This window comes from Sinohyriopsis cumingii, chromosome 6 (genome assembly GCF_028554795.1).
Source record: "Sinohyriopsis cumingii isolate HCF-2022 chromosome 6, ASM2855479v2, whole genome shotgun sequence".
NCBI classification, from domain to species: Eukaryota; Metazoa; Mollusca; class Bivalvia; order Unionida; family Unionidae; genus Sinohyriopsis; species Sinohyriopsis cumingii.
Genome location: NC_142966.1, coordinates 65,496,731 through 65,736,930, shown reverse-complemented (window position 1 = coordinate 65,736,930; position 240,200 = coordinate 65,496,731). Strand labels below are relative to the sequence as shown.

The 240,200-nt window shown below is 35.4% G+C and overlaps 1 protein-coding gene and 1 long non-coding RNA gene across 4 annotated transcripts; both read left to right on the top strand.

Moving 5' to 3' along the window:
• The first annotated feature begins 13,442 nt into the window (after positions 1–13,442).
• On the top strand, positions 13,443–228,260 carry LOC149797110 (polyamine-transporting ATPase 13A3-like). Of its 3 annotated transcripts, none has more exons than XM_089961780.1 (34): positions 13,443–13,999; positions 18,911–18,993; positions 30,078–30,245; positions 31,877–31,935; positions 32,763–32,853; positions 47,298–47,339; positions 61,814–61,899; positions 64,669–64,743; positions 70,038–70,107; positions 72,076–72,210; positions 85,434–85,500; positions 86,352–86,483; positions 92,211–92,387; positions 103,956–104,101; positions 117,253–117,453; positions 118,361–118,422; positions 130,720–130,864; positions 137,107–137,220; positions 141,034–141,190; positions 143,989–144,109; positions 150,579–150,703; positions 162,290–162,474; positions 165,023–165,124; positions 167,865–167,944; positions 169,973–170,125; positions 172,903–172,999; positions 177,308–177,380; positions 182,394–182,544; positions 196,422–196,567; positions 203,218–203,306; positions 208,412–208,495; positions 212,502–212,584; positions 218,293–218,477; positions 225,723–228,260. In XM_089961780.1, exons 2-34 carry the CDS (start codon positions 18,991–18,993, stop codon positions 225,890–225,892), a joined length of 3,774 nt encoding a protein of 1,257 aa, XP_089817906.1. In that variant the 5' UTR covers positions 13,443–13,999; positions 18,911–18,990; the 3' UTR covers positions 225,893–228,260. The 3 variants fall into 3 exon arrangements, 2 of the variants coding, with proteins under 2 accessions (XP_089817906.1, XP_089817905.1); XM_089961779.1 differs by lacking the exon at positions 13,443–13,999 and adding an exon at positions 15,605–15,752; XR_016421772.1 differs by lacking the exons at positions 13,443–13,999; positions 196,422–196,567; positions 218,293–218,477; positions 225,723–228,260 and adding an exon at positions 15,605–15,752 and having other exon boundaries at positions 212,502–212,553.
• Positions 108,856–112,109, top strand: LOC149797111 (uncharacterized). The gene is made up of 2 exons (XR_016421773.1): positions 108,856–109,272; positions 111,638–112,109. It is a non-coding gene; the product is annotated as an uncharacterized LOC149797111 (long non-coding RNA).
• Positions 228,261–240,200: the final 11,940 nt, after the last annotated feature.

Sequence of the window (240,200 nt, the reverse complement as noted above, 5' to 3'; positions counted from 1 at the left end):
CTTTGAAAACTGTTCGTCAACTGAAATCGGACTGGTTAAGCTTTGGAGAAAAGCCACAAGTTTAAAAATCAGAATTCCTATCTTTTTTTTCTCCATCAAGGCATTAATGTATAAAACGATTCAAACAAACATAACAATTTGGAATTAGTTAAAATAAAATATCTTTTTGACCCCCCCCCAAAAAAAAAAAAACGTATCGAACATTTCAGCCGATAATTCACGCAAAATGGTGCTGAGTCTTTTGTACCAACTAAGAACCCGCTTGTGAAACAATGGGAAAAACCCGCATGGTGTAAAGCTACGTCATTCAGTAGGATCTCACAAGTAGTCAGCACTTAGTAATCTGCGCTCCCCAGGGAAGGTTATGTCTATTTCATATTACAGTGTTATGCATTCAAATATCAGAGATCTGCAACAAAATAGATAGTTACTGACAAGATTATAACATACTGAGAAATTGTTTGGAAGTTTGACACGAAGTAATCGGTCTTCAGCGTACTTTTTCGTGGGTGGTGTGGTGGTGTCATTCTTTCTTTTTTTAATTGTTTGCTATAAATCTAACTAATGTTTAAAAGCTGAAAAGAAACCGAGCAACATTTAATATTTTCTGTTGTAGAAAATTTGATTTTTCATGAGAGTAATTTATTATATTTAACAAATGGAAACTTTGTGAAGTTATTTTTGCATATTATTAAGATATGAGTATTGTTGTTCTATGATACGATGCAGTACTTTATACGTTCATGTGTAAATGACATTAATTTTCATATAAAGATATAAATGAGTGTAGCGTTCGCTAGTGCCGAGTATCACATAAGTCTCGAGAAACTCGGCTAACAAAGAGCTCTTCCACAGACAAGAGTGAAATATTCAATCCAATCGGCACGCTTTTCATGTTATACATGTCATGAGTCGCATATCTGCTTCTTAGGCTACCAAATAAAATACTTGTATACAGTTGTGTTTAAGGAAATGAATCCATAACACCAATCATTAAAGTAAACGAAAATATCAATTTGCAGGCGTTATGCTACTAAAGCAAAGGTACGCGCTGATCAAGAAGACATTGTTAAAGAATACTTCCTACATTTCATGAAGTTCCGATAGAATATCATTTTCTTTGACAGCCTTTACGTATCCGATAATTAGCCATTAAATTAATTCCAGTAAATCATTGCAAAAATTATGCTCTTATTTTAGTGGACATCTATTTTCTTGATTATGCAAAAATAAGTTTTAAAAATTACGTCTTTAAATTACTGGATTGGTGAAGACCTTATTTCTTATCCACCGAAACATAGTTCATTTTGGATGTTTAAATTCGTGTCTTGTAGCAACCATAATATCCGTGAGTACCTCTAGAAGTCTAGTGAATTCACACTATGGCAAATACTGGTGATCGGCAGTAACTTGTTCTCGTATATATAACACATTCTACCCTGAAATATGTCCATAAATATCGATACAATCATCTTGTAATAATAAGTGTATCGAATGATGCCAGACTTATTTATTATGATTATCGCCATTTGAGGGTCTTTATAATCTCTGTGTCTCTGTATACAGACAGTTCTAAAGATGGAGATAAAGTTGGAGCTGCAATTCCAAAATCCTACGGCACCATCTCTAGACGGTTACCTGATAAGGCATCAATTTTTAATATACAAATTACAGCCATACTAAAAGCTTTAATCTACGTTGACACTTGTCACAAAGAAATATTTTATATTTTCGAATTCCAATACTCCTCTAAAACGCTTGCATAATCGAAACCGCTTTAACATTCCGAAAATCACAGAAACATGATGTTCTCATACAGACTGAGAATCATATTATGTAATTTGGGTTATCTAATGATATTGGTAAAAAGGGTTGATGAAAAGGAATATAAAGCAGGCCCCTGACATATTCCATACATTGACTTAAAATTTTGTATCAGTCATGTTAAACGCACATTGCAAGACATATCTGGTTAGACTGTGAGTTGATTTTATTTGATGTTGAAAACATGAGAAAAATACCCTTTGCCCATTTCCGCTATTACTAACTTATTAGGCACTTTACTCAGAGGCATGGCCAAATAACTCACGGAATCTTCAAACGCTGACTTTCCCAATTTTGTCTAACAACTTATTAAATTGTTTTCTTGTTCTGAAAGGAAATAACTGTAGTGTATTGATGACGATTGCCGTAATGATCCTAATTATTGACCCTGGTAACAAACAGCAGACTGAGCGATGCAACGAATGGATCCATTAAATATATTTGTACGTCTACCTGGAATAACTCTGTAATTTTGATGGTGATTAGCAACACAAAATTTAGAAATGTGAATCAATATCTATTAAGAATATTTAAGGTCCATTTTTTCTTGTTCCGTTGATTCTATAATTCATCTGGTTCTTGTGACATCGATGATCTAACTCAAGAGCATCGTTTCATCTCTGAAACAATTATGACCTTTCGACATTATTTTAAAAATGCTAATCAGAGTTTGACACAATTGTAATAACTTTTTGGTGCAATTTCGCTCCTATGACAACTGTTCGTCTAAAGATAAAGCGTTAGATACTTGGTTCTCGTTTTGTTCTTCAAAAGCACATAGTCCCGACATTAAACAGACACGAGTTTTTTTCGCGAAAAAGAATATGTTGAAAAAGATTACTGAATCCATGGTCACATTCGGGGCAGTAGAATACGTATCTGAAAAACGTTGTGATACTGGCAATGGCTATGAAACTGATTGTACTGATGATAAACGTACATATATTTCCGCCTGTTAAACATAGTTCTCTAAACAGAGACCTCGGGGCAAACTTTCATTGTATGATGAGGGCTATCATTTCTTCCATTTACATCATTTGTTGAACTCAACACACGACCTCGTTCGAGCACCATGATTGTTCCAGAAGAGTTTTGTTTTTTCCGTTGTTTTTTATGTTTGTCTCTCTCCAATTGTCTTATTATGTCCCATAATTGTAAAACATGCCACTGTATCTGTTTTCTCTACATTAGCTCTAGCTACCATCATCCATCGTCGTTAGTCTTCATGATAGTCTTTTGATATTGCTAGCTGATTCACTGTTAAATCTTGGTGTCGTTCGCTACGAGAATGGCAAGAAGCGTGCACAGTATGAAGGAAGCTTTTCCATCGGTTATGTCTAAGTTGTCATTCGATTGTTAATATTGTTGAATTGTGTCAAAAAGTTTCGAAGAGGCTGATTTTGCTTGTGTACTAATTTCAACACAGACATGATATTTCAGGCTATATTGTATCAAACGTTGCACACAGGCGTCGTTGTCTGCTTGACACTGTTTAATCTCTTCTAACATAGACTCCGATAACTCAACAATAAAGGATAATGTAGTCATTCTAGAGTTTTCTGGGTAGATGATTGAACTTGTGAAATATGACCTTGTTAGTGTAATCAGTCGATATAGATCTAATGTGGCTATAATCATCTTGGCTAATATTGCTTCGCATTGTTTTTGGATGGAAACACATCAATGAGTTGTATAGGGAACTTTTATTTCTCCTTCACAATTCCTAGCTTTAACATCAAGCAAACGTCTTCAAAACTGGATGGCACAATACGTGGTCATCGCTGTACGTTTGATATTCCGTTAGAAGTGAGTGATAGTTTCATCACGGCAGACGACTTCTGTTTGAATACACTAGCTCTCTCTCTCTCTCTCTCTCTCTCTCTCTCTCCCTGATTTGATTCATATTTATTTTAATTTTTTGTTTGTTTCTGAGCTTTAAACATTTATCTTTATTGTACATGCTATTATAATATAATATTGTTTACGTGATTTGGAAATTGTTTCCAGGAAATAGTTTGACCTTGACAATTTATTTGGTAAACACTTAAAGCTGACTTAGTTGCCGACCTTATTTCAAAATTAGTAACAGCCACGTGAACAAGTTATTTTTTTAAATTTATTTTTTTTGTGGGAATAATAAGAGTGAGATCAAGGCTGTATTGAATACCTTACCCTAGGCTTGTAAATAGTTTTAGTGAAGTAAAAAACTATTTTTCTCGGAATAAAATGATTGGTTTTATCAAAGTCACACTGGGGCTTTATATAAAAATGATCACCTGATCCTCTATTTCGCAATTAAGCATTTCCAAAATTGCGCATTACTTAGTTTTAATAGTGATGCTTAGAGAGAGATCTCACGTGTTGGGCTTAAAAACGATTGATGTCAAGTCGTTTCCTTCTGCTGTAGACAGTTGTCGAGTTATATGTCAATTTTTCTTCAGATTATTTGGATTCTGAAAGATTGACTATCTCCTCAGGAAATATTGTGTGCTCATACAGAACTTAAAACAAAGACATTTCTTAAAAAAATTTATTTGGATTTCCAAAATCGGAGGATTATTTCTTGTATTTCTACAAAGAACTATAGACAGCGATATTGAACAGGATACGGCATACGTCATCGCCTTCCATCTTGGATTCTTTGTTTGGATTCGAACTTGATTTCATTAAAACATTTCAATATTAGGACTTCTTAAATTTTAGTGGTGGATTATTCTTGGATTATTTTTGGATTTGATTCTTAAAACCGTAAGTTCTTATTTATCTTTTTACAGTATTCTTTCAGGAAAATAAATTTGTGCAAATTTTCAAAGCTTGTTGTTTTCACACTTTCTTGTTTTCTGTTTTTTTCCAGCCTAAACATATAACATAAGAATTGGGGGCTCGTCCGGGATTATTTTGAATTTTGGCTTGAATATTTCAGAAAACTTGTTTTGTTTTTTTTAAATTTGAATTCCCCTAGTTTTTCTTTAATCTTCAGTGAAATCGACAAGTTTTCTCTAAAATGTTATACAAAGTGGAAATCTTTTTTTCAAATCCTACTGAGGAGCAACTAGATCTTTCCAAAAAAAGATGAATTGGTTCCACTTGCCAGAAATTACGATCTTTCTGAGGTAAAGGCTTCTTAACGAAACAAGTAATAAAAAATATTTTCGTTTAGTATTTGGTAGCAAAGAATGTTTTGGATAAAAGTGCTTTGGTTTCGATCAGTAAATCTGTACCAGACTCTGACATAAAAGTAAAGGAATCAGAATTAAAATGCTAGATGGAATTGGAGTTGATGAAACTGGAACTTCTGAAAGATAAAGATGAAAAACAAATCCAAATGCAGCTGCAATTGGAAAAAGAACAAAAGAAATTGGAGAAAGAAAAAGAACAAAAGTTATTTCGAAAAGAACTTGTTCACGTGGCTGTTACTAATTTTGAATTAAGGTCAACTCCATTTACATCACACACGTCATTACCTATTATACATGACCGTGTCACAGATATTACACGGATATAGATGTTATATTTTCAGATGTGTGAAGGAGTGATAGAGCTATCCTGTATTTCCGTCTTAGCACTATATCGTTTTAGCCGTTGTATTGATTTGGATTGGGATATACCTAGTGTGCTGCTGTCGGTGGTGACGTTGGCCCGGAAGAAATAAATGGTTACCACGTTTTGAGAGACCAAGGCTTCAGTATCAACGGGTCTACAGGGAACAAGAGGTTCTATGAACCCTTAGGCAGACTGAAAGAGGGGACAATTCAAGGTGGCTCCTTGACCATCCGTCAGAATGTTGGAGCTAAAAATACCTTGTGGTTAATGGATTTGACGCCGCAATATATATGTTTTAACGTTTACATGTAATTTTTCACTATTTGAGTGAAAATCATGTATCACTATTTGAGTGAAAGCGTACGATTTATAGTTTTTGTGTGAATCGTTTTTATCATTCTTTGAATGGGATCATATTGTTGGAGTCGTTAATCTTTTTTTCTTTGTTGAATTTTTCTCAGTTTAGTTTTCGTTTAAATCATAATTTGTTCCAGTTAGGAACTGTTTTTTATATATCAGTTATTTAACTGTGCTGTGTTAATTTTTCAATATTTGGATCTTTTGCACAGAGTAAGATATACTTTTTTCTACCTTCATTTCATCTGTAAATATACATCGTATGTTCGTGAACATTGTTAGTGTCTTCATTATATTCTGACCCCAACCTGTTTCATCTTGTCACAACAACTCGTCTCAGTCTTTAGTGGTTGTCATTAAATTTCGTGCATATCATGGTCATCACCTGAAATTATGCCTATCAACAAATCACTGAACTTAACCGGTGTTTTCAGAATAGTTTCCCATATAGTTTTGTGTCAGAATGCTGTGTATAACGTAACCTTGTAAATGCAACTAATCAGATAGTGTTTTCTGTCTCACCACGAGCCTTGTAACATGGTCTAGTCATTCTAAAGACGTGCATATCTCAACAAATCACTTTGCTCCTGCAGTTTTTTAGTTATTTCGTTTTTCACATGGAACTGAATATAGTATATGAGGAACCTTGTAATCTTAAAAAGTCTCGAAGTTTCTGATTGATCATTGTGAGATTTGGAACCCAATATGGTCATCACATGAATATACACATTTTAACAAAGCACTTTGCTTCAGTCATTTGCATGAACGTTATTGCACTCCTTATGTGTTTGCATCTAGATTCAATGTATGATAGAATATTTTAGTGTATTGTCTTAAATATTATAATAGCACATTAGAAGACGAACAATCGTTATAATGCCAGGTTGTACTGCATTTTGATCAAACTGCACGCTGCAGTGGTATCTTGATTTGGTATTGTCTAGGCTTTCCCTCTGTTCGGCACAAGAAACGTGTTAGAACGATTCCTTACAAAGCACTCATCGTAGACATGAAATATCTTAAAGCATATTTGTATCCATTTATTGATGACCTGACTATATTTTCTGACCATTACAGCTATTTTGCATTTTCTTATTCATCCATCATATTTTGTGAATTAATCTGTTGCTAATTTAGTTTCTGCACAATAATATGATCTGATCGCTATTTACAGTATAAAAACAACTTTGAAAATGGCTTGAACATGGGGTAAAAAGGTAAAAGGTTTTGGTCACATAATAACTCGCGATCTTCGCCACCTACAGTTAATACGCTATGTTTCCTTTAAAGGTAACATTTTTTTACGCAGACTGGGGCAAAGAAGATTCTTGTCTAAAAGTCAAAGATCGAGTTAACTGACTAAAAGAAGTACATTGCTTGTAGGACAATAACCTGTTTTCCACAATTTGCAGTATTAAATTTTGTGGGTGACTTTCATTTGGAATATGAGGAAGCATATCATTTTTGTACAATAGCATACGTTTTAATCGATATCCTTAATGGATGGCTTGCACTTGGGATATTGGAACATCGTGTTGATTTGGGGATCAAAGGTCAGATCAGCTGTGGATGGAAGAAAATAATGTTTTCAGCACAATTGGGTTCCTGCACAAACATTTCAGTTATCAATCTCTTTAAAAATTGTTTTGGAGTTTACCATAATTATATAGGAAACAACCAGGCATAAATGTCCTAATTTTGTTTTTACAAACGTTGTCAACCTGCTATCATATAAGGCTACGGTTACAGCTATTGAACATCAGCGACTACATTTTTCAACCTCTACTTAGAAACCTTCAGCATATACTCGACAGTTGATCCTGGTATAAAGGCCTTAAAAGTTTAAATAAATTCTTATCTGCCATCAAATATGGCCACCATTATCAAGGCTAGACAGACATGTAGACGACTTTTCCAAGCCAATTAACATGATTTGATAAGGTTTGACAGAAAGCATACTGGCGTGAAGTCCTTTCAAATTTTTACAAATGATGCTGATTAAACTTCAAATATGGCCTCTTACTGAAAATGAAACAATGTTTGAATGAGTATGTTCAGTAGAATTTGGATAAATTTGATAAAGTATTCTGGTCTGAAGACCTTTCAGTTTAGATCAAATAAAGCCAATCAGCCATAAAATGTTACCACCATTACTAAATCTGGTAAACGCTCAAACAACTTTATCACAAAAACTGCTGAATATAATTTGTCCAGCTATTAGAGAACGCATACCATCAAAGGTTTTTTAAGTTCCTCTGGCATTAAATATGGACACTTTTGCTGCAAACATAAAACATTCACTTGTGAAAGAATTCTGAACATTTGTCTAAACGTTCCATAAAAAATAATGGCATAAAGTGACCAAATTCTAAAGACGGCATTGTGGCATGATGGGATTTTAAAGTTTATCTAAATTATGCAAATTTGTTGTCAAATATGGCTCCTGTTGCTAAAGCCTTTAATAACTGTTTCCAAAAAGAGAGTTGAACAAACTATGATTACATTTTACAGAAAGTGTCCTAGTCTCAATGCCTTACAGATAATGCCATTTCACTATCAAATATGGCAGTCATTAATACAAGCAGAATAAAGAACAATTACATAATTTTATCTAAAATTATGCTCACCCAAATTAGACCAACTTTGATAGCAAACATGCCAGCATAGGATACTTGTAATAGTGGACAAATGATGCCTATGTGCTATCAAATATAAAAGAAGATACATAACTGTTGTTTCAGAAACCTTGAAATAAGTGTGTTTAACGTATGCATTCTACAACTTTGGAGGAAATTTCAGAAGAACGTGTCTTACAGATTTGGATTTCTTGGCTAACAGTCTAGTATTTGGATATTAGGCAGATGTTAACCAGGTTAATAATCTCTCGATAATTTGAAGCTGAAGTTGCAAGTTTAAACATTTTTATTAATCTAATGATCATGTGTGCACTATTAGGAGAGTTATAAAATAAAATATCATGTGATATAATTTCTTATCTGTGTTTGATTATATTTGTCTTTACTCGTTGTACAGACATATTTTATAATCATGCAAACAAAATAGAACCATGTCTACTGGAGCATTACAGTATGACAGATTTAAATCTATGATAAATGTGGAAGGTGGGTGTACATTATACACAGGTGAAAATACACTATAAAGTTTCTGCTGTTAATTTTGGTAGAGGAACAAAAGTTTATGATATATTTGTTTGTTTTATACTCAACATGTTTTGAAATACTGAGCTTGGATTGATAAAAATATATTTACTTTTTGACCAACATCCTGTTTAAGGAAAGGGAGGCACCGTTATTTGCTTAGAGAAATATAATTGTAAATATATTTTTACATTTTGTATATTTTATTCCACATCAAAAGTTATAAATAACACTTTGATGGCATAAGTGGTCTTGCTTTAATCTAAAATGTTACTGAGTGAAGCTATTTTTATGTCCCACCACTACATTGTTAGGGACATTTAAAAATAGTCTCTCTGGTTGGCTCTTAATGAAAATGGCACCAATTTGATATCACATATGGCTGCATATGAGCCATCGTTAAATTCATATTTCTTATCACTACTCCTAAAAGTAACATTTCTTATTGAGTCTAGAGAGTCCAAATAACGATGGTCATTGTGGCCGTTCTGAAACTCTTGTTACCGCTAATCGTTTATAAAGGATGACTATACCAACATGGCTGGTAGTCATGTATCAAAAGACATCTTATAATATTCTAATTAGAATTAAAATGTATCTTATATACATAATATACAAGAAAAGGAACTTTTATTATGACGTGGCTTGGTTAAACAGTTGTGATATAAATGAAAAAAGAAACTTTAATCAAAAACAATAACGTGTCTCAAATACTTTTCCTCCCCACCGGACAGACCCGACTTTAGGCAGAATTCAGAGGCAGGAGTGATACTGAGAGAAAATGAGCCTAATCCCATGAAAGCATTCAGTGCCTTGCAGAAATTAACGCTTTATCTTTGACTTTCTTTCTCCTGCGTGTTGTACGCTACTCTGTCAGAAGAGAATTCGGACTTATGGGTTCTTATGTTGGGATTTAAGTTTCATTCGCCCATTCGGGTATGTACCACTCGTTAATGCCCACACCTCAAGCTACTTAATTTATAACGCTGGGGGAAATTAAAGCCTCACTCCCGCGCATATTTGTGTGTGCACCGCACACTATTTAATTCAATGTCTGGCCAATGCAAGAGAGGAGAGTGGGCGAAAGGGTGACAGTTGTTCCCAGATGACCCAAATAATAAATTTGTCGTCTAGCCAAAATTTGGAATAATGGAATTTGTGACTTGGCTGAAAAAATAGGAAATAGAAAGTAATAGTAATCTAAAATGGGCAAGTGCTCTTAAGTGTTGAATATGATAATTCCAATAATTCCATAAACATGACTCATGAATTGGGTTTGATTTTTATTTGATCCAAGTTTTTTCACCTAAAGTGTTTAAATCCACCTTGTGCTAGGGGTAAGGTGGTGTTGATGGTATTGGGATTTACCACCTTATATGAAGACTACGTTTGAGGGCTTAACTTTATATGGTCGAGTAATTACGGTTGCAGCATTGCGCAGCTGGGCCTGATGGTCTTGGGTTTCGGACCATATTATATGTTCAAATATTTGGGACATATTGCTACCTTACGAATAGTGGGTAATCAAATCTCTGTATTAACTACTGGTTCTTGATATGACAACCTTGTACACATTTAAATGAGGGCTAAGTTGACATTCTGGTAGGGACTTGCACGATTTCCTAGATAGACACGAAATGAATTACTGAAAATGGTTTTTCCTACAACCTAATTTAGGGACACAGTGTTATGCATCTTTTGATGTGTTCCAGATGTTTTGCCTTTCTTTGATTCTACGATTTTGAAGTAACTAAGTTATATAACCATATTGGTTACAAAACACATTTATATTTTATCTTCATTTCTTGAGAAATGGCATCCAAAAAGAGCTATTAGCAGTTGTAAAGTGGATACAATACTTTCTTGATCAACACAGTGCACACAATAGTGAGGAAACGTTATTTGTTTTCTCATAAAACGTTTTGTCTGTCTAAACCTTCTCAACCAAAATTACAAATGGGCGATGCAGAAAGTTGATAATATGTGCAGGAATACGTTATGATAAGATTTAATTAAGTTAAATAATAGTACAGATACTTGTTAATTTTTAAATATCTTTAGAGGCATATTTCTTGCAATTTTCATATTTCCATGGTATTTGACAATTTCTTAGGAAACAGCAGTATATCGCTGAATTCTAAATAGGATGTTAGAATATTTTTCAAGGTATATTTACATTCTAAATTGAGAAGAGATAAAATTATTAGAAAAAGAGAACATTCATGCATAAGAGAATACATTTTAGACGAATTTCTCAGTTTTTATTTACTAGCTCTCGTCAGATATAATAACATTTTCATATAGTACACTACATTTTGTAGAATACAGCTTCCTCCGTTTTTATTACCCAAACCTTCTTTTGAAGTACACATGGAAAAATAACCCCTCCACTTAGCACATGTACGAGTGAGAGCTACAGGAATTCAAAATAAAGCTGAAATGTTAAAATTCTGTCTGCATTAAGTTAAATATATATCACGTGTTTCATTTTGTTTGTCACATGCATGCATTAGAGGCCTTTGACTTTGTTAATCATTTTATCGGCAGTGCTGGAGTTTCTGACTCGATTTCTAAACAATGTTAAATCATTTTGTTAGCAGTTTCTGATTCATTTTATGAATATGCGCCGTGCTGCAGTTTCTGACTTAACGTACGAATTGCGCAGTGCTCGATTTTCTCACTCAATGCATATATAGCGCAGTGCTCCAGTTTTACTCAGTGCATAAATGGCACAGTGCCGGAGTTTTGGTTAATGTCTGAATAGCACAGTGCTGAGGTTTCTAACTCAGTCTATAAATAGCACAGTGATTGAGTTTCTCACTCTATTTACGAATGTCGCAGTTTTTTAGTTTCTCGCTTAATGTATGAATAGCGCAGTGCTGGAATTTCTGACTCAGAGTATAAATGGCGCAGTGCTTACGTTTCTGACCCAATGTATGAATAGCGCTGTCCTGAAGGTGCTGACTCAATGAATGAATAAGACACATTTAAGTTTCATCGCAAGAACTTTATTTGTATTTAGCCGATGGGACATCAGCAAGTATACACAGTTTAAGTTTCGTACCGAAAATTGATGTAGCACGCTTAATACAGTAAACCAAATTGATCGCATGTACTAATATTCAATAATTACTAAAGATGTATACTTAGTGTACATACAAAAGCACATGCACTCTCATACATATGCAAACAGGCAGAAAAACAGGCGGACATGCATTCGATACAAACATGCCTATACACATTCTTGTTTGACGAAGTCAGCAAGTGTGTACAAAGCTACTGGCTCGCATAAATATCGATGTAATATGCTTGAGTGTGTGTAGCGTTTATCTGTTCCTATTTGATCCGTATCACACAGCAGATGAATGCGCAAAATTGTCTAATTGTATTAAAGTCAAAACCTCATTATATTCTTTGTAATCTCATTAAAAGTTTTCTTTCTTATTTCATTTCCTTTCCCACCTCCCCAGCATTTAATTTTTAACCTAGCGTCCTGTAACGGCCCACATTGTTAAACCTATGGACCATTTTGACATTAGTTTCCGTATAAAAATATTGCCAAAAGACATTATTATTCCGAACGCTTTGTTTAACATCACATTCACTTTATATCCTGACTGGCCTAAATTACACTAGCGGCGTAATGTTAAATACACCTTGTGCTCTTGGGTTGGATGTGGTTTAAAACTCAAGACCAAATCAATCATTTCCACGGACTGTCTTTAAATAGACATAAAAATGCAAATTTGATCACTGTCAGTAACTTGTACGTTTATTAAAATTTCCACTCGGTAGAACATGAACTGATTTATGTAGCGGATGTAAATTTATCTCGTAGGTTATATCAGTGTGATGTAAACAGGTTCAGTATTTTATGCAGATAGAAAATATTTCGTGACAAGAATTCAAGCGAGGTAATAAATAAACAAATAAATTCTCTATTTGCAAAGGTCTTGTGCAAATCTACTTTTAATAAAGTCTTCCGATCTCCCTGGTATTAGTTTTTCCGTGCTATTTGGAGACCCAATTTTTGTCAAAACTTTATCGATGTGTCCTTTTCCACAATGTACTTACAATACCTAGCTACCTATTTTAATGATTCTTTCCTACATTTTGGACTTATGACTATGTATGAATATATCTGTTTTCTTTCATAAAGATATACTCATGCTCAGACGCATACATTTTAGTTTCTAAAGTGTTTGTTTTTTGTTTCATAAGGGAATAAAGGAATCTTCCAAACCTAACTATGTATTTAATTGCATTTCATATTTGTCTTAAAATCTTCAGAAAATGGATGAATAAAAGAATATCATCATCATCTCTCTGTACTGGTTGCGATACATATTTATCTCTCTCTTTCTCACACGCACACACATACAGACAAACACCCATTACACATCATAATGATATAAGATGGTATAGTCCTTCAGTTCAACTTGACTTTCAAACCTGTGAAGATGGAAAAACAACAGCACATCACACATCTGGTGAGGGACTGACACAAAGTGATTCGACAATAAACAACATTCGGCAAAACACGAGGGGAAACTCAGCACTTCTTCTCAAATGAAAGTGATATTATCTACTGATAAACCAATTTATAGAAAAGATCAACTGTGAATGCGTTGAGTATCTTGATCTATGAAGAAGACTTAATTACATATTGACACAATATCCACCCATCTCCCTAGAATTCAACGGTCTGTGCCAACGGTGAACGTCCACATTATGTACCCAAACTAGCCTGAGGTGATGTCATCAACACAGACGATAAATCAGCAGTTTGATAACGATGGGTTACCTACCATCTAGGACGATATCACAGACTCCATAATAAATACTGCTACGATACATTTAGTATTTGGATATTACAGCGTTAAGAATCGATGGAGTGTGGACGAATATGTGTATTTTCGTTATGGAGGAAGTCTTCGATTCCGTTTAGGACATTGACTGAATAGTTTTGGACACTATTTTCGTACAAGCCATGCTAAAATAGACATGGGGCTTCGTGTACGTTCCTGGTCAGTATGGTTCTATCTTTAATATAGCAAGAAAGATAGCATAGCATCCATCGACGGCAAAGCGAAACCAGATTTAATCATTGGATCCAGGTCTGACTTATCAACGATGTAAACTTAGTAAATGTATTTATTCTTACATATTCTAGTATTTCTATTAATTTGAAAATCAATATATTGTACCTGAAAAAATGGACTGTCCTAGTCATTTGGCTTCATTCGTTGTTGATAATTACTTAGGCGCATCGCATAAGTACAAATATTGATTAGAAAATATTGGGCGTTTGGACATTATTTTGGGAATAGCGTTTAAAGATTATTTTTGCTATACTCTCTCTCTCTCTCTCTCTCTCTCTCTCTCTTTCTCTCTCTCTATTTATCGAACGAGTGTTAAATATTAGACGTTTGTAAGAATATATTCCCATAGCTTCCCATAACAACAGTATTATACCCTTTAATCCTTTTTTAGATTATTTTCCGTATAACCATATTGCCAAAAACACAATTACTCCTATGCGCATTAATAACATTACATTTAGCTTGTGACCTGAGAGGCCTAAATTATACGGGCGGCGTTATCACCGTGTACCAGGAATTACGGTTTGTGCCTAAAATCGCCCATAGTCTTAAGTATATACACGTTTAAAATATTAAAGTGCCCTTGAACCCATATTAGTCGAAATCAAAAGAGTACCGAATTCATTAATTACCTTGTGTTAATACCAGCCAATGTCTGCTCATACCGTCCCATTAACTACACATATGGGCAAAACAACATTTTCAAGTGAGCCAAGTCGCATCTGATTGGTTCCTCGATATTAAGTGGAAAAACCAATTGCATGCCCTTGTAATCCGATCATTTAAAAAAAATTACATTTATTCCATGTGGATTTAATAATTATCAGACGTAGAATTTTATACTGAAATATGCTGTAAAGTCTACTAAAATCGACCGCAAGTCACGAACTGATAAAAAAAATACCGATCGATAAGGACACTAGTGTACAACAGACAAATCTGATTACAATAATTTATGTTGTATGAATACATGACATCAGACCTCAAAGTACCCAATATGCCAATACAAGTTTGAGGTCTTAATTATCTGATTACATTGGAGACACCACCATATGTAAACCGAACTGACCCTTTCCATGCCGAATACGGCACACTAACCTCTGAGCCACCATAGCTTCGGCCGTTAATACTCACCATTTACTACATGCAGGAGAACTCATCGGGTCTGTTATACAGCCTGGAGCCATCATGTTGTAGCTGTCTGCAGAGAGATGGACAATAACATTTCTGGTTTGGCTGGGCTGAGTCTGCTATTGTGCTGATGGCTTTGGTGAATTGTCGTTAGGCAATCATGTCTAGCCTAAGAACACAAACAAAACCGATAATACATTGGATATACTCAACCAAAGGGGGACGATTAGGACAAAATAAGCTTTACCTAAAATACGTGGTCAAATATTGATAATACTTAATTTTGTACCTCTGAGCAAATGAGATGGACCACACAGGGCGATCTATACCTGAATACCATCACATATGAAGATAGCCCCTTCACACCTCCTCCGACTTAAAGCAGTCAGACGATACTTGTCAGTTACTTACACTGCATTATATACGGTGATTGCCACAAAGTCCACGTATCATATGCTCACATACTATATTCACCTAGGTAAACAACATGCAAAACATTTGTAAGACTACAGTAACCTATCGAGATACACTCCAAAGGTCGGTTGCTACTGTGAATGAAAATTATTTCTGACAGTATTTTTGCGAGGATAATTCGAAAGTTACCGTTCTGCTTAGACTGCAATATTGGTAATGGCAGGTAAGCATGTACATTTAATAGTCATGTCAAAAGAGTTGAAAGTTTCATAAAGTGTGTTACTTGCATTAACAAACATACAGTGTCTCTTCTGCTTACCTTTCTGACCTTCTAACACCACTTGTTCATGAGAATAACAATATAGTTGCAGAAAGAATATTACTTTTATCTGAATTAATGCTGCCAGGCTCAAAATAAGTAGAAACTAATATTCATACAGTCATTTATTCATGTTTGAAATTCGTTCCCAGATATAACAAAGGTACAAGTAGCTATTCTGTCTTGAGAAGTAAAATAGAGGCCAGCACAACACAAGTGCCTGGTCATTTCTTAGTTGTTAAAATTAAATAATCCATTCTTTACACAAGAATTAGAAATAACTGTTGTAATTTGCATAATGAATTATATTCTAATTATTTTAGAGGTGGCCCAGAGCGATGGATATTGCTTGAAAGGCTAAATGATTTCTTTATGTAGTCATGTTGTTATATGGTTTATCTGATTTGTATGTGCATGTTAAAAAATTCGCTTATTTGACTTGTTCCAAATATACATTAAAGACAGGAAACGCTTATTTGACTTGTTCCAAATATATACTAAAAGCACGAACGCTTTATACATTTGTGGCAATACGATATGTATAAACCGAATAAGTGGTTTGTTTATTCTTTGCTCAAGCTACAATACTTGCGATAACATGCATTAAACCAGTGGTGTGTTACGACGTGTTATCTAAGGTTATGTACATATACAGTAATGCAGGATGCTCTTCGTAGTTAGGAAGATTAAATTTAGGATCGTGTATCACAATTGCTCTTTACCTCTCTGGAGGCATCATTTATGGTCAGAGTTTGATTAAACTTAGAGTATGGGCTTACATCGTCCAGATACGTGGCAAAACGTTTCATAATAGGCGTGATCAATGCATATATGCGAAAAGATCTTTTATCTGATTGAAAGAGGTTTTCGATACTCTTGAGGCTATATTTCTTACCTGATTTTTTTTAATTATTAAACTTGGAATATATGCTTATAATGAGCAAAATTCATGTTAATGAAGCGATCTTGCATACGATTGACTGAGCTTTTTATTACTATGTCGGACATATTTCTATTCTAGTTGAGATCACACTTGGAATAAAAGGTTAAATCAAAAAGGTCTCGGATGAATTTGATGATGAACGCAATCATATATATTAATTAGTAGATAATGTACTTGATAGGCTGAGATTTCTACTATTCTGGAGACCCTAATTTTGATCCATTGTTAAACATACTTGGAATTTATACTTATATTCTTCACGATTTCGGTCACATTCGATAACAAACGAGATCCACATATTTTAACTTCAGTTATCGTTCACCTAATTGATTGAGATGGCTACAACTATATCTGCCAAAGTTTTGATCCTATTTAATAAAACTTGCTTACGTAATCATGATCTCGAAATATATGGATAATGAGCAAGATCTACATAAACTAGTGAATCGATCTTGCATCTGATTGTCTAAGCCACTCTAGAGTGTATTCTTATTCTATTTATATCAAACTTGGTACGTATACATATTCCCCAATATCTTGGTCTAGTCCAATTATGAGTGAGATTTACTAATATTAGTGAAGCAGTCTTGCATCTGATTGGCTGAGCTTGTTGACACTCTAGCAACATTTGCTTATCAAATTTTGATCAAAACTGGTATATAGGCTTGTATTATTAAGATGTTCTATTGGTCTAATTACGATGGAAATTCATGTGTATAGTGACGATGTTATCCTGCAAATGACTGGCTTGTCTTATCGGTCGTGTTTGATCATTCTTGATAAATGGGTTTATATCATTATGATCAGTCTTAGTAACTGTGCTTATATCATCTTGATATAACAAGCGTCCAATAAGGAGCCAGATACACGCATAATAAGATGATCTTCCGTCTGATATTTCTGATCAGATTTGGATCAAGCTAAAATTCATATATTATAAAGATTTTGAATGAATGTGATTGAAAACAAGATATATATATATATATATATATATATATATATATATATATATATATATATATATATATATATATATATATGGCAGCGTCGTAAGTCACTGGTACAGCTTGTTAACTGCTATAGAGACAGAACTTTTACCAAGTTTCTCTCCAGCTTGATAAACATGCTTTATCACCAGTCTTATGCAGGTTATTTAAGAGCTGCACATCAGCAGATTTGGATCACCTTAGTTACCTTTTTACCCCTCTCTCTTCAGAATTTCAACAACTTGACAGATATGTTTATGTCGCCAAGAGTTTAGATAAATTCAGCTCTGAGTAATAAATAAACACACATACACATATATACAAATACACCCCCACGCCCACATCCGTGTATATAATTTTAGTAATAATAAAACAAATATTTACAAAAAATAAAAAATTATTTGCTATTTCAATTCTTACTTCCTTCAGGCTTGTGAGCGTAGATTTGGCCCAATGCCTCTTTCTGACTGCCTTAAGATGCGATTAATTGTGATACGAACCGCAGTGGCTTCGTACTAGCGTGCCATATGCGGTACCGAAATGATGCGGGTTTGAATCCTTCTGTTAACCTGTACTGTCTACGGTAATGTCTCTAAGACACGTTGCTCTAATTGTTTCAGCACTAAAATGTTTACTTTTGTTGCTGTGCCGTAAATCACCAACACCTTTACTTCATTTCTTCGAGGGTAAACGTGATATCAGTCCAATGTTGATACATCATCTAACAATGCATTGCGGTCACATGCTCTTGTTAGCCAGGATGGTTGCATCCTGTGGCGCTTCAGATGGTGTAAATCAGATAATTTTAGACTGGACGTGTTTCACTTACCATACACCTTGTGCGACAAGGAATGTACGTCTTTCACTGTAGGGTCGTTCAAATGAAGTATGTCACCACTGCACTGTGGAATATCCTATTATTTCACTGTATTTGTGGGAGCCGAGATAGCTCAGTTGGACTCGTAATGCAACGGTCGCGAATTTGATATCCGCTTATGTCAGACGGTGCTTGCTGCCTATATGTGTCCTTGGGAAAGACATGTAACTCCCATTTCCTAGGTATGAGAAAGGCAATAATGTGTTAAAAGTGCCGCTAAAATCAATCAACATCATCGATATATTTGCAATTTTAGGTGACGAAGGTATAGTCCGCAGTGGGCCGCCGCCACTACTTCCAGGACAAGAGTATGTTAACCCTGGAGAAGAAGACCAAATGGTAGGACGTTTTATACGAGTAATATTATATATCATCTTCGTCTTCAAAACAGAACCTATTTTATCCTATCCGAACTTTGTATAAAACTTCGTGTGTGTTTGTGTGTGCCCTATTTAAGTCCAAGAGTTACTGGGTTCTATCCTCTGCAGTAGTAATGTTCTCTTCTTTCATAGTCAACTTGGCATTATCGGGAAAGTATGTAAACAATGTTTAATTTTAAGTTTAGTTGTTTTTATTTTGCTTTCATTAAATGTACATTATTTTATTTTTTCCTTTCTTTACTGTATTATATAAACAGCTGTTCTCCAGTATATGTTTTATAGAATGAAGTGGTTCTGAGACGTGAATTACACGTGCATGCGCCAATCAAGTAAAGTGTACAAACATGGGAAATTCCTGTCAGAAAACTGCCGTGTTCCAGATGTATAGCTAAAACACCTAGACTGGGGAAATAGTGGAGAAAAGTATAAGAAGTAATAAATCGCCTTTTCAAGATACTGAAAGTTCAAAATGGATGTTAATGTTCAAATATTAGGATCGAACTGGTTTTTTTGATTGAAGAAACTAATAAAAGGTGTAACTTCCTTTGTGTTAGAATATTGTGGTCTTTATATTATTTTTAAAATGTCTCTGATCCCAGATGAAATTAATTTATTTTTAGCTGTTTAAATAGTACACTGCAATAAAACTCACCTTGGCTGTTTTGTTTGATCCTTCCACAAACAGTGACAAAATGAGAATTGAAATATGAACCTCTCTGAACAAGGCAAGATCGATAGTCAAACATGAATGCACGAAAACATACATACATACTTACCATACGTACATACGTACATACATACATATCATACCATACATACATACATAAATACATACGTACGTACGTACGTACGTATGTACGTACATACATACATACATACCATAACATACGTACATACGTACATACATACATACATACATACATACCATACCATACGTACATACGTACATACATACATACATACATACATACCATACGTACATACGTACATACATACATACATACATACATACCATACCATACGTACATACGTACATACATACATACATACATACCATACCATACGTACATACGTACATACATACATACATGCATACATGCATACATACATATTACTACTCAATACTCTTAAACTAAGACAAAAACCAATAAATTTTGTAAAATTCATAAGATAATTTAGTCTATCTGAAGTCCTAACGAATAAAATTCTAATTAAATTCTACTTTTATTCCAATTAAATGTCAGTATTAAATATGATTGCATGTTGCCTAGATAATGATAATATGCTATCAGTTTTTGGAAGTTTCACAATAATACGATCCTGAAATATTCTTGCCTGAAATCAACAAGATTCCAAATTAATAATGCAGTCCAAGAATAGTATTTAATGAGCACCTTGTAATTCCATTGATTAAATATTTGAATAAATAATTACACCCAAATTAAATACTATTAGACAACAATAAACATATTCTGCCTCAGATGTCAAATGCATGATTTAGTAATTTGTCAACATTCTATAAAAAACGGATACAAAATAGGACAGGATGAGGGTCAAAAGTTCATTTCAAGAACAATTTAGTTGTCAACAAGATAGAATATGTTACTAAAATTATAATAAAGAAAAAAGATAAATATAAACAAGTTTACATTAATACTGATATGTAAACGTAAAGCACAGTCATAGGAAAATATTAAATATTTGTTTACAAAATCAATGTTACTGCTCATTTACAACATGAACTTCATAATCATGGAGTTAAAACTAACAAACAATTCAGATTAAATATGCATAATATCTCCATGATAAAACAAGGTATATACACTAAATCATTTTTTAAACTATTAGTCAAATCTGTTTGGGAATACAATTTACAATAGTTGAAGTCTTTAAAATGACATAAAATATAGATTAAGGAATATAATACTTCTATATTCGTGAAAGTGCATCTGCAGTTAGACTATCTTTTCTCTTCATGTGCCTGATGTCAATGTTACATTCCTGCAACATTAAACTTCACCTTAGTAACCTCTGATTATTTTTTTTTATTCCATATTGCTAATGAAAGTAAGGGGAATAAATAAATGGAGAAGGAATATCAGTACTATATATTTCAAAGTGTTGCCAAGTCAACCGCAAAGCCAAACATAAGTGGCTAAAGCGTCAGCCTCCGATGCGGGAGGTCGCGGGTTCGAACCTTGGCCGAATCATACTAAAGATTTATAAAAAATGGTATCTGCAGCTGCCTCGTTTGGCATTTAGCATTAAGAGATTAGTACTAGGACTGGTCGGCCTAGTGTCAGACTATTGTAATTGGGTGGGACATGGTGTTACATGTGTCAGGCATGAGGCCTCGGTGCCAGAAATCACTATACCCTGCACTGCAGACATAGTAGCCAGTTGACTAAATGTTTTAAAGCAACGTTAAGAAATCTAAATCACACACACACACACACACACACACACACACACCTCCTGGAATGTGAAATAATTCTCTGATGCTATATAAATTTCTTAGAAAAATAGCACACTGGATGATCTACACCATTTGTGTCTTCGTGAATCAATACTCCACCAACCCCAACATCACTAGCATTAACATGCATTTTAAATGTTCGACCGAATTTTCGAGCTGAAAGAACTGTTGCATTCTTATGTGTCGCCTTTAACTTATCAAAAGACTCTTGACATTGTCCATCCAATGGAACTTTGTTCTCTTACTCATCAACCTGGTCAGGGGCTTAGCAATTAAGGAAAATAATTAGCAGAAGTTCCTTTAATATCCAGCCATACCCAAACATCTCATCAGCTACTTGTTACTGACTGTCATAGATATCCTTCACCTTAACTACTAAACGTTTAACTCGTCCGTGTCTCATGATATATCCAAGAAATGTAAAATAAACACGGCAAAACTCGCTTTCACTTAAATTAATTGTCAAATTTATATCACTGAGTCCATGAACTAATTTCCAAATAGTCTCTAGATGACCTTTTAAGTAAGCGTCACAATGAACTCGTGTTGATTAAACGTTGGAAAGTACAAGGTGAACATTTCATCCCAAACAGCATTACTTTATATTGATAAATTCCATCTGGATGTTAGAATCCTTTCAAAAGGTCAAACTTGGTGACATATTTTCCATTTCCAATGTTGTCAGTGCAATTATCGATTCTAGGCAATGAAAGTGAATCTGATTTGGACACCATGTTCACTTCTTTTCCTCCTCAGTGAATTAATTCTGTAATTAAAAAGTCACTTACTTTCTTTTTACCTAAATAACGACCATAATAATAAAGAGGATTTTGAGACTTTGAGGCATGGGCGAGACATCCAAAACTCTATTGCCAGGCTGGAAACTTATTTCTCTTGTATTTCTGCCATACTTTAATTTCGTTCTCAACTTGGTCTTCCAAAAGGGACCGACACAGTCTAACATTATTCTACTAAATTGTTCATCTCTGCAAGAATTTGATGCAAATTTGCCTTATTTATCTTCTGATTGGATTTTCCTAACATATGACAAGTGCGACTAGATCTGCAGTATTTACAAACATCACTTTTAATGTTCAGCCAATAAAAATGATTCTGATCTTGTGATACATTTTATTGATCCCTAAATGATCCTGAATGATCCTGTCTATACGACTTTAGAACAACAGTTTGATAGATCACCGACTACTCGTCACTAGTGGGTACCTCAAGTGTACTTCATTTCCTCATAAGGATCACATTTTTAATAAAATAAGAACCACGTACTTGTGTGGCTTCAGTGTCGCTATTAGCCTTAAGAACAAACAGGAGATCTCAGGGTTATATTCCTGTTTGACACAGAGTCGTTCGTCACCCAGATTAGAATAAAGAGAATGAGCAGTAAAAGGAAGATCTCTGCTATCAATACCTTTGATTGATATATACCAGGTATATACGTGACTTCATCAAAAGCCAGACCAACACATGTGTCAGCTTAAGGAATAAATTCCTCATCAACATCATTTCCAAACAAATTCCTTGCAATATGACCTGTAATTGCACAAGATGGTTATAAAGAATGGATTTTATTTCTCAATAGGATCAAATTTCTGATCCAAGCAAGGCTTATCAGTTCTAACTGGATTAACCACTATCTTGTCTCCATATAGGTCATTTCCTAGTAATAAATGAATACCCGTGATCGGTAAAGACGTCATTGTTGCGACTTTCACAGGCTCTGGTACTATATGTACACAATCGAGATGAATATTAGCAAAACCACACTATACACTCTGAATAAGAACACTTTCGTTAGAAGAAGACTTCTCTGAAAAAGGCAACATACCTGATAATAATAGACTCTAAGAACTCATGTGTCCCTTTATATTTAATAGGTATATGATTGGCAGAGTCGCTATCAAGTGATACAGAATCTTTCGACATGAATGATTGATAATTCTTCATAATAAAATGAAACGGGGTTTGTTTGACCCACAAATGTATTGCTTTCAATACATGACCATGAATTTCGCCACTTAGATATAAGAGTATTTGGAATAGTTCTATCTTGATTTTGTTGCTTATTTTACAATCTGTAGCAAACTCAAATAGGGTGCAATTTTTTCTGCAATAGGTGCAGGCAAACCACTGTCGATATACAAAAGGTATTAATTCATAACACTTCAATATAACCACGTTATGATCATCACTTTCCTTTACCAAGAGTGACGTGTAAATTTCACGAGCTTTGTCAATAAGTATACCTTATAATATTGTCCAATGCACTCTTGACCATTTCAAATTTGTAGCAATTATTAAAATAGGGAAAATGTTTATCTACCTCTTTTTTCCTTAAAATGAGGTAATGACCTAATATTTCCGGTAACATCAAAAACTGGATTTTGTGTAAAGATGGGCGAGTTTACCACTTATCAGTTCTAATTCTTTTAACCCTTTCTTTCTTTCTTTCTTTTTGCAACAGCGGTAGCCAATCATCTCTTTTTCTTTCTCTCTTTTTCATCCACAACTCTAATTCTCGTTCTTTTTGTAGATGAATTTGCCTCTTTCCTATTTCTCCAATTGCATATGCCTCTTTCTTTTCATTTTCTGCAACTGCATGTCTCGTTCCTAGTTCTGTAACTGTGTATCTATCCGTCTTCATTCTCCAATTGCATTTGTATCTTAATTTCGTCTTTCTACAACTGCAAATCTCTTTCTTCTGTCTGTAGCTGCTTTTGTCTCTCTTTTTCCTCGTTAACCAATTGCAGTTGCCGCTCTTTTCCTCTTTCTCCAACAGAATCAGAAGCTTTCTTAACTCTATTTTCATCTTTGCTTCGTTCGGATCTATTACTTGTGTGGAAGAACCCGATACAGAGTTATTAATCAAACCTAAAGCACGTTTATAAAAAAAATATCTACCAAAATATTGGACCAAACTATTTTTTATTTCTTGCTTTGTTAAACTAGTTTTCTTTTTACAAGGAATCTAACCTTTCCTGGGTAGGAATTAAAATCAGGTTGTCTACATTAGATGTCATAGTAAAAGCTTGTTATGTTTACTATAGGTTTCTCAGCTATGTAAAACAATACTTGTAACTCTGAAGTTCCGAAACAAAAGGATTTAACAATTTCAACAACAAAGTTTTCTGAAATATTTTAGAGAAATTTCTATCCGGTATACTAGACCATTATTTTTAATTACGACTCTATGGTCTTATACTAAGTAACATAAAAGAGCGAAAAGCAGCAAGTTTTGTACTAGACAACAAACAATTTATTTCCTTTAAATATACAGAGAAAATATAAAAAGAACTTACGGTAATGTTTATAAAATCCAATATAGCCACCAAACGTTCTATCACAAGTCCGAATGAATAACGTTACAATTAAATTCCAGTGTTATTTTAATAAAATATAAATATTTAATGTATTGACGTGCCCGCAGTCTCGAATATGCTCATATGTATGTGACCTCGATTGTGATGATGTGTTAAAAGTGTTTTCACATATCACAATAAACAATAGCATAATCCCAAAATGTTCTTGTCTGAAATAAACTATGAGTCCAAATTAATGTTCCAATCCAAGAATAATTTTATGTGCACCTTGTATTTCCAGTGAATAATTCTACCCAAAGTGAAATTCTGAAAACAAGAATAAACCTGATTCTGCAAAAGTTGTTCAATACTTGAATGAGTAATTTCTCAAGTTTATAAGATTATATAAAATAAAACGCGAAACAGAACAGAACTAGGATGAGGGTCAAAAGTTCCTTCCAAGAATACCAATGTCCTTGACTAAGAATAAGATAAACATGTTTACATTAAAAATGATTTTTAAATACATAAATGATTTTTAAATACATAATCCACTATATTTGGAAAATATTAGCTATGAATTACGCTGTTCACAAAATCAAACATACTGGTCAGGTTCAACATATGCTTGATTTTGGACATTTATACACAAAATATAAATATAATTATGGTGACAAAAATAAGAAACAAAACAAATTAAGTATACGTAACAATAAGTACATGCATGCATACATACACACATACATAATACATACATAGATATATAGATACGTACATATATTGACATATAAATACATACATGCATACATACATACATACATACATATATACATAAATACATACATACATACATACATACATACATACATACATACATACATATACGAATGACATACATAATTTGGAGGCATCCTGGCACCATTCTCTCTGTTTATTCGAGTTACGTGAAGGAAAATGTGTTGTCTTGGTTTGGTCAGATGTTTCATGGTGTAACTACACAAATAGGTCCTTTAGTACCAAGTCAAACTGTGTCAAGTGCTTTGCCCGAAGACTCACTTGATGGTAGCTGCCCCCGGCAGATCTGATGGTAGCGTTCAGACCTGCACCATTTTGGTCATGAGTATGGCACGCTAACCACGGAATTCCTCCATAATACTTCCTGAAGATTGCGTACCACACCTCAGCCTAACATTCAAACATTTTATTGTGGTCAGTTGCATATATCAGCTTCGATTTTGCTGTACATTGTAGGTACTGAAGTCCCATGTTAGGGCCGATTAAATTTGTTTCTTCTATTTGTCCAGTACAAGTAGTTTTATAAAATTCACTTGTCTCACATATGTTTTCATTTCTCGCAAGTGAGAAGTATGCACATAACTCCATCAAAGAATAAAATCAATACATCTACAACATACTTATTTTGTTCAAGGTCTTGGTTTTATACATTATGCTATTTTGGTCATAGATGTTCTAGAAGCTACGTTTGAAAGAATGTTCATGCACATATATGTCATCTGGGCAACACAGAGTCAGCAGTACGATATCAGTGCCTAGGATACTGTTAGCTATAACTGCAAAATATTATTTCCCTCAGTGTCATCAATTCCAGCCAAGGGTAATTATAGCCCAAATATTGTAGGCATATTTGACACTTTTGGTGCAGTACAGTCCGGCTTGTATATATGTGGACACAGTCGCCTCAGATTCCTATGGCAGTCTTATTTTTATCCTTACTCATTCACGTACATTTTTCACCGTAAGATCTTCATAATTATCTTTCTTGCGAAAATAAGGCTTCATCCTTACGGCTATGAATTGCCTCGATTGACAACAATAGTTTTTCTACCAATTTGAAAATGGGAGTTTTTCAAAGTTTTCTTTGGGAACTTTTACACATATAGTAGGAAAATGGACAGATTTTGGCACTGGGAATTGGGTAGAATTTCTGGCTGCAAAACAAACCCAGAAACATGTACAACTACAGGGTTCATAACATATATTTGTGTAGTTAAAATACAAGCACATCTCCTGAAGTAGAGTAATTGTTTAGCTTCAGGAACATTGCACCTGAAATGTGTATCCATTGAATAAGCGAATAGAAATGTAATCGTTATTGTCATTTAAACAGCGCAGAATATAATATAACATTAATGTTGTTAAAATGTCTTGCAGTAGTTTGATCGTATTGACCTACTTGCTTCAAATAAATGTGATCCACTCTTGAGCATTTCGGTTGACTAAACAGTTTTAGCAATCCATTTAAAATACTAACAACAAATTATGCCTGATGTGCTTGGATTGGCCGATATCTCAGATTTTCAGTTCCAAGTGCAGTCAAATGGTGATTAGAAAGCGCGATCGTGCTACAGGTATAAATGACCAAGTATGAGACGTGTAATATATCACAGGATGCGAATAATTAGACGGAGAGAAGGAGACCCGAATGGCACGAACGGTTAGACAGAGGCACATACGTAACTGAAGAATGAAAATGAATATGCTTGTCTGACTTCTTAAAAATAGGAAAGTGTAAATTTTCAGGTTTCAAAAACAATAGTCCAGGACGCTGCGCTATGAGATATGATTAGATACATTTAAATGCAACTTATTTATTATGTACCTAAATATACGCCAATCTATACATAAGCAAAAGAATTTTCTGGCTCTAAACTTGAAAACAATCTTGACAAAAAAGACAAGTAACTGAAGCAAGCAATGAAGATGTCTCATTTGTATAGTCAATTCAAAATATAAAGACCCATCATTCTCATTTAATCAATTATGAAGGAATTTGACACTAATGTCTGTAAAATACATTTCAGTAATTTAATTACGTTCACTTGCTTGGTTGAAGTTAATGTGTGAACCGCTCGTGATTATCTGGTTCCAATACACCAAATTTTGTAAGGCCATTTAAAACATTGATAACTAATCCCACCTGTTGTTTTGAATTGCAGATAATTTGGTCGCTAAGATGAAAATGCAGTCAATATTTATTTTCACACGCGCACAGGCAACTGTTATCAAAGGCCACTTATGGTATCTCCGATATGTCACACGATGTGAATGCTTAAGTGAAGAGCGGTAGATTTTTGAAGGCATAAGCAGATAGATACATGTAGATAAAGTAATTGAAACATGAAAATTAGTAGGACAAATGTACTTTTTCACGACGATCATTTTGGAAAATGTTACTTTTTTACCTAAATTAATATTCTATAACGTCGAGCCAAGAGTTTTCACAAGTCATACATTTAAATACAAATTAAATCTTATTTAACTATAGATACATATCTACACCAAGCTAAAAAAAAATTAAAATATTTGTTGACCACAAACTTCATAGCATCATTAAAAATAAGCTAAATTCCACTGAAATAGCTACAAAAATAATACATAAAGGCACAGGGGTAAATGGTACAAGCCCAGAATCGCTAAATCAAGGTGTTAATATTATGAATAAGTACACATGTTAAAAATTTAATCCGACAATTTAATATATTATTTTAATTTAAAGGGCAAGATTATCGCTATTGCAAAACAGCGGCGAGAAGAATTATTGAGAAAATAACATACTTGTTGACCTTAGCCTCCATTTTCAAGCTTACAGAGAAAAATGTAGCAAATCAAATTAATACTTTCTTACAAACAACTAACTTCATACAGCAACACCAGTTAGGCTTTTCATCAAACTACTCATTTCATACTGCATTGATATAGATAAATGATAAGTGGCCTAAACGCAGACAGACCAAAAAACGCAAATTAATCTTATTTAGATCGTTAGAAAGCATTATACTTTGTTGACCGCAATATACTTATCAAAAAGCTCTTTTGTTACACTTTCAGTGAAGAAACAAATACGGTCTTATCTTAGTGGCGGAATGGAACAAGCGCAGCTCACCAGCGCTCTATGAATTCCTGGTTAAATAAAACGTGGTGTGCATCAGGGCTGATTTTTTTCTTATTTGTTATGTCTTATTTCTCTTGCGTATTAATGAACCTCCACTGCATGCACAGAACATTGAAACTGATATGTATGTAAATTATTCAATATTCCACATATCAGGATGAGACAGTAAAACAATCCTAGGATAACTGCAGCATGATCTTAATCATATTTTGTAAAAGGTGTCAAAACAATGTAATGCATATGACTTCCAACACCGCCACTGCATTGCTATTAGGATCATCAGACAGGTTATCCATTCAAATATATATAAAGTAAAGCGTTAAAGGTTGTAAGACTCCTAGAAGTATATATTATAACTCAAACCCATCATATACAGTAGATAAAATATCTGACGGTCTACCTTACAAGCTAACAGTATGGCAAAGACTGAAAAAATGTCCACCGTGTTCGAGAAAACTATTCGATTCAACTTAAACGGTATCATAAGCGAAGCTGTGCTTGCAGAATGACCTAAGAAAAATTAAGAAAATAATAGACACCAATGGTGGGTACGTGGAAAATGGTTGAAATTTAATTTTATAATTGCGTTGGGAATAAATAAATTTATCTAATGAATTCGTTTTCTTCTCTGCATAAATTACATTTATTTTCAAGGAATCCAATTATTTTGAATATCGCTGAAAGCGTAACTGTAGCCGTTTCATTACAAATCACATGCTTTTTGCACGTGAATGTTGTTATTGTGCAGCGTCATTTCTTCTTAAAAACAAAACATGATAAACTATTCATTCTGTGATTCCACTGAAAGGAATGCTGAATTTGCTGCTCATTACTGAGTAAACATCAACGTGCCATTCGAGAATTTAAAGTTCAGTTGCCAGCTATGGAACCTGCTTCTCCATAATGAACTATCTGAAACCAAGTTCGCTTAGTTCCCTAGCAAACCTTGATTGCGTTTGTGAATAAGCGGGATAAACTACTGATTAATGATAGATGCATCAGTTGTGTTACTTTCAAAACAGAACCTAAATGAGTTGTATTCTCTGAAACAATATATTATCATTAGTAGTAGTGGTAGTAGCAGCAGTAGTATCAGTAGTAGAAATAGCAGTAGTAGTTTTAGTAGCAGTAGTAGTAGTAATAGATGTATGCAAAGGTTACCTGCACATACCGCCCAGTTTCTGCTTCTCCCATATATTGTGTGTAATTCATAAACATGTTTGACCGTATTACTAGTATATGAAGATTATAATACAGCGGCAGTTTTTTAATGACTACCGTGAAATCTCTTTCTAGTCAGTGTCGATGATCGCCATTTCACTTTTTTCTTTTTTTAACAGGAAATTCAAGGTTACAAGATCAATAGGGTCAAGCACACCTTAACATGGATAGCCATTGTTTTGACAGTTGGCCTTCTCAGACTAGTCTTCTACTGGATGCCACATTGGATGGTGATGTGTACCCATGACAGATGTTCTCTTAACCTTGCTGAAGTTGTCCTTCTTTTGGTATGCAACTCTTTCTTAGGTGATGACGAAGATGTGGGTTTTTTAATGCTTGAAATTTAAATGGAAATTTCAGACCTTAATTCCCACTTTTATTTGTTCATCTTACCTGTATTGTGCCAAAACTATCAATACAATTCAATAAAACAGTTTATTTTGCTGTTATATAGTAATTCTGAGAAAGTGATAACACATTATGCCACACAGAGAAGATACCTTGTCAGCTGTGACAAATAGTTATTTGGAGGGATGTGGCGGAATGCGCTATCACCCTTTCAAAATAAAATATTAATTTCTTTGTATCAAATATTGACGATCAAACATTACTACAACAATAAATAACTATTGGATTTGTAAAATAAAATAATATAAAAACTCTGCGCTTGATGCATGTAATTATTTTTAACCATAATGATACAAAAAACAGACGTATTATTATAAATTGTGAATTTGCAAAATAATATCTATCTACCACCCTCTGTGAGTCAATTATTGGTTTTCGAAATCCGAAATATACTTCTAGTTAATCTAGCTCAGGTAAGGTTAGATCCATGGCATAATAAGCATATGTACTATGTTTGTTTAATAAGAGGGTAGTTGCTGCCATAATGGTTAGACATCTGGACAATTTTAACTATATCATGTATTAGCTCAGTGTTTAATAAGTTCAATATTTTTTTATCTAAATTGTGTGATATGTTGCCTATAAATTAAAATACATGTTATTAATAAAGTGTTTTAAAGAATTTACAGATAATGCTGTGTACATGCTGTTATCTCTGTTCTGGCAATTCATCAGTCGCTGTGGAGTTTGGTACTTGAATGGAGATAGCTGTGTAAAAATAATTCAATTTATTGTGTGCCAACGATGTTATTTACATCATGGTTAAAGATTTATTCCAATGTGGTCTTTAGACATCGATCGTTTCCTTAATTTATCTACAGTTCCCAGCCATTACCTTCACTTCAAGGATAATGATCAGAATTGTCATATGTTTGACATTGAGGGATTCCGCTTCTTCTGTGCCTGATGTAGGGTCCATTCTCCTCAACACAATAGTGTGCAATATTATTAATATATAAACCTTTATGGTTACACAAAATTAGTACCACAGTATAGGTCCAATGACGTCAAGAAAGACAATTAAATATTTAGGTAAATTATTAGACCTGATGGTAATTATTAAGCAAGGCTAATAATGGCTAATTTAAACCTCGACTATAATCTTAATATGATTTCGTCTACCTAAGGATAAACAAATCCACCTTTGTTGGATATGGGGACAAATTTCCTACTCATGCTATACATCTAGGAAGGGTTCAAAAAACTAATAGTTTTGTAAGTTGTAATAGCTTGTAAAGGTTCCTAATTGCGTTGATTTTGGAAACCTGAGTTTTCTGAGGTGTCGGAAACCAGGAAACCTTGAAGTAAACTAACATCTTTAAATATTTGACCTGAACGTTTGCATGTGTTTGAATCTTGTGAAGGAACTTACTACTACAAGGTGGAAGTTCTGCATCATTCAACATATAGTCACGTATAAGGAAAGTACATTGATATATCCAGACCTTAGCTAACCTGGTTTCATATAACCTTTTCAGCAGCTGTCATATAATTTGTTTCTCTTGTATAGGATCAGTATGAACAACGGTTTGTATCACAGATAGAGAATGTTACCAGGGATGGAACCAAGTAAGTGTTTGCTTCTCACCTTGTAATGCTAATGTGGTGTGGAGATAACGCCACAGATCAGAATCGGACCCATTATAGCATGAAACATCATTACAAACTTAATTGCATAGCTTAAATTCAGGAATCCTGACGTTTTTAAATTAAATAATAAACCAGCTTCAGAACTTAATGTGTTATTGCTTTAAATCATTAACATATTGTTCTACTTTGTATGAAATGTTATAGTTAATTTTTTACAAATGCAGTCATGCCCATCTGGCTACCTGAGTTCAACTATTTCACCCCACTGCACTACGTGAATTCTATATATTGTAGTCCACATTGCTACCTGAATTCAATATTTTGTAATCTAATGGGTTACCTAAATTTAGAATTGTGTAGCTTACTGGGTTATTGGGATATATTACTTTGTATATTATTCATGACAAAGGAACTCATGGTTAATAAGGTAAAGTACAATGTGCCAAAGTCCTTGATACAAATAAGACATCGGCAAGAACAATGCAATCAAGTTAGGTCTTCTTCAGTCATATAGTTAATGTATACATAATTGCCCTGTAAGCATAATATATTAACTTAAAACTTATTACAAGATCTAAAGATTTATTTTCTATCTAAGACCCTTCTGTAAAGTGAACCTTACACATAGATAGGCTACATTTAGTGAATGGCTATTTGATTTTGTTACAGCTGCCGACACTGATTGTTGTAGTAGTGTAGATGTTTCACACCAGGAATTTTTACAGACGCTTATATGATCCCAAATTAGTATGTAATAAACCATGAATAATAAATTACTATTAAAAAGTATATATTTCTATCTACAGGGTGTTGGTGATAGGCCCACCAGAGGTGATGTGCCGGAAGACCGTGTCGGAAAGTCAGGATTCCGTTCTCCTCGATAATAGAACATACCAGGTATTAAGCAAACAATTAACTTATCCAGGAAATATTTGCATCAAGATTCAACAAATGAACATAGAAATACATTGTACAATTTACAATCATGTAGCTTTATGATATTAGGAACTGTGTGTGTGTGCGCGTGTGTGTGTGTGTGTGTGTGTGTGTGTGTGTGTGTGTGTGTGTGTGTATTAAATACTGTAAAGCTGATAAAAAGTGAAGAATACCGGAATGAGTAAATTGCAACTGTTCGTATATTGTATGCGCGACGAGCTCTTACGCTCGGGGTAATTAAGGAAACATGTATATAGTTATAAGAGGTAACGGTGGAAATTAATGTATATTTTCCACCATGAATAGATAATTTATAAGATCCGTGGAAAGTTCAGGTAATAAATGTTCGGAAAAGATTTAACGAATGCATTACATTACTGAATCCTTACGTGTTAAACATAAACGTGGTTTGGAAATAAAAATTGAGCACATTTTTGATTGGTTGAAACACACATAATAGTCTAATTCAGTTAGCCTTAACAATTACTGTTTCCAAAGTACACATTTTATTGGACAATATTCATGAAGTAGCCTATAGAATTTCCTGTTTCATGTATTTAATATCATGTGATATTTGGTTCCAAAAATGACTATAACGAGTAGAATAGACTTGATTACGAATTTAGATTAAAACCAGAGATGGTAAACATCCGTGACAGCCAGAATAATTGAAAGAAATAGGATGTAAATAATATAGAAAATAAATAATAAGTTTTGATGGGACTCATTCAAGGGAAGAGTTACAATTACGAGGAAAACTCGAATACATTACATCGGTGTTTAGGTAGATGTATTTAAATGTAAATATTCCGCTGAAAGTTGTGAGCAATTTCTGCAGTGAACTTGTATATTATTGAGGGAGAGGTGTGGATGCAATGTATCTCTGGTAAAGCCAGATGTTGGACTTTAATATTGTTAAAAATCATTTACAGTATAAATAGTTGCGTTCTACCCCCAGCCACGAAACGGTCTCCAACCTGGACTCGACCGGGTGTTTAGTTAACCCTCCTGACCCCTGTCCTATTTCTGCTTTATTCATTCTTGTTATTTGTCATGTCTGACAATTTTATTCAATTTATATAAATAACAAGGTCATTCATTAATATTGTGTATCCTATATTTAATTCTTGTGTATACATTTGTTGTTTTTATGTACCAAGTCAACTTAAAGGTTCATATTCTTCTTAAAATCTCTCTAATTTGCATCTTGCTAAATTTTTCTCTTATACATGCATATATTTAAATTATGATATAGTTTAATGTATTTGTATAAGTTGTTTTCAATGAAGATTGAGTCACTCATTTTCTAAATACTATTTTAAAATATATTATACTTGTGTTGGTATTGATTTTCCGTTATAAATAGCTGCTGACGACTGAAGACTTCACATTTTGAACTGGGAAGTTTTTGTTGAAACTAGCTTGTATAAGCATGAATGCCTTTAATAGTTTTAGCAGTTGTAAGTGCCATTGTTGATATCATCTATATGCAATCCAGTTGATATAACACACCGTTTAGTATGAAGTAGGGCTTTGGCCCCAGTGATCAACCTTGGGGTCCATGCCACCCGTCCTCGCCTCCACCATCCATGGCATAGGTAGCACATACGTGACCGGTACATGTTTGTCAATTGTAATTATTCACGTATGTGTCCCAGTATATCGGGTAGAGTCTCGTACGCATGTCATTGCCCCAAGAGTTCAATTCATTGATAGTACACGTGATTTGTCATAACTGATGTGCCTATCAATACATGCATCATGTGCCTATCAATAAATGAATGTATTTGTAGTAGCAGCTAATATATTTTCGTTCAGTACTACACGCAGACAGGTCTGTATTACTTATTGTAACTACACTGTTTTAGTAACTATACTGTATCAACGGAGGTCATGTGTTGATTTTCTCTACAACAATGTCTCAATAACATGAAATATGTACTGTCTGATGGTTGTGCGCTAGCAAAAAAGGAATTCATATTTGAGTTGTGAACATTTTCGTATTGACGAAATGATGTGGTGGTTTACACAGAAATGTCAAATAGAATTCTGGCGATCAATTCTCAAATTATACAGGTAATGATAAAAAAAAATGTATGTCACTGATTTCTCCGAATAAGCAACACGTAAACTGACCCAGTGTGGTGATGGAACCGTATTTACAAACTAGGCTCATGCACTAATCATTAGGCTTGATCCGAAAAAAGCCAACGCAACTGTTGCTGAGGATAGTTTTAAGATGGTTAACATGGAATTGATTGTATGTGGTTGCACCATGGGCCAATGATGAACCGCGTTATAATGTTTTAAATGATTTTCGAAAAGTGTTGTGTGATAAAAGATCGTTGAAAAGAAATACTGTTTGAACCGTCGACTTCTTTTCCACCATCGATGAACCGCCTATAATTTATGCTTTTGTTCCAAATAAAGGCAATCTTGGTGTGTGTGTGTGACGATGTAATACTTGAGAACCATGTAAATCCCGAACAAATATTTTCCCGATGTCGACACAAAAACAAGGACGTTGATTTTGTACTCGGCGATACGCACACGTGTTTAAAGTGATTATGACAAATTTAACATGCAGATGATATCTGATAGCATTCAAGTTCATGGTCTTTGAAAATTTCATTAGACTTGGTGTGTGGAATGAATATCCTTACACACTAGCTCGGATTATCTTGGACCCGCAGTTTTCTCACAAGAGATTAGACTGGAACTCTCAGGGTTAAATATCGAGCTGGCTTGGACATCAATTTAAAAATATAAAAAACAATCATATAAAAATAAAAATGTCTGGAAGTGACATCAAAGTGGAGTATGAAAAGCGACAATGTAATGCAGCTCAAAAACAGCCAGAACTGATTCAAAATGTGATATAAGGCCCCAAAAATGTCAAAGATATGTTACATATGCGGCAAATTGAAAGAATGGATCTCACAAATTGGTTTGAACAAACAATGGCGCCGCTGACTAAACACACAAAATAAATTGTTGAACATGCCGTGGATATTAAAAAGGCCACAAGAGCAAGTGGCAGAGCTCAGGGGAAAAGAATAAGCACTGGGTCTAGATTGTAAGAATACCAAACTCACCAAATATATCAAAAAGGCCAACAGAGGAACTGTATTGAGACAATCTCGCACTTGGCAGAGGCAGACGAAAAGTAAAAAAAATAGATTGATGAAATTAGAGACGCCACTAATTTACTTGGAAATGGTACTTATGCACTTTTTAAAGACGTGATAAAGGCATTTGATCAAATATCAGACGTGCCACAGGAGTACAGGTCAGAGAGTCAACCACAACCGCAGTAGCTCGCAAGGCGTTATTTGTGCGTGTCTCTCATGGCAGACCTCCCAACTGAAAGAGTACTTGATAAAATGCCATCAAAGATACATGATTAACACATCGAAAGAGAATTGCCCGAAATCTTTTTTCAGGGACTTCTTTGAAACGAAACATGCTGATGATGAATTATGGGATCATTTTGTACGAATTTATAATGCATTTAGGACTTGGATGACTGGAAAGTGTCAAGCGATATGAAGTATTTTTATTGAACTATCATTAACTCAACGAGTGATTTAGCCACAGAAATTTCATCCTTAAGACTCCGATTTCTGCATCTGTTAATGTTAATAAATCACGCACACTTACGATCGCACTTCAGTCAGTGTGAGTGTATTAAAGTTTGCCTAATATCCGATCACAGCCGTTTTGTCATCTGCCTGCAATAAATAACATTTATGTTTTCATCACCCCGAGAAACAACTTGAGTTATTGTGGAACTCAGTGATGAGTTCCTACGAATAATTTCTGTATTGATTGGAAATCACTTACATTGTTATATCCGTGAGCATGAGCTCACATTCAGCTTCGTGATTTGACATTGAATCTCCGCAATATTTAGCCATCATTGGATAGTCGTCATTAAGAGCAATGCAATTCTTGGTTGGCCTAATAATATTCCCGAAAATAACAACCCTGATGTATCACAACCAACTCGATGCCAGTTTAGGATCATAGCATGTGCACGTGAAAACGCTTAAGCACGTGAAAATGCTAAGCTCTCACTGCAGCAGCAGATGATAAATTTCTCCGGAATTGTTTTTATAATGGCCAAGTGGCATATACCGATTTATACATCTCAGTTAAGTTCAGCAGCGAATATTTTACACCAACTTTGACTGAAGTGAAAAGAAAAAGATCTATCTCGACTGTTCTTCAGCAATGATGCGCTTATTCGGGTAAAGTTATTCTGCAAGGACAATAGTTTGATGTAAAAGATGCTGATGTAAAAACTGTATGTTTTGGAAAGAAATAGACGAATAAACCTCTATTCCGAATAGTTGTCAGCCACAAAAAGCAGTCTGAATACAATTAGTAAATTGTATTCTGTTGGATTCGAGTATAAAAACAATCAGTGCTGCTGTGTTTGAGACTGTGCTGGTAGAAATGGAAAACCGTTGACATATACGTGCACAAACAAGAAACAGCGCGGATGTAAAACAAATCAAAATTGAATTAAAATCCCAAGTATTGATCGAAAACACATCCGCTGCTTTCGGCATGTATTGATCGGTACCACAATTATGACTATGAACGAATAGTATTAAAGGGCTGGCTTTTGCCCCCACTGGATCTATTAGGACACTAACAGTACGAGACTCTGTTCTCCTTGACTGGGGGTGTTCATAATTAAACTTGCTAAACATGCAACGTTTGCCGTATGTGGTAATTATGCATGGGGATGTGGTGGCGAGGACGGATGGCAGGCATCTTCCTACAGCCGCATACGATATTACCAAGGAATAATGTCAGTATTCACTGACAACGACTCAGAAATTTATATACATGAACACGATCCCACACTCATCACCGTGAATGCCTTTGACTCACCACAATATTAGTCAACATTATACCGTCGTCGTTAAGATCAGTTCTTGGCTGATCCCAACGATATGTCCCAAAAAAGAACAATAATTGCTCAGTGCAGGACTTAAAGGGATTGGATATCATATCCCGCCTGACATTGAGAGATATGCCACAACAATGAAAGTCAAGTTGGTTACGCTTTCAGTTGCAGTTATGAAAGCAGGTCTGAAACGAATGACATAGATATTCAAGGCTATATTCTGGTTTGGGTTTTCACAAACCTAAATTGCTAAATTCAGAAAGGCAATCAAAACGATTGTGTGGTCACACTGGAACTATCTCAGGCAAAAGTATCTAGACATGACACAGTGTGGTTGACACAAATACAGCTCGTTCAGCTTAATGCGGCCAAACACAACAAACCTCATTGTCACTAACATCCAAATCAGAGGTGACACAAATGTAATGGAACGGTGGAATATTTCCAGCATTGTTGGTGGTAGCGGTTTCAGCGATTGCAACAAGCTGCGATTTTATTGTCTCTTGGAACTGCATCAAGGACGGCTTTGAAAAAAAACACGAAGTTGGCTGCCGCATAAGAAAGGAAACGAAATTCGATTGAAGGAAGGAATCTTCGAATATATTCCGCCAAATGTGTTTGATTACCCGGTCGCATAATATTACTACGTTGACCAGTCTATTGACCAGTCTTGATTTACTCGCGTTGACAAAATCGATCAAACATTTTTGTGGTGTTTTTGTGCGAGATGAACTTGTACCTATCGTTCGTGCCACTAACACGCGAAACCAAAACCGTTAAATTCGATTTGACAAGAAGACTTGGCAGACAGTGTCACGTACATGGTAGCATCACAATATTGACTCGTAAAGACTTGCATCACCAATCGAAGTTGTTAATTATTTAAATAGGTACGGACGACAACCGGTGTTTTATTTCATTATGACACTACTAAATAGTTTAGATGGTCCCATATGCATCTCTCTTGTCCTTGAAGCGTTTCCTGCACTGGAGCATTAACCAGCCTCGCAAACATTTATTAATTTCACAATAAAGTATGTTTAATATTATATATAAATACCTATTAACATTTACGGACGTTATCAGCTCAATGACGTGGTGCTGATGTAGATCTGAGCAGATTTGCCACTAAAGCGGATTTGTCTGAGTTTACTAGTCATGTTGTTTCTGGTGTCGATCTAAGTAAGCTTGTGATTTTTTGAGTATCACACTGGAAAACATAAGAAATCTAATGATGACATTTAATACATTATAAAGGTGAAAGGCGATTTTACGGTAAATAATTTGGCTGCGTTCACTGAGAAGACTGGAATAAGAGACAGCGGCGTGTCGGTTGTGCTTATTACAGGCTATGTTGATACAGTCAATGGTGGAATGAAACAATACGAGTATCAGCAGATCTCTAAGGTTCCCGCACCAGCACCCGTAGTAACTCCTTGGAGCGATATTTAAAATATAAAAAAAACATTAATCAAAGAGAACGACGAAAAATCTAATTTCTTTTCTTTGGCAAATTTTCGGTTTAGTGTTTACATTTGCTAAACATTCTTTGACTGTTCTAAAAGCATCATAATGGTGCGCTAGTCCGGATAATACCTGTTCCTGGCAACTGTAACTGAAGGCACTTGCGGCAAAGTAAGAAAGCTGAGAAATTATAAGCAGTTTGCTGGTGCTGAGTATGTACCAGAGATGTGATGCCAGACAATGACGTTTTTACTTTTCACACAGTTGCATTCAAAGTATGATCAGTCGCCGGAAATGAAATTCAGTTTGAAGCTCTCATTGTGTATCCGGATGGATGTTTTATCGTCTTTAGCATTAGTATTCAATATTAGATCTTATCATTGCATATATGCATAAGCATATCTGACCCCATTGATCTGGCTGCAAAATATAACAGCGGGGCATTTAATCAACTGGCAGCGGATGTTAATATCGCTAGCAATTTTGTTCTACTTGTTGATGAATATCTACGTTAAAGTGGCGCTACAAACCATCGCAGGAACCATTATATAACTTTGTTTAGGGTTAAGTAGAATAAGCCCTGTGGAACCACCTTGGCGTACCACATCAAACTCGAATCCAGACCTGAATCATCGAAGTCCACGTTAAAACTCATAAACGTTAACTGCATGAGAGGAAGCGAAATGAAGATGTAATTTTTGTCCATTATGGCAAAGTGGCATTCACTAATTTTCCACCCCTGCTGAATTCATCAGCGAATATGTTACACTGACGTTAAATTGAAACGAGAAAGATCTCGACTGTTCTTCAACACGGATGCACCTGCTGGGGTAAGAGTTATTGGGCAAAGACGATCGTTAGATATATAGATGCTGGCATAATCAGTGCCTTTTTAACAAACAGGACGCAAGACCTTCAGAGCGCACAATCGCCGGAGATTTAAGTATTCAGAGGGAGAGTGCTTATTGCGCCTGTGCTGATGATGAGACCGGACAATGTCTGCCTGGTATTAAATTAAAATACGCTATTGTATTATTAATAAAAGAACTATGATGGTCCCTCTGTTTTACCTACGTGAAATTCTAAATGAATATTATCTGGTGTCTTTGGTGGTGTTAGCAAATTAATTTAAATGCTACAACATTACTAAGATGTGTGTAATTCGATGTTTGGCAAACAAACAAAGTTGTCTCAATACAGTCAGCAAACTGTATTAATTTGCAATCTAGGGTAAAAAAATTAATGCGGCTTAGTTTGAGAATGTGCTAACAGAAATGGAAAATCACAGACACTAATGAGCAAAGATAAAACGCAGCGTGGATTTATAACATGTCAAAGTCGAATGAGAAGTCCATGTATTGATCTGTAACACATTAACCGCTTCTAGCAGTACATTCCTTCATTGTGCTGGGTTGTATTGATTGGTACGACATTTATGATAAAGCACAAGCAGTATTAAAGGCTGTATTTTGCCCCCAGTCTAGATCTTGATGTAGTGATATCCCTACTAGACCAAAGACTGGGTAAAGTGTGTGCACAAATAGAATTTTTAAAACATGCAGATATCACTTATGGGCAAACTATATGAAGGGTGCGGGGGCGAGAACAGGTGGAAGCGACCCCAAAAAGGGTCAATGGGGCTAAAGCCCTACTTCATACTACTCACCCAGCTAAAAACCAAACAGGTAAAATTGGTTACCTCCATTACAGTCACATCCTGTGACAGAAGTCGATTGTGCTTCCTGTAATTTATATCAGATTCCGCTAAGTTTGTAAATATTAACCAACTGTTATTGATATATTTACAGTATATATATATATATATATATATATATATATATATATATATATATATATATATATATATATATATATGGCATGGTGAGAATGTACTAAATTGTATTGGATATGTTTCAGGAAGGTAAAATATAGAACAGTTCACTAAGCTGAAGCCTGAATAATTAGCTCAAGGTCATTTTGTTGTCTTGTTTGAAATCTTTCTTTGCAATAACTAATCATGCTCTGAACGGTGGGATTGAGTACACACGTTGTTGTTGCATTGAAATGTCAACGCAATGGAAATGAATTGAAATTGTGTATCAGTTTTATTTCTTCTCCAGTTTATCTGGAATTTTTTATTCAAGTCGGTACAAATTTATGTTAGCATAACTGTTATCAGTTTTGTAAGGTCATGGATTGGAAAAGAATGTTGCTCAACCTTTCCCTAAGATCTATTTTAATTTTCCTTTTGCATCCTGAAGGAGGATAATTACTGACCATGTCAATGTATGTGCAATTAACAAGGTATCCTCAACCAATGGTTCTAAATTGTTTCTTTGTTAGTAGGTGGCTCAACCTGCATTGAATCACATTATTTATACTTTATGCATTCAAATATATCTCAAAACTCCACACAACTCCAGCTATTGAAATACATTTTTGAATAATATATATTGAGTAAAAATCGAACTTCAAGGAAACGTCACAGCTGACCAAAAATCTAGCCACTAATATCTAATAATGATTGCTTAAACATTCTCGTTCAAGAGATAAAGCAATAACCTTTGTTTCTGAAACAGACATCGTTTTGACTTACCTCAGCTTAAATGAATTGTGTTATTTCATTCGACTTATCTTACCGATTCAGATTAGCATAATTAGCTGTTCTGCAGCATTACCCAAAGGACTCGGGAAATCAAACAATTATTGCTATTGTTTGTTAATAAGGACATTGTTTGCATGAAATTGGTTTATATCTTACAGCCCTTACCTGTTAATTTCGCTATGATAATTAAATATTTAAACTGCCCATTGCAGATTATAGGCATATCATGTGACACGAACAAGGTCCATCACACACCATTTTGTTTCTCAATAAAATAGACTGAAACTACTACATTTACATAATCTACAGGGGCGATGGGAATGTGTCAACAATCATGTTTTTTTCACCAAAATACTTCTTATGATACCTAGTAGGTCCTAAATTAAAATAATACAAGTCATACATTCAATAGGGCTTCCACGACGGATTTCTTGACAACTTTATTGTAACTACTCCCAATAACAATATGATCATTATGGCATAGGTTTAATAACCAAAAGACTTGCAACAATGTCTACTTTATCCTAATGAAAATGGTACCAATCTGACATTCAATGTGTTTTGAAAATCTTTTAATCTTTGAAGAATATTAGAGATGGTTTGAACACTCAGCACATAAATGGAAGAAATAGTTTTATCTTGATTACGTTGAAATTCCTTTAGCATAGCATAGTCTCAGTTACTTTTCTAAAATACATTTTAGTGCTTGCTTTAATATGGCCATTTTTATTTGCTGATTAAACACTATTGCAGGCGAGCAATTCATAATATTCATGTCATTTGTAAATGTTTAGTGTTCTTAGTTGATTGCATGTTACATGTTGCACACAAACATTCAACTTTACAAATCACTTTCAAGTTATTCCTTGCTTAAACACTTTTCATGACTGCATTCTTGCGTGTCCAAACCTACCCTATACATGAGTTTCACAAACTCTTTTCGTTTTGGGGCATATCCTTTTCTATGCTAGCAGCAGGGGAGGGGTATATTAATCAAATTGTGGATCCATGTGCCTGGCTGACAAGTGGCCTTCATCCAATCTTGTTAGTGCAGCTAGTACCGCACATTTTGATGGATAACGATGAAACATAGCAAATTGGCAAACGACTCTTCTTCAACAATCAGGTTGCCGTTATTGTGTTTTTTTTTTAATTGCATAACTGTTTATACTGCAGCCTCGTTAGAACAGGTAGTCCCAATTTTCGATGATATATATGTGACTCAATCTCGATAGAACAACTAGCCCCACATATTTCGATTGATTGCCATGAAACGTTGTAAACTTGATAGTAATCATATGAAGATGCGCTGGTGGATAAATCATTTTCCTCCCATCAGTTTTGTGGAGCTTTTGCCCTTTTTGCCTTAAGGCTAATGCGGTGTGCCATATGTTACGATATCAAAGATAGAAAACCAAAATATTTTGTCAAATTCAAAAAATAATTTAATTTCTTTGAACAAGAAGTGAAAATTTGAAAGGAAATTACGACATTTTAAATTAAATTCCAAATGCATTCCAATACTGAATTTGCATATATGTCAATAACCTGGAATGTGATAATCTGCCAACAGTATTGATTTTTCGCAATGATATAATCCAAAATGCACTTGAATAAATATTCACAATAATTCCAAGACGATTTTGTCCTAAATTTATGAGCACTTATATATCCTTCGAAAACAACTAAATGGATTATTCTCCTAGACCAATGTTATGATATAGAATGAATTATTCTGAAGTAAACATTTAATTAACAAGCGAAGGCACAATAACATAACCAGGAAGGGAGATATTTCCCATCTTATTCGTAAACACTTTGCTTCTAGAATATTCTTAATTTCAAACAGGAACAATACCTTGAACTCAGCATATGTAACAACCTATGTATTACTTTTTACATAATAGTCACATGGGCCTCTAACCTCAATTTCTGACCAAGGTCAACCACACAGTAAAGATATACATAACATGAAATATGGTAAATATTATGGTTATCTCCTGAAGATGAGCGCATCGTCAAATCATTATTTTCCTGTAGCTTTGTAAACCTTCTCCCTGTTTGACTTGCAGCTGAATCGCTTGAAAACAGTCTCCGAGAATTAAATGGATCACAATAAAACGTCCAAAATGATATGTGTATGTGAATGTGTGTATATCGACAAATCACTGTGTTCCTTTTTGTACGGTTTCATCGGTCAGCAATTTCAAGAACACAACTCTGATGTTAAATATTTGTTATATGCCAATTTATTATTGCATTTATACAGTAAGATCTACGCTATTTACATGAACACAAGGGTCACGCCAGTATATTGTCATCAGTATAACAGTAATTTCTTAAATGTTTCTATCAATAGCTGCATTTCTTAATTAGACCTTTCTCAGTAAAATTAAAGGAAGCCTATATTTATCACATTGTCGGTCTATCAGTCAGTTGGTCAACACGATAACCACAAAATGTTTGATTTCAACCATATTTGATGCAGTTTTATAATGATGATTGCTCAATAGAGTTTGATTTTCATCTTTATATGTCATCACTTACAAAACGTATAGCCCGTGATTGTCCTCCTAACGTTTGGTTTTTACAGCTGAACATTATCGAGGATGCTAGATTTCAACCATGGCATGCAACTTTATATTCCTTACACTTTGAATGAGCATGGTTTTCAGCACTGCACAACCTCATTGCAATAATGTTACCTCCTGATTGCATGTTCTCCCGCCTTTAGTTTCCATATCATAACCGCAAAGGTTTGCTGGATTTACCTAAACGTTCTGTGCAGCTCTGTAGTATTAGACGTTAAATGAGCATTCAGTATCAAACTTTAGCGTTCCTACTACCCCAGAATGTCTATTTCCTTCTAAAATTATCATTCTGAATCCTACTATCCCTGAATGCGTGTCTCCTTTAACAATCATCACTTAGAGTTCCTTCTACCCCAGAATGCCTATTTCCTTCTAATATTATCATTTTGAATCCCTACTATCCGTGAATGCGTTTCTCCTTTAACAATCATCACTGAGAGTTCCTTCTACCCCTGGATGCCCATTTTTTTTCTAACCTCCTTTCCACCATCGGTTTTTCTGTGTAAGGCCATGAGAAGCAAATTGTAATGAGTTCAGCCATTAGTGATCAACCCTTTGCTAGTAGCTCTATTGTTTAGAATTTATTCCTTGAGTCCTTTAACAACTTTCATAATTTACAACTGAGTTTTAATTCAATTGGTTTAATGTGTTTACTATCTACCTGTAAATATGGTAGTTGTTTGTCATTTTGCCCAGAAGGTTTCTTCCTCGTCCATTTCGTTCATTGTCATTACAAATACTTCAATGCTCCCATTGAAATTGAAGTTAGGACAGTTTGGTTTGCTTTACTTAATTTATCATGATGTATATAAAGTAACACTGCTAAATGGCTAATAGCATGTACCATAATTCTAGCACTTAGCAATCTTTTAATATTTCTTTTACGTTATTACACCAGTAACTGATCTAATGAAGAACTGTAACTGCACCATACACATCTTTGTGGTGCACGTTGGACTGTTATTCGTTGTTATAGCCACAGAAACAATATTATCATTTGCTGACAACATTGCATTTAAATGAATATAGTAAACACTGTTACTTTCTTATGCTGGAGTAAATTCGTTCAAGAAATGCACATGATATACAATACTAAAATCTTGTCTGCTTGTTATGACTAATGAAGTTCTTAAACCTTCTATTGATTCCATGTCAAGATTTACTTCTCATGCTAACTTGGGCACTGTGTAAATGTGTCATGAATCACGCCACCTAAAATACGATCCCGAAATTGTGAGAACATCCAAGTATTCAGCTCAGGCTTTTCAACAAAATCTAAACAATGATTAGTTAACATTCTATCACAAACAAATCAGACAAACAATGTTAAACTGAGTGAAAGTCTGAGATTATTTTCGATGTTTTAATTAGGTGCCTTGTCTGTACTTTATGAAATCCTTCTCGTGTTTAGACCCAGACACCACTAAACCTTCTGAAGTCTAATTGATCACAGTATTTTGGAGTTGTGTCAGTTTGATCATGAAAATGGTTTAATAACCCTCACGAGAACTGATTGCAGCTATACTGATATTAGACTAGAAGAACTTACCCGATGGTCTTTAGTTTATTGATTGTCGTACGTTGTCTGAAGTATTCTCATACGTTTGTTTGTAGGGTTTTCATTCAACAGCTTTTCTCAATTGTGAAGAATTTACTGTGCTGATTTATACTTAAGGTCAATAAAGGGGATATTTCATTTAGAAATTGTTGACTGCAGGCCAAAATCGATTGCTATACCTTCGTTTTCATGACCTTTTGTACCAATGTGACCAGTAGCCAACAACATAGAAAACGTTTGCCAGATTGTATGAGAAGATCGTGTTTCTTTATGATCTGCAATATTAATGAGTTGTCATATATGTAATATTCTGGAATGTTTTCAGTATGGAAAGGGACTCCGAAAAAATTATGAAAATTGTTTCTTAAGAGATTTCTAAGCAATTTAATGCCTTGAGTATGGCTAAAATTTCTGCAATAAAAATCGGCTTGAGATGTTGCCATTTGGTATTTTAATGGCAGTTCTAACTTTGTCGCCATTTTTCGAACCTTCTGTATACAGTGACGTTTGACTCTGACAATATACTCTGATTTCTTTGTATTCATTCTTAAAAGAAGAGTATTTGTTTGGGAACTGTTTGAACTCACAAGATCAACTAACGTTTTAGGATGTTTACGTAACGAAAGGTTTCTTCATACTGACATAATGGTGTTACTAAAAAGAACACTTGTTATATATAGTTGGTCCTAAATGAAAACGATGATTACTTGACATCCAATATAGCCACCATAGTAACCATCTTACAATCTTGTAATTACTTATAATGAGCGGAATGTTACACCGACAGGGTTTTCATCAGACAAACTGTTATGTTGTTTGGTTGGCCCTAAGTTAAAATGGCTCCACATGGATATCCAATATTTCTCCGACCACAATTATTTTTGAACGCTAATCATTACTTGTCATGAGAGGACGGTCAAATCAGCATGAAATTTTCAATAAAAGACATTATTATCCATTCCGAAAATGTTTTTTTTTCAAATATGCTATCAACATATCTGTTTAATCATCCTTAAAGTTTAATTGTACTCCCATTCCAGTTGAGATAAATAATATTAAGCAGTATTTATGTGTACAATACAACAATCAACGCTGAATTAATACTTACAAAATGTATACTATTTATTAAAAATAAGTATTGACTGCACTGCCCATTTGTATTATTATGGCAAATAAATTTGTAAAGATACAGTATTTGTATAAGATATTAGCTAATCTTTTAATACATTTAAGACTTCATAAATACTGTACCCTTTATTTCTATTTCAGGATGGAGAAGTGCTTCCTGAGAGTATTTCGTTTCAAGTTTACGTATGTAAAGAATGATTTTTTTTGTTTTTCAACATAATCAGGATGCATTGTTTATTTTATGCAAATAGCCAGGTGCTTCAATAAGTATATTTAGCATATTTGCTAAAGAATAACGCACATTTAGTGGCTAACATAATAAAACCAGTCTTTCTCTTCATGATGCGCTAGATGCTCAAGATAATCATAAAACTTTGAGTTTGAGTGTGAGATTGAGTTTTCAACGACAGCCAATCCGAAACGAGCTTTCAAAAATAATCTATTGTTTGATTGGTCAAATACATGTCAAGTTCAAAAGTTCTATGACTTCAAGTTTTTTTTATGATTTCATGCCAACAGCACATACTCAGAACTAACCCAGTATTCTTTAAATTTTTTGAGCAAGAAAGCTAAAGGTCAAGCTCAAAACCCCTTACTTGATCGTGACAATGGACTTGGTCTTCATGAATGAAATTTAGCAGGCTGATGTTAAGACAAGGCTGTAAGTTATACGACTCGGACTTTATTCTACCTAAGCTACTGATATTCAGGATGTTTTGCTTTGAGCTAGAGCTTGACTTTATGCTCATAAGGCTTGGCGAGTATGGGGTCTGAGGAATATAAATTTCGTGAGCTTACGTTTTGTCTTAAGAAAGTTTGGATGATATGGGTTTTGGTGTACATACAAATCTTGAGTTTCATGCCCAGGAATATTGGAGAGTATGAGATCTATGGATTATAAATGTTTTGAGGTTGAGTTCAAACTTAAAATTTATGAGCAACCAGTCAGAACCTTAGGTTTGTAAGATCTGTTTGGACACGCTGATAATGAAATTATATGCTTTCCAGGCATGTGTATATCTGATGTGTTGTTAGACATGTGGCATAATTATGTCAATTATGCATGGCTAAATATAATATCATTGTTAAGTGGCCTCACTTAATATTTTTTTCTGCTCATTGTGGGGAGAAAAATCAGGACTCTCTCTTCTATAGTCTTCTGCCTATAATATCTAAGGCACAAAGAATTGCTTTAATATAATGCTTACACTTTATAAGCTTATTTTTATGAAATATAGTAAACAATATTTCTAAGTTCATTTTAGTATTGGATGTAACTGCCTGGTATAAGCTTAAAAATTTAGAATGCATTTATCAGAATGTGTTGCTATATGTTTATTTGTTCATATGAAGCACTAAGCTGCAAACAGAACAAAAATCTGACATTATTTAATGTGCCAGCAATTCAACGTCTACAATATTTGGATGACATACTGCAGAACTACCTCCTTATAAGATATACCATTTAAAAAAGGCGGTATAGCCATGGCTCCCATTTAATTATTTAATAATAATATTTTATATAAAATGCCTCTATAATAAGACAACCTCACATAAGAGGCAGTCCACTTTTATGGTTGCCATGAAGAGCATCATAATGAGGGAATGGCCTAAGTAGAATGATTATTGTAGACACTGATTGGCCAAGGCATATGTTAGCAGATTTGTGTTTATTATATTAATAATTGTGTGCACGTCACAGAGAAAACTATAAGATAGATGTGAATTTGCAATAGTAGTTAATTGCATGTTTCATTGCTTATTTGTTGTGTTAATCACCCTAACCGATATAATGGGCATTTGAATCAATTTCGATTTTTCTACATTACGATTTGAATGAAACCATAGGTTGCAATGTTTGATTAAATATAAGCCGCTTAGACAGGGAAATCAGCAGAGAAGCACAGCAGCTGTTTTAGTATTCTTCATGCTCTACATTGATATTATAAATGTATTTTGTATAGTTAATTCGTATTGTTTGTTTGTTATTTTTTTTTTTACTTTTTAATTTCATGACATGTTGTGCCTTATGTAAAGATTTGTTTTGTAGCTGACCTTCTTCAAAATCAAGTTCATTGAATACCTGACCATAATCGTTGGTGTTGCTCTTATCATTTTGTAACCAACTAATACATAGCTAATATTTTCTCTATGAATATGGGTTTAATAGTAGGAACATTATTAATATAAGTAGTCAGATTTATCTCGGTCTGAGTCAGGGACATTTTATGTACCACGTTTTTCTTATAATTGTTGTCACAGAACGTCTAATTATAATTAAAATTTTATCTTGTTTACCTTTGGAACCCTCCAGAGTGAAATGTTCCCTGAGTTGATGTTTTTGTTTTTAGTAAAAGCTTATTGTGACCTAGGTCAAGAAGAGGAGTTTATATTCTTGTTTCTAGAAAAATATGTATCCCTGCTGTAAGATGGGAGAGTAATCATTTGCATCATTGCTTTGTTCAATATTTAATTTGGGCTGGAATTTATTTATTCAAATTATTTAATTCAAGTAATTTTTCTCTGAAAAAATAAAGTGCTCAAAATTGACATTCATGAAATTAAAGACATTGAATTATAGTGAATTTAAACCAGCATTATATGATTGTGATTCACTAAAAGACTGTTGGCACATCGCCACAACACAGACCACTACAAACAATCAACACCTTTAGCGTTGGATTTACTTTGGAATACCACTAATGATTATTCAAAACTTTAGTCATTAGGATTTGTGTTGAAACTTCTAGGTGCATTTGCTATTTAACTCGCAATATCGCAAACTAATTTTACATTTTCACTTTGTATTCTAGTGAAATGAAGTATTTCTTGAATTTGCAAGACTTGCTGGTTCTTACATTTTTCTATCACTTATTTTTTAAACCATTAATGTTATATCTTGCAAGTCTATTTATATCCTAAAATAAAATAAATCAGAAAATCTAACAGAGTTAATTAAGATCTCTCATACTTTTTATGTCAGTAATAGAATATTTTATCTTTTACATAATATCGGATATTGTCAACTTTAAATGTGTAAAAGTTTTTATTTGATATGTTATAAAGTTTAAAATATAAACTGAATTTGAATTTTATCTAGGGCTTCATATTGATACTAGCAATCTAACATTTCGCTAGCTACAATTAACAAATTGCTAGCTAAGAAAGATGAATTAGAAGCTTATTGCTAGTGATATGTTGGTATTCAAGTCTAAGTTTCATTCAATATAATAGTGCACAAATAATATAACCTAATTGTTGCTCGCTTAAAAAACTACACCGGTCACAAACCTGATCGCAATCAAAAAGTCATTTTGTAACCACAATATGTGATCATTTGCACAATGTTTATCATAAAACATGCAATATATCTTATTTTATAAGACCTTTTCTAAGATTTTTTGTATGGTGTATTACATGTCTACTTTGTCGAATATATATCAATTTGTCTTATCATAATTTCATCTCGTATATAGTTTCTCCAGGACAATCGTCAGCTTGTAGAATGAGTTTTCTCTGACTAAATGAAAGAACAATATTGAAGGAACAATTTTTTTAACCACATGTCTGCATCTCCATGAAAACCCTGCTGTATTCAATTCATGTTCAATGAATACATTGGTTAATATTAATCGTATGCCAAACTACTAGCTAGTAATCGTGAGATTCACCTAAATGCATGCTGTGATGATGCAAAAAAATCTATATTTCACAGGGAATAAATACTGTGCGAATCATTCATTTAGCTACATGGTCACTTCGGGAAGTATCCGAATTCTTTTCAAATCGAAGTTTGAGTTTTCATTTCGGCAAATGTAAATAGTGATACAAGCCGCACAGGATGCCTGAGAAAGCTATAGTCATGAATGACCTGGAAAAAATGAATCTACAGTTTATTTTAGAATACCTAAGTTGACATTGATTTTAAACATTTTCCAGTGATCATATTTGAATTTGAATGTTTGTATTAAAAATATGGTAGAAACGTTTGTTCTGTTTTATGAACCTAATAGCTATACGATCCTACAATTTTGTACAATATGTTGGCATGCTGCTTCCAGGTGACTTTACCAGATTATAAATACTTACATGCTGATGAGCATATTCCCCATTAAAATGCACTTTAACGCGTCCTGATGATATTTAAGAGGATGATACAATGATTATACAGACGGTACTTTTCTCTTAACAGTTCATATATATATTTGTGAGAATTATGCATTGTTTTAAAATTAACTTGAATTAAATAATTTAACGAAATAAATTCAATCCGAAATAAAATACTGAACACAACAATATAACGACTGATTCTACTAGATTAAGACCATGAATGAATAAATTGTCCAGTAACGATATTACATAGTACCCTACTTGACGTCAGATCACAATGAGCACTTTATAATAAAACTATTACCTAATGGATAATTCCAATCTGGAATGTTCTAAATATTTACGAGATAAAATGTTACTATTAATTAGAAGGCCTGTTACTAAAAGTATAATATAGAACTTGGAATATGTCAAGTACGCCAGAGGAATCCCAATAACCTAGACCCATACCCAAATAAGAATGTTTACTTCTATTGATACTAAACACATACACATAAACAATATTTTAGCTATGTATTAGTTGCCTAAATAATTTTAAATGATCAATAGTTTAGGACAAGTAAACAATAAACTTGATTTTGGGCAAAGTTAAGTCTAACATGCAATGTTACATGTTAATGAACTTTACAGTGAATCTTGGATTATTGTGTTAAAAAAATAATTTAAATATGTTTGTAAAAAATCAAGATAAACGGATGAATTTGCACGTTTCTGCGAGAGATTAAAAAAAGTCTATAAAAACGCTTTGATCTTGTGGTGACAGGCTTATTTTAACCAATCTCACATATCCGGCACTTACTTACTTTAAGAACCCATTATATTCAGAAGAAGTCGTCGATGATGGTCACAAGGAAGAACCTCTTTTGAACAGACACCAAGCAGATTGTGATATGCTGTATAAACCGATATCGGAAGACAAAGTTGTATACAGAATATTTAGACTCAAATCTGGAAAGGCTTGTCGTGCAGGAGTGATAGGCAGATTTTTCAGTAGTACTTTTTAACAATCTTTATTCTTTACTGGATCTTTCCTAATTGATGGGGGAGTAGGTGTTATATGGCCACTAATTAAAAAGTCCTCCTTAGATTATCCTTATAATAAGGGGTAGATCGTTGGATAATGCTATGTGTAAGACGTACACCTCTATTTTAAACAAATATTATTGGAATAGGCCGAACGTACTAGTATTATTGACGAAGAACAAGATGGGTTTAGGTGTGGATATTCCACTACTGATAGCATATTCACTCTGCGGTGTATCATAGATATATATATTTGGGGTTGTTTAACCCAACAAATGTATTGACCCCTTAGAAACAGGAGCATTTAGAATAGGTCTGCCTCGATTATGCTGCTTATATTTCAATATGTAGCAATCCTGCTTTAAGTGCACTTAGGAAGAGATTAGGATTTCTGATCAATCTTATCAGAAACATGATTTTTTAAAGACTGAGATTTGAAGTCCTCATATTAGACTAATAAAGCTTTTTACCACAATACTGCTGAGTGAAAGATTTACTAACAAAATAAACTTTATTAGCTAAGGAACACACGTCAGCATTTTCTAAAATTTAGACCTTTCACTCATCAAGGTAAGTCTCAACGTCACCATGGACGCAATCTGCATGTCTTCAACTTATTTGGGTTGTCTGAGATTTTCCTAATATTCACCAATTTTCTTGGCTTACCACTGCCGATCAAAGGATTACTCACATTTGACATGGAGATGTCCAGTTTCTTTTCCATAGTTACTAAACATTGATCCAGTAAGCTTCAGGTACCTACTCGTAACCCTTTAAGCTACATTTCTTAACCAGATCATAATCAGCACTTTGCTGTCATGACAAGGAATCTAGATGTCACGACTTTTTGCCACCAGGTGCACTTTCTAATGACAGAGTCTAATGCTTTCTGTGCCATTTCAACATTTTAGCAATTTTTGAAAAATGTTGAAAATATTTACTTCTTTTTCTTAAAAGATTGTACTAACCTAATATTGATAGTAACATCAAAACCTGAGATTGTATGTACAGTGTGGATGTGCATTTCAATTGCCATCTCCAATTTCTTTGATCCAACTTCAAACTGTCTTTTTTCCTTTTCTCTTTCTCTTTCCATCTTTATTTCTCTCTCCCCTTTTTCTTCATGCCTTTGCATTAGCCTATCTTCTTTTTCTCTTTCTCTTTCCTATTTTCGCAATTTTATTTACATCTCTTTTTCCTCTTTATCGGATTGCGTTTGTCTTTCTTGTTTCTGAAGCTCAAGACTCATGAACGATATTTCAGTCTTGTAATTTAAGCTAAGTCCATAACTTTGAAATTTATAGACAGACGAAGACCCCCTAATCAAATCTGAAGAAATTTTATTCAAAATATTCTTTAATACCAAATATTGGAACAAAATATTATTTTCTTCGTTAAAGAAGCCTTCGTCTCAGAACGATAATATTTTCTGGCAAGCTAAAGCAATTCACTCCTTTTGAAGAAGTCTAAATGTTCCTGGGTAGGATGTGAAATACACTTTCCCACTTTAGATGAAATTGTAAAAGCTTGTTGATTTCACTAAACATTTCTAACATGTGAAATAGTACTGTGACGCAGCGAGCCATTTGGATTTAAACTTTATAAACAAAGTTTCTGAAATATTTTAGAGAAATTCCTATCTCAAGGACGATCGCTCAATTCTGTTTAACGACTATGCGGTCTTAAATTAAATAATAGAAAAGAGTGAGAAGCAACTACCTTTTTAATATTCAACAAATAAGTTATTTCCAACGAATAGAAAGTCATGAATGTGAAAATAACTTATGGTATTGCTAATTAAATCGTACATAATCCTAGAGGTTCTATAGCAAGTCCGAATGATTAAAGTTCGCAATAAACTTTAGCCGAAATCCATAGCAAATCCAATGCTAAATTAGTTGATGTGACTGTCGTGGCCATTGTCGTGTTGTGGCGACGTGCCAACAGTCTTTTATTGAACAGCAATAATATTATCAAACATATATTGTTGTTTAAAATTCACTATGAATGCAAGTCTCTATGCCCTAGAATATTAGGTTAGATCACTTTGTATTTTCATAGATGAATAATTTGATTTACGTAATTTCTAGCAAACCAAAGTACTGCACAACAATAATACACCTTGATTCTGTTCAAATTGTAGCGCAAGAATGATTAATTTTCCAGCAAATAAGATTTATATAAAAGGACTAAGGCATTGAAAGGAAGCCCGAATGAGGGTCAAAAATGTATTTTTCTAGAAGAATTGAAGGGTATGTTACAATAAAACATATGACATTCATCACGTAATCCAGCTTAACATAGGAATCCTAATATAGTTATACAATGTTGTTTACAGAATTGTCACTGATCTTGAAGAAGGTCAGCTATAAGATTCAGTGCTACATTAACCATATCGTGCAATGAATTTCAAAAATCTATCAAACAAAAAAATGCAAATTAAATACACCTAACATATTTTAAATTCAGTGTAGGATGACTTGCGGTTGTGTGTAAAGTGAAGGGAAGACTTTACCGAATACTTTGACTGTTTGCTGGGGACTTGACAAGGTTGTGTTTTAAGTCCACTATTGATTTTATTTTTGTATATCGATGATTTGATTCGATTACTGAGAGAATAATTTCGTAAAGGGTTCTTAATTTAAAAAAATATCCTGATCTTTTATCACTCTTAGATGCAGGAGATGAAGCTCTTTGCGCCGATTCGGTGATAACATTGTAACATCAGATACACGTAGTTGAGCTCTTTTGTAATAGCACTCGAATGATAATTAACTTGGATTAGATAATACAAACTGTGGTTTGCATTAAAGGACATTTAAGAAATTATGAAAAGTTGTATTTAAATGGGGCACAACTTGTTAGTTTCATTTTATAAATACACAGAAATGTAATTTCACCCAAAGTATCATAGACGAAAGCTATAGAAACATTAATAGCTTACAATATCAAATATTTTATGGCAATAATATATTACCAAAAAAATGTGAGACCTTTTGTTGTGTAGATGATTCCAAATATTTAATAATATGGTAAAGCGTATTATAGAATAGTTCTGAAATTTGGGGACATGTGTATTTATAATATTGACAATGTTCACTGTCGTTTCTGCAAACAATATCTATATAGCTCATGTAATGTGAATAATTATGTTGCCTAGGAAAATGTGCAGACAACCGTTGTTCGTTCCAAATTACTCTAGGTGCGGACATGACTAGGAACCGAAAGCCAGAAGGATGCTATAAACGCTTAACGGACGTATTATATGAGCATCATGTGTGAGACAGTTACTATTTATCTATGGGTTTGGCCTTATGTGGATATTGCAAGATGTTGAAAATGTCAGTGTATTTGTAACAGCGCTCTCTCAGTGATAGAATAATTGTAGTAGTCAAAACTGACATTATAAAAGTAATTCGTAGTCAGAATAATGGCATTATCAAAATTATAACACATCATTACATGTTGCGAAATATCTTCACATATATTTTTCTGTTTATACTCGTAAAGCTCTTTCGATATTCAGATGTTCCAGACATAAATGTGTTACAGAGATTGGTAGATATTATGGCGCTAAAACATAATATCGCTTGCATACGTTTTGCTATCGCAATACTTTCATATTCATGTTAAACATGAAGATCTAAAAGAAAGGTTAACATGAATCTGTTAAGTTACCAGCTCCAGGAGTTTGACGGGGAAATTCAGTGGACGGTGTCTTAACAGGTCTTGTTTCCCAGGATTCTTTACGTGCACATGTGGAATATTGGTATAGAGAGATGTTACGTCTGGTGAAACAAAAATTGTGTTGGGAGATAACGGATCACTGGTTTTGCTTTGACGATATAGTCTGTGGTGTCCTGAATTTAGAAGGGTAGTGTATGGACGTACAGCCTTTTGACATGGTCTCAGTATTCAAGATTTATCGGGTGGTTGAGCGTTATCAGAGATAATAGACCGAACCGGGTTTCTTGGTTTGTGTATTTTGGGTAGAAGATAGAATCTCCCAGCTCTTAGGTTTTCGGGGGTGAGATATTTCATGGTTTCCTAGTCTGTATGTTCCTCTTGGAATATTGCAATAATGACATGCCCCAACTGTCTAATTCTATTCAAGTGCTGGGTCATGGTTTAGTTTCTGGTAGAATCTGACATCAGTAAGCTGTTTGTTTGATTCTCTGATATAGTCTTCTCAGTCCATCAGTTCTACCAAAGACTCCTTGTCAGCAGGTTTGATTGTCAGTTCTAGTCCTAAATGACTGAAACGCTTCCATTTCCTTGTTTCTTAGGTATGAGTATTTGCTTCTTCGCGATAAGTGATTCGAGATTTCACATTCGATCGATGGAATGAAAGCTTCAGTGTTAGTAAAATAACTCTTAGGACTGGACAACTCACTTTCTTGTGCGGAATATTGTGTATAAATATTTTGTTCATGATGTAATCGTGAATTGTACTACTGAAACTTTCTTTCTCTTTCTTTAGACAGTTTTGTTGATAGTTGTAATTGACGTTATTAAGCGTTTTCAGCTTTAAATTTCTAAACTAGAAGGATACGAAAGTTTATTTGTTGTTTTTACAGTGTTTGTAGATTTTTCAGAGAACTGATTATTTAAGTTGTTTAAAATGAATTTAGTTAGTTTTATTGATGCTTCGTGTGTTATTTTATTCTATGTGTTTTTGAAAAGCCTTTTTCTATGGTTTTTGTGTTGTAGATGTTATATCAATAGGAAAAAGACAAAGAAAACGGCAATGCACAGCTTGAAAGGAATGTATATCCCAATATAGTGTAGATCTTATCATGTGAATGGTAAATAAATGATAAATGTAAGTTAGAAATAACAAGGCACATAACTGTCCTTTCAAAGGCACAGGATCAAATAAGATCTTGTTAGAGAAAAATTCGATATGACAGAAAAACTAAGAAAAAGCAGTGGCACCAGTGCTGAACTGTTCCCTGCCTAACTTGATCTTTTTATATGGGATTTGGAACTATATATATATATTTCTTCAATCAAGTCGATGAGGACCAATTTACTCATCCAGTGTTATTGCGAGAAGAAATGGTCTGTGGGTTCGTAGATGGCCGATGAGACCGATGTGCGCCCTAAATGGTCTGTGGCATTTTGAACATGGGATCGGCGTAACGGTAATCTTGGGGTTACTGGTTCGGGATTTCCTGGCCTGCCTCCGTTGTTCAGCCGCTGGTGTCCTGTTGGCCGCGAAGTTTTAGCACCTTTTGTGACGGAAGAGCGCCACACGACCCTGTCCTGGGAATCTGCAGCCACGTGTCATAGACAATATCGAAGTTCTTCAATGACGTCTTCAAGGTGTCCTTAAAACTTTTCATCGGGCCTCCTTTGCTCAGCTTTCCCTGTTCAAGTTTGCCATAAATAATTTTTTTGGGGGGAAGAAGGTGGTATGGCATGCGAGCTACATGGCCTGCCCATCGCAACTGTGATTGCATCAAGATGGTGAAGATACTAGACAGGCTTACTTCGGCAAGGACGTCAGTGTGCGGGATCCTGTCTTGCCATTTGATGTTGAGGAGTCGTCTGAGGTAGATTGTAAGAAAGTTGTTGAACGTCTAGGCATGGCGCTGGTACACTATCCAGGTTTCTCAGGTGTGTAATAGCGCAGTGTGTACAATAGCTCTGTACACCTTCAACTTTGCATGTAGACTAATGCCTCTTCACCATCGATTACGACGTTATGAGACAGACTGATGCCAAGATAGGCAAACCTGTTCACTGCGCTCAGTTTGTAATTGTTGACTGTTATGTTGGGCTCAGCATACGGTTTATCTGGGGCTGGCTTGTATATTATTTAAGTCCTCTTTGTGTTGATCGTAAGGCCGAAATTTGAGCAAGAATCAGAGAACTTGTCGACGCTTCGTTACCTGTCAGATTCAGAGCCAGCGTTGATGACGAATTCATCAGCAAACAGAAAGTCTCTGATGATGTTTGTTGTGATTTTAATTTTTGATTGTAGCCTCGTGAGGTTGAACGGTTTGCCACCAATGCGGTATCTCATGCTAATTCACACACCACCATCTTTGACGGCATAATTGAGCATGGCTGAGGACATGAGACAGAAACTTGTTCACGCCAGTACACAGCCGTGCTTCACTCCGTTTGAGGCAGGAAAAGAATCTGATGTCTCAACATTGTTCCGGACCCTAGCTTCCATGCCGTCGTGGAATTTTAGCACCATGCTGATACATATCCTTGGGCATCCGTACTTGGCCATGATCTTCTAAAGTCCCTCTCTGCTAACAGTGTCGAAGGTGGTGGTCAAGACGACATATGTAGAATAAAAGTCAGTATTCTGCTCCTGGGTTTTCTCTTGTAACTGCCTATCAGCAAACATCATGCCGATGGTTCCACGCTCCTTCCGAAATCTACACTGGCTTCCTGTTCAGCGTCCAAAGTGTCATGTGAAACAGTTGATAAGAAACTGGCGAGTATATTGCCTGCGATGAAGAGCAAGGAGCAACCTCGGTAGATGTCACAAACCAGAAGATTTCTTTGCGCTTATGCAGGTGTATAATAGTAGCATCTTTGAATTCCTATGGGATCGTATCTTTTTGCCACATGAAAAAAACTGATGTAGAGTTTCAGTCAGAGCCACACAGCCTTCCTGGTATATCTCCTTTGGGATTGAGTCTGAGCCAGGAGCCTTGCCACTAGAGAGCAGACGCAATGCTTTCTGGGTCTATAATATGGTTGGTGGGTTATCCAGTGATTCATTGGTTGCCACTTGGGGCAGACGATCAATGGCTTCATCATTTATGGCTGTTGGGTTGTTCATGACAAAGTTGAGGTGCTCAGCCAAGCTTTCGAGAATCTTCTCTTTGTCTGTGATCAGCGTTTTTCCATCCGCTTGCAGGAGAGGGGATGATATCGATGATTATAGGCCTTAGACTTCATTCAACGCATCATAAAACCTCTTTATATCATGCTTTACAGCGTGGCTTTGGATCTCATCAGCTTTGTTACTCAGCCAGCAGTCCTGCATCTGTAGGAGTTTATTTTGAACAGCTCTTCGGATGTTATTGAATGCATCTTTCTTTGAAGTGGACATTGACTCATTGTGGAGGCGATTTGTCTTCATCCAACAGCTGCCTGATGGTTTCGCAATTCTCATCAAACCAGTCCTTGTGCTTTCTGGGGGAGGGCTCTAAGACTTATGTGGCGGTGGTGTAAACCAGCTGTCTAAGGGTCCCACAGTCTACCTCCCATTCTGGGTGTCCAGAGGAGTATATTAGAGACGGTTGTCTCGGGTGCTGACAAAGGTCGTTTTAGAGTTTGAGTTCCTCATCTCGGCAATGTTAAGCCGCTAGGGAATCTTCTTGCCTTCCGGGCGTATCTTAGGTTGGATCCTGATGTATAGCTTCGAGACTACAAGGCGGTGGTCAGTCCAACATTCTGCACCACACATGGACTTGGTCACCCGTACATCCTGCCTGTCCCTCTTCCTGACTATCACGTAGTCAATGAGATAGATCGGGGATGTATCCATGCCGTTATGTTGTAGGTATGGACGTGAAGACAGTGTTGATGATGAGCAGTTCATGCTCAGCGCAGGTCTGGTGCATTAGATGGCCATTGCTGTTGCAGCAGCCAACACCATACTTTCCAATGACTTTTTCCAATGAGATGTTGTTAAAGCCTACTCTTGCATTGTGGTCACCAAGGATGATGAGATTATCAGATTGGGAAACCTAGGGTATGACAGAGTGGAGTTCTTCATAAAATGTGTCCTTTGTTTCATCTGCACTGGCCATGGTTGGAGCTTAGGCACTGACGATCCTGACATGCTTTCTTCCATTCGTCAGGGGAAGTTTCATGATCAGAAGCCTGTCATTCAGACCCTTTGAAAGTCCACCTAGTTTGTAAACAAATACTGATTTCACTGCAAAGCCTATTCCGGCATCACGTCACTCCTTGCTACCTCTTACACTCCAAAAGAAGGTGTAGACAGCGCCCATTTCACCAAGTTCGCCCTCACCTGCAAGGTGGGTTTCATTCAAGTCTGCAATGTCAATGTTACATCATGATAGCTCTCTGCTAGCTCATTTCTGTCCGAAAGTGTGCGCACGTTCCATGGGTCTAGAGTGAGAGGAACGATTTTCATCTTTTTCTTTGTAGTGTTTCCATCGCTCATGTAGGGCCTCTTCCAGATGCATTTAGGAGGCTAGGAAAGATGGGAGAAGGCAATTTTAGGGCACCTTTTCTACCTCCTTCTTCATGCCATCGAGGTGAGCAGTGCGAATCCTAAAAAACGCTGGTCAGTCGCTCAGGGGGCTGCCGAACACCACTGTTGATCCGTGTCAGTGAAGAACGACCATATGGCCTGACCCACATGTGTGCAGATGTGCGGCTTAGGCTACCAGAGTACCCACACCTGCCGCTCCCTCGCTCGTACGTCGCCACATGACTTTCGAGAGAAGGCGGATCAAGTGACTTGCGCGTCTACTTGGTCTAAATTGATGAAGAGTTGCGCGTCTCCGACCTCATTCACTCGTGAAAGACCATCTGGATCCAGTGGCAAGACAAGGTCAAGACGGCTGGAGATGTAATCAGATGCAGTGGATGATTAGGACTACATGTCTCGTCAAACTCTACGCACTCCACAGCGCTTTGCTGAGAATCGCAATTCTGTCCGTTGAAGTAGTTATCAGTTTCTTCTGCTAAGTCGGCCGAATCCAGCCTTTGTATAATTGGGTAGGCAAGCCTTGACTCAGCGAGGGTTTCAGACCCGTCGGCTACCCTCACCTGGTTTAGCGTGGCAGTCGAAAGGGTTTACCGTGTATGGCTTCTAAGCATGTTACAGCTTCTTTGATCCACAGGTGAGAACTGGGTGCATATGAGGAACAAAGGTGAGCTACCCCTAATGACACGTGACTGTTCCCCCACCAGAGGATATACCCTCTAATGCTATCCTATATATATATATAACAACAAAGGTCATCTCTTAAACAGTACACATCGCCTTGCTGCAAGCATCATCCCCTATACCATTTCCACCATATACACATTAGCAAAATGACACCACAAAGTCAGCAGACACACCCGCATGGCGATCTAGCAATTAAATCCATCCAAGTACACGGTCATTCCAGATGATTAGGATAGATAAATCAAGTCGTGTAGAATTGATCATTGCGAATTACAAATACATTCCAAACAGAACGGATAATGTAATCCCTGGCTGATGCACGAGAATACTTGACAGTACTAACATATTGTTTACAAATACGAATAAATAATATTTTCACTTCTGTTAGAGTTTGTTTAATCTTTACTCTGCTGAAATTAGAAACTACGTCAGTACAGAAACGACACCAATCACCTTGCCTGTCCGCGATTTTTCGTGTATATTTGCAATTTATCTAACATTATACATTATGTACCTGATATAAATATGAATATATATATATATATATATATATATATATATATATATATATATATATATATATATATATATATATATATATATATATATATATATACTTTTATTTTAGAGAAACAGCGATCTCATCAGATACTTCATCACGAAGAAAGTCAAATACATCTGGGACTACAATGCTGGCAGGTTTCACAAAGTGTTGTAAGTCATTCATAAAAGACTCGATTGTGAATCTGAATTCGAATGAAAATGCATATAGGATGTTGAGATTACATTGTTCACAACAGAACCCCAAATGTAATGATACTTATGGGAGCTATACAATCGAGCCATGTTGATGGCGGGGGCTTCTTTTTAAGGCATCATGATAATATATATTTTATATGAAATCAAAATATTATCTATCTCTGTTACATATTAAGGCTACAAGATGTAGTAGATTCGGTGACCATAATAGTGTTACACCGAGGACTTCATTATTATGAGGTGCCATATAGTAATGAAGCACTAAAAATAGGTGTATTGATTCATAAGAACCTACTCTAGTTGTATTGAATCTTACTTGTTCTATATATTGTGGAAATATAAATCTTGAATTATGGTATTATGATACCGAATTCAGAAAGAAACATCTATGTTTGAACGTTTTTACGTGCATTAGATGGCTAGGCAGCAGGCTTTCAAAATTTCATTTACATGTTATCTTGGGAAAGTTAATTTTGACACAGACAGGCATCTACACGCAGATAGACTACCATAAAATTCAGACCAAATATTTTTAATGGTTTTGATGACTTTGGGTGCGTTGTAAACACCTGATCAGCGAGTTGTACATTCAGTTATGTCCTGGCCCTGGTCAGGTATCTTTAACACTTGATCGCATAATACAAATTCTAACTCATTAGGTCTTATATAGTTTTTAAAATGATGACTTATCACCAGTGAGTTACTCCATACTCTACACCATGGTTTATACAACCTTTAGAAGTCCTTGAAGTTGAAAGATTACCACAAAACTTATCTTAATTTCATCCAATTGGATTTTGTCTATAAAAATCTTATATTTGTTGAAAAACTCATTGAAGTCTGCTTCAGTTTCAGCGAATTTATCTGAGAAAGTACCATACAATACAAATATATAAAATACATTAGCTTGAATTTAAATATCTTTTTCATATTTTGCGAAAATATCAAGAATGAATATATAAAATATTCAGTTTTCATAAGACAAAATGCTGCTTTAAAACTTTTGGAGGTACTTGGAAACTCCTTGGAAAGTCCATTAAAGCAACCTCTCCTGGACTGTACGAACCATTACTACGACTGAAGTTTCTTAAAATAAATGTAGAAAAGTGAAAACTAACAAGTTTTGTAAAATACATCAACTAATTTATTTCCCAAGAATACAAAGTGAAAATTAAAAGAACTTAGTAGTATTGCGAATTAAATGACAGTTTATCCTAACATTTCTAACACAAGTCCAAAAGTATTGATTGTTCAAAATGAATTCCAGTGGTGCTCCATTCCAGTCTTGGATGCACTGATGTGCCAGCCGTGCTGGTGTATCATAATGATACAATCCAATATGTACCTTGAATAAATTCTCATTAATACCAAAAGCATGATGTAGTCCTAAAAGCAATCAGCACTTTGTAATACCAATAATTAATTTAAATAAATAAATCGACTCAAATTATACTGAACGCAACGGAAAGACTGATTCCTACGACATATGTTAAGACAGGAGTTAATAATTTTCTTGATTACTGCCTTTATATAAAAAATACCTAAGACACAATAACACAAAAAGAACGCAAGGATGAGCGTCATTTTCTCATCAAATATGTCAACAAGATTACTTCTAATAACTTCTAAGGTTAAAGGGCTAAATAAACATGTTTACAAAATAATGATTGACAAAGCTGTGTAATATTGTTTTACAAAATGACCCTAACGATGTACAATCATGGAACAAAATTAAACATACAATATACATGTATATAACAACCATGTACATAATACAACATGCCGTGGTATATACTTCAGTATACAGGACATCAGGTAACAAAGAATATAATGTATTAATTTATATACTGAGAGTATACTGCCTGAGCGGGAGGAAAACTCGCCTGGTACCAGTAATGCCTTCTGCCACAACTTCGTCCTTCCCATTAATGTTTCAAACTTGTCTTCCATTTCGATCAAAAGAGCATAATACAAACTATCCTTGTCTGACAGTGTCTTAACCTATAATTCTGTTTGGTTGTTAGTACATTCCGATGAACCTAACGCTTGCGTGCACATATGTTTCAGAATAAAAATGTGCCTTAGCTATCTGGCAATTCAAAACAATATCGGGTTTAAGACATTACGTTGTTAAGAATCCTCACAGAACCCTCCTGAACGTATCAAATCTAGAAGACAGAGAAATTACGCTATGAATGCTTTGGAGAATCATAATGGATAAACTGCTCAATTAGGCAAATTAAATTTTGACGAAACTTTATCGTCACTGTAGTGGCTATTGAACAAAACATGGCAGTAATTTATAAATGTATACTTCTTTCAGTCGAAATTATTGAATATGAATGCCCCAGTGTGACATGGGCCTTCTAATCCTTCTAATTTAAAGTGAAATCCCTTGTTCATATTTATAACTCTCCTGGTGTAACCTGTCTGGGTTGGCACATGTTCATGATTTTTAAAAAATCTTCAGTCTAATATATAAATTGTGTTCAGTCTATATGCTACTTGTATAGAAACTGCTGGAGTTATTGTGATTGAACAACTAGTGTAAAGGAATCTAGACCAGTAGTGTATGTGGAGGTCAAATCCTGCCCAAATTATACTATGGAAAGTCTCAGTGCAAGACAAACTACTCAAATTTCTTCAACATAGTGCATCTTTTCGCGTGTTAATATGTGACTAAACACCATTTGCTCAGTAACCAGTTGAATTACATCATTTTAGGGGTCTGGAGGATGGAGTTTCCTGCTCTTATTTCCATCGAGTCAAGAGCTTGTCTTATGAAGAGCAGAGTAAAAGGTATATTAAAAAAGACTTTGAGAAGATAAAAATAGGAGAACAAGGGTTTTCAGTTATCATTAGAATCATGCCTAATTACATTTACAAAATAGAAGGTAACTATTGTACTACCCTCGGTATCGCTGTTGCTGTATTCAAATCATTCATAAATGTGAAAACATATACGTCTATACGGCCTCATTCTACGTTAACTGTTCAAGTATCATTGGTTGTAAGTAACATTTTGGATTGTGCTTCATCGAACCTAGGGTTTAGGAATGTGCTATGGAGCTACGATTCTGAACAAAACGGTCAATTCTTGGTTACGATTTAACTTTTAGCTCATGACCATATGGATTTTGCATCCAGCATGTTTTCTAGTATACCTCAAATTGCGAAATATATTGAGAGGAGGCATCCAACTTCTATGCACTTGTCACAGAGTTAATCACAATGACACATTTGCTAGACAAACATTTGTGCTTTCAAGTTTATTTCTCGGATACGCTTCATACTAAATTCACGAAGCTTGATTATCATAAGCATTTTCGGGCCTATTAGATACGGGAGCCCTACAGGAATCACCTTTTCCGTCCATCTGTCTCTCAGTCTGTCATTCAGTCATTTACGTTTCTTGTAACACTCAAAATAATACAGTCTTAACATTTAATTCAATGCCATATTATTTGTGAAATGTCTTTTACAGATAAGCCTTTTAAAGGTTTTGTGTTTTCGGTTATTGCCCTGTTCCCATAAATGTGAAATGTGTGCTACAGTAATTCCTTGTAACCACCATAGCTCGAAAACCAAGATAGTGTTATGTCCTTTGACAATTATCTTGATATCAACAGATGAAATGTTGTCTGTAACTGGCAGATCTCAAGGAATGAACATTGTCCCATATACCTAGGGTTTATGTCATAAACTACATTTTATGGAGTTATGACTCTTGACACTTGGCTTCAAATTTGTACATGAGATGTGGCTTTTAACTGACATATCTCAAGAATTATTCTACGTATTCAGATTCGATTTGGTGAGGGCATTCTCTCATAGAAGCAGGTGTGCTTTCGTGAGGCTGGTTTTGTCAACACTCTTTTCTTATTCTCACATGGAAATTTGGAACTTTGCTGGCCATCAGCATAACTGAAAAAACTAAATCAACATATTCTCATTTAATTCCGCGTAAACATTGTTTCAAAGACCTAAGTGTGTCTTTTCTATGATTTGTCTTTTCTATTCCATATGGGATCAACGTCATGTCCTTACATGGGAAGATGCTTGTATCGACTTAATGGACTTAGAATTCCAGCATTCAACATTATCATTTAGAGGAATCGTAGCTCCAAAATGTCATCTTCTAAACCTGCTTTCCCAACACAGGTTAGCTGTATAAAGTGACCATGAGCAAATTTTAGTGAATGGGGCCCTTTGCCATGTACATATCACTATTAGATCTAGTTGTTTTGTACCATACGTTTATTGCAAGAGATGGTATATTTTCATTTCATAGATGTTTGCATTTAACTCATGACCAAATAGGTTTGTCTGATGCAGTAATAAGAGTTTTTTGGCTGGAATACTGCACGACCATGGGAGTGCAGTATATCATCCGACAAAACGAGTTCATATTTTCCCATACAAATGCAGTAACCTTTTTGTTATGTGCTCATTTTCTTATTCTACCTAAGGCTTGCTTATGTAAACAAAATACACAAGCGCAGATTTATCATTTCACAACAACATCATTAATAATGCGCACATAACTCCGCCCAGATCAATTTGAACTTAGTCGCGCGCTCGACATACCTTTCGAAATAAAATGGCGTGTCTACTTAAAATTGAATTTTGCAGCCATATTATGAATGAATGCGCATTGCAACAACTTTTCCATTTGAACTGGAATGAATATATTTTGGTATTTTGTTTCGATTCTACGAAAGTTTGTGATTTTGGACTGGATTCATCTGCGCAAATTATACATGAAATACATCGGATTGAAGCGGCGCGGGAGAAGCGTGTTTACATCTGCAAATGGGTTTCTGTTTCTGTCACTGACTGTTTGAAATCATAATGTGGGAAAAATATGAAGTCTTTCAATTGCAATTATCAAAAAGACGCTATGGAATTTAAAGTTTTTTTTTCATTTTGAGTGCAGTAAGGAGGATGCAATTGCACTTATCGAAATTACAGCACAATTTCGAAATGTGTAATCCAGATTGAAAACCTATGACATGGCTCATGTAATTCGGATTTGCAGAATTAAGAAAATACATTTTGAGGAAATTCAGGATGTAAAACTGTAAGTATATTTTATTTTGCCATTCTTGTCACCAGCTAAAGAAGAGAGTATATGACTTGTCACTTGTATGTTATTTGTAAGGACCGTATCTTGCGTCTGTTATATACTGTAGCTAGCCTAAATCCGCAACATTGTATCAACGCGAAATGTGCTAAATCAGCTGGTATGTGGCAGTCCACGAAACATTTGTTTTAGTTCATTCAGAAACAAATTTAAACAACCACAACGTAAAGAGCTTCTTACGCGAGTGTACATGATTTGTTTACAAATCAAAAGTGCTGGCGTCTGCGTCCATTGTTTGTTTACAATAGAAAGTAGTTCCTTTATGCACGTGAATGCTATATATGTATTGTCGCGCGGATTCAATATCGGGTAATACTGCACGATTCTGACAATATAAAGATAACGGGAAACAAATGAGCATATAATAAAACTTTTTACGTTGTCTATATATTCATCTATCCATCACTACTAGGCTAATATTGTGCACTGAGCTCACTTTTTCCGGGTTTATGGCGGCATACCCTTGTTCGATGAGCATAATTTTATTCAAAGCATAGTACATACAATCATATAGGAAGATAATGGGATGCAATTAGACAAGTACTAAGCAGATAACTGTGACCGATATTTTATGCTGTTTTTACTGGTTATATTGTTTGCATAATTTCATTATTAATCACTGTTCATGCTAGAATCATGAAACATGATGATTAATTGCTCATGCTTTAGTAACGCAACAAAAGAAGATTATTTTGACTCGTATTATATTTCGTTTGCTGTTGATTAGATTTTCTCATTCTGCTTGTGATTACATAGATCTTTGTGATGCCATAGAAATCATCTCATACGGAGAATCTGAAACTTGGTAAAGAGATGAATCTTGATGAGGTCTACTCCACATTCCAAAAAGAACTTTAGCCCAGCGACTTTGTTAAATCTGTGTTTTGAGATCATTTCTTAGGTACTGTTCATGACAGAATGATAACCTCTTTGAATGGATGCGTATCTATAAGCATCGCACACGTCAAACAATAACAGTCACTGTGTTATTATATCTATATTTTGTGTATCTCATTGTATATTGTTTTATCCAATTTAGTAATTTTTACTCATGGTTGCAATTGTATTGAATATCTTTCCTAATAAATTGTATACGTGATTTTGAATCTGTTAAGAACGCAAATTGCGTAGAATCTATAAACTGATGCTTATGTACGTGTTTTTGCAATTAGTATTAATACTCTTAATAACTGATGGGATATGGATGTTTCGAGAAGAAAAAGGAGGTTTTCCATTGGTTGTTTGAGGTCACGTGAATATGTTTTGTCCGTCAAATATCAACCGTGCATGTTGTCACGTGGGTTCTATTACGAAGTAAAGTCTCATTATACGGCGTATATAAGCAGGAAAAAACATTCAGCTTCACCCCAATTTTAGGAGTCATTCGCACTTATTGCATTCGTGATGCAAGTCTGCAGACATGTTTCATGTTGTGTTTAGATATTTTTTCAGAGGAAAAAAAAAATTGTTTGGAATATGGGTGATAGAAAGTGCTCATTTTGTGGACAATAAAATTATTCTGAAACTGTTATAAATTATTCGAAGAAATTCCGGACAACGCCATCTTCACAACGTCAAGGTTCTTGGATGACCATTCCATTTCCGGTCTTGAAGTTTATAAGGGACTTTTCATTCATTTAGTACTTTAATCGACCTTTATAAGGACTATTTGGATTAAGGTCATAATACTGTACGTTCCTCTCACACTTTTCATTTCTAACGTTGATAATTGAGTAGTTTGTTAAGTTTTACAAAAATTGTTGGCTTTGCTTGTTTCTGTTACTTACGTTTGCTACGATAGAATCGTAACAACTGTGATATCCATTTCATATTTCACTGGATCATATCAAGGTTTTCCATTTAGTTTTTGAACACATATGTTTCGATCAGAATAGCTTCTGGGATAGCTTCTACTGTTTGATCGTCAGTCCGTCCATTAGCAGGAGTTTGTTATCGCATTCCTCCTAAACAAGGTGAACTATTAGCGTGTACCGTGACACACATTCATCACATCATACAACTGGTCCTATATGGAAATGACACTGCTCGGACAAACAGTATGTCCTTCACAGTGCCTACCTTGAACTAGTGATATCAATGGTCCTTCTGAATGGGTGGTCATATCAACACAGGATTATCATGATGGCACCAATATAATCAAGCAGCATTTTGGTGTACGCGCTTTTCTTACCCGGCCTTTGTGCACATAGCATCATGCATCATCGTGTCTACCACTGCTTATACTGAAGTAACTTGTTCAAATTACAGGCAGCAAAATTAGGTTCATGGTCCTATTGTCTTACCCGGTCTAATTTCTAATCCCTATTATTATTATATCTCGTTTCATACTTGTTTCTTTTTTGTGTTATAACTTTAAAATATATATCAACTGCCTTGCTCTACGAAACCTTTAAATTGAGGCTATCTCATAATACCACTTCTTACTTCTTACTTGAATATAAGTGTCTGGCTAAATAAGACCAATTACAGTTTTCAGCTGTACATGATATGTGCCCTCGATATTTCTTTTTTCTTCTTTTATTTGAAGCTGATTGAAATGTTCGTGATATTTCAATCGAAATCATCAGCCGATAGACAAAGCTGATTTTTGTGTATTGTACTGTGCTATGACTGTTATGCCTTGTCTCAAGACAAAGGTGTTAAAGGTCAAGGTCACTGTCGTTTGATGCTTTTATTTCCTGTATTATATTTTGTATTTACAATAACTTGTAGTGACTTCTATATAATTTTATAGAGACAAGTTATAAAATCCTCGATTACACTCTGGTTTATACGGATGAAGATACCTGATATAAACCTTCGGCTCCAAGTTTATCTAACTGCATATTTTTGTTCATAGTCAAATAAAGACTATATTTCTTAAATAACATAATGTCCTTGTTTAAAGATACAAGATACATTTGGTAACAAACTTTTATATTTGTTGCAGACGAATCTTGTATGGCAAGAACTCCATTGGTATCCATGTAACACCAATTATTAATCTAACTTTGAAACAGGTAATGTATTTCAATCCTTTAGCTCTACTGGTAAAATACCAGTAGAGTTTATGGGATGACCAATTGACTGCCATCCGTCCATCGTTTATCAGTCTTATGTACGTTATCACAAGTTTGTTATTCCTACTTCTAAAGTACTTGGAAAATTGCCTTAAAAGTTTGAACCAACCTCCGTCGTATGATCTAGTACCACTAGAACACCTAATATGGCCGACATGGTGGCCATCTTTTTATCGCTTCTGCTGCTGAACTGATGGTCATACCGACATGGGGTTTTCACCGAAATACTTATCAAATTGTCTATTTAACCGGAATGAAGGTGATCATGACCAAGCATCCAATACGGCTACTGTTGGGATTATCAGCTAATTCCTATATCTTCTTCTTCTTAATGGATGCTGCCTCGCTTGGCGCTCAACATTAAGAGGTTAGTGTTAGGACTGGTTGGCCTGGTGTCAGGATAATGTGACTGGGTGGGACATTATGCTACATGTCTGCGGCATGATGCACCAGTGCTAAACATCACTATAAACTGCCACACTGCAGACATCGTAGCAATATGAATGAAAAATTGTTAAAGCTACGTTAAAAATTCTAAATCACACACACTCTTAATAGATGATCATATCGATATCGGGCTTTCACAGGAAGACTATTGTAATGCCTAGTTGATCATAAATATAAATAATGCTGACCTAATCATAAATATGACTACCATGGTGGCCACCTTGAAAATGGCGTTACTCTACTTATGAAGTGTAAATTGTCCAAACATAAATGTTCCTTTAACATCCAATCCAATATTCAGCCTTAAAGGATAATATTATCATCATCATGATATTTGTAAAAGACATTACAATATTTAGTTGGTTGTAATAACAATTGTGCTGATCAATGGGTATCCATCTTTAAACTTATTTTATCACTAATCCTCTGGAAGAGATGGTCATGTTTTCACTAAGATACTGAACACTATACGTGGTTTGGCCAAAATGATGATGATGCCAATGTGACTCCCAAAGATTAAAATATCTAAAAAAAACAGCTACATGTCCAAAACGAATGTCCATTCCGACATTTACAATACACAACAGCATCACCACATTCTTGCATTAGATAGTTATTCCAATCTATTTTTAAATTATGCTGATTTAACTTCCAAAATGGCAAACCCTGCTGGTCCTCTTGAAAATATTGATAAGGCTACTTTTCCTGAATGGCGTGTCATTATGTCCCTTGGTTTTTACTACGGTTTAACTACAGCAATATGTAGCTGCATTTAATGAAAATGTCTCTCAGCTAACTACCAACATATGATAAAAGTAGCTATTTCAAAACCTTTGATATCACTTCTCATATTACATGAATGATTTAATTGGAATTTTCAATAAAGAACTTCTTGCAATATTTCAATGGTTTTGAGTGAAAATTGCTCACATTTAACCATCGACATATCTAAAATTTTCAGAAGGAATTTTGAAAACCAGATGTATCTTTGGGATAAAGTCGAAGGTCATAGCTGACACTTTTTTAACTGGACAGAGATTATGAACACTGTGACTTGTGAATATGCAAGTTACTTTTGACCAGACTAACTTTGATTGCGTTCTAATAATCAAATAGGTGGCAGTCTAACATTGACTTTAATGTCCATGGTTTTGTAATTGTAAACTGACTCGAAAAAAACAGTGCATAATAAAAACATGCGCATGTTGCAAATGTCTTTTCCTGTACAATATATTAATTAATCTTTAATTGTTACTCAATTTAAATGGATTTTCAGATTTCTAAATTGGCATCCTTTCATTACTAAGTTGTTATGTTCGCAAATTAATATATTATAAAGATTTAAAAGTTAATTGTGAGAACAATAAACTCCATCTTGTAATTGGCATTTGAATGAAACAATTCTAGTTGACATTATGTTACGTTATTTGTCTTGCTTGAGATGATTGTTTATTTCTTCAGGTTCTGTCTCCATTTTACATATTCCAAGTGTTCAGCTGTATAGTGTGGTTTGTTGATGGATACAATTACTATGCCGGATGCATTATTTTTCTTTCCGTCATCTCAGCCACCATGGCCATCTATCAGATTCGTAAGGTAGGTATTTTGATTATGTTTACTTGTGGTCATGCATGTGTATTAACACCACTAGATTGATGGTGATAGTGTGGGTAGTGATGGCTGTTTATTTTTAAATTTATACCAATAGTTTGCAATGAGGTGCGGATAAATAAAATAAGGAAGCAAAGCAAATATATATGTCTTAAAACATAACAGCAAACATCGCCACAAAGGATTCATAAATATGCTTACAAGAACAACCTTTCGACTCTCTCGGCTATCAACACTCATTTGATATGGAAAGTTGTATAACTACTAATGTGACTGCTAGACTGCCAGACTATTCTTTCTTATGAATTGAAGATCTTTGTCAGTCTGTTTAAGCGTCCATCTTGTATCATCACTGAGGTTAGGTATGTGTTTAGGTCATTTTCTCAGACACAGTCAGCTGTGGAGTTATATTACTTGTATGTCACGTAAATAACGGAGATTAGAAAACTACTTATTTTTCGTGAATCAGTGATTTACATAATCCAGCCATACCTGTGTATGTAGTATTTTTTGTACTTGGCTATTCCAACATCATATTTCCGAGGATAACTGAAGTGGAAAGACCAAGTCAGCCCATATTATAAGTTCATGTATTCTTAAGGCCATCAATGTCAAATTAGCAGATTTGTTAGAAATCATATTACCAACCACGATTACTGGCGATAAGGCAGATGTCAGGAGGGTGATTTATCTCTTGAAATGATTTTCTATTGAGTCACTTTTTAAAACGAAAATTTTAAAGACCAAAACTCTCAGGATCTCAATATCAACTTTCATGCTATTGGTTTGCCAAGTAAAAAATATCTCTCCTAGACAACAAACATGAAATTCTTAGGGTGACATCGAAGTAATCAGAATCATAAACCAACATTTCTTCTGTGCCCGAACTATTCTATATTTTAACATATACATGCATAATATGAGAGCCAGTAAGTCTAAATATAGCAATACAGCGATCAAAATCCTGAATATGGAGTTATGTATTAAGCAGGCAGGTAGGCGTGCAGCATCTGATTATATAATCTAGCAATCCACAAATAAAGGTTTAACAAACGTAGGATATGATGACTATCACTATTAATATGAGGTTATGTTAGGGTGAGTTTACGTCATTATCGTACCCGTAAACCTCTCAGATAATGTTTAGGTTTAATGAGACTCAAACAGTATTCTAAGCGTGTGCGTAACACTCAAATGCAACATTTAAATGTCGGCAACAAGTTATTTACTCTTAGAAACCTTGAATAAAAGAAGATAGCACATATGTATTTCTTTAAAGCATTTAACACACTTTAAAAATATATAGTGGGTTTTATAAGTAATTGCAAATATCAAAACCACCAACATGTTTGCACACACAGTTAGTTATGTGTCCCTTGCTACTGCACTTCATGGAGTCAAAATCCGTCAATCACAGAAACTAAAATTTAGTTTTGCTGGACATTGTAGCTAGGCCAGTCATCCCTAAATGACAGTCGGTAGGTCGACATTTTGCATTCCAACTACCGAAATAATCAATTTTGTCATTGTGTATATGGAGTAAAATCCGATTTAAAAGACATATTGCTATTGATTACAAACTTGCGAACAATCTCCAATAATGATGGCTTAAACATTCCTTATCAAGACCATGATATTTAATAACCTTTGTTCCTCAAAACGTACCTCTTTGATTTCAAAATCTTAAAACGATATGCGTTGTTCTGATTAGTGTACTTTACATATACAAATAGCCTAAAGGTAAGCAAAAATGCTTGTCACACGAAAGTAAATAATGTTACTCTGTGTACGTTAGTAATTTTGTTTAATTAATTTACCATTAATTTCGGCAATTAAAATTCCAAAACAACAGTTGTTTAAAAAGGACATACTGATATAATATAAAGATTCTTCTTATCTTTTTTACGGTCCATTTTGTCATACATTTCATTCATCATAGCATATAAAGCAATACTAAAACAATGTTGTATCACCCGTATTTAATAAATATACTTGTCAATCCTCATTTCTAACATACACGTGCAATTTTAAAGTGAGTTAATTAAGCAAATATCGCAGTCATAGATGGAAGATAATTGTATAATAAAATTCTGTTTGTATTTGATGAACATTATTTCTTTCAATTAATCTATCAAAAATCACAAGTTTACTACTTCTGCACACATATTACAATTACATAAATAAACGTTAAATTATCTAGTTGTAATAACGCCCAATAAGTAACGTGTGGCAGTTTTTGTCAATTGAATGTGTCATCATTATTTCAAAGATGTAGTTACAGGTGCTAATTAGAAACCGAATTACATCACATCATGGCAGGACACCTTTTGAAATTCTATAGCAAACTTTAACATAAATAACAAATTTGTATGCGCGTATTCAATCCGTTTGGTATCTACTGATGTTAAAAGTACGCATATGTTCAAATAATTTATAAATGCAAATAAAACCAGCACATTTCACTCGATGTGTCTTTTAAGATTCCATACCAACTAACATGTAAAGCAAGCGTGTATGATGGTAACGATATGTTGACCTATTGCAAAATACTCATGTTGGACATTCGTGGTTATGAAAGGAAATATTCATCTTGTCTTTAACTTCCTAACACTACCTTCCACAATAAAGCAGATTAAGATATGCAATACCATTCCCAAAGATTTTATTCCACCAGAGGTAGGGCAATAACACTATTTTAAAGGCCGTATCTGTACACATATCATGTTATAGTTTAAGCCTATTGCTTTTCAAAATAAAGAAACTAAAAGACAAATCGAAAGATATCATAAAAGACAGTGTGGTATGCGTGTTATCTACACATTACAGAAACCATCAGTAATGTATCCTAAAGATCAGAATTGCGACTAAAGTAGTCTGATGAATAAGGACAACATGTGTACACAACCGGCTGTTAATTGATTATCCTTCTTTTTGTAATCTGGAGAATGTATGGTCATATGCGGGATTTGTTTGGGTTTTATACGTAATAGTGGTCTAAGGTTGACATTGCCCGGGGTGGGAGTGGGAGACAAGCGCCCCAATCCTCCAAAATGCCCCATACAAACTGCGTCTCTTACTGCCTCTGTCAACTAAAATCCAGCTCCTGGCCTTCGCGAGTGGCTTAGATTTGAAGCCCGGCAGACCATGTTTTCTACTAACAGGAGAAGGGGTGAAGGCGGCCCACTGGCGCCTTAAAACCAGTTGCTTCGGGTAGATGGGACTCGTAAACCTTGGATGGTAGCTCATCTAGGAAAAGGAAAACTCCGATTCCAAACCTCTGCTGCCTTGTGGCTATACCCACTCATGGGAAAGGCTAAGGGAGTAAACCCCGACAGAAAATCCGGAGATGGAGTCCCTAAGGCGGTATGACATTGACTTCAACGTCATTCCGGCAACTCCTGCGACGCCGTTGGTGCCAAGCTGTATCGGCATTCGTCGTTCCCTTGGGCACACCAGCTGCGTGGAGAAGGGGGATCTGCTGCATGGGCAACAGCAAATTCTCCATACCACCCTGCCCAGGCTTCATAGCTCCACTGGAGAGGACACTCCAGCGACGTCGTACGGCGTCGGCACAACACGAGAAGTAGCAGTTTACCGGTTCTAAGTCAAAGCTCCATTGGCGTAGAGCTTGGCGCCAGGGGTTACTTCTGACGGTGGGAGAGATCACCAGGTCTCACTGGACAGCTACCGCCCGCCTCAAGCTGGGCAGCCCCCGTCAGTAAGGTGCTGCCCGCCATGGCCTGCCTGCCTCACTGGGTGCGTAGAGCTTAGAGAACCATCTCGACAAGTGGGCCACAAAACTCTGCACCAAGAAAGACTAAAAGAAGAAATAAAAAGACTCCAACACTACGTTTTGCAACCTGGAACATCAGGACCATGTGTCCTGGCTTGACCAGATGGACGATGCACGGAAGACTGCCGTCATTGACAGAGAACTCTCCCGACTGAACATCGACATTGCCTGCCTCCAGGAGACCCGACTGGCTGACAGCGGCACCATCAGGGAAGCCAATTACACATTCTTTTGGCAGGGGAAGCCCTTGGATGAACCTAGGCAGCATGGTGTAGGCTTTGCCGTCAAGAACACGCTAATCGCCTTCATTGAACCTCCATCATCAGGTACTGAGAGAATCCTAGCCCTCCGGCTGTCAACATCCTTAGGCCCGGTCAACATCTTCAGTGTGTACGCCCCAATCCTCTGCTCCACCTACAAGGAGAAAGTTTTATGAGGCTCTGGATCAGGCAATATCCAGTATCCCCAACAATGAAAGCCTTTACTTACTAGGAGACTTCAATGCTAGAGTGGGAGCTGACCATGAGGCCTGGTCCACCTGTCTCGGCTTTTACGGAAGGGGCAAGATCAACGAGAATGGCCAGCGACTGCTGGAGATGTGCTGCTCCCACAGCCTATGTGTGACCAACACTTTCTTCAAATGCAAGGAGATCCAACAGGTGTCGTGGAGACACCCACGTTCACGCCACTGGCACCAGCTAGACCTCGTCATCACCAGGCGTGCAGAACTGGCCAGTGTCCTCCTTACCCGCAGCTACCACAGTGCCGAATGTGACACGGACCATTCCCTCGTGGCCAGCAAGGTGCGAATATTACCCAAGAAGCTGCACCACGCCAAGAAGAAGGGTCACCCACGCATCAACACCTGCTGTGCAAGCAACCCAGAGAAAACACAGCAGTTCATCAGCAAACTGAAGGAAGCCCTCACCAAAGTGACACCTGATGACACCATTGACTCGAAGTGGTCCCATATCCGTGACTCTGTACAATTCAGCCATCACAGCTTACGGGAAGAGGGAGCGAAAGAATGTCGACTGGTATGAAGCAAACTGGGAGGAGATGGAGCCCGTGACTGAGGCAAAGAAGAAAGCCCTCCTGGCATACAAGGCTGCATCTAGCCCCAGAACACTACAAGCCCTCAGGATTGCAAGGAATAACGCCCAGAAGACCGCCCGCCGCTGTGTCAACACCTACTGGCTGAACCTTCGCAACAGTATACAGACAGCTGCTGACACCGGGGATACAAGAGGAATGTATGAGGGTATCAAAAAGGCGACAGGACCCCGCAGCTACAAGACCGCCCCCCTCAAGTCCAAGACGGGTGAAGTCATCACAGACCAGGGGAAACAACTGCAGCGATGGGTTGAGCACTATCTCGAACTATATGCAACCCAAAACAATGTCACTGGAACTGCCCTGAACGCCATTCCAGACCTGCCTGTCATGGAGGAGCTAGACACACAGCCCACCCTGGAAGAGCTCGGAAAAGCCATCGATTGCCTTGCCTGTGGGAAGGCTCCTGGAAGCGATGGCATTCCGCCTGAAGTCCTCAAGAGCGGAAAACCAGCACTGATTCAGCCCCTACACACACTCCTCTGCCTTTGCTGGGAACAAGGATACATCCCACAGGACATGCGTGACGCCAACATCATCACTTTGTACAAAAACAAAGGAGACCGTAGCGACTGTAACAACTATCGGGGCATCTCCCTCCTCAGCATCGTCGGAAAGGTTTTCGCCCGTGTTGCCTTGGTGCGCTTGCAGATCCTAGCCTCCCGCGTCTACCCAGAGTCCCAGTGTGGATTTCGAGCCGGCAGGTCAACTGTAGACATGATCTTCTCACTACGTCAGCTGCAGGAGAAGTGTCGCGAGCAGCAGATGCCCCTCTACATTGCCTTCATAGACCTGACGAAGACGTTTGACATAGTTAGTCGGAGTGGACTCTTCAGACTCCTGCAGAAGATCGGCTGCCCCCCACGTCTGCTTGCTGTCATTATGTCGTTCCACGAGAACATGCACAGCACAGTGTGCTTCAATGGCGCAACATCTGAAGCATTCCCAGTCATTAGCGGAGTCAAACAAGACTGTGTCCTTGCACCGACGCTCTTTGCCATCTTCTTCTCCATGCTTCTCCAGTACGCATTCAAGGACTGCAGCGAGGGAGTGTACATCCATACCAAGGCTAACGGCAAGCTTTTCAACATCGCCCGTCTCCATGCTAAGACTAAAGTTACAGAGGTAATCATCCGTGAATTGCTCTTTACCGACGATGCAGCCTTGACATCACACACGGAAGATGGACTTCAGCAGCTGGTATGCCGCCTCTCCCATGCATGTTAAGGAATTTGGAGTGACCATCAGTTTGAAGAAAACGAATGTCATGGCACAGGACACAGACTCGCCTCCCTCTGTCTCCATCGATGGGTACAATTTGGAAGTTGTCGAGAACTTCACATACCTCGGGTCTAACATCTCCAGCTCACTCTCCATTGATTCTGAGGTGGGCAGCAGAATTGCCAAGGCAGCAGCAATGATGGCCAGACTTAACCAGAGGGTCTGGAACAACCCCAACCTCACAGAGAAGACCAAACTGCGTGTCTACCAAGCCTGCGTGCTCAGCTCACTTCTCTACAGCAGCGAAACATGGACCACCTATGCAAGACACGAGAGGAAACTCAACAGCTTCCACCTGAGATATCTGCGGCGCATTCTGCACATCCAGTGGCAGGACAAAGTACCCAACACAGAGGTTCTAGAACGCGCCAACATGAACAGCATGTTCTCCATACTCAGCGAGAGGCGCCTTCGCTGGCTCGGCCATGTCAAGAGAATGGACCCAGGTCGCATTCCCAAGGACCTGTTATATGGGGAGTTAGCAGAAGGTGCACGACCAACTGGACGACCACATCTGCGCTACAAAGATGTTTGCAAGAAGGATATGAAGACAGCAAACATCAATGTCAACGACTGGGAGAGCTGCGTAAACAACCGTTCCAGCTGGCGTCTAGCTGTCAGGCAGGGAATTCAAAACGCAAAGGAAAAGAGAAGAATAAAACAACCTGAAAAGAGAGCTAAAAAGAAGAATAAGCAAAAGCTTACTTTGGAGCTACGCCATCGTCTCCCGTAGACGGACGGATGCCAAGAAGTATACGTAATAAATTGATCAAATGTACTATATGATGCATTTTGAGTGTTGATAAAACATAGACCTCCATTTGGCGATGGCGCAATAAAAAGGAGAAACTGATCAAAATTGATTTCGGCAGATAAGTGAGTAAGTATTTCGATTGTTTGTCTTGCTTAATACTTATTGCATTGTTCGAGATTCTTAAAAGGAGTATTTAAAGAATGCTCTTATATTTTTGTTCATAACAAAATGTCAACAAGCGCACTTTTTCTCAAATGTACAATAGTAATAATAACGATGATAATAATAATAATAGCATTAATAATAATAAAATTAATAATAATGATAATAATAATAATAATAATAATAATAATAATAGCAATAATAATCATTGACAGTGTGTATGTGTGTGTGTGTTTGTGTTGGATTTGTAACGTAGCTTTAACGAATTATCAGTTATATCGCTACGATATCTGCAGTGTGACAGTTTATAATGATGTCTATCACTGGGGCAACATGCCGCAGACACGACCCACCCACGCACACTATTCTGACACCAGGCCGACCAGTCCTAACACTAACCTCTTAATGTTGAGCGCCAAGCGAGGCAACTTGTACTACCATTTTTATAATTTTGGTATGACTCCGTCGCGTTCGAGCCCGCGACCTTCCACATTCTAGGCGGGCGCTCTAACCAGTTACTCCACACTTTATAATTCTAAGATGATTCCTTTTTATAATGTGTGTGTGTGTGAAGTTTTATGGAAATTCTGTCCATAAAATTTGGGTCACTCACATTCATTTGAAGTTACGTTGAAATGGTTGGAAATGGTTCTTCTTGGGTGTCCAGCGTAGCCGAAAAAGTGGCCATCACTATGGTGTCCATCTTAAAAATATTTATATTGCTCATGAATAGCGTTTCAACATTCTGCAGTTAACGATGGAATGGTTTTACCTTCAGTTCTTGAAAATTCTTGTCTACCAGTTGAGGGCAATTCTGTTGGAAGAGATAACTGTTACCAAACTGTATTTCCATCGGTAAAGAATAGTTTGTGCAGACACAATGCTAAAATGTTTCGTGTATTGACCACAACAAACCTAGAAGCTGGATATATCCTCATAAACTATATGCTGGACGGTAACTTGCATCACACTTAAATCACTGTAGAAGGAAACATTAATCCTATTTGATAAATGTGCTAAAGGATGGAATGTTTAACTTTCCTTTATACACCAACAACGTTTACTGGGTTTTCATACTATTGAATTTTCAGACAAAACGTTTAAGGCCCCATAGAAGTGTCAACGTATGTTGAGATATTTAAGTTTCGAAAAGTAAAATTTTGGGATGCAATATTTGTAATGTAGATAAATATACTTCTTACATAAAAATGCAAGCTATTAAAAGTCAAATATTCCATTAATTGCTGTTTGTGTCTTAATGTTCTTTTCATTTGCAACCTTTGCCCCTTTCCATATACGATTAAAGGTGTGTCACGTTCAATGAAATAACCCACATGGGTTGTTCTGCTTTAACCCACCAAACAAACAAAGTGTATTATCTAAATATTTAATGAAGTGATACTCTGATATCCCTTTTATCTTGATATGTCTAGTAACAGAAATGTCTTCATGTCAGACTTGCTCTTCAAAATTAAATTCACATATAATGGTAACAAAGTTGTCATTATGGTAATTATATAATTTATATATCTGATGAATACACATTTTACTATCTTATAGTTTTGTATTGTGTAAGACTTTAAAGAAGTGATACTGTGATAATCCTTTTGCTTGAGCAGTCTATGTATAGAATTATGTTAGGATACAATTGTGTGGTACTATTTCCTCTGGGTGTGCGTGATATCAGAATTATGTTAAGGAGGGATTGTATAATAACTTTTTCTCTGGGTCTGTCTGATAGCAGACTTCTATTACAGGGATGGTGTTGGATATTATGTCAGGTTCAGCCTGCTAGCAGATTTCCATTCAGGACGGATTGGTGAAAATATTTTTTTCGTGTATGCCTTATAGCAAAATTATGTTAAGGAGGCATTGTGTGATATTTTATTATATATGTCTCTGTGATAGAAAATATTTACTAAACTTGACGATTCAGTCAAATGCTAATGGAAGCTGTTATTAATGGATTCTATGCTTACAAATTAGCACAGGTGTTTTCAGTATTGATCATTTGTCAGATTAAATTACAGAATTTCTTCTGATGTATGGATAAGTCAATCGCAATATAAGGGAAAACAATACATTTTAAGTATGTTTTTTTGTTTATATAGACAATGTGCTGGTGCAATGATTCGCAAAAGTATTGCTGGTTTCGATCCTATTATACAATGTTACGAGACACTGCATGTGTTTGTATTAATCAATGCATTTGGTATTATATTCAACATTTCCTCATACAATTGTAGCATTCAACTTCATTCCATCATAAATAGCTGTTTTAAAGCTAATTAACTCTTCTCCTTTAAACAATATTGTTGGATTGATTGAGGGAAATTCTAAGTTAGCGCTGTACGTGGTTGCAATTTAGTGTCTAGAACGTTCACGTGTAAAGGCTATTAGCCGTAGCTAAGGGTAAATAGAGCATTGCTGTCAATAATGGATTGGAATGAAACGGAACTAAACCAGTTTCTTTTTTTATTGGCTGTACAAAATATATGCGAGGCGTGTCATCACCTGATCGTGAGTTTGCCCAAAACTGTTTCCTTTTGAGACTTTATATGTATCTTTAATCAAGCAGAATAGTTAAATATATCATGGAAGAAGATAAGGTCAAATCTTAGAAACATCTTCAAATATGATACTTTGCATTGTTGTTGTGATTTTTTTTGCACGATTGGATTGTTGTTATTTTGCCGCATATATATCTGACATTTCTTTAGTTTGATACTTTGATTAAACTGTTTTTTTTTTATTTTAATCTGTTTTTTTAAACAAAAGTCTTTTAGAAGGGACGAAAGATATAGATGATAACTTTTTTTACGTCAACATCTTATTTGTTTGTAATAAGATTGACCTATTATTTATTTGTATACTGCTTTGAAAAAGTTTTTCAAAGGGAAGGGCCTTGTATTTTGTAAAGAAATTAGAGAGAAACTAAGACAAATTAACAACAAGCACACGATGCACTTTTATTAATAGCATTAATTGAGAAAGAATATCGAAGTTAGAGATTCAGTCAGAAACGTAGGTGTACATGTAGTCGATGAACAGGTATATTACGTTGTAGCCAGGTATGTTTTCTGATGTACGCTTGTAACTGACAGCGCTGAATGGATATCGATATACGTTACAATATGCGTTACACACAATCTCCTGAACGTATTTCCAGTAATGAATACCACTCTCAATAATACTGCTGTCTAAGGTTCCCGGACACGACGGCTTGATATGTACCATGGCGTGCCCAGCCTCGTAATCGTGTTCCAGTTGCGTTTAATTCAGTGTTCACGTTGCATTCACAATGAGGCGTATGTGCCCATGTTGCAGAGATGCATTCCATAAACTCTTGCTCTGACGTGTTAGAGAAATTATACAAAAGTTTGTTCATAAAGGGATCCCCGATGGTGTACCTAACGTAACAAGGTGAGATGGCATCTCTGATACTAACCATTCGTTCATGCTACGGTTTTCCTCGCTGATAGGATATGTTCAAGGTAACAAGATTTGCAGATGAGATCCTAGCTATCATAGACTGTCTCGCTGTGATTTTTGTTGTACTCGCTTAGGATGCTCGCAATGCCTTCGTCTCATTAAAATCCCTCATCATCAAATATGTGCTAATCCAAGCAAAAGATATTATGCACACATAGTCGCTGCCATCCAACAGGTGTGCTCATCTTAAAGTATGGCGCGTTACTGCTGGTTTGTAAATCGTTTACTACAACTCGCGGGCCGCAGCAAAGAAGGTAGAAGGCGTGGAAGCCCAGAGTCAATTTGCCCAGCGTGGCCCTCCTTACAAAAAATGGCCTCAGCAGGATAGAGACCCTCTTGTATTATTAGGATGAATATTTGGAGCAAGCCGTAGCTTTGAGACGGCACATCGCTTTATCTGATATAGGTGCATTTGACGTGTCTGCACAACTCAATATAACTTCGCAGCCGAACCAATCATTGTCATTTGTCTGCATTTTTGAGAGCCCCGGTAGCGTACACGGATTATAATTGTGGTTGCAAGATTTTGTTAGAGCGGTTAATGTGACAGTTTACTGCTCGTTGACGTTGCTGCCTTCCCAAGCAATAATTTACACTGCGTCGAGCATGCACTCCTGTCTGATCGATAAACCTTACATTGCGACGTCAGGCGGCCTGTCGCCCTGAACAATTTCGTGGAAAAGCAGCATTCCCTATTCACGTGGATGGAAAACGTGAACAATGATCTATGGCCGTGGATGTTTGTTGTGTAGAAGCCTGCGTCTGGAACACCGATAATGTTGCCCTTGGAGCTAAGAACGAAACTGACCAAGGTAGGCAAGTCACAGCCCAAATACGTGATTTCCAAGCCGATTTTGAAGAAGGCGGCGATGATTGTGGTCAAAAGGGTGACCCCTGCCACTTTGCGACCAATGAACACAACAGTCAAGGAGCAATCAACACCATCGTCCACGTCAGAACTTTTGTACAGAGAGCAAGCCTAGATTCGATCTCGAGAAATGTGCATTCAATCTACGGGATTTTTTAAAGAAGATGTCGTCCAGATCTTCGAATTGATGGTATAAAATGATAGCTCCTTGGTTACAAATGCAAAGTAAAACATTATTTTCACAGGGTGGCAGGGAGGCCTGGCGTTTTGCGCTCGCGCTGCGATGCATCTCTAGCTTATTATCCTAGCGCTCCAAGGCGATGGCGACGACATTGAATTGGATATTGATGATTTCCTTGACCGATACAGCTCCCAAAGACATGCTCATTAAACCGGACTCTAGCAGACATGCCCATGGTTGAAATCAGCGAGAAATCTATCCTATCTCGGCTTTAGTCATTGGCCTTAGTCAGTCTACCTCAGCACTTAGTCACACTACCTTTTATGTCCAATATGATTATGTTGACGTGATTAGCGGTGTACTTACATCCACCCTATGCCATTTATAGGCTATCTTGTATGCCCAAGTTTAAATTTTTTAATTTTAGGTTTACACATTTGCAAACAAATTTTCATGATGTTTAATTTAGACAACCCCAATACATGTCATGCCATAATTTCCACTTTTGATTTGTGTGTGCAAAGAAATGCGGTTTTAAAGATAGCGAGGCCCCGTTGTACCTTGCTTCCTCATAATAGGAATTCGGACATTACATGGTTCTCACGTAGCTTCGAAATCTGTAAACATTTTAACCAGTTTCATCTTTCTGATATGTTTCAACCTCTGATCTGATTTCTTTGAAGTACGTTTTATGTTACTGCTTAACTTTTCTTTCCAAATTAAATGACACTAATGCGTGAATGTTCATTTCAAAATAGTCCGTCACTTCATTATATTGCTAGCCCATTATTTCTGACATATATCAGCTCTTACAATAACTAATAATTTGCAATCTAATTTGTATTGAATCATCAACAAGAAAGGTAACAGTTCTTCGTCGTCTTTAATAATACATCATTTACAACTCACTCAACCATGTTTATCATTGTACCAAACAATAGCTCACAAATGATTGGTCACATATCCGTTGTTGAAATAAATTTATCAATCGATTTCGATAAATCAGTTTATTTACGTATCTAATTTAATAATTGCAAATCATCAAAGTTACTCGACAGCAAAATGTTTTCCCCCTTCTTTCATTGTTTTTCATATGGCATATCAATGTAACCAATACATTACTACACAAAAAGCTTCTCTGTGTATATTTGGTTTACACGTGTTGTTACTCAGTCTTCTTGTGATCAATTGACTATAACCAGAAGATCAATAAACACAATAAATTCCGTCACTGTGACCTAATTTGCATGTTTGAGTGAACTTTTTATTTTCGTCTGTTCCTTAGCATTAACACATATAGTCATGAAAATGATTATTGTCATTTTCACTCGCTTGTTCATTCAAACTTGAATATCTTAGACAGCTTTTATAGTAATGAAAACTGGATGCATCTTTATGGATAGTTACTAAACCATAAAAACTTAAGTTACTTAAACCTAATATTCAAGTTGGACAGACTAATCTGTAAATTGTCGGCTATTCCAAAATATACTTTTTCACAAGGAATTCATGTTAATGAACCAAAAAACATAATAACAATAATGAACCTAATTTTTCTTTACAGATGCAAAGAGCGCTTAGGAACACCATTCACTCCTCAAGCATTGTTACTGTCTGCAGAGAAACTGATGGTAAGGATTCTTTTAATGAGCGACAGTATTTATGTCTCACAGAGAAATATAAACTCTCTCATATATATGACAGAGATTATGTGCAGTACTCTGGCCAATAATGGATATTGGCATATATAGATATCTATATATCTATCTATTTATACATATATGAAGATATCTACATATATAGACATATATATACACATATATACATACACATATATACATACTCATAAAGGAACCTAAAGTATTGTGAATTAAATCCTACATAATGTAAATGAAAGAGTCTTCAATAATCTCAAAGTATTTATTCAAATCAACAAATCATTTATTTCCATAAGATATATATATATATATATATATATATATATATATATATATATATATATATATATATATATATATATATATATATGTGTGCATGTGGCATATGTGCATAATGCTTTTCACATGCAAATTAATTTTGCTGGAAAAAATGATTGATAGTGTGCCAGTGATTAGGGTCAATCACATCATAAATGATAAAAGATAAAATATATTCTTAACATGATTGTTAACACCCTATGCCAATTACCACATACTTATTCCTCTTTTTACAGTGAAAATGCCTTATTTTGTGTTCAAGATTGTGTGCAAAATTTGACATTATGCTAGCATAAACAATAATTTATTTTGAGGTACTGTTGGATTTATCATAAAAGATAACCATTAGGAACCATTGGTGTATGTGAAAACCTGTTGGTCAGCAACATAGACAAAACCATTGCATAAGAGTCTGGTATATTCATTCTATATTTAAATTGTTCTATTTTAGTGCATCAAATGGCTATATGATATCTGATCTTTCATGCCGTATCGACTTGTTTCAGAATACGTAAATATTTCATCAGAGGATCTGGTACCTGGTGATGTCATTGAGATCCCCCGTAATGGTTGCATTATGCAGTGCGATGCTGTTCTTGTTACTGGCAACTGTATTGTCAATGAGAGCATGCTAACAGGTCAGTATTCCAGATAATGGCTGTGTTTTGTAGTGTAACACTTTGTTTCTCACTGGCAACTGCATTGTCAACGAGACTCTGCTCCGGTGGTTACGGATGTAGGAGATCGCGCGTTCTAACCCCGGCCTAGTCATACCAAAGACTTGTAAAAATGGTACCATCAGCTGCCTCACTAGGCGCTCACCATTATGAGGTTAGTGTTAAGACTGGTCGGCCTGGTGTCAGAATAGTGTGAGTGGGTGGGTCGTGTCTGCGGCATGTTGCCCCATGATAGACATCACTATAAACTGTCAAACTGCAGATATCGTAGCGATATAAGTGATAATTCGTTAAAGCTACGTTACAAATCCAACACAAACACACACACATACTCACTGTCAGTGAAAGCACGTTAACTGTCCTGTATCCCCGATAATTTGTGTTATATCGTGTGAGATTGTTCTTGTCACTGGCAACTGCATTGTCTATCAGAGCATGCTAACATGTCTGTAATCTTCACAAATGCTATCTTATGTTGTCTGGCGCTGTATTTGTCACTGGTAACTGTATTGTCTATCTAAATTTCCCATAATGGCTGTATTATGTTGAATGATGCTGTTCGTTGTAACAAGACAACTGGGTGGGTTGGATTTCGGATTTATAACAGAACACGTTTGATGGTGATACAAATACAACGTTTATTGATGAATGACTCGAACGAAAAAAAGAATAATGAGCGTGTGTAAGATCCAAATATTGGACAAAATTAACACAATCCGCACGAACCTAATACCATAACATAAAGCTGAATACAAGTAAATGACCTTACACAGTACAAGGACAAAGGTTACTGATTCACACCAATTTCACATAGTAAAATAATGTATTCATTCAAATAGTGAAAAATGAGGTACTTTATTCAGTTAGTAAAATGATGAAACGATTGGACAGATATCGTACAAAATATCTTTACACTCCCAAAACACTGGGTATAACAAACCCCAAAATTTGCCCACGGCAAAATATTGCATGTATGGAATTACAAAAAATACTAGAATACTTGGCTACCAGTCACACTGGTCAATCAAGCATTCAGCAGCATAGGTAGTCACCGACCACCATTCGATTCCTTGGTCAATCAAGCAATCAGCGCCCACCAATCGGTCAGCAACGCCCGATCACCTGCTATCCAACCAACAACGCACTCTGTTCATTCAGCTCTACGGCTGCTGTGGTCATCTTTACAGCTGCTATGGTCAACTTCTGTGGTCAGCTCTACAGCTGGTACTTCGTCGACTCTGATCATCTGAAATTAAATCTAACACCGTGTACTAAGAATGACACGGGCATATACGGTAAAACATAATGACATTACATACGGTAAGCTATACAAATTGCATCATCGGCACAACATTACCAAGCAATAAATAGTTTCAGAAGTGAACCTACTGGTGTCCAATAAGAATCCTATGCTACTAAACGTTTTTAATAAAGTGCAACTTTTATTGCTAATATAGATCTTCCGACAAGCCACATTCAAGAATAGAAAATGTTTGCATTATACTACGCATGCCGGAGTTACATAGAAAAGATACCAAACAAAACGAGTTAGTACCGTAGTTATAACCTATAATATACATAAGAAATTAATAAATATCTCAGATACCTCTACAGCTGAAGATGTGCATGTCCTTAAGTAGACTGCTCACTGACAAAACGTTCTGTAATGTAAAGATTTCGTCCTACGGTGAGGCATTAATACACAGATAATGTAGCCCTACATCGTCTTGCGCTTGATGAATCGGTTTTTCCCATCGATAGCTCTTGGCACGTGCGGCACAGGATAAACCGAACTCACTGTTTCGAAATATTTGTACAATATACATTAAGCACCGTTGGATATCGTTGTACACAGAAAACGAAACCCGAGTACATATATTTAATAAATATAGGGATTTATATAATTCCATGACATTCGTGTCACTAGCAAATTGCATTAGGCCTATATCCTCAATGATGGCTGTTATTATATATTGTAGTGAAATGCGTTGTATTAATGACAGCATGTTAATTTGTCAACATTCTTTGTATACCCTGCATTATGCAGTGTGATACTGTTCTTGTCTCTGGCAACTGTATTGTCAATGACAACATGCTAACCGATATGCATCCATAAGGACTGTTTTAGGTATTGAGATGATGTTCTTATTACTCCAGGTTGTATTAAAATTATGACACAACATGAATGATTTGATGGTTCATGTTACAATATTCTGGAGTAACAAGAACATCATCGCACTACCTAAAACAGCCCTTGATGGGAGTTGATCTAAAAGTTTCAATATTTTGTATACAAATATATTAGTTATTTAAGGCCAAGAACACTGAGATAGTATGCAAGTATTCTTTACTGGCAAGCAAGGATAATAATTGAACCAAATTTAGATAACTGGACCATTTCAACTAGCAATGTACTTGCTGCGCGCAATAATGCACCATCGTTACAATAAAGATTTTTTAAAAATGTCTAAATATTCCAGACAATGGATAATTAGTGCAGTAATTATCTATCCAGATAAAAATGTAATCATTTTTGGCATCTGGATATCTAGGTCAGTGTCATTAACTCAGTTGTGAATTATCAGTCACATGACAGTTGAATACTTTTGGGGAACTAATTTGAAATATGGGAGGAACTTACCACATCTGTTCATTCGATGTTACTTGCATCAAAACAACTAAACCTGATTGATGCAGCTATTGCTGGGACTACAGAATGTGACAACAGAAAACATGTGGTTGATTAAAAAATGCCATTAATTTTTGTTTGCAGAAAGGGCAATCATAAGAGGGTGTTTAGACATATTATTGCTTAACAGAGGCCACTATTTCGCAAATATTCATACTCAGTTTTGATGCAAAAAAAGGGAATTGTTACTTGAAATATATAGGACAGTCGTCAGACTTTTTCAAAATAAAATATATGACCATTTTATGACACAAGTGTAATGATAAACCTTCACCGATATGAAAATGAAAACCAAACACTGTGAAAAACCTAAACATGATAACAACTCCCCTACCTCTTGATTTTACCCACCATGCAACATATTTATTACAAACAACTCATACCATTACAAAATGCACATTCTTCTGGACTAGCACATTTTCTAATTTTCTGTCACTCAGCTTACTTAGCAGATGAAGCATTGTCAGGTTACTAAGATCCCAACTGATCGGCAAAGCCAAATAAGCAAGGGATTGTTATTGAATCATATACTATCAAGGGGAAAGAAGCAACCAAATTAAACTGAGATTTGAAAAACTTGTGAAACAGGTATATCGAAGATGCTGACCGAATTATCATAAAAACCCGCATACATATTTACAAACTTCATATCGCACGAGTTGAACCACTTTCATGAGAATAGGAATTTACGTGTAGAACTTTGTCTCTGAACACTTTCCACTGGCAAATATAAAAGAACCCCGTACATATATGTCAGTTCTATGTAACGCTGACTACGGTTCACTTTACAGTCATCCAAGTGATTAATTAATTAATTAATTCTTCCGGTTGTCTCGATATGAAAGTATGTTTGTCTCTTATAATTATCTTTAAGAAGCTCGTGGCAAGCTATAGGATACGAAACTACTTTATCATGAGTTGCGGTCAAGTCAGCTCCTTTCATTGCTGCTGTTTGACAATATTATCATTTGAGCTACGTAATAATAGGGAAATCGATGAAGTTCCATGGCCAGATGACTGTATAATTAATTACCAATCAGATCATTAGAAGTGAACTATTTGCACATTCTCCCCGCCATCGCTGACAGTGTTTGCACAAATAAAATATATAAATGTGTACACCCTTACTGATTGTCAAGCATTCGTTGTTGCTAGTTTTTATGCACACGTTTGCAACAGGTTTAATAGCACATACTTGCAAGAGATTGGGTAATTTTATTCTTTATGAATTTTAGCTATACTTTCTTGGTGAAGATCTTGCACGTAGCTCGTATATGTGTGTACACTGAAAATCATGAACTTCATTATTAGGTGAATCTCTGTTATTATACACAATTAACACCAAAGGAACATTACTGAATTGGTTCAATATTTGTGTTTATGATCACATAGATTAAGCCACGACACTGTTACTACCTCAAGTATGGCAACTGCGAAACCTCTTTATTCACATTTTACACACCGGAACACATCAGCTTGGCAACACATCACTACCAAATTAGATCCACAATCTTCACATGCCACTTTATTCAGCAAGACTCGCTAAGAAGAAATGGAAATACCAACTTAAAAAATCTCAAAACCTTTCAAGGCAAAACAAATACATGCAGCGCATGACGGCCATTTTATGAGTTCCGTATCATTTGCCACGACTGCTTTATTCAGGGCTTGAAACTCATTCAAATGGCTGAATAGCCTAGGGAAAAACTGAAGAACAGACAATTACTTGCAAATGCCAGTTATTTATCTTTATGTGTTTCCAAATGATGTTGGCCTTGATGATAGTTTCCTTTCATAATTTAAATATATCATAAATATCACAATGAAAGAGAATCTTTAAAACTATCTTCTCTAGATGTTGCAACTTTACTCAAGTTTGCTCGCAATAGAACATGTTTTCACGCAGGTTCATGTTCAGATGTTAGGCTAGATAACAATGAAAGGTTTTGCCAGAGAGAAAATTTAGAACCTGTATAAACTGTAGATCACATGAAAATCATGTCCTAGCCCGAATGTGTTGCCGTCTTTGTCACTGGCAACTGCATAATATTTTTTGATTGTAAAATCAGCACAAAAAGAACGACCTTGACCCAATACATGTTTCTGATTTGCTTTGTAATAAATATATGACTGCTAACCTACCTTCAATCATAATCACAATAACGAAACAATGGCAAATGCTTAATTAGTCCCGTTTTGATGATCATCTAAGTGGCGTTCTGAATGTTCACTCTTAATACTTATATCAAGCATCCACAATCCTGTTAAAATATTATTATTAATACAATTAGTACATCGTTTGTTCATTTTGTGTTCATTATGACACAGTAATTGGGACCTATAGCTGCCAACGGTGCTATGTACCAAAAGACAGCAATGAAAACTATAGCAAAGAATTTCGGTTGATACAAACGAAATATATTTTGACAAAAATAATATTTGTGCAATTTAATTTTTTAAACACACAATGTCTTAAACAGGGAAAAAATATATAACACTCAGATTCATCTTGTTGTTTTAACCCATATAACCCAATTCAAGTACAACAGTTTAGCTTTCGTCACCGAGTTCATAGCGTAACCGCGTTATATCCAGACTCATGTTATAATGAATCACATTATAATGAATGAGAACTGTACTTGCTTTCTATTCTGACCTCTGTGGTCAGTATCAGTTCCCTTGAAGCAAGACAAGCAGCATATTGATACTCTTTGGATTCACACCAAAAACATGGATTTAAAACAAACGGGTGTACATTTGTTTCCTTTTCTGTCTGTGTGATGGATTTTTTAAATATATTTTGATGCCAGACTGATCTATATATTAAGAGCTGTTTGACGCAATGGAGGGCTGGAAGCTTTTAATTTTTTATGACCAGTCCGATTAGAATTTGATACACGGTACTTCTTTGCAAAGGTTACTTCAGTCCAGCGTCAACCGCAAAACCATTATCCTTTATTTCTGGACAAACTATACTAAAATTGCATTCTTGTCACTAGGAGAAAGTGTGCCTGTGACAAAGACTCCATTGCCCAATCCGACAGTTACCCGAGATGATAGCACCATCCACTTCAACACCAAAGATCATGCTCGTCATATTCTCTTTTGTGGTACACACGTCATACAGACTCGTTATTATGGAGGGCATCGAGTCAGGGCTGTTGTCTTCAGAACAGGTAATCATTTTAACTAAAACATGTTTATAATATAATACCAAGTTTGCCCGTGTGCTGCACATCCACTACTTTGATACACATTGACGAGAGATCTGAAGTTGCATACTGTCAATTCACCAATTTTAGTTTGTATAGATTCCATGGTTATTACAAACCACACACTTAATGCCAGCAATAAATGACCTGCTTCTATTGCATTGCTTTCCTTTTCCACGGTGCATGAAAGTAAATGAATTCATGGTATCAAATTAGATCAGGGTGAATATTGTTCATAGTATTACTTTTTAAATCACATGTACTACGTACATCATATGATCTGAGTTGCTGAAATATTTTGCTTGACTATTAACTCCCGCTGTAAGTAGGGACGCAACAAATACAAGTTTTGGTTCTGGGAAGCCATGTTGGGGACTTATTTGCCAAGTAATCTGTCCCACAATAAGAATTGGTGGGGAAGCATCTGTTTTATGTACGAGAAACGAAAGTGTTGATGTGGTTATTGTCTGCATAAACGAGAACAAGTACGATTATGCAGTAAGGGAAGCCAATGAAGGGGATAACACAGGCACCCACAAAGCCAACATTTCTAATGGATTGTTACCGTCTGCACTTCCTACACGCCAAATCGCATCCTTAGCGTTATTTTAACGGAATGAGATGATGTGTTGATGTCCAAAATAACCTTACAAAGATCTCGGCAAAAAGGAGATATGCACACAAAAATCTCAATGACTCACCAATGAGTTGTAATTGACGCTGTGTAAATCTATTGTTAAAGGTCGGGTTGGGACTCCTCAACACGGCGTTATGAGCAGACGTATCCTGCTCATCGAATCAGTATCAGCAGCAAGGGTTGAGAACGGCCTATATAATCAGCATTGTTAGTTTCATCCTTGATAAACACCAGTATTGGGTCAGCCTTTCTCGTGTAATCGTCGCTGTACCTGATGAATCCAAGAATTGTGGTGGCTACGTGAACGTTGTCAAGAATTGTTTCGATTTCATTTCTATCAATTTCCATCAATGGAATAACGTTGAAGAACGCCATGATACCTTTGTTAACCAATCACATTTGGCATTGGCGAGGTAATTGTTATCATCGGCCTGTATCAATGTTTCGTCAAATTCCAAGAATGCCTATTACAGACGGAAAAACCTAGACTTGTCCTGCGCTTATAGTTCTTTATTTAATTGATTGGGGATATCTGGCTGGGAATGAATACTACTAAAATTCTATATTACTTCGATCCACCAAATGAAGCGCGCACATGTCAAATGCAAGATCAGATACATCTTCGAACTGTTCCATTGTTATTGCCATATTTGCATCACTGAATCTGACGGTCGTTGCTGATGGGCTTCATCATTGACGTACTAACCGCAGTCGGAATTGTTTCTGTCGATGATAGTCTAACCGACGTTGGTGGCGCTCGAGTCAGTAATAGACGTAGTAGATCTCTAAATCAATTGAGCCCACTGTAATCCCAGTTGTTTTACAGGAGCACTTCTGATACTGTCAACGACTCGCATTGCAACATGTTTAGTGATTGATAAGCGAATGAGGTTAGAGTCACGATTACCTTTAGTGCGCCTGTAAACAATCCACGAACAACATCCACTTTTAAGTGCCAGGTCGATATCAAATGTCCAGATTAATACTTTACCTTGAAGCGCTACAGCGTGCTCGTCTTGATCCACAAAGGTGCAACAAGTATGCATCGTCCAGTTATTATGGCACGGGAAATGCACATGTACTGCGGACGTAATTGATATTAAAACACCTTGTTTAACGGTTGGTGTAAGCCCAAACAGTATGTAACCCTGAACTACCCTCTTGCCGTTTCAAACTTGCTCTCATAAAAAACACCCACGGCACCACATGTAAATTTGTCTGCTATTTTACGATCTGGACCCAGTAATTATTTTGTTCCGATTAGCGCTGCCACCTGACTCACATTATCAGATGTACTATGATATACCATACGTAAAAATTCGTTTATCATCTTGACTATCGTTAGACCAACTAATACTGATCTTGCTGATGACATTTAATATCATTCACATATGTTCTATTGCAATCGTTCTTGTTTTTATTGTTCCAACCATAGTTGTTCCCGACGTTGTTGCTCTTGAATACGCTGCAGATCTTCCGCTGGAAAATATTAAATTTCGGGTTTCTACGACGTTAATGTGGTTTCTAGGAAGTTGATGTGCATCCAAGGTTCAGATACGAACCGTGTCATATATTCTCTCCATACATTTTCACCATCTTTAGCTCGTAAATGAATCAACAATTTGTATAAATGATTCCACCGTTCATCGCTACATTGTTTCTTTCCAGTAAACTCCCTAAACATCATTTTAGTCTATTAAACATTAATGCACTTATTATGTATTTCTCTTTATCATGTACTTTTTCTAGTTTAAACATCTGGTAAGAGCAACAACAATAGGATTTGTGAAGATTATCGGGTGATTTGTTTCGTTAAAGTATTGGACCGGTGTTTGCATCTGCGAGTGGTGTTAGAGTGGCACCTGCAGTATCCTTTTATCTGCCTATCTAACGACTTCATGAAGCACATGGCTGCCTTTGCAAGCACACCAACGGCTTCTCTGATTTCACTAACTTATTCTTTGACTTTCGAAGTCTTCTGTGGCAGTATCCAATCCGTTTTGCAATTGTTTGTGTTTCTTTTTGATATCCTTAGTGCGCGTAGCTATTTTACTGTCTGGATTCAGTAATTTTTCTGTTCCCATTAGCGCTGCCACCTGCCTTCATTCTGCTCTTGTGGTCTTTAAATATCCTCGGCAAGTCCAGCAATATCCTTCGTTGAATTTATCACCGGTGTAAATATTTGTTCAAAGCCCACTCTGAGTTTCTCTCGTGCATCTTGTTTTGGCTGTAACAAATCTTTGCTTTTTATATGGCCTTCTGTAACATTTTTAATCAATTCCTGGAGTTCAGGAGCAGTTTCATGGCGTCTCTTCTCATACTCTTCTATGGCATCACTGGCAAACATGTGATATGTATATTATAATTGTTTAATTGACGATTGCATACCTGCTTTACATTTAACCCTGCAAGATCCAGTTAAATCAATGGTGACAAACCTATACGGATCCTTTGTTATCCGCAACAATATTTCACCTAATTCGTCCCACGTTGTCAAATAAATATCTCAAAAGTCATGTGCGTCAGTACCACGAAATATGAATAACATGTTACAGTTGTCACGAATGACGTTTGGCACATGTGTGTATGGATGAGTTAAATAAATCAAATTTGTGTTTCTTATGCCGACCTTCTTAAAATATTCGCCCTGGATTTTGCAGTAACATTTCTGTCATGCACAAGAAGCAAATCTACAACGTATATTTCTTTTCCACAGTCGATGAAGCTCCTAACATTTTGATCCCAGTGAGGATAATTTTGTCGTTTATGAACACCAAGACAATTCTGCGAGAATATTTTCACAAAGTCGTCACAAAAACACAGACGTGATCCATATAAACATAACGATATGTACATATGCCAAATTGCTCTGAGACAACTATTACCATGTTAATGACTTATCAAGATATTGACGAGCGTGGTCTCGCAAACATTCATTGGATTTGGTGTGCTGTTGATTACTAGTTGGGGGATTTTTGGAATATGATCAGATAGTTTCCTCACTTTTGATTTGACTGTTGGACCATGCAGGTATCGAGCTAGTATAGACATGACAATTTAAACGATTATTATACATATAACGTCACAACCTACCAATGATATCAGAGTATGCTGACCGAAGTGACAAAACTTTTCGCGAACATTACAAAGGTGTGTTACAGTTAAGATAGACTGCATGAAATGATCATAGGATGATTTAACAAACGTATGCACCGTTGATTAACCTTACTTGAGAAACCGTGGAAGGGGTAAGCAAAGTTGGGGAATCACTGCGGCAATGACGAGAACAAATAAAGAACCGGATTATGTGCCTAAGTCAATATTTCCGCAAAAGCAACTGCGGAGATCATTGGACAATGGCCAAAGGCGGTTGTATGATTCAAAAAAGACAACAGAGACATTGTAGAAACCAGTCGCAAAAGGCAATTATGTACTTGATTTAGACATCTGAGCGGCTCTTAAGAAAATTCCTCCACAATAGCTGATGTTGGAATGAGTGATGAAAACATGCCAGAACAGATTAATGAACAATGTCGCCATGGGATATTTAAAAATCCTACGTATGCCTCATTCCACATTCTCCCCCACTCCGTTCCGGATGGAGAAAAGTTAGTACTGCAGAAACCAACGTGATTATTGGACAACACATGGCCCAAGCGGATATTACGTTTGATTATAGGGCTCAAATAAACTAGCTGTTGGAATACTTTTAAACAAATATTTGATACATGTCAATATTTATAGGGTCTTAATTAAAGGTGAATCAATGCTTGCTGAATTTCAAAGAAATGGAGAAGGAAGATCCTAAGAAACGAGCTCCCAGGCAGGAAACCAACCCCCATGAACCCAAACCGAACCCAAATTTATAGATTCATCTGATCCAGGACTAAGACATGGACCTTGGTATGAATCATGAGCATCTGTACTAACATACCTATTTGAATCTTCATTAACAATAGTTTCTGACCACTAAAAGTGAAGGACAAAGAAAATATATAGCCTTGGTGGACTGTGTGACCCTCACGACTTTGCAGATTGATTGGAAACACTCGTAGAGTTTATTTGTAGAGGCAACAATGTACCAGAAGTAAATAACGAGACCGCAACGATTTGTCAACTGTTACTCACTAACCACATGATTGACCCAGGGTCGTTTCGAGCGTTGATCCATGAACTTATTGAACACATCCATGACGTATAAGACACGGATGATGAGTTATGATACATTGTACAAATGTTTAGGTAATCAAAGCAACTTGAAATTCTGCGATCTTTTAATAATCGACTGAAAGCAGATGAAACAGTGTTGGTTGATTAAGATTGTCTTCTCGAAGAACCATTACTGCTGCTAATTTCAACTTTTGTCGGCTGCTTTTAAAGGTATAGAACCCTAGTACTAAAACTGTAGACCATGGTTTACTATCCTGACCGGCAAGTCATTTTCGCAGACTGCCGGCCGCATTAGCATAATTTGCAAACGTTTTGGACAATTTCATTGATCACAAGAGGCTACCAAGTTAGTGACACTGTTTAAGTTCTCTATGTTTTAACTAAATTTCAAGACATACGTGTTTTAATGGCGAGTGACTATTTATTTTCATTGCTTGGCATAATCTGTTTTATTTTGTTATCCTCCCAAATATAATGCATATAAATACACGCGCATAGCGAGAGGGAGAGGATAATTTATCTTGGCACATTTTACATATATTTACAGCTATATTTCAATGCAATATATTTTGTGTTTTAAATAACTGAAGAAACTTATGCATGATTGGATTCTGCCAGTAACAGAATGTTTATGATGCAGCGCCCCAGGTAATATGGCACTGACCTTTTTTCATGAATAGAATAGTAAAATTACAATCCAAGAAGTAATTGAAACATACATTAAGACGAAAGACTAGCACAAAGATGGCTTCTTAATGAAAATGACTAACATTATTCAAAATCATACATTGTAGAATTTTATTCAATGCATGTAGAAAACATATTATGGCTTAGCAAAAGATGTCCTGATATTTAGAAGAAACAATATACTCAGAATTAATATATTCATTTTTGCATTCGGATTAAGACAAAAATAAAACTAGCAATCAGTATAGTGATGACAAAGTATTAATTGTATAATAATGCGAATAAAGATCCTTGTCAGTCAATTGTCGGGCCATACACGCTGCGGCTAAATAGCATCATTGCGCATTTATATAAATTGTCCTGATATTCAATCGTGTTCATTTTGGTGGATTCCCCGAACATAATTCTCCCGTGTTTTCCGTAGAAGGTGATTTGAGACTGGAAGACTGTTGGACTTCTCACACATGAATAAGACCTTGAAACAACAAATAATGAGATCCAACAAAGGGTCGCATTAATGACCGAAAAGATCTTAACATCTTTATCCGCAAACAGGCAGTTACACTTATATTTTGCCATTTAATTAAATCTTTTGATTTTGCGGTTAATATTTTATAGTAGTCACCGAGAATAGTTCTTGATTGACCTGAAAATATCAATGATAGTTCCCCAAACAAACGTCTACTGCGCAAATGACCTGACTGAACCAGTAAACATTTCCCACCAAACATTGTCATGTTCTCCAAATTGTAGATTCATCTGACCTTTAACACCATTCGTGGTGGTTATCATGCATCGGCTTCAACAATGCAAGTGTCGCTGATTTATTTATTATTTTCAGTGGTAGTTATGACGGATCGGCTTCAACAATATAAACATCGCAGATTATATATTATTTTGGTTTTCCATGAAGGAGGCAAACCCCGTGATCTAACATATCCATTACTCGCGCAGCGCCTGTGTATCTTCTATTGCATAATGTCCTGTTGGCACATATTCATTTTACCTTGTGGATTAGGATAGACACATGTTGGACTTGCGCTGAGAAACCTTGACAACAGTGTGCATTAGAAATTAGTCTGATATTTCAATACAATAACAGTTCAAGTTATAAGGACTGAACTGAACGTACAGACCAGGTGCCGTATGTCCAGGATCAATTTGAACATAGTGCTTTCCTAAGGTTGGTCGTAGCCCAAGGTAGCATGCCAAGCTAAAGAGTGCAATAAAATGATTGCCGTGTGAAATTGAAGACTTCTTGGGCAAAGTTAAATGTAATTATCCCCATGTGGTTGACTCAAAGGCAACTTAATCAGCTTAATGCGACTGAAGGAAAGAACATCTCAATTACACTAAATTTGTCAAGGTCTTTGGTTGTACAAAAAAGAAACAGTAGAATATTTTCATTCCTTGCGTCATTTTCGATGCCCATAGAAGATGTGGCTCTTCCTATTGCAAATGTGGATGTATTAGGGGCTGTCGGAACTGCACCCGAAATGGCTCTGAAATAGCGGTTGTATAACGCAAATCATCTTGAAAAAAGGAAAACGTCTTCCACATTCCCTCAAGGATAGACATGGGATCAAGAACTTGGGTTTTAACGTCGCCGTTGACCCGTCTATTTACAAGTTTAGATTTATTCTCTATGGCAATGTCAGTCAAACATTTCCTGGTGTCGTTTTCTTGGATGAACTTGTATCAATGATTGTCCGCACAAGGAAACATGGCATCATCAACATGGACATAACAACAGGTCCAGGAACTAACTGGGTCCATACGTAGTAAAACGGCAGCATTTATTCTATTCTGACAAGTAATACCGTGCACCACCACTTGAAGTTGTTGATTATTTAACACTGGGGGTATGCAATAGCCACTATATTATTAGATTATGTCATTGTAAACTCGACTGGATGGGCCAATATGCATACATCTTGTTGTTAAACCTTTGTGTTCACTCTAGTGTTCCCCAGCCCCGCAAACACTGAGTTTCCCTTCTCAATTAGAAAGAATGCTTCATAGTATTCAAAATACCTATTGAAATTTACGGATGCTCATCTACCCAGCAATAAAGACCTGATGCGGATCTGACAAGGTTTGCTTCCAAAGCGGACTTTGACTGAGTTTACAAGCGGGGTTGTTGCTGATGTCGACCTTGGCGAGCTTGTAATTTTGGGAGATCGATCTGGACAACTAAAAATATATAACATAGAGTTTCAATATATTGATACAAAGCTGCAAGGCACTGTCACGAAAAACCGGGTCGAAAGCCAATGAAAGCTGGAGGTTCAAAGACTACGGTATGTCCTCTGAGTTTACCAAAGACTACGTCGATACAGCTGATACCGACAAAGCAATACGTTGATATGAAGATTGTCAAGGTGACTTTACCACCAGATATAGTAACTTCATGGAGACACAGGCAAGAAATATTAACCAGCGATATACAAGAACTGAAACATTAATCATTGGAAAGTCTGATTTGTGTTTAGTTTTCTTTCAAAAGACTTTGATAGAGCTGAACGTCACATCTTGAATGTATGCGAGTCCAGATCATACATGCTTATTATAACTGGAACTAAAATTGGGAGCGAAGAATAGTATTACGTTGATAAATAATTAGTGGCGTCTTGTATTTTTTGCGCGAATACCACAAATCTACAGAGAACCGTGCTAGTTAAATCCAAACTCACCTGTATAGTCATAGATGATACCTGTGGAGTTGCGAAAGGCAACTACGTACGGTCTGCATGAAGTGGGAATCACAACTATGTTCACTATTATAAGCACACCAATCGGAATAACTGTTGGAGCCCAATATGATTAAAATCAGATCTCCATTGTCCTATGTGACGATCTGACAGCGAACGCTTATTGGTCATGTTCTGGTTACCATAATAGTTAATGTTATCAGCCAATTAGATGAAGTCTTATATCGTTGCGTTTGGGAGACAGAAGTATAGCTGAATAGCATCAGTGTGTGCCTATCGATCTGATTCACTTTAAATTTCTCCAAAAGTTTAATTCCATTGGCTACCTCAAGGTCACCCGATCATGACCCCTTCACCCACGACAGTGGAGATCTCATTTTAATCAGACTGAAATGTTGTTGAAGCCATAAAATTAGCAACCGCTATGACTAATGGTACTGGAAAAATAATATAATCCCGGTTGAGTTGGCGAATACTTGCCTACTCAGAACTCACAGAAGCACAAAGTGGTCTCAGTACAAATACTAATCTGTACTCGATTTCTATTGAAATTAAATGATTAACATGATTGAGCTATACATCATATTGATGGATTTAAATGGAGAACTGCTGGTGACTGTAAGCACAGATAGGAAACCAGGGTTGTGGATTTTATACTTGCATGTGCGCCTGTTTATAACCTTCTTACATGAGCGTGTGATGTGAGAACAAAGTCATTAGAGGTTGAAGGCTTTATCCAGGATAAACAAATACAATTAAAACTGGTATTATCATACTTTGCGATCAAAATTCACTTAATTCACTATTTTTTATTTTGGCATTTTCAGCTTGGCAAAATTCATGGTCTTAAGGGTCTGTAAACATTAAACGTTTTGGAAAAGTGGTGTCACACTTAAAAACTTTGTTGAGTCAAGACAATGTAATTGTTGTCAAATGTTTCTATATGCAGTAACTACCATAAAAATATAATTTACTAGATATAGGTCTTTTATAATTTCATATGCGTGACCTTCAACCTAACTCTGACATAATATTTTCGGTTCTCATATATTCATATGTCATGTAGATCCTTCACCAAATTTACTCTTCTAATTGTGATCATGTATTCAAGAACATATACGGATTTCTATATTTACAACGGACTAATTATCCCTACCCTAAGTAGGTGGGCGAAGGGATGCTGCCTTACTTAGATGTAGGAAATATGAATGCCGAGAGGAAACCAGTGTGCTATTGAAGGGAAATAGGACCCTTAAGACATATACTTCTGCACCACTTGTTGGATTCGAAACAGAGAAAAAATATTGCTATGTGGCCTAGTGAAGTTCACGCTTCAATTAGTCATAGACTAAGTTCGTATATTTTATAAGTCACTAGGGCACTCTTGTATGTATAAACTGAGGCAATCGTAAGCGACACAATAACTGATATAAAACATTTTAATTGATAAATGCTGGTTTACACATGTTGCACATCTTTCTTAAGAACTAATTCATTTAAATGTGCCTTAAAGGGGGACTGCCACTGGTATCTTAATTTTATTTTTATTTAGACAGGTAATATACCATAAGAACTTATAGAATGAACCGTCAATCCATTAGCACGTATTTGTATTGCTACTACTTGTAAACTAGAGGGACGAATGCCATGAAACTATGCATACTTATTCACCTTATAGTAGTGTTGCTTCTCAATGAAAATAGTGCCACTCGGAATCCAATATTGCCTCACAGCTTCCATCTTAAACATGATGTTATCGCCACTCCTGCTCAGTGGATTATCATGTCATCATGTGGCTTTTACTAAAGACTCCAAATAATGTATACTTGGTCACAAATGAAATTGGTTGTCACAGTAGCCACCTTGAAATTCTTGATATCGCTACATGCCCTACCCTGAATATCATACTGACATGGGATTTTCGCAAAACAGCTTATAGAGTACTTCTAAATGGAAATGCTGTCATCTGATGTCCAATATTACTGCCACAGTGCCCATCCGGAAAATAATGTTACCTCTACTACTAGACAAAATATCACGAGTTTTCATGAGAATATTTGTATAATGTCTAGTTAGTCCTAAATTTAAATAGTTGCACTTAGGCATCCGATATGGTTACTACAATGTAGGCATCCGATATGGCCACCGCAGTGAACATTTTGACAACTGTTCTATTACTACTTCTCTTGACTGAATGATATATCAGCATGTGGATTTCAATGAACTGATCTTTATAATCTCCTGTTTATTGTAAATGTAAATAGTGCCATTCGGACTTCCAATATAGATGCCAACAATCTTGAGGGTCCTAAATGGTAATAGTGTACATCGGATATCCAATATATATCCAACATAACAGCTAGCTTAAAAATCTTGATTTTGCTGCTCCGCCTAGATGCAAAAACATACCACGTGTTTTTCACTGAAACACGTAATGCTGGATTGGTCCTAAATAAATTAATCTGCTGTTGATCTGATGTCCGATACAGCAACTATGGTGTCAATCTTAGACATTTTGCTATCGCTACTGCTTTTAAAATGAAAGTCATCTTGACATGTGATTTTCATCAGAATATTTCTATGGGGTCTAGTGGCTTCTAAATGATTGTAGTACACGTTGACCCTCAATACAGGCACCATGGTGGCCATCTTGTAATTTTTTTTTACATCTATTTCTCCAAAAGAGAGGGATCTATCAGTATAGGATAGATTTCGTATCATACATAGATGGTCCAAATGACATTTGTCCCAATTGTGCATCCAATATGGCTTACACGATGATTATAATGAAACATGTTTTGTTGTTACTATACATGTATGGCTGCCCATATTGACCAAAAGACGTCCAATGATATCTGATTGGGCCGAAATGAAAATGGTACCAATTTGACATCTAACATATCCACCACGGCATCTAATGTGGAAAGATCGCTATCACTGAACAGTGTCAACAATGGTGGTTTCAAAACTCAGCAGTTACAAGGAAGAAATAGCTTTAGCTTGACTTCTTGGAAATTCTTTTCATCTATTTGATCATCAGCCAAGCTCTTAGTTTTTTGTAAAGGTACCATCTTTGGCAAGAATAAAAATTCTACAGGTAGCAAAAACCAAGAAAACATGCAGACACCACCTCCACAAAAAAGTGCATTCCACCTCATCAGGAAGATTGAAAAGGAATAGCCCAAATTTGTATCCTTTTTTATTTCCAGTCTTTGCTGTCAAAATTCTAAAATAGATATAAGGTTCTTTGTCTCCTGGCTAATCTAGAAGTGGAAATAGTTTATTGAATGCCTTATTCATCCCCTTCAATAATTTTACATTATACAGGTTTTACCACAGCAAAAGGAGGGTTGGTACGATCGATTTTATACCCAAAGCCGGTTGACTTTAAGTTCAACAGAGATACATATAAATATGTTGGAGTGCTTGCCACCATAGCTTTCTGCGGCTTTGTATACACTATTGTTCTCATGGTAAGTTCAAGATGAAGTTGTGATTAGAGCTAATCAAAGTGAACTGCTTAATTAAGCAGTAACTAGGCAGTAGTTAGGCTGTTCTTAACTTGCATGCAGTATTATAGCAGTCCTAACAAGCTGCTTACGCTTTGGAGTGCTTCCTGAAGTATTTCAATAAATGCTTGAGCAGTTAATTAGCACATGCAAACTGTAAAAGGCAGTTTTGAAATTTACATATAATTTGTTGCTTATTTGTTTGAAGTTTTCACTAATAGTATAGCAATTGCGAAAAGGTTATAATAATACCATTTTGATAACATTAATATTGGTATTTCCGCTCCAACGGATTGATGAATATATTGAAGTACAAATGTATTTAAATCTTCACACAAAAAACAATTGTTTGCGAAACGTGAACCATTTGCTTTCACACTTTTATGAATGATTTGATTGTGTATATATGTGATTTGGATTTTTAATGCAGCTGTAAAAAAAATTCCAGTCATATTGCTATGGTATATGCAGTGTGGCAGTTTATAGTGATAGCTAGCACTGAGACATTATACCACAGACAAATAACATCATGTCCCACCCAGTCACATTATCCTGACAAAGGGCCGGCCAGTGCTAACACTAACCGCTTAGTGCTGGTTCGACATGTATTTTCACCCAAGAAATTACCAGTTAGGCTTGCTAGATCGACAGTTGAATTATCAATATCTCCGTTTTCTCTGAAATAAAAAGATAAAATCTTTCTAACTTTTTATACTCCACCCAATCCCAAAGGTTAATGCTTTAATATATCTATGAATGTTATCCCTTACAGAAGAACACCATGTATTTAGTAACGCCTGTAAGCTTCTCCATGGACCTAAGATTATCACATAACCAGATTAATTTGCCATCAAAATAATGTTTTAAACGATTATTATGAGGGCGACAATATGGCGTCTCTTTAAAAAAATGAATTTTGCTCTCTCAACTTTGTATGCTTGAAAATTATTAAGAAATACAGACTTGATATCTTCATGTGAGGAGGAATCTGGTTAAAATACAAATGAAGTAAACTGTTTAAATTCGCAGAACCGTATAACCTATTTGACAAGGTGACAATAAGCATCATCACCTGAGACTTTCTTTTTGCAAGAGGCAGAACGTAAGATATATTCAAGCAGAGAAAAATATACAGATGGAAAATTTGGTATTAACTCTGTACCGACTCAGTCTCTCTCTCTCTCTCTCTCTCTCTCACTTGAGGATTTAATATTTAAAAAAAAAAAATATTGAAAAACTTTCAAGTCCCTCGACATATCGTCTGCTGGATTATGAGGGTTAAATTGATTAAGCCGAATTGATTAGAAATGGAAAATAAACATTTCACAAAAAACTAAATCTATTTACATTGGAAAACAGTTTTAAAAAATACCCTGTCCATGTTCGATCATGTTGCCCTAGTCAATTCTTTTTATATGGGCCCTTCGCAAGCTCCCACTTGTATTAGCTGGTAAACATTCCTTGTGTCCTCTCTATTTGACCGAAATTGTATTAAGGATTTTATATATTGATGTATCTCCCTTTGGTCTGTGGTGTTGCTGTTATTCAAAATAGAATTTAGATACAAACATTTATTTGAAACATTGTTACTAGTCAATTCGAGGACGGTCTTGATGTTGTTACTGGCACAGTCGTCATCGGAATGCGCTGCGGCTGCCTCGGTTCAACTGTATGGCTTTTATGGCGAGTGACAACAAACTGACTGCTTCACTGAACAGCCTTACAGAGTTAGTTATATCTCACACGATGCGCCAATTTCAGATGGTATGTGCTGTAAATGTAATCTCCTCTTACCATGCTGTAGTGCCATCTGTTCTTTTCACAAAGTTGATAATTTGACTCTCGTGTTTCGTTGATTTGTCAATAGTGTTTGTGCATGGGTATTGTACATTTGTGTTTGTTTTCATTTTCTGAAATATCATTGTTTTATTTTGAGTTAGCTTATCCAAGTAAACATATATTATTTTTTCAACGTTCTTTGCATGATTAAATTTCCCAACATGGTGTGCATGCTTTGTGCAACAACTTAGAATAACCCCTATAACTGTGAAATATAAGTATACTGGGCAATAGTAAAAATCCTATGAAACCTTTAATATATTCCACATAATCATTTTATTTAAGAATTCCCGTCAAGACTTTTACTACCACAAATAGTATTTTCGGGACTAAATCCAAAACTATTACATGAAAGCATAATGCAGCAACTTGGAATAACCCATATAACAGCGAAATATAACTCAATGGGGCAATAGTAATTACTCTTTTAGGCCTTTCATATCTTAAATATATTCTTTCTCTGGAACAACTCCAAGAATATCTTCCTAACCTTTCAAATAGCCTTTAAGTTATTAAATTTCCAAACATGGCATGCTGGCACTATGCAACAACTTGGAAAAATCTTCATAACTGTGCAATATAACTCTTTGGGGGATAGTAATTATCCTTTTAGACCTTTAATACATTCCAAATATAATTTTCATGAAACGACCCTCTTTAAGACATGCAACAATTTCTAGTAGCTTGCATATCTGTCAAAGTTTAGTATATGGGGCTATAGTAATGGGTCCATTAGCTCTTTCCTACATTCAAACTAGTCTTATATGGTTAAAATGTGAACATTTCCATAAGACATCATTGAACAGCTATGTGTAACTTTCATTACTGTGAAATATGCAACTACCATCAGACAAAAATCATTCATTGAATATCTATTTTACAAATACTTCTGTCCAACAATCCCAACCAAACTGCTTCGATTCAGTCTTTTCCAGCAACAAGGAATCGCACTTGCCAAGAATATAATAGAACAATATATAACATTCATAAATAAATAGATCAAAATTTAAATATATTATTTTCTTAAATATTTTATTTTTCCAAACTTATATCTCAAGTACAAATATTAAATAAATAATATGCCGTAAAACGAAATCCAGATATTAAATACATACATATACTTTCTGCAAACAAATATGATATAATAAGATAGCTGGGGACTGTACTCAAATGTTTTCTAAAGCTTCTTTACACGTGCCTTTCATTTAATTTAGAAGTATGCATCATACATACATACATTCATATACCGTTTAAAATCTCTAAGAATGTTTCACTTCAAGCTGTTGTTCGCAATTTCTCACAAATAGCCTATTCCAATTGGCGTTTCGAAGCTGGGGGCCAACGGTTCCCTCTGAATCAAAGGTCGGAGTTCAGGTGGCGACTATCGGAAAATAATGCACTGTATACTGTTTTATTTGTGGGCACTTCTCTGTCCTTTAGCTATGTTAAACTATCAGCCTTTGAAGTGCCCCTAACCCCCACTCCGCAACAGCCATCCGACAATTTTAAAAGCTTTTATATGTTTTGTATCCCCCTTAGTTTAAGGGTTTGCTTTTATGCAAGAATTGGTAAATAGTTTGGAAGAAACAAATATTTATTAATTTAGTTCAAAATAAGCTCTTTGTTGTTTGCATTTTATTATCTAATAGTGGGTCCAGCTCACAAGGTATGTGGACCTTATCTCATTGTTTTCCTTCCCGGTATATTCTTTTATGACATTTACTTCCCTCCTCAGACACTTGGTCTGCAGATGGCTTCTATATCATTGTCCCTAAATGTTAGTCATCTTGGCGAAGGACCAATGTAATGTCCTGTGTCTGTTATATGTGTATGCTCTATTGTTTTAGTCATGCTATTTCACATTTGCGTTAGGATTCGCCATTTTATATAGTTTAGTCTGTATTTATCTAAGCCTGGTGCCCTCGTTTAGATCGCGCAAGCAGTGGTTATGGGAGAAAGCAATAGGAATCACGACATGCAAACAATGATACAGAATGTACTTTATTTTCAAATTAGGTTTTTGATTTTTCAAAGATCACACACGAATCTCTCAGAAATAAATTTAAAGGACAGAAATGTCAAAAGGTCACAAATAAGACGATTAAACAACAGAACTATCAAAAGACATCATACGAAGGAAATTTGACATAAATGCCGTCCTTACAAAATACATAAGCGAACACACAGGATAGCACGACACATATAGCAAACACAGGACAGTTGCAGATCTCTGGCAAAGATCATGAAAGGAAAAGGGGGAAGGAAACCAACAGTTGTCTCTGGTGGGAAGTACGGAACCCTAAACTTTAAAAATGGTAGCATCAAAGAACCAGCCCGCGACCCAAGACCTGGGCCAAATTAGGAATTCTTAATTAATATCTAAATAATTTCTTGTAATCCATATATTTTTGATTTTGTACGCACAAACATCACAGACTTTTGAGGGGTAACATCAACATATTAAAGCCTTAATAAATTTCCAAAACACAGGTGGGACACCTCAATGTTTACCAGCTAACATAGCTGAGAGCTAACGATGGGCCCCACATATAAAGCTTTAGTCATGTTTTAACGCGTTTGTGGCCATTTTTAATATTTTATTTTTTTTAATTTAATTTGTTATTTACCTTTTATCTACAAACAAAAACGAAAAAGTGTGTTATGCATATAGTTATATATATATATATATATATATATATATATATATATATATATATATATATATATATATATATATATATATATATATATATATACTGTGAGAGGGGTTAGAAATCACTCAGTACTGCGTCGTAGTTAACAAAACTAAATAGAAAACACTTTGCAAAGACAGTTTCATTGGTGCCGATAGAATTTGTCTTCTTGTCCAGCGGCTTGATTACCTACCGTACGTAGTAAATACCTAATACGAGATAGAGATAACTGAGTTATCGAAAGCATCTATAGTGTATCAGTCACGATCGCCCAGCCCAAACTCATGAATATTCATATAGGCTCCACGTACTTGTCCATGAGACCTACCGCCGGTACGTGCCATCTTGTGCCAACCGTACAGCGTCTGTGCAAATGTTATAGCTCTTGTGCAACAATCGTTTCGACACAGATTGCATCCGCTTCTGATCCTAGGTTTCTCCAGTCAAATAACCTGTTTCGAAATTATCTGACCAATCAGTATCCGGCTGCTTTGAATATGTATCATCAGTGTCTGACGCCAGTTACAACTGCACCTCAACTCCACTAGGTTTGTCGAATAGTTTTCGCTAGAGGTGTTCGCATGGCAAAACATCTGAGAAAAGGTGAGTACACTTTGTTTTCTATGGGTTCTACTAAATACCGCAAAGTGAGACAATGTCTGTTTATATTTGTACATATTTGTAATATTATACTATATCATTTTACTATACATTTTTTGACAATATTGTAGATAAAAAATTTTAAGAAGAGCGTGTTTCATACTGTTTGAAAGTAACATTAGTTGTGTCCCTTTATTTCGAGTTATGTTAACGATGTATATATATAGTGTTAATAAACGACAATTGTTAATAAACGCTTATTAACAAAATAATTATATTATTAATATATACACAATCATATTTCGACAACATTATATTGAATGAGTATAAAATAAATATTTAATAGAACAAAGGCAGATACAGTATGATAAAGTCATATAAGGGAGCAGGTCAACTAGCCCACCCCAATTCGCCCTCACTTTACGCCCATTCGCCAATATTGTATATCAACTCACACAAGTCGTCAACTTGATCCCGCATCGTAACTTTTATTTTTGCATTTATATACTGTGATATAGTATATAATTCAGAAAAAAATAAACCTCCACTTTATACCAACCCGTCTTTACTTCAGAGTCAACACGCCTCACAATAAATAATAAGGTTAATACTAATGATACTACTGATAATAATAATAATAATAATACTAATAATAATAATAATAATAATAATAATAATAATTCTGACGGAATCACGATTAGCAAGTTTAATTCCTCACTCTGTGCCCTTTAACGGGACATGGACAATTCGCATAAGACGATTCTGCCCAACCAGCATAGACTAATAATTGCGCAATTAAAGATTAATCATGAAAAAGTAGCAATAACAATTATAGTATACAGAAGGTAATGAAGAAATAAAAACAATGGTAGGACATACATTTGAATTAACAGCTCGTTTAAAATGAAAAATAAAGAAGATGCTCTGAAATGTACATAAACAATAATAATACATTAATTAACTCGGTGTTTGTGAGATGTAGACAGTATGATATTAAAAGTATTAGAAAAGAAGAAAACTTGTTGATACCAAGCCACATCATTTTCTCACAAACGGTAGTAATCATTATTTAAATAAAATTATGAATTGCTACCAGCTTAGCCTACTTTTACAAAAATAAAAAATATTTTCTTTCCTTGGAATAGTAGTGTTGCTAACAAAAACGGCTTCGTTGTATGTTTTTACAATCATCAATACTCCAAACACTTAGATCCTAAGTGTCTAATTAGTTATACAATTCTTTTTCATTGTTTGCTCACTGACTTTGATCACCTGTAAAAGCTTCGACATGTAACGACTTTAATGTCTACAGAGAAGACCATTTGCTTGTTTTAAATTATTTGTGAATAACATAGCTCTCCGCTGACATTTCATGAAAGAATATATAACCAATGTTATTGCAATTCTCTTTTTCATTATAATTTGTTAGTTATAATTGTTTATATTACAGTCTAAGTGGGAGGCTTGTCATTTAAATGTGGTAAATCATTCTTTCTTTAGTTCGTGTTTCTTTCTCATAATTTCGTGCAAGTATGATCTGCACTGTAAATGTAAAAGCTTATATGGTTTAATTAACCTTAAATGGAATGAAAACAGGAACAGCGGCAACATATAAGCTGCATCACTTTTATAGGGCGAGTTGACAGGAAATGAGAGCGAGTTAACTAAAAAGAGGCTGGAATATTAAGCATACTTTTTTTTCTTCACATGTCAGTCTATTCACCGTCCTTTAGTCTTTCAAAGCTCAGAAAATTGTAATGTATAATATCTGCATGGCTAAATAAGGTTTTGATTATCACATGATTAACCAGTGTTTAATTAATATTTCTTATAAAGTATAACTTAGTATGAAATGTTTTCGTTTTTCTGACTAAGTTGGTTACATGTTGAATTATAAAACCACGGGTTATATTTCTGTAACTTTTGGGCTAGGTACACATATAACACTGTGTGTTAATAGCCATAAAACTTACCTTACTCTCTAAGAAAACCAGCTTTATGTTGTGCTGTCTTAATTTTATGTCAAATGCTGTAATATGGTGTAATTATACATAATTCAGGCCAAGTAGTATATGGTCAGGATTGCTGTAGCTCTATATTCATCTTTTAAACAATTTGACTCGTTCTTGTAGCACTGCTTCCGATTACACTACTATAGTCATAATCGGAGAAAAGAAACAATTATTTCCATCTAAAGCTGGGGTTGCTGTGATACAACAAGTGCCAGTTTTAAATTATTCTGATTAAATCGGCGCACATGTGTATTATTTAGTCAAGAATATCTGAGAGTGGAAACAAGAAACTAAATTAAATATCCAATGAGACTAATCTGGTTTAATGTTTCCATTTTTTTTCTCTCTCTCTCTAGAATGGAGGTTAATGTATAATGTTATATATGCAGCTTGGAAGGAGAAGAAGAAGGAGCGAATCTTTCTGTCAATGACATTATGCAGAACTACCAGGAGTTACAATTGTGTCAGCTTATAAGAAGTTAATGTGATCAAGTTTAGATTTTCAAGTGTCGCTGATTGGAGATGCAAGTGAATTCTAAATCAGCTGTGACCAAAGTGTGTGCATATATATATATATATAAGAAATTTAACAACAACCTTGAGTGTAGACTTAAAGGATCCAGCTTGTATTGTATTTCCAGATGTGATTCTATTCAGACAATCTACACACATTATTACAGTCGTACTCACTTATATGGACGTCAGTTGTGTCAACAAGCTTCCTATATCAACGACAATGAAAGGTCCCGGGCCCTTAGTCTATTGTTACTACAAATTTGTCATGCTTTTGTTCATGCCAAAATATAAAATAAATGTACATGTCAGCAAGCTGCCTGTTCCGACCTATATTTTTCTCTACAATTCTTTGATGCTATCATCACGTTAACAAAGTAAGCCAGCTACAGTCTTCAAAAACAATACACCCTTCATCGATGGAAGTTATCACCAAACTATAATAAGAGAAATGGAATCAGATTTATTGTTGCATTTTTCAAAGTGATCAATGACTAAAATAAATTTATTGTGCCCTGAAAGTTTCCTTATTTGCAGGAAAAAAGTACGATATGCATACAAATGGTATAACCAAAGAGGTAAAAAGCATATGAAATTAACAATCTCTCGAAACTCAATATCTGACATGAATTTCAAGGTGGGGCATCATGCAAAGACGTTTGTGAAAATTTTCACTTGTTGCAAGTTTTCATTTTGCTATGAATAGCCTTCTCGCCTCGGTAGACTTAGCATGATGGATCTATTTGTTGTCTCAGGCAGACCAAAATTTAGGCTAAACGTTTGATAAAGAAAGCCTTTACTGCCCCTTTCTACTTTCGATAATGAACATCTTTGTGAAAAGTTTGTGAGACATGTTTGTTAAGAATGAGATATGGATCAGGCAAGGACTGCCATGTGTGTGTGTGTGTGTGTGTGTGTGTGTGTGTGTGTGTGTGTGTGTGTGTTTGGTGTAAACCGAGGACATTCATGAGATTAAACACCAACGAACCGAGGACACACCTCCAACCCGAGGACGTCCTCGGTTGGAAAAATGGTAAAATCTTGCTTCTCCCAACTATTTTAGCCTAGAATAACGTAAAATCGTGATTTGTATGAAGGTCCCCGTTTACACGCTTGGTACTTGTTCGCGATTTTGGAGTGTATCATTCTTCCAAAGCCAGCGATATACACGTCCGAAACCATGTCCTCGATTGCCCGGTGGAAAACTTGTATTTGAGATCTCTGTCATCAAATAGCACGTTGCAAAAACCTATTATCCCCCTTTAGACCCACGCATCAGATACTAACTACTTAGCTAAACTATAAGAAGATAAGCTGGTGCATATAACAGTCCCTGGTATTTTTTTACTATTATTTCATGCATGTGAGACAATAATGTTGGGAAACTCACGAAACATTCATGCCATACACGTCCAATACAGGCAAATAAATCTACGACATGTACGAAAGAGGTACATCAACATGATGGTGGAAATACACATGAATCTATTGTAGAGTTGACCGAAATTGAAATTGCCTAATTATCCGACCCATCTGTAAAGTTAAAACGTATTGTTTGTGGCCAAAGTTTACACACGTAAAGATATTGAAAAGACATCTTTGATATGCAAAATTTATTTTATGATTATTAAATGAGATATATCCGCCCCTATTTCATCATTTGCCTATTTAGTATTCAAACAGGAGAGAACATATGTGAATGAAGTGAAAAATCCCGTTAAGATGAGATCGAATTATCACTAACCGAATTCGGACGTTCATGCACAGAACTTCAGTAAATATATAGGAAGATAAATATATTTACAGAGGTCAAACATTTATCGTCAAGATGATCAGTCCCTAACGGAAACATTTAATTACAGCAATATGGCTTTCATTATCACGCTCTTAAGACCTGCGACTACACGTGCAAGCAGTCATAAACTGTTGAATGCATTCAATGTTCTTTTAAATGTGTATACATGCTTCAGTTGGTGGTTTGATGACTTTGCTTAACATATCATGAATTATGTTTGTATCGATAGTTCTGTTTTAAACGACGTCTTTTTAAAGCAACACACAAAATGTAAAAACAAGGCATCAATATATATTGTTTTCCCAAATTTTAAAGAGGTTTTTAACAATAGCCAAAACTATCAAGATGGTCTATTGGACAAACTTGTATTTCTAACTTAAAAGAACATTTATTTAGTGTTGTACCATTAACGTATATTCTTGTTTATTCATGGCACCAAAGTAATAAAATAGGATAAACTGTTTGTAAAAAGGTATTAGAAAATTATCCCAATCCACTAACTCTATACATACATGTACTCTCATGAAACTCTGTTCTTCACTTCTACAATTACTGAACGTTAAAGCTATTTAGGAGGTTTCAATTCAGTTAACATAGATAAGTTGTTGTTGTTGCTGTCCATGTTAGTAGTCTATCATTATTCTTTGTGTTGAGGTTGAGATAAAACACTGTACAGATTACAACTTAAATACTGTTGTATGCATCATAGATTTATTCAGCCAAGTAACTACAAATATACAAAATCTACGTGAAATAAACAATATGGATAACACAAATATTCGTTCTTATTTTCAACATTACATCTGCACATGTCAGAGAGAGAGAGAGAAGATTCGTATGCGTATTATGTAACGAAGATATTACTTCATTTTGTCAAAAAGCGAATAGTCATATCGCTACGATGTCTGCAGAGTGGCAGTTTGTAGTGATGTCGAGCACTGGGGCAACACGCCGCAGACATGTAGCATGACGTCCCACGCAGGCACATTATTCTGACACCAGGCCGACTAGTCCTAACACTGACCTCTTAATGCTGAGCGCCTAGCGAGGCAGCTGTTAGAACCATTTTTATGTCTTTGTTATGACTCGGCCTTGGTTCGAATCCGCAACCTTTCGCATCCGAGGCGGACGCTCTCATCACCAGGCCACCTGAGCGGTAGCATTGATTGTTAAGACTAGACTAGATATGCAAATATGTTCTAGTTGGTCATAACGTACCAATGTCCACAGTCTCCATCATTTTGCCTAATAGTGTGCATCCTTAGTTTACATTAATTATACAGAATATTTGTGTAAACGTGTGCGTCCTCACTTGCATTGCTAAATTTCATATTCCTTAAAATTGATAATACAGTTCCCTCCTTGATACATCACCATTTGATATTAATTTACTGCCTCAAACTGTATTTCTTTTCGCTCTAACATCGCCAGAACAAATGTCCTCGGTACGCGAGTCCTCGATATCCACCAACTTAAAGAATGTGTGTGTGTGTGTGTGTGTGTGTGTGTGTGTGTTTTAACTTGATATGACCGATGCATGCATTTTCTAACATGAACCTGCACTCGAATTCATGATTTTATCACATACATGAACAGTATTTAATGCATTACGGATTGTATTACACAAAAATAACACAGATGTAAGTTGTCAGTATATATGTATATTTCAAACTGATTTGTCTTTTTGAATTCTAGCATGATTTGAAAAGTTTTCAAAACATATTTAATGTTTAAAAAATGATTTTACTACCATTTTTCAATCTCAGAGTAACATCCAACAGCCAACAAAGCAAGCATTATGTAAATGAAGCCATCAACATGTAATTACGTGGGGACTGCGTGCGTAATAAACGTTAGAGCATTTTTATGAAGGTAACGAGACAGCGTGAACAGAATCGGATGACTCCCATTTTCTGTTGTCAGGAACAGGTTTTGTTAGAGTTATGAAAACATCAGTGTATATCACGATACATGTTTGATTTACCTTATTATGGATAGCTCATTCAAGCAATCTCAGTGGCATCAGTCACAGAGTGTGCACATCTGGAAGTCCAGTCTACAGTACAACACCCATCTCTTACACATCTCGTTCATCAACCGCTCTATAATTTCGTTTCATCTATGTCGAAAAAATAATAGCGTTCACTAAGCTATAGAATTCGTATTCATTATTTCATTTGAAACTCTTTGAAATATAAGTCAAACATTACTGACAATTCCTTGAAACGCTTGAATGAAGCTGAAATTTCACTTGCATTTCAATGACATTTCGCTGAATAATTGAATGAAACCTTTAGTGAGAGTTTGGGGAGATCTCACCAAATTTTCATTTAAATTTTTGTGATATATCGCCAAAACGTTCAGATAAAACTCCGTAATATTAAATATTTTCATTAAATTTTTCAGTTAATTTTCACTTGAATACTAATTGAATTTTAGACATAATTTCATTAAGGATATTTTATAGGCTCGCTCAGCCTGTGTGACTGGCCATCATTCAATCTTGTTTGGGGTTTTTTCTTGTTTTTTTCTGTCCTCAAAGCAATCTATCCTAAAATAATATTTATTAGCAGTTTTCCTAGCAATCCGTAACAGTGCATAAAGCAATTCATTAACATTTATTTTAGCAGTTTATTTGCAGTTTCATTAATTGACTACGTCCTTCAATTAATGTTCCTGTTATCGGCAGTTAAATTTAAATATTCCAAGACAAATAACTTCCTAAAACTTCTTAAATACAGTAGTGCCTCACATGCCTAGACAACACATTGTAAGTAGTTTGTACTTGGGGTACGGAAGAACCCTGTTTATTGCAGAGTGAAAAGATCAAATATCAAGGTCACTTACAAAAAGGAGCACAACACAATAACGATAGTACTCTGTCACAGACCTGGGCCAAACTGTATGGATAGCTTGCACCCACGGCATGGAAGAAACCTTTTTTTCTCTGGTTAAAAGTTAATGGTCGAGATCATGTACTGAAAGAAGACAAATGACTTCTAAATATTTCAGTTCACAACTATGTTCTTTCATCTGCACTGGTACATGCCTTGCATATTAATAAAGCAAAGATGTCTTAATTATAGAGTCAAAAGGGCTAAATTCAAAGTAACTTAACGTAAAAGAACAATAATAACTTTCGCTGTAGACAATGAACCTTGGCCAAAGTTTGTGGAGGGTTTGTATTTAAGGTATGGAAGAGGCAGTGGTGATTCGGAAGTCAATGAGTCTTTAGGATGGTCATTGTTGTTAAAACAAAATGGTTTTTAAATAAAATCTTTTTGTTATTGAGTATGTTCTTTAACTAACCTTTGTGTACTAGGGTAATAAAAATAGGTTAAATTGTAGGGACTTGATGTCAGATATTATCCATATGGTAAGTCAAAAAAGAAAATATTTGGTTTCGCACTGTAAGTTTATTTAAATACTTCATAACTTGACCACAGGTCCATGTCACTGAGAACTATTGGTCAATAGTTACCTGGGTCAACCATTCCTTATTAGTTTCTATATAGATGATTACTGAACATAAGGTAGGTACAATGCTTTTGTTTCTAATGCTAGCCCCCCTCCCCCATTCATATTTAATTTCATCTGTGTTTTAAATGTGTGCAATCATATTTCAAATGATTCTAATGGAACTCTGTACTATCTTTTTCTCAGGTTATGAACCAAGAAAGTGTCTCTGATATCATTATTCGTTCCTTAGACCTGATTACAATAGGTGTGCCACCTCTACTTCCTGCTGCCCTCACTGTGGGAATTGTGTTTGCCCAGAGTCGGCTGAAGAAACAACTCATCTATTGCATCAGTCCTAGGAGTATAAATGTCTGTGGTACTATCAATGTTGTGTGCTTTGACAAGGTTAGGTATCATATCTAATACATATTATCATCTGTTTTTAGACTGTTATAGAGTTGAGGAGCATGTTTTTACTATAATACTTGAATTTACCATTTTCACACCTTTCTATATTTACCTAAATTTCAATATTGTCTTGTACTTGTTTATCAATTTTTGGTTTATATCTTATGTTTCTAGTTTAGTACATCTATGCAGTCAAAAATTTCTGTTTAACTCTGTTTTGCACTCAATTAGATTGTGAATCCCCAATAAAAATTGTTCAAATATATCATTTCATTTATTCCTAACATAAACTAAACAAAACTCGTTCAGCTTACAAATTGAGGTTCATCACATTTTTGTAGAATTCAAGAAGTATAATGATTTTTTCCTTACAATATTAAAAAGGCAGCAGCGGCAGAATTATTGGGGAGGGGTGGGCAAACATGTATTGGGTGGGGGGAAAGGTGGGCTAACATGTAGTGGCTAACTATTAAGATTTACGGATGCAGGCCACAATATATTGAGAGGTGAAATTTGGTGTGGGTGGTTTGGGGGTGGCAAGTGCCCAATCTTTTCCTCATGGCTATATGCAGGTGCCTATGCAAGGCAGACTAAATAGCCAGCAAGATAGTTAGCTAACTATATAAAGGAAACTAGCTCAAAAGACAAAGAGATGTAAATGATTGCCATATTGATTGACTGATTGATTGGTGTTTAGGTTTTCAGTGTATGAAAATTTGGGTTGTACCAAGGCATACAGGGGATTGTGCCCTGCCCTAAAATACTTGCTGTGTCGCTGGTCACATTAAGGTTTGCAATTGGATAGGTGAAAGTCACACAAAATAACATTGGTTGATCATTTGTCTATTGATAATAAATGGTATTATCTATTTCGATGATAGAATAGTGATATAATCTATTCCAGACAGGAACCTTAACAGAGGATGGACTTGATATGAAGGCAGTTGTTCCCGCCAACAACCATAAGTAAGTTTGAAAACGAACAGTTCCACCAAGGAAGTAAGATTGTACAATTCCTGTGAAGTTTGAAATATGCATCACAATTAGCTTGCAGACTTCGAACACTCATAACGATGTCAAAGATAAGCATCGTTCGCAAATTTAAATATACCTTGTGCACGTTTTCTCATGCAGAATCTAATTGGAAAATGATTGTGCCAGTTAGTTATGTAACTGTCAGGTGTCTTGTTCTGCTTCGCTTCCTTAACTAAAAATGACTTTTACCCAGGCCTGCTATATAACACAATGGATATAGAGCACAAGCTTTGTACACTTTTTTTAAGTAGAGAGAGATAACTGAAAGTCTGAGGATTAACAGCTGGACAATTTGGAAAAGCGAAGATTTTTTCAGCACATTTTTTTATCAGCCTATATCGAGCTGCTTAATCTATTTTCTGATCATTGATGATTTGAATGACAGTCTAAATTTATTCACTTGTTTTTATAGGTATGTTTCAAAATATTGGGCTTCAATTGTATCAGTTGTAAATGTAATTTAAAATCAAATCCTGTGGCCTAATTGGCTAGAGCATACTCCTCAGATGCGGGAGGTCGAGACATACGAACAAGTGATACACAAAATGGTACTAGTAGCTGCGGCACTTGGCTCTCAGCATTAAACGTTTAGTGTTAGGAACGGCTGGCCAGGTGTCAGGCCATCGTCCTAGACATCACTCTAAACTGCTAGACTGCAGACATCGTAGCAAGATGTCGCAATGTTTTTAAACGATGCTGCAAAATCAAAAACACACCGCTCGCTCACTCATTCACAAACACACACACACACACACACACACACACACACAAACTCACACATACACACATACATTAATTTCACTAACTGTCATTAGCTACTAATTTTTAGGGCTTTCGTTGTTGCCTGAACAGGGGCCCCGAGTGGCCGTGTGGTCTAAAGCTCTCTCCGTTACGGATCACTGCTATCTCATCTCTGTCTGCGTGGGTTCGAGTCTCGGATTCAGCTAATGTGGGTATGTAAGAAAGCTCGCTAGTAGCTTCTCGTGGATCGGTGGTTCTTTCCGGGGTTTTCTCCGAGTTCTTCCTCCACCATTAATAATAGCCGCCATGTATAGCCTATCGTGTGCTGAAAATGGCTCTAAACCCTACAACAACATCAGCAGCAGCAGCAGCAGTTGACTGAACAACAAATGTAAAGACCAGACAAAATATTAGGCACACATGATGATAAAGTCCCCCCCCCCCATTTTAATAACGAAATCGACAAAGCTATTTGATAAATCAGCATCATTTCTGTAATCTGGTAATACAGTACCAGCTGTTGCTTCAATTTGCTTTATTTTAATTTTTTAAAAAGAAATATAAAGCATTTAAGATTGTTTCAGTGCATCTATACAGAATCCAGTAGCTGTAATTTCCACTCGCTGCCTTAAATCAGTATGTTATGATATAAGTAAGGATAGAAAAACGAGAAAATAACATACAGTATTCAAACACTAGTATTAAATGAAAGAAAGAAAACTAAATAATACTAACACATGAAAATTAGATTTAATGGTTTTCTAAATTGTTCTTAATTGACGTGAAATTATTGCAGAAAAGTTTAGATTCTCGTGAAAGCATGTCTTATGTTATCCATGCATGCATGATCCCAATAACCGACAATACTAAAAGACTAAAACTATAACCTGAAGCACAATTACTAACGAACACTATGTATATACACTAATGACAGCAAAGTATTGAAGCTCCCACTTCACTGATTTACAGACAAAAAGACTGCATCAACATCGTCTCAATAAAATTTGCTGGTACACACAATTTTTCGTGAAGCAAATAATCCTACATTTGATAAATTAAACAATCCCAGCTTTCCCAAAGCACCGGATAATTAAGTCTGATCTTTCACATATTTCTACCTACAGCTCCGGTGCCTAAGTCATACCAAAGACTTATAAAGATTGTACGGGAAGCTGCCCTGCTTGGTGCTCAGTAATAATATTTTGGTGTTGGGACTGGTCAGCCTGGTATAATATGGCTGGGTGAGACATGATGCTACATGTCTGCACAATGATGTCCCAATGCTAAACATCACTATAAACTGCCACACTACAGACATCGTAACGATATGACTTAAAAATTTGTAAAACTACGTTCGCAATGTCAATCATGCACACACACACACACACACACACACACACACACACACACATTTCTGCCAGAGCCACAATTGATCATTCAGCATGAATCAGCTTGATTGATGAAGTTTAAAGGTTCACTAATACAGTAAACGTACCTTTTTCCTGGTGATCTGCACGATCTGTTAGCATCCAGCTATTCAACTGTAATTTAAGTCTTTCTTAATCCGTCTTTATGTTAAAGATTAGTGGATTTAAATTGGTTTGCATACAAGGAATTTTCAAACAAATGAGTGATTTGATTGTTATTCAGTGTAATAGCATCTTTGCTCTTTGATGGAAGCTGAACAGAAAAAATGTTGTCACAGTTTGCTGACTGTATTGAGCAAAGGGTAGCTGATCACGTGTTTGGTTCACATGTGCAATGATGACATGTGTGGTTCACATGTGCAATTACGACATTATCCAAACTGACTGGGATATACATTGATTTGTCCTCATCTAAATCCACTGTTTCAATGTTAAGGTCGGAAGAAAGTAATTGATGGTGAATTTTCAGCCTATGTAATTTAAGGAATAGATCATGCACATATACTTTTAACTAATTATTATAGCTAAGTGTTGTTGGCTGCATCGGGTCTCTTTAATGTTGAGTGTAAATCATTGAATTTTACAAGTGTTTGATTTATGTTAATACAGGTGGCATTATTTTTGGTATTTGTAGAGGTTAATCAACCAAATTAAATAACCACAAATATATAAACTTTGGCAAGTTAAAGCACACACTTAGGTACCATAACTAAAAAAATATGAAACTTACGAAAATACAAGATTAGTTGATTTAGATCGACTGTTTGAGTTGTTCTTCTGCTCTGTTACAGTGTAAATGGTTTGATATAGGAATTGATGAATGTGATTCAGCCCATGTATAAAGCGCTATTGAAGCTTAAGTTCAGATTTATACACACAACAAAGACTGAAATAATGCTATGGAAGACTGTAAATGTTGCAATACATATCTATGCATTATTCTAGATATTCACTGAGGGTATTTATTATTTGTGCTTAAAACATAATGGTGATTCTGACATCCGGATGTGCTTCAACGATTTTAGCTCTACGGGTCATAGATCATAAAATCCTATGGGGTTGTTGCTCGTCCGTCGACCAGGACAGGCATGTTATTTCCACTCCTTCTAAGCTGATTTGAGGTTTGCCACAAAACGTTAAACACATAATCATCACATGTTCTAATTGGTCTTAAATTAAAGTGGTGTCACTCGGACCTGCAGTATGGCTGCCGAAGCAGGCATCTTGAAAATCTTATCGTTCCTGTTCATGAACAAAATATCATAATGGATTATTCACCAGAAGACTTGTTTCTAGTGTCTAGCTTATCCAGAATGAAAATAGTGTTGGTCTCATGTCTAATATGGTCTCCAGGGCTGCTATTATGAAAATATTTGTATCGTTACTCCACCTCAATTATACGTTATTTTGGCATGCTGTTTTCACAAGAAGGCTTCATATGATGCAGCGTTAGTCCCGAATTAAAATGGAGCCGATCTGAAAGCTATTGCAGCCGTGTTAAAGAAAAAAGAAAAATACTATGGTTACTCCTCCTGAATGTATGGCCATATAAACACCACATTTTCACTTAAAGACTGCTTATGATGTCCGGTTGATAATAAATCAAAATGTTTAGTTGGTCATAAATAAAATAGTACCAATAACACATCTGATATGATTGCCACTACAGCCATCTTGAGTATCTTTGTATTCCTACTCCTTCTTAATCGATAGCCAATCAACATAAAAATTTTACTAAAATACGTTTTATAATGTCTAGTTTGTTCTAAATAAAAATGCATCTATTAAATATCTGATATGGCTGTCACAGCTGCCATTTGGAAACAAAGCAAAAATTAACACTTATTATTGCTACTCCCCCTGAATTGATGGTTATATCAGCATGTGGTTTTCATTTAAAGGCTTCTTATGTTGATTAGTTTTTCCAAAATGAAAATAGTGCCACTCACACATTCAATATGGCACAATAGATAACTTCGTATGATAACTAGCTGGTCCAATATTTCAGTGCAGTTTGGTCAGAGGATGGATTTATGCAATTAGGTAGATATAAGTACAAGGATTTTCATTGCTTGCCTGACCATAAGTTCAATTGATCTTTTGGTATGGCCGTGCCTCCATCACGCATCGTCTGCCCATCAACATTTGCTTGTTACAATGCTAGAGTCTTAACTGTTAGTCAGTCAAAATGTGAAAATGCTTTATGCAATGGCAAAACTTGTGATAGATATTTAAACGCCTAGTAAATGAAAAATGATATTTATATATACGTCTGCTATATTACCTGAGATGATTGCTTGCTAAATTTGGATGTTAGAATCACATGTATGATATTCTAATGATTGGCAAGAGTTATAATAGCTGACAAGGAACTGTTCGGAAAGATCAATTTCATTTCATCTGTTTATGATCTCTATATGTGAAATGTATAAGAAAAGTATCTTTACAGATATATACGTAGCAGTACTGCTCTTGATGTATTATACCGAAATATGGTAAATGTATACATTATTAGCACTTTGTATTCCATGTGTTAACTAATTTTACCATTATGAACTATACTGTATTGTGCTTAATGTATTCGCATTATGAACTATATTGTATTATGCCAATGTATACATCTTATGAACTATATTTTATTATCGACATGAGGCCTGAATTATGGAACAAAATATATATTTCTTCTTTAAATACGTTGCCTGATCTTAATATTTTAGGAAAGCTACGTCTATCTCGCAAATCCAGCCCTCCCATATACTACATTTAATAAAGGGATCTAAAATTTGTCTGCCGACCTATGTGGTGGCCAGACAGAGTAATCTCCCAATAGGTATAAGAATTAGCGGAAAAGTCTACGAACCTCCAAGTTACTACTTCCTCTTGTGCCAAGAATCAGGATTTCGTCACGAGAGGCCTCGCAGAATCCAGGATCTACGTATAAGCTATACAATTGCAAGTTAAAGGAGTTTTTCATTTTCGGTGCTGCCAAAGATCTGTCTTTACAATTTTCTAACACTTTGTCATCGTCTTACAATTTTCTACTAGCACTGGGAGTATTATTGACCTCACGTTCCGTCCTGGCTATAATTATTGTATACGTGCAACTCTATAGCGCTTATTAAAACTATAATGTATGTGTAATTCCATTGCCAACGGGTACATTTTGGTGAGTTTCTATTCCAAAGGGTTCGCAGCGTCCAGGCATCAGCTTCAATGATTTTACTTGTATAAGCGGTCGGTGGGCCTTTCCCCTACAGGTAATTTAATATGTTGTCGCACGTACTTTATACGTATCTATAACGGTTCCTCTTTGCCATTTTATTGCTTCCGCTCTAGTCGGACAAGTACAGGTCAGCGCTCAGGTACGATTTCCTGCTCTTGCATGTTTCTATAGGGGACACTTGAGTCATGTTTATCGGTATAAGCTATCCATCATATTTAAACAGCACTTAGTCACTCGTATGCGACTTCAGAAAATAAGTTCGGGCTACATTATGTATACATCTGTATGTATATGCCCTTATGAAACTCCTTTTGTATGTATATTTGCGTCATTTCTGGTACATACAGGTGAGTTTCTTTTACCGTGGTATCTTTAGCCCTGCTTCAATGATTCTACCTGTACAGGCCATCCTTCACCTTCGTTGGAGGATGCAATGCAATTGAGATCATCGTTTTTCTAGGTAACCATCATTTGGTATAATTCTGCGCCCACACTTTGTTCAGACATCACATTCGCATGCCCACAAGTTTATACTTCTACTACTTACACTGTGGAAATGTCATATTTTACCAGTATGCTGTATTGTTTTATTATAATGTAAGTTATCCATTTCTGAGTCAGCTTTTTAAGATTTAGATCTGCAACGCGTTCTATAAGTTTTTCTCCTTTTGTATTACAAATTGGAACTATGGGGAACACGCGAAAAAGCACAGCTTAGGACGAAGACGTTATCAGTCTCCATTCTTTCCTTTCCTCAGTGTGAGAATGTCTGGTGGGCAAAAGAGATAAGTCAACTCTTACCTTAATTCATTACAAGCCGAACATTGCTACGCTCTGAAACACCTCCAGTACCCAAGTCACCACCACAAGACACGGTATTATTGGCAACTCCCGCTACCTTGCCTCCTTGGAGTTCGACTTGATCCCTGTTGCGGAAGAGCGAGGAACACAACTACCAAACAATCAAGTACCTTGTCGCTCAGCAAGCATACGGATAGCTTATATGGATCGAATACTTCACAACCCGTCTCAACTGATGATCCAGATGGCTTATTTCCGTTGCGACCGGCGTATGCCATATACTATGGGTCACACGATTACAAACCATCAATATTACGGGCTCAATCACTAATAGCTCGGCTTCTAGTATGCCGAACCCGACCTTTCCAGTCATGTACATGAAATAATTTATTCCACATACCACCTAATGACACTCATTCGGCACGATGCCAAGAATAGCTCCTCATTCTTTAACAGCTGTCGCTTCACAATTACTTTGCACTCTGCTACGAGAAAAGACTCTTCACTCTGCGACTCTCTCGAAGTCATAGTTTCTTATTCAAGGCGTTCTACCAGTTCAGTGAGCGGAAGACATTGTCCCTCTTCATTAGCTAATTTGCATGCATTACGGGAGACCTTTACCTACCTCATGCAACCTGAAAATGTTGATGTTTGATCCCTCCGAAATCCTAGCCTCCTACTCCTCCTACTCCATCAGTAACCTGGACCAGAGCAGCAGCATCTATTGATCTTATCAGGAAACGAAATATATTAACTTCATTTAATTCCGCAGTCCGGGATAGTGACAGGCATTCTAACTTGCCTTCATCATCAGTTTGGGGGCTGTTCTACAGTGAACATGCACCAGTATTTCATTTGGAAACTCCGGCAAAGCCACACTCAATACGTATAGATCGGATTGTCTTTGATGACACTCGGCAGTTTGTGTTCTATATCGTTACCGTGGATTTAACTTTGTCTCTATGGCTATCTACCAACACGCGCAACACAGCTTCTCTCCTCTCAAAATGAATACATCAGGAGATACATGGGAATTGGCCTCCAGAATGGCCAAAGTACTGAACAGAGCCGCTGAACATATTTTGACCAACGCTTTATCCACAGCTACAATTTACATTTGGCGGAACGCGACTCGGTATTCCATGCCTGCACTTCCTAAAGGTCTGAAGGACCACCATAAGGCCACTCTAGGAGCACAGCCTTTATCCTAACCATCCTTTCAATGGCCAGATTGAAAAGTTTTGCAAACAAGCCGTAAAGGAGACCAATTTAATTCCCCTCCAAACAGAGCCTAGACACAGGGATAGTATGAGCAGTCACCAAAAGGGCATAATGGCCACATATAAGACACAAACCTATGAAAACCGTCCTCTTGAAGCTCCACCAAGCCACAGCAGATAAAGGATCAAGAGGGCCTTTGTTTGCTCTCAGATGCAGCGGCACTCTGCCTCTGGCCATCGACCCATGCGCCCCGAATCAAATGCCTCCAATGAGGTAGATTTCTCCATCAGTATTGACCTAAAGGACGCATACCTTTATGTTCTTATTCACACGGTGTTCAGGACGTTACTGCCATTTGTCTACAACAGCGCATGCCAGTCAGGACACTTCTATTTGGACTCAACATTAGCCCCTGGGTCTTCACTCATATGATGAATCGAGTAATGTCGCATGTCCGGTTCTACTGCGGAAAGATCATGCTACCTGCATGTTATCACGAAGAAATATAAGTTGAGTTGTATCTAAACACGACGTGATAACCCTCGTTACACTGTTTGCCAACAAAGGCTTCGTGTAAACAAGGAAACATTCGACCTAGTACCTTCGCAGCAATTTGTTCACATGGTATCGAGTTCAATACACAGGCAATATTGTTTGTCTTCCTCTGGGCCAGGCATTCAAAATTCGAACTATGTTGGCTTCTTTACTATCGGGGAAAATTATATTCGCACAGGAATTCCTTCAACTTCTAGGCAGCAGACCTCATTTTCCATGGTCGCCTTTTCACCTGTCCATTCCAAATGACCCTTCTGTCCTAATAGATGCCAAAACGTTTGGCCACGGGACCATTCTCTCCCCATCTGTACACGTTTGAGGCTGCATCGGCTGAATTGGGGCATCCAGCTTGGCTCAAGGCGGAAATAATTCTAAACATCGAACTGTCCGAGATTACAGTTTGTACCAAGGAAAAAATGGAAAGCTAAGGAGCCCAACTACTACCATTCGTTCAGGAAGCCAACGGTGCATGGTCTCAACAGGAACGCGATCTGCGATGAATAACATTGTGAAATCTTTTCACTGGTGGCAGGAATGTTTAAAAGGCAAGAGAGTTCTAATTATGTCCGACATCTTTACAGTAATGACTTATCTCGAACAACAAGGAGTAACCATGTCCTCAGATCTTTGCGTCATGGTGTGGAACTTTATGAGGTTGTGTTTTCAACAACAAATCCACTTACGTGTTCGTCATATCCATGGATGCTGAAATGTACTGTTCTATTCTTTGTCTCGGAACAATCATCTAATAGGAATGGTCTCTTCATCTCTCGGTTTTCACTCAGATATGTGGCCGATGCGACTGTCTGTTGGGGGACATGTTTGCGACACGGTGTAATACCAAACTCCCATCCTTTGTCTATCTAGTCACCTGACCCAAAAGCTTGGGCAGTCGACGCTGTATCACTAGATTGGAATGATATGAACGCATATGCCTACCCTTCAACAGATCTGATTATAAAAGTGATGCCGAAAGGAAGAGAATCACCACAGGACACGGCATTGTCCCTACCCAGATCTGCTGTACCTCTACATTTGGATCATATTAAAAAGGCCCTCATAATTAAACAATTCCTTTCAACCAGTCGTCGAGGGAATCGCTGAAGCACGAAGGACCTCCTCTCTGAAGCGTCAAAGGCAAGTGGCACATTTTCCTTCAGTGGTGCAGAAACGAACATATCCTACGTATCCAAGCATCTATAACGCAGACAGTAAGTCCTACGTTGGCTCTTCGAAGAGGGTCGGTTAGCACCAAGTAAAATAAAAGGTCACCGCTCAATGAACGCTAACACCTCTCTTCTAAATGGAAGAAGGATGTATTAAACAAAGCAGGGACTTATCCGTCCTACTCGCCAACTTTGAGCATACACGTCCGAAACGTTAACCCTATGCCCAAATGGAACACAACCTTGATGAAAACGAACCTTTTGAAACAATTTGAAGGGCATCCCTGGTACACCTTTCATACAAGAACTGCTTTGTTATGGCGGTAGAGACTGCATTTAGAATTAACGAAATACATGCCCAATAAGCAGACTCGAATTACGCGCAGTTCCGACAAGCCGGGTCAGTGTTAGTCATTCCGGCATCCTCTGTCCCGTCTGAACACACCAGCTGAAATCAATCTACAACACCATTCTAGATCTTTGAACTGGTACCTTAATAAAAACGAGCCGTAGCGTAGAGGGGGATCAGTCTCTTTCTACCACTCATGATAAGACAGGATGATATATCAACACAGACTATATCATCCTGGATTAAGTGGGTTATGTGTTCGCCATATAGAGAAATAACCCCAACTGACATGAACTTATTTTGCATTTCGACTCACGATGTTACAGCTGTTGCCAAATAGAAGTGTCACTGTTTAGAACTTTTTGCTAACCGACATCGTTCAGGCTGTGTGATGGATATCGGAGTCCTCGTTCCCTAGCTTATAACTCCAAGATATGCCATCTCAAAGGGACCAGTTCGACCTGGTAAGACCTATATCTGCAAATCAGCAGGTCTCCATTCCATGTCGATCGACAGCTTCTTAAGATACGGCTTCGCAGCTTCTGCAGCATTTGCAGGGGGAAGTTTTTCCCTATCTGAAGCTATGCCCCGACAGATGGAATCCTCTGCAGTCGGTTTCCCATAATCTGTCTCAATTACCTTACTGGACCGGAGATGGTATTTCTGGAGTAAGGGGATGTACCACCGTCACCTCGTACCTCTTTCTCGTAAGGATTATTATTGGGTAACATATTTAAACACAAAAACAATTTTTCCTAGAAGTACTATAATTCCTTGCAGCTAATTTGCTGTGCTTGTTACCTCTGTATATCTGGGGATGATATTTTCCATAAAATGTATGTCATACCTGGCAAATGGATTTATACTAGTCAGAATAATTTGCGAGAAATTACTCTGAATATATAAATTATCGCGTTATCTTTGGAAAGAATTGTAATACTGATGATTTGGTAAAATAGATCAAATAAGAATGATCTAAAGTTTGGTATATATGCGGCATATGATGTTTTCATACAATAATGCATAAGCCCGTTTAGTGAAATGGTCAACTGCAAAGAGGGGTCATCACGGTGAAGGATGAAGACCTACTTGGGTCTCTTGTTTACAATAAGATAGAAGCACAAGCAGTGTACGTTTTGTCGTATATAGGTGGTAGCCTAATTATTTCATGTTCTCATTAGAATATTCATCTTTGCTTAGTTTTTCATAGTTAACACCTGGTCACTATCCCCTTGCAATCTCGCTTAGTGCGCTCCCCACCCCCGCACACACACACCTTTTTCTTAGACAAATATGGGCACATGGCCCAAAACTCGTAAGCCACTGTAGCAGTCTTGAGAATGATTTAAATATAGTTACAATGATAAACTTGCATACACGTTGATATACGTGTGCCTAATTTATTTATGTTTGGGTTATTTGGCGAGAAATTCTGAATAAGTTAAAAGTTTTTAAGAGTTTCATTTTACATTTTTACAAAATGTATTTTCAGTCTTATGAATATAATAAGAATTGAAAATAGAATGTTTGTAGTTCAAGGAAAATGTATAAAAAGATTTAAAGAAATAACAGTAATAAATATGTGGATCTATTTAAATAAAAACTACTTAAACTGTCATACAATTTGTTTAATTTTTTTAAGTGCATTTCCAATGTAAAGTCATGAATGACATGTAAGAAGTTGCCGATGAATTATGATAAAACTTAACCCATCTTGATCACCACGCTAAGGCTTTCTCATTTGCAATCTTGACCTTAAACAATAAGTAACAGCATTAGCAACATTACGTTTACTGTTAATATGAAACCTAAATGTCACTCTCGACAGAACGCTCTCATTAGACCAACATGTAATAGTCGTATAAAAGGCTGCATATCTTAAGCTGAGATGAATCAGCTCCCTTTGTAATTTTCGTTTGATTGATGGCACTAAAACAATCGTGTGTTCCTTGGTATTTTGTAGACTGGACTATTGTAATTCACTTATATCTAGTTTGTTTCAATATCTACTACAGACACTTCATTAAGTTGAACTCACTGCTGCTTGGATGATCCTCAGTGTAAAAAACTGAGCACAACTGCCCTGCTCTGTAAGCGGCCCTGGCTACTTTTTTGATCTAGAATATAACACATAATATGTTCACTTCGCTGACTGGCTCCAGTCCAATATACATATATCCCCATACCATTGTGTATACAACATCTATAAATTTACGCCACTCCTCCAACACTCGCATTCTCATTGTTCCCAATGTCTAAACGAAGTCATATGGACAGCGTTCTTTTGCGTACCATGATCCAGCTATCTGGAACGATTTCCCCATATATCGTAGACACAAGAACACTGAGATCTCATTCAGGAATGCTTCTAAAACTTATTGAGTCCAAGAACAGGCTTTGAGACTTAATGTTTACTTCCCTAATTATTGTCAGCATGTTTTTGCTTCGTAATTTCATGTAGTTTGTTTTTGTAATCTTGCCATTGTTTTTATGTGTGATCTAAAGAACTTAGAGCTTTTAAAGATTAAGCGCTCTGTAAGTCCACATTGTTATTATTATTATTATTATTATTATTATTATTATTATTATTATCAATATTATTATTGTTATTATTATTATTATCAATATTATTAGGAGTAGTAGTAGTAGCATTAGTATTATTAAATCAGATCTTTATATCCCGATCCATCTTTGAATTCTGCTGAAGTTTTATTAACCTGATTCAAAACATGAAATATTTTGCAGGTTTGAGCCAGAAATATTTGACATGAGTAGAGTACCCAAAGGTCCAGTGCAAGTGGCCATGGCAACATGTCACTCACTCACTATTATTGGTGGTGTGCTAAGTGGAGATCCTCTTGAACTGATTATGTTTGAGGCTATTGGATGGGTATGTTATTCTTTTCGTGTAAAACATTCACTCTTCTTGCACATTTATAACATGCACGTAACTGTACACAGAGTAGACTCAGATCTGCTGGACATCATGAGTCAACAGGGCATAGCTTATGCTACCCATTTCTTTAATTATTTCAGAAAAATAGCGTACACTCAGATCCTCTGTGTACATATTGCCATGACAGGTTAATGTTCCTTTTACAAATGATTTCAAGAGGACAACAGTGTTGTATCTGTTGAAAAGAGGGACCCACTGTGTAAAATTCACGGGGCACTTCTAACGTGCAGGGTGACCTGCCTATTTATCATTTCCTGTGAACGTATTTCTTGCTAATTAAGTTGCCACAGTTATGAAGCGTTACATTGAATTCTTATGTTCTTGTTCAATATAGAGAGAAAATATCATAGTGGCTGTTTCTAACTTCATCATGGCTTTTTATATTTCAGATGTTTTACAGATGTGCATGAAAATAAAAACCAATTTTTATCATTTTGAAAGAAAGATTCATTTTTTGGAAAGTATGATTATAACGTTTACTGGTACATTCTTTATACTTGATCAGCAATTATCACCCCTTGTTCTTGAATCACTTACTGAGGTAATGACCTCATTCCCACAGCACCCCAATAAGAATATGTGTGCTTCTGGTCGGCAGACAGTCCCAGTTATTCTTTGCACACCACCCACCCACCCCACCCCACCCCACCCACCCACACCCACACACACAAGGGTTAAAACAATAAAAAAGGGATACTGGCATCCATTAGAAAACTCTTTGTAAAAAGCTTTATGAAAACCTCTTAGAGACTGTTTCGATGAACCACAAGGACTTTTCAGGCTTTTTTCTATACTTTTCCTATTCATAAGAGATGTGCCATGTAATGGTCAGTTTTTGGCTTGAACAACCACAGATGTATATTTACGTTCCAGCATGCCTTTGACAGCTCTGCTTAGAGACACATTGGAAGTAATGGGATCTATCTCATAACGTGCGGCAAGCGTAGGGACCCACCATCCTCAAATTCTTCTCCAACTACTTCGCAGTTAGCACAAGAGACAACAGCTTCACTATCTTAATTCAAAAACTATGAAAAATGGCTCTCAGGTTCCCTCGTCATTATTAATATTACTGTGATGAGAGAAACTCAGCCTTACAGACTTGGACTCGATAATATTTCCACCCATTCCAATCAGAGTTCAGTCCTCATTCCTCTATTTCAGCTACCTGGTCAATAGTTCTGACATAAAGTGATCGTTGACTATGGAATAATCTACTTTCATTGCTTCCACGTCGTGACAAAATTACTGACAAGTCCCTCTCCTTACATCATAAATCACATGTCCCAAGTGACAACAGTTTTTCATGCCGATGCCTTCCCTTGAATTGTTTTAGACTGTTCTACAAGCCCCGCACACCAGTTTTGCATTTGTATATCCATCAGTTGAATCGTAATGTCATTGCCATGGGACCAATATTGCATCTAATATATACGGTACCCTTCAATATGCAAAACACAGCTTACCTTCTTCCAACCCGAATCTCACGCGACATGCGTAGGAAGCCAATTTATATAATGGCCAAATATAGGCGCCCGACATATCATGGCCATAGCCGTAACATAAGCTATGAACTTATAACAGGTGTATCAAGATGCAATGCTCTCTCACTCCGCCTTTATTAAAGACCATCATAGTTCTCTTAAAGTCGAAAAAGATGCAGAGGAAACATGGTCATTTGTGCCAGGGTTGTCATTAAACCCTCTCTATCTCAAATAACATGCTTTCATGCCCCTATATAACAGATCCCAGTAGTGGAAAGGCTCCTATATTTCGTTGCCAAATGGTGAAGATTGACCATGACGACATGTGGGCCCGGCAAGTGATTTCCGGGGTATTCGGTATCATGTTCAGCGGGCACCTCCTCCTTTGCCTAGAGTTCCATCAACTACAAACGCAGCGTTCGTCACTTTGTTGTCAACCTAAGTGGGTTCATGAAAGAATGCAAAATTACGTTCTAAATACTGTCCATTGGGGAGACTATGCCATAAGTGTGGGCTTTATATGCCAGCTAACAGTTTCCAGATCCTGTGATTTGCCTACAAAAACAAATATACCAAAAAGCATACTAGTTATATCCTGGAGCAAGTCATGATATCACCCTCCTTCTCATTGTCAGTCTCGATATCAACAAGGACATCTCCAACCGTTTACCCCTTCAATAATTATATCTACTAGGTATGTACCTAAACATTCAAGTAAATAGAGTATGTCTCACCCATGAACGATAATTAAATTACTAAAATTGTAGATTCCTTGCCTATATGAAACAATCTATGTGCTAGAGAATTCCTTCACCTGCTGGGTTTTGCTTAATCTGACATTGGACATCTTATCCTTGAGTTACCTTCGTGGGCTCTCATGACAAATGATCCTAAAGTCCCATTAGATGTGGAATCTTTGACATTTAAATCAATTTTCACTACCTGAACAATATGTGGTTGCATCTCAAACCTCAATGAATTCAAATTGGGAATAACTATCTGCGAGTCAAACCTCTGGCAATCACAATCAGTATAGATCAGTGTGGCTGCGAACACATGAGTTGATGAGTGTCCAGCCATTTTGAGATGTCAGTGGAATGTCAGACCGGCCAACCCTAAACGATTTTGCCGTAAGTCTTATATAAATGACCCTTACAAAAGGAACTTAAAGAATACAAAACAAAACTACAGAAAAATGATGATTGTGGTAAAATCCGGATAATTGGTTGATCAGTGAATGATTTAGATAGGATTTTTATATTGGATTTAATGGAGTTAGTAAGGGAACCACACTAACTTTACAGTGGTACTTCACCGCTTTAAACTGCACACGTTTTTCACGCTAAGCATATGCATGATCAAACTGTTGATTATAGAAGTTTTAAAAATGGCGTCAAAGCAAGCGATATATGTTGAAGATGAAAGGGAATATAAGCGTTACAAAAAGTGTTAATAATAAGTACAGAATAATCAAATTGAAAATTCAGATTCTGGTGAATAGCAGCAGTACAGATGAATTAAAAGGAATATTCAAATTCTTGTGAATAACAACCAAAAGGGACACAAATACGAATTTTGGGACTTCATGTGTCGATCTGAGTATGTCATCGCCGTGTGAAATGGAAACATTTCCAAGAATTACGTCAAGTTGAGATCTATTACCAAGCCACTGAGCTGCATTATCTCTGGAAGCAAACTTTGTGCAAATGTACTAGTGGTAAATAAGATTAATGTAAACTGCAAAAGATTTTCATTTGAACACAGTGTTTACTGTCACTGCATGGTTAGAATACCGAATGTTTTAAATACGTTTTCCAACTTTACTAAGCAGTATAAGATATTTTCATACACCTTAATGAAAACAGGTCAAACTTAGAAAATACATAAATGTCTTACTGAGATGCCCTTGTTACGGTAGGCAATTCGGGAGCGTGACCCCTCAGGATCATTATATACATATCAACATTCAAGTCATGAAAATCATTCCAAAAGCTTGTCATTGGTATCTGGAGAACCTACATCGGAATGAAGTTCTCATTCTGTTCAACAACTCCACTGTGGGGAATTATCTCAAATAGCAGGCAGAACCATGTCCCCAGACCATTCATTTCTTGGTGCAGATTTTATGCAGTGGTGTCGAATATGATAAATCCATGTCAAGGATCGATATATTCTAGATTGTCTAATATATTGGCTGACTAATTGCCCCACAAGGATGAAATACTACAAACAATACTGGGACCGATCCGGTGGTCTAGTGGTTAGAGCGTCCACCTAAGAAGCGACAGATCGCGGATTTCAACCCTGGCCGAGGCATACCAAAGACTGATTAAAATGTTCCTAACAGCTGCCTCGCTTGGTGTTCAGCATTAAGAGGTTAGTGTTAGGACTGGTCGGCCGGGTGTCAGGATAATGTGACAGGGTTGGACATCATGCTACATGTCTGCACTATGATGCCTAGGTGATACACATCAATATAAACTGCTACACTGCAGACATCTTAGCGACTGCAAAATTGTTAAATCTACTTTACAAACCCAAATCAAAGCACACAAAAAACGAAATGGTATATTTATCCTTCTGTTTTTACTCAATATTTGTCCAATGGAACTGACTTATGATGGACCTATTATAATTAGCGATAAGATATAATGCCAAACACAAACCATAGACTCACCAGTCCCAGATTCAAAGGGTATATTTAATCGCTGCTCTTTCTATAGATTTATAACAGCCAAATGTTTACACCCCTCCTCCAATACATCGGGGTCTAAAGGATATGCATGAAGCAAACGATTCGGAACCCCTCATCCAGATTACCCAGCTTAAATTGCCTGGATTAACCTTATCTTTCAAAAGAATTGCCAGGAATGGAGATATTCCCTCATTTGTTTTAGCCAACCACGATGGCAGGTGATTCACCCAGCCCATACCTACTGAAACTGCATGTTTTGGACCGTATTAAAGTATGTCGATAGGAACAAACAATTCTCACGACAAGTGGTGGAGAATTCCTCAAATGAGATTAGTTCCAAAAAAAAACCACTCACTATGAACAATACTGTAAACATGTAAAAAAATCTCAATGAGAAAACGGACAGACGCTCACGCACATTGTGGGCCAAATTTGATCCTAAATCCAGCAAGTATAAATGTGTTTCTGCATGATATTTCTTCCATTATATTATACAGCATGAAATAATGCATTTGTGACATTAATATTACCACTTTAAGAGATAAGTTAATGTACAAGATATCCGTTAATTGTGCTTCTATCTATTTCTAGTCACTATTACAGCACAGGAATTATGCAAAACCCTTCACCTGAGATCTATGTCTACCATTTAACTGTAAATGTCTAAACCATCCTTAAGAAGCTTCCAGTGCTCTGGAACACTATACCAATAGAGATTAGAAATGCACACCCTTTTGTTTCTTGCATACTCAGCAAATATCCAGTGGCTTCTGAGACATAATAAATTATTTATTTTGAAGATGAGTGGAAGGAATTGTATTCGTATTCATGAATACATTTTTTACATCATTAAAGATAGTACCAAATCGATTTGGTACTAATGACATATGGCATGTGCATTGATTATATGTAGTTTGTAGTTTGTATGTATCCTAATCACCCTGTTTAAAATCATCATTATCGTTATTATTAGTTGCAGTTCTGACCACTCCGGTGGCTTAAGTTGTTATAGCATCCTATTTGGATGCGAAAGGTCGCGGGTTTGATCCCCGAATGAGTCATACCAAGACCTATATAAATGGTATTAGATACTGCCTCGATTGACACTTAGCATTAAGTTGTTAGTGTTAGGACTGATTAGCCTGGTGTAAGGATAACATGACTGTGTGGGACATGATACTACATTTCTGCAGCATAATAACCCAGTACTAGACATCATTGTACGCTGTAACAATGCAGACATTGTAGCGATATGACTCAAATTATTAAAGCTACATTAAAAATCAAAATATCACATACACACGCAGTGTATTAGTACTACTGCTAGTAGTGTGTAGAAGGGAGAAACATTCAGATAAATATGGATATCTCTCCAAACACAAATATACCATATGGCATATCAAACTGTTTACTCCTGCAATTAATATGAAATCAGTAGTAGAATAAACTGCACACAAACTGATAAGCTCGTGCATGATTTACTGGTGATTTGGGTATGTTCGTGTTGTAGTTTGATGTGCATTATGTACAGATAATTGTGTTCAGTTCAACGCCATGAGTAGGAGAGATGAACGTCATCATGGATCCCAATTCATTATTTAATTCTTTGTAATATTAGGTATAAAATATGATCAATATTATAAGCACTCGTTTCCAAGGTGGACCACTTCCATATCACCATTGATCAATGGTGTAGTTAGTACTGTATATGGGTCGATAGTGAATACTGTACGCATGCTTTATCTCAACATTTGGACAGTCACATGAATATAACATGACCTCTTCTCTAAGAGTGTTCACTTCTTATTACGGCTCATGTGAACAATGTTATAATAAATGTCTATGTAAGTATCAAGTGCTATAATAAATGATGTATGCATGTATCATCCCATCATTTGGACGGTCACTTTAATCCAAGAGTTTTAACAGTTTATGTCAAATGAATGAGACAGCTTGTGTCAAATGAGTGAGACTAAACTATATACATATATTTACAGCAACTAGAGGAGCCTGGTCCAGAGGAAACAAGATTTGACATGATCTGTCCAACAATTGTGAAACCCAAACTGCCAGATGTTGTGCAAAACGCAGTGGCTAATGATTCATACATGGTAAAATGTTTTCATATTTGCATTCATACAATATAAATATTTGTATATGTATCGGTCATTGTACAGCTTTCGGTAACAGTAACATCTGCCATATCAGTAGTGAAATAGATTGCAAACTTATTAATAGACAGGGCAAGTGTTTGGAACAGCGAAATCACTCTCGGACCATCTTGCTCCATAAAGTGCTTCCAGGAGAGCGATCCATCATTTTCCCCAATCTTATTGTTCAAAACAAAGATTTCCGGATACTTTGCTAGCAAACTGCTTAATTTTTGTACGAGATTTCATGACACTTGCCTTTCACAAATCGGATGTTTTTACAGGTTCTGCAATTGTTATCTATGACATCATGTGCCATAAACGATGATGTCATAAATATTTGAGGAGAGTGAATAACCCTCCTGAAGCATTCGCATCTCTCCTGCATTTGACAAAATACAAATCCTGAATAGAGGGTTCTATATGCAAATACAGTTGATAATGTTTTCTACTGGATCAAGGAAACTTCATGTATGGCTTGGTACATAAAATTACAAGCTTGTAGATGTAAAGTATGATTAACATTATGCAAATGTCCATTGACGATATTTTCATTTTACGCAGAGAAAATGATATCACTCTTAATTAATGTCACTGAAGAAAATCACCTAGTGTTCAGACAGACTTTCAAACCAGTTTTGCTACAGAATTTCATCTTATAAATATTATTTTTGTATGTTGGTTTTATTCTTTACTTAAATTACTGATTTGGAAATTTTAAACGAGTTCACGTTTATTTTAAGTCATGTGAAGTAGCTGATTCATAAGAAAACAATGTTACAGTATCTTCCTCAAGTTGATTGGTTCTCTCTGGATACTCTGGAAAAAAGAAACTGGTCACCATGATGTAGCTGAAGAATTGCCAAAAGTGGCATAAATACACGAAATATACAGGAACTATAAAATCTCACCACAATGCAATTAAAACTTTGGTGATAACTAGATCACAGTGTATTGTATTTCTCCAAAAATAGGCAAACGAAGGTATTTTATTAAACATATAGCAACATTTGCTTCATACGGTACCTTATATCAGGACATCTCTTAAATTTATAAATGCTGCACACACAACCAGCACGTCATCAAGGACGTTAAGAAAAGTCAGTCAGAATGTGCTGCTTAACACTGTAAACACTTTCATTCTGTTTCTACATTGACGTGAACCCAGAATGTCATCACGTAGTTAAGTGAACACAATCGGACTGTACTGCTTAATATCTTGAAAACTTTCAGTTTCCAGATAGCTCTCCCAACATGGATGTGAAACCATGGTTGTCATCTTATTGGTCATTACTCATGCATACCAGTGTATGTCTTTTACAGTGATTTTGTTTCATAGCCCTTTTTAAGATGTGGGAATGGATTCTTTCAGTTGGAATTATGTCTTAAAAATTGTTCGAACAAACTAAAGGTTTTGCTACAATGCTTTTCAATTATGATTTGTTTCATATTGTCTTGATTGCAGCATGTACATTATCTGAGTTTCAGTTTACTATTGCTTTGGCTGACACGGCATTTGATTAGGCGGCTGCACTCCTGAAACTGGAGACAAATGTACCTCTGAGGTCATCAGGAGAACTCAATAGTCCCTGATTCATACCCTGAATTTGGTGAAAATGCTGGAAATCTACCCAAGCATTTGTAACAGATTTCCTTATTTATTCAATAAATACATATATACTTTTGTAAATATCACGGAACTATAAAAAAAGAAATGTAGATCGAATGCAGTTAGAGGTGTTTCACAGTCTATGAATGTAATGCAACAGGAATATTTTCTTTACAGTAAGATAAGACATTCTTTTTCTTTGACAGAAATCATTACAGGTTTTAAACATTCTATTTACAGATTTCACAACAGAAGAGTATATTAAATTAAATGACAACATTAGTACAAATAATACGTTTACATACCTTATTTACCCAGAACTTGATCATAGGTGGAATATCCCACTTTTACAAGTATTGTGCACATATTTGGTACCATAAAGGTTTGTATGCGTGATTATTTGTCTCGCCATTTGCTGCACCCGATGTTTCATACAAAATGGAAATATTAAATTGTACCTAAATGATTGTCTATTCTTCTGTCATTCCATTTTGTTTTTTGTCCTTTTTTCCTTCTATCTTTCATTTCTGTACATTATTAAACTTCATTAATAGTGCATTTCAAATAAATTTGTTTTTTTTTAGCTTGATATTGATAAACCTTAGCATGGTTTGATTATCATGATTTTGTGTTTACATTTAGCGAGGTTAAAGTCCTTGATTGTTGGATCTACCTACTTTAGTCTGCACAATAAGTGAAAAAAATCCTTTAATTGTAGTTGTTTTTCAACCAGTTTGAAATGCATTTTGATATTGATTCGGTCTTTGCTGAGTTGGATCATGAGCTTTTTATGTCACTCTTTAGTGAAGTTCAAATCCTTGATTGCGACAGCCACTTACTTTATTTCCAGGCAGTATCTCCATTAATTATTATTTTATTTGAACGAAATTTGGTTTGTAGCTTGATACTGAAGAAACCATGTCCCACTTAGATTGTCAGCTTTCTATGTCATTGTTTAGCAAAGCTCAATATTTCACGTCATTGTTTACCAGAAGTATAACCCCTGACTGTCAGACAGATGAAAGTTTATTTCTGCAAAATAACTTCCTTATTTGTCATTGGATTTATACCAAATGTTGTAGAAAGCTTGAAATGTATAAAGCCTCAGACGAGAATAATTATTAGTGTTCTACTCCATGCTTTATTGAAGTTATACTAGTGAATGTCAGGCCTACTTGCACAATAAGTTATTTATTTATGATAAGAGACATCACATTTGGTAGACAGTTTGATATTGATGCGATCTTTAGGTCAGCTTTATATCCGATTCAATGACATTGTTTAATGGCATTCACGTACTTGGTTGATGGACCCCTGCACTTTATGTTCTGTATAATAACTGTCTTAATTATTATTATATTTCAACCACTTAAGGTGTTCGGTTTCATAATGATCACACTTCAGTTAAATTGTAGTGCTGGCGTTCTACATCATCTAGCAGATGTATGGAGCCTGATCATCGGAATCTCAACCATTTATTTCAGCGCATTATTTTGCATATCTAAGTTTGCTATTTAAATAAATGTTGTGGGCAGCTTGCTATCGATTATATCTTGGCTAAATTAGTCCTTGCTGTTAATAGGATTGTCATTGTTGTTAATTTGATTGTCACTTTTATAGAGCTGTAGAGTTCGAATGTCAGCATGAAACAACATCTTTAAGTAGTTATTTCCCCATGATTGTCAGACTCCGCACAATAACACCCATATATTATAGCAGTATAATCATCTAGCCCTTATATCTATGAAACTACTCTCCCCTTTTCAAATGAAAGCTGTGGACATACATTTCCTGGAAGTATTGAGGGTCGGGTGACAACTTATTATTCTGGTCTCAGGGCTTTTACGAGAAATGCAATAAGTAGCTTTGAAATTATGAAAAAGTCTGAACTGGCAAAGGTTGTCACCTAAATACCAGTTTCTTATTTTATTTCGATAAACTATTCCCACCTTGACAAAACAATATCATTAATAGTTATAATGTTGTCTAATATTACAGAAAGACAATACTCTCCAAGAACAGAAAGCTTTTAAATAAAATTTGATACAGTATGCGTATTTCAAACAGGATGTTCTATGATTGTATTCTTCGCATTAGTCACATGCGTATATTGTATCTGAAGATTTTCCTATTTAATAAAACATATCCTTGTTGTATATTTTCAGTCTGCAACAGAAGAAATTGGAATTGTACGACAGTTCACATTTTCTTCAAACTTACAAAGGATGTCAGTCATTGTACGCAAGTTGGGTGGGAAAATGTTTGAACTGTACACCAAAGGGGCACCGGAGATGGTGGCCTCATTGTGCAGGCCTGAGACAGGTATGCAAACCTTTCATATAATGAATTATTCATTCTGAAAGGCCAGTTTATTGAATATGCCTTATTTTCAACATTTGATTATATGTTCATCAACATTTGTAATTTTACAAATGGCTATACACCAGTGAAGTTGTATATAAGCCACAAACAGAAATTTGAAAAATTGACAGATCAGAGTTCAAATTGACTGAACATGAAATTGCAACATTGTGTTCATTTTACATTGTACAAGCTATGTTAGGCGGGATGGATAAGTTATTCTTCTGATTGCTATTTGTGTCAGTATAGCAGAACATAGCAGAACACACAAAATTGCACGACTCACACTAGACAAATGGGTGAACTAAACAAGCTGTTATATCCATCTGAAAGTCGAGATGATACAGTTGATGATGTGGATGAGTTCATTAAACCACAAAATAAATTATTAACGAAGCAAGTGACTGAACGTCGTGTCTTTTATATCCAGTAATGGCATTATGACAACGAACGCGATATATGCAGATCATTTAAACAATTGTTTTGTAGAAATATCCTTAGTAATTTACAAATAGAATGTTTCAGACAATGAACCATGCTCTTCAGACTATGTACAAAAGTAGTATTGAGTTTAAAGCAAAGGGGTTTCCCGTCTCTCTGGGACGTCCCGTTTCACAAGTCAATTTAAGTACTAAATAAATATATGCAGCTGCGGAGGCTGGGTTTTAGCAAAGAAAAAAAAAACAGAGCCTCAGAGCCAGTAACCCAAGATGACGAAGAAGCCTTATTTCTTATTTTCTGCTGGTGTAATTGGCTCCGCAATGCTGCTGCATTGATTTCAAGCACAAGTTACACGCGTCATGTACCAGTGATGCCTCTCGACCGACAAATCTGTCCCCATAATTTTTTTTTGTTATTTAGTTGGTTGCTGTTAACAACTGTTATGGCGTCAGATTTATCGGTTTAAGATAACTCCAACAAAGTGCATCCAAATGACAGTGCATGAAAGAATATATCATTTTTAGCTGGTAATAACAATTTCATTAAATATGCTTAGCATTAAGCGTCTTGAATTTCCTCAAAATGTGCTTTCTTTGTTATTTCAAATAGTCAGAGTTACATGATCCACAATGTGAAATTGTAATGCAAATCTAGACAACATTTCCGCGAGAAATCACATTCCTATGGAGAATTTTAATGCACTCCAAAACAAGATGAACTTGATATTCCCTAACAAGCAATATTTAATCCTGCGTCTTCATGAGAATGTCAGTTAAAAGAATTCCATATTTTTGCAACCTTTTGATTCTAAACGGTCAACGTCAGAACAGAAACACACGTGCAGCTTACTTCAAAGACATTCCCTCCTGTCACATGTACGTCATACGGAATCAATCCAGTTGGTAACTCCAGTCCATCACAACAATATAAGAAGAATTTAGTTTAATTGACAGAAAAACCAAAATCGCTCCATTCCAGAGCAACTGTTAAAGTTGTTCCAAGACAGTATGACCTCGAATTTAGATTTTAAGTAATCAAAATGAGATTTTGTTTTTGAAATAAATGAGTGATCACGTGGTATTCCACCGTGTTCAATGGTTACTGGGTGGGGTTATGTGCACTTTGATATTGTTATTTTCTACATTTTAAAACTGCATATGTGTATTTGCTTTGGACTCTAGCAGAAATTCAATATTTTGATTTCTTGTAGTACTATTCTTTTTATTCATTCTTAGGTAGAAAAGCAAATTGAGTATAACAAAAGGTTACTATATTTGTAAAAATCTGAACCCGGTTTTTCTGAGCTATACTGCACTACTAATGTTGTGCAGTATAGTTCAGCAAAATTTCGTTCATATTTTTTCCATACAAATCCAGGGTAATGGAGTATTTGTTAATGCAATAGTCATATTATGATAGGACATGTTTTATGTTAAAGCACATTTAATGTTATAACTATTAATAATGAAATAAAATGAAATATGTTGTATTTGACACAATTAACCCAGTAGAGTGTTATCCATTACCATATCATTGTTGTGAAAGAAACCATATTATAATGAGTCTTATACTGATAAAGCATGTTATGTGTGTATGTCTGTGATTTGTATTTTTAACGTAGATTTACCATTGTTTAAGTCATATCGCTACGATGTCTGCAGTGTGGTAGTTTATAGTGATGTCTAGCACTGGGTCATCATGCCGCAGACATGTAGCATGATGTCCCACCCAGTCACATTATCCTGACGCCAGGCCGACCATTCCCAACACTAACCTCTTAATGCTGAGCGCCAGACGAGGTAGCTGTTAGTGGCATTTTTAAAAGTCTTTGGTATGACTCAGCCGGGGATCGAATCCACAAACTACCGCATTCGAGGCGGACGCTTTAACATAAAGCATGTTATAATGGGTGCATTGTCATGGCGACCAATGTTATAGTGATTATCTTATAGTAATGAACCATGCTCTAATGGGTTTTGGCAGTGATGAACCATGTTGTAAATGTCATAAGTGATGACCATGAGATAATGAATGCCTTGCAGTGATGAATCATGCATAATGGATACGTTGTATTGATGAACGTGGTTTTAATGAGTGTCTTAGACTGATAAACCTTGTTATAATGAGTGTTATGTTGTGATAAGCTGTGTTGTAAGAAGTGCCTTACAGTGGTAAACTATGTTATAATAAGTGTTTTGTAGTGACGAACCGTGTTATAAAGAGTGTCTTATAGTGATGAATCATGTTATAATTTTGTAGTGTTTTGTATTATGACTTGCTAAAACTATGATTTATGTCATCTGATTGTTATGCTTTAGTGCCAGCTGACTTCCAGGAGATTTTGATGGGTTATACACAGCATGGATACAGAGTTCTTGGCCTGGCTTACAGAAGTCTTCCTCAGAATCTCAAATATGCGAAACTGCAGCGTATACAGAGGTACAAACATCACTGAGTGTGACTCGTGATCAGCTTTTACTTTCCGGTTCTCATGTATGCAGTACTGTATCAGAATGATTCATCGAGTCCTATATCGGTATAAAACAGTGGCATAAATCGTAAAAAGGTGTTGAGGTGCATTTTAAATATGAGTTTATTTTTAATTTTTAAATCTATTGATCGTAGACCAGAGGAGTTTATACACTGGTTTGTCATGGATTAGTCTGTCCATCATCTGTCTTCTTTAATAATATTTGTCATTACTGCACCTAAATTACTAGAAAGATTGCCACAAAACTTTATATCCACACACTCATCAAAAGGTCTGGTTGGTTATGGAAAAAGCTGGTTCCCTCTAGACATCCAGTATGGCCACCATGGTGACTATATTGAAAATCATGTTATCACTACTCTCATACTTAACTAAAGGGCATATTAACATAGGATCTCAATAAATGAACTGATGTATAAATGGTCCTGATTGAAGATGCTGAAAATCTGTCAATCGTGGCCATCTTGAAAATACTGTTATCTCTACTATTATGCTTAACTAGTGGCCATATTGACATACGGTTTTCATTAATAGATTTTGTATGATGTCTGGCTGGTCCTAAATGAAGATGCAGTCAAACTGACATTATATGTGGCAAATTTGGTGGCCATCTAAAAATCGTGTTATTCCAACTTCTTTTGAACTGAATTGACATGGAATTTGCGCTCAAACGGTTCTTTTTGGTGTTTTGCTGGTCACAAATACAATACGTTTTTGATCTGACATACAATATTTGTGCTATGGTGATGATCTTGCAAAACAATCCTGCTACTGCTTCATATTTATTTTTATCTGTAAAATAAACAATGGGCGGGGGAGACGAATTCGGTATGTTTGTCTGTCTGTTAATCAGCCTGATTTCATTTGCTGCTTGGTACTGAAGATATTTTGGATTAGTTCATTTGTCAATGCTCTGCATCATATTTAGCAGGGTTATAGACCTAGGTTATTGGACCCATATTGGAGCATACTTTCTCAAAATTGTGCCCAGGATGATCCCCCAAGAACATTTTTCCTTGCTTAGTAAACACTATCAAAAATCTGTTTTCAGTTTTGTATACATAAAGGCAAACCGTTTTAATCAAACCTCATAATAATGTGCGTTAGATGCTGCAAGGCATGCACTTGTACGAATCACAAAACCTTTGCACGAAATCATGCACTTTGTTGACCAGTGACGTGTGGGAACTCATGCAAATTAGTTTCAAGCTGCGCATACAAATATATATTCTGCTCAATATATTTTGTATTAGCCATTCACCTTTAAAATGCTTGCCACGACATAAGTCAACCCGGTATAAGTATCGTAGTGCTTGTCACAACGTGGCTCTTTATTTTTTTTTTTTTTTTGATTTCTTGACCTTGACATAAGCATTTATTACAAATAATTTAATTGGCATTTTTGGCACTTTGGGCCATGCAACAAGATTTCTGTCGTAGTGACCTTGCATCAAGGACGTTTCACATATATAGTTTTAAAATACATGTTACCCAGAAACTTTTGCATTTTATGTGTATGTGGTATGGTCAAAGGCAAGATACTGTCAGGCGGAGCCCATCCCTCTCCAGACTGGATAACCACAGCCGAAATCCACTGATGTAGTTTGGCATGCCCTGGCCCTGAGCACATGGTCGTTGAGCTTATCTTGGAGCCATTCCGCCCTAGACGTTGACTTTATCGAGGACGACTTCCGCCCAGTGATGCTGTGCTATCATCACACTATTTTACCCATAGTTGGGGGACTCGTGGGTCGGGAGCGTCTTATTCCATCACGTACGGATCCAATGGACCTATACAGTTGCCCATATCCAAGATCCAAAGTCGCTGCAGCCTTACAAGCAATGATAGGTGGTAAATTTGCACCTTTGATAACCCTGGACAGACAAGACACCGACCTCGAGTCCTTAACAACCACATTCAATGCAGCTGTGACTAGCACAGCTAGCGAGATCATTGGCATATGTCGTTGAACAAAGAAACCTTGGGTTACAACAGATGTCCTTTAACTATGCAAGAAAAGAAGAGAACTGAAATAGGGAAAGAGAGATCATGAAGGAGCTAGAAAATACAGAGAGATAAACAACATGATCAGCAAAAGCACGAAAAATGCAAAGGAATCTTGGATAGAAAGATAATGCTGCAAAGTTGAAGACAGTCTGAGTAGAAATGACAGCAAAATGGCATATCAACTGGTGAAAGATCTCACAACCCATACACAAGGGAACCTGTGACCACCATCCAAGACAAATCAGGAAAATGCCTCACAGAAGATCAAGAGATCCTCAAGCGATGTACAGAATACTGCTTAGAATTGTACAATCATAAGACCCAAGGAGATCCAGCAGTACTTAATTGCCCTCAGGCAGATGAAATTGATGATAACCCCATTGTTCATGAAGAAGTAGAAATTTCAGTCAGGTCACTAAAGAAACGAAAGACATCTGGCGTTGACAACATAACTGCAGACCCGATTCAAGCAAGAGGATAAGAGATATTAACAATTCTGACAACAATCTGCAACAAGATCTCGCAGACAGGAGAATTGCCCATCACATAGACTCAGTCCTTTGTCATCGTGCTCCCCAAAAAAGCAAACATACAGATCTGCCAAAACTACAGAAACATCAGTCTGATCAGTCACCCGAGCAAAGTCATGCTGAAGATAATTCTCAACAGACTAAAGCCTCAAACAGAGAAAATTATATCTAAAGAGCAGGCAGGCTTCAGAGCTGGAAGGAGCACCACAAAACAAATCTTCAATCTCAGACTTATTTGCGAGAAATACCTTCAGCATCAGCAGAATCTAAAACACGTCTTTATAGATTTCAAAACGGCCTTTGACAGGGTATGGCATGCGGCATTATGGGCAACTATGAGGAAGTACAACATCAACTCAAACGTGTTGAGCACCTCTGTGACAAAGCAACCAGTACTGTCCTCATCAACGGCAGCAGAAGAGATTGGTTTCGAACAACAGTTGGAGTCAGAAAAGGATGTATACTGTCACCTACACTCTTCAACATTTTCCTGGAAAGGATCATGGATGATGCCTTGCATGACCACAAGGGCACTGTCAAGATCGGAGGAAGAACAATCACCAACCTTCGCTTCTCAGATGATATTGATGGTTTAGCAGGAGATGAGAAAGAACTGGCCGACGTGGTTGAGCGCCTCGACACAACCTCCACAGCATACGGTATGGAGATTAGCGCCGAAAAAAACAAACTGATGAATAAAAACACCAACGGCATCAGTACAGAAATAAAGGTCAGCGGACAGAAGCTGAAAAGAGTCACAAGCTTCAAGTACTTTGTATCCGTTATCACAGATGAGGGCTCCAAACCAGAACTACTTTGCAGGATTGCCTTGACAACAGCAGCAAGAACAAGGCTGAGACAATTATGGAAAGATACCAACATTGCTTTTGGTTCCAAAATCAGGCTGATGTACTCGATTGTCATATACATCTTTCTGTATGCTTGAGAAACATGGACGCTCACATCAGATCTACAAATAGGCATTCAAACCTTATAAAGGAGATGCTACCGCAAGATCTTGGGCATCTCATACATTGACCATGTAGCCAACGAAGAAGTCCACAACAGGATCCAACCAGCCATCGGTTCCTATGAAGACCTCTTGACTACTGTAAGAAAGCGTAAACTGAAGTGGTATGGTCATGTCTCAAGATCATCTGGACTGGCAAAACCAATCATGCAAGGTACAGTACGAGGGTATGGAAGAAGAGGCAGACAGAAAAAGAGGTTGGTAGACAACATAAGGAGTGTAAAGACATGGGATTCGGAGATTCCCAAATGGCAGTAGAGAACACGGAAAAATGGAGAGAATTGGTTGTAAAGTCAACTGTGGTGCCCCAACGACCTCTTGGGTTAAGGGTTTGATGATGATGATGATAACTAGAAAACCCAAATGACTGGTTCCAAGTGTGGTTCATCTTTGCATAAAAATGATTTCATTTGGCAAATACTGACTGATGATAGTGATGATGGCAATTTAATTTTAAAGTTTTGAAGTATCTGAGATTAATGGAGCAGGGAAATTTTAATGGAGGTAACAGTGTGTGATTTTTCTAATACAAAAATGGTGTTAAATACTACTCTGATATTTTGGCTGGATGGACAGACGAAAAAGACATGCTGGTCAACTCTCAATTCAAAATTATATGTAGAAAGCACAGAATAACAACAAAAATTAAAATACGGACGATATAAAAGTAACAATTTCATTTCTCAAACATTTTAGCCCTGTGGGATCTTGCGCTACAAAACATATCACCCTATAAGTGTGAAGAGATATTTTATATAAAAAAAGAATCTAAAATTGAAATTAGGCAGTAAAGATAATTGTTTGATCAAAATATCTTTGTCTGAACAAGCAGACAATGACATTGATGGACTAAAATCCTAATAAGCATTGTTGAACAGATAGTAAACTTGGCAGAGTAGTCAGCAAAGTACTGATTCAAGAAAGTGAATCTTTGGCAGAAATTGTTAGAATCAAATCTGATTTTGGAACAGAAGTATCCAAAAGACAATACCTATGAACTGTGGAAAATTGTACCGAACGATTAAAAGAACAGTTTCCAAATGTGTTCCAGCTGGCTATGCATAGAGAGGTAAGGAACAAATTAAGCTCAGGTAATATGAATGTGTATACAACTAGAGACTACATTTAAAGATTATGATTTCAATAGTGCTCTAACAGAGTGGATCACGAAGAAAGATGGATGAATATTGAAGTGTTAGGTAAAAATTGAAATATTGTGGTTTCCTCCACCCTCTCCATTTTGTTATATTCCTTGCTTATTCTTGGGACAAAGGGACAGCTACCCACTTTGAACAAATCCTGACAGCATCTCTGACATTCTGTCATGCTTTTGGCAGCAGTGGCTCCCATAGAGGCTTCATAAACAACTGTCAAAAACTTCACTGATCAAGCTTAGTAAAAATGCTGCCAAGACCATGACTACCTAGACAACGGTGTGGCTCCTTTAGCAACATTTCAATCGATATTCAACTTACCTATCATCACGTAACCAATATTTTTAATCAAACTTGATACGGTAATGTTTATTAGGATATACTAGAAGTGTGGTCAATGTGGCTCTTGTTGCAGTGATGTGGCTTGAGTAGCAGTCTTGTGGAAAGGGTTCCATGCCCTTCTGATTTTTTAAGAGATCCTGGAATCCAACTGTAATTTAAATTCAGCAAAAATATCCTTGAAAATATCATTTTTGTCATGAAATGTCCTGGAATTTGATATTAAAAAGCTAAGCTAAACATTTTGCAATAAAATATTATCACGTTTTTTTGATACCGCATCTTGACAATGAACGATTCTGCAGCTATTGTCTTAGTACACCGGTAGCCATGGTTGAGTTTGGTAACTAAGAGATTTTTACACACGAACCTTCGACTGCAGTATTGTCTTTAATCAGTATATCAGACTTAAAAAATGACTTCTGAAATTTGTCATTGTCACACTAAAATCTCCTGCAAAATTCTTGGAAAATAAAAATCATTTTGATGCAGCAACCCTGTGAAAGCCTATTTATAACTTTTTGTCCAGAACAGTAAGTTTTCATAAGACATGCTGTATCTAAGTGGTTTCAGGGGTGGCTCCTATAACAACAGCGTGGATTCCATAGCAACTGGGCAGACGGTATGTCAAATATATTCATCTCCCATCGGATATGGCTATTGTTTCTAATATTTCAGCTGTTTTAGTTTTTAAATCTTGTTATTGAAACCTGTCTTTCAATATCAGACTTAATGTGATATGAAGAGTCCTAGCATTAACGCATTTCACATTCATGCACAAGATCCCAATGCTATTGATATTGTTGCTTTAATACCATTTTTCAGCATGTTAAGCCGGCTATATATGGCCACAAATATAACTAGTGGAAGAATAACTGGGAAAAGCCTGGTAAGAACCACAAACCCACGGGAAAGTATTGGCAAAATTTCGCACATACCTACATTGGCCGAGCTTGCGACTCTGACCCATGCAGAAATTTGTAAAATGGCAGTGAAGGTGAGACCTTTATACCACTTCGCCACCTGGGATCCAAATCACAATGCACCATCTAGGCTAGCTGAAGTTACACGCACTATAAACACAGTTTAAACATCAGATATCACTAATTTCAGCCAGAAAACTGGAAATTATCCTAATGTCTCTTTCAAATCAAGGCACCTGCCACATTACTTAAGTTGCCTTTAAGAAAATTGTATGCACGTGAGGAATATCAGGTTCATCTGGGTCTCTTATTTTTATAATGGATTCTAGATTATTGGATAGGGAGATATGATTCAGATGCTTAAGCCCACTATATGTAGTACATTTATGTTTTAGACTTCTTTTTTAACATGGCCACTATATACGTTATACAGGGAGCAGGTGGAGAAGGATTTGGAATTTCTGGGACTTCTAGTGATGGAGAACAGACTGAAGCCCACTACCGGGTTAGTCATTAAGCAGCTGAGGGATGCCAACATCCGTACTGTCATGGTTACAGGTAAAGCTACCAGGGTTAGAGTTTATTTGAATGATTACTTATAATCCTCGACCTGATTCATAACCAACTGATTTGTGGGACTTGAAAGTCCTTGTAAAATTTTAAGAACTGTTAATGTCTTGTTTTATGGGGCCGACTTTCATAAATTTTTAGACTGGGTCCAAGAGAAAAAAAGCTTAGGTCCAACATTAAATATACACCTAATTCAAACATATTAGATTCTTCAACTTAGTGCACGATACTTGTGCAAATCAGCATAATGCATGAGCTCTACCACAACCGCTTTCAAAGTACTTGATATGGCATCATCTTAGCTAGTATAGTACAAGTGACATAGCGCATGTACACGGTCTAAGTTATATGTTACAGCTACGGGTGCCACTTGGAAAATCGGATTACACATACCTTTAAAGGGAGTTTATTCACTTTATTTCGAGGCGTCTCCATCCGAATTTCATTGAATATTATTGTATTAATTCCTCGAAAAATGCTTAACGGCAAATTCAATGATAACATACTTCGACATTTTTAGGCATGGTCAAGCAAGCGGGGTGATCTCGTTTAAACCGGTTTTATCGCGTGCTATGAATAAGAGAGAGCGCGTCTGCGGTAGGGACAAAGTTATAACACAAACATAATCAGAGATGCGACAATATTGTCATTTATCAACAAAACCTAGGGAAACGCCTGCAGTAAAAAGAATTGGCACACAAGTCCAAAACATTGGAGGCAATAAAGTATATGTGTTTATACCTTCTGTATGATATGGCATACCTTTTATTTCAATTCGTACATGATACCTATTTTTCCCATACAAGGGTGTGTTTTCATTGATGTAAAAGACTCATAAGATTGCTGTCAATTCAGATTTATTTCAGTTAAATTTTTCATCATGCTAAATTATGATTTGGAAGAAATGTCATATATAGATTCTAAGAATAACGCTTATTGTCTATTACTTCTCTATCCCATTCATAGATGAGCATCCATACAGGAGATGATTTAAGATTCACGAGATTTCTTATTTTCACGCGATCGTACACTTACTTCCCCCTAGTAACAGAGTAATAGTTCAATCTAGTATTTACTTTTTTAACCTAGTGTGCCGCCAAACTACCATTGTAAAGGTCCATAGAGATCGATAATTTTCGTCTGGAATTATTGTCATGCCAAGTAATTTGTAAATGACTCAAAACTCATGATTGAATAAACTGTTATAATCATATTACGATTAAATTTTAAAAATAAAATTATATTTTAAACTTATTTCAGTCAACGCGCTTGTATGACCCGTGTGACTTGTACATTATTTTAATAATTTGTGAATGATGGTTGCTTATCTGCCGAACCTTTTAATTCATTCACTAAAAATCAATTGTCCTGAGGATAGTTTTACATAGGACTGTTTATAATGTATACATACTATATGCTTTAGATATGTATACTGGCAGTAAAATAAATGTATGTTTTTCCATAAGATTATTAAAAATTGTGTTTATCAAAGTACGAACATATTTGGGAATTAGGGAGTCAAAAATTTTGTTTTCGCTTGACACGTCATATTATGGCAGGTATGGTATGGATCCATTTAGAAATTGTAGGGCTTGTCTAGGTCCGTATGAACAAGTGTATTGTTTTCTACAGAATCTGCAGTTTTGAAAATTCTTTCAAATTTTAAGGTACCCGGCTGTAGAATTTCCATGGTATTCCATGAAAAACTATAAAAAAAGCATGGAAAACTCTAGCATGGAAAACCATAGAGTACTTGGGGTAATATTCCAGGCTCCTTCCAGGGAAGGCTGGAAAACCCTGGAAAATAAGACACGGGAAAGCATGGAATATTGGCATGGAAAACCCTGGACAATTCTAGCATGGGAAACCATGAAGTATTTGGACTAATATTCCATGCTCCATCCAGGGTAGGCTGGAAAACACTGGAATATTGGCATGGAAAACCCTAGAAAATTCGAGCATGGAAAACCTTGGAGTATTTAGACTAATATTGCAGGCTCTCTCCAAGCTATGGTTGAAACTCCTGGAATATTGCATGGAAAATCCTGGAATATTGGACTCGGTAAAACTTTAATATGGCTGGAAGACAATTAAAAAAAATCATGAAAACAAGACATTTCCCTAGAAAATAATTTTCATTTGGTTGAGACCCTGGCAGTATCTCCCTCCCATCTGTTAAAATCACTATTAGGTGAAAACTAGAATATTTGCCATTTGAATTACATCCAGTGCTCGAAAGGTCTCATAGCCCAAGGCAAGGGGTGTTCGTCGCCCGAGAAAACATCGATCATGCTGATGAATTTAATTCAAGATGTTGGAAGACTGGTAAATTATTAATACATACCCCCTTTATGCCACTTCCCCATACTTTTATTGAAAGCGGTATGTTATCTATGAATGGGGAACATATTGTTTGTGTTAGTGTTACTGTACTTAGTACTCACGTGGATTTAACATAGATGTGATTGTAAAATACTGTTTTGGATAGTTATGTGCCAGAAACAAACCAGAGCCAGTCTAGTGGAGAGAGGAACACTTCCGGCAATTGTTGCAACGATTTTTGGCTGTATAATGCCAGCCATTAAGGCTAGCGTGTATACATGACAAGCTGTTAACTGATTATTTTGTTGTAATCTAATGAGTTTATGTAAATGCAGAAACTTTTTAATGTATTATAAGTAATAAATTAGTCAAATGTGGTTGTGTTGGCTTTTGAGTCTTTGATTTAAAAAAATCGGCCTACCTTGTGATACCAAGGAAAGACCTACTAAAAATGATTTTGGCAAAAACCTTGAGCAAGAATTCTGCTTTTTATGGTCTTGTTTAATTCCTATTGCGGTGTTCAATATCTGTCGAGTTAAAAATTATCGAAAAATAATTCCGCTATATCTTGCTTACGCTTACACTAATGAAATACTGTCTAAACAAATTAAGTGCATCAATCAATAACCTTAAAAGTGGAAAAGGAAACTGTATAGAAGTCAAGACATGCTTCCGATACTAATGAACATAAACAGCGTCGATCCACTGAGTAAGAGAGACATTGTTAGAGCAATTAGACAGTAGGTGAAGTCAGGACCTAGAGGGAAACATGGCTTTAGGTGAAAATGTTCGAAATTCAAATAAACATACGAGTTAATTTAATATGATTTTGTCTTCATTTTTTCGTATTTGAATTGTAGCAGCTGCAACGACTTTTGAAAACTAATTCTGAAAAAAGGACAATTTTGGACATATGGTAATTGCATTCAGGGCTAAAATAAGGAGTTTAAGTCATAGCTTGATATTTGTTTAAGTCATCTGAGCTCTGGGAGTCTACTGTTTGTTTCTCTGACCGCAGTCACATTCAACCACCTGTTCAAAACAAATCTTCTCAAAATAAAATCATGCATCATCCCCTGTTTCTTTGTGTATGATTCAAATAATATGCACTGAATAGATTACAATATGTACTATAATATATTATCCTGAACAAAATTATATTTACTTCTTCTGCAGAAAAATTTCAATTTGTTTTTTCACTTTGAAAATTGCTTCACAAGTATTATAAACATTTCCAAGTGTTATTTATGATCATTCTTTTAAGAAATCCTGAAGTTTAGCTTTACCATCGATTTTGCCTGGGCTACATGTCAAACGATTGGTACTTTAGGTTACATATGTAAAAAAAAATGAGCAACAAAAAGTTATTTACTTGAAACTTCGATATAGAATAATTTCAATCTTGTTTAAAAAAGAAGTAGATGCAATGACCTCTGAACAATTGCCAAATCTGATGCGTGAAAAATCCAAACCACGGAAATTAGAATATCAAGCTTGCGTGCAGTTTGCTAATTTTGTCAATCTATTGTCGACAACCGACATCAATGCATTGAACATTGTGGTTTGGCGGGCGCAGCCGTAAATAATAATGATCTGCAAAGTTATAATTTCAGTGATTACATGGAGCAATATTACACAATCTTATCTAACATATTAAGTCTTACGTGAAAGCAACAACATACACATATATAGGCCGAAAAGCCAACAAACTACTTCCTCAAACAGACAAAATGTGATACAATATTGATTTAATCATCAACATGATAGCTTCGTTACTTAAAATTATTTCCAGGCTTCTAGGATCAGTTGCTGCACATGTATTTTATTTTTGGGCACACCTTCGACCTTTAGCTATTATAATCTAACTGCCTCTGGTATGTTCTCCACCCAAAATGCCTTTTCGGAAACATTCAAAAGCTTTTATATGTTTGTGCACCCACTCCTGATATGATATGTTGTTTTTCCTTTAAATAATCAAAACGAATCGTGAGAAAAACCTTATTTAGTTAACAGTTTTGCTGCGGAGGTTTCTCTTAGAGTCGTACTCCACATGTATTGGTACCGTTTGCAATAAAATTTCCCGAATTCACGAGCTAAATTGTGGCGGTACAAATATACCAAAATGGAGCTTTTTCAACACGAGGTTCTCATGGTAGTTCTGCCTACTAATACCTCAAACGTCTTGTGTGCATATCTCGATGTTCATAAACCAGTTTCCAGAAACTATAAACAAGGGAAATAACTGCCGTTAAGAGCTCGATACCGAACTAGGCCTCTGTCGCGGAAAACCATATTTTATCTTACGTGATTTTATAATTTGATTTCCTTTTCAGAACGCAAACTTAATTCATTATACAATGTTGATGGAATGAGATGAGTTTGTCTCAAAGAAAGCAAAAACTATATATATTTTTAAATTTGTATTCAGTATGAAAATAAATATTCCCTTATACTACTACTAATACTACTACTACTAATACTACTACTACTACTACCACTAATAATAATAATGATAATAATAATAATCACGATCATCTTAATGATACTATTTCACCTTATTCACGACAACAATTACAGTAATAATAACCGGGACATGTATAAGATGCATGATGATAAGAGTAAAAGATTCAGATCAATATACACTTTTAAAACAATCACTGACTCCCCCCCCACCTCTTTTGTAAAAATACTGTTTATTTAACCATTGCTATTTTATGGAACTGTATAATACAGGAAATAAAATCATATTTGCCTACTTACTTTAAATCTCTAAATATCGTGTTTATTATTATTATTATTTTTATTATTACAATTATTATTAAATGTTTTTATATGTACCATCTTCAGAAATGTATAAATATGGTAGCATTAAATGTAAGAATATGGAATTATTGGAGATAAAAATAATCTTCATTAATTCCATTGAGGGTATAGTTAACATAAAATTATTTTACATTTGCTACTTGAAATTGCTTAAAATGTTAAGTTTTTGTATATCACTGCTTAAGATGCATTGAATAAACTGTGCACTTAAATATTAGAATCTTGTACTTGAGGAATATTGTATTCCAGTAAAATGTTTATTTGACATTAATCGGGATGTCATGCCGTATATCCGAAATTTGCATCGAAAAGGTAAGTCCAAACTGCTTATGTGGAACACTCGTGTGAAAAAATCCAACTTAGAACAAATTTATTATGTGTCAAATTGAAATCAAAGTCCAAAATCTGCACACTTAAAAATTTGCTTAGATTTTCCAGGGCTCACGAGATTTAACAAACTGCACACATGAGCTTGCAAAATCTACCCTATTTTCATACATTATTAACATGGTTCTCATGTGCAGTGCATTAGAAATTCATGAGAATTGTTGAAATGTTTTTGCATTGCTGAACCCAAATCAATTTAGCGGAATAAATGAAAAATAATACCAAGTTCCATTCTTGAAAATTGACTAAGTTCTTTTCCAGTGATTTCCATACTGAAATATGTCAAAAGAATTCAAGTCCAAACTGTCCATATTTTTCCAGGGTTTTCCATGCTGTTGATTCTTTTTTCAGGCATGTCCGGACTTTGTAATGGACAAAATATGCAGAGTTTCGATGACAAATTCTGCAAAATATTTCATTTTTACAGCGTTTTCCAGAGTATTCCATGTTTTTCCATGGTATTCCATTCTTTTTTAAGGTTTACTTTGGAAATGTACAGCCGGGTAGCCTTCCATTAAAAATGAATGAACATGCACAGTCATTCCGCCATGAGCAACATGAAACCTATAACATACATTATTATTAGCAATGTTCAATCTGATCATGTGAGCACTTGACATCTAAATCAGTCACTATCCTGTAATTTAACAGAGATTGAAAGCATTTTACCGAATGCACTTATACAACAGCATATATGCATAATTTTGTATTGTGTTAATGTTTATGCTGTTAGATGCAGTATTTAGTCTTCGGTGTTAATGTCTTCGCTGCCTAATGCTGTTTTTTTTTTTTTAATTATATTTAATATCACATCTGTTACATCCAGTTTGTAGTATTTAGTAGCAATGACTCTACTGTTACATGCAGTACTTTCGTATTCAGTGTCTAGTTTCTGCTGTTACATGCAATTTTTTTGGTATTTCGTAGCAATGTCTCTTCTGTTAAATGCAGTTCTAGTGAAGACAGTGTTGTGCCTGTGTCAGAATACACAATCACTGGCACTGTACTGATACTGAAGATAAAGACATGTTTTATGTTCATTATTTAAAAATTACGTATAACATACATTTCTAGAAACATGCTAGTCATTGAAAAAATCTTTGTATCAGAACCATCCCCCTTCATGCCATTATGAACATGTTGAGGGTGTTTCACCTCTATTAGTAAACCTGAGAAATCACTGCATGTAATTATGTACTGTTGACGTTTGGTTTGGTTTGGTGGATCGAAAGACAGATTACATGATCATTCAAAGTTTTGGAAGTTATCAGTTCTGATTCATCATATATGAATCCCGCGTCTTCCAAAGTGCCAGATTAACATCACTACTGACTATCATTTCAAAGTTCTTTCTTTTCTGTGGTAGATTTTCATTTTTCTTGTCATGCATTACGTATCAAATTCACTTCAAGAATTGACTGTACTGCAAATAAATAATAAGTACTAGAATGAATATTATTACCTGCTTCAATCATATGGATAGCTGATGTGCCTTAACGGGTGAATTCACTCAGGCAGTAAACTGGCCATCTTATATTAATTTATCTTTATGTATTCAGCAGGCAAAAGTATGCATCTCATTGAAGTGAAATAATGTCTTCTATTTCAGATTTTTAAGCAGATACACAACATAATGAATCGAAACCCAACTTGGTTTTTAGTTGATCAGGTTTATCATTAACAATTTCTTAGAAATGAAAATCGGTATTTCAGAATAGCGTAGGTCCATAGTTCAGGTATATAAACAAGGCATTGTCAGGATGTCACTTTCTAAGAGCTTTCCAAGAAAGACAATGACATGTCAGGGAGTCGTTTTCTATGAGTTTCCCAGTATGACATACTTAGCATTAAGTGAAAGCATTTTTCAATTTGTGTATTCATCTATAGGTGCAATTTAGAATTTTATTTGATTTTTATCCGGACTCTGAGGAATTGTTATACCTTTTCATAACTTCTTTTTAAGTACCTTCCTTGTGTACACAGTGTGTTTAAATGGAACAGCCTTAATTTGGTAAGCCATCCATAGATGCATGTGAGAATCTATTGTGATTTTTTTATAGCTCACCCGACTGTAAAATTCAATTGAGGTTATGACACACCTCTGTGTCTACTATGTAGTTTGTGTTTGTAAGCAAATGCTATTTGAAACATCTTCACAAAACCAACTAGACCAGTCTTAACCAGGCAGGAAGAACATAAACGTTTATACAAAAGAAGTCAGTCTGCCTTCAGATATGGACGCTATTACTAAAAGGAGGCAATCAAGATAACGTGGGGAGAAGGAGTAGTTTTGTTTCTGACTCAGAATACCCATTTCATGTTAGCAATTATTGATAAAATTTGATGCAAATGGGACATTTTCAGCCATCACTTCATCAGAATAGCGTAATTTAGGACTAAACTACACTGGTAATAAGTTAACTTTATTGACTTCTTTCTATAAGGTTTTGGAGGTTGCAGTTGAAGTTCAATTTATATATGTGTCATTTAATTGCTGGCCATAAACAGATTTGTACAGTCAGTCAAAGCACCCAGGCGATTTGATTGGGCAAGTTGACTGATTACAGCATTATCATATCAATTTCAGAATATTTGCTATAGGGAATGTATATATTCCAGTCTAGGTTTACATTGTGACAAGCTTTTGTCAGTGACATGTGATTTTGGTATGTTTAAGAGTAAAACAAAGGGTTAATCCCCTTTTGATATATAAAGTTAATGAATAATGTATCGCAATAAAGCTTGACTCATTGATTGGTAGTTTGAACTGGGAACATGGTTTTAATCAACATCGTCAATTGTAACCCTCTCCGCCACTACAATCCCCACCTCGCCATAGGGATGAATTTTAGCCTCATACAGTGCTAAAATATGAAGAAATATGCTGACAGCTGGTGCAGTTTTTGATAATAAAACCCATATTTTGGGCACCCTTGTCTAAATTAAATATAAAGTCCATGATTAGTTTACATTAAACGTAGATATTCGGACGCCGACTGGACAGAACTGTATTTATAAAAAGAAGGTCAGTCAATCTTTTTTAAGGTATATATTATTTAAGGACACTTGTCAAATTTAAAACAAGCTTTTTTGGAAAGCTTTATTCTCACAAAAAGATGCATTTACAGCTGTTGCAGCTATTATGACTGTGGTCTTAGACTAGGTAACAGAAAGAAGCAGATCCCACAGGTTTGGTAAAATTGACAAATTATTCCTTAGGTTATAAGTGAAAATTTAAAAGGAATGAACAGTATTGTCAATCAAATCCCAAATAATCCACAATTTTCTATCGCAAATCCAAACGTAGAGTGTTCCAAATGAATTTCAGTATTGACTGTGCTGATGTACCAATAGTGTTGAATAGGTTAATGTTTGGAGTACCAACGGTTTTGATGTCTCATAATGATATAATCCAGAATATCTTTGAATGAGTCCTCAAAATAGTGTTTTACTCCAAAAGTTAATAAGTGATGTGTAATTCAGATGAATAATATAAATGAATAATATAATTTCTCTCAAATTATAACTGAATTCAACTAAAACTGATTCAAAAGACTGATATTAAAATTGGAATAAACTATCTGGTTTACCACAGCCTTATAAAAGAAAATTAAGTCACACTAAAATGAACAGAATGTGAGTCACAAATTCACATCCAGAATACGTCAGATTGGTCGACAAGACCATGCATTGACCTCATATTTTCAGTAAATATCTTACACACGTGTCAAACGTCAGACACGCCAAAAATGTACACTCACTTATGAACTAAAGTCAAGCATAAAATACAAATTAAATATACATAACACAGTAACACATACTTGGGACTAAGGGAAGGCACTTTTGACAAGAAGTAGTGACACAGATGCAATTCAAAATTGTGTATTATTCTCTTATGAACTAATTGTGTAGTCAGAGTGCTCTTGGGATGTTTTTTTAAAGTGCCTTACTGGGTACCATGTACTTCTAAATGTAGCAGCTCGAGGCACAGTAACATTATTTTCTGTAAATTTAAATAAGTTACATGAAAACTTATATGAATTTCAGTTGTTATACTAGTTATAGTAGTACATCCTTTGGTTTAGTAAATGGTCGTGTCGTGATTCGAAAATGTTGGGGAGAGTTTCAAATATAACAGCTTTTGATTTGAAAGTTCCACGTTTTGTAAGCCAAAATGTTACGTTCAGTAGGGGTCATGAGTAAACCTTGCAAAACTTAATTTCATCTGGGAAAATGCTGGAAAAGACCTGGAACTTTCTGTTTCAAAATGTGTCGGGACAGAGTAAAAATAGAAAACCTCTGCATGAAATGACTTCTGCAAAACTTCTGAGTCGAGGTTGATCATATTTGACAAAACATACTTTGAAAAAGTCTTGAGGACCCTTCAGACCTATACAAATGATGCCAGTATGGAATCAAATATGACCACCATTGCTAAACGTGGAACAATCTATTAATAAGTTCTTTTCCAAAACCTTCAAACTGAGTACCTTTGAAATTTATTCAAATGATGCTAATAACCATCAGGTAAGGCCAGTTACTAAATATAGGAAAATATTTAAATGACTTCTCATGCAAACAGCTGCATTTGATGAACTTTAAACTGAATGATCCTGCTGACATTATTAGCATATGTCAGACAGGTAAGCAATCTAAATCCTACATGGGCCTCTTGGTTTTTAATGGCACAGAGTAGTAAGATTATGCTTATGGGTATTTGTTTAGACAAAATGCATCCAATTCTGAAGGTCTATCAAGTTTGTATAAACGACGTTTATCCACCGCCTATCAAGTTGGTATAAACGAAGTTTATCTGCCACCATATGACCATCATTATAAAAATAGCAAACCCTTCATATAAAGAAACACTTTTAAAAACAACTAGACAGAATTTAACCACATTTTACAGTAATAATAGTCCTATTAACACCTTTGAAGTTTGAACAAATGATACAGAATTGCCATCTAATATGGAAACTTTAAAAAATTAGAAAACATTATCAAGGACATTTTTTTTTTTATTCTAAAAGACTACTGAACAATGTTCAATCAAATCTGACAGACGTTTTCAAGCATGATGGGATTCCGGTTTTGCAAAAATGATTCCAATTGGCAGTAAAATATTATCCCCACCTGTAGCATTTAAAATCCTTTCCAAAAACACGTTTCGAAAGAAGTTGAACATAATATGACCATTGGATACAAGTATCCTGACATGAACGGCTTTCATGTTGGAACAAATGATGCAGATCCACTATCAAATATACCTGCAAATGCAAAATAGAAAAACTATTTGAAAATTCGTCTCAAACTTTGTTCAACAGAATTCAACCTGATATGACATAAAGGATGTTAACTTGAAGGTTTTAAAATTTGTACAAATAATATTAATCTGGCACCAAATGCAGCCACCATTACTAACATGGAAGTAAATTTCTTAACAGAATTTAGACAACTCTGACAGAAATCTTCCTGGAATAAAGGTTTTTCAATATTGGAAAAATGATGCTGATGTGCTATCAAAGATAGATAAAGGCACAAAATTAGAGAAACATGGAATCATTTGTTTCAGTAGCATATGTAATTAATGACGATATAAGAATTTTCAAAAGAAATCAACCTCCTAACCCAGATTTATTGGTCAAATGAATTTCATTATTAAGCAGATGTCAACCAAGTGAGTGATACTAGATCAAATAGAGCCTTATGTTGGGTGTTCCTGATACCTGTTTCTTTAACAACTGCTATTTTCAGATAATGAAGCCTTGGTGTTTTTCAGTTTACTTTCTTTTAAAATTCACAACAATCTCCAAAATATATTTAGAAGAATGTAAAAACATATTCTGGCAAATTGCATTGAAACATATGGATTCAAATAGAGTGGATTCGGTGAATTCACTATTTCACACGAGGCTCTAATTTTTGGGGACTCCATTGTCAATACAAACCATAATTTTATAGACAGAATGAAAAATTGTCCTTTTAAGAAAGTCATAGGGTACCTTCCCCAATCCATAAAATTCAAATTGTCCTGGATTTCAGGTGATAATATGCTGACAGCTCTGAGTGTGGCACGGGAGTGTGGAATGGTGGATCAAGAAGAATCGATAATCCTGGTCCAGGCTTATCCTCCTCAGGAAGGCGATATCGAGCAGGATGCCAAAATCGAATACATATATATGAACAGTCAAGGAGATACTTTCAAAGAATCCTGTAATAAATTTAAGGTATAAATTCATTTTTCATGTTTGCTATATCTATCTGTGAAGCTGAGTTCGCACGGTAACCTTGACATGTGTAATTTCAATGTAACAGTTGAATTGTGTCTTTATGTTGTCATAGAAATTGTTCTAAAAACACGTATGCAAATAATTAGATATATAGAGTCACTGAACGATAGCGTTGTATCACCAGCTGACAATAATGTAATGTACAAATCTTGCATAAGTATAAGCAAATATCACTGCACTTATTAGCTTACCTGATCATAAGGCCAAATACGTTTATAGAATGTCCATACATTCATCGTGCATAATTTTGTGTCCATCATTGAATTGTGTGTCATGTGTATGTCCATCTGCTTCTTACTACCTGGCGATCAAGTCCACATTTCTGATCCAGTTTCAGTCAAGGTGAAATATATAGAAGATAAATGCATTGTGTTAGTAGATATATGGTCATATTTCATGAGTAAAGTCACTAGTGTCAATAAAGAATGTTTCTACTTCACGGGTGAAATATTTCCGTATATCTACTCATAAGACATATATTTTCTTTTTATTATATATTTTTTATAAAAGCAAAATCCATTGATTTGCATGAACTCTCTAAATTTTCTGTCGACACAACTAACAGCTGCATTATGTCATTGATAAAACAAGTTCCTGAATTTTACAATAATTTTGTGACAGTGACAAATTACAAAATGAGTGCTTGCATATCAAGCAACAAATTGTGTATTTTGTCAAACTTATGATAGTGTTGTAATGAGAGTTAAAATTTTTCCTTAAAAGTGTTTTAATATACTTAAACAAGACGGTCTTTTTAATATATGTTGTAGACTACAAAACTGTATGGGTGATACGTGTCAATAGGTCGTGTAAGTTTTGTAACTGACAGTTTCCAAGATTCATGCAGAAAGCTCATTATTAAACAGGTACTACCTTGAAGTCTACTATTGTACTGCTTACTCATTTTTAAGTGTTTATTGATGACACCTGATTGATTGAATACATGTATACTAGAGGTTTACTGTCGACGCATGTTTAAGGTATGTAAGTCCTGATGTGAAGGGAGAGGGGGAAAGGGAGGAAATAAAAGAAAGAGCAGAAGAAGAAAGATGAAATTGGCTTAAATTTGCCTGTCATGATTGAGTACTAATGAAGTGATTTTGCATCTGATTGGTTGGCATTGACTTTACACTGGAGGAAAAGTTTGTGATCTGATTTGTATCAAGCAGGAATAAGTGCTTATATCATCAATATCTCAAATGAATTCAGTAGTGGGTGAGATCCATGCATAGTAATGAGGTGGTCATGGATTTGATTAGCTGAGCTTGTTAACAATTGAGTGTCAGCATTTTTCTTTTGTTGTAAAATTTTAATCACATTGGAAATATAAACTTATATAACCGAAATCTTGTACAAGTGCGATATCGAAGAAGTTGCGTGGACCTTAAAGTTTTGAGTTTGCATTTAATTGGCTGAGCTTGTTGCCATTCTGGAAACCATATATTTGATACCATGTTTACAAACCTTCTATTTTTGAATTTTATCACCAATAGCTTGCATGGTTTTTATAATGAGAGAGATCCATGCATATCAATAATTTAATCTTCGATCTGATATTAAACGTGCTACCACTCTGGAAACCATGTTTGTGATACAATTTTGATTAAACCTTGTTTCAGTCAGTAATGAGTAACATCCCTATATATTAATGTGGTGATCTTGCAATCGAATTATCTAAGCTTATTACCCCTCTGAAAGCCATAATTATGATCTGGTTTTGGATATGGCGCAATATCATCACCATCTTGATCAATTTCAAATGTAAGGGGGATCTATACACATTAATAAGGTGAACTTATATTTGATTGGCTGAGTTTGATGCGAGACCTGATGTAATATTCTTGTTCAGTTAGCGTTATTCTCATCAAGATCTGGAGGTTGATGAGCAGGAGACTGCGAATTAAATAAGCTTTTATCATCATAAAGTATTTTTGTCATGAAATAATGACATTGGTAAAATTAGCATGATAGAATATTTGGGTATAGGTAAAATAGCATGTGCTTTTGCAATAATGCACATGTTTGTTTAGAGAAATGGTCAACAGTTAAACGTTTTAAGGAAGGCAAGTAATGTTAAGCCATTTGGGGTCTTTGTGTTTATATGCTTGCCATAAGGCAGAGCGTATTATGTTATGATATCTACAAAACTTATTTCAAAGAGTAGCTTGAATTGTCCACCATGAACAAGTTACCAAACTTTCTTGATGGCTTCAACTTAGGGTAATAAAGAATCCTGTTGATTTTGAGGTCAAATGTTATGGTCCTTGTAGCTGAAAGAAGAAATGTGGTTTCCACAAAATGACAATTGTTATATATCACATATTTTGATACGCTTATGCTTGCAGTAAGGAAGGAGGATGCTGATTTTGGGGTTAGAAGGTGAAGGTCAAGATCACTGACTGGATGAATGGTTTCCACGCAAAAATTTGAGTTGTCTATGAGTGCTTATGAATGAATCTCTGCGTGATGCTTGTATAACTTTCAGGAGAACAAGTTTCCGATGGGGCATGCCCAACTTTACTGCTTTGCTGTGACAGGGAAGTCATGGGATATTTTGCAAAAGCACTTCCCTGATATTCTACCAAAGGTAATGGCATTTCTGTATTTATTAGACCCCTGCATTAAAGCTGAGGTTTGCTTATAATGATCACCATTTATATCTGTCTGTCAATCCTTCTTTGTCAATCTGTTCACATTTTTTGTAATCATCCCCAGTTTCATAAGTAGCTAAAATTTGTTTCCTTAAATTGAGAATTTTGAATATTTATCTTATTTGCTTGACTGGTAACTATGGTTTTTGTACAAAACGTTTAACAAGCACAGGGAATTAAAATACATTGATCAAATTGTGATGTTCTCTTTAAATATTCTTATATTGGGTGAAAGTTTAGATTTTATCTCATTTTAGGTATTCTTTGACTCTTTTGTTTAGAAAGAGAGGTTTTAGTGTGATTAAGTATAAGACTTCCAAGTTATCTTGATATCAGCAAAATATCTCAGTCCAAGATAAATATCCCCCCTCCTTCAGTTAATACAGTCAACCCACTTATCTCAACCTCATTTATATGAAGAACCTGAGTATGTCGAGCGTTTCGGTTTGTTCCTAACTAAACCTTTTTTGTTATGGTAATTTTTGTCTACTTATCTCGCCCCCTGTTAAGTCAATAACCCCGTTATGTTGGGCACAAGTTTCGGTTCGAAGTAACATGTGGACCTGCTTGATTGACAAAATGCAACTTTATTTATGTCCATCTCGGAGATATTTTGCAAAACGTGTTCCAGCGTTCTGCTACTCGCGAATTTGGTCGTATCTGTAACTCAGTAAGTTATCAGGTCAACTTCATAAAATGAAGCTAAAATGACTAATTTGTGTCATACGATACATTTAAAACAAATTTGGTAATACATTTAATGATTTGTACCTGAATATTTGCAGAGTTAAAGCTAGGATAATATTCACGATACTTTGTGGAACAAACTAATGTGTAATCCCATTCCAATATCATCACAGTGAGTCGCACACTTAATCAATACATAGTAAACAGACTTGGTTCAGAGTTCACTTATAATGTAAATAGTTCAAGTATTTCCATCCTCGGTGTAACTGAAAGCATTCGAGCTCAGCATGGCTAGATCATAGGACATACAGTAATCTATAAATTGAATCCAGCCAGATTCCAACCAAGCCGGACTCCCAGCAAATAAACACCTGATTATTCATTTGTTTTGAACGAGAGTAAATGAAAGCACAAATTGTATAAAAAGCCTAGAGCCCATTTTTTTAAATGAACTTGTCGACCGTTGTGCCATCATAATAGATTGTTCCACAAAAACGGATTAAAGAAGAGACTGACTGATAGGATTAGTATATGTGAAGCAGAAAGAGGAGTGCTTTTATTTGTTTTGTGTTATCTTGAATTGAATATCAGTGCCTTGCATTCCATGAAAGTGATACGCCGACACATGAATATGGCGATGTGTTAACAGTCTCGATTTTTCACAATGTTATAATCAAAAATGGCATTGAATGAATTCAGAGTAATTCCAACATGCTGATATAGTTCAAGACGTAGTATTCAGCACTTTGTAATTTCCAGTAAATAGTTAAAATACATACATGCTTTTAAATATAAGTTCACCACCACCGTAACTCCTATTCCACTTTGACAATTAAGGTAAGAATGAGTAATGATGAAGCGGACAACTTTATATACCTGTTCACTTGACGTAGTTAGCAATTACCATTTTGTGAACATACCTTGCCGTCTTCATGGAAAATTTGTTTCTGAAACCTTCTAAGGTTAGTATCAAGACTGGATCTATAACTCAAAATGAAGTAAGCATGTTTACAGCTAATATTGTCTTAATACATAACCTACAATGATATAAAAATATTAGTTATTTATTATGTGGTTTACAAAATAAATGTCCCTTGTCGTGAAGGCCCTTCCAATCAATAATCATGAAATGAAAATTAATTTCACAGTACAAATTAAATAGACATAGCATCAGCTATTTTCATTTTGCATTCTCCATGAATGGTAGCTATACCTGCATCTTTTTGTACAGTTTCTCCTCTATGATTCTCTGCGCAGTGTCTTTAGTTAAAGTCACACAGGTCATGTGGGCATTCAACACCAATTATTTCAGTAATGGGTGTCATTTTATATAATTCGATTCTTCACACCTTTAAGTGCCAAGTATTCACTTGATTTGGATTCTTATTCATCCATATTTTGTTGGAAGGTCATTATTTAGAAGCTCCGTAGAAGTGCATACGGCAACATTACTGTTAAAGTACGTTGACATTTTGGACAAAATTAACCTAAAGGTGTGATCCAGCACAATCTGGATTGATTGTTGCCTGATGTGATGTAACAATGAACGCTACGCAGATTGATAAAAAAAATCGTAATACCCTATAATGAGATGATTCCACTCTAAGTACACTTTTCTTGACCCAAATTTAGTACCTGGCCACCATTCTAACAAAAAACGTAGAGATTCATAATTTTCGTCAGGAAGTTTCTTGTTGACAGTTAAAGAGCAGGTCTTTCAAAATTCAGGATTGAATAGTATTTGGTTAAATAAAAGTAGTGTTAGATTTTAAAAGAACAAATTATATTTAATTGAAAATGAGTAAATGTGCATAAATGACCTGTGTGACTTTTACTATGCGGCTAATATATTAAGAAAAATTAAACATAAATTAAGTGAGTGTCTTTGAAAAATTTCTCACATAAATAGGAAAATACATCATCACTTTGTTTGCATATTTCTTTTCAGTATCTTCAGGTTTATGTAATGTTTTATTTAATTGTTTTCAGATTGTATGTAAGGGAACAGTGTTTGCTCGCATGTCACCTGATCAGAAGGCACAGCTTATAGAGCATCTGCAGGATATTGGGTCGGTGTTTTACTTAAATTGTCCTGAATATCAGCAGACTTTCATTAATCCTATCAACCTTTTGCACACAAATGAAAGTTTTGCTTCATTTTATTCAGTTTCATTATCTCCAGAATTCATATCACGGAAACCATGTTTCTGGTATTTAAAAAATAATATATATATATATATATATATATATATATATATATATATATATATATATATATATATATATATATATATATATATATATATATATATATATATATATATATATATATATATATATATATATATATATATATATATATATATATTATACCCCTGTCACATGCCCTCGGTAGAGGTCTGGGTATAATGTTTAGGACTCATTGTAGCCATCTGTTCACTGTTCCCTCTATTAGTGTTGTGAATGCAAGTAAACTCATAGTTTTCGATTTATTGAAGTTGTGACTTTGTAAATACTTTGGTCACTTTGTGGGTGCTCATATTGATGCATTTTTCTGCTCTTGCAATTTTAGTTGGAATTATTTCCCCTTTGACTTGCAATTGAATACAGAGTATGATGCATCTTGTCGATACAACTAGTCTCATACCTTTCAATCGCTCACCATCAGGCAAGATATGATCATTATTTCAGCAAATCAAAGCTTCAGCCTGTGCTCTATAGTGGGTCCTTGCTCTTTCCCGAACAACCATATAGTCAACACATGGAAACACTATGAAGACAACCTGTCCACAAGTGCAATGGTTTAACGCTAATAACCAGAGCCTATCCTTATTAGTTCTTTATAGTGAACTTTAAACCTCTGTTCATCTTTATCATATATGTAAAATTGATAAGATTGACATTGATAATGTTCATGAGTTAATTGCCGACTAAGATTTGTTAGGTTCTTGTGTTTTGCCAATTGCTGAAACACTCTATTGACACAAGGCACATGACACAAATTGTGAAAACGTATCTATTGAACTTTATTTATAATTGCATGATGGTTTCTGAGGCTGTACTATAGACCTAACACCACGTATTGTGCTATACTGCGTCACATTGTGTCATCACATCGTACGTTTAAAACAGAATATGTGAAGCTCACCACTGAATTAAGCAAACTGCGAGTAACTTTATTTATCATCCTCCAAGACTTATTTGAGTACCTCATGAAATAAAACATCAGGATATGACTTGACAGAAAATGCCAGCTGATTTCATCCTATGTATGTTCGAGGTAGAAAGTCCGATTGTTGTCACTTATTAATTACTAAATGGTGGTCAGTATATTTGGTGGAGGAAGAACCCACGAGGAACCTATGACCCATGGAAAGCTACTGGCAAGCATTCTCACATACCTTTAGTTCGTTGCGCTGAGATTTGAATTAATGTGGACAGGTGTGTGATGTGCGAGTGATCTATAAAGTCGAGCACCTTAGACCACTTAGTCACCTGGAATCCCCTTTACATATATTTGCAGCACTTGAACAGAAAAACATATTCATAAGGCTGACAAAACTATTAAACTATTAATTGTTTTGTTGGTCTTGCAATCGTGTTTTTATATGTAGATGTTGTATATAAATGTAAAGTAGCTGTTTATATCTCACCCTATTAACAACGATGTAATTTACATAACACTGGCATCATATTTTTTGTATACTTTGAAAGTATAATGCTCGTAGCTGAAGAACATCCATGCTATTGACACAGAAGTGCTTGAAGGAATAAAGTATGAACATAATACTGATATCCTGTTGAATTAACACAAAGACATGCAAGTATACTTATATATAAAATGCTATACATACCCTTTGTCTACAATGTCGGAAAGTAACCATTGGTTTAAGAAATTTAGATAATTTGCTGGCGCTTTCAATCCACTTCAAATATCTGTTCAGATCGAGGCTTTTACTGTAAATCTCCATGTCTACAATTTATTTAAATAGTGTCATGATAGCTACCAGGAACATTGAACCAAGTTTGTGACTTAATTTTTGTATATAGGTACATCTATGCATAGTAGTAGTTCACCTCCATTGTTTTGTCTGCAGGTACTATGTGGGGATGTGTGGAGATGGGGCAAATGACTGTGGTGCCCTGAAAGCTGCACATGCTGGTATCTCACTTTCAGAAGCAGAGGCCTCTGTTGCTTCTCCTTTCACATCCAAGTCCCCGAATATCAGCTGTGTGCCTACAGTTATCAGGTTAGCATGATACAGAAAATACTAAAAGAATCTTGTTCAATTATGACATTTATGATATGAATTAAAATGCAGTAAATATTATGCTCGGTACAAACCGTGACAATAAATTTACGGTTTGGACAGACCAGAAGCACTCATTTTACAATCTTTATTCATTTGCACATTATTTGCACTCATTTTATGTTTTAATTCAGTTATAATCATGTCTTTTTTTGTTTTGGTCTCAGAAATGTATTCTTATAATATGTCCTTGCCTTTACCATTCATCATTTCTTTTCAGTTTAATTAATCTGGAATGCATTTACCAGGGTCAGGATTTCTGTTTTCAATAGAACTTGTAAAGACAATATCAAGCAATCAAAAAGGAAAAATATAACCACAACAGTTGTGTGAAAATGTAATTGCATAGTATTATTCAGCAATTTGTTTTCTTTTGTTATTTTGGTAAACAAATATTGCATAATTATTACTACCATTGATGATTTCATCACATCGTTGGCATTTTTGGAACAATCTGACACCATTTAAGTAGCAAAACTGTAAGTCGGTGATTAAACAATCTAATTCTTAATTATTATGGAAAAGGGGTATTTAACCATGGAATTTAGTGGCAATCTAAAATTCTGGTAAATAGTTTTAAAATCAATTTATACAATGCATTCATGTTTTTTTGTCATTGTGTTTATCATCATTCCGCAATTTGCATTTTGTACTATTATGTTTCCTTGAAATTTTGTTCATCCCTTTGTTATCATTCATTCTGCATTTTGCGTTTTGTTTGGATTCTGTTTTAATTTCACTAGTAACTCTCCTCATTTCAGGCTCTGAATGACTTGACTTTGCACACTGTATGTCACAAAATATGTGCATTATAATAGGGATATAACAAACCTTAATGGAATGAAAAACTTGTTTACCGTTTTTTTTAAAAAAATTTCGTATCAGATTTATTCTATATGAAATGCTACTTGCTGCCTGTTGCAACTACTGCATACTGTATTATGTTAGCTTTTCACCAGGTTTGATAAATTGTGTATCCATTGAATTTAAAAATGACAGTTTACTTATCAGAAAGTTGGAAAGACGTTTTTTCTGCATTACTTTATTCCCGTCATAAAATTATGATTCTAAAATTAATACAATTATCTGATAAAATGTTTGCACCCTCATATGAGATAACAGAAAGCTTGATTATGATTGCCAATCCATCTTTATGACATCATGCCTCCAACCCATTAGTCCGAAATACCACTCCAGTTACATAAGTAAATGATGAGCCATTGCAATAAAGTTCTGGACAGATTGCATTGCACATGCCATTATTGAATTTTAATGAAGTGTTAAGGCCCTTTCTCTGAATTGTCAATGCTGAAAATCAAACACAGCTATGTAAGAATTAATATGAGTATATTGTACTTAATTAAGAGTTTAACGTTGTTTTTTCTGAAATTATCGTGGTATGAACTGTCAGTTGCCGACTCACACGGCAAATAACGCCCGAAGGGCGTTATGTAAGCTGTGTGAGTCGGCAACTGACAGTTTATACCACGATAAACTCAGAAAAAACAACGTTAAATTCTTATAATTGAAATTTCAACTATTCGTTATGTTATTTTGTTTGCATCATTAAAAAATATAAATCTTAACTGAGCGTAGTAATACATGTCTGTTTTTTTTTTGTTAAGTATCAAATGGGAACGGGACTGGAGTTGGTTCATTCAAACTAAATGGTAACTCAGTTTGTGATTCTTCCACTTCAAAAGGCTCGTCAAATATGGATGGATCAAAATTTTCAATCTCTTCCTGCATATAATCTATCTGATAAGGCAAAGTTAGCGAAAAATCTCCAAATTCTGACATATCAGTTTCAGCGTTGGATAGCTATAAATACCGTATACTGGTGACCTTGACCTAGCGCACTTTCAAACATTTTTATCCGTATTTTTAACAAATTTCCCCAAAGAAAGAATGATTTTATTCATAAAAGATGAGAAATATCGGTTGTTTTAGTCTTTAAGATTGAATTTATTCAATTATTTTTTTTAAATTGTAAGAATGCTTTTTTTCCTTTATTGCTTACTTCGTGTCTGCCTTCACTAGCAGTGTTTATCTTATGCTGTACACGTGACTCTATTTATAGAAGTGGGTATTCTTAGAAAAGTAGTTCTCCTTACATACAGAAATATACGCAATTCATTTTGATCACGTGGTAAGATTTTGACCAATGGAAATGTTACTTTCCTGTACCAGCTACTGGCATTGCAATTATTCTTTTTTTAAATTAATTTAGTGTGACAGATGATGTTTATATGTTTACCACAAATATAGTTGGGTATATTGTTTAATCTTTGTTGGTTTATAAGCCACTATCAGCATAGGTTGGGCTCTTTCACTAAGAATTGCTAATTTCAAGGTTAAATCTTTGATTCATATTTCTTCCAAAATTAATCAGACTAATCTTTTTGTGACAGAAAATAAATGGACAAAAGGTATAATTTAAAGATTTTCTAATAGAAGCTTTTCTAAGTCTTATCTACTTTTCACGGTTCTAAGCCTTATCTGCTTTCCACGGTTATTAAAACTTTTTATTTGGTCGGCTTGATCAATTTTATTATCTTTCGCAGCAATTTTTTCAGTATTTCAAAGCCTATTAGGTCTAATTCATTTCATTACCTTTACTGTGAGTGATGGTTGTAAATTATTTTTGCTCTTCTTGCCAGTACTATAAGTAGTAAATAAGCTATGTAGCAGTTTTTCTTGTGTTTCTTGATATATAGGGAAGGAAGAGCTGCCCTTGTGACTTCATTTGGTATCTTCAAGTACATGGCATGTTACAGTCTCATTCAGTTCGTGTCTGTGCTTATATTGTACTGGGTATGTATGATCACAATATTTTTTATGTCACTCTATTAGTAGCTGGAAAAATAAATTTATAACTCGTTAAGTAGCAATGACACCACTGACAATGTTAAGAAATTTGGGTTTTAAAATTCTGTGTTATATTAAAAGTCTTGCAAGCAAATTTCTTCTAGAGAACATCTTCTGGTCTTCCAGCCATTCCAGTATTTTATATAATTCTCACTGTTGTTTCCTACCATTTTCCAAAATTCCTTATAATATCCCCACATTGAATGTGATAACTTGTTGTTGTTGTTGATGTTGTTGTCGGGTTTAACGCCATTTTGCAGCACAAGATATGCTATACATGTCGGCTAGTATAACTGGTGCAGGAAGAATCCGGGAAAATTCCGGAAAGAACCACCAACCCACGAGAAGCTATTGGCAAGCTTTCTCACATACCAACATTGCCCAAGCCCGAGACTCGAACCCACGCAGACATAGCTGAGATCGCAATGATCCGTAAACGTGAGCTCTTTAGACCACTGGGCCACTCTGGACACCGAATGTGAGAAGTAATTAAGCCAATATTTAAGGGGCCTGCCATGGCAGAAGTGTGTCATAGTGATCACATTAGTACAACATTTGTGTTCATCCATTTGTTTCTCCTTCGAACATGTTTCCCAATCATATTACGTTAAGAATATTAGCCTGCTATCTCGCAAATCCAGCCCTACTAAAAGATGAAAATCGACTTGTAATATTTTAAAAGACAAAGGGATTTAACTCTTGCACATTGACTTTTCTTGGCACCGTCAGGTTTCGCTACATTTAGCTTTGCTGCTATAACATCGTCTTGTTTATCCTCTGTTGTTCCAAGTCGTTTTTGTGTTTTAATTTATTCATTCAACATACATTTTAGATTTAGTGTGCGGATTAAACATTCTGCTTGAGTAATTTTACATTCTGCCTTCAAAAATGAATCACAGTTGAACAATATTCCTAATACTGAAACAATCATGTTCTGCATGTTAAATGTGGTGTAAAATGCGATTAGAAAGAACTGTTTCATGAACTAACCAATCATTTTTAATAAAGATTACTTAAAGAGTCTTATTCAAGACATTTGTGAATTGGGTTGCTCCACGTTGTGTACTTTACATAGTTATTGTCAGTCAGTTAAGTAACATTTGAAATGGTGGGATTTTTGTATCATTGACCACCTTATCTTTCAATTGTGTCTATGACAGATAGCTGTATAAACTACCCCAAGGAAAAATATTTCATCAGCTCTACATGAATATGAAAAGCTGTTTCAGGTGGATGGTGATAGAGAACAGAGAAACCACTGATTTCTCAGATAGGGGATCAAACCCGATAAGGAGACTAAAATCTCTTTTGCTATCATAAACTAATCATTAAAGACAGATGATCATTATATCCGATAACATACCACAGATGGAGAAATTACCTTATGATTATATTCCCACACATTGGCATCATCTTCAGTCAGGTTCATTGATCAAAGATTTTGTTGTCATTTGTACCAGAATGAGACATCATATCTTTGTGCAACCCGTATGAAATTTTCCATGTGGACTTAAGGCGTATTTTAGATGTGATTTTAGAGCGTTTTCTGTCTAAACCATAAACTGCTTATATTAAAGAGTTTATGCGATTTTCAAGCGGACTTTATGTAGAGTTAGGGCGAAAGTTTAGGCGAAATATACAAATGGTACTAAGATCCTGCTTAAACAAAAACAAACATATAACATTTCCGCCTGAACTAAAAATCCACCTGAAATAACATCCCGTCTGAGATTCCTGCATGAAATAATTACCCGCCTTAGATTTCCACATGAAATACAAATCCACCAGAGGTTTCCTCCTAAAAATGTTGCCAAAGTGTCTACTTCAAAATCATCGTATAAAAAATCTGCTTCAGGTTTCTATTAAGCAACATAATGATGCTTAGGATATATACATTCAATATTTTTTAATGGATCATAAATTCTATTTTAACAGACATAATCAAATAAGATTTAGGTTTCTCGTGTCCTCATCATCTTTCTTTAATAGGAAACCTGTTCCGTAATGGCATCATTTAGGTCTTTTTCATTTCACTAAAACTTCGGTGAGAATTCATACGAATTGTGGCAAAAACGTTCACTGAAATTGTGGCGAGATCGCATTAAAATTTCTTTGAATGTTTGGTGAGATTCTGATAACACTTTGGTGAAATTTCACTAAAGTTTTGATCGTTATATAATATTTTACTGAAGTTTCAATAATTTGTCACAGACATTTCTAAAGGTTCCAAATGAAAAAATGGATACGAATTATGCAGTACTTAATTAACCACTGTAATATTTCAGTATACATGAAATGAAATTATACGGCTGTTATATAATATTACATGAACGAGATATGGAAGTTGTACTGCAGAATCAACATTTGAGTGTACAATGATGATTTTAGCAATAAAATATATTGATTGAAAGACAGTAATAATCAGACTCTCATATTTGTACAGCTGATTGTGTTGTTCATAAAGTGTTCACACCCCATTAAACCGGAAAATATGTCCCATTTCTCCAGTGAAATGGTTAGTCCCATATGTGATGTGTATCCTTTTTTATATAGAGACAAGCATATTTCATGATCAGACTGAATTAGATACATTTCTGACAATGCTAACATTATAGTCGTCAAGAACATCTTAGTTCTGACCAGGATTCGCTACGAGAATCCAGACCACCTGCTGAATACCATCCAATCTCTAGTGAATGCAAGGATAGACAATAAATTATTTGTCCAGTAAGACTGCTTCTAATTAGGCCATTATCTTCCCAATATTTTGCCAACCAATGGATTTTAAAACTATAGAAACTTTGTGTATTTTTATTTGATGTCAGTGTGTTTGTGATTATGTGAATGTATGTTTGTATATGTATGCGTATAGTGTTGATATTAGACCATACTAAATCTACCAACTATGTATTTCTATGCAAGTGTATTAAATGCTTTGAACAAGATAGACAAGTTATTTTGTTTTATTCAGATTTGAATTTCCAGTAATTTTCTACCGGTTTATATGAAAAGCTAGCTTGATCATAATTGGACGATGTTGCGTTTATGGGTCACGCGCACTCACCCCATTTGGGACTTCAAAAGACACTTATGTTAGTCACAAAAAAAAAGTAACACTGTCTAGAAATGGTAGGTATGTTATTATCTAGGATATATTGTACCTGTAGACATTTGTTTGTTGAACATGGAAGATGTTTCTTGCATCTTTCTGAACCTCTCATATGGAATGTTGGTCATTGCGGTCTATTTACAAACATTAATGTTTTGAAGTTAGGAGGTAAGTCCTCTTGGCAGATGTTCAGCTTTTGGCTTGGCGTCTATATCAAATATTGTCAGCGTGCTCATTGGAAATAATTCACAGAATCCAACTTTTATTTCACTTCTGTCTTCATTACTTATATCTTAACTTCATTCTTAAAGTATTGGCTTTATAGCAAATCAGTGGTATGCATGCCATGTTCATAAAACTAGATAGGATGTTTCTTGCACTATTTTGAATCTCTTCAGGAGAACCGGTGTTTCAGTGAATTGCATTTATTTAGCTAGTGATTGCTGTTTACTTTGAACTCGAGCATAAATGTATGGTCTTACTGGGAAGTCTGTTTATGACACTTGCTTAGTGTGTTCCGTACATCACTCAGTACCATCGCAGGTTAATTGACCATAGAGACATGTTTACGTTATGCAAAGACTTTGTTGTTTACAGGTTACCCATCGTGTAAGGGTTTTGTCCTGGCATATCTCCATTGTATCCAAATAGGTCTTGGTCAGGATGTTCCTTGCATCATTGTACTCCTCCCAAAAGGGACAAAGTCACAGTGAACTTTTCTTATACTAATTACTTTGTTGTGTGCAGGTTATTACAGGTCTTAGACAAACGTCGGGGTACTAGCATGCTTGGTTGACTCAGTGACAACTCTTTTTTATGATTTTTCTACTTGACCACAAAAAACATGAAAATTAATTCCCACAAAGATTTCAAAGGGTAATTGATTTCAGTGTTAGTAAATTACTCGTCCCTGAAATTTTTTTTATATCTAAAAGCATGTTTTACTGTATCAATGATTTCAAAGTGTTGCATCTACACAAACTGTTCACCCATAATGAGTTAATTGAAGTCAATTCAGTCAATTATTTCAGATGACTTCATTTAAGTCAATATCTGTGTCACTGATACACTGCAATATAGATTGCATAACCTTAATGTATAACAGTATATACATAAATTAGTGATACATTTTTGTTTCATTACAGATTGGAAATGACTTGTCAGACTTTGAATTCTTGTATATTGATCTCATCTTGGTAACAAGTCTCAGTGTCACATGCAAGTAGTCTTTGTATTCTCTCTCTCTATATGTATATATATCGATCTCATGTTGCTGACATGTCTCAGTGTCACATGCAAGTATTCTTTGTATCTTTGTTGTATATATAATTATATATATATATATATATATATATATATATATATATATATATATATATATATATATATATATATATATATATTCTATGAATTCTTGTCGATATTGATCTCATCCTGTAGACAAGTTCTTGGATTGTCACGTGTAATTATTTGTTTTCTTGTCTCATTCTATAGCTTTTGATGAAACAATTATATGTACATAAACTTTCATTTTGAACTTTGTACAAGAAGAATGTCTTTATCAGTTATGATGTTCACAGTGAATTCAGCATATTATTGATGAGTGAATTATTGCAAGAATTTCACATATAATTTGTTTATTTTTATTACAGTGCTGTCTTAGATACATCAGTCGTTTAATAGTTTAAGACGTTTTAGTCAATGTATATCAAAATGCTTGACAAGTGCTTCTTTATCCCCTTAAAAGTGCTTCTTTATCCCCTTAAAAGTGCTTCTTTATCCCCTTAAAAGTGCTTCTTTATCCCCTTAAAAGTGCTTCTTTATCCCCTTAAAAGTGTGTCTTCTTTACTTTATCCTTTTATAAATTTGAATATAATTCCTGTGTTCTATTATGAATGATGGTTATACTAATTTACTTGTGCCATTGTTTCGATGTGTTATTTTTATTGATCTATTCTTTATGGTCGGGTTTAACTTTTACGTAACCTGGATTTGAGGACTTAATAGTTTTTTAATATATAAAAATATTAGAGATAGTCCAGCAGCTTCATTCCCTATTTTATTCAAGGAAGATATGCATACTGTAGTTCATTCTTCTTCTTTGATATTTGTAGTCTTTTTTCTGGTTTTAATTAATTTTGGAAAATCTGAGTTCATAAAAGGAAATATAAAAGTAAAAGAGTTATCTCCTAATATATGGGTAATACTTCACCTTTCCTAATTTTGAACAAAAATTTAGGTATACAAGGGCGTCATAATGAAATTTCTTTTGTATGTTTTAATATTTCCTTTTTCGATGCTGGAATATTATTTATTAACTTTGGATTCTATGACATCAGATTACAATATTGATGTAATTGTGGTAGTAATATCAATATAGTAATATATTGTACTGTTTTCGTATTATTCCATTTTATTTGCACACCGTAAGATGCAGCATATTAAAATGTGGTTCATCTAACCATTACTAATTCATTTCTGCCAAACTTTGTTCATGGCTAGCACAATAGCATTGAAGAATCCTATCAATGTTAGAGTCAAAAGCTCAAATGTCGAAGTCACTGATTGAAAGAAGGCAAATATATTTTCCACAATAATTCAAGTTGCTCACAGTCTGACCCAAACTTTGTGGATGGATTGGAAGACGTGTGCATATCGTGGGGTCAAAAGTTCAAAGATCAAGGTCGTGAAGGAGAGTGGCTTCTAAACAAATAATTCCATTGATCTACATAAATGACTATTAAACATATTGGGGGTTATTCCTTGACTGTCAAGACCAAGGTTCAGAAGTTTGTATCTTTTGCATCAAGTTTTGCAGTTTTATATGTTTAGAGCTGTTTGAGATAAGGAAATGAAACTTGGTATATTTATATGTCATCGTTAGTGGTTGTGCTAAGTACCATGGTAGGTATAAATCATCAATATAAGTTAATTTTTGAAATCCTTTCCACGCTATAATTTTAAAGCTATTTGAGATATAAAAAAATGAACTTGGTTTAACTATATACCACCACCATAATGGTTGTCTTCTTACACATTGCAGATCTGATCTTCAAGGGCAAGGTGAGAAGTTAGTAGTTTGGGTTTCAGTCATATTTGCCTCTCTGCTTTCTGGCTTCACGGTTGTTTAAGATCAATGTATGAAGGTTGATATATGTTTATATATTGTGACTCAAAGATGTGTTGAATTAAACATCTACTGAAGCCTTCATACAAATAAAATTCCAAGAAATATTGCTTCCTTTTTTCGAATTTCCTCTGCAATAGTCACAGGTATTGTGAGCTATAATGTGCTCTACCATTTGCATACAGACTGTATTATTAGTCAGTCAGTACATGGTTTATTATGTATCATTAGTAACGTTGCATGGGTTGTTAACATGAAGTGCAGTTATTATTGTAGTGCATTGTTGTTGCTGTTAGTAGTAGTAGTAGCAGTAGTAGCATTATTACAATTCAAACTCAGTGCTTACTTTTGACTGGGTTGGAAGGTATTCATCATAGTGAAGAGATCTGAAAGCCACTGTCAACAGATGTATTTGTCTTTCACTTTATTGATCATGGTGAGAATGAAATACTTTTATCAATTAATCTTACCTTTGTAACACATCTTGTACTTTATCTATGGAATAATTTCACTGGTGGAAAGATCACAATCGGCTTTTAAATTTCTGAATTAAGTGTCTGATGAATTACTTTCAGTATAGAAAATAAACATTATGAATAATGGCAGTGACTGTGATATGTTATCCAAATATGTAAATTCTTCTTCTTTTGTATTTTAAATCAGTAAAATGAAATATTTAAGTACGCTAGCTAAATTATATCTATTGTGCAGTTAGGGATGGACTTTGTTCAGTCAAAATCAGTTAGGAAGATTTTGTGAAGTTAAGAGCATACTCTCTAAAGTCGTTCAGTTTTTCATTCTTAGCTAAATGATATTAAGTTGTATGGCTTGTACGAGAGAGACAGGCAGAGAAGGAGAAGTGGGTGGATGTAGCTTCCGAGTTTTTAAAATAAAATATAGAATGAGCTTCACAGACTTTCACATCAGGATGAGTTTCAAAACAACTTGTCTAGACAGGAATTATCTTCATTCCCCTAAACCCAGTTATCTCCACCATTTTCCTGATGTAATGAAAGATATAAAAACACATTATTGGAAAAGATCCAAGCTTGCATTGGTTACAGCTACAGGTATCATGTTTTTTGGTCAATACAATTACTACTCTGTAATGAGAAATGGGTTGGAGGACTGATATTGTCACTTGAACTGTATTAAACATCTTATGTACACATAAGAGCTTTCAGACTCAAGTTTGGACAAAATTTGAATTGATCCAGGAGTCTGATTAATCTTAGAAACCCTCTATTGACAAATTATTAAACAGAATTTCGAAAGAACGGATGGCAGCAACAATTGGCATCATGGTTTTAACACAACACTTTTTTTCAATAATTTTACATTTAACTTGGTTATATAAAGATTGTTAGTGTGACTGTTATTTCATTCATTAAAATTATTTAGTGTAAATGCCAGCTTAATTAATGTTATTCTAAAAGTAGTTGATTTGAAAAGGAGGAATATTTTTACATGACAAGGTTTTTGAAGGTCAAAATGAAACTGAAGTAACTACAGTGGCTTATAATTGCAAATCCTCACTCTTCAAACATGCCCCCTTGAGTACCCACCCGCTTAACACTGATATAGGGAGTCATTATGTAAAATTGGTAACATAAAAGTTTCATCTTTATATATATATATATATATATATATATATATATATATATATATATATATATATAGTTTTTGTTTGAAAAATACTTGAAAAAGGCAACTTAATTGCCATTTTTGAATATTTGACCCCTGAACCTCCGCTAGGAGTCATTGGAATGCGAGCCAAGTGTGAGATCTTCTAGTAGTTATCATTGGTGCAACATAACTAATAAGTTTTGAAAAATTTTACTCTTTAATTTAGAAGAGAAACTCAGATTATCAAAATATCACTGTCATGTCTTTTACAAGTGTCAACATAATTAGTTCAGAATGGTAATAAATCCAGTTTAATATAACTTTCTATCAGCTTATCAGTTTATTTGTTTTGTGTTCTTGCATCAGAGAATTTATGGCATGTGGGAAAAGCACATTACTGTCTTAAATAAGGAAAATGTAGAATCCAGACCTTATGCATTAATCAACATCAGTTATTTCAGTTTAACTTCTTAGTCTTGAATGATATCATTTTGGGGGACGTAGTGGAAAATCCCTATTTATTAAAAGGGTCGATAACACATAATTTATGGCAACACCTAAAGTGAATCTGGGAATAAAAGCATTCATCTTGTGCCATGAAGAAAACTTACATAGTATGGGTTGGTATTTCGATGTAAATCCTGTTATTAAACAAGACAATATTTTTTCAATATGCCGTATTTAGATGTCATTTATTATGGAAATAGAGTGAACACAATGATAAATCGCATAATTCTATGATATCCATCAGATGTCAACCTTGTTGAGCAAATCTGCAAAGATAAATAGGTAGTCTCACTCAAATCACTTGTTACAATCCGTCTAAGTGTAAGCCATCCATGGTCTGAATGTTAGTCATATTGATTTGACCATTGTGTGAAAGTTTCCTTTAAATAATGGTATTCAAATCGGACACATGTCCATTCCTAAGTAGTGCATGCCCCTGTTTGGAATAGCATTCCTCAAGATATTAAATCAGCCCCGTGTATCTTAACATTCCACAACAGGTGTGTTGGATAGATGTGTGTGTGTGTGAATATAGATTTCAAGATTAGACTGTATCTTGTACATAATGGCGGCCTAAAGGTGGCTTAGTTTCAAATCTTGTAACTAATTGAGTCGCCCTTTTAAAAATAATTAACATTTCCGGGCATCAGTAGAAGTTTCAGTAGAATTTATGAATAGAAGGTTTGAAAAGGGAATTAACATTTCTAAGAAAAAACTTGTCCATTTTGATGAATTAATTTTAATGAAACGGTTGGGCCAAATAAAACGTCCAGAGAATGACCAAAATCTTCAAGGAAGTTGTTTAGTTGGGTAAGTTACATGTTGATAAATTTTCAAACCTTGTAGTGTATTGAAAACAATGTTTTTAAGTAGCATGGAAGCAAAGATTTACAACCAGAGATACTCATTTTTGGCATTCTTCATACAGGTACAGTGCATGCGTCTTATCATGCCCTTATCTATTTTTCTAGTTGGATGGACAGGCCCATACCACAAGCTTGTGAAGGAGCAACCATTGGTCAGCTTGATAAGTTTGGGGCCGATTCTATCTCTTGTGCTGCATATGTTCATCCAGACTGGAGTCCAGATTTTCTACTACTTCAACGTCCAACAGCAACCATGGTCAGTTTGTTTTGAACAAAAACTTTTATCCTAGTATTTAACATTTGCAATATAAAGTAAAACTGTTCTGAGAAACTACCACTTCTCTCCAAACAAATTGACGTTCAAAACAGGTCAATACTGGAGTGCCAGTTTTTAAGGTCAGAATTTTAACTGGCTTTATAAAGGAAAAAAATACACATACATATTATACATACTTTTCATTTATTATTCATAGTTTTGTTAAAATAGTAAATGCATTCATCCCAAAAATGTATATAGGATTTAAAGTATGTCAGTCATACTCCTTTGCACAGAATATTAATGTTACACTTTTATTTATCCTATCCATAAATTGCAGTGTTAGCGATGGCCTAATAATTTGGCCAAAGTCAAAACCTATGTTGACCCGCAATATTAATAAAAGATGGTTCAGCTCGAAAAACAAAGGATGTAACACGCGCAGTAAGTCAATTGATGCTGAGATGTCTTAAAGTGTCACATTTGGTGTTGCGTGTGAGTGTTACTAATCAGTAACTTTGATAAAGAATGACGAATGTGAACTTTAAAATGACTTTAGAAGGAGCTCATCTGAAAATTGCAAATAATGTATTAAGGGAAAAGTGCAAAGACTTCATTCATCCCAGTCATTAGATATAATAACTCCACAGACAAATAATTTATGGCAGTAACTGACCAGTGATCTCCCGTGGATGTTTTGATAGCATTTGTTGTAAGCATGCAGTAGCATAAAATAATGTATCAAAAATGTATTATTATCAAAGTGAACAAATCACTGGACTATAAGAAAGTATATACATTTACATAGTTTTTGTATTCTATATTCCCTATCTTAAATCATGTTTTCATGCTAAAATTCGATAGAGTGTTCAAATTCAATCATAAACATTTTTTAAACAAATTCCTGCCGTGTTGTTTTACAAGGTTTTACTGAGCACATGTTCTGTCATCCAATTTCTTAATACACAATTGATCCCAATCATGATTTATAAAGACACTTTACAGGCTGACAAAGTGAAGAAAAAAATCATTATTGGATATAAGAAAAGATACATAACTACTTTGTTTGGTAATTAATTTCCCAAACCAAACTCGTAAGCTTATGTTTAAGGTTGCGGCAAACTTGCTGCATGCTTGTTATGTAAGCTTAGATTTGAAACCGCGGCAAGCTTGCACAAGCTTCCCCAATTGGCAAGCTTGCGCGAGCTTGTTATGTAAGCTTGCGGCAAGCTTTCTGCAATCTCAGATTTAGAACCGTTCAGGCTTACTAATTACAATCTTGCGCAGGTTTTCAAGCAAAGCTGACCTAGCCAGCTGCATCAGAAGACATAGTAGGGCATCGATTAAATTATTTTATATATGAACACATACATCCATTTTCTAGCCCATGTTGTGCGAAAAGTATGTAATATCAAATATTAAAATGAAAATGTTAATATATGGTAAACTTTAATTAGCATGAGTTCTTACTGTCACTATGAAAGAAAGAATGAAGTCATCAAATCATTTAATAATATTTAACCAGATAAAAATAATAGCATATGAATGGGATCTGTGTTAGCAAACTCTTTATACTTTTGTTCTATACTGCTTTGGAAATGTTCTACTAATTTACTTCCATGTAGAAATCTCTTTAGGGAGGAATTTGTCAAATGTTTAGGTTCCCTCTCTCATCTGTCAAAATGATAAACTATTAGGTGAAAACAAAAATATTTGCCATTTGAATTACTCTGAACCATCTCTTCTGAACAAAATCCTCAGAATAAACTTCTGCATTCTCCTCTGCTTCTGGTGTGATTCAGGTATCATCCACTGAAACGGATTACAGCAACATGTACTATGTAACCGGGGTAAAAAAAAAAAAAAAACGAGTATTTACCTCTTTAGCAAAAGCATTTCATGTTTTGTTCAACATTCCAAAATCACTTATCAAGTCCAAAAATTATCAGTAAGTGTTATTCGAGATCTTCCTTTAATGAGCTCCTAAAATTTAGTTTTGCTATCCATTTTGAAAGGGCTATGATGCATGTCAAGCGAATGGCACGTCAGAGCTTAAAACAAAACAAAAAACATCCGATGAAACTGATTAGTTACCTTAAGACAATTTGAAATAAAATAAATGCCATCTTCTTTGAGGATGAAAAGAATTAAATGTAACAGCCTCTGAACAATTGTTGAATTTTATATGCGAGAGGAAAATGGGATTAAAAATCGTGCATTTAATGTTACAATCTCGTAATCCTGTTGTCGATAACTGACAGTACTGCATCGATTACTGCAGTTTGGCAAGCGCAGCATGATGATCTACAGAGGTTTTATCTCAATCATTGGGTGAAGAAACATTATAAAGTCATTTATTTTATGTACTTAAATCCTAAATGTGAAACAGAACGCTATTGCCAATCTACAGTCCCGACAACGTGCAAAATAACACATGTTTCAGTTTACTCACCAACGTGATAACACTTTGACTTCAAATTTTCTCTCGGGTTATAGGATCGGTTACTGCACATATATAGGTTCTGCAGGCAACGAAATTTACCGAATTAACGATCTAAATTGTGACGGTTCAACCTTGAAAATTGCGCCCAATTTTTGAACGCGTTACTACAGTGGTTCTTTTGTGTTCTTGCGACTCAAATATGTTATGTATGTATTTAGAGTACGTAAACCAATGTGCTGACCGTAAACAGGAGGAAGTAACCGTCTTTAATGACTCGATACTGAATAAAGTCTCTGCCCCGGAAAACCACATTTCATCTTGCATGCTTTTATTTAATTTCATTTGAAAGAAGAAGCAAAATTCACAGATCTCAATTCTTATAGAATGTTGGCAGAATGGGATGCATCTCTCTCTCTCTCTCTCTCTCTCTCTCTCTCAAAGAAAAACAAAATCTATATATTTTCAATTTTTTATTTAGTAAATAAATAACTGACAATTCATTTTCTCCTGGCATCAGATTGTCATTGAAACAAATATATGACAATGTTTTCAAACATATTATGCCAGAAGTTAATATTACAAGAGTTACTGAGACTATATTTGATGGTGCATACATTTTTGGCAAATACCATTTACAAGTACTTGACATCACATATCTCCTGTATTAAGTTAGTCTGTAAATAACGTAGCAATCAGCAAATACTATCTATTTTACAGGATTTTACTGAATGGAATTCTTTATCCAGTCTCAATTCGCTGACAAAAGGACTACATAGCTGACTGAGTGCACAATCACCTAAAATAATTCCTTCATGCAAAAACTCAGTTCTTTCTCTAGCATGTAATTATTTGTAAAAATTTGTAAATGAGAAAAAAGAACATTTGTGGAAAAGTAACATTTCATAATTTGCCTTGGTCAAGAAATAATTCTGTTTAGTTTGAAATATATTAATAATGTTCATAGTTAATTCAAACATAGAGAAATGTTGGAATGATATATTTTAGTTATGTATCAGCTAAGTACAAGTCATTCAAGTTATTAGCACTTTGCAACACAGAAAATGTGTATTATTTAACGCAAGTGATTTATCAGACGTTATAAATAAAACTTATATTACCGGTGACATCTTTTAATTTGACAGTGTAGTTTCTTTTACTGAGCATGATCTACTCACAAATAAATTCTTCAACATTTCAGTAAGTACTGATCTCAAGCAGAACTGCCAACTTTAAACTTTCACAACTGATTATTGCACGTTTACATCAAATAGTTTAGGTTTTGCAAGCCTGCAGACTTGGAAAAATTCCTTTTCCAATCGTGTGCAAACTTGAACTTCAGATTTTGTAAGCATGTAAGCTTGCAGAATTGGAAAAATTTCTTTTGCAAGCTTGAACCTTAACCTTTGCGAGATCGCAAGCTTGCAGACTTCGAAAAGTCATTTTGCAAGCTTGTGCGAGCACCCTAACTAGCTTGCGGAAGCTTGTCATAAATATGTAGTTTGGTTTGAGAAGTGAACTGCTAAAAATGAATTCATCAACGGTCAAGACACTGATATGTTTTCATTAAAATCATAAGCACTGAATTAGTAATTTAGCAATATGACATATATACCTTTCCAGGAAGACGTAACATATTATTATGTTTGTTATAGCTTAATTTATTCAGTCTCATGGCGATACAATATAGTGTAACCCCGCTATAGCACATTCCATTATAACACTTATTCGGATATAGTACTATTTAGATGTGGCTTCTGAAATTGTATATATACGTATTTTTCTTAAACACGAAACAAACTTTCTTTCTTAAAAGTGTGAAAGATAATGTGTTAAAAGTTTATTATCATTTTGGGGAAGAGATCGCGTATGAATTCTAATATAAGAGAATCACGTAATGGCTCCTGAAATCACATGTATTTTTCTGGTACGAAAATAATATGTTTTACTTCGTAAAAGTACGAAAAATAATGTGTGAGTTTTATTTATGGTTTCTGATGGGCTTCACAAGTGTCACAAATTAAAATTTGTTTTTCCTTTTTGGTGACAAAATATACCAAATGGCGATATTGTTGGCTGCTTAAACTTATATCTTGGGTTTGGAGTGGAGAAATTCAGAAACACCATGAAAAAAGCTCCAAACTGGATATAAAATGCACTGGCACGTATCTATTATTACATAAACAAATTCTTCGCTCATATTGACAAACCATCTTAACAGTGCATTATTATATCATAATTCACTATGCTGACATCCGTCCTGAGTACTGTATGCTGTGATATACTGCAGTATTCTATCGGGACTAACTACAATCGATCAGCCTTTGGAGGCAGGAACAGTAACTACTACAACTGACCCAACGACGGCTAAATCCTTTTTTAAATTGTACCCAGAGAAAATGATTTTGATGAAACTTAAAAAAGATTGTTTACTTTTGAAGTACCGATGGTTTGGTATAAATACTAGGCAAACGAAAAAGGTCTCAATCAATCTTCTACAATTATTTGATGTTGCGGCTGCAATAATAAGGTATTTGCTTCATCCTCCAAAGCAGTCCCTTAGCTGCAATTTATGTATCAGATGCAACCTTCAGCACAGACAACTGACCACAATGTTCAATTAAAGCAAAGAACCTTTCACGAATGGAAGTCAGCACCACACTTAAATAAAGGCAATGGACTCTGATGGATTGTTGCATTTTTCAATGTGACTGGAACACGTTTATTGTGCTGCAAAAATTTCCTTGATGCAAGAAAAAAATGTCTGCTCACTATCGCTACCAACGGTGTCATAACACAAATTTAATTTCCAATCTTTTGAAACAATATATATGAAAAACCTCATCCCCGGGATAGCCTTGGCAAGATCATAGATGTCTCCGGCTAACAAAATCTAGGCCAGTTTAAGTATATGCACCTGTATCATATAAACAACCATAGCCATATGCTACAGGCGACAATATCGTAATGATTGACAAGTGCCAATCGAATGTAGATCAAACATGGAATACCATTTTATATATATATATATATATATATATATATATATATATATATATATATATATATATATATATATATATATATATATATATATATATATATATATATATAAGTGTGTATGTGTTTGTGTGCCATTTGTGTTTACTAATGAGGCACGATTGATACGTGAATTTTATAACATGATTTATTCTCAAATACATTTAATTTTCATATACATTTTTCAGTGTTTAATGGATTATTGATTGTACTACACACATGTAAGTTGTTAATATACCGGTGTTTTTCAGTCTATTTTGTCTTCGTTTAATCACAAGCACATATTTGTGTGCCCACTGTTAACCATCTCCCGTCTGTGCATCATTTTCTTCGGCTAACTGCTGACTTGGATGGTTATAACATGGTTCGGTCCATAACACAGTCGAGTTTTACCGACCCCAACCGCAATGCAATGGCTGGGTCACATGAATAGCTAAAAGTTTTGAAAGTTTTAAGTGTTTTATTTACACATTCTAGACACAGTGTTCGTTGCTTATTGTTGGAGAAATATTTCAAATATAAATGAAAGAATCATTCAGAAATTTGAAGTTAAAGGTTGCTCCTTTTCTTTCCCGGATTTACATGTTCCGAGGTTTCCTAGAAAATCTTGGACAAATTTTCCTAGGAAAAACCTCGGAGTACTGGTTGCTGACTTTCCGATTTAATAGTCCAAGGACAATTTTTTATACCATTGTCCAATGTTTTTTATTCTCAATGTCCGAAGTTTACCTCAGACTTACAACCTTATTTTAAACAAATACTCTGGGGTTTCCTAGGAATTCTCGGACATATCCTGCGAGGATTCCTCGGACATATTGTCCGAGGTTTCCTAGGATATATTGTCCGAAGATTACTAGGACATATCGTCCGAGGACTACTCGGACACCCCCTGGCATAAGAAAATCAGAACGAGAATTGAAGCAAATATTACAGCATATAAAATACATTTTATTTATTATTGTTCAACACATACAAATAAAATTTTAAAAAAGGTCCAACTATCAAGAATACCCATAAGGTTCCTTTAGTGGCAAACTGTCTATTTAATTTTGAAAATTTATCCATTTATATCGTGGTTCCTTGATTGGTTTTAGCACTTCATTGATTTTCTTGTTTGTGATCACCTCTCTGATACTCTGCCATTTCTTTTGGATCAGTCCTGCCAAACAAAATACTGGTTGAAAATATAAAATCTAATGAATTAATAAAACAAACAGATAGCATAACTTTTATTGGCAGGCTTCAATTTAACAATCATATTTGGAATACTTTAGTTCTGAAAACAAGGTATTAACCCTTAAAAGGCTATACCTCTACAAAGGAGTCTTCTTTGAATTTGGGACCATCATTCTAAATTGCTGATAACAAATACAGTCACAATTATATTATGTTCCTGGCTCAATGGCTTACGTGCTTAAACTAAAGCATTCAGTAAATAAAATTATAAGATCCTGATACACCCCTTTAAACATATTATTAAAATTATTCAGAATTACTACCATTTTTATTTCATTGTATTGTAATCAACCCATAAAGATATCACACAATGCTTGTTGCATATAAAGTTTTTAGGATGTTTGAAATTGCTGCATCTATATCTTACCTCTGACTTTTTTGGTGTTACCGTCTTAGTCTGTTTTGGTGTTCCCATCTTCATTGTCTATTTTTATGCTATTCTCGTAGCCGTTTGGTAGTTTTGGTGATTGCTGATTTGCGTCTTTGCTTGTTTCAACCCTAAATTTAATAGACATGCAAACAATTCAAATAATATGCAGTAGATTCCATGCCATTTACTAGTGATGGAAATTGATTACTTGGAACAAATTACATATCCCCATGTTTATTGCTGAAATAAAATGTGGTTAGCCATCTTGGCCTTTAAAAATAAAAATTATAATTATTTTTTTATGTTTCCATACTTTCTTTATCAAGAGATCACTGATGCTTGCATTTTTGCAAATTCGTACGCAACAGGAAAAATAAAGCATGAGATCGGAATCATGAACACCATATTACCTTTTCAATTAGACAAACAAAAGAAACGGATGTTCTTTTATATTCTTACATGTCTTTAACACTATTCGCAAACCTATACTTCTAATTTCATGAACTATAATAATTATGTATACACAGTTATTTTCAGATCCATTTTGAATCCTTAAATATTTTTCAGATTGTATTTTTCTTTCAACAATTTTAAAATATGACTTCATTTTCATATTTAATAATAATAATACATAATTAGAACCATCATTATTTTTTTCCTTCTAAGTTCAAATAATTTTAATGGGTTAATTTACTTTACATTGTTAAAATCGGGCATAGTTAAATAATTTTTATCATTAAAATGTACCATATTCTTGTAATTCACTTCCAAAGATTTACAATTGAATCGTACGAAGATTAAATTAGAAAAATGAGAACAATAATAAGAGTTATTAGCAGTATTATTATGGTTATTATTTATCATATATATTCGCAGGGTTAAATAATGCACAGAAGCAAGAACACTCAGTCCAATTTCCATGCTATTATTCCACGACGATTATTTTTTAAAAAGCCCTCTTCGACAACACACACACAAGCTATCAATGAGATAAACATGAAAACAACAATAAGGTTTACTGAACGCTGTACATGTTTCACAGGCACTTGAATCCGGGGTAAACTAATGTGTGCTCTCACCAATTAACACTTAACAAGGTAATTGGTAAGTGTACACATTAGTTTACCAAGGTGCCTGTGCTATGAAACGAGAGCCATTTTAAATGTTCTTATCTTTTTCAAATTTAATGTAATATAATAAATAAGAAACGGACTTACCCCAGTTCTTCCAATAATGCCTTCTGTAATCCCCAAACACGGCAACAATGCCGACACCAAATCGCCGATTTTTTAATCTTCGATTGCCTTTCTCGGCTCAACAATATTTAGGAGGCTAAGAACATTGCCGGTAACAGGATGCTCATATAAATAACGTAAACAAGTGCATGGCGATTGATGAATCCACTCCTTTATAATACCACTTTTCACGGACCAATTTGCTTTCAACGGACCACTTTCGAATTTATCATTACGGTGCGTAAAAGATTAATTGATAATCAGCTACTGTAATTGGATAATTCTATGCTCTGCAACCAATTGAAGAAGGCGAAATAAATATTTCCTAGAACTTTCCAAATTCTCAATATCATTTTAATTTAAAAACAGTAAGTAGATAAGCACCTGATATGAGTATTACGTGCGGTCCATCAATTATCATATTTTTTTCATAAGGTAAAACTATCTCCCAGATTCCGATCATCGCACACCGGAAGTGCCATATCAGGCACACAATAATGTTCCCGGACGGCCCCGTTTTAGCTGCTGACCCTAGCATTTTTTAATCGAGTTAAAAATAAAAAATAAAAATATTTTAAAACTAAATAAATATTCCCAACTGAACTTGAAGTGCTTAGTACACTTATATATTAAAAAATTGACTTAATTAATGTTAATTGATTGATATAGGTTTTACAGTGTACCATCTCAGTTCAGGTAACATGGGGCCAAATAGGAACATATATTTTGATTTCACTTCTTATTTACTATACATGTAGATAAAAATATGAGACAAAGAACCAAAACCTATATACATGATGGAATCCCCTAGTTAGAAAAATTTTTAGCATTCATACACTTTTAATCACTTCATACAATCATGCTATAGTAACACAGTGATCCCATTAGAATGCCCTGCAACCACGCAGGACAACTGTAAAAATATATTTCCTAACAATTGAATGTAAAATAAAGTCTTTAATGCTTAAAGTGTCACAGGATTATTTTCTTAAAATTTGGGTTTGTGTGTATGTTAAAGGAATAATAATTGAAAGTACTAGTTTAGATGAATAAACTATTAAAGTATAAATGTTTTCTGAAATATTGGATGGCACTGTTTTTTGTCACATTAGTTACATGAATAATAACTATAAATATACAACTGAGTCTGAAATAAATTCCATAGATGACTGGCATGGCACTATTTTTAATTATCATTTTTCATATAACAATTGATACTAAGCACAGTTACACTGAAGTTTGACCGCTACGGTGGCCTAGTGGTTAGAGCGTCCGCCTCGGAAGCGGGAGGTCGTGGGTTCGAACCCCGGCCGAGTCATAACAAAGACTTACAAAAATGGTCCTAACAGCTGCCTTGCTTGGCGCTCAGCATTAAGAGGTTAGTGTTAGGACTGGTCGGCCTGGTGTCAGGATAATGTGACTGGGTGGGACATCATGCTACGTGTCTGCGGCATGATGTCTCAGTGATAGACAGCACTATAAACTGCCACACTGCAGCCATCGTAGCGATATGACTGAAAAATTGTTAAAGCTACGTTAAAAAACCTAATCGCACACACACACACACACACACTGAAGTTTAATCCCTTTCAAAATGATTTGGAAAGAATGCGCCAAACACTTTCTTCTGCTTTCTGACAACATATGTTTATATGTTTATGAGACCCCCACCCCACCCCATGTGTAATTCCTATTGCATTGGTTTTAAAATGAGGGATGGTAGATAGTTTGTTTTTCTTTTTTACATATACACCCACACACCGACACACACACACACAGAAACTGGTTTTGCTTCTGGGCATGGTATCTGTACACCATGCAGGTTTTCAAGTATACAGCAGCGTTTTCAATACGATGGCTTTGTATACCTTAATGTTTGTTTGTAGACTGATGCGTATATATATATATATATATATATATATATATATATATATATATATATATATATATATATACCTCTGTGTGTGTGTGTGCCTGTGCACAATTAAAACAGACCAAGTTCATTTCCTAGCTAAAAGTCTACATTTCCGAGACATATCCAAGCTTATTTTTTGAAGTTCTTCCGAGCCAAAAATAAACCAAGTTCTCATATCCAAGGCTTTGTCCAAGGTATTTTCTTTTCTTTTTTAATGTACGAGATAATGTCAGATGATTGCTTATAAAACATTGGACAAAATATCAGCATTGTCCCAGGTTTCCTAGGTTTTCCTAGACAAACCATGTAAAAACCTCGGACGTCCAAGGCTTCAGGTCAAGATTTCAAGTATATCCTCGCAAAATGTACAGCCGGATTCTTGAATAGAACGATGAAAGCGAATTTCCTAGTGCAGTACCCATTTACGATAATTTTACTGACCAAACTTTTCAAATGCTCACAGTATATAACATAAATAGAAGAGCAACCTGTGAAAATTTACTCATTGCTTATAATTTACAACAACAACTACAACGATAAAAAATAGGTAACGGTTACTTACTACTAATATTATAAAATAATGAAGTGTACACCAACATACCGCTCGCACTCCCACACGATCTCATTTATTCTTAAGAAGCTCAAAACCAAACGTTGGCAGTTAATGTAGGAGACATACTATCTGATTCCTTGATCTCCATCCAATAGATAGTACACCTTCTGTTCACTGTTGAACCATTCTGCTGGATCTTTCTTTTCCTTTTATTCATGAGAGAAATCACATTATCTTAATTTGATTCAACAAACTTTGCAGCTGATATGAGCAAGAACAATATGGGACAAGATGAGCCCTTTGAAGTCTGCATTAATTTATTACTGAATCAGCACTAAGGATTTTCCTAATTGGAAAAGTAATATGTTCCACATCTATTGAGCTGGTGGTTGGAAACTACTGAAATGTAACCGTCCAGTAGAGCACTCAATCATCATAGGCTGATCGCATGACTGTGTGGGTACAAATAATGGGCTTTATTCTACAATATGAAAGAATAGTGCCCAAAACTAACAAATGTGCAACATTCAATCATTATATTGTCAAACCCTTCCTGTGTTTCTTCTTTAAGTCCAAATTGAGATTCCCTACCTTATAACTGCATATATCAGTCCTGGGTATGCAATGAATATTCATATATGAACTGACGTTGACTCCTGAATAAAGCTGTCATTTGGGTCCCCGCCCATTCATAATTACCCAGGTAATAAAAGGAGCCATAGGGTACTCGTTTACCGTGTATAGTTACCTGCCAATGCTTGTAAAGGCAGCATTCGCTATTTTATCAAGTTGACTATCCTTTTGAATACACCTCGAATATGTGAACATTATTCAGTGTAAGCAGACGTGTCACTCCTCCAGTAAATAGTTTACCTTAATCCCAAAGCTTGTTTCCCATATGACAACCCCTTGATTGCGCCACAAGTATGGCTCAATAGCAAACAACAGAAGCTGATTATCTGGTCTTGCCACACAATTGACATGTAATTTCACAAACTGTATGACAATTGTGTTACATACAAGATCAAGCTAAGTCTCTAAATATCCATCCGCATTTGACAGTGAGACCAAGGAAAGGGAGTCCGGTGATATTTCCGATGACTATGTAGAAAACGACGATTTACTAGATGACGACATATGACAATGTGTTTTCTATTGCACTGGTTTTAACACTATGGTAGGTATTTTTTAAACATTATATATATATATATATATATATATATATATATATATATATATATATATATATATATATATATATATATATATATATATATATATATATATATATATATATATATATATATATATAATTGAATATACAAATTCAAATACATTTGAATATACAAATCGATTTCGGTACTTTTTTATTTTTTGTTATTATTTTAATAAAAGAGAAAATGTGCCAGGGTAAGGAACAAAAAATAGACTGACAACACAAATCGATTTCGGGCCTTTTATATTTTGTATATATATATATATATATATATATATATATATATATATATATATATATATATATATATATATATATATATATATATATATATATATATATCACTACCTAATGTCATCTGCTGTACACTATATGAATATATCGGATACTGCTTATTTACAAAATGCAGGCTTTATTCAGGTTTGTACACATTTAATGTAGCTCCAGTATGAATTAGATTGTTTCAGGGCGAGTACTCCTGTGCAAGGTGTTCCAAGACTTAAGTTTAGTGTTGAAGAGTTTCGAAGATAATATATCTATTAAGTATTTCTTCTGACCTTTCTGAGATTTCTTTCCCTCCATCAGCTCTCAAAGAAGGTATCATTTGGTAGTCCCTCATCTGAATCTTGGTTATCTTTGTCTGTCCATCTCAACTGTGATTTGATCAGCAGAGTGTAACTGCTTGGATTGTCTGTCTGTGGGAGAACCTAAGTGCTTTGGACCCTCTTCTTCCATATTATTCTCATCAGTCATCCCATGTGAAACTGGTTTTGCTTCTGAGCATGGTATCTCTACACCATGCAGGTTGCAAGTATACAGCAGCGTTTTCAATACAATGGCTTTGTATGCCTTAATGTTTGTTTGTAGACTGATGCCTATATGCTTCCATACATCTGTAAAAGGCCACAGTACAGGCATTAGCAAATCTGACATTGGTGTCTTCACTGATCTGAATGCATATGACAGTGAACTGCCAAGTTAGGTGAACTTGACCACCGCCATGAGAGATTGACCATTTACTCTGACAGTGGGTTCTGCATAAGGTTTTCCAGATGCGGGTTGGTGCATCACCTTTGTCTTCTTGCTACTGACAGTGAGACCAAAATTGTTCCAAGATGAAGAGAAATCTTCCCTACCGTGTTGAATGTCAGACTCAGATCTAGTATTTAGAAACAGTCGTCAGAATATAGGAGATCATGGACAGTCACTTCCATTAACTTTGACAGTAAACTAATAAGATTGAAGAGCTCGCCATCAGTCCGGCACATGATGCCGATCCCTGTCATAGTCATGGATGGTATCAGTAAGCATGATCGAGAGCATCGTACTGAAGAGGATTGGGCCAACACTCGGCTCAGTGCTTGATTCCATTTGTGACTACAAATGGTTCTGTTAATTCACTGTCATTTATGACATGAGCGAACCTACTATAATCAGTTTGCCAAAACGTCATGATACATTTATCTTGGCTACCACCTTTTCCATGATTCTTAATAATCTTTATTAAGTTCACATTTGTTTTCTTTTTGGAGGAGGGGAATGAAGGACCTTATTTATGGCCTCGTGCTGAGCTATGAATATATAATTCATAGACAATCTTATTACAAGTTGTTACCATATTAGCAAAAAACAAATTGTAGATACAAGTAAATGTTAGTGTATTGTGATTTTCATTTGCCCTTTTTCTTATAAGCATGAAGGAACTTATACGTTTTTTTAGTTGATTGCAGTTATTAGAGCTTTAAATCAGCATAGACAATCACAATGATGTTCAAAATAGATATTTTAGATTTGAAAACTTTACAGTTTCAATATTAATCATATATGATGTAACTTCACACTGTTTATTTGACAATCTGATCCTTTATTTCAGGTTTATAGAGTTTGTAGACAACCCAGATGATGATTACACGAGTCATTCAAATGCTGCAGTGTTCCTGTGCTCCACGTATCAATATATAATTTTAGCACTTGTCTTCTCCAAAGGAAAACCCTACAGAAATACCATCTTCTCTAACAGTAAGTAACTAAATCTCAATAAACAAATGCTCATCTGTAATCATTTTTCTAGATGATGCGTTGATACTTGTAAAATGTTGCAATTACAAATTATACTTTACATTAGACGCAAGACGTGGTTGCAGACCAAAAGAGGGTGCATCGATTTTTTTTCTTGGGGGGAGTGTCATGACCCCATTTTTGTAATATGTCCTAAACAAAATCAGAGATATTCAAGGACAAAAATGAGACTAATTACCACCCATCAACAAGGCATCCATGCTGCAATTGGGGCCTGAAAAATGACTTTGTTATTACCAAATGGCAATTCAAGTCTTGTTTGCAGGCTGTGTAGAAAAGATAGTGTAGTTCAATATAAGTAAATTTTATTTTCTGATAAAACAATTTCGATGTAGCCGATTTAGTTTTACCGTTTGCTATATAGTACACTGAATTAGTGTGAATAAATGAATATTTTCCGGAAAAATATTTTGAAGGAAATTCCTTTTATGTTCTTTGTTTCTGAATTTATTGATCTAACTATCCGCGTGTTTTTTGTGTTTGCCTGTTTTTTGTCGTCTGCTATTTTCGCTCGATATGATCGAGGGTAGGTTTTCTAAATGGTTATCTGTTCTATCAGAGCTGATATGGTCGAAAACAAGACCGTCATCTATCGTACCATTGAAACATTCGTAAAAAAAAACATGTGCGAAGGCTAACTCTTTATTTTATGATTGCCATGTATTCTAATCTTGACCAAGATGTAGCCGTTTTTAATGACAACACCAATTTTTTCTTTAGTCGACAGTGTCTGATCACACCGGCGAGACTGGCCTCATAGTACACAAATACATGATGCTTTTTAATTCACCTATGTTAATAACATCAGTATCATTCTTGATTTGCTTGATTATATTATTTTTGTTAGTGGTCTGTCGAGATAATATTTGGCGTCCGTTTTTTTAATATCGCTATTGTCATTTTTTATTTCATCATATCTTTTCAGTGCTCGATTTTTTCGTCCACCACCTGATACACAAAGCTCTTTATTTCCTTTAACTCCACATTTCATGTATGGCTTTGGTCCATGACTTCCACGGCGAATACTAGCCAAATGAAATCCACATTATTCATTACGGCAGGATTTTTCACATAATGTTGTTGACTCGATCATCAACCAAACAGTTATTTTTTCCCTATTGACATTGTTTTATAATATTCTGATAATATTTAATTAGAAAAAGTTACTTGACCTTTTATATAAAATCCTATTAAAGAAAATGCTTTTGTTATTAATATAATAATTAGCAAACGGACAGCAACAAAACAGCTGAGGCAACAGTACTTTAATCTGAGTTCCCAAGATCAAATATCGCACATGACAATTAACGAAATCAATTAAAATCTTTGTTAACCTCAAAGGAATTTGAGATATTGGCCGAGATAAAACGAGGTTATTTGAACGAGAGTGAAAAGGACTGGCTGCGACCAAACCAGAATACACCACCAGATTTGATTTCGGTGAATTAACAGATAATAAACAATGTCTGCCATTTGATTTACAATTACACGATCATATCAGAACGGCCAAAGATGAGTTTAACCATGATAATGCTGCTGATATTTGGTCAACATTCAGGATAGTAGATCACGATGGTATTTTCATTGATGATACAATTAATGACGAGCACGCAGAGACTATTATTAATAATCTTGTAGACGAAAAACGATACCTGTTCATGATCCCATTTATTGTCAAAAATCAGAACGAAGATGGTCAAACGTGGATTATCCTAAACACAACCCTGGTAAGAATCACGTCTACATAACAACATTGTCACAGTGGACAAAACTTCTGAACCAGGTATACTGACGGGTATTGACCAGCCATATTATACGCGTAGGTATCTAGTATCTGATGTTATTTACGCACTTTACCGATTAAACGATCCTGAAGCTAATGCACTTCAACCTATGCGAACTGGGGTGTTAAATTGTGTGGCTCAGAAGGTAACAGAACATTTTATGAACAAAAGAGGAGGAAATGAACAAAAAGAATCGCGATGTTTTATACAGTTCCAACAAGTATGTAACACGGGAATCTCCGATAATGATAATGGATCATAATACTCATGCAAGGCCTGAATCAGTAACAAACTTTCCACGAGAAAAAACAACTAGATTTTATCATGGTGATATTTTTGATGAGATTTACAAACTGTCAAACACCACGGTTATGTCTTGTTGCTGAAATTCCCTGTTAAGAATGTATCTGCCATGTAAATGAATTTGCGGTGCTTGTCACTGAGCCAGCTGTCATTTTCAGCCATGACAGTGTCGACTTACTGCCTCTATCCATTACAGAGATCAGCCGTTTGTTTCAGTGATTGATGATGTCGACGTTCGCATCCATAATGCAAGTTTTTACGGTTCCACTTTACGAGCAGCTGCATGATTATCTCACCAGTTGGCATCATTGTCAGTGGAAGTTTCAACTACCTCGACCGTATGTTTTGCTCCGTAGATAACTTTTCTAACATGTCTGAAACATTCGAAGATGTGTGATAAGGGTATCACACAGTTGAATATACCATTGGCGTTAAACTCTGGATTAGCACTAATGACTACCCGTCCTATGTCGGCGTCATCATTGTAGGCATGGTTTATTGGTCGTCCTACGTTATACTGTGTCTGGTCAAGGCAGTCATTAATTTCCCTTGAGAACATCATTGATTGACCAGCAGACCTTGAATAATCATCTGAATATCTTTTAAGACCGAGAATCATCGTAGCAACATAGACGCCATTGTGACATACCTAGATTTGTCTACCATGGATGTTATATGAGGCACTGTTAAATAACTCCATAATACCACTATTAACCAGTCCACATCTGTAATTTGCTGCATATGCAGTATTGTCATTTTTCACAAGTTTACCCTGAACTTTAGTGAATGACTTGGCGGGTAGGAAATATCTTTATGTATATGGGACTTGTAGTTTTTTTTGTCCACGTTGATTTGGTTCTCGTGCTTCATAGGAATACTATTGATAATCACGCACGGACATGTCCTTGAGCACTGGTGTGGCCATGTCAAATGCGGGACCAGACACACGTTTGAACATTTTATTATATTCATTATTGTCTAAAATGATGCACTAACACCGATCAATATGTGTTGGATCAGCGACGACAACGAACCAGACCAATACCCACTATTAGATTTGCTCTTATATGTTTTTCCATCTCGCCCGCTTGTTTATTGCCAGTGGCAGGCTGAGTGGCGACACACCGGTTAATTATCTTAAGCATTCATTTGCGGCTTGTGGTTTTGTTAGTGGCAGTATGGGTGACAGCATGCCAGCTAATTCTTTCAACAGCTCCTTTGAGCGCTTGATTTATTATTTTACTGACATTTTCTGGCATCACTTTGGGGGTGTGCAGATTTACAGGCCGTGGTATTCGCTCGAGTCTATCTTGGACTGCTGAAAATGCTTTACCAGGTACATGACCGACAGTGCCAATACCCTCACCACGAACAACTTCGATGGCTTTTATGCCTAATTGTTTTTCAATTGCAGTAGGTTTTGGGGTTATCCCTCTGAATAAACCTTGAATAACATCGCCAAGTTCATCTCAATAGATCATTTTATAAACCGAAAATTGTGAATTTATCATCCTGACTTTTTCAGATTCACGTTGTTCATTGTGTATAATCATGTTATTTTATTATCGCTAATCTAATGGATCAATCACTGTAATGATTGTCTGCAATTTCATCGATTAGAGCTTGATAAAAGTTAATTTGCATAACGCCACCGGAAAAGAAACTCAGACAAATAGCAGCTGCTTCGTTGATGATTTTCTGGGAATTATTGCTAGCTCGTCGTCCACCGATGAAAATTTCTAGTCGATCAACATCAGCGAGGAGATTATTGGGACAAAGTTTATCCTGAATTGCTGGATAGGTTTGTTTCTTACGACATCGATGTGTTTGATCTTCGCGATTGGCATCGCCACTTCGGGATGCTTCTTCAGCTGGTGATTCATCGTGCGGATCTAGTTGTGGTTTAGGAGAGCGCTGCTAGAGTGCATCTGACTACGTTATTCCCTTTCCCTTCGTTGGTGTAGACCTTGAGAACATAACATATATTACCTTTCTCAGTAAATTTATATATTATGTTCTACCTCTTGCTACATTTGAGTATGATGAATAAAGAAATATAATTTAAATTCTAAAATGTCAATAATTTAATGCAGCTTAATTGAATAATTGAATGGTTAACATAGTAGAACATTTCCATACAAGGTGCAAACTCTTGTCCTTGCTCATTTACTCAAGAACCAATAGGTATCTGATTTCACATACTAATTAGTTAACATATTTTAGCATAACTTCAAAGTTTGAATAAAATACAATATTTAATTTTGAGTAATTAAGTTATTTGTGCCTATATTTTTGTCACGCATGTTGACTAAGATTATGCAAACAGGATGTATTCTATGTTGCTTAAATGACATTAAATCCAAACATACACAAATTAGCAGGAGTTTTGAAGATTTAAAAACTGGGGTTTGGTTTAATTTATAATGGGATCCATTCGTGTGTATATATCTCCACTCCTAAACTGCTAGGAGGACGATCTTGATGTGTAGATATCTCTATTCCTTCTAAATTGCTAGGTGGAATGTCTCGAAGCTTGACACTGACATTTATCTCATGGCCTTGTTGGTCCTAAGTAACAAGGGTACTTCTAGGATATCCTAAATGGCCCAAACAGTGGCTATCTCAAAAATCTTACTTCTTTTGAATGAAAAGTCATATCAACATGGAGTTTTCAACAGAAGGTTTCTTATTATGTCTAAATAGGCCTAAATAAAATCAGACATGCAACATAGTTGCTATAGAACCCATCTTGAAATCTGATCATTTATCCTCCTAAATTGAAAGTCATATTGATATGCTGTTTACATTGCAATACATATGTTAATTTCTTGTCTAGTCCCAAATAAAAATGTTGCTTATTTGACCATCAAAATCAACGTGGGGCTTTCTCTAAAAGACTTCTCGGATGTCTAATTGGTCCTGATGAAATGGTTCTAATTTGATTTTCAATATGGTCTCCATGGCAATCGTTCGTTATTGTTACTCCTCTAGTACATTGTACAAACTTGTACATTCATCCCATGGTTTTGTTCGTTCAATATGAAACTTGTGCTGCTTGGACATCCACTATGGTTACTTAAATGGTCAGTGTTGAAAATCTTATTATTACTAATTCTTTAGAATGGCTAATGATATAAACATGAGGTTTCATTGAAGACTTCTTTACGCAGGACCGAAATCGAAAATTGTGCCTATATGATGTAAACTGCAGCTGCCATGGCAGCTAATTTAATAATCTTGTTATTGCTTTTCTTTCTCGATCAATTGTCATATTGACATGCGATGTTCATGAAAACATTTATTGTAGTATATTGTTGGACTGATGAAAATGGTGCCAGTCTGACATTACACTAACTGCCATCTTGAAAAACTTTATAATGCTAATCCTTCTCAGTGCAAAGATATTTTGACATGGGGTTTTCACAAGAGGACTCGTATGATGTCTGGTTGGTTCTATATGAAAATGGCTAGGTATGTTACCTCCAATATGGCTGCTAGTGGATATCAAATGAAGTCTAGTTGGTCCCAAATTAAAATGGTGCCAATCTACATCCATTAAGTCTGCTACGGTGACTAATTTAAAACTCTTTTTCTTAAACAAATTCAGAAATGGTTTCAATAATCAGCAGTCAAAAGAATAAATGATCTTATCTTGAATTTTGTTGAATTTCAGGAAATTCTTTTCGAAAGTAGAGTGTCAGACCATTTGAGAGATACTTATTAATTCATCTTTTGTTGAACTATTTATTCAATTCTTTATTCATAAAAGAACACATACGGTTATTTCTTAGCATTACAATGAAAGGCATTATACTTGAGATGAACTTGACATCATGAGTTAATGCTTTCTCTAGTTTCTTTCACATGCAAACTGTTCTGGAAAGTTTTGTCGCAGATTTCCTAGATATTGTCAGATTCCCTATGGCCACGACAGTCATATACATGCTTCATTGTTTAAAATTATGTCATCCAAGATATTTCTAACTTACTATAGTTTTTTAAAACAATGACATCCATAGGTATCCTACCAAATGGGGTATCCAAGCTATACAACCTTTGAACGATTGGACGAAGGTTGAACATACCTTGAATGCCTCACACTTACAAGTTTTGAGATTGAACCTTGGAAAAATTTTTGCATGTGGGCAGGCCAAAGGAACCAACTTTTTATAACTGTTTTTTGGATCTGAAAAGAATCGTATTCAACAATCAGTAAATCTCCTTTTATTTGCATGCACCTAAATCTTGAAACACCCTTGTTGTTTTTTATATATGGACACATCAAAGCTCAGAAATGTAAAAGCATTGAATTTTGCTTTTGATTCGCATTTCTGAATTATCCTCTATCATTTGGACATCTCAAGTTTAGATTAGGGACGTTATCAACACAAAATATATTTTAATTAAAAGAAGAAAAGTGTCATTGAATTTTGAAAAGTCCTTATTAATCTGTTTTGTACTTGTCTTACACTTTTTGTATCATGGTTCTTCTTTAAATTTCAGTTTTATTTCTTGGAAACCTAGTGGCATGTCTAGCAGTTACTGTATGGTTGACAGTGTACCCCACGGAACCAGTAGCAGATTTCTTTGATGTATGCATTAAATTTCTTTTATCACTTCACTTTCCAAACTTAAAAGAATGGTAAAACCAGTGTTAGAAGTTAAAAACTCTTAACCCTTTAGTGTGTAAATTGAGACTCGATTAGCACTACCTCATGTTTCAGTGAACTGCATCAGTGGTGAATATATTGTATGTTCAAATACAGAGAGACAATGTTACTACATTTCTGAAGAAAGGGTTCATTGTTATTGTGGCACAATTCTGTGTTAAATAGTAAAACTCTGTTTAATATTTTTATAACTCAGTGACAGTTGGAGTACATTATAGCATGGGTTGCAGGTGAGACACCATGTTTCAAGAAACCATGTTTTATATTTGAGAAATTTCTTATGTTAAAATTCACACACATTGCATAGTGACAAATATTCTTGCTTTTCACTATTTATAACCAAGGTTTGATACATCACAACAGTTCATAAGGGTCAGTTTCACACCCTGGTGCAATATTAAAGATCTACTTGTTTGAGTGAGCCTCAGTGGCTCATTTGGTAGAATATCAGACCACATAATCCAAAGATTATGTGTCTGATACCCAGCCAGATCACCTTATGTCAATTGCCTCTGTGTCCTCGGGAGTGGCACCTAGATCCAATTTCCTTAGTGTGAGAAAGCCAATAATGTTTTGAAGTACCATTAAAAAGTATCGGTCTCAAGACTGGTCCGAGTACTGAACAGAGCTGCCAAACGAGCACATTTTGACCAATTCTGTATCCACAGTAACATTTAGCATTTGGCAGAACACGACATGGTGCTCTCTGTCTGCACTTCTTGAAGGACCACCATATGCCCAAGCTAAGAGCACAACCTATATTCTAACCATCCTTTTAATAGCCAGATTGAAGAAGTCTGTAAACAAGCCTCCAAGGAGACCAATTTCTCTCCCCCACAACTACAGCATCGATACAGAGATAGCATGGGTGATCATCAAAAGAAACCAAAGGGCCAAACATAGGACCCTAACCTGTGAAAACCGTCCTATCGAAGCTCCACACTGCAATGCCCATAGTCCTCGCAAACTAAAGTGGACACAGCACCATTTATAACCTATTATTCATTACAGCGCTTCTCCTTGGGTTATCCCAGATATTTCTTGCTCCAAAGGCAATGGCATTCTGCCACCGGTCATCGGACTAAGCGCTTTCAATCAATTCATGCACGCCCCTTTGTTCTCAATGGAAACACCATGGTGCATTTCGGAATGCCTTCGATGAGGGGGGCATCGACATCAATGAGAAATATAATGACGTTTATCTTTATGTTCCTATTAAAAAGTCTACCAGTACGTTTCTGTGATTCACCTACAACATCTTATATTAATATAGTTATTTCCGTTGGAAATCAACATCAGCCCCAGGGTCTTCATTCGTATGATGCATCGAGTAATGGTGCATGTCCGGAGAATTTCTAATATCAAGTTACCTGGAAGCATCATATAGAAACATCATTTGAATTATATCTAAACACGGCATGAAAACCTTTGTTACACTACTTACTACCCTTGGCTTCTTCTCATTAAGGAGCATTCTTACATAGTACCATCTAAAAAAATGTGTCCACCTAGGCATGGAGTTCAATATATAGGCATCACTGTTCATTTCCCGCAGAATCGGTCAATACAATTCTGAAGCAGGATGGACTTCTTTGCTTTCGATGAAAATTCTGTCTGCACAGAAATTATTTTACCTTCTAGGCTAGCTCAACGCGGCAGTGGACCTCATTGTCCTAGACAGGCTTAGCCATTGCAAATGATTTTTTCTTCTGTCCCCATTGAGACCAAATCTTTTGCCAACTAGACTAACCGTCCACATCTGCACACATATGAGGCACCATCTGTGGAATTGGGCATCCAGCTTGGTTCAAACGGTGTATAATTCTGCAGTCCAACCACCTGAGATTGCCATTTGTAACTAGACAAGTTCAGAAGACTGGGAAGCCCAGCTACTACCATCCTTTCAGGAAGCCAGCAGTACAAGGTATCCCCAGGAACGCCATATTCACAACTATCTTCTGGAGGTGAAGACTATAGTTGTGAAACTTTTTCACTGGTGTCTTGAATATGCATTGCAAGGGAGATATCATTCTGTCCAACAACTCTACAGTAGTGACTTACCTCTACCGGCAAAGAGAAACCAAGTCCCCAGACCTTTCTCTCATGGTGTGGGACTTTCTAAGGTGGTGCTGTTAACAACAAATCCACCTACAGGTTCGCCATTTCCCAGGGTACCTAAGCATACTGACCGATTTATTGTCTTGGAACAATCAGCCAATTCAGACGGAATAATGTATACGTCCCTCGGTTTCACTCAGATATGTAGCCGATAGGACCGACTTTTGGTGGAGCTGTTTGCGACCAGGTGGAATACCACACTCCCCACCTTTATTTATCCAGTCCTGGGACGCAAAAGCTTGGGCAGTCGACGTTCTATTACTAGATGGGAGAGACCTGAACGCATAAGCCTACCGTCCAACATATCTGATCCCAATAGTTATACAGAGAATAAGAGAATCAGACTTTTACCACATCCACATTGCCCCACTTAGATGGGAGAAGTCGTGGGTCCATGACCGTGTCAATCTTGCATAGGAAATTCATTGGGAAATTCATATTTTCTCTCATCTAATCCTAAAACCACATGGCAATTGTTTTGTTCCTGTCCAGAGCTGCTGAACCTCCAATTCTGGATCATAATAAACAAACCCCCAGATTTAAACAATTCTCGCAACCAGTCGTGGAGATATTTGCTCAGGCACAAAGTCCCTCAACTCTGAAGTATAAGAAGGCAAATGGCACGTTTTCCAGAAACGAACATATCCTGCTTCTTCAGGCATCTATACCGCAGATAGATAATTTCCTTCTCTGATTTTCCAGGAGAGAAAATTGGCACTGAGTATAATAAAAGGTTACTTTTCCACGATCACTTACACCTTTCGTCATCACAGAAGAGAGGATATCTGACAAGTCAGTGATTTGTCTGACCTACTCACCAACTTTGACCACACACGGCCGAAATATTAACCTTATGCCCAAGTGGAACCTATTTTGGGTATTAACCATGCTGAAAAAGGCACCTTTAGAACTAACTTTAAGTGCATCTATGGCACATCTTGTTACAGGACCTGCTTCTCCATGGCAACTCCAGGCAGAATTAAAGAAATAAACGCCTGTAAGAAGACCAAAATTACATGTAGTTCTGATAAGACGGATCAGGCTTACTATGGCATCCTCTTTCATTGCCAAAGGCTGACTCCCATCCACTGGTAACCATACTTTTAGTCATGAAACCTGTCTTGTCTATACATATCAGCTACAGGCCAACTACAATACCCAGTTGAGCACTTGGAAGTGGTACGTTAATAAAATATAGCTGTTGCTTCGCGGGAGATTATTCCTCTTTCTCCTCTCAAGACAGGACATGAGGATATATCTGCGCAGACTATCTTGTCCTGGATTCAGTGGCTTATTCGCTCGGCATATAGATAAATAACCCCAACTCCCATGAGCTTATTACTTATTTCAGCTCAGGAGGTTCGAGTAATGCTAATCTATATCATTAGGCTATGTGATGGAGACTGGATTCCACTTTGTCTAACTTTTATCTCCAAGATCTGTCATCCCATTCAATCTTGTAGGACCTATATCCGCAGCTCAACAGTTCACCCTTCCATGACGATTGACAGCTCAAGACATGACTTCACACCTTCATCTGGATTTGGGGGGGGGGTATTTTTCCTATTTGAAGCTGCGCCCCGACATACGGAGTCCTCTATAGTAAAGTTACTTAGAAGTTGTCTCACATACCTTAGGGGACCAGGGATGTTATATCCCGAGTAACGTGATGTACCTCTCTCTACCTCTTACCTATTCTCCTACGGTAACATATTTAAAGTAAAATATGTTTCTTGGAGAATACTTACCTAATCATAATACACATTCACCCTCAGAGACCCCACCCCCGTTAGATCCATAGAGAACATGGCTTCCTCTTCAGTAGTAGCTGAAAGGTTCTTCGATTTTGCCGCCATTTTTATACATAAGGTGAGGTCACCTTTCGAGACCACTTAGGTAAGCACACAATTTTTAGCTGCCTGTAACTAAAAGTAGTATCTGGGAGAACTGGGTTTGCGAGGTACTGGTAGTAGTAGTTCTCCAAATGTATTATGATTGGGTAAGTATTCTCGAATAAACATATTTTACAATGAACATTTTGGGGTTTTTTTTCTTTGAATTTTGTTTATGCCACACTACTTGCAGAAGGCCATCTGGATTGGATAATGTTCATTTTATCCATACATCCTTCTGTCTATCTGTACCAAGTAGCTAGTTAGTAAGATTGCACAAAAATCGCTCATTGTAGAAAATGCAAGTTTGCTAGCATATTTGTATCTTTTTTGCAGACCATTACAGCAATTTTTCAATTTTCACACCTTTTTATTAACATTCTGTTTACATGATTAAGCAAACATTACAACATTTTAGGAATTATAATTTGCATTAACATGAAGATGACCTGTTTAGATTATTTTCAGGTCAATATAGCAATTTTGTAAGTTTTGTAAATGTTGCGGTGGTGCTGTTATTAGTGTGCTGGGGTCTTGACCAGTAGTGTGTGGATTCATGACAATAGAGGTCACGTTCTGTGTGAAAGACTGTGGCACATCCTTGTGCAGAGCACTTTATTTCAGTTGCTTACTTGTTTTGTTATCTTATAAGACATCAGAACAAATCAATAATTTATTACAGTTTATCTTCTTGGAACACATTCTTATCTGTATTCAGAAGGATTATCTTTCCAAACAATTGTAGCATTGTATTTTACCTTTGCCATGTATTGGCACTGTATAGCCAGAATTCTTTGGATGCAACATTAACAATTGATTGATAATTAAATGAACACCCGATATCGCTTCTAGAAATTTAGCGATGCATTGCCCAAGAAGAAAGAATAATACATTTTAGACACTTTAGAACTACCAATATCGTCCTGCAGTAGGCAGATGAAGAAATGTCTGTTGTCGTCAAATTCGTACACTTCTTTCTGCAAGTATTTTATACCATTATAATATTTTTTATTCTAGTTTGAGATATTACCAAGTATTACCTACAGATGTATTGTCCTGGGCATTGCGGGAATCAATTTATTACTGTCTTTGTTATTAGAGGTAAGTACCATTCTCCCCATAAATTAGCTAGGGAATATTGTGATACCCTGTCTGTTCATCCAGTCACCTGTCCATCCATCCATTTGTCCATAAACACATCACTTAATCCCTTGGGTGGAAACTCATCAAGCTCATTACATAGGTGATGCCATGAGTGAGAGGGATATGAGTTTCGGGCCTATGTTGTGGGTCCCTTGGAGGGGATCAAGTGTCAGATACACAACGATTAAAATTGCAGTGACATTTTGTTTATATTTTTGACCAAGTTCATACATGCACTCATAGGAAAATGGCACATAATATAGGTAATAGATTTGGTTGTGGTAAAATTATCGTCAATCTCGGTTGTGGCAAGATCGTCGTCAATCTCGGTTGTGGCAAGATCATCGTCAATCTCGGTTGTGGCAAGATCATCGTCAATCTCGGTTGTGGCAAGATCATCGTCAATCTCGGTTGTGGCAAGATCATCGTCAATCTCGGTTGTGGCAAGATCATCGTCAATCTCGGTTGTGGCAAGATCATCGTCAATCTCGGTTGTGTCAAGATCATCGTCAATCTCGGTTGTGGCAAGATCATCGTCAATCTCGGTTGTGTCAAGATCATCGTCAATCTTGGTTGTGTCAAGATCATCGTCAGTCTTAGTTGTGTCAGAAGTGGGATTGGAACCCACGCCCACATTCGTGGACCAGAACCCGGACGAGCCCCCACCATTGTCGCAGAATTGCAAACGAGTGGGTTTTTGGACTAAATGATCAAGACAAACACAAAGTGAGAAAGATGGAAATTTATGAATGAATTAATGATGATAAATATATGATGTAAAAATACAATGATTCTCTCACGCTCTCAACATACGATTTACTCAAATCACTATACACAACATTCACACATCGAAAATAAACAAAACAAATATTAAATCAAAATGAAGTACAGATCCAAGAACCCTCATGGACTGCACATACACCTCAAACAGTATTTTACACAATAAGAGATTCACATAATCTCGAACAAAAATTCTATTAAGATTCAAAATATTGACACAACTAAGATTCACAATAATCTTGACACAACTAAGATTCACAATAATCTTGACACAACTAAGATTCACAATAGTCTTGACACACAATAATCTTGACACAACTAAGATTCACAATAATCTTGACACAACTAAGATTCACGATAATCTTACCACAACTAAGATTCACGATAATCTTACCACAACTAAGATTCACAATATTCTTACCACAACTAAGATTCACAATAATCTTACCACAACTAAGATTCACAATAATCTTACCACAACTAAGATTCGCGATAATCTTATGAATATAAACAACAACACAAAATGCAATGGAACAACAAATGATCCAATCGTATGCTGCTAGACCCCTTGTACAGTCGCACGATTCCTTGGGTTGATCCACACTCTTATCGACCGCTCGCACCCTTTATGAATCCACTACGAGTACAGTTATACGTTACACGTACAGACAGCATACAGCACTTTTTCAATTTTGCTACGTCTACGTCTGTGGCACAGATATACGTACATACATACATACGTATCGACAGCACGTACCATTAATTGTTCTGGAAACTCCAGACGGCTCTAAGAGACTTTAGACGGCTTCGGACAGCTTCAGACCGCTCTAGTCATATTCACAGTCACATTGACAATCACATTTCATAGACACAATCACAGCTACAGACACGGTCAGCTACCATAACAGTCAGCCACCATAACAGTCAGCTACAAACACAGTCAGCTACGAACACAAGTCAGAATCAGCTACAATAAAACCAAATTGGACATAATAGTTTCTGTATAATCCTAGATATATGATAATACTTTAAATCTGCGTTGTAATAAACACATTATTACGCGATAAGACATTACAAACCGAATAAGCTTCGCATATCAAATAAAAATGTAAATTTAACACTTACCCCTATGGCTGGAGAACAATGGAGAGTGTATAGTCCTTGACGTGATCCAAAAACGACCAGTGTGGTTTTTAGAAATTGGTCTTACTTAAATCCATAGGAGAGTGAGTACAAGTCAGGGTAGAATACCCGTGCATATCATGTTAGTCATGATACCTGTCACAAGTAATCTGTGGCTAGGTACATGTTAATACAGTCGCTTACCTGGAAAAACACATTCACCCTAGATAACGTTGTACGCATGTACAACGAGAAATAGTCGAATTGTTTTTAAGAGAAAACCAAGTTATTTCTTTGCCTAATTCTGTGACAACCATGGTGATTTAACAGCATGTATATAATGTATATAATAATCCATAAAGGTGATTGCTTTGCTAATTTAAATTATTTTGGATGTGTAGTCATTAATTCATTCCAGCACTCCAGCACTCAACCATGCAACCAAACAAAACATATGGCCGGTTTTGCAAGCAACTCTACATTTAGCAACTGCATATTTAATTTCAGATTAGATAGTTGAAAGGGTCTTGTTAATTATTAACGCTGATGAAAAAGATATAAAATGTTATTCCTGTATAGGACATACTAAAATTAAAAAAGAATGTTATTTGTTTATATCAAAACAAATGTGCTGATACCACGGGTAGCCATTGCCTAAGATATAAAGTATGAAGTTGCCGAACAAGCGTAACTGTGACAGTAGTTACATTTCATTTGATATTAGATCACTGAACGGGTCTTCACAAGTATTAACGCTGTTGATTGAGAATGATATAAAATATTATTTTTGTATACAATTTATTTAATTGATATTGTTACCTTTATGTTAGTAAGGGATAGCATCATATTTCCGTGTTGTTCATTGATAAAATCCATTATGATTTAAGATTTGATTGGAAATTCAATCTAGCACACTAATGCATTCCGTATCAGCTGTTATTATGTAACGTCGTGGTCATCTGACGTAGCAGATGGGACTGACTAAAATTGAACAAGAATCTTGTAAATGAACGAATTGTGTTGAAACCATCGATAGCCATTGCATAAGATGTAAAGTATGAAGTTTCTGAATAAACGTAACAGTGACAGTACTCAATAATTCGTGTGGTTCTGTAAAGGTTATGTATTATGGGGCGATGTGAAGCGGCGAATGAAAGGAAAGTACGCGCTACTTAAATTGGAATGCATTGTTGATGGAATAAGTTGATTTGACGAAGAAAGGACGAAATTGGAATTATAAGGATTGAATGATCATGGTTGGGTATTTATCGATGTGTGAATTTTACATACTTGCTCACAAAGTTAACATAAGGTTCTCCGGACTTTATTTACTTTGTGAGTGATTAGGTAAAATTTACACATCAATAAATACCAACCATGACCACTAAATCCTATAATAAATACCTTTCAGTTTTCCACAGATTGCCAATCTGCTATTAGATTTTGCCATGATTACCGAAAATAGATGAAAAACTGCATAAGAGAATTTAAACTGATGAAGTGAATTTAGCAACATTTACAGAAAACGATTATATCATAAAGTCCTTTCAAGTTTGTACAGGTTATGCTGATCCACTATCAAATATGACTGGTATTAATAACGGTAGAAAGAAACAAAGAAACAACTTCTCAAGGCTTAAAAATAAAATCTGACATTCACTGAGTTACCACATTTTACATAAAATATCTGGAAAGAAGGCCTTTTGTTTTGTACAAATGATTCATTGCAACCAACATATCCACCATTACTTAAAATAAAAAACTTTTAAGCAACGCCTTGTCAAAATCAATGAACGTAATTTGACATATTACTAAAAGATCTTTCAAGTTTGCACAAATGATGCTAGACCACTATCAAATGTGGCAGCCAATATTTAAAAAATCTTATAAATGACAAAACATCATACTATATCCAGATTTCTTGGCCAACTGTCGTTGCACATGGCTAGTAGGTAGATGTCAGCTACGTGAGTGTTCTCAGACTTTGCTCTCTTGTTTTTCAAATAGTAGTAGAAAGTCTTGAAAGGCTGTAGATGTGTTGAATTAAAGTTTTTTTCTTCAGATGTTTATATTGGACAGTAAATTCATCACAAAAACCTGCCAAGAATTTATTGATAGAATGTGCTGCAGCAATAATAAACAGAGGTAAGTAACAAGTGGTTTTTATTCACTAATTTTGGCAAATTGCAAACATAGGTATAATTGTTCATGTTGAAATGATAGCAGTGGTGTTGTTTTGTGTTGAAGTTTTTAATATTCAGATATGAAGGGAATGGATGCAACATTGCATTGGTCAGTTGTGAGACAAATATTTGATTGGAACATGTTAACTGATCATACATAATTGTATATTTTTATTTGGTTTCATATATTTTTATTTCGTACTGTTATGGGTTCTACGGGAATTTTGCAATTTGACTTACACACACACACACACACATAGTTGAACAAAACAAGTAGAATTTACAAATATTGATTACTTGTTATGCAAGTGTAAATCCTAAGTTCAACTTGTGGCATGGTTTAACATATACTGAAAGTACACGTCTTTCAAACTTAGTTTGTTTTTAAAAAAAATAGTTTTCTTGCAATAATAAATATCCTGAAGGTTCTTTTATGATAAACTTATTTCAGCCTTACGAAGGAGAAATGTCTGGAAATGCATCTGGAAGCCTCGTATTTCATTCATATTATGAATGTTTATTGCTTTAATTGTTAATGTTAAGATATTTTAAGATAGTTCAAGACAGTGGCGTTTTGATGTACAGTACAATATACCATATAACGGAGGACTGGTTTGTGCTTGTTAAACATGCACTGCTGACCACAAGGTCACAATTCTAAAAGTATCAGAGTTAGAAACATATGAAAATGTTTTTAATGTCATGAAGACGAAACCAGTTTATCTACATATGCGTGCAGACATGCGTTGGAATTTTGCTTGAACTGCTTCGCAAACTTTCTGCTTAATCATGCTAGAAAGATAATAAGTCATGTGTAGAAACTGGAAATTTGTGAATGGTCAAAAAATATAATCCAGTCACTTACTAATGAAATAGATATGTTCACTAACTTTTATTTTCCAAACCTTAAATTTATTGTTGCCAAAGATTTCTAACAGAGCTTTTGTCAATAAAGCTTAAGTTCAAAAGTTCTAATGTGTTCTAATGTGTTTTAAAAAATGAAGAAAAATACTGTAATGGCCAGAATATTTAATCAGGTCATCTGTATTGGGAATCAGATATAAAAGTGAAAGCCTGCTATAACTGTCTTCACCATAACATGAATTCATATACAGCATGACATGGCTCCAAAAACAGTACATTACTGTCACCAGTTTCCTAACTTGGCGGGTCTTCCTCTCAATGTGAGATGTGCCTTCTATTCCTCTAGTCACTCACTGAATTCTCCTACATGCTCAAAATATTATTGTACAAAAATAAAGGACATGCATTTTTCCTTTTTATTCACACCACCTTTCAAATGTATATTAATGATAATTATTTTCAGTGATTATGGGACTCTGAACTGGCTTAAGCCAGTGTGACACCTTAATGTAAATGGGTATTGTTGAATTACTATAGAGTTTAAGTATCATAAATGCAGCTGACATTATATGGTTTGGCATCTTTGTTTAAAGTTTGATGAGATGGATTTTATAGTGTATGATCGGAGGTAATTCAGAAAATATTCAGTAGATTCATAGATCATGGTTTGATTAGTCACTACTAAAGAAAGAGATCAAGTTTCATAAAACATGTCTGTTTGCCCATTTCTTTAAAGTTCATGTAATAACTTCCCAAATTCAACCCAGATAGGACCAATCTTTAGCAGTTTTGTAAAACAGCAGTCTGAATCTACTCACAGGCAGGAAACAAACTTCTTGATGGACTCATTGCAACACGCAAACACTTAAAGGGTGTTTTCTATTCTGGAAAATGCAGGCTGTTCCCAAGGAAACTTTGATCCAGTAATGATGATACATGCCCAAACACTACGTTTCACGCTAAAGACATGATTTTTACCCCAAAACACACTGACAGATACCTTGATACCTTGATATAGTCCTGTTTCAAACACATGATTTTTAGTAAGTTTAGAAAATCATGTACAAATAGAAAACAGTCCTACTTAGAGTTTGTGTAAACCTACCACAGGGGAAGTTTACGCAGCAAATTGTCATGGAGGCAATTAAAAGGAGAAGCTTTAAGACAGGTATTGACAGCAACCATTTCACTTAGCAATTGGCAGACAATAACTAGGGTCATGACTATTGTGGTGGAGTCCATTATGCTAATTTACATTGGTAAAGTTCATACTTTAGAACAACCCAAATTGTATGTCATTAAAGGAAAATGTGTATTACGTCTGTATTAAAGAGTATTGGCACGACTGTGAACAGCTGCAATTTTCCTTTGAACTCCATAATTTTTAATTTGTGGAAAAGTGTTCAGCAAAGCCCAGCAGCAATAAATTTCGTTGATGGGGTTTTACTTTGTGATTAGTTCTCATTTTTAACTGACTCGTGCATTTCTATGTGTTTTAGATGCTATTGAAATACAACTAATGATCACACCTGTACAGGATGGAGGCATTTAATCCTGTTGTATTGCCTGTAAAGCCACCATGAAACTTGTAAATATTTTCCCCTGCAATGAAATTGTCTGTCCCAAATGTTATGTTATTCATTTTTCTATAGAGTCAAGCATATCTTCTGGTCAGATTACATCAGATATGGTTTTGACAATGCTAGTATTATGGTCAACACGAACAACTCAGTTCCGACAAGAATTCGCTCAGAGAACCTAGCATGGATGTTTGAATAACTGTACCACAAAGTGCAATGATGGCACTTGCATTACCTTCAAACCCCCTTTCAAATTATTGAGAGTAGCAAAGACTGCATCTAATTAAGCACATTTTTGCCATCCAGTGGCTTTTAAATTCAGAAACTTGGTGTATGTTTTTATTTAATGTCAGTATGGCTATCATTCAGTGAGTGTACGCACTTATATGTACACTTGTGGTGATGATATTTGACCATGCTAAGTATATCACCTATTTTTTCTTTGCAGGCAAGTGTATTAAGTGCACTGAAGAAAACATGGAAGTTGTTTTCTTTTATTCAGATTTGAATTTCCAATCATTGTCAATAGGCTTATATGAAAAGATATGCTAGTTTTTTCTCAATTAAACAATGTCACTTTTTGGCCAGATGCACTGAATTCAATTGGGAACTCAAAACATATTTGTGAGTCTCGAATCCCCTCCACCAAACACTTCCTTGAATATGGAAAGTATAAATGATACATAATCTAATAAGTGTTCTGATCAGTAATGATGGGGACTTCCACAAATAGAATCCAGGCAATGATTGTCTATCGAATGCTAAAAATGTTGCTGCAACATAAAGTTTAAAACAGAGCAAGTTTCTGTGAAAGGACCGATGTGATAACATGATGTGTATATTTCACTATAAAAAAAATGTCAATTTATTCAATGATTGTCATTTCTGCCACTTTGCATGCTAAAAGTAAGGTTGGATACGCAAGCTCCAGAGAAAATGAATACAACATTTGTTAATCAAATTATTAGTGTACCATTAACAATTAAGCCAATATGCCGTGTAAAGTTTGTCTTCAATGTATTATGTGTACAATCATTGCTCAATCCAGGGTTAACAAGAGATGTTTGCCTAGTCAGTTGGGATAAGCATGAAAGCTGTAGAGTGGATCTCAGGGTGGACAGAACAAAGCTGCCAAGATTCCCTAAAGTTGTCCTTGAAACACTTCAACATTGACCCTGAGTCTTAAGATCTCATACAGGATTACTCCACCTGGCAGAGATTCGTCCATACTGGAGTTACATATTTTGAATGGAGGAGACCTGCAAAGGCAGTGCCAATGTGTGTGCAGCATAAATCTCAGAAACATCCTAGCTTATGAAGCAAGCCCAAGTGGCATCTCCTGTCAAATGTGCCACAGACAATTTAGAGCACACATTTGCCTCATCAGCCACTCATGAACTCACAGAAACCAAGCCAGTTGGTGATGTCATGGTCGTCTCCGAACTAGAAGGACAAACAACAGTTGTCAAAAGTATCTCACCCAAATTTATAAACCAGTTAATTTACCTACCTAATACAGTAATTGCAAATCATCAAAGTCAATCTCTCAACTTACGGATGTTCAATTTATTAGGTACGGTTTTATGAAAACATAAAAAACTGCCATCAAAAGGCTTTGGTGTATTGTCAGACAATCCTCTTTAAATCACATTGTCAGTAAATAATATCAATCTTTCATTCCAACGGACTCTGATCCCAATTATTCATGCTGTACAGTATAAACATTTCCATGGAATCCAAGAGAAAAAATTCTAGTGGCTTTAAATTAGCACAGAGACGGCTTTAGTGATCTTTACACATACACATGTATTCATATTGAACCATAATCTGTATCTTCCTTTCCTAACTATTTTTCCATTGATTTCAGTCACATTAAGATCTATGATGAAATGACTAAAACATATGTTTTTTAATGCAAATGTTTGATAGACTTATCTTGAATTAACTATTGTAGATTCAAGAAGATTGAATCATGAATACAAGCATTGATACTTTACCTATTCCTGCTGTACATCTATGAACTAATGGAAGGTTCTCTGCATAAAGTTAAATTTTAAATATGTAGATAATTGTTTTCACAATTTCACATGTAAAATGCATTGATCAAGATGTAAATGTGCCATTGAAGTATGTAACTTTGCATTACTCTTGTATCCCCACCCTCCAATTTGTAGAGACTAGGTTAAACACGTGCTTCATTTTGATAATTAAATGACCTTAGGAAAAGAACAAACAGCCACAAAAACCATATCAGAAAAAAGGTTCCCACAAAACTAACCATCTTATCTCAGCCAGACACTCTGTCAAGTCCCTTGTTACTGTGCTTATTCAGTCGAATTATATAGACTGATAATGAATATGGCCGAAAAGATAAAGGTTGGATCTGGTAGAATAAAACACGTGTATGATTTTGCTTAAATGTAAAGTTATGATTAATAGTGGTTTGTTTAACCAACTGTGTGTGACTTCTCTCTTATCAGTTTGTTCAGCCTCTTTCTCTAGAGGCACTATATTACTAATATTACTACCTCTTTCCAGCACTGTCACTTGTAATATACTGTAAATACATTCATATATTGGTGTTCGATAGTTACATTGGCAATTTAAAGCCTTGAGGCACATAAACAACTGTTACAGATTGATCCCATAGACGAAATAAGTAAACAATTTAACACTAAGCAATACAGAAGTACCATTGTTCCAGTTTACATCCAATATAGTTTCCTATGTGCATATATTTGATTGCTTGACACATTATACTCTTTTGCTTATTATGGAATCAATATAGGTACTTAGCTAATTTGAAAAACATTTCTCATGTTATTTATAATAATATAATATTTATTTATAATAAAACAATAATGCATATGCTGTATATTGCAGGGTTTATTCTAGGACTGGCTTTTGTGGAAGTCGTGCTATTTTTTAAAAAATCATCCCAAGATATCACATAAACTTTGAAAATCGTATTTATTTTCAAGCACTACCTTAAAATGTTTTCACTTCATCCTGTCCCTATGTAGAAAAGTCCCCCATTTTTTACATGGATAGGGGCTTTTTACACCAAACATTTCAGTTCTAGAATATGTCTGTGTATTGACTTTGCAAATCTATTTGATAATTCAGTGATATCTTAAATCATGCCATTGAGTTATGTCATATAAGTCTCTTGTGAATTACTAATAGTGATTACCATGCTTGCTTGTAATATGCATTTATATTACAGTTATTTGACCCTGATGGAGGAGCTAAATAATGACTCAAATTGGGAACCAGCCACTGCTTCGGAAGCTGGCCTGGCCCAGGCTTTCCAGCGACTGGATAGTGCTTTTAAGAACGTTCATTCCCACCATGACAATGCCAGTCTACTCAGCTTTGAGAGCAGTGAAACAGCCAGTCTCAGTTCTACAGGTAAGGCTTTGCTTAAGCATGGCAATATTATAATAGACTCTTACCAATATGAAGTGGATACAGTTTTGTGCCAGAAACGAAGCATGCCTGAGTGCCTCACAAGATAGTTATTTTTTCTGTCTTACTGACATTCAGCTGTATGTTCAAATATGATTGTGGTATCTCAAAACGGCATAAATTTTTTAATGTGAATCAATAGGCACATGCTACAATTAATATAATATATCAGCTTTTCTCTTAAAACAAATATTTGTGTTAAAAACTGTAACTCACCTTTTTTACATGATTTGAATTTAAACTGAGCTACACTAGGGTAACATAAAGCTATAAACCCGAACTATCAAACAGCATTTTAACAAACCTATCCATCATAATGAGTGTGCTAGCCATAATGCTGTTACACCGCCTTTACCTCTCTCTCCTGGGAATTGTGAATGTGGCTCTGGACTTAATTCCCCTTAAAGGGACACTTTATTTGCACCCACTACCATTCCTGATTCTAGCAAACTGTAGACTGCACAGTGGCATGCTATCAGCTTGGATTCCCCTAGAATATGACTTTTCATCACTTTCTGCATTGTGGCTAAATCTGCACTGGTTTCTGATGGGATTCCTAATGCACATACATTAACCTCACTCCTTTCTTTGCTCTGATGCATCTGTTTTGGAATGGGGTTCAGTTGTAGTAGAAGACTATCTGTGTCCACTGTTAAACGATATATGGCTGTCCTTGCAAATACTTTAAAGTTCTCCAGGGGTTCTGCCAGTGGGCCAGAGCTTCATCTCTCTGATCTCTTTTTGAGCTTCAGTATTGCGTCCACTAATGCCTTATATATGTGTTCTGTGGACATTGCCAAACCACCACTAAACCTTTCAGTGAAACTTCCTTCAATGCAAGTGTTGATTGTTTACCATTAATCATGGTAAATATATAGAGGACATTTTAAATATAAACACCTACATTTGTTTTTCTGTGCTGAACAAGAGGTCACAGGTTGAATCCTGTGGCAGCATCGCATTTCTTAAAATACTTGTTTTTTAGTTTTTTTTATGTTCAATCTTTCGTTTTAACTTGCTTATCCCAATCTGTTTTTACTTTTCTTTTAATCTTAAGCTTGACACTTTACCTTATCAATCCTATACTTGAATGAACAATGGCTAGTTTGCTTATAAACTGGAATGATGGAAATGTATCACTGAGTGGATGAAAACGTATGTATATTCATGACCGATCTATTAAGCCATGAGTAAAAAATACTCACCCACAATATGAAACATATGGGACAAGCAAATTTTCTTTTTTATAATTACGTGTACTAGCTAGCAATAAGTATAACGGGTTGAATTAGCAGATTTCTTACGGTATCTCACATTACAATGTCAGCTACTGTCTACGTTTAATATATTTTATGTATATTCACATGGCAAATATCATTAGTAACATGATTAGTAACAGGATTTCCACTACAAATTCAAGGAAAAGAAGCACGTGAAGAAAATAATATCGAAATAAGATGAACGCAGTTAGTCTAACATTTTGGGGGGATTGATGTTAGGGTAGCACTAGATAATATTGAGCAAGGTCCGTTGGTTTGCACACAATTCACCCACTGCATTACAGTATTACAATGCAATTATCATATATATATATATATATATATATATATATATATATATATATATATATATATATATATATATATATATATATATATATATATATATATATATCATAATTGCATTTAAGAGCACAGAAAAACTGGCTTAGGTTATTTCATCCATTTTGTTTACTCGCCCAGTCTTCAACAGCGAGTAAAAGTCACCACAACTCTACATTTTCAACCCCATTGCAGATCAATACCAAATAACATTATGAAGGTGACAATTAGTGAAAGCTTTTCAAGTGAGATCCAAATATCGAGGGATTTATTTTAAGAAAAGTAGCCCATGAACAGACTATTGTTCGACAAAATTACTTTTAGAATTGCCAAGCACATGAAAAATAATAACAACGGTAACTTTTACCATAATCTCAGTCACAACTGACCCGGGAGAAGAGGAAGCAAAGCATGATACTAAATATATATACTAAACTAATATCATAAAAATAAGTTTATTATGATTAATTATTTATAAAATACTTGATTCTAGGTATTATGCACACCATAAATATTTATTATATAAATTGAGTTCTGATGAAATATTGAACACTCGTCTATAATATATCAAGATGTAATGTATTAATTTTTTTATTTATTTTTTATATATCTTTTAATAATTGTGTATAATCCATAATAAAAATATTAATACAACTGTTTTCTCTATTCATAATATATATATATATATATATATATATATATATATATATATATATATATATATATATATATATATATATATATGTGTGTGTGTGTGTGTGTGTGTGTGTGTGTGTGTGTGTGTGTGTACATGCATGTGTTTTTCTGCTCTCTTATTTTGAGTTATGCCCTCTATTTCTCAGTAGGCATATCTTGAATATCTACATTTACCATTTATTGGTTTTAAGCAATATTTTATTTTCAAATAGGACATTGTCTGAGTTGTATGTATATTATAAACACATTTTGCACGTGTATAAAAATTATAATATTCATATGCAGTGTATTTTGGCCATATGACTTTTAAAGAGAACTGTAGAATTTATACACTGTAATTAATTTTAAGTGATAGGAGTAACTAGATTACAATATTGTAACTGCAAATTAGAAACAAATGCTTAATCAGCTACCCTTAAACAAGATTTTTTTTACTATTTAAACGTTCACTCTAAAATGGCAGCTGAAAAAAAGCTGTATACGTTCTTGAAACAACCTCTGTAGCATGTACATGAGAGCTAATGTACCTGTCTTTATACCATATTGTTTGTCCCTATTTCTGTTTCCGACAAATCATTTTCTGTAACTATTCATAGATAACACACTGAATCATTACAGACAGTATATGAATGAATGAAACCTTGTTTTCAACCGAACTTAAATAATTAATGTTTGAGTACATCAGTTTTTAGAAAGAGGGGTTTTCTTATCTTAATGTAACTACTCACATTCTAACTTCATTACAACAGTCCATTGATAGGATTGCACAATTTTGGTTTTATTATTTGTCTACGTACGTTTAGCAACGTCATGCATTGGATAAATAGTATTTGCTTCGCTCGGTTTTCCTGTATTTACACAAAAATGAGGGTAAAAAACATTTACCGTACAGCACTTTTCGAATTCCACAACATATCATACGTTTGGGACCTAAATAATCGTCAATAAAATAATATTTAGACTTTGACGTCTATGAATTGAATATTTTCCATAATATATTTGACCAAATGGTGATGAAAACAGACAATCTAATGGTGTAGTATTTCCCTGATACAGCCATTCAGACATGTTTTCTTCTGACATGTTCACGTATGGTTTCAAACTGATTTTATTAAGGAAATAATCCATACGCAGCTTTTAAAATCTTTAGATCACTCATGCTCTTCTTGAACAGAAATTTATATTCAAATAATATAGTTCAACTTTTGAAACACAACGCCGTATGTTTTGTCATCAAATTATGACTTTCCGAAATCAACAAGTGACTGTCGCTCTAACCAGAGACATATATTAACACATCTCTGCTAGTATTTACTCAGAAAAGGGTTAATAGTCAATCAGCTATCAAAACACACTCCTGTGAATGTGCAAGAGTTTATTTGTCAGCACATTTGAAATCAACATCAGCTATTTGATGATTGATACCTACATTTCTCCTTGAGCTACAACGCAAAGCCGGAAATAGCTGGCTAAGGTTGGGGAGCATCTTAGAAGCTACGGTCGCTCACAGTACAACTAGAAAATCACAGGGCTAATCCGTTGTCGATTTTCTAGCAGAAGAAGGTGAAGTTTTCATTTTAAGGCGACTTAGCCTCCCAATTCACCAAGTAGTATGACCTCTTATAAGCTGTTCATATTAAAGAAGCTTAGGCGAGTTTCAAGCGGACTTTAGATAGATTAAAGGTGGAATTTTAGGTGAAATATGCAAATTAGTTGTCCTAAGATTCCACTTAAACAAAATTGTCAATCTGAGGTTTCCGCCTGAAACAAAGTCACATCAGATTTCCGCATGAGATAAAATACCGCCTGAGACTTCCACCTGAAATACAAATCTGATGGAGGTTTCTGCCTAAATAAAATGTTGCCTATAATATCCACCTAAAAATCATCCTATGAAAATCTGCTTCAGACTTCTATTAAACAACCTAATGATGCTTAGTAATTATTGGGATCAATAATAAATATTCACACATATTTTACAATGGAACATAAATTTTCTTTAGACAGATATTACCAAATAAGATTTAGGTTTTTCTTGTCCTCGTTTTCTTTCTTGCATATGAAACTTGTTTCGTAATGGCATCATTTATTTGGTTTTAATTTCACCGATATTTGGGTGACATATCACACAAGTTTTTACCAAAATTCTCACTGAAATTATGGCAGAGGTTTGGTGAGAGTTTACTAAAAGTTTGGTGAGATTTTTCACCCAAAATTTGAACATTATATAGCATTTTATCCGATTTTCAACAATTTTTCGCAGACATTACAAAAGATTCCAAATGAAATAATGGGTATGAATTATGCTGCACTTTATTAATCACTGTGATATTTCAGTATAAATGAAACAAATTTATATAGCTTTTATAATCATATGATATCCAGAAGATATAGGAGTTGTATTTCAGACTCGACTTTAGAATGTACACACCATAATGCTGTTATAGCTTGGCTAAGCCCTCGATCCATAAGCAGCCGTGACAAACGTTTTTATAATTACACTGATTTTACTCAGAATTCTAACGCAACTAGAATATTTTGTTACTATAAAAAATAATATCACTCATGACATTGAAAGATGATTCTGTTTGTTGGCTATGAAAACAACTCTGCCAAGATATGACCACCTTGGACATGGGTATCTGGCAACAATATCAATATCTCCCCAGCAATGGGTACGTTGTCCCTCCTTAAATTCTGGAAGTGTATCAGTTTGGAGTTATACAACTTTGAAATCATCTTGGTTCAATTCCTTCTCATTTAACACGTTAGCCACTACAGTAGAGCTGGTAATAGTAGTACAAATCTTTATGGCAAATATTGCTGAATGCTAAATATGGCTTTCAGTTTTGTTAAAAATTGACCAATTATGTTCCCAAAGACATTGCATTCAAGCCATTCTCATTTCTGCACATTTTTCAAATGGTTATTCAAACATTTGTTCAGCTCGAAAATTCAACACACCATGTTTGGCAAGCATGCTCGTTCCAATCAGTTTCCATAACGGGAAGATTCATTGGGTAAATAAAAAAAATTGTTCAATCAGAAAACGTTATACATCATCTGTTAAATATAACATGGAACAAATACTTATTATAAGGATCATTGTGGAGTGTGCCCAGACAAATCATTGAAGAAATAAAAACAATTTCGGAGACGATAGGTAAAATAAACCGGTCCATATTAAGGGAAAAGGGATTCAGGTCAGGAAAAATGTGGAATTCTGCTTTAAAAAGGAAATTAGTTTTATTTTCTGAGGGCAATTAAATCCAGTTCAAGTTAAACAATATAAAAGAAAAAGAAGAAAGCAGATAAACAAGCAAAGATGCGGAAAGGAGTTATTTTTTCCCAAAATGAACAATACAATAAGCGTTATCAGGAATGGGGAATATAAAGTGTGCTGAAAAAATATTCAAAATGTACAGGAAACAAAAAAAAAATATTAAAATAAATAAATGTTCAAGTTTTATATAAGTAATGTTTCTTATTGATATTTTCATTAAAAATTCAGTGATATTGCAATCATAAAATCTCACCGATGTATTATTAGATATTTTGGCAAAATTTCATTGACATTTCATTGAAATTTTGTGAAATACAATAATATGCCTAACATTTCTGTCAAATTCAGCCTAAGTGCAAAATCAGTCTTACAGTAAGAAAATGAACTGGACAATCAAAACGTTTTGTCCTAACATATGTCATTTAGGACGACTATGAGAAACATCACCCTTAACTATTAGTCTGATTCATTCTGTCACATTAGATATATTCCCAGTCCACCCAAAAAACCCTCTGAAATTTGGAGCTTTTAAACAGAATACACGCTGAATCCACCTAAACTCCAGGTCAGAAAATTTAGGTTGCTGACTGAAAGAAGAGCAATGGTTTCCACAATAGCATGAATTCTCCGCCACCTACAGTTACCAAAATGTTGGATGGCTTTCATTTGGGGTATGAAAGAAGCATACCAGTTGTGTTTGTTGTTTTGGTGGGGGGGGGGGGGGTTAAATTTTGTTACTATTTAAGACCGATAACTTTATGGCTTCACACTTAAGCAGGCACGGGTAACTGTCTCCACAGCATAGGCTGGATAAGTGATTTTTAAAGCAACACCATATGGTGTAAATTAATGGATAAAACCTGGTCACCGGCTAAAAGCGGCTCACATCCTATCATCCAGTAAATGCACTGAAAGATGTTGCCTTGTAGAAAGGATTGTATTGATAGACATCAGATTGGCAATGTATAACTTTATCATTTTCTCACACTGTTTCATCCATAGGAAAACACTTTAAACTGAACTGAGTAAATGAAAAATCCAGAGTTAATACCCTGAGACAAAATAAAGTACACCCTCTTTTATTTCACCATAAAACCCCGACATAACGTTTTCCAGAATAATACTTGTACATTTTATATAAAATTAAGAAAATGTTCTTATATTGGAACATTGTAATATACATCTCTTGGATCAATGAAATTTTGAATTTTGTAAACGTTAAATGAGCATATAATTTCTACTGCCATGCGTCAAACGAAGACAAGATATAACTCCAGGAAATAAAATGTTGGTTTAGCATCGAAAGGTATTTTACTTGTAATCTGATGGAACATTGATACAATTGTAAAACTAATTATCTTATTCAAGACAGTATAAATTTAATTTGTCCATGCTAATGTAATAAATTATCTGCATAAATGAGGTATTGTCAAACAAGAAAATATAAAATTTACATTACATTTGATCTGGTTACTTATAATTTAAGCAAAATAAATTGTTCTAAATGTATTATATTGTGAGTATGTCTTTAACCTTAAGTGTATATCAGAAAAGAACTCGATACATGCATGCTTGATAATTCCATAAATCATATGTTTCTTTTCTTAGGATCACTGAGGCAATCTATGGACTGGAATCACTCTAGCCATGTACCTGTTGCTGAGACTCATAAATTGGTAAAGTACCAATATGTCAAACTGGACATCAATGGAGAGACAGTGAACCTTGCTTATGAGACAGAAGTATATCCGGATTTACAAAATAGTACAAAATTGTAGGATCTATAACTGCAGAAATAGTTCTCTTGTGATAATTGAAAATGAATTCAAACATTTAATGAGATATGAAAGTTAAACGCATTCCATTCTGAGGCCTATATTCCACTCTTTTTAGTTCATTACTTTTGTCTTTGTTTTCATTCAGCTTGTAATGTTTTTTGCAGTGACAATGGTCACAAAGTATAACATTATATTAGTCTGTCCTGTGGTTCTTTGTTAATTTTGATATTGAATATTTTTAAAGAAACCCATTTGTAGTAGAAAATCGCTTAAGGGTAACATCTCCAAGAGTGGCATAATCAACAACATGTTATCATCAGTTGTGCATGTGTCAATAAATTTATATTTTAAAGAACTTCTCAAACAAATCATTGTACCACTTTTGACCACACTCAACATAGAACATCCTGGCATAAATGACCTTAATGATACTGATCTGTGATAACTATGAACACCGTTACTAAACACAGAAAAACATGTGAACAACGTCACCTCAAAACCACTTCAGAGTTTAACCAAATTTGACAGAAAACATCCAGACATGAATTTCTTTCATACTTGTAAAATGATGCCATCCTGCTATCACATACGGCCACTTTCACAGAATTAGAAAAACTGGAATGTTGATCATCAACAACAGCTATTTTTAACTTCTACCCTAGCAGTGTCTGATCATTTTTGAGTTTAGATCACCATGGCATAGAAGTTTTCAATTTATATAAATATTGCTGTTCTGCTATTAAATTTGGAATCCATTACTAAACACAAGAAAGAACTTTTTAACAATTTTCTATTAAACCATTAAACAGAATTTAATCCGATTTGGCAGAAAGGATTCTGGCATGAATGCCTTTCAGATTCTTAAAAACGATGTCAGTATATGATCAAATATGGCCTTTGTTGCTAGAAAGTTGCTAAACAGAATTTGATGATATTTAATGGACAGCAAGTTTGTGCAAATGATGTCAAAATATTTTTTTCGGTATTATCGTTAAATCAAAGTAACACCCCTTGCCTAACCAGGAATCTACATATTGTCTGTTTATTGATCATTTCTCCTGACTTAAACTGAAAATTACATGTTTGATAATATAGAACAAAGAACACCAAGTAGAGGTATTTAATATCTGCATGGTCAGTGTCTTTATTTACTTATTCGCCGATCAACAACTTTAAGACCTGCGATACCATAGCACTGCAGTATTTAGGTAAACACAGTAGCTTGTTTCTGATGTAAGTGCGAACAAAGACCTAATTGCGATTTTCATGTTGTGCCATTTGTTCTAAAACTTTATGCGGACAAAACTTAAGTTCGAACTCAGAACCCAACTGTCCCATATGATATACCAATTACCTATACCACATTGAAATTAGTAAATGTTCGCAAAAGCTGGAAATTATTCTGCTCATTTCATAACTGCAGTATTAAATGATTTAAGATCCACTATATTTTTTAATTTTGCATAAAATTGTGTTCATTCTCATAAATGTGATTCAATATAGAGAATTTAAATATTTTAGTCTTAGTATTTTAGTCTACAAATTTTGACAATCTACGAAAGTTGGAATATTTTCAACACAGAATTTTGTGAATTACTGATTGCCAATCTGTATATTGCACAGTCGTTGCTGTATGATGTATTTTGTAATGCAAATAGAAATTTGTAAGTTTTGTTTCTGGCCATGATGGTTAGGCTTTTGCACTTTTACACTGGTTAATATTTTTAGTTTTTCTTGTCATAAAAGCACACTTTTGCATCACTAATCCTCCCAAACTATTTTGGAAATCTTGTTTTTTCTACTCTTCCTAGATTGTATTTTCAATAAAAGATTTATGGTGACTAGTAAGTCGATAATGAAAATAAGTATGGCGGCCATCTTGAAAATCTTGTTATTGCTACTACAAAATGGAAAGCAATGTCAACATGGGGTTATCTTTAGTGTTCATCTTTGCACTCAATTGAGACTATAAAATAGTGTTGTCCAAACTTCCATGCTGGATTCTGAGTGAATCCTTGTCAGAACAAAATTGTTGATGATGACCATGATGTTATCAGTCTCAGAACGATATCTGATGAATGTTTGACCAAGAGATAGTGTTGTCTCATAGAAAGAAAAAAATTATATATATATATATATATATATATATATATATATATATATATATATATATATATATATGACATGTGAGTCGGACCATTCAATAGGGGGATGGGATTAACATAGTATTTTCAAGTATAATGGGGTCATTAACGGTAATACAGCAGTAATAAATATATCTTTCCAGTTCAAATGTTGAAGCTCTATCAGGACAAATGAACTGTTTAAACTGAAATATATTAGATTTCAAAATAAAATAAATAGAATGGATGCATTGTACTCGATTCGTTTTTATTTTTGCAATCACATTTTGTAGAATTGCTATACTTGTAATTTAAAATTTACTTTGATATTTTATGTTTAGAAATCAATATGCCTGTCCTTAACAGACTATTAAAGTTTTGATTATAACTTTACGTCACGCCCTATTTTCAAACAAAAGTTGTTTTCACTCGTAGTGTCCGGCAGCTGTTCCGTTTGTTTCTTCCGTTCCTAAGCCCGTCACATAATTTCGTGTACACAACTGGTGTCCGATTTTTGGATGAATTTCTATTAAACGCGATGAATTAATGTCATCACCTGACGACGTGAATATCGACAGACCAGCTTCCTCGCTAAATTCGTACAAGAGTGATCACCTCGTTTGATTACAGCAGTATGCAATACATGAAAGTATTTTCTAGATGCGAAAACTCAAAGTTTTCAGTTAATTGATGAAACGTTTGGAGTATATGGGTATCATTCAAATACATGAGTCTTTACTAATCGTTTTACTCACAAAATGTTCATAAGCTCTGATGTTTATGTACTGCAGACTCGTCTCCAACATGTTGGTAAGGTTTGAATGCATTATAGGTCGTGGAATCTTGACTACGGTACCTTTCTGGCTATAACTCTCATGTACATTAGTATTTAGTACGTGCTTTTAGCATGTCATCATACTGGAATGACCTTTGTTTAAGAAAAGTAACGTTTGATAGGAAATAATGATACAAATTTTTGAGCATGATTTTAAAATCTTGATTTCGCGTTTTTAAAAAAAACAACATAAAAGAAAGACATCTATGTACTGCAAAGTCTACGAATGCGGCAGCAGACTGGGACCAGAAGTGCATCAAGATGATCAATATTGAGAGATTCGCTCTGCGTTCATATTTGAAAATCTTTTAGATTAACATATGATTTATTCGGATTTTGACAAAGTGTGATGGTCAGCCCTCAAAAACCAAATTCAGTGACTCTGTAAGCAAGTCCTATCTGTGTATTAGCCTTCAAAATTTACATTGAAATGGCATTTTATCAACAGACTTAACGATATTAACTTTTATATATATATATATATATATATATATATATATATATATATATATATATATATATATATATATATATATATATATTAATGACCATAGCAGTTACAAATTTTGACTCATACTCTGCGAATATTAGAACCTAGGTCCACGAGTAAACGGAACCGTTTGTGTTGCCCGTAAATACGGACTCCAATACCTTCTTGACCATGCACGCGTCATGTGACAGTGTCGCTGTTATCAGTGCTTAGAGAGCTTCATAATTCTAACAGATTTTGTTGCATTACTGGTAAATAGCACTCACTCTGGACGCAATTATCTTGATATTTCGAATTCTTTTTTTAAACATTGTTTGCTACTTATTGATCTGAATTACGTTTAAAAAAATGTTTTTCCTCTTCATAATACACACCCCTTGTTGCAAGAGGATAGAGTTGTTGTTGTTATAGGATTTAGCGCCATTTTCCACCACAGGATAGGTTATACAATAATACATGGCAGCCAGTATAGATGGTAGAAGAATAACCCGGGAAGACCCCTGCTACATTTTATGCAATTAAGGAGTTTTATTTCCGCACATGTCACTCGTGATAATAAATTTGTTTTTCGCATCTGTTACAGCCCTTACTCTGCAGAAGTAGATAAGTTACATAATTTTTCAATATAGACGGCGCTGCTATCTCGGTAATGAGATATGGAGTGTGTGACGTTTATTAATTACGTTGGTTTCAACTGCCATAAACATTATTACTTTTCTTGATAAGGTGCAATATGTGCCTTATATAAAGTTAATAAATCCATATATTGTAGTTCATTTCTCAGTATTTATCTACAATTACACCTACCATAAATAAGGTTGTTTGCCGTATATCTGATTTCTAAAGTGTGGTGAAATTACTCAACTTTCTACCACATGTATAAGTTAAGTCTTGACATTGCATTCGATTACAAGCTCGCTCTCTTTTCTACCAATCCAGAAAACAGGTCGTTCTATCGTATAACCTAGCACCAAGCGCGACATCCAACCTCTAACAGCAGAAGTGAGAGCAAAATAATGCGCTATTCCAACGATTTCGAAATTCCTTTGATCATAAATGTTTCCAAATGCTAGACAAAACTTTACAAAGGAATCATGCACATGTAGCGAAGTGTATAAAATTTCATTTTATCATATCTCTGTCTGTATGTATGTATGTATGTATGTATGTATGTATGTATGCAAGTGTGTATGTATGTATGTATGAATGCACGCATATCTGTATGTCTGTTTGCATGAATTCATGTGCGTATGAATGTATGTATGCATGTCTATCTGCGTGTATGCATGTATGTATGTATATATGTATGCATGTATGCAAGTCTGTATGTCTGCTGTATGTATACATGTATGTCTGTATGTCTGTCTGTATGTATATATATATGTATGTATGCTTGCATGTATCCAAGTCTATCTCTCTGTATGTCTGCTGTATGTATGTATGCATGTCTCTCTGTCTGTCTGTCTGTTTGTATGTATGCATGCATGTAATGTATGCATGTATGCATGTATGTATGTATGTACGTACGTATGTATGTATGAATGCATGCATGCATACATGTCTGTCTGTATCTCTGCTGTATGTATGTCTCTCTGTCTGACTGTCTGTCTGTATGTATTTATGTATGTATGTATGTAGCTATGTGACTGGGTGGGACATATGATACATGTTTACGGCATGATGCCCCAGTGCTAGACAGCACTATAAACTGCCACACTGCAGACATTGTAGTGATATGACTGAAAAAATGTTAAAGCTACGTTAAAAATCCTAATCACACACACACACACACATGTATGTATGTATGTATGTATGTACGTCAGGTCAGGCATTACCTACTACCATAATTAAAGGTAGACTGTAATACCGGTCCAAAGGAACTGAAAGAAAATTCCGCAGATATTAGACTCTTAGAAGTTATTTTGAAGATCACTTTCATTGTGAATTTTAGAAAAATGTTCATTTTTCATGTCATGTGTAGGTGGATTTAATACGTCTCTAGTCACATTTCAAACTGTTGTATCACTGCTTAATGTTAATTTGTTAGTTCTGATTCCAACGAAATCTTTTTTACCCTTGGATGCTCGTTTCAGAACAAAACTTAAAATTCGCTTATTTGGTTTATATTTTAAGCCTTAAAAAGTATATATGCCACTAAAATGATGTAAACCGAATGTATGGCATGTTTTCTGTATATTCGCACGCCTGTAACGTCTAAGTGTCTTCAAAATAGGGTACATGCAAATTTTTCTTGTCTATAAATTGTAAACATAATGCAAAATCTTCAACAAAAATTCAAATTAGAGTTTTACTTAGGAAGGTAATTATATACGCTAGTTCAGGTTAATATGATATTTAGATTATTAATTATGTAGAATCAAACTACATATTTATGGAATGTCCCAGATTTGATTGTGTAAATCCCTACTCTTAATTTGTGTGTGACCCTTCTGAAGGTAAAACATCAAATAAAGTACTGTTTGAAATCAACTAGAAGTTGATTGCAAAACACATATATATCCAAAGCATAGTAAAACTGATCTTCCTCTCTCTTGATATTGCTTAAGACAAAAATATCCCTATTTTAATGTCAAAAAATAACGTCTCCGTTTCGCAGGTTTTAAAACAATGTGTGTGTGTGTGTGTGTGTGTGTGTGTGTGTGTGTGTGTTCGGATTTGTGTGTGCGTTCGTATGTGTGAGAGTGTACGACGTGTTTCAAATATAAAATTAGATGCCTATCTATATTACCTACCCGGTTGTCAACAATACTATAATGATAGCTAACTCATTAATTCCTCTCTATGTTGTACTAAAGAAACTAAAGATTTTATCTGAGTGTATGCAGGGCTGACCCAACCGTATAGGGGAGCTAGGTGGTCGCCATGCTTAAAGTTGCGCCAAATGAGACGGACGTGGTTTTATTTTTCAGAGGGTTGGGGGTTGCGCTAAACCCATAGTTCACCAACGGCACCTTGGGTTGGACCTGATTGTATGTTTGGAACATGAAGAGAAAAAAATGCTCTTTCGCTTTTATTCATACCATCTATTCTGTGGACCCAATCGATATATAAAAAATGCAAATTCACTCATGGGCTTGACAAATCAACTTAACAAAACTGATAGGTAAAGTCATAAAACCGTATTAGATACTTTGCCCGAATGCCTCACACGCTATCTATTTTGCATACACCTCTCTCTCTCTCTCTCTCTCTCTCTCTCTGTCTCGCACACACACACACACACACACACATACACACACACACACACACACACATTCTTGTAAACCCTACAAGACGGAGACATGTGTTTAATTTCAAAACGGGGAAATCTTTATTTTGAAAAATTTCACAATCCTACTGCTTTCTGTTTGTTCCCCTTCACCCTCGCATGCATAAAGGAAAAACTACGCAGAACTGTTGAGTGAACGAGAAACGGAATTATGGATGGATCAATACCTTGAAATAAAAATTACACCAAGTAACCTACAAGAATATGGTTCGTCGTAACGATATGCGTGCACTTTCCTTGGGATTTATCTACAATGTTTATCAATGATATAAAGTTGCAAAGCTTGTCGACATGATTATACAGTATATTTTTCGGTTACGTGGTACACATACATATATGTATTGAATGTTTTGTTGTTGTTGTTGTGTCTTAAACATTATAATGTTCTAAAAATCGATTATTATTAGTTAAATATGAAAATGGCCAGAGGCCTCGCTCTCTCTCACTCTCTCTCTCTCTCAATATCTCACATACATATTCTTGTTAAACCTACAAGACGGAGGCATGTGGTGTTCAATTTCAAAACGGGGACATCTTTATTTTGACAACTTTCGGGCGATACAGATCTGTTTTACTATGCATTGAATATACGCATGTAATTTAAAATAGATTTATGGTTGATTTCCAATGAATATTGCATTAGAATTTTTACTATCACAACGGTGGCACACAAATATTACACAAGGTGTCAGAAATTAAGAAATCATATAGGGACATTCTATAAGTACGTTTTTTAGTTCTAAATAAGCATAAGGTAAATCCAGTTTAAAGATTTAAAAAATTATGTCAGGAGATTGAAGGAACCTAGTCTTCAGAAGTGTGCGTAAATACAGAAAAAAGTTTATTTTTATTTTTAAAAAATAAACTAGAATTTAGAATGTCCCACAAGATAATTAATTTTGAACCTTTGTGTACTAAGATTTGCTACTTCATTAATAAACCAATGCATGAGAAGATCCATTCGATATGAAACACACCAAACATATATTTTAAACATGTCGAACTTAAGCGGAAGTTCAGTTTTTCTTATTACTCATATGTAAAAATGTCCCCCGTTTTGTACTTACCATGCCACATGTATGAAAATAATACCATTTATTATGTACCTTGCCAAGTTCGAGTGGATGATGGTGTCATTTTGCATGTACCATTTCAATTTTTTATTCATTTTATGTTTGGGTTTTGGGGGGGTGTATGATAATATACCCAATTTGCACTAGTTATTTCAAGGTTTCGTATATCCAAATGGCCTTGTTTTGTGTATACCACGTCAAGGCATTGTGTATTTAAATGTTTTATTATTTTAAGTTTGATGGTCGCGGATTGGATACCCGCATAGGAAAGCCCGGTTGGAAGCCTCGGAGTGTCCTTAGTATCTGTATGCTGAAACAACGGCATAGGCTTCATAGATGAGTGTGGAGTTTGGTATGGTTGCGGTGGGGTGCTCGCAATATATTATTTAAATTACGATGGACATCCCACCCAGGCTCGATGTTGTAGGAAGTGAAATTAGTGATAAAGTGGTAAATCTCTGAGCCCCCAGTCAACAATGCCGACAATTAAAGTACTGAGAACACAAAGGTGAAATTCAAAAGAATAACAATTTAATACAATTCAATATTCAAATGATGATAATTTCCCAATCACTCTTATACCTCTCGACCAAGTGATAGCCTATTGAATCATGTGATTTATTGTGTGAGATCACTTTTCCATCTGTCTGTTTTCTGCTCATCTGTATCTCTCCTATCCCGCCAAATCCTTCTCTCTTTCCGACTTCCCTCCTGACTCCTTCTCCTTGACTGCTCTTCTCCAATTTCTCCTCCTCGACTCCTTTTCCTCCTCCTCCTTGACTCTGCTCTCTGGCTAGCCTTCGATTCACAATCGACTTCACCAATAGTCTCTAATCCGTCTGTCTCCTACAGACTCCGGACTAACCACACCGGAAGTCTGTCCCCTAAAAGCTTCCTGTGAACACACAAGGACGTTAGCATATTTACTTAGCCATCTAGTCTCGCACTAAGCCAACAATCATTCATCAGATAAAGGCTATTATATTTTTCGGTCATTCATTCGTGCACATCGAATACACATACGCTCTTTTATGGTAAACAACGTCGTAATAAAAGTACGGTATCAACTACCTAATCATACAGGCATCAATAATTGCGTCAAATCCGTATATATATATATATATATATATATATATATATATATATATATATATATATATATATATATATATATATATATATATATATATATTCTTAATCTCAGCATACTGAACAATATCACAGCAATCAGACGCATCTCTGTACATTACACTCCCGCAAGTGTACACAAATGCTCAAATATCCATAATAATTTTACACACTACAACCATTTACCAAAGTTACAATTCAATTGAACAGTTGCAAATTCTAGAATGTCACATGAATAAATGTACTAGTTTGCTACGAACTAACCAAATAGCGAATTACAATATTAATTCTATCTACGAGCTAGCAATCTACATAATTCTTTAAATAATCATTTCTCAAATACGCGTGTAAAATAAGCATTACAAAGGTAATTCTACGTACTAACGATTCTAGTAATGAAGTATACATGCTGCACATAATTACAATTATGATACCAAAATATTCTGCAACAATCGAGCAAATAACTCGCTGACCTTTACGAAGCTTTGTATTTCCTTAGAAGTTCCTACGTTTTCCCGCCACATCACGAGTACCTTCCCGGAGGTATTGCTACAACTTCTCAGCACGATGTTTCACAATTACTGGGGGTTTCTAGTCTACCGTAAAATCGGGTTGAAATGGTGACCACATCCTCTCTCAATTCCGACTGGATATTGATTCTTCCCTGTTCTATTCAACTTAGCAGACAATGATCCGGCCGTCTGTCAACGTGGTGATATTTACGACGCCAATAAGGGTCCTTTATTCCTGAACAAAACTTTCAACGTCCACATGCGGTTTTTGACACCCAACAAGCTGGGCTTCGTAACAATTCCGAACAGGACCACTATAGCAGCGAGGTCTAACATATACACATGGCTTCTAACCAATTCCTTTGTTCTTGACTTACGTAATCGCGGTCAGGCAACATGACAATGAGAATGATAATGTTCACTATCAGTATTAAAAATATATCAAAACATATCACAGAAATACGTTTATAAAAGCATAAAAATTGCATTTTCAAGTTGACCAACCAGCTGATAATCACCGAAAACACACAAAATGTTGTCATCCTGTATGAGCCTTTGAAGGTTGTGCATAGAAAATGATCCAGGCAACTCACCCTACCTTACACTTTAGTATCAACCCTAAAATAACAACATTTGAGCGTTGTCAATGAGCAGCCCATGAATACGTGTATGAATCTATTTGAATTCGGTACTAAGAACCATACAGAATTCATACTAGCAAAGTTCCCTCATGACTCTGATTTCGAAAAATTATAGGTGAGAGCATTTCGGAGAGTTCCAATAACTAAAATGTATCTTAAAGATAGTTAATCGAATGTATAATTTATGCGGAGTAAATAAATAGAATTGCATCAGTTTTCTTAGTTTGGCAACGTTCAAAGCATTGCTCATTTCACGGTAGTTGTCGGTTCTATGTCTGACTCAAGAAAAGCATTGATACACGATGTATCGGTAGCGAAATTATTAAATATTGTTCTCTTCTGTATTTGCGATCCAACGTTTGGCAATGAAGATTCAAAATCACGCGTGCCACGCAAAGGGCTTCTCAATGATGATTATTTAGTTTTTATCTTTTCTTGATTTAGTTCTTTTTATATTATTAAAACAAATCTAATAATGTATTTTCTTCATACTATGCTATTATTTTCGCTGATTCTGTATTAATAAACATCCTAATACACAAGTAGTTGAATCAAGAGATAGGTAAGTAAAGAGTTAGAAAAATAACACACTGGTGTTATGTATATCTATATATTTTGTATATATTAAAAGTCTTGGTAGATGACTGTATCTATATTATGTATAACTTTTGTTCTTGACACTAGGATGTCGTATGTGTTTACTAACATGAATACTATATTATGTTGACATCTTTGGGTTAATTGCTAATTGGCTGGTACAATAAACACTCACTTATCACTGTTTTATTCGAGATTATCACATTTCTTTAAAACTTTTGATGAATGTGAAAGCCACTACTTAACCAATGTTAGAAGAATTGTTTTCGGATCAAGACAATATTCAGTAAAATAGTTTTGGAACAAAATTGCTTCTGAGTACTTGAGGGATCACATAATATAACGCTTTGACTTCACCAAAATACTACACACGAATACTTAAAAATGCAGGTAAAAAGAAAGAAATCCAAGGGTTGGAATTACAAGTCAGAACCTGTACTCACATGCAAACTTGTTATCATTATTTCAGCTTCCTAATAAGTCTCGTTTAATTACTAATTACATTACCATTGTGTAATCTCGTGGTTACAGTAGATTTTACAGTCGATGTATTCACACAGATGAATAACCAGCAATAACGTATACTATCTGAAAGAAGCTCACACAAACATTATTCCCGTTGTCATATGTGACATTCCACGACATACAAACATCGGTATGAAGTTGGTTGGTTTTACTAAAATGCCTTTACTGATGCGACAGTTTCACACAAAGGTGGTTACTTCTTCGTGGACCCTGTGGTAAATGAACACTTTGATGAGAGGTGGACGAATGTAACCCTAATTTGTACCAAGACTACAAAGTTATGGGAACAAAGGCTGGGTTGGCAAACGTGGAGCAATCAGAATGGTTATAACATGATCTTCTTTGTTTTATAGAACTCTCCCGCAATGTACTGATAGTGGAAAATGATTCTTAAAAAAATTAAAGATCCAACTTCATGAGAAATTGAACCTGTAAACCCCTGTCTCTGCCAGTGAGCCCGTAATTACTAGTCATAAATTTCAAAAAAGGGATATGTGTGCTTCGTTATTGTGTTCATTATGTATTGGCTGTTAAATACATATGTGTTTCTTCATCTCCTTGTTTTGGAAATGAAAACAATTATACTTTTTCTCAGCTGTCTTGCTCCACTGTTTTTGAACAAACCGTCATCACGTGATACTCGCCAGTCAACCCGTTTATGCTACGATGGACCCTCATTAATTGCTTTGAATGATCACTCCTTGGATCTCCACACTACATTGTGCTCTAGACTAAACGAACTTGGACTACATTCATCATTACCTAAATGTAAAAAGAAGCGAAAAAAGAAACGTTGTTTCAAAGTTCCGGCGTAGAACAGGAAGAAGAGTCTCAGTTATCTCCCTTATTTCGGCACAACCATATATAGCCTAATTCAAATCCCTATTAATTCGTCAACCTTTGTGTCAACTATCCAAGAAATACCTCAGCGCATTGCATTATTCAATGCACAGTCAGTAGGACCACCGGAAAAGCGTTAATTTTATCAACGACCAAAATGTTGACACATTTTTCCTGACAGAAACATGGCTATAAACATCAGGAGACGAGCCCAAGTGTGCGGATCTAACACCCACTGGTTACTCCATCAAGTCGTTCCACCGTAAATCTCGTGGAGGTGGAATTGCTGTCATCACAAAGAACTCCATGATGAAACGTCTTAACTACACCACAACATTCAATTTCGACCACACATTGTTTAAACTAGTCCAAACCACACTCACACTGGAGAAAAGGTCAGTCGATTTTTTTCTGCCTATACCGCACTCCTCCTAGTAGAAAAAACAAGCTGGCTGATTCTCTCTCTCTCTCTCTCTCTCTCTCTCTCTTTGGAGCAGTTTCCGAATCTCCTGGACTCGATTCGATAGGTGGCAACCTGATTACTGTTGGAGATTTCAACTTTCACTTTGACTGTCCCGGAAACTCAAATACATCAAAACTCATAGATTCCATTAACGTTTTCAACCTCAAACAGTCAGTTAACCAATCCAACCATAAAGATGTTCACATTTTAGACTGGATACTTCATAGACCAGATGATAACATTATACGGTCCTTCCTGGTATCCCATGACCTTGCATCAGATCACCTCTGCATTATATGCCATCTTCATGTATCAGTCCCTAACCCCCCCCCCCCCCCCCAACTTTATCTGCTACTAAGAGAAACATCCGTATGATAAATAGAACCAAACTAATGCACGACATCCAAGCTATCCTAACAACTTGCTTACCTCCTACCGCAGAACAACTCGATAACTGTCTGCGTTCATTGCTTGACAAACATGCCCCAGCTACCAAGTGTAGAGTATCCATTCAAAAGTGTTCTCTATGGTATAGCATTGTTATGGACCAACTTCGCACTACTAAGAGACCGCCGTAAAGCTGAGAGGCTCTGGCTTTCCACCAGACTCACTATTCATAAGCAAATCTATGAAGACGCTAAGAAGAATGTCAAATAATATATTCCATGCAGCGACATAAGCCCACTACACTACTAAGATCATGGAAAGTTCCAGCTGCAAAGAGGTCTTCGAGATTACTAAAAAACTAATGACAAGGAACAAATCAATACCACTTCCAACTACCTTCTCTCCAGTCGACCTTCCGGACATGTTTGCAAATTTCTTCCGTGACAAAGTACAAACCATTAGAGATAAGCTTGACACCACAATTTCAATTGACTCGTCGTCACCATGCAGTTGAGATACAGAATTTGAGCCCCAACCATTAGCAGCATTTTAACCTGTCTCTATGGATTTCGTACGTTCAATCCTGATGAAGAGTACACCAAAGTCATGTGAGCTTGATCCAATTCCAACATCACTGCTGCTTGATTGCTTAGATCCAGTATTGTTTTCACTAACTGATGTTATTAATATCTCTCTCTCATCAAGGGAATTCACATCATTTTTCAAAACTGCCATTGTAAAGCCTCTGCTGAAGAAAACAACGCTAGACCATAATGATTTAAAGAACTACCGCCCAGTTTCTAATCTCCCATTCATTTCAAAAATCTTAGAAAAGGTTATTCTATCCCAGCTTGTATCTCATCTAAATTCAAAAAGTCTTTATAGCAATGTACAATCTGCATATCGCCCTTGCCACAGTACTGAAACTACTCTTCTAAAAGTAGTTAATGACATTCTATCTGCGTTGGATAGTGGAAAGATTACAGTCCTCACCCTCCTTGATTTGTCTGCAGCATTTGACACAATAGAACATGATATATTACTTCACCGTCTCCAGCATTTATTTGGCATTCATGATATACATCCTTACTGTGGTTCAAGTCCTATCTGCAAACGGAATACACTCTAGTCCAGTTGGTCTATGCTGTGGTGTTCCACAGGGGTCTGTTCTTGGAACTGTTCTCTTCATTCTGTACACTCAGTCGCTCTCAAGTGTGATAGATCATCAAGCAGTGTCTCACCAATTGTACGCTGATGACACCCAAATATACAAATATAGCCACCCAACTGACGTTGATGCTACCATCCAAGCTGTAGAGAGGTACATTTCTGATGTGAAATCATGGATGACATGTAACAAGCTGCAGACGAATGATGATAAAACTGAAGCCATTCTGATCACAAC

Excerpts from the sequence above, each read along its gene's own strand:
- LOC149797110 (XM_089961779.1), top strand. Across the intron at positions 130,865-137,106 it reads TGTTTGAGGCTATTGGATGG|CAACTAGAGGAGCCTGGTCC; the intron begins GTATGTTATTCT and ends ATATATTTACAG. Across the intron at positions 208,496-212,501 it reads TACTGTCTTTGTTATTAGAG|ATGTTTATATTGGACAGTAA; the intron begins GTAAGTACCATT and ends TTTTTTCTTCAG.